This window comes from Tamandua tetradactyla, chromosome 4 (genome assembly GCF_023851605.1).
Source record: "Tamandua tetradactyla isolate mTamTet1 chromosome 4, mTamTet1.pri, whole genome shotgun sequence".
Classification (NCBI taxonomy): Eukaryota; Metazoa; Chordata; class Mammalia; order Pilosa; family Myrmecophagidae; genus Tamandua; species Tamandua tetradactyla.
The window spans coordinates 116009849-116298206 of NC_135330.1; the positions used below are offsets into that span (position 1 = coordinate 116009849).

Here is a 288358-nt window from a genome sequence, read left to right on the forward strand (position 1 = left end):
CAACACTTTGAGTTGACTGACTGCCAATCGAGGCAAGCTGCATTTGATCCAGGCCTTCATGAAGGTGACCCCGTCAAATCGTTGAAAATGGTTATCTACATAATGTAGATTTGTCTAATGGTCACTCAGTTCAGCGTCTGCCTCTCAGGCACCAGCTAGAGATAATCCCATGAAAGCGAAGCTGGCACCGGTACACATATGCTATTTCCTGGAGCCAATTTACATTTCGCGCTTTTGTCTCTCTGGGCCAAAGCAGCATAAACAAATGCCAAACTCGGTTTTCTGATTATTTTCGGGCTGATTGAATCTGGCACATGACATGGTTTTATCTAATTAACCCACATGTGGTACAAAACAAAACAAATTTGAAATGGAAAGCTCTTTCTGCCTTTATTGAAAGACTGATGTGAATATGTAATTATTTTGTCCTTTTCACTCAGCCAAATTCATAGTTGTGTGAAGCAGTCTTTGTCTACCAGATGGCAAAACAAGCTTTACGTATTACCTGTATTTTTTTTTTTTTTCAAATATGGGCAGACACTGGAAATTGAACCCGGGTCTCCGGCATGGCAGGTGAGAACTCTGCCATGGAGCTACTGTGGCCTGCCCCGCTACCTGTCTTTTATAATTAAAATTTATTACATTTTACATTTTCCCAAATCCAGCTCAAAAGGAGAAGAAATGTGTGTTATATATTTTCCGTGTAAACACAAGGGCTATTTGTGGAGAAAAAACAACCAACCAACAAACCTCACATCTGGGTGGCCTATCAGGTTCTGAAGAAGAGTGTCAAGCAAAATAAAAGTCCAGCTGTCCTATTAGGGGTGTAATTCTCTCCTATTTCCCACATCATAAAACGGAGGTCTAGAAGCAGGCCTCACTCTCCTCATCCAGAATTACTTCAGAACATACAGGAGCGCGTGTACAGTGGCATACAGAAAAATGATGTTCTGTGTTGATGACAGCTATAAAAGTAGGAAGTAATACAGACCCACTATTTAATGAGAATCAAAGTAGTCTCTAAAATGATGCTTTAAAAAAAAAAAAAGAGTGGTGCACAGGTAGTTAGTTCAGCGGTAGAATTCTCACCCGCTACGTGGAAGACTTGGGTTTGATTCCCAGCCCATGCATTCAAAAAGAAAATAATAATAGTAATAATAAAATTAAAAGGAACTTAAACATTAATCCTTTGTGGTCCTGAGGCCAGTGGTAACTTGGCCAGCACATCTGCTTGGGTGGTGAGGTATAAGTCTGGAATTATCTTATTCCAGTCTGGAATGTCTGGAATGACATTTACTGGGCTGGGGGTAGAGACTCCCCAGTGCAGCCACTTTGCTGAGACGATGCCCCACGTGATGAGGAAGCTGGTTACAAATAAGGGGACTGAACAAAAAGTAAATATATATTGAGGATAGTGGAAGTCAGGTTATCCATCTTTTGGAGAAGGGAAGTAGAGCTATAAAAGAGGAAAGACTAGAAAAATCCAGGGATACTGTATTGCAACGACTGTAACCTCTTAGTTTTATATCAGTATCTATCTGTATTAGTTTTTAATTTTTGCTGCAATAAATCACCACAAACTTAGCAGATTTAAAACAACACCCATTTATTAGCTCACAGTTCTGGAGGCCAGAGATACAAGGGGGCTTGGCTGGATTCTATGCTTCGCATATGGCAAGGCTAAAACAAACAGACCAGCCAGGCTGGGCTCTTATCTGGCACTCTGGGAATGAATCTGCTTCCAAGTGCATTCCGGTTGTTGGCAGAACTCAGTTTCTTGCAGTTGAAGGATTGGGGTTTCTGCTTTCTTTCTGACTGTCATGTGGGAGGCCACTCTCAGCAGCTAAAGGCCACCTGCATTCCTTCTCATAATGGTCCCCTCCTTCTTCAAGCCAGCAAGGGTGTGTCTAACATTTCTTGTGCTTTATATCTCTCTGACTTTCCCTTCTGTTATGAGCTGGAGAAGATTTCCAACAAAGGACTTTGCTTGATGAGGCCAGGCTTACCTGAATAATCTCTTTATCTCATTTCACCTCTTAGAGCTTTAATTACATCTGTACATCCCTGCACAGCACTGTCCTCATTAGTGTTTGATTAAATAATTAGGAGACAAAAGTCTTGTGGAAGCCATCTTTAGAATTTTGCCTACTACACTATTTATTATTGGTAGATCAATAGATATTTATATGGATAGGTTTAGAATTAGAGACATATGTAAATATATATGTGTGTGTGTATACATACATATGTTTCCTAGATATGTCTTCTAGAAGTATCCAGAAACAATGACACCCAAATCTTGGTTTCTAAATACCGTTGCTCTCACTAAAAGAAAACTTACTCCTTGAGAAATGGATAATTCCATGGTCGATGCAGGGAGAATACAAGATAAGCCTTATTTATATCTTATTGCACCATAAAGCATGAAAGTGCTCAAAGAATGATGAGGATACCTCAAAAGGATACAAGGGCCAGCATGAAGGGGCTCTCACTGGCCAAATGTGGGAAAATTTGAGAATCAAAATAATTAATGGTAGCAATGGATTATAACACATTGAATAAAATAAATACTCATATATCCTTACTGACATAAAAGAATAAGGAAGAAAAAACAGAAAGCGCTTTCCTAAAGTGGAATGCCAGCTAATAATTGTGGAAGGAATGATAGAGTTGGAAATGACTGTTTTGCAATCATCATAATTGATTCAGGAGAGGAACATCAATGGATGTTAAAATGGACGGGAGAAAGTTTGATGTAAAACAGGATATTTACATAGCCTCAAAGTATCTCACCACAAATAGCATGTCAATTGCCTATTAATTATCCAATATCTATATAGTGGAGAAACCTGACACATCCTATCTCGACAAGTACTAACAGTCAGCATTGCCAGTAATGGGACAAAACTAGTATCATGTTTGCCCAATACGATACACTGAGTAAAACACAGCATCTCTCTGTGGTATTCCTGCCAAAATACAGAGCTTTATTTGAGTCACGAGGACACATTAGACAAACCCAAATTAAAGGACATTCTATGAAGTTATTGGCCTGAACTCTTCAAAACATCAAGAACTTTAGAGCAATGCAAAACTGGGGAATTGTCCCAGTTTGAAAGAGATTTAAAGGACACGAAAACGAAATGATGGATTGGATTCTGAATCATAAAGAGAATAAGGGGAAGAAATTTGCTTCTTGTCTTGCCAGGAAGGATTATTGGGATAATTGGCAAAATTTGTATGGATTAGATGCTAAATATGTATCAACATTAATTTCCTGATTTTTATGGATAGACTGTAGTTGTTGCAGAGAGTATTTTAGTTTCCTAGGCTGCTCAAGCAAACACCGTGCAATGGTTTGGCTTAAATAAAGGGAATTTATTTGAGGATAAGAGAACATTCAAATCAAGGCATCCCGAAGGTGATACTTCCTCCCTGAAGACTGTGTTCTGGGGCTGGCTGCCAGCGACCCTTGCTTCTTAGCTTATCACATGGAAGGCACAGGGGCAGCCCCTCCTGTCTCCCTTCTCTTCTTGGTTCCACTGATGTTCGGCTTCTGGCTGCTTCCTCTGGCCTTCTCTCTGTCTGAATTTCATTGTTTTACAAAGGGCTTCAGTAATAGATTAAGACCCATTCTAATTGGAGTAGGTCACAACTCAGTTGAAAACCTCATCAAAAGGTCCTACTCACATCGGGTCCAAACCCACAGGAATGGATTAAATTTAAGATCCTCATTTTCTGGGGTATGTACAGCTTCAAACCACCACAGGTAGTGTCCTTATTTTTAGGAAACGCACATTTGAATTATTTACAGGGGATATGTCTGCAAATTACACTCAAATGCCTCAGTCCCATCCCTAAATTTAAACTATTTGTTTGCTTGTGGTTAACAAAAGTTTCCTATTTTTATTTCTGAACTTGGAAATTCTAAAAGAGCAACCGAAAGAGATTTATGAGAATGTATTGCTATGTACATGCAAGAAATATTTCCTTTTCTATTTACATATTCTTCATCCACATATCTCTGGGAGCTTTTCGTATGATGTTGTTATATCTTTTTACCCTCAATTCCTTCCTAGATAGGAATTGGATAAGATTTTAAATGCCTAATATGATAAAACAGAGAGGTAGTAGAGAGAGCAGTAGAGAGTAACATAAGTTAGGTTTGAAGCCTGCTTTTGAACGCCCACAACACTAGTGAAAATTCCAGACAATGCCTGACACACAGTAGAAGCCCAGTAACTGTGTATGTATGTGCATGTGTGTATGGATATGTGTATTTGCAGATCCAGATTATTGAATATGCCTTTGTTAACTTATTAAATAGTAACTTTAATAAAGCATTTTATTGTTTCCCATGTAGAATGGTCACATTTAGCCTTGAAAGCGAGAAGAAGCAAATGGGTCAGAGAAGTTTTACAGAGTAAGAAACTAAAGTTCAGAAAAGTCAAGGAATTTGCACAAGGTCATGTAGCTTTTATGAAGAAGAGACAGTATGTGGAAATATCTTGTTTAAAATTCCCACAGTATGAATGTCAGTCATCTGTCTGGAACACAGCTTAGCATTCTGGCCAGAATTAAACATCTGGCTTGAAGCACAGATTGTTGATGGCATCCAAGATGTAATTCATCTATTACTATTTATAACGGGATGCATTTGATTGCTCCATTTATTTTCCCAATGGGTTTAAAACTCAGCCTTGGTATTCCATGACCTAGAAGCACATTTTTCTTGGATTAAATACACTCTAAAAGTGAACAGCAGCATGAAGGCTTTTTGCCTCAAATAAAGCATTGCGAACAAACACAAATAAAGGAAATATTAAATAAGCATTTGTTTGGGTCTCAACTTTGCTTTTGTGGTTAGATTCTACATGAAAACGTGAGGTACAACGTCTGCATGATTGCCTTAACTTAATGTGAGCCCTGAAACCTCTATCTAATGCAGACATGGTGCAAACTGTACTATTTTTCTAGCATTTCATTTGTTCTCCCTATCTAATAGTCATTAATTTGCTGAGAACAAAAGGGACTTCGGATTGCTATAGGTTTGCTCTTCAAAATACTTTTATTTTTGACAATACTGTGCCACAAAACCTGTCTTGTAGATTGTATGTCCCTGTACTCCAGCCACAAGGGCAGTGTGACTTTTTTGGGGTCACTCAGCTGCATGGGGTCAAAATGAGAATACACTCCAACAAACTGACATACAGGAAATGTGCTTGGAGGAGTTCTGAAAGCACTATCTAAACAGTAAGATATTTCTTCCATCAATAAGAAATTTTTATATCCTTACAGTTTCCACATTGTTCTGAAAAATCTCAGGTATTACATTCACCACCATAGCCTGTATTTTAGTACACTCTGTGTACATATTTCATTTTCCTTCCCTAACAGACCAGGCATTGAATCATCTGCCATACGACATCCACTCTATCGCCAACTACAAAAAAGCCCAAATTGTTTTTCGGATTGGACACATCCTTATGGTCTTAGCCTAGTGTTCTGAGAAGTGACCAATTTGAAGTAGTTTAAAATATATTCTTAAGACTTCTCCTATACTTGTCTATTTTTCAGCCTTCTAAACTTCCATTATGTCACAGCATAGTAACTTCTCTCTAATGTCTTTCCAAACAAACAAACAAAAAAACCCAAACTAATAGCTGATCCTAAAGGGGCTGGTGACGATGACTTTTTTTTTCATTGATGACTTCTTAACTGCATCTAGAGAGGTGGTACTCAACCTTGGCTGCATGTTGGACTCAAAGGGAAACATTTGAAACTCACAATGCCCAGACTCTACCCCAGACCAAAGAAATCAGAAACCTTGGGGTGGGACCCAAGCCTTAGTGATTTTAAAGCTCCGCAGGGTGAACTACTGAAGTGGAGCTAAAGAGCTGGTTGTTCAGCTGCCAGACAACAGCTTTTCCACATGGTCTAGGATTATGCTCCTGGTTGGACTTGAGATTTGGAGATTCAGATGGATGTGTTTGTTCTTGGACTCTTGGTGTTGACTCCACACCACCAGAACATTGACCTTGCTAATTAATAGACACACTATGATGCTCACACATTCTTACCAACTGACCAGTCTGGAAGTGGAGTGATAAGGGAGAGAATCCTAGTTGTCCCCCAATATCTATTATTCTCTTCTTCTATAGTGATAAAATTGGTTCTAGGATTTTAAGCTAGGGACAGGGCCACCTAAACTTTATTTTTAATCTAAATTGACTCCCTTGGTAATATCATCCAATCTCTTGGCTTTCAATTCACTCTACAGACTGATGACTTCCAAATTTATATCTTCAGTCTGGAAGTCTTCCCTGAAGTTTGTTCTTCAACAATCTACTTTACTTGAATATCTAATAGGTTTTTACAACTTACCATGTGCAAAGTGAAGTCATGACAACACCCTCTCACTCTCACTGTCAGACAAGCTCTTCTCATAGCCTTCACCCTTTCAGTTCATGGCCACTCCATACTTTCAGCTGTTTGGGCCAAAAACCTTGATGTCATCCTTGACTTCTCTCCTCCTGTACAGTTCACATTCAGTCTATAACTGTTCACCCAACTTTCAAAATGTCGTTCATACCCCAAATCTGACCTCTTCTCACTCCTTCCCCTGCTTTTGTGCTCGTCCAAGCCACCGTCACCTCTTATCTGGATTATGACAATAGTCTCTCAGTTGGCCTCCCTACTTCCAACCACACTTTCCTTCAGTCTGTTCCCAACATACCAGCCAGAGTGGCCTTGTTAAAGCCTGTTAGATCATGTCACTCCTCTGTACAAAAATATTCCTCCAAATGTTTCCCATTTCATACAGAATAAAAGGCAGTGGCTTTGCTATGACTTAAAGGTCCCTATGTGGTCTGCTCTCCAAGTTATGTTTCTGTTCTCAGCTCTTCAGATCCATTCCCCCTGTGTAGGGCACATTGGTCTTTGGTTGTTGTTGACTATCAGTCACAGGCTCCCTCCTATCTAAGGGTCTTTAACTTCTATGCCCTTTACTCCAGGCTGATATTCTGGGGGCTTTCCACATGAGACCCTAATGGATGTTTTGGTCTGCCTCAGTTTTTGTTTGGACATCTATTCTGATTGTTCAGGGTCTGTATCGTACTGGCTGTTAAATATTTTGACTCTCGATACATCTTCACCTGAAATGTTTTTCCTGTGCCATCACCTCCTTTAGATCTTTACGGAGATGTCACATTAAGGCTTTCCCTGCTACTCTATCTAAACTTTCACATATCCATTCCCTGCCCATTCTCTTCCCTGTTTGATTTTCTTCCTTGGTACTAATATCAGTTATCTATTGCAATGTAACAAATTATCCCAACATGTGGTGGCTTAAAAAAAATCTCTGCCCTTTTCTGTCTAAACTGGCAGTAGTTCAGCAAATATAATTATCCTAAAAACTGAGGATTTTCTAAGAATCTCATTGGGGTTTATTCCACTAGATAGAAACCACACCTTGAATTTTGCTCTCTCTGGGCTTCTACTGAGACTGCTGAAGGACAACACTTAAGCTTCTCAGAAGTCTTATTCTTTGACTGATTGAGTCCCTGAAGCATGCCTTAGAGCTTTCCTATGTCTTCTCAATGTAATGAACAGCCACTCTCTCATATTCTTCTTTAGACTAAAATTTGATCTTTGCCCAGGAGCTAGCTGTTTCTTAATTTATCACAGTGTGCCATTTGGAGAAGCTGGGCAGTTTAAAAACCAGCAAGATCTTGCTCCCTTTTAATATTCCTTCCTTTAGCTTATCTCTTTCCTCTTGCATTTTACTATAAGCAACAAGAAGAAAGCAGGCAGCAACTTCAACATCTGGTGGGGAATCACATTTGCTAGCTTACACAGTTCATTAGGTTTATTTTCTACTTTCCATGTTACCGCAGGTGACAGTGCTGCTAAACACTCTACTACTATATAACAAACATCCCTTATTCTCTGGTTCCAAATAGCATTTTCTGTAATCTCTGACTAGCAGCCTCCTCAAAGGCTATCAGGCTTCTACCAACAGCCTCTTTAATATTCTAAACTTTTGCTAATGCTCTCCACAAAGTCCTTCTAACTCCTGCCCATTGACCATTTCAAAGCCAAGTCCACATTTTAATTTTTATTAGGCTGTACCACATTTAAATGTATCACACTTTGAATTAGTTATTGACTGCTGCAATAACAAATTACCCCAATATTTAGTGGCTTGAAATAACAATACATGCCCCACCTTACACAGTTTCTGTATATCAGGTATTTGGAAATAACTTGGCCAGGTGGTTTTTGCTTGGGATCTCTCATGAGCTTGCTGTCAAGATTTTGGAGAGGGCTGTGATCATCTGAAGGTTAGTCTAGGTTGGGAAGAACCAATTCTAAGACTGCTCAGTCATGTGCCTATTGGCAGGGGTGCTTCAGAATATTGCCAGGTGGATACTGCCAGAGGGCTGATTGACTATGTATCCAAAGTGAGGACTCCAAGAGAGTGCAAAATGGAAGCTTCAATGTCTTTTATGTCCTAGTCTCAGAAGTTAAACTGTTCATTCTTCCAAGATCCTATGGATTATATAGTTCTGTCCTATTCAGTGTGGGAGGACATGCACAAATACATGAATACTAGAAGCAAGAATAACTGGAGACCACCTTGGAATCTGGCAACCACAATAATTATTAACACACTGCATGTTTTACTTATTTGCCTGATACATCTCCCAGTTGCACTAGAATTAAAGCTTGATTGTGGCAAGGATTTTTGACAATTTTATTCATTGCCCTATCCCTGGTGTCTGGAACAGTGCCTGATGCATGTGAGGTACACAATAAATGTATATTTTTGAATGGCTGAATTAAGACTACATTTCTTAGTCTCTCTTTTAACTGGTTCACCATGTTACTAAGTTTTGGCCAGTGGAATAGGAACAAAGTGATAAGTGCAATCTTTAGGTTGTACCCTTAAAGGGAATGGATTTGCTCTCTGTTTTCCTCTTCCCCTCTTCTCACATCCTGGGCTGTGTATGTGCTGGGCAACAACTCAGAGAAGGCAGAGCAACCAGACAATAGAAGCCTGGACCCCCTGGTACCATGAAAACACCATTCTAGCTTTGGCCTGCTTATACCTAGACTGTTACCTAGAAGCAAGTTCCTAATCAGTTTAAAATACAGTGAATTTAACTCTCTACTGTTGGGGATTCAATCCTGTCCCTCACAAAAGACATGTTCAGGTCCCAACCCCTGATCCTGTGGGTATGAACCCATTTGTAATTAGGACCTTTGAAGATGTTATTAAGGTATGTCCAAACTGAATGAAGGTGGACCTTAAATTGAATATGACTGACATCCTTTTTTAAAAAAAAAATTTTTATTGAGAAATATTCACACACATACAGTCTAACTTTATTATACAATCAATGGCTCACAATATCATCATATAGTTTTGTATTCTTCACCATGGTGATATTTGAAACATTTGTATCCTTCCAATAAAATAAAAAGAACAAATAACTCATAAATCCTATACTTCTTACCCCTTCCTCTCATTGACCCACAGCATTTCAATCTACCCAATTTTTACCCTTTATTTCCCCCTATTATTTATTTATTTATTATCCTTATTTTTTTATCATCTGTCCATACCCTGGATAAAAGAAACATCCAACACAAGGTTTTCACAATTATACAATCATATTGTAAAAGCTATATAGTTATACAGTCTTCTTCAAGAATCAAGGCTATTGGAACACAGTTCAACAGTTTCAAGTACTTCCCTCTAGCCACTCCAATACATCATAAACTAAAAAGGGATATCTATATAATGCATAAGAATAACCTCCAGGATATCCTCTCTACTTTTTGAAATTTCTCAGCCACTGAAACTTTATTTTGTCTAATTTCTCTCTTCCTCCTTTTGGTCAAGAAGGCTTTCTCATGCCCATGATGCCAGGTCTCTCATCACTGGGAGTCAGGCCCCATGTTGCCAGGGATATTTACACCCCTGGGAGTCATGTCCCATGTAGTGGGAAAGGCAGTGAATTCACCTGCCGAGCTGGCTTAGAGAAAGAGGCCACATCTGAGCAACAAAAGAGGTTCTCTAGGGGTGACTCTTAGGCATGATTGTAAGGAGGCTTAGCTTCTCCTTTGCAGGAATAAGCTTCATAGGGGAAAGCCCCAAGATTGAGGGCTCAGCCTATTGAACTGGTTGTCCCCACTGCTTGTGAGAATATCAGGAATTCCCCACATGGGGAAGTTGAATATTTCCTCCTTTCTCTTCAGTCTCGCAAGGGGACTTTGCAAATACTTTTTTATTCTCTGCCCAAATTACTCCGAGATATATCTGACATCACACTTACCTGTACAAACCAATAATATCTCATGCCCTATTCAAGATTCCATATAATTATAGTGTTCAAGTAAACTGACCATACGTGTTAGAAATGTGCTCCCCAAAATATAAATTTTGCACCAAAATAAACATCTCTCGCTTTGATTTTGCACAGAGTTTGGAGTTTGAAAATATGAGTCATAACATTCTTTATCCAGTATTCTGATTTCCCTTAGTCTTATCCAGATCAGCTTCATTTGTATCTCTAGATGAAGTCTGAACCCCTTTTCAGCTTTTTTAACAGTTGCTGAATGGAGTAATGCTGACTTTCATAGTGTCAGTGCTCTGAATTGAGTCTCAGTCACATCAATATCCAAAGTTTCAGGAAATGACCAGGTTATATACAAATAGCTCAGTATCTCAGAATTTAGAAATACTAGTTACAACTCCTAAATATATGTGTCTGCTGTAAGAGTTTACAATCTAGGAAACTTGACAGTAGGCCCTGATAACCCATCTTCTTGACTTCAGTTCTCTGAGTTTGTATATTATAGTCAGTCCATATGAATGAGGTATGAACATATTTGTCGTTTTATTTCTGACATTGACTGATATCCTTTCAAGCAAAGGAAATTGGATGAAGAAAGTGAAGCCACAGGAGAAGCAAAAAGCTGGAAGTCAATGGAACCTGGAAGAGAAAGGAAAAGATAATGTCATGTGCATTGCTGTGTAACAGAACTGTCAGGAAACCTCAAGATCGCTGGCCAGCCAGAAGATACCAACCTAGGAGGAAGCAAGCCTTCTAGTCTCTGAAACCGTGAGTAAATAAATTCCTGTCATTAAATCAACCCAATAAATGGTATTTACGTTAGCATCCAAGAAACTAAAACATTTGCTGTTGCAGCTGAGCCTATAGTTTAACTCTATGTGTGACAGGATTGTGAGGAGAGAGAAGTACAAAAGGGCCCCAAAATGGAAAAAAGACAATGGCAAAGATGTACACAGAGAATGACAAGTATAAGATCTCCTAATACATAATATTGCATTGTAGGAATATACCACAATATGTCATGCACTGTTGACAGGCATTTGAGAAGTTTCTAGTTTTGCACTACAATGAATGCTGATATGAAAATTCTTGTACATGAATTTTGATGAAAACACATACACAATTCTGTTGGATATAACTAGTAGTAAAATGGCTGGATAAAAAAATGTTCAGTCTTTGCAGATTTTTCCATGTAGTTTTCAAAAAGGTTGTTCTAATTTACAAGCCCACATCTTTGCCAGCAATATAGTATTTTCTCTTTCATCTTAGTTATTCTACTGGGTATACAAAGATATCTCATTGTGGTTTCATTCATTATTTTTTTTTATTAATTAAAGAAAAAAAAAGAAATTAACCCAACATTTAGAAATCATTCCATTCTACATATGCAATCAGTAATTCTTAACATCATCACATAGATACATGATCATCATTTCTTAGTACATTTGCATCGATTTAGAAGAAGAACTAGCAAAACAACAGAAAAAGATATAGAATGTTAATATAGAGAAAAAATAAAAATAATAATAATAGTACAAAAAAAAAAGACAAACAAACAGACAGACAAAAAAAAAACCTATAGCTCATTGTGGTTTCAATTGGCATTTTCCCCATGACTAATGAAGTTGAGCCTCTTTTCATGTAATTTATTAGCCATTTAGATATCTTTTTGCATAAAGTGCTTGATCAAGAATTTTCCTAGATCACTTTATTTTATTTTTTGAGAGTTTAGGTAATAATGATCACTACATTTATTGAATATAGTATGTTTGATACATGGTACTTAGAACTTTTGTTCATACCCATTATATACAACAATACTCATGAGTGGGTCTTATAGTTATTATTCTCATTTTACAGTTAAAGAAACTGAGGCTTTGATATGTGTGGTAATTTTATTTTGCCCAAAGTCACCTGTTGTACATGGCAGAGTCAAGGTCTAAACTCAGGTCTATTTGACAGAGTCTGAGTGTGAGACGCAAATCTTTGGTAGAAAACGTAAGCATCATTCACTTTGTTCAGACAGCATGTAGCTTCACCATATTAACTATTCCCATCTGTTCTAGTTTGCTAGCTGCGGAATGCAATATACCAGAAACTGAATGGCTTTTAAATAGGGGAATTTAACAAGTTGCTAGTTTACAGTTCTAAGGCTGAGAAAATTCCCAATTAAAGCAAATGTATAGAAATGTCCAATCTAAGGCAACCAGGGAAAGATACCTTGGTTCAAGAGGGCCGATGTTCAGGGTTTCCCCTTCAAGTGAGAAGGCACATGGCGAACACAGTCAGAGTTTCTCTTTCATCTGGAAGGGCACTTGGTGAACACGGTCAGGGTTCCTCTCTCATCTGGAAGGGCACATGGCGAACACAGCATCATCTGCTAGCTTCTTCTCCTGGCTTCCTGTTTCACAAAGCTTCCCGGGAGGCATTTTCCTTCTTCATCTCTAACGGTCACTGGCTGGTGGACTCTGCTTCTCGTGGCTGCATTGTTCTCTGCTTGCTCTGAATCGCTCATTCTCCAAAATGTTTCCTCTTTTGTAGGACTCCAGAAACTTCTCAAGGCCCACCCAAATGGGTGGAGAGATGTCATCACCTAATCCAGCTTAACAACCACTCTTGATTAAATCACATCTCCAGGGAGATGATCTGATTACAGTTTCAAACATTCAGTATTGAATAGGGATTATTCTGCCATTTTACAAAATGGGATTTTGATTAAAACATGACTTTTCTAGGGTCCATACAGCCTTTCAAACCAGGACACCATCCCCCTCCCTTTGTCAGGGATTATTTCATTGGCACCTCAAGGAGAAGCTACCTAGAGAATATAATAAAGAGCCTCAGGTAGGCAGTTGGGGACCACTGTGAAGAGGTGTTTTGCTTTTTTTTAATGTTTTTATTGGCAAATCTTCACACACATACATTCCATACATGGTGAATAATCAATGGCTCACAATATCATCACATAGTTGTGTATTCATTACCATGATCAGTTTTTAGAACATTTGCATCACTTCAGAAAAATAAATAAAAAGACTCATACATACCATACCCCATACCCCTCCCTCTCATTGACCAATAGTACTTCCATTCACCCAATTTATTTTATCCCTTATGTCTGCTATTATTTATTTATTTTTTATACATATTTTTTACTCATCTGTCTACAACCTGGATAAAAGGAGCATCAGACACAAGGTTTTCACAATCACATAGTAACATTGTAAAAGCTATATAGTTATACAATTGTCTTCAAGAATCAAGGCTACTGGAACACAGCTCTACAGTTTCAGGTACTTCCCTCCAGCTACTCCAATACATGTAAACTAAAAAGGGGCATCTATATAATGCATAAGAATAACCTCCAGGATAACCTCTCGACTGAAATCTCTCAGCCACTGAAACTTAATTTTGTCTCCTTTTTCTCTTCTCCCTTTGGTCAAGAAGACTTTCTCAATCCCTTGATGCCAGGTCCCAGCTCATCACGGGATTTCTATCTCACATTGCCAGGAAGATTTACACCCCTAGGAGTCATGTCCCACGTAGCGGAGTATGCATGAGTTCACCTGCCAAGTTGGCTTAGAGAGAGAGGCCACATCTGAGCAACAAAACAGGTTCTCTGGGGGTGGCTCTTAATCATAATTTTAAGCCTCTCTGAAGAGTTCTGATGCTAACCAATATGTTGCACCTGTGGGGAATACCAACCCAGAATCCTAGTCCAGGAAGCATTCAAAGGTCATGGGGAATCCTAATGTAACTCATTCTCCAAGTCAAGTTAAACAGGGGAATCTTAGACTTCATCCATAGAAATGGAACCCCTGTCACCTTCCAAAAGAGTTAGGGATGAAACACTGTCACAAAGTGCCTCCAGAGTGCTCAGTGTCTTGCAGTTATGCCAACAGAGTCCCAGCGTTACTGCAGACTACACTTCTATGCTAGGCATTTATGTGTTGGTAGGTAAAACAATGAATACTGCTTTATTTCTATTACGAAAGGGATTTCAAGATAAAACATATTAAGGAGCTAATTCTCTAGTATTTTAGCAATTGAAAGTCAAGAGCCGCTGGAACTGAAGTTAAGAACTCTTTGAGGACAAATTTAAGGATTATTAGAAAGCATATATAAAGCTTTTGCATTGACAGCTCAAAAATAATAACTTTCATTTATACTGCATCAACGTGTAATTTACAAACCCTTGCACATAGGTTATCTCATTTGGCCCTCACAAACCCCTAAATGGTAGATAGGACAGGTGATATTATTACAATTAATATTTCCATCTTACAAATGAAGAAATTAAAGCTCTGAAAGTTCCCATGGCTGCCTGAGGTCCCAAAACTCTTAAAAGGCTCAGGTCTTCTGTCTTTGTGTCCTCGACTCTTTTTCCTATACCACATATTCCCAGGTGATGTTTACAAAGGACTCTTACAAAAGAGCTGGCTTAGAGTTAAAACATCAGAGCAACCAGGAATTTCCTAAGAGGGTACACTTTGGAAAAGGCACAGTAGTCAGTTGAAAAAGGTACAAATGTTCTGAAGTTTCTGCTGGATTCATGGGGATAGTTAACACAGGCAAAGAAACCCTTCAGGGGAACTCCCTGCCAGTGCACAGACAGGGTCTTCAGAAGTCCCTCCAAAGTCTAGGGAAATTCCTTCCACCCCTGTAGCCAGCAGAGATGGCAAGACAGCTATGACTAACTGTTAGAGTCCAGAAATGGCAGCTGCCCTCTATTCCTCAGATTTGAATTTACGAACAAGGGAATGCGGACTAGAGAACAGGAAATTTAATTTCAGGCACATTTTCTATATTCCTCACTTGTCCAAGTGAGGAATATTGTCTGCTTTCAGAAAAACAGGGGGAAGAAATACATATCTTTCCATTCTTAAGTAGAATTCTATGTGGTACACTATAAAAACTCACTTTTCTAACACAGTTAAAGAGGGATTTTAACCCTAATTGAGCACTATTGCTATTCACAAAATTTTGACAAGTTATATAAAGCACTGTCATTGTAGAGATCATTTGATCATGTAATCATAGGGATGAATATTATAAGTATTAAGGTACTTATTCATTTGATTCTGATGGGTATAGAAACCTTGACATAACAGTTTTGGGTTTGGAAAATACACAATTGCTCTTTGGGAAAATTGGAATCAATGAAAAGCATTTCAAATTTTGAATTTTGTCAAAAATACATTTTGTCATGATCCTCTTTAAAAAGTGCAAAAGTAGACTTGGGCTGAGATGACCCCAAACCAAGTTCCGACTCTGCCATTAATTTGTTACACAATACTTGACTTCTCAAAGCTTGTTTCCTCATGAGTAAAACAAGAAGGTTAGACAATCTTAAGCATGGAGCTAGAAGAACAAAGTTCTACCTGTATAACACAATAGCTGCAGAGTCTGACACACTGAGAGATTTCCGGTTACCATTCAGTATATACAGTTTGCATGAACGTAAGGTAATTTATAATTGTTGCATTCCACAATTCAATAGTAGAAATGTGCAGAATTTCTAAGGAATGTGAAATTGTCACAATTTAAATATGTTTATTTGTATAAGCATTTAAGATAAGGTGATCCCAAGTATTTGGTGTTTTTCACGAAACCCCTTTGTTAGAAAAGAAGAAAAAGAAAAAGAACTGTAAGACAACTACCATTGTAAATCTATTGGATTACTCTAATGTTCTGGAAGAATAACATTTCAGAATTTTCAGAAAGTATGATTTTCCAATGAAAAACTGTATGACAAGTAAAAGCTTAGAGCATATGTATCTCCAGTTCTACATACATAATCACACTAATGAAGGGGTAACCTAAGGCAACTCATTTAAAATCAGAGATATATTTTCACATATTTTCTTGGAAGATAAAAGACACAGTTGGACATGTTAGCATTAGACCACATTGGTGAAAGTTCATTTTGATTTGATCATATCTCTGAAAGCTCATTTGGCTAACTAAAATTCCTTATCGTACTCCTGAATTGTCATCTCCCTAAAAAATGCCTCATTTTATAACATTTTCCTCTGCATGTCTTTTTGAATCCTTTTCTTTTTGCTCAGCTTTCCTCTTCCCCATCCAAAATGTCTTTTGTTCAGGTTAAACTCATTCACCTATGGGAATGAATTAATGATTATTTCTCAGAGGAGTTGTATTTTTAAAGAAAACCATTTCCTAAACGAATCTCTAATTGGCCACATTTCAGGCAATTTCACAATCTTACTAGAATTCAGGTCTTCCCAATGTCCCTTAAAACATATTTCTAGGTAATTGTCTAGTACAGTGGTTTTTCAAACTTTTAAATCCATGGAACTCTTACTCCAAAGAAAACATTAGGTAGCCATCCAGTGTATAGAAGAGATTGGGGCCAAAATACTCTGCTTGAAGAGGGGATGGGCTCCAGAACTTTCTTACTGGCTGCTGCTTCTCCCCACCAGCCATGGCCCTGGGCTCTCACCAGGGGCACAACAACCCTGGTGAGAGCCCAGCCCATGTTTGCTCACAAATGCACATACACATGGTGAGAGAAAGGGTGCTACACAGGTGGATAATCCACTCTCTCTCAGGCATGACTGTGATATGTGTAAAATAAATACAGTCAACTAAGTGTATTCCTAAAATCGCATCACTGTTACTAGTTCCTTAAGGAGACCTGGTTTTCCCCAAATTTGGGTTTTCCCTTACTTGTTTGCATTTTAACCAACTTCTCCTCCGAAACAAAAGTTTCCGTGTATTTTCCCAAGAGAAAGGATTTTTGAGGAAGTCCTCCAGAAAGACCACACGAGTCTCCTTCACTTCGAGTTCCAGTTTTTCACTTCTCACTCTGCAGGCACCTCAAAACGAATAGCTCCCAAATCAAACCCATTCCCTTTCCCCCAAAACTTGTCCCTCTTCCTGGTTACTGGGCGATGATCCTGCCACCTACTCAGTCACAAAGCTAGAATTTGCGTTTTTTGACTGTGTTCAAATGAAACTTTATTTTCAGAAACAGTGAGTGGTCTGGACTTGGCCCATGGGCTACAGTTTGCAAACTCCTGATGGAGAGTATATATACTTAGGCTGAAGTTAATTAGTGATGGTAGATATGGACTCAAGTTTCAAATAACCTTCTTGATAATTTTTAACTTGGGAGATCATTTTCTTAGATATCACTAGATCAACTTAAAGAAAAGAAACAGAAATCAACCTCAATCTGGCTAAAGAAGGGCCCATAAGGGGATTAAGGAAAGAATTAGCTCTGCCATTCTCTTGTTCACTTACGATTACATTACTAGTATTATCTTTAATACATAGCTTCTTTACAGGAATCTGTTAAGCCACTTATTCTTTTTTGGGATCTTTAGTTAAAAATTGAAGTTAAATCCATTTGCATGGACACATTTCTGATTATTATGGAAAATTATCCATAATAATTTACTCTTTACTCTTTCCTCAAACATCTCAAATTCTAGCTGGAATGTAACTTAATAACGGTGCCAAGTTTCCATCAGTACATTGAATCTCACAAAGCTTAATTTCGTACTGTTTTTAGTTAAAATAAAAAGTAAACAGAATATTTATATCTCCTTTCTTTGTCCTAGTGAATCATCCTGTATACTCCTCGGGGATGCATATACCCACTGGCAAAAGACCACTGGTTTAGAGAGATCTGTTTCCTAATAGCATGTCTTGAGTTAGTATTGAAACAGTGTTAACAATCCTGCAAACTGGGCTTTGTCTCTTGTTCTTCAGCTGCCTGCATATATTGCTAAAGGTGTTATCTGGACCTTGTATTTCCATGCCTGCTCTCTCATTTTAAAAAAAAATATATCTTTATTGACAAATCCTCACCCACATACATTCCATGCATGGTGTATAATCAATCAATGGCACACAATATCATTAAATAGTTGTGTATTCATCACCATGATAATTTTTAGAACATCTGCATCACTCCAGAAGAAGAAACAAAAAGAAAATACTCATACAGCCCCATACCTCTTACCCCTCCCTCTCACTGACCACTAGTATTTCAATCTACCCAATTTATTTTACCCCTTATCCCCCTTATTATTTATTTATTTTATCCATTTTTTTTTACTCATCTGTCTATACCTTGGATAAAAGAAGCATCAGACACACGGTTTTCACTGTCACATAGCCACACTGTAAAAGTTATATCGCTATACAGTCATCTTCAAGAATCAAGGCTACTGGAACACAGCTCAACAGTTTCAGATACTTCCCTCCAGCCACTGCAATACACCATAAACTAAAAAGGAATATCTATATAATGCATAAGAATAATCTCCAGGAAAACCTCTTGACTCTGTTTGAAATCTCTCAGCCACTGAAACTTTGTCTCATTTCTCTCTTCCCCCTTTTAGTCAAGAAGACTTTCTCAATCCCATGATGCTGGGTCCTGGCTCATCCCAGGATTTCTGTCCCACATTGCAAGAGATATTCACACCCCTAGGAGTCACGTCCCACATAGTGGGGAGGGCAGTGAGTTCACTTGCCCAGTTGGCTTAGAGAGAACTCTCTTATTCTTAATGCAGCTCTGCTTTCTCATCCCTATTTCTATGACACTTTCTATGTACTTATCATTTTAATCACATATTTTAGTTTTTTCCTTATGTATCTCTCCTCCCCTCATTTTGAGCAAAATGTCTCGGGTGTATCTTCATTATATACTGTATTTCCAGCACCTAGTTGTGGCACACAGTATGCTCTCACTAAATGTTTTATCGTATTATTGGAAATAGAATTTAAGGACCCAAATTTTGACTAGTTTTGCAGTGGTTCATAATCCAAGCTGCTTATGACAGCTAAACCATTCTTCCTCCTCTTCATAATATGGTCAGCCTTGTTTTTTTTTTTTTTTTAAAGTTTGTCTGCCTTTCAATTGCTTAGACAGGGGCCTATTTGTAACATATACTTAGTTACTGAAGCTCTTGAGTACCCAAGATAAACAACCAAATCCAAGTTACTCCAACATAGGACCTGCAACAATTTACAATCAGTAAATTTCCCAGTCATCCCAGACCAACCCAAAGAAAATTACAACACCCTAAGTGAAAAGTGTTTCCTATACAAAGCCCCTAAGCATTTTATTCACAAAGCTAGAATTTTAAATTTACCGCGAAACAGTAACCCTCGTTCCTGGAGTGGTGAGCTCGGCATATTGTGTAGATTATGGTTTCCTCACATCTGCACTGTGCACATTTGGGCCAGATCATTCTTGGTTGGGGGGATGGGGAGGGCTTTCCTGCACATCGTCAGAAGTTTAGCAGCATCCCTGGCCTCTATCTGAACGACCAGTGTGGATTATCTTGTATATTCCTTAAAACTACCCCACAAGGTAGATTTTTTTTTTTCTTTTTTGCATGGGCAGGCACCAGTAATCAAACCTGGGTCTCTGGCATGGCAGGTGAGAACTCTGCCTGCTGAGTCACCGTGGCCCGCCCAAGGTAGATATTTTAACCTCAGTTTCATATCACCCAGATGAAGGAACTAGCCTAGGAGAAAGCAAGAGACTTGTCCACAGCCATATGGGCTAGTCCATGTCAAAGCTGGGGTTCAAATGCAGGTCTTATTAACTGCTAGGTACTGGCAAAGTCATCTCCCCTTTTCTTTACTCCCCTTGGGATCAGTTCTTCCTTGCATCTAGGTTTTTTTTTCTAGCCATGTCAAACCTTCATTTGGAATGAATGGATTTTGATCCCTGCTTTCTATTTCCCATGCTATTGCCTTAGCTCAGGTCTGTATTTCTTAGCTAGATTATAATAACTAGGCTCTTAATTTATCTCCCTGATTTCAACCTCTTCATCCTTCAATCTCTGTTTCATGTTGCTAGCAGAGCTGGCTTACTCAAACAGATATTATCATAAACTTCCCTACTGAAAAGCCTTCTGTGCTTTCCACATTGCCTATAGCAGTGGTTCCCAAACGGTAGGCTCTGGACCAGCAAGATGGGCAAATCTTTAGGTCTCACCCCAGATCTAATGAATGGGTAATTAGGGTGAGAGCCCAGAAATCTGATGCATGTTGAAGTTTGAGAACCTCTGCCCTACCTGGTAACTGTCTGACTGGCATAGATGCCCTATCTTCCTCAAATACCTTCTCTCTTCCTGTTCCACTTCACACACTTGCCTGCCCTTCAATGTGATGCCTTCCCTAGATATTAATTTTTTCTTTTTTATTTCTGTTCTAAAGATAACAAACAAGGCAGTCCCCCCACTCCTAAACAGCTTGCAGGCCTGTGCCGGGGTGCCCCAGCCACGACACTCTACCTGGAGTTACGTACACACTTCTGCCAATGAGTCGCCTTCCTCCTGGTAACTTCCCATATCTTTTGTGACTCAGTCTCCAATATCTCTTCGGAATTACGTAGAGAGCTAATCCCTTGTCATCCCATGCTTTCACTAGCCTTTCCCATCTCCTGCTAATTCACTTATTCCATGGCGTTAGTACTAATTTACCAGTTTCCTAAAATGCAGGTGTGTAAGGGAAGGGCCTTCACTCTTCTTTAGATACCTAGCATCAGGGAAGGGGAATTCAGTTTGATATGTATCAGAATCATCTGGAAGCTTCTTAGAAATATGGAGTCTGAGACCCACCTACTGAAATAGAATGTCTGAAAATCTGTATTTTAAAAATCCCCACACCAGGGCAGTGGAATGGTGGCTCAGGGACAGAATTTCCACCTGCCATGCCAGAGACCTGGGTTCAATTCCCGGAATATGCCCATGCCAAAACAAACAAACAAACAAACAAACAAACAAACAAACAAAAATCAATCCCCACACCATAGCCGAATTATAACATAATGCCCTGTGCAGAGCAGGTATATATTTCTCGAATGTCAGGCCAATGAATTACTCAAGAAAGCTGCCTGAAGAATCACCTCTACCTACTCTTCAACTTGCTTTTGCTTCTACAGCATTGCGTCTTTTCGCTGTTGATTTCACTTTCCATTTCCTCTCACTTGCACGACAATCAAAGAGCAGTACAGGAAAAAGGCAGTATTTCGTTTAGATGATTCCAATTGTTGACCTAAGCTCTACGGTCTAAACGCTAATACAATGTTGAGCCATCTCTTACGGTCTCAATCACCCAGCAGTAACCTCAACTTAGGGGCACTTGGCAAACAGCCCCCAAAGTCTCCTTCAAAATGCGAGGCGCCCCCCTGGCTACTCGCCAGGGCTGATTCTGGACGTGCCTATCATCCTCTAAGGTGGTTGTGAGACCTTAAAACAGACTCACCTGGAGCCGGCCCAGCCGCCACTCCACCCAACCTTCCCCGGGGGCGCGACCTGGGCTGTTAACCTGCGGAGAAGGTCAGAGGGCGCCTGCGTGGAGAATGAATGGGGAAGTTTCCTCGGAGCGGGCGCAGCCTCTAGCTGGGAGCGAGAAATCGAAACTCAGCTGTTAAAACCGCTGCCCCAGCTCTTTGGAATCGCACCTCGAGACTCGCCGAGCGTCCCCGCCCGCAGCGTTCCAGCGGCAGCCGCGACCCCGGCCCCGCCGCCATGTACACCCGCAGTCGGGTGGTGGGTTCCCGGGCCGGCGCCTCCCCCGCGTCCCGCCCCGCCTGGGACCCCTCGGGGCGGCGCCAGGAGCTGGGCCCTCTGCAAGGCCAGAGCCCGGGTTCGGAGGTGGCCCCCGAGGGCGCGTTTCTGGAGCGCCCGGAGCACGCGGGGCCGAGTCGCGGGCAGCAGTAAGTATTTGACAGCCTGCCCTGGGGGCGGGAGCTCGGCCCCAGGCATTCTCGCAGGCATCCATCCGCCTGGTCTGTGGCGCTTAGAACCACCGGGGACCAATATCAGGGTGTGTGTGTGGGGTTTTTTTTTTTGTTGTTTGTTTGTTTTGTTTTTTTAGGGAAATGAGGGTTTATGTGCCTGAACAAAAGCACCCATGTATTACTTTGTAAATGTGAGGTTCTTGACTAAATATCTCATCTCCAGTCCTCGCACCCTTTGAGCCTTGTGAGTCGCTGCAGGATTGAGAGACGTGGGTGTGTAGTAACCGCAGGAGCTGCTTTCTAGTTTTCTAGGAATCTTCAGAAATCATATTCTAACTACTATGGAAATAAGTTTTCCCCTATTGTTGTTTTAAATGGCATTCTAAATGGCATCCAACATCAACTGCCAGGGTAAGGGGCCAACAAGAAATGCGATATGGGGGTAAAAGATCCATTTGCTGTCTCTAGGAGCGAATTTCCCTTTCAAGGAAACTCCCGGATAAACTGGCTCTTCAGAAGCAGAGGAGTGGGGCTGGGGGGCGTCTGGCCTTTCTTGTCCAGGAGTTGATCGGTGCTATCTAAACAAGCGAATTTGTAACATTTATTCTTGGTCTTTGGTTAAGAGAACTACAGTTGGTGTCCTGGAAACACTTATTATGCAAAGTGCCAGGCGCTTTCTTTCCACCCAATGGAATGAGCTTCTTTAACTCAGCAGTATGGTTTGTGAAGACATTACTGTTTTTGAAGTGCTCCCTCTATGAATGAAACTCTCCATGTGGTTTCGTTTTTAATTTCCACTTTTTTGTCATAAACTTCTAGTCCCATCAAAGACAAGCACTGGTTGTTAAGGAGCAGTATATAAAATAACCTTATGACCAGGAAACATCAGATTTTCTTTCATCCCTTCACTTTTGAAGTAATTCATAAGTACCCGGCTTAGATGGGGTAGATGATCTGAGTGCTTTCAAATAGGGATTGCTTCATTTCTCTCATCTGAATAATAGGTACCTTGCTTGCAGCAACAGAAGCTCATCCATTTTAAGTAACCTTCGACTCCATAAGCTGGAGTATTTAATAGAAGCTGTGGATGTCAGGTCTCATGTCAATGAAAAACACCATCTGCGTGTCTTTTTTTTATATTAAGAAGCACCCACTTAGACATAACTGCTTATTTGCAAATTCATGGCATCTCATAAACATTAGCTGTTGTGGCTGTCTGTTTATTTGATTGTAAAGGATCCTGAAATCTTGGTGAACCAAGTTGTTCAGAAAAGGGGCAGTTTTCTGATTAATTATCCAGGTCTCAATATCCTGAAGACCTCACTGCCTACTATTTGAGATTTCTAAAAAGATTTGCAAATGGACCATTAGAGAGAGAACTTGGGAGAGCTCCGTTATCCTTCACAGAATTCTTCATTTCTTTTTAAAAAAAATGTGAACCAATTCTAATAAGCAGATTGTTATAAGATATATTTGCTTTTAGGTGTTTAGCATCTAAGCTCATGTTTGATCACTGAATTCTTCTTTTTGTCTCTGATGTCTACTGTATATTCTTACTCCTCTCCTTTAATGGAAGTGGGAAACCAAGGAGAATGATTAAATAGCGCATAACATCTCTCAGTAAAATCAACAACCAAAGCAAAAGCAAAATTAAGAAAATATTATTTATTTATTTGTTTGTTTAGTTACTGGAGAAAAATTGGAAGCACTTCCTGATGGAAAATTAAGTTAAAAGAAGGAAGAAAGTCAAGTCCTTTAAGAGTGACTCTTCTTTCTTTTACTCTCATTATGAGCTTATTTATCTGATAAAGGGTTAAAATTTAACCCTGATTTGTTTACATCCTTCCATTTATTCATTGAGGACATCGCAGAGCATGGGGGTTAGAAGCTTGGGCTTTGATGCCAGGCAGACTTGGGTTCAAGGTCTGCTTTTGCCATTACTAGCTCTCTAAACTTCAATGAGATGCTGTTCTGCTTTAAGCCTTGGTTTCCTGATCACTGAAAATATGATTATACCAAGTTCATAAGGCTTTCTTATCTATGTAACTTCATGCCTGGCAGAAAGCAAATATACAGGTGAATTTGGATGCTGTCAGCCTTGAATTCACTTAACAGATGTTTATTGACCAAGTGCTATGCTAAGTCACCCTGAAGTGGGGTTTGTCCCTTGTGAAAACACACTGATTTAAAACACCTACTTACATATAAATAAGCTACTATAGTAAAAATCTATGGCAGTTTGTCAATTTTAAATGACTCCCAAGGACTTCTGATAGACATTCAGGCAAGGCTGAATTCTTGACTGTATTTTGAAGTAAATAATTCCAAGTTATTAGTAATTCATATTGGCTTTCCCAATAATATTTCGTTGGCAATTTTGTCTTGCCTTATATATCATAAGCTATCTATACAGATTTAAATAGAAAACAAGCATACACATAATTCTAATTCAAAGTAATCCTTCAGCCTCTCTTTCAGTATTTTGCTTATTTGTAAACTTCTTACAGTAACACACCACCTCTAGAGAAATGTAAGACTGAAGCAGGGATTTTTCAGAAGAGTTTCGATCTGGCTTTTCCCAATTCTAGGCAACACACTTTTACCTGCAATAATAATGTAGGGTTCCATTTATTCAGATACTAATCTATAATCATACCTGGAGGTGGTCTTTAGCTTGGAGTTGCTTGAAGAAAATAAACAGATATTCAAAAAATGAACCCATAATATGGAATTTTCCTATAAAGTTAACTTCAATATAATTATATACAAAATTCAATTTACCTTAGCCAATTCGTGGCCTGCTTTATATTGTACATTGTACAGATGTAAAGCTGAGCGATCATAATAGCACCAGGTCACATACATTCACTCTTTCAGTCCTCACAACAACCCTATAATGAGAGAGAATTTCTAAGTCTGGGTACTTTAAAATATAGGCACAGGGCGATGCAACGGTGGCTCTGGGGTAGAATTCTTGCCTGCCATGCCAAAGACCCGAGTTCAATTCCTGGAACTTGCTGTGCAAAAAAAAAAAAAAATATATATGTATATATATATATATATATATATATAATTATATATGTAATAATTTTATATATATATATATATATTAGGCACAGATAAGTATTCAACAAAAGAATTGTTCTTATGGAATGTACTGTTTAATCCGTGGGGCAGGCATTGATCAGATAATTACACGAGTAACTCTTTATAAGTACTATAAAAGAATGTCGCATCCTGAGATAGTCTTGGGAGCAGGCAAAGCTTTCCCAAGAGGTGATGTCTGAGCTGAGATCTGCAGGGTAATTAGGAGTTCAGTGGCCTCTGTGGCAGCCAGGGAAGCATGCTGTTTAGAGTTTCTCCAAAGGAACCTGCTAAAGAGAGCTTGGTGACTGACAACCCCAGTGGCCACCTCGTTGGACCCATTACGTACTTGTCTCTAAGAGCATCCTACCCTGTGCTTACCCAAGGACTGTGTGTGGCCCATTCCTGGCCCAAGTAGAACTCCTCTATTGGGTACCTTTTGATTGAAGATTCCGATTGGCCTGTCCCAAGATTTCCTCAGAACTGAGGCTCTTCCAACCCAGTCATCCTTCCCTCTCTCCTCTCACAGGTCTCAGACCCACCTTAGGTCTCAAGGCTCTACATGCCTTCTCCATCTCCCTCCCCTTTTATCCTTTACAGGCGTCCCCCAATGCAACCAACCCATCTTGATTTGACTCTTGGTGGACTCAGATTGCCACAGCCTATCAGACACTCTACAGCTCAACTACAACTGTTTAGGCCCTTTACTTCATGCCCATTGTTGGGGTGCTGTAGATATGTACTGGAAACCCATTTTCTTTTCTTCTTTCTGGCCATATTTCCTCTGTTGGGGCCAGGGGACATTCCCTCATTTCCTTATTACTCCAACTTCAGTGCTTCTCACTAGCTTTTAGGTCCTTGGGAGAGGAAATAATCATAGTAAAGGGGACTTTTCCCTCCCATTAGCCCCAAACTCTCAAGAGAGAAAAAAGGAAGGCAACTTGTGTTTGCCAATCCCCAAGGGTTTTATTTTCCCTTGTAGAGCATTATGTTACATGAGTATTAAACATGTTGAAAATATAAGGAAGGAGATAGGGTAATATAGCCCATAAGTTGTTATATTACTTCAGTTTTTATAAACATCAGTACTAAATAATTGTTGTGTATATTCTGAAAGCCTGGTGATTGCTTATGTCTAAAATAGAATGCAACAATTTCCTAAATCATTCTTGACTCACCTTGTTTGAGTCCGGAGTAGCCACATAAAATAGTCTGAAATTAAGTGCATGTTTTTACAAACTCATCAGAGCCTGTAAGAAGTGCCTTCACTATTTCTTTCTCACTGCAGTGATCCAGATTTCACTTCCTTCTCTCCATGATCATGAGAAAATTAATTTCTTCCTACAGATGCTGTGTGGCAGGAAAGTTCCCCTCCTGGAGAACTGAATAATGTTGAAGTTCCTTTTAGGGCTATGAAATAATAGTGCTTTGGAAGAGAGGCTATGTGATTGATTCTACTAAGGAATCTTCCTGATGGCTCAATATTATGGTTATTCATTAGGAAACCATTTAACTCCATCTCCAGGCAGGGCCCATAAGCATTCAGCAAGTTTATAAAATAACAGATAGCATTTAATTCTTAATGACAGTGCTCTGTCTCAGTGTGCTGGGTAGGTGTCTCAGTGATGACCAGATTCTGATACTGAATCAATCAGTATAGCTCTGCCTGTTGGACTTAATTTTTTTTCATGAGAAATAAGCATAAGGAAAACTAGCTGTGACCTGTGACAAAAGAAAAACTTTTCTTACAATTTAGGATCTCACAGCTTAATTGAGCAATTCACGAATTGGACAGCATCCTGTTCAGAAAGAAGAAAGAAGCTCCACCAAGGGTGAAGAGAGGGAATGCTCATATAGGGCAAATATGGAAGCAAGTGAGAAAATTTTCTGACTTGCTGATGTTATGTTTTTGTTTTACTTAGAGAGGACTTACAAAGCGGGAAACAGGTTGTTGCTTAGAAAGGAGGAAGTTAGCTGGTGATAACTAATCTGCTGTATTCAAACTTGGTTTTCTAGGCGAGCTGCAGATTTAAAGGAAATAGTGACTAGCTTAGGTTTTGGGGCTTGCTATTGTGGGGTAGGGCATTGGTGCCTCGAAGTTGCACCTACTAGATTTTATTTGTCACCTGAAATAATTAACCTGGATACCTCTGGGATACAGAAACCAAAATGACAATCAGCAGCTCCTGTGTCTCGAATCCTTAATGCCCTGTGCTCAGCATGTTACATACATCACTACTTTTCTCTTCACACAAACACTTGGCTATTTTACAGATGAGGAAACTGAGTCTTGAGAGAGTAAATGATTTCCCAAGGTCATGCGGCTTTTTTGTGTCACGGTAGGAGGCTTCAACCTTGAGACTATCTGCCAAAGTCTGGATTCTAAACATGATATGGAGTGAAAGAGGAAGTGAAAGTGCAGCTAGCTAATTTCCTTTTAATTTCCATATTTCATGTAGAAATTGTATAGGCTAAAGAGAATGGTAATGTAGAAACAGTATGACGACATTTATTTACAGCTTTAAAATGATCTGACTGGAGAAATACTTGGTGTGAACAAAGTTTCTGTGGGGATGCACTTTGTTCTATTGCTTTTTTAAAATGGAAGAGGGCTTTTTGGCCCTTGTGAAAGAAATCTCACTGTCACTGTTCCTGAGCAATTTACATAATGTATTGCCTTCCAGCAATCTTCAGACTTCTTACCTTGGACTATACCGAGCAATGCATTTGACATCATTACCTAGTATTTCAGTACATATAATCAAAATAAAATTTTGTGAAACAATGCTCAGTCTTATTATGTGTGATACACTCTGGCATTTTCTATTCTTGCTCATTAAAAGTAAATGAGTAAGATTTTACAACCCATTAACAGGTTAGCACCTACAGTTTGAAAAGCATGTATGTTCTCTGTATGGCAGAAGTGTTTGCTGGAGAGGATGGGAAAGAAAAGACATCGGTTCATTAGATCAAATTTATCTTCATGTTTTATGCAGGAGGGTGGATATAATGGTCATGTTCACAATGAATTTCCAGCTTTTCTAAACTAGATTCAGCTCCATGGCATGGAATGCTTTGGCAGTCTTCCAGTCTTGGGGAACAATCATTTTTGTTCAAATACAATATCATCCAAAATAAGTGGGTATTTTTCAAAAAGTCTGACAGCTGAAACAGTGAAACAATAAATCAACAGGAAGATGAAAGCTTGGAAACACTTAATACCTGTAATAATCAGTAGATGCATAACAGAAATGAGAAAAAAAGTAACTTAGTTCAATTACACAGTAAGGTAACTTACTTCAAAGCCAGTTAGTTGAGTGCTGTAAGGTTATGTATATTCTTAAGGTTAATTGCATCTATTCAGAATTTATTTGAATTTGAAACAAAAGCTTAACTTAAAAAAAATTGTCAGAGAGAGAAGATTGCAGTTTGAAGGGTCTGCTTTTTATCAGAGAATCGACCAATGGTGGTTCCTTTGTTCTGTAAAGTTTGTAATTTTCTTTTCCAAATATGGAGTCTTAAGAGGCAATCCATTAAAATCCTATGGTAAAACTGAAGACTTTTACTAGCATTAAAACTCAAGGGCTAGTATTGCACAGTCTTGGTTTTACTCTGGTACTAGTAAGAGTGGAACTCCTGGGCTATCTAATCTTGAAAGAAAATTTGAGCTTCTGATCTAAGAAATTAAAAAAAAAATTCCCCATATAAAGATCTTTGGGATATTTTTCACTGTTTATAAAAGTAGCCATACCTGCTTGTTATAAAAACTCAAAACTTAAAAAAATAATATAGAAAGTGAAAATCCCCTGCAAGTCTCACTCTTAGAAATAGCCACTTCAAACAATTTGATATAAAGAAATCTTTATTTTTAAAGTATAGTTTATACTCTTTGACTCTTTATGATAAGTAGAAAATCTGAGGGCCATTATGTCTTTTGATTGCAACTGCCAATATACTAGGTAACAGGCAGGAGAAGATATATTCTGTTTCTAATCTTTATTTTTGAATGTAATTGTTTATCAAATAGATTCTGTTCTTCACGGTTTATTATTTAGTTGTACAAGAAAACAATCCTTTTTTCACAATGGAATCTTGGATAACATTTCCTGTGTAATACTCTTTCCAAAACTGCTTTAATGAAATTCAACTAAATGTTGGGGATTGAATTATGTCTCCCACAAAAGGCATGTTCAGAGTCTCCCCTGGTCTGGTGGATGTGAACCCGCTTGCAAATAGGATCTTTGAATATGTTATTAGTTAAGGTGTGCCCAAACTGAGTGAAGGTGGACCTTAATCAAATATGGCTGAAATCCTTGTAAGCAAAGGAAATTGGACACAGAGAGAGATGCCACAGGGAACAGTCAGAAATTGGAAGTCCATGAACTGGGAAGAGAAAGGAGAAGATGCTGCCTTATGCATTTCCATGTATAATGGCTTGAAGCTCAATATATCCCAGAAAGATATTCCATGGTCAGGTTCATGTGTCAACTTGGCCAGGTGGTAGAGCCCATTTGTCTGGTCAGGCAAGAGCTGGCCTGTCAGTTGCTATGAGGACATTTCATGGACTTAAATCATGATCATGTCAGCTGCATCCACAGCTGATTGCATTTGTAAACAGCTAAGGAGAGTGTCTTCTGCAATGAGTGATGCTTAATTGAATTGCTGGAAGGCTTTTAAGGAGGATTCAGAAGAGACAGTCTCTCTTCTGCATCAGTCAGTGAGCCTCTCTCCTGTGGGGTTCATCCATTCCCTTCATCACAGTCGTCAGCTTCACAGCCTGCCCTACAGATTTTGGACCCTTACATTCCCGTGGTTGCCCAGCCAGCCTCTCCTGAGAGTTTGTTGCAGACATTCATCAGAGTTACCAGCTTGCAGCCTGTCAGGGACCTTGGACTCTATGTTCCCATGGTTATGTGAGACAATTTTATGAATTATATATCTACAGATATTTCCTGCTGATTCTGTTTCCCTAGAGAACACTACCTAATACAGATATGTTCTTAAATTTAATCCATTCCTGTGGATGTGGACCCATTTTATGTTGAGCCTTTTGATGAGGTTGCTTCATTAAAGGTGTGACCTACCTCATTCAGGATGGGTCTTCATCCTCTTACTGGAGTCCTTTATAAATGAAATCAAAACAGAGACATGGAAACATGGGAACAAGAAGCTGAAATGAAGGAAACCTGAGAGAGACCAGCAGCTGCCGCCATGTGCCTTGCCATGTGATAGAGGAGCTAAGATAACTGGCAGCTGGTCTTCAGGAAGAAAGCATTGCCTTGATGATGCCTTGATTTGGACATTTTCATGGCCTCTAACTGTAAGCTAACACATTCCTATTGTTTAAAGCCAACGCATTTCATGGTATCTCCTTGGGCAGCCTAGGAAACTGAAATACCATGTGACTGAAAAGCCAAAGAACTCCAAGGATTGTTGGTTAGCCATATGGTACTGGCTGGAAGGAAGAAAGTCTTCTAGCCTCTGAAACCATGGGCCAATAAATTCCTATTGTTAAACCAGTCCATTGTATGTATTTGTTTTAATAGGTAGGGAACTAAAATACTTACCAGGAGGAAATAGTCAGAAAAATCCAGATGTAAGGCATTCTATAGCAACAACTTACCTGGACCACTGATAAATGTTAGCTATGAAAGAAAGAAAAAAAACAATGAGTCCTTAATAAATTATAGAAGTCTAAAGAGACATGTCAAACAAAAGAATGTATAATCCTTGAGTGAATCCTGGATGAGGTCGAAGTGAGGAACAATTGTTTCTCTCCCTGAAACAGTTGGGAAATCAGAATATTGATGGAATATTAGACAATATTGTATCAATATTAAATTACTTGGGTGTGAAAATGTTATTATGTTTCAGCTGAAAAATATCTTTTTGTTGTTAGACAATATTTGCTAAAGTGTTCAGGGTGATGAGTTGCAACCTCTGCAGTTTACTTTCATGTAATTCCAAAAAAATAAAAATAAACAAAGAGAGGAGGGAGAGAAGCAAAGGTGACAAATTATTAACAATTGGTGAATATAAATGGTATTTGGTGTTCATCTTACTAATGGTTTTTCTAGTACATATGAAATTTTTCAAAATGAGAAATTAGGGAAAAGAATTTTAGGAGATATGTTAAAGGTCATTGTGCCTCCCTACCTCTTTTTTTTCCCCCTTTTCTCTTACCTAGAGAAGTTACAGCGTTTGGGGTGGAACTGTGTATTTAAAAAAATTGTGCAGTGTACTGTAAGTATATTGCACTTCAATAAATAATTTAAGGAAAAAAGCCTGGGCTTAGAACAGTAATACTATTCACAGGGGAAGATTATTTACTTACCTTTAATTGGATATTCTTTATCAATATCACTTTTCTCAGGCATCAGTTCTTATTACTCCTGGGAGACGGAACAAAGAAAATAGTCAGGAACTCGTGGTATAGAAGTCAGAGCCAGGGATTTAAAAAGACAACTAGAAAAAGTAAATTTTATATATATACATATATATATATATATGTATATATATAAATATTTGTGGAAATACATGTATTTGTGGAAGAAGATGCAGCAAACGGATTCAGTCACAGCATGAAAATGGAGATATTCTAGTGATTCAGAACTTAGATTCCATTGCATATAATAAAATAGGTGTCTACTATATTTTGCCATTTTATGCTTTCTTGACAATTTGGTATGTTTACAAAGAACTTTTGAAGACCTGAATACCTCAAAAGTTTTGAGCCCATACTGGCTAAAAACAGTAAGCTTCATTGAAACAGTAAGCTACATTGAAAATCGTATAACAAAATAGCCACTTCAAAAACAAAAAACAGACAAACAAAAACTTTATCCAGTGTCTTTGGTCAAACAAATATTGATCTTTTTAAAATTTATACACATGCAAGGGTAGGATTTTCTTGAATTATGAAATCCTCAAACCAACTATTGTCAACCTACTTAGACTTCGCGTGTCATACGGTTCGGCAGATTATCTGTTTGTAACTCAATCGTCTACCACTTTTGAAATATTGTCTTTGATGACAGTTCTTTTCCTGTTAGACCAGTGTTGTTCCTCATTAGAAATTTAAATTACAGCTGGTGCAGTTATTTCCCAGGGGATATATTTATGTACTACTTTTAGCCAGTGAAGATATTTTTTATAACTTCAACAAAGCACTTATGATTTCATAGAATATTTATTAATGAGAAGTTATAAAAATTGTGGGAGGAAGGCATATAAGAGAAGCAATTGTGCAGCTCAGGAGAGACCTCACAAGAAAAAGATTCCTTAAATATCTTTTATAGGTTCTTATTTTTCTCATGGTGCAGAAAAAACTTTTCTATTTGTCTTGTGCTATTCTTTCATATGTTCCCCCTTAGTATATCTCATCGATGTGGTATTAGGAAGTGAAAATAATCTTGAAAATTAAGATATTTCTATTAAATTTCAATGAGATAATTAAGGAAACATATATTTTCAAAGATATACATTCATTTCAGTAGCTCAAATGTTGCTTAATTGGCAAATGCCCAGAATGCTAAATATTTGTAGATTGGGCGTGTTTAGTCCAGCAGCTTTGAGAGTCAAATTGTTGTAAAGGATGACATGGGGTTTGAAACAGAGTGGCTGTGGGTAGATCTTAATATGGACGGATAAGCTGACAACATGGATAAGTTATACTTGCTCTTTATGTCAAAAAAAAAAAGCTAAAAGAGATAGGATAGATATTTGTATCTACAAAGGCATTACTCCCTGCCATGTGATATTAAAAAGTAAAAAATAGATCCTCAGACATAAGCCCCTTTTCCTGTAGCAAATAAGGGGAATAGGAACTCAGTTATTTGGAAATATTTTCTTCTGGATATTACAGAATTTTTAGATTTGGCCTTTTTAGCTGATAAAATATTGCTAAGGAATTCTCTAATGTAAAATGTTTATTTCTGGGACCACTGCCCTTTCGCCTAGAGGTTTATGTTAAAATGTTTTCAGTTAAAAACTAGATAATTCTTACCATCTTTTGATGTCCCTGTCGTGTATCTGGGTACCTGTAGGTTAGAAGCATGGGCTGTATGTTGACCACAGTCCAAGTTCTAAGACTAAAGATACTGTTATCATGCTCTCAGACTTAAGACATAATCAGATTAGAAATTCTAGAATAATTTTTTTTTTTACAAACTGATTGATTTCACTTTCCAAACGTTTTCTGAACTTTCCATAAGAAAGATCCATGGACCTTGGAAAATTCCAGGTGAAACTGCTTTTGGCGAAATCCTAGCCAAAAAACATTTCTGCCATTCCAGATCCTATCCTTCAAGCCTCAACTTGTTATTTTCCCCTGAAAATTTCAACTCCTCTGGGGCTTCTGTGAATCTCTTTGCCCTTGGATCTTTGACTAATGTCATACCACTTTGATACTTTGATTGGATCTCCTTGTGGTATACTTTGGTGGTTTCGAGGTTTATTCCTAACTAAAGTATAAGTTCCATTAATGTGTGTGCGCATGTTTTTTTTCTCATGTTTTGGTATCTCCCCTCACTCCCTCCAGTCTCTGGCACAAGTCCATAATAGGCGCTCAGTTAAGAAGGTTCCATGGCTTAAAAGTCTACCAAAAGGCCAAAGTTAAAGGACTGACATATTTTATGCTTTCTACGTTGAGTTAAAAAGTTAGCTGCAGACAGCGAACTCAAAAGTTCTGTGTTTGAGTCCCAGTACTGTTGCTTCAGTTGTCTTGGTGGTCTTCAGCATATAATTTAACTTCTGTGTCGCTATCAGTGATTTATTAATCCATCAATTCCCTTTGAGCTCAAATATTCTAAGTTAGTTTGATCTACACCAGTGTTTTATTTTTAGTATTTTTAAGAATATTTTTATTGAGATATCTTCACACACATATAGTCCATGCAAAGTATACAATCAGTAGCTCACAAGATCATCACATGGTTGTGTATTCATCACTGTGATCATTTTTAGAACATTTGCATCATTCCAGAAAAAGAAATAAAAAGAAAAAAAACCTCACACATCCCATACCCCTTACTCCTCCCTCTCACTGACCAGTAGTATTTCAATCTACCCATTTTTTTTTTTTTACCTTTTATCCACCCCCCATTATTTATTTATTTTTTTATCCTTATTTTTTAGCTCATCTGTCCATACCCTGGATAAAAGGAACATCAGACACAAGGTTTTCACAGTCACACAACATCAGTGTTTTTCACTGTTGTCTCTTTTTCCAAGCATCAGCATCTCTTGACAACTTATTAGAAATGCAAGTTCTTGGGCTTCACTGAGCACCTACTGAATTGTACACTATCTTTTAATGAGCCCTCCAGCTATTTCTGATGCTAAAGTCTCATGACTACTGATCTGCAGCAGAGCCAAATGAAAATCTATAACACAATGCTAGCAGACATTGAAGGTTGTACAGCATCTTCACGATTGGCATTCAAATTCAGTATCTAGTGATTCATCTTTTTGACTCTGCAGAATGGCTCATCATTGTATCTTATCCAAGCTTACAGGTAGTACCCACGGAATTGCAGCTTCCATGCTCCTGTTAAGTGCTGGCAATTGAGGGGTGAAAAATCTTTCTTAGGATGAACAAAGAATATATAATGGACAAGGGAGTAATTTCTAGTGGCAGCCTCTTAATTTGGTATTCATAACGTTGTTTGCACACTAGGCTCACATGCAACGTCTGCTGATATACATTAGGTAATTGGGCAACCAGCAGCCCCATTTGCATGCGAAGGTGGTTGCACACCTCGCATTTACAAGTCTAAAATTAAAGCTCAATTTGAAGCTGGCTGAAGGTTTGCTGTAAAGAAAATAATGAGATAAGGAAGAAATGGCTTCTGTTAATCAGCACTTTTGGCCTCTGCTGTTCAATCTTGCTAATTTGCCCTTTGATTAAAAGCAGATACTCTTAAAAGTCTTAGAGAGAGACTTCTAAGAGTATCTACTTTTACAAACTGATTGTGTTTATCTTCATCCATTTCCCCAAAAACTACATCCCTGTCTATGCTGCGGTTCTGGTGCCATACTATATATGTGCTCTACTGAAGTGTTCATACTCTTGTAGGACAACATATATCATCTCAAAGAAGAGCCACCCACAGCACTGTGAGTCTGTGGCACCATTTCATTTCTATTTGGCCCTCAGTTATCAAGCAACTACTTTGTGCAAGCACTGTGCCAGGTGCTTGGCATACAGAGATCAATCAAGCCCAGCTCCTCAAAAGCTTGCAATATTTTAATAGCTTCCCAACATCTCAGTGTGACTATTTTTGCTTAAATGAAGCTGCCTTTAGATGGTTCCAAATGGCCCTTTGCTTCTGTCAGCTCCTGTTTTGCTCAACCTGTGTCCCCCAGAGAACAAGGGACCCAGTGGACACTTGCATGGGAAAGTCAAAGCCTCAGGCATGAGATTGTGGCCAGTTGGCTACTCTGATTGGTCATCAGGAGGAGATGGATGACCAATCAGAGTAGCAGTGCAGAAGGATGCATGAAGACTTCGTGTTCTCCCTATGTGGTTTGCATGGGAGAGAATACCAGTCTAAAGACATCTTAAGTGGTCTTGCCCATGAAAGCCATCCGGGCAGAAAATAGAGCCCTGCAGAGAGTTTACCAAGAATCAATAGAGGAAGCACTGCTCATCACGCTTCATCAGCTGCTTTGCATTTTTACTCTTGGCAGCGTGCATTTATTTTATTTGACAACTAGATTGTAAGCTCCTGGAGAGCAGGCCTGGATCTTCATCTTCTTTTCTGTGGTACCTGTTTGATGGTGAAGATGATAAGGAAGGTATTAGAAGGAAGACTTTCCAGTGACTTATACAAATGGTGATTTTTCATCATAATAAACAATTCTTCCTCTTCCTTCCAGCACAGGCGCGTATACTTTGATAGCACCAAATGAAAACCGAAGACATCAGATACAAAGGAGTATGTATATGCATTCATTTCACATTCAGAATGTTTCTCATTTTCTTGTAGACTACAGTAAATGTGTTTTGGTTGGAAGTATTTTTATTTTCTGATTTGTATAGATACACTAGATATTTGCAATGGTTTCCATTTCTTTCTTTCTTTTTTTTTTACCTTTGGCAGTTTTTAATTATCCTTTTAAAAATTATTTTATTGTTACCACTCCCAAATTATTTCTCTATGTTACCAACAGAACACAGAGTGTGACTATAAATCTCAGATTTCTGTCCAGCCTACACAGTTTCGCACCGGTTGCCAAAAGACCCATCTCATCCCTTTTAAAGTTGGTTGGCTGTTGATATATTTTTGCAATAGACAAGTTATTTAACAACTAGATCATGAAATCATTTGCTCCTTCCTTGATCAGCACCAAACGTCCTTAATGGGATAATGCTTTAACCTCTGTGCACCCATACTTTTGTAACTTCAGATGTTTTTATTCGTGTACTTCTGTTTCCTTCTCTGGATTACAGGAAGGCCCTTGGCAGCAGGGATCACATCTTACTTGTTTTGTGCTTCTTGCACTTAGTGGGCATATAACATGTTTCATTGGAAACTGCGTGGTGCATATAAACACTGCCATTTAAGGTTATTTTAGATCACAAATTTTAAGATATTTTAGATCACAAAGAAATTACGGAGGTTTGTTTGGGAATATGCACATCAGAACTTTCTAGGCATATATGTCTACCTGTGCATGAGAAATTCTGATTGAGATACCGATAGTCTTAACTTTGCATACATTTTCCACATGCAACCTTTAAAATTAATTTAAAGGTTAATGCCAGCAGGGAAGAAAAAACTGAATTCCTTTGTGTTAATAGGAATTCAGGTATTTTTTCAAATTTGAGCACTCTGTTCAGACTCTTGGCAGGAGAGTGCCTGGAGGAAGGTTCTGGAGTCCCAAAGAGGGCACTGAATCATGGTCTTCCTTTCCTGGATGGTTTGCCTGCTCTGGCCACCTCAGACCCACGAGCAATTCATTGCCCTGTAATAGGTCATTTCTTTTCTGTGCTTTGGAGGGACCAGTTTCCTTTTCACATTCTCGTAATTGATGATCTGCTGTTTCTCACGTGACTTAGTTGCTGAGAAAGAGCTGGAGAACCTGGAGAAGTGGAAGGAGCAGAATAGAGCTAAACCAGTTAACCTGGTGCCAAGGCGACTAGGTAAGGCAAAGCAGATCAGTTGCCTGCTTGGGGAGGGGAGGGCCACCAAGGACCTTGTTAACACCTGCTCATTTGTCTTTGAATGCACATTACGGGGGGTTTGGTTGCTGGGCTGCTTGGGGTGAAATGCACTTAAAGCTGAAACACTCAAACTGAAATAACTATGGTTGTTTCTGATTTTCTGCAAGTGGCAAACGTATCATACCACACTTATCTGGGAATAAAGTGAAGGCTTAATTGCCAGGTGATGTAAGCCCCTTAGATGATCAATTCTGAAGAAAGCCTGCCTGGCGTGGTACACATAGACAAGGCTATTAATTGTGGTTAAATGCTAATGTGAGAAAAAATGAATGGAGAGTCAATTCCAAAATTAAGCTGGAGACCCAGTGGTGGGTAGAAAGGAAAGTGCCACTGGTGTTTTCATTTCTAAAGATAGAGACCTTTGGGTTTCTGGTAAGCGTGCTGCCGGGGTGACTGAATGTCTGAACTGCCTTTTGGTATTTGAGTCATTCAGAGGGGATGCCATCTAACAGGAATTGTTTGAGTCTTGTCTTCCTTACAGATTTAGTTCATGTAAATGTGTCTAGAGTTGGGGGCCAACTGTGGTCATGCCAGCTTTAGAGAAGTATTTCTCCTAATGTAGAGGCAAAAATAAGTGATTTGGAAATGATTTAGTGAGTGGCAGTAATAGAATTATTGTGGTTATTCCACTCTCATTCCTTGGATGGGGTTGACCTGAAGTGAGCGTTCATCTTTGCACTGACAAAGCTGGATTTGAGGGGTATGAAGAGGGAACAGCTTTATTCCTTCCTAACTGGGCACCTCACACCAGCTTTGAGCAAACATTTTTTCCCATCCTCTTTGGATGAAATGGGAACAGATCATTTGATCATTTGGGTCATTCTCAAATAATAGAAAAAATGAATGGAGAGTCAAGCTAGTTCTAGGCATAAAACCATCTAATTTCAGAAATGAACGCTGAGTCCTAGATACTGGTTAAGGTGCTGTTACTAATGAAAGACAAGTGCTTCTTTCCTGTCCAGCCCAGGCCTATGTCAGATAGAAAGCTAGCAAGGGGAAAGAAGCCTGTCTGGATTTTTCCCCTATTGATTCCTCTGCCACAAGATTCTGACCTCTCCAGGGTACAAGAGGAAGGGGAGGATAGGAGAGGTTAGGGTCTGTGATGTGCTGGCTCTTCATTCTTCAAGCCTTGGCCAGTTTTCCTTCTTACTCTTTCCTGGGGTTCTTTGAGTTCTGCAATGCCTCTTCCCCTATCTCTCACCTGTATTTCTCTGCCAGAGATGACACGTTTTTTCCATTGGCTGCTTATGACTTCATCCTTGTCTCTTGGTAGACTGTCTTTCTTGGGCTCATTATCCCCTTAGATGGCCCTTGTAGGAACCCTTTATGATAATTTAGTCCGGCATTCTACAGGAATGTACAGGGAACACCCATGCATCCTTTGTTCCCACAAACACTGGGAGTACAGCCATCTGCAATGTTGCCATCTCCTCTTGATGTCCCAACTGAATAGCCAACTGGTCACAGTCTCTGGCTTTAGGCTCCACTTTTCCACGCATAGGTCCATTGGGTCCCTTGTTCTCCTGGAGACATAGGGTGTATTAGTTTCTTAAATGCTGCCAGAATGTGATATACAGAAAAGGAAAAGCTTTTAAGAGGGGAATTTAATAAATTGCAAATTTACAGTTTCTAAACCTATAAAAATGTCCAAACTAAGGCATCAAGTGAAAGATATCTTAATTCAAGGAAGGTAGATGGATCTAAAACACCTTTTTTCAGCTGGGAAATCACGTGGCTGGCATCTGCTGGTCCCTTACTCTTGGACTTTGTTGCTTTCAGCCTCTGTTCCTGTGGGGCTTCCTCACTTTGCTTCTCTGGGGCTGGCTTCCATCTCCTGGTTTCTTTTGGCTCTCTTCAGGTTCTGGCTTGCTTAACATCTCATGGGAAGGCACATGGCAATGTCTGCTGGGCACTAAGCAGCTCCAGACAACTTGTCTCTGCTCTCTCTGTCAACTCTGTCATTTCTGAGGTTTCTCAAAAATATTTCCTCTTTTAAAAACTCTAGAAAACTAATCAAGACCCACCTGGAGTGGGTGAATAACATCTCCATCTAATCAAAAGGTCACACTCACAATTGGATGTGTCACCTCTCTGTGGAGATAATATAATCAAAAGTGTCCAAGCTACATTACTGAATCACGATGAAAAGAAATGGCTGCTCCCACAAAATTGGATCAGGATTAAAACATGGCTTTTCTGGGGTACGTAATACTTTCGAACTAGAGCACAGGGTAAGCTCTTCAAGTAACTTTTAGTAAACCTAAAAGTTTTCTAAACCTGCTTTCCTCAAGCTGAAGATTCTCCTTCTCCAGACACATCCACGGAGTGGATGAAATTCACATCCAGCATACTCTTTCCAACTAAATCTTCCCTCAGGTTTCAACCTCTTTTATAGGCTGAAGATGATCCTCAAGCTGGTTTTTTGCTTACCTCCTCTGCAGATCCTATTTAGGGAGCCAGGCACCTCACTGGGATTTGGAGCACTTGGTACCTACTATGTTGAAGCCTTAGCCAGAAGTGAGGCAGGAGTCTCATTTCAACTTCCTGTTAGTTGGAGTATCTAGGACTGGTCGAGTGTGTGTGTGTGTGTTTGTGTGTGTGTGGCAGGGGGGTGGGGGGTGGGGTGGTGGTGGCTGGGAACTAGGGGATAGGAAAGAAAATTCTAGACTGCATTAAATTATGAGATGAATTTTGGGCAAAATCTACAAAGGCTTAGACATCTGGCTTTCTTCGTCTCTTCTAATTTTCAGTTACTCCCATTCTCCTCCACCCTTTAAAACTATTTAAAAATGGCTCTAGGAGATAATGAAAGTAGCTGTGAGATTAGTTAAAAGCTTCAAGAATCCTCACTATTTCTCACCCATTCCTCCAGTCCTCTGCATCACAGATTATAGGGCCTAAGCCAAATAGGCCTTATATATGTTTTAGAAATCAGAAAGTCCTATAAGGTATCTTTACCAGTTTGATTATAAAAATTACAGCAAATGCAATGTTTTAATGCATCTTCTTTCAGAGAACTGACACTTTTAGTGGCCAGAGCACCAAAGAATTATTTCAAAGGAATGTTAAAAGTTGCACGCCATGCTTGCAAACCACTGAGAAAACCCCCTAAACAGCAATTGTCAAGCTGTGAGGATCTCTGGTCCCAAATTATTTTGAGCTCAAGAGAAAGCAGACAAATAATCAAGCATTCATATTTTTCTCTTAAATACCTAAAGAAAGAACAATGAATAGAATGGATTTATGGTGAGCTATTAACTAGAAATTCCCATTGCACTTTTAAAACTAAGTTATAAAGACTCCATGCTTGTCCAGTAGCAATATCTCCAAGGACCTCCTGAGTTTTGCCAATGGCATTTAGAACAATGGGGTTAGAAGATGAAAAGCTATTGAAGCATCATCAATCTTCTTCTTTATTAGGTTAAGGGATGGCCATACTCGAGCGGGAGGAATGTTCTAAAATTGAGAAGGCAGGTGCACTATTTTCTTCTTCAATGTCTAGACATACTTTATTCTAACTTCCTGATCATCACAGCCAAGAGCTTTAGCTGCCCTCCACAGATCCAGCCCTCAGATATGTTTTATAATTGTCTTCTTAACATTTAAGACCATCACCCAGCACCATTTCAAACTTCCCTATAAATCTCCCACTCCCAGTCAATGTTATCCTCATGTCTCAGTGAGGAGAAATGGGTGCTACCCACTCAAAGCCCTATGGTGAACAGGACCCAGTGCTTTCTCAAAGAACTGGCTATGAGTCTTCAGTTGCTTCTGCACCAGAGCATGGATGTACTACTTTTATTGCTTAATCTGTCCCTTGAAGTCTGATATCCATCTAAGTAAAGACTCTAATACCTACATGAGTAAAAAACCTTAGTAGGATTGTCTGCTTCTTTTAAGAACATGGCTTCCTCCTTCTGTCCAACTCCATTTCTCTTTTAAGCAGTTACCATTCTGTATTGTCATATTTAAAAAAAAAAAACTGGCTATGATTTTACTTCCATCCTTATTAAAATAAACTGTTTATGCTTTTATTTCCAAGGGTATAAACATGCTAAACTCATGTTGTAGACTCATAATGTATTAATTTGCCTTTGACGACTGATTTATCAGCTTAATGTTCATGTCTCACCTTCATGACTTTTTCCTTAGGTGGAAGCCAATCTGAGGCTGAAGTGAGGCAGAAACAACAATTCCAACTGATGCAATCTAAATACCAGCAAAAGGTCAGAATCCATATCTTCTAGTTTAATTTGGCAAGGAATTTGAGTACCAGGACTTTCAAGTAAGCATGAACCAACACAGTTACTTTACCAAAAGCATAAAAGCTTTAAACCCATTGCAAAAGGAAACCCTGGGAAGCAGAGCAGTTAGGAAGTGAGAAGTGAGGAGATGAGTACTTAGACCTCTCCAGGCCATACATCAGACAACAGGATCCTGGATTCAGATGATGCATTATTTTTCTAGTTTAAATGAACTCTACTATGTTTTATATGTTTTGGTTCCGAGAACACAGATTTGTTTACTGCATTCCAGTCGTGGAAATAGTACAGAATGATTTAAGACACCCAGTGATTTTGACAGTCAGCATTTTGAGTTTTATAATCAGGAAAAATTATCTAATCCTTTTCTCCTCAATTCAGAGAGAGAGAGAGAGAACAAGAAAGAGGGATGAACCAAGGAAGAAACACTAAAAGTAAAATTTCGTGAGCTATAGTTATAGCCCAGCCGTTCTCTATGATCTCGGTGGCTTGAAGTAACAACCTATAATCATGTCAAAGTTAAGCACAAACAATACTGTAATTTGCCTTTCATCATAATTTTGTGTTCCTAAGGTTCAGGCTGAAAAAATGTAACTTTTTGTCCTCTGTAATCTCAATGCATTTTAGCTAAAAAGAGAGGAGTCTATTAGAATCAAGAAGGAAGCTGAGGAAGCTGAAATCCAAAAAATGAAGGCAATTCAGAGAGAGAAGGTAAGATGGTGGTGAGAATGATTAGCTGACATTTATGAACACCTGACACATGCCAATTTCTCTCCCAGACACTGTCCATGTGGTAACTCATTTAAACCTCATGATAACCCTACGAAGTACGTATTACTATTCCCCAAATTTTTAAATGGGGAAATGGACACAGAAAGGATAGATAACTTGCCCAAGGGTATCCAGCTAATAAGTAGAAGAACTAGGATCTTTTGAACCCAAGCAGGCTGGTCCTGGGAGAGATCAAAGTGGTAACAGTGTATTTGATCAGAATATCAAATATACTCCAAGCGATTAGTTACAGTGGCATTCAATGAGATGCTGCCCTACTTCAATCCAAACATTGAATTTTCTAGGATGAGTACAATAGAGATGACCCTGCCTTCTCTATTGCTGAAGGAAATGGCTTGCATCTGTATTTCACATTGGTGATGGCTCTGTTCTAAGCTCAAAGTGATGTTTTCGGTTTTGGTACTCTTGGGGGAAAAATCTTTTAAAAACGCCCTATTGACAGGGAAGGAGGAAGAATGCCATATTGTTCCACCCCACTGTCTACTCCCGTTCCCCACAGAGCCCTAAGCTGCAGGAAGTTTTAAGTGTGGGAGGTTTGGGGACAGGGGCTTAACTCGTGACGTATGACATCCTACATGATTACTATGCGTAACACTGGCTGCAGGTAGGAGTCACAGAAACACAGTTTCTCTTCCTATGGTTTTCTTCCCTCCCTCCATCTATCTCTCCCTCCCTCCCTCCTTTCCTTCCTTCCCTCCTTCCCTTCCTCTTTCTCTCCCTCTGTCTCTTTTAAAAGCATTTAAATCTGGTTACCAAGCAACAGATGTTTTACCAGTTCAAGTTAATGAAGCCAAAAGCTTTTGGGACACACAGGAGTACGTGAGCCTCCCTTCCCCTAGCTGAAGAGCAGACTGTTAAGTGTTTCTTGGAAGGTGTCCCGCTGTGCTGTGTGACCTGGCACAGCCTCCAGCCCTTTCTGAATTGTACCAGTAAATCTGTTTGTAAGTACCACCTCCTCTTCTCCGAAGGCCATGAGAGACCCTGTGGCTGTAGAGATATAGACCCTGGGAGTGGGGAGGTGACGGGACCTGAATATGAGGATTATGAGTGATGATCTGTAATGAAATGTGAAGGTTAAACTGAACAATAGAGTAACCTTGCTTACCTAGTTTGATTCGGCAAGCTGTTTTCAGTCTCAGCTATTACACCTTCGCTGTAAGATTTTGATTGCAGTAACTTTTATGTCAAAGGTAAGATTTTTCTGTCTCCTCCTACCTCTTTATTTCCCACTCTCCTTCTCTTTATCTAAATCTTCTTTTCCCCCATTTTCTTCTCCCAAAACAGGTTCACACGTTGGTCTTGTGGTTGTAGAGGAGGCACTCCTGTTATAGAGCAAGCCCCTCTACATTTCAGGCAGAACAAAGAAAACCATTAAATCATCACCAGGAACTGAATTAAGAGACTTGCAGACCCTGAAGAATTACTGAGTTGCAACCTTTTAACCTTAAAAGCCATTTATTACTTGTCATTTAATACCCATGATTGGCCAGCTTGTAGGTTACCTGTAGCTCATTTCTTCCTAGGTTAAATAATGTGTACTACTCAGAAACATTAGCGGCTGAAGCTATTTTCTTTGTCATTACTAAAAGAAGATTTTGTCCCTTTCTACAGTATACTGTAACAGTAGACATATACCATGGCATATAAAAATCTTAATTGGTTTGGCTTTTCTTATGAGATGAATATAATAGCTATTGGTGTAAATTTTCCCAAAATTGAGAGATGAGGGTGAGTGAGTTGCTGGGTGGACTCCTGAGATGAATATAATAGCTATTGGTGTAAATTTTCCCAAAATTGAGAGATGAGGGTGAGTGAGTTGCTGGGTGGACTCCTACTGTTCAAAACAAGGTCCTGGGACCAGTGGCATAACCTGGAAGTTGGTTAGAAATGCAGAATCACGGGCACACCCTAGCCCTTCTTATTCAGAATTTGCATTTTGACCAGCTCCCCAGGTGATGCAAACTACTTTTTAAAAGAAGAAACTATTCACCCTGGTCCTTCCACACATTTCTCTGGCCTCCATAGCTGATTGGTCTGCACAGCCCCCATGATTTACCCCTTCCCGTCTATAAATCCATGGCTCTTCTTACTAAATATAAGCCCATTTAGTAGCTGGTGTCAGATGAAAGAAATATGGACATTAGCCATCTAGAAATGATACACTTCATATTGCTGGTATGAAAATGGCCAAGGGAAGTGATAACGGCTGTTCTTGTAGAACACTTCTTCTTTTTTTTTTTTTAATTTTTTAAATTGTGAAATATATATATCAATAAATTTCCAAGTACATTTTAACAAATGGTTATAGAACAGATTTCAAAGTTTGGTCTGGATTACAGTTCCACAATTTCAAGAACTTTGGTTGGGATTTGGGAAACCATGGCAATTAGTAATGTCTAGCTATAGCTTGTATAAAAATAGCCTCCAGAATAGCTTCTCTACTCTATTTGAACTCTCTTAGCCACTAAGACCTTATTTTGTTGCATTTCTTTTCCCCTTTTTAGTCAAGGAAGGCATTGTCAATCCCATGATGCCAGGGCCAGCCTCATCCCTGGGAGTCATGTCCCATGATGCCAGGGAGACTTTCACCCCTGGATATCATGTCTCATACAGAGGGTAGGGTAATGATTTTCCTTGCAGAGTTGGGTTTAGAGAGAGAGAGGCCACATCTGAGCAACAAAAGAGGTTTTCTGTAAGTAACTCTTAGTCATTATTATAGGTAGGCTTAGACTCATTGCTATAGAAATACATTTCATAAGGGCAAGCCTCATGATCAAGTGTTTGGCCTTTTGACCGGGAGTCTCTAACGTTTGAGACTGTATCTGAGATCTCCCTGGTGGTAAAATTTAGTAGTTTCATACATTTCTTCATCCCTCAAGGAACTTTGCCCTTTTTTATTATCTGCTCAACACTCTGTGGGATGTGTCTGGGCCTTACATTAAATTACATAGAATTATAAGCCCTCATTCCCATTCTAGGCTCCATGTGTTTGGGTTGTTTTCCAGACAGGTTGAGTTTGATTATATGCTATAGAAAATGTAGATTTTTGAACAAGATAAACCTCTCTTCCTTTCATCTCATACAGTAGGTGAAGTTCTAAAATACAGACAACGTCCTTCTTACCCCTGTATTCTCATTTACCTGAGTCCTGACCCAATTGGTTTTGTTCTTATCTCTAATTGAAGCCTGATCTCTTTTTCAGTTTCTTTAACAGTTGTTTCATGTGGCAGTGCTGACTTTTGGACCAGCAGAATTACTCTGAGACTTAGATGTCACATGGGTAACCAAAGTTCCAGGGAAATACCAGGTTATATATATATATAGCACAGCATCTCAGAATCTAGGAATAGCACTTACAACTCTGGACTACACGTGACTGCTATAAAATCTTATAATCGAGGCCCGAATTTTCATATGAGTATTTTCTAAAAGTAACCATACAATATTCTTTTGTTTCTGGCTTATTTTGCACAACATAGTTTCTGCAAGGTTCATTCACTTTTGTTGCCTGCCTCATGACTTCATTCCTTTCTGTAGCTGCACAATATTCCATCATATTTTTGTACCACAGTCTACCTTTCTGCTTCTCTGTTAATGTATCCTTCGGCCACCTCCATCCATTAGGCATCGTAGATAATTTCCAGAATAAACAATCCATGTCTTACAATATCCTCACTTAGTTTTACAATCATCAGCACTCTTAATTTTAGACAATTTTCTTTGCTCCAAAGAGGAAAAATAGCAGATAAACACACCCTCATCAAATAGCAAATCTAAACCTCCCCTTAACTCTTGTCCCTTCCCCCGCACCCCAATTATTTACCCCTGGTATTGCTGTGGTACTGTTGATATCTTCCTGTTAAATACATGCCATAATATGCAATAGTAGTTTCACTCCCATACCCCTCACTGTTGACTGTTTGTACAAGGTTCATACCTTTTAAGTAGTTCATGCAAGAACTTATTTATATTTGTGGTGTTAATTGATGGGATACATGGTTCTATATAGCCCCTTTCAATCATATTCCTCTTCAATATGGCATATTACTTATAACCCCACTATTGAACTATCATCACTTTTCTCCGTTCTCTTACTTTTAAGTTCAACCTCTTTAACTAACCATTCACCCATCTCTAGTTTCCATGTCTCTCTAGGTCTCCTGTTTTCTACATTATAAACCTCTGAATTTACCTTTACCAGGGTCATAATAGCAAAATCATACAGTATCTGTCCTTTTGTATCTGGCTTATTTACTTAGCATTATGTCCTCAAGGTTCATCCATCTTGTCATGCCCTTCAGGACCTCATTTCATCTTATTGCTGCATAATGTTCCATCATGTGTTTATACCACATTTTGTTTATCCTTTTGTTTGGGGATGGGCACTTGGATTGTTTCCATCTTTTGGCAGTTGTGAGCTGCTATGAACATCAGTGTGCAAATGTCTTTTGTGTCACTGCCTTCAGTTCTTCTGAGTATATACCGTGTAGTGGTATTGCCGGGTCATAAATTTCAAAGACTGAGAGTCATTTATCCTTGGGGTTTAAAAAGCGGCAATCCCGCCCTTTCCAAAGGCCTACTCAGCAGCCTTGCTCTCTCTGCAAATGCTGAGTGTGGTGCAATGCTGGGCTCTACTGGGAGACCACCTTTTTGGTTCCACCCTCTCCAAGCTTCAGGGCAGTACTCAGTATCTCTGCCATCTCCGGGGCACACTGTCAACTCCTCCAGAACAATGGGTAGCAACCAGGCTCCCCCTAATCCTGGGCTTATACATTCTACCCCCTTTGAGGCCTGAGGTGGCACAGCTCTTCCTGAACAATGAAGCAGAAGGTCCACCCTCTGGTTCCAGGGCAAACTCACCATCTCTGTTAATGGGTCAGTCCACTCTCCTGGTCCTAGGTTTCCTGGCTCTAGACTTTAGCTTCCATGGTTCTGCCTCTGAAGATATTTTTCCTTCACTTTCTCCCATTTTCTGTTCCTTCAGTCCAGACTGGCAGTGGTTCCATTTATACAAACCCACAACACTCTTGTTGGTTTTCTATGAAATACCTGGGATCATGCCCATCGGACAAAAGGACTTTCATACATCCTTTCTGGATAACTCCATCTCCAATCCTCACTTGTCTTGTAATGACTGACTACTTCCATGGTGGGATAAATCCTCATGTGGGGCCCTATTCACTGGGTCTCACTTTCTGGAACCCCAGAATTTTCCAGAACATCAATTTCTGTTTTCTTTGTACCCAAGAGTTCAGTTCTCAACTTATCTCTTTCCTGTTGCATTTCACTATAAGCTGCAAGGAGAAACCAGGCTGCACTTTCCATATTTAATTTGGAAATTTCCTCAGCTAAGTATTCTATGTTGCCTTTAAATTCTTATTTCTATCCAACCGCAGTACACAATTTTGCAAGATTCTGTACCACTTTAAAACAAGGGTCACCTTCCTTCCAGTTTGCAATAACACATGCATTATATCTGTCTAAGCCCATATAAGAAGACTCCTTAGAGTACACATTTCTACCAACACTCTCCTTAAAGCATTTTAGGCATTCTCTATCAAGCTCCTCACAACTCTTCCAAAATCTCCCCCTTATCCATTTAAAAAGCTGTTTCAACATGTTTGGTATTTGCAAACTGCAGCACTCCATTTCTCTGGTACCAAAATCTGTGTTAGTTTGCAAGCAGCTATTGTGATATACCAGAACTGGAACAGCTTTTAAAAAAGAGGAATTTAATAAGTTATAAGTTTATAGTTCTAAGCCTATAAAATTGTCCAAACTAAGGCATCCTTTATCTTAGAAAGTTACTTAATTCAAGAAAGGCTGATGTTCTAGTTCGCTAGCTGCTGGAGTACAATATACCAGAAACAAAATGGCTTTTAAAAAAGGGGAATTTAATAAGTTGCTAGTTTATAGTTCTAAGGCCAAGAAAATGTCCCAGTTAAAATAAGTCTATAGAAATGTCCAATCTAAGGCATTCAGAGAAAGATACCTTGGTTCAAGAAGGCCGATGAAGTTCAGGGTTTCTCTTTCAGGTGAGAAGGGCACATGGTGAACACAGTCAGGGCTTCTCTCTCATCTGGAAGGGCATATGGTGAACATGGCATCTTCTGTTAGCTTCTTCTCCTGGCTTCTTATTTCATGAAGCTCCTTGGGAGGCATTTTCCTTCTTCATCTCCAAAGGTTGTTGGTTGGTGAACTATGCTTCTTGTGGCTAGGTCATTCTCTGCTCTCTCAGAAATCTCTCCTTCTTTCTCCAAAATTTTTTCTCTTTTATAGAACTCCAGAAACTTATTAAGACCCACCCAAATGGGTTGAGACATGTCACCTAATCCAGCTTAACAACCATTCTTGACTAATTCACATCATCAGGCAGATCTGATTACAGTTTCAAACATATAGTATTGAATAGGGATTATTCTACCTTTATGAAATGGGATTTTGATTAAAACATGCTTTCCTAGGATCCATACATCCTTTCAAACCAGCACAGCCGATGGGTCAGGAGTACCTCTGTCAGCTGGGTAGTCACGTGGATGGCATATGCTGGTCCCTTGCTCCTGAGCTCTGTTGCTTTCAGCCTCTGTTTCTTGTGGGGGCTCCTCGCTGTACTTCTCCAAGGCTGGCTTTCATCTCTTGACTTCCCTTGGTTCTTTCCAGGTTCTGGCTTGCTTAAAATCCCATGGCAAAGTCTGCTGGGTGCCAAACATCTCCAAACATTTGTGTCTCTGTTGTCCATGTGTTGGGATCTGTGTAAGCCCTGCTTTGAAGTTTCTGTTAACTCTGTCATTTCTGTCAGCTTTGAGGCTTCTGTTATTTATGACTTTCTCCAAAATGTCTCCTTTATTAAAGGATTCCAGTAAACTAGTCAAGGCCCACCTGGAAGGGGGTGAGTCATGTCTCCATCTAATCAAAAGGTCACACTTACAACTGGGTGCATCACATCTCCATGGAGATAATCTAATCGAAAGATTCCAACCTACAGTATTGATCAGGATTTAAAGGAATGGCTGCTCCCACAAGATTGGATCAGGATTAAAACATGGCTTCTCTGGGGTACATAATATTTTCAAACTGGCACACCCAGCTCTCTTGTTTCCCTTTAGTTTTTCCTCCCCAAGAGAGGTCATTTGCGTGTGTAACGTTGAGTCCAGTGGATCCTGCTGGGAAAGCAAACTGCATTCCCAGCCTGCATTTGTGGGTGTTCTCTGAATTCTTGATAAATAAGAGGGTGTAAATGGACACCTGCTCTTTAGCATCTGGTCAGGTCAGTGAGGCCTGGAAAGGGCATTGAGGTGCTTGAATTCTCCACCTGGAGTAGGTTGATGGTATGTTTATTTTCAGTGGTATACTGGAGTCTCTTATGTGGAAAGCAGTACATGCTACAAGCCAACCTTCCCTCCTCCCTGACAACTGTTGCTAAATGTTTACCAGCATACCACTACTTAGCTTTAAATGAAAGAGCTGCTCCTTCCCCTCACCCACTACCCATATTCTGAAGCCAAGCCTCAGAGGGCTGAGGAAGCTTTTGTGAAGTATTTTACTTGTTGGGTATCTGATCCTTTTTTATTTAAAAAGAAATATATAGGCCAAATGGTAGGTAGAATTATGCATTCCACCCCCCAAAGAAGTTCATCTCCTAATCCCCAGAACCAGTGATTTGTTATTTTACATGGCAGAGGAAAATTAAGTTTTCAGGTGGAATCAAGGTTGTTAAGTCAATTGACCTTAAAATAGGGAGATTATGCTGCATTATCCAGTTTGATCAAATATCATTCCAAGGATCCTTAAAACTGGAAGAGGGAAACAGGAGAGAGAGAGAACTAGGAGCTAGAAGTATGAGAAGGACTGCCTCTGCTGGTCCCCTGGGCAGTGGAGAGCCCACATCACAGAGTTTAGTAGTTCTGAACCCACCACCTCCTTCCCCTCCTAGAAAATTCTTGCTTGTATATTAAGACTGGATTCTAGAATTTCTACTCCTTTTTAGATCCATGGTTTCTATCCCTCTATTTGGTCATCAACTCCTTGAGGAATCTGAAGAAAGCTTTGGCCCCACTCATTATAAAAATGGACATATCTCCAATATATGGCTTGTCTTAGTTTGCTAGAGCTGCTATGACAAATCCCACACAACAGGTTGGCTTAAGCAACAAGAATTTATTGGCTCACGGTTTCTTGGAATCTGTAACATTCTGGTGATGGTTTGCCAAATCCTTGGGGCTCCTTAATTTGCACCTCTGTCTCTGTCACATGGTGATTTCCTTGGTCTCCTGTGGCTTTCTCTGACTTCTGTCTTCTATATCTTCTGACTTCTTTGGTTTCTGGTTTCTACTGACTGACTGTTTCTGTATTTCCTCTTTTTATAAAGGCCTCAGCAATGTGGATTACGATTCACCCTGATTCAGTTTGACCACACCTTATTATAATAACATCTTTACAAATGGGTTCACACTTATAGTTATGTAGATTCAGGTGAAGAGTGCATGTTCTGTTAGGCATGTTATTCAGTTACCATACAGCTCATTCATGAACCCAAGGTTAAAAACCACATTCTGAATGTGACTCAGCTTTTGACTCCAGTGCCCAGCATAGGGACTGCCACTTAGTAGGCCTCTAACATAGTATCCAGCATATACTAGGCATTTGAAATACGTTGAATCAATGAGATTCAGGGATATTTTAAACAATTTGCTTGCAGTCATTCAGCTGGCAGAGTTGGAGCGAATTCGTGTATTTTCTTCCTCTGGATTTCATGTTCTTGAGATTTAACATTCTGCCTTTGGATGTATGGATAATTACGTTTGAGCAACTCCTTAACTCACTGTTAAATGAAAAGGAAATAGAGTCTGATTAAACCTAAGCATTTGGATTCTATATTAAAACAGTATGTTGCTAAGTATTGATAAAAACTTCTCAGATCCTCTAGTATTTTGTAAAATACTTCTCCTTGGGCTTCTGCTGAAGTGTAAATAGACTTTTGTTGGATAGAACTTAGCTACTGTGTGACTGTATGGTGAGCTGCACACTGTGATAATCTATTAGTGAAGAGATTAAAACCAGTTAATGTCTCAATTTCTGACTTGGCTAAAGGAACCCAGCCTCTGTCCCCAGATATTTTGGGTTTTCTCACTACTGTGGGAAGTGTTACTAATTACCAGTGTAATTAACACCTAGTCCTTGCTTGTTGTCTTTTACCCTTTTGATGTTTTGTTTTTTTTTTTAATTTTTTGCGGGGTGGGGTGGGGGTGGGGGTGGTTGTAGGTTGTTGATTCCCACTGACCACTTTGAGTCTGATGAGTCAGGATTTTTCCTAGATTGCTATCGTGTTTATTCTGTTTCAAAAATCTCTCTTAGTTTGTTTCCTAGACATTATATCTTATTGATAATCCAATTACTTTGCATTGGAACTGATCCCTTTTGATTCTGGTCATTCCCTTTGTCTCATTTTTTTCTTGAAACTGAAATCATCATCCATTTGCCTTTCAATATGGGAACCAGTAAACAGTTCTGTGAGAATGAAGATTTTCATGGAAATGAACACTATGAATAGTTTTGTCCCCCTCTTTGAAAGATAGAGCCAGACGTACATCAGAGCTTAGAAGGGATGATTTCCATAATCCATTTTCACACGTCTTCATGCTGGACAAATCCAATGCTTTTTATTAAAGCAAACCCAGTTGCTTGCCATCTCCCTTGGACTCACTTGAAACAGTTTTTCTCCTGTGTTATGGAACTTGTTTCAACTCCTTTTAAACTTCTTTAGAAATTTTCCTTCTCATAGGCAAGTTTTTTTTTTTTATTAATTAAAGAAAAAAAAAGAAATTAACACAACATTTAGAAATCATTCCATTCTACATATGCAATCAGTAGTTCTTAACATCATCACATAGATGCATGATCATCATTTCTTAGTACATTTGCATCGATTTAGGAAAAGAACTAGCAAAACAATAGAAAAAGATATAGAATGTTAATATAGAGAAAAAAATAAAAATAATCATAATAGTAAAAAAAAAAAGACAAAGTTTTATAAAAAAATAAATAAAGTGTGTTATGGTGGAGAGAAGCAAATGCTTCTAGTTTATTTAAACCGAATTAAAATATGCCAAAGCCATGATGGCAATGATGTCAAATATGAAGTAGTCCTTTGTCTCTAGGTCCTCCTAATGACTAATTAAAAAATAAATGAACTCTTTTTCTATTCAAGTAGATGCATTTTTTTTTTTTATAAATGACATTTATGGTTCAGTCTCTCAACAGCTTCAAGTATCTGTTTGTAAGTCAGAAGGGAGTTGATTTGGCTTGTTGAAATTCTTTTCCTGAATTCTTTGGTGGAACTTGGGTGTGTTTCTAAATTTTGTATGAACTGTTGAACCATTTATTATCATTTTAATTTAACTTACGTGGCATGAAAATTTTGTTTCCATTTGAGCATTTGGAAAGCGCAATTTAAAATGTAAGTGTTGGGTGGGCCACAGTGGCTCAGCAGGTAAGAATGCTTGCCTGCCACGCCAGAGGACCCGGGTTCAATTCCTGGTGCCTGCTCATGTCAAAAAAAGAGTAAGTGTTGCTACTGTTTGAACTAAGAATAAAAATGTGAAATACTGATGTGGTGATTATACAATGAAATAACTGGTGCTCCTGGCATCCAGCTTAGAGTTCATGAGCTTAGAGCTTGGAACCCCCTTGCAGGTCACCTGTGGATTTTGGATCTTGGGTAACTTTAACATCACAATTCTGTTTAAAGCTTCTCTAATAGATTACATTTTATATTTGTAATTTCAGAGCAATAAACTAGAGGAGAAAAAGAGACTTCAAGAAAATCTCAGAAGAGAAGCATTTAGAGAGCATCAGCAATTGTAAGTTTATGCTTTCAGAAATTCATACATTTATAGGTGCACCATTCATTCTGCTTTTAAATTCTAATGTGATGGTAAATTTTTAAAAACACCATCTGGTATTGGATTATTGGCTGTTGTTCTAGTTTGTAAGTTGCCAGAATGTGTAAACCAGAACTGGAATGGCTTTCAAAAAGGGGAATTTAATAAATTACAAGTTTACAGTTCTAAGCCTATAAAATTGTCCAAATTAAGGCATCCAAGGAAAGAGACCTTAATTCAAGGAAAGCCGATGGGTCAGGAACACCTCTGTCACTGGGAAGTCATGTGCCTGGCATCTGCTGGTTCCTTGCTCCTGGGCTCTGTTGCTTTCAGCCTCTGTTCCTGTGGGGGTTCCTCACTTTGCTTCTCTGGGGCTGGCTTTCATCTTTTGGCTTCCCTTGGCTCTCTCCAGGCTCTGGCTTGCTTAACATCTCATGGCAATGTCTGCTGGGCTCCAAGCATCTCTAAACATCCATGTCTCTATTCTCCGAGTGTTGACATCTGTGTCAGTTTTGTTCTGAAGTTTCTGTCTTCTCTTCTTTTAAAAGATTCTAGTAAACTAATCAAGACCCACCTGGAATGAGTGGAGTCACCTCTCCATCTAATCAAAAGTTCACACCCACAATTGGGCACGTCACATCTCTGTGGAGAAAATCTAATCAAAAGTTTCCACCTGCAATATTACGTCAGGATTAAAAGAAATGGCTGCCTCCATAAGACTGAAAATCAGGATTAAAACATTGCTTTTCTGGGGCACATAATATTTTCAAACCAGCAGTCATTATATTAATTACATAATTGTAGTATACTTATGTCATTATATAAGCAAGGTTCCAAGGTTAGAGCTGTCAGTAGTCACCAAATTATTCTTTCGTAGTCCATCAGTTAGAAATTGTGTTGTTATATTGGAGGAATCTTCCATTATAATTGACATGAAGGGTTTGAGTCTTTGGTGATCCAGGGTACTTCTTATTAGTTATGCTGATTTTCATAATACTGGTATAAGGGGGAGGGTGTTTTAAAATGAAGTATCCAAGAAGGAGTTAATTTAACAATGCATTTATCAAATGGACTAAGGACCATTGTACATTTATACTTTTCTAGACAAGAATTGAGAAATCATTTGCACTTATTGGTAAAATTCGTGACTGGTGGTGATACACCAAGATGATTTCTCCAGTGTAACTTGTGAATAAGAGCTGCTAATATGTATACAGGGCAGCTACCATATGCTTTATAATAAAGATAATCAACTCTGTTATGTAGACTTTACAGATAAGCTCACTTCCTAACTTTAACAGCTATGTTTTCTGCACATTGATTGACAGAATAGATAAAAAACAAAGAACCAGATTGCTGGTTTTGGTAGAATTAAAACCAGGCACATCTGGGTTTAAAGTTCTAGCTCCATTCCCTACCTGTGACTTCGGGCAAAGTACTAAACTTCTTTATGCCTCAGTTTTCTCTTTCATAATACCTATCCCATAGATCATTTGTAAGGATAAAACAAAATAACTTATGTAGATGGCATAAACATTCCTGAACATAATATGGACTTGAAATGATACTTCTTACAAGTAGCCTTGTCAGCTGGGATCAGATGACTTTCATTTTGCAGAAACTGTGCACAGCTTCTCTGGTCCCACCAGAGCTGGTAATTGGACTCCCCATTTCATTTCTCTGGTGGCCTCCTCTTCTTTCTTCCCATTGTCATCACTCATTTACAGATTTTAAGGTCACTCTGAAGTTGGAGTAAACATATATGCCATGCTAGAGTGTGTTTCTCCTCTGAGCACAGAGTCTGCTGGTTTTCTCATACCACAGACTTCTCTCATAAGTGGCTCCTACTTGCATTTAAGACTCAGAGGCAGGAATGAAAAAGAAGTCTTGCAACCCATTCCTTTCCCCTCTAATGCTTTAGGAACCTGGACTTTGCTACCCAGCTGGGGAAATGGGTGGGCATGGGCTGGGACTAGAGCGAAAGTTCTAATGAATGCAGGTATTTCCCTTAAGTTATCTTCATTGTAGTCACAGAATCTGTAGCCTGTCTTTTCCCACTCTTCTTTGGAAGGAAGCATGGGTATGATGGGATTGAGGGAAACAAAGTCAGGAGAAGTTGTCTTGAAGTGAAATATGACAGGAGGAAGACCATGGATGGAAGTTGTTAATGTATTACTGCCTCCCTGTTCAGGAATAGAGAATGGGTGGGAGTTTATTACTTGCTCCTAGTCGGAGTTGAGGGAAATAAGAAACAGAAATGAGGAAGAGATCAGCCACATATATCACAAAAGATCAACTATATAGGAAAGGAGGTTGCAATAAAGGAAAAGAGAGACGAAAAAGAATATGGTGTATAAAAACCAAAGGACAAAATGGCTGAAGTAAGAACTGCCTTTACAGTAATAATACGGAATGTTCATGAATTAAATATCTCAATCAAAAGACACAGATTGGCAGGATGGATAAAAAAGCATGATTCAACTATATGTTGTTTACAAGAGACTCAAACCTTAGATCCAGAGACACAAATAGATAGAAAGTATAAGGTTGGAAAAACATATTCCATGCAAGTGGTGACTAAAAAAGAGCTGGGGTAGCTATGCTAATATTGGATTAAATCGAATTTAAGTCAAAAGCTGTTATAAGAGACAAAGAAGAACACTATATATTAATAAAAGGGGCAATCCACCAAGAAGAAATAGCAATCATAAGTATTTATGCAAAACTAACCAAGGTGTCCCAAAATACGTAAAGCAAACACTGGAAAAACTGAAGGGAGAAATAGACACCACTACAATAATGGTTGGAGACTTCAGTATACCACTCTCATCAATAGCTGGAACATCTAGATAGAGAATCAATAAGGAACTAGAGAATTTGAAAATATGACAAATGAATTAGATCTAACAGACATATAAAGAACATAGCACCCCACAACAGCAGGATATACATTGTTCTCAAGTGCACATCGGTCATTCTCCAGAATAGATCACATATTGGGTCACGAAACAAGCCTCAATAAATTTAAAAAGATTGAAGTTATACAAAGCACTTTCTCTGACCATAATGGAATGATGCTGGAAATCAATTACAGGGTGGTAAATCCACAAATATGTAGAAGTTAAATAACATAATCTTAAACAATCATAGATCAAAGAAGAAATTATGAGAGAAATCAGTAATTATCTTGAGATGAATGAAAATGGAAACAAACATCAAACTTACAGGAAACAGTGAAGGCAGTGATGCAAAGGAAACTTATAGCCCTAAAAGCCTACGTTAAAAAAGAAGAAAGACCTAAAATCAAAGACCTAACTGGACACCTGGAGAAACTAAAGAAAGAACAGCAAACTAACTGGAAAGCAAGAGAAGGAAAAAAATAATGAAAAGATTAGGAAAGAAATTAATGAAATTGTGAGTTTAAAAAAAACAATATAATTAACAAAACTAAAAGTTGGATCTTCAAAAAGATCAATAAAATTGACAAACCCTTAGCTAAACTGACAGAGAAAAAAAGAAGAGATGATACAAATAAATAAAATCAGAAATGAGAAGGAAGAATGACTACTGCCTCACAATGATAAAAAAAATCATAAGAGAATACTATGAATAACCATATACCAACAAATTTGACAACTTAGATGAAATGGACAGATTCCTAGAAACACACAAACAACCTACACTGACTCTTGACAAAGCAGAATATATTTCAACAGGCAATTACAAGTAAAGACATCGGTTCAGTTTTGCCAAAAACCTCCCAATAAAGAAAAACCCAGGATTAAATGGCCTCACGGGTGAATTCTACCAATCATTCTAAGAAGAATTAATACCAATCCTGCTAAACTTCTTCCAAAAAATTAAAGAGGCAGAAACATTACCTAACTCATTCTATGAGGCTAACATTACCCTGATAGCAAAGCCAGATAAAGATACTATAAGAAAAGAAAATTACAGACCAATTTCTCTTATGAACATAGATGCAAAAATCCTGAACAAAATACTAGCAATTTGAATCCAACAGCACACTAAAAGTATTAGACACCATAAGCAAGTGGAATTTATCCCAGGTACGCAAAGTGGTTAAACATAAGATGATCAATTAATTTAATGCACCCCATTGACAAAATGAAGTGAAAAAATACATGACCATCTCTGTTAACACAGATGTAATAAAACCCAGCATCCTTTCTTAATAAAAACATTTAGAAAAATAAGAATAGAAGGAAAGGTCCTCAACATGACAAGGGGTATATATGAAAAACACACAGCTATCATCATACTCAATAGTGAAAGACTGAAAGCTTTCACTCTAAGATCTGGAACACGACAAGGATGCCCACTGTCACCACTGAAATTCAACATTGTATTGAAAGTTCTAGTCAGAGCAGTTAGGTGAAAAAAAAGAAGTAAAAAACATACAAATTGGAAAGGATAAAGTAAAACTTGCTCTATTTTCAGATGACATGATTCTATTTATAGATTGTCCCCAGACAATCTACAATAAAGCTACTTGAGCTAACAAATGAATTCATCCAAGTCTTGGGGTAAAAGATCATTACACAAAAATCAGTAATGCTTTTAAACATTAATAATGAGCAATCTGAGGAGGAAATTAAGAAAAAAATTCCATTTACATAGCAACTAAAAGAGTCAAATATCCAGGAGTAAATTTAACCAAGGATATTATGGACTTGTATGCAGAAAAACTAAAAAACATTGCCAAAAGAAATCAAAGGAGGATTAAATAAGTTGAAAGACATTTTGTGTTCATGGATTGGCAGACTAAGTAACATTAAGATGTCAATTCTGCCTAAAATGATTTACAGATTTAACACAATCCCAATTAGAATTCTAACAGCTTACTTTGCAGAAATGGAAAAGCCAATTTTCAAATTTGTTTGGAAGATTAAGGAGCCCTGAAAAGCTAAAAACATTGGAAGAGAAGAATAAAATTGAAGGACTCACACTTCCTGGCTTTAAAGCATATTACAAAGCTATAGTGGTCAAAACATGATTGTACTGACATGAGGATAGATATAATTGACCAATGAAATTGAATTGAGAGTTCGGAAGTAGACCCTACATCTCCAGCCAATTATTTTTTACAAGGCTTCCAGGTCTAGTCAATTGAGAAAGTATAGTCTCTTCAGCAAATGGTGCTGGGAGAACTGGATCTATTTGCAAAAGAATGAGTACTTCACACCATATACAAATATTAACTCAGAATGCATCAAAGACCTAAATATAAGAACTAGGTCCATAAAACTACTCTAATAAAATGTGGGGGAAGCATCTTCACAGTCTTATATTAGGTAATAAAAGAAAAAATAGATAAATGGGACCTTCTCAAAATTAAAAACTTTTGAGACTGTTAGGAAAGTGAAGAGACAACCTACTCAAAATGGGAAAAAATGTTTAAAAACTTCATACCCTTTAGGGATTTATATTCATAGTGTATAAAGAAATCCTACAACACAACAATAAAAAGACAAACAACCTAATTAAAAAATGGGCAAAAGACTTGAATAAACATTTCTCCAAAGTGGATGTACAGATTGCTACAAAGCATATGAAAAGATGCTCAACATCACTAGGTATTAAGGAAATGCAAATCAAAACCACAATGAGATATTTCATACCTACTAGAATGGCCATTATCAGAAAACTACAAATGTCAGAAAAGCTGTAGAGAAGTAGGAACACTCACTGCTTGTGGGAACGTAAAATAGTGCAACCACTGTGCAAGACAGTTTGGCAGTTCTTCAGGAAGCTAAGTAGAGAATACCATGTGACCTGGCAATTCTACTACTAGGTATAAACCCACAATTGAAAGCAGGGATTCAAATAGGTATTTTCAAACTGGTGTTCATAGTGACATTTTCACAAATGTTAAAAGATGGAAGCAGCCCAAGTGTCCATCAACAGATGAATGATTAAACAAAGTGTGTTACAATATTACAATGGAATATTATTCAGCTGTAGAAAGGAATGAAGTCCTGATGTATGCAACAACCTGGATGAACCTTGAGAAACTATGCTGAGTGAAGTAAGCCAGACATAAAAGGATAAATGTTGTATTATCTCACTGATATGAATTATTTATAATAAGCATTCATGGCTTGCATTTAGAAATGGAGAGTTGATGTTTAATTTGTTACAGAATTTCTATTTAGATAGATTGTAAAAGTTTGGAAATGGATGGTGGTGACAGTAGCATATTATTGTGTGTGTAATAGCACTAAATTTTATAGGTGAATGCGATTAAAAGGTCATTGATTTATTTGTTAATGCTGCCAGAAATACAATATACCAGAAATGGATTGGCTTTTATAAAGGGAAGTTACTAGTTTACAGTCCTAAGGCCATAAAAAGTCAAAATGAAGGCATTCAGAGAAAGATACCTTGTCTCAAGAAAAGCTGATCTGGGAAGGCATATGGATGGTATCTGCTGTCCTTTGCTTCTGGTTTCAACTAGCTTCCCCTGGGGCATTTTCTTTCTGCATCTGCAAAGGTCTCTGTCTGTGCTGGCTCTGAGCTTTTTTCAAAATATTTCCCTCTTAAAGGACTCCAGTACATGAGTTAAGACCCACCTTGAATGGGTGGAAACACATCTCCATGGAAATCACCTAATGAGAAGGTCCCACCACAGTTGGGTGGTCATATACCCATGGAAACAGCCTAATAAAAAAGATCCTACCCAACAATACGTCTGTCCCCACATGATTGGATTAGGATAAAGAATGTGGCTTTTCTGGGATGCAGAACAGTTTCAAAACAGCACCATCATAAATGTTACCAGAATAAAAATTAAAAGGGAAAGCATAGCACTATATAACACAATGAAGCCTATTCTAGAAAATGCACTATGGTTTATAGCACAAGTAAAGAATATTCTTTCATTAATCATAACTAATGCATAACACTAATACAAGGTGTTAAATATAGGGTGGTATATGGGAAAATACACCTAATATAAATTATGGACATAATTAATAGTATGATTCTAATATTTTTTCATTGATTTAACAAAGGTAACTCCTGTTTAAAGAAAAAATAGTATAATCACAACAACAACAATACTATCATCAATTGTAACAAATGTTCCACACTAATGCAAAGTGTTGGTGGTTGGATTTGTGTATGGGAATCCTGTATTTATGCATAATTTGTCTGTAAACCCACGATTTCTTGAATAATTTTTTTTAATTTGAACCAGAAACCATAACTATCATTGAACATCTTTGGAAAGAATGCACCAGAGGAATGGTTTTCATGAACACATGATTCTTAGTTTTTGTAAAAATGGCACATGCTGTGAAATAGAACATGGTTTTATATCTATATATATTTTTAAAGTAAAGTGAAAGATGAAGGATTTTGGGGGCTGGGCACGACCTTGGAGGTCGTTTCTCCCAACATCGTCTCTTTAACAGTCTTACAGTTTCTTGAATTTATGTTTCACTAAACATTGGAGATCAATAACCCTTTTGCTGTAAGGAAAAAAAGAACTTTACCCTCAGCCACCTCATTCAGTGGAGCTGAATTCAATTACATGCACATTTCACTTACTCTTTCTTCTGCTTATCGGTGAAAGTCCCAGTTTACCAGGAAAAAGAGAAGTTGGTTAAAAATGAGAAGTATCTCAAATTGATTTTTAAAGCCTATTGAGAAGCACAAGAAGAGGTATATATGTGAGTTCTTAAGTATTTTCATTTGAATGACTTTTGAAATTAAAAGAGCAATAGCTCACGAAATAAATGGCTATTAGATAGCTAGACATATGAAAGTAACTACTTGGAAAAGGTGGATTCTTTGAATATCAAGTCTTTATCAGACCATCTTAGAATCAGTTTACAGTAGAAAAATTGCCTAGGAGAATTTTAACAGTGTAAAGATTTCACTAGACCAATGAGGCTGCTCCTTAAAAAATGAAAAGAAAATTGTCCTGATGCTGTCAATCTAACACCAAGTAGAAACACAAGTAGGAAATTCAAACTAGTCAATATCTCATATCCTTGCTAGCATTTCCCAGGCAATGACATATAGTTCGAATAGCCGGCCAGAGACGGTGTTTTTTTCTTTCTTTCTTTCTTTCTTGCTGTATATAAAATGGTGTCACAGACTTGAGCAGGAGCTGGAGAAAAAGATCAGGACAGCAACATGAACCAGTTCTGTTGAATCTTAATGTGTTCTTTCTTCACACCTTGTTCCTGACTTCCTTCATTTGTTTCTGATGATTTTTAGTGTTGTCAATTATTTAGCTAACAGGCAGAAAACTAGGCTTTTATTGACATCTGAAGGGACTCTCTTGAGTGTAATAATGAAGGCAGTTTATTGAATGCCTGTGAGGTTGCTTTCTAATTGTACGCATTAATCTACCCATGCAAGCTGGCTGAAAATGCACAAGCAGATTGTATATGCAGATGGAGCACACTGGATGGTTTTTATGAAAAGACCTCTGGAATGTACTTCTGTGGCACTGTCTTTTCCTTAAAAATTGAATGACTGTGACTATTTCAATTGGAGGCTGAGAGCAGATCCGATTAATGGTGCATTAAGTCCGCCAATCTGGTTGGGGATGGACTCAAATTTCACAATTTAAAAATAGTTTTAGGATCCTGAAGCATGGAGGTAGAGGGTAGAAATGAGCATATAACCTCAGCATAGTTTTCGTCATTATTTTTATTCTCTGCAATGATTAACCGGTTATAAAAATTCAAATGTGACACTTTTCAGTATGGGTTTTTATCTTAGTCAACATTACAAATATGTATGAACTTTTGAAGTAAGAGTTAATAGCCTTTGATTTTTTAAAATATATATATACCAAGGAGGAAGTTGCAGGCTAGGTTATTTAAAACATGAGCTAAAATAGAACTCCACATTAAAAAATTTAAATGGTAACTTATTTGGGGAGATATAGTCATCTTTCTAATTGTGCATTTGTTTGGACAAAATGTTTGAATTTCCAGTCTGTTTAATTATTGGCAGGGGTTGGGGAGTATGTGAATTAGAGATGGCAACCAAGATGAATTTTGTATGTAGTATTATGAAAACAATGTTGTTGTTTTTTTTTCTAAGGATTTGCTGAAGATCTAACTACTGGCTATTTTTTTTTTTTGCTTTATTAATTAGCGGAAAAAAAGAAATTAACCCAACATTTAGAAATCATACCATTCTACATATGCAATCAGTAATTCTTAACATCATCACATAGATGCATGATCATCGTTTCTTAGTACATTTGCATTGGTTTAGAAGAACTAGCAACACAACAGAAAAAGATATAGAATGTTAATATAGAGAAAAAAAATGAAAGTAATAATAATAGTAAAAAAAAGAAACAAAAAACAAAAAACCTATAGCTCAGATGCAGCTTCATTCAGTGTTTTAACATGATTACTTTACAATTAGGTATTATTGTGCTGTCCATTTTTGAGTTTTTGTATCTAGTCTTGTTACACAGTCTGTATCCCTTCAGCTCCAATTACCCATTATCTTACCCTGTTTCTAACTCCTGCTGGACTCTGTTACCAATGACATATTCCAAATTTATTCTCGAATGTCGGTTAACATCAGTGGGACCATACAGTATTTGTCTTTTAGTTTTTGGCTAGACTCACTCAGCATAATGTTCTCTAGGTCCATCCATGTTATTACATGCTTCATAAGTTTATCCTGCCTTAAAGCTGCATAATATTCCATCGTATGTATATACCACAGTTTGTTTAGCCACTCGTCTGTTGATGGACATTTTGGCTGTTTCCATCTCTTTGCAATTGTAAATAACACTGCTATAAACATTGGTGTGCAAATGTCCGTTTGTGTCTTTGCCCTTAAGTCCTTTGAGTAGATTCCCAGCAATGGTATTGCTGGGTCGTATGGCAATTCTATATTCAGCTTTTTGAGGAACCGCCAAACTGCCTTCCACAGTGGTTGCACCCTTTGACATTCCCACCAACAGTGGATAAGTGTGCCTCTTTCTCCGCATCCTCTCCAGCACTTGTCATTTTCTGTTTTGTTGATAATGGCCATTCTGGTGGGTGTGAGATGATATCTCATTGTGGTTTTGATTTGCATTTCTCTAATGGCCAGGGACATTGAGCATCTCTTCATGTGCCTTTTGGCCATTTGTATTTCCTCTTCTGAGAGGTGTCTGTTCAAGTCTTTTTCCCATTTTGTAATTGGGTTGGCTGTCTTTTTGTTGTTGAGTTGAACAATCTCTTTATAAATTCTGGATACTAGGCCTTTATCTGATATGTCATTTCCAAATATTGTCTCCCATTGTGTAGGCTGTCTTTCTACTTTCTTGATGAAGTTCTTTGATGCACAAAAGTGTTTAATTTTGAGGAGTTCCCATTTATTTATTTCCTTCTTCAGTGCTCTTGCTTTAGGTTTAAGGTCCATAAAACCGCCTCCAATTTTAAGTTTCATAAGATATCTCCCTACATTTTCCTCTAACTGTTTTATGGTCTTAGACCTAATGTTTAGATCTTTGATCCATTTTGAGTTAACTTTTGTATAGGGTGTGAGATAGGGGGCTTCTTTCATTCTTTTGCATATGGATATCCAGTTCTCTAGGCACCATTTATTGAAGAGACTGTTCTGTCCCAGGTGAGTTGGCTTGACTGCCTTATCAAAGATCAAATGTCCATAGATGAGAGGGTCTATATCTGAGCACTCTATTCAATTCCATTGGTCGATATATCTATCTTTATGCCAATACCATGCTGTTTTGACCACTGTGGCTTCATAATATGCCTTAAAGTCATGCAGCGTGAGACCTCCAGCTTCGTTTTTTTTCCTCAAGATGTTTTTAGCAATTCGGGGCACCCTGCCCTTCCAGATAAATTTCCTTATTGGTTTTTCTATTTCTGAAAAATAAGTTGTTGGGATTTTGATTGGTATTGCATTGAATCTGTAAATCAATTTAGGTAGGATTGACATCTTAACTATATTTAGTCTTCCAATCCATGAACACAGTATGCCCTTCCATCTATTTAGGTCTTCTGTGATTTCTTTTAACAGTTTTTTGTAGTTTTCTTTATATAGGTTTTTTGTCTCTTTAGTTAAATTTATTCCTAGGTATTTTATTCTTTTAGTTGCAATTGTAAATGGGATTCGTTTCTTGATTTCCCCCTCAGCTTGTTCATTACTAGTGTATAGAAATGCTACAGATTTTTGAATGTTGATCTTGTAACCTGCTACTTTGCTGTACTCATTTATTAGCTCTAGTAGTTTTGTTGTGGATTTTTCCGGGTTTTCGACATATAGTATCATATCGTCTGCAAACAGTGATAGTTTTATTTCTTCCTTTCCAATTTTGATGCCTTGTATTTCTTTTTCTTGTCTAATTGCTCTGGCTAGAACCTCCAACACAGTGCTGATTAATAGTGGTGATAGTGGACATCCTTGTCTTGTTCCTGATCTTAGGGGGAAAGTTTTCAATTTTTCCCCATTGAGGATGATATTAGCTGTGGGTTTTTCATATATTCCCTCTATCATTTTAAGGAAGTTCCCTTGTATTCCTATCTTTTGAAGTGTTTTCAACAGGAAAGGATGTTGAATCTTGTCAAATGCCTTCTCTGCATCAATTGAGATGATCATGTGATTTTTCTGCTTTGATTTGTTGATATGGTGTATTACATTAATTGATTTTCTTATGTTGAACCATCCTTGCATACCTGGGATGAATCCTACTTGGTCGTTATGTATAATTCTTTTAATGTGTTGTTGGATACGATTTGCTAGAATTTTGTTGAGGATTTTTGCATCTGTATTCATTAGAGAGATTGGTCTGTAGTTTTCTTTTTTTGTAATATCTTTGCCTGGTTTTGGTATGAGGGTGATGTTGGCTTCATAGAATGAATTAGGTAGTTTTCCCTCCACTTCGATTTTTTTGAAGAGTTTGAGGAGAGTTGGTACTAATTCTTTCTGGAATGTTTGATAGAATTCACATGTGAAGCCGTCTGGTCCTGGACTTTTCTTTTTAGGAAGCTTTTGAATGACTGATTCAATTTCTTTACCTGTGATTGGTTTGTTGAGGTCATCTATGTCTTCTTGAGTCAAAGTTGGTTGTTCATGTCTTTCCAGGAACCCGTCCATTTCATCTAAATTGTTGTATTTATTAGCGTAAAGGTGTTCATATTATCCTGTTATTACCTCCTTTATTTCTGTGAGGTCAGTAGTTATGTCTCCTCTTCCATTTCTGATCTTATTTATTTGCATCCTCTCTCTTCTTCTTTTTGTCAATCTTGATAAGGGCCCATCAATCTTATTGATTTTCTCATAGAACCAACTTCTGGTCTTATTGATTTTCTCTATTGTTTTCATGTTTTCAATTTCATTTATTTGTGCTCTAATCTTTGTTATTTCTTTCCTTTTGCTTGCTTTGGGATTAGTTTGCTGTTCTTTCTCCAGTTCTTCCAAGTGGACAGTTAATTCCTGCATTTTTGCCTTTTCTTCTTTTCTGATACAGGCATTTAGGGTAATAAATTTCCCTCTTAGCACTGCCTTTGCTGCATCCCATAAGTTTTGATATGTTGTGTTTTCATTTTCATTCCCCTTGAGGTATTTGCTAATTTCTCTTGCAATTTCTTCTTTGACCCACTCGTTGTTTAAGAGTGTGTTGTTGAGCCTCCACATATTTGTGAATTTTCTGGCACTCGGCCTATTATTGATTTCCAACTTCATTCCTTTATGATCCGAGAAAGTGTTGTGTATGATTTCAATCTTTTCAAATTTGTTAAGACTTGCTTTGTGACCCAGCATATGGTCTATCTTTGAGAATGATCCATGAGCACTTGAAAAAAAGGTGTATCCTGCTATTGTGGGATGTAATGTCCTATAAATGTCTGTTAAGTCTAGCTCATTTATAGTAATATTCAGATTCTCTATTTCTTTATTGATCCTCTGTCTAGATGTTCTGTCCATTGATGAGAGTGGTGAATTGAAGTCTCCAACTATTATGGTATATGAGTCTATTTCCCTTTTCAGTGTTTGCAGTGTATTCCTCATGTATTTTGGGGCATTCTGGTTTGGTGCGTAAATATTTATGATTGTTATGTCTTCTTGTTTAATTATTCCTTTTATTAGTATATAGTGTCCTTCTTTGTCTCTTTTAACTGTTTTACATTTGAAGTCTAATTTGTTGGATATTAGTATAGCCACTCCTGCTCTTTTCTGGTTGTTATTTGCATGAAATATCTTTTCCCAACCTTTCACTTTCAACCTATGTTTATCTTTGGGTCTAAGATGTGTTTCCTGTAGACAGCATATAGAAGGATCCTGTTTTTTAATCCATTCTGCCAGTCTATGTCTTTTGATTGGGGAATTCAGTCCATTAACATTTAGGGTTATTACTGTATGGATAATATTTTCCTCTACCACTTTGCCTTTTGTATTATATATATCATATCTGACTTTCCTTCTTTCTACACTCTTCTCCATACCTCTCTCTTCTGTCTTTTCGTTTCTGACTCTAGTGCTCCCTTTAGTATTTCTTGCAGAGCTGGTCTCTTGGTCACAAATTCTCTCAGTGACTTTTTGTCTGAGAATGTTTTAATTTCTCCCTCATTTTTGAAGGGCAATTTTGCTGGATATAGGAGTCTTGGTTGGCTGTTTTTCTCTTTTAGTAATTTAAATATATCATCCCACTGTCTTTTAGCCTCCATGGTTTCTGCTGAGAAATCTACACATAGTCTTATTGGGTTTCCCTTGTATGTGATGGATTGTTTTTCTCTTGCTGCTTTCAAGATCCTCTCTTTCTCTTTGACCTCTGACATTCTAACTAGTAAGTGTCTTGGAGAACGCCTATTTGGGTCTAATCTCTTTGGGGTGCGGTGCACTTCTTGGATCTGTAATTTTAGGTCTTTCATAAGAGTTGGGAAATTTTCAGTGATAATTTCTTCCATTAGTTTTTCTCCTCCTTTTCCCTTCTCTTCTCCTTCTGGGACACCCACAACACGTATATTTGCGCGGTTCATATTGTCCTTCAGTTCCCTGATACCCTGTTCAAATTTTTCCATTCTTTTCCTGATAGTTTCTGTTTCTTTTTGGAATTCAGATGTTCCATCCTCCAAATCACTAATTCTATCTTCTGTCTCTTTAAATCTATCATTGTAGGTATCCATTGTTTTTTCCATCTTTTCTACTTTATCCTTCACTTCCATAAGTTCTGTGATTTGTTTTTTCAGTTTTTCTATTTCTTCTTTTTGTTCAGCCCATGTCTTCTTCATGTCCTCCCTCAATTTATCGATTTCGTTTTTGAAGAGGTTTTCCATTTCTGTTCATATATTCAGCATTAGTTGTCTCAGCTCCTGTATCTCATTTGAACTATTGGTTTGTTCCTTTGACTGAGCCATATTTTCAATCTTCTGAGTGTGGTCCGTTATCTTCTGCTGGGGTCTGGGCATTTAGTCAGATTTCCCTGGGTGTTGGACCCAACAGGTTGGAAGATTTGTCTGTGAAATATCTGGGTTCTGTTTTTCTTATCCTGCCCAGTAGGTGGCGCTCGTGGCACACGTTTGTCTCACGTGTTTGGAAGGGATCCCGCCGGTCACCGTTCTCCGCCGCCTGGGGATTTCCGATCCAATTCTCTCAGTTGGTCCGGGGGGCCGTGCGGGGTGTGAGCATCAGCCGCCGCGGCTTGAGGGGACCCTGTGGCTCCTTTATTAATGCCCCTATTGGTGTTTGGTTGGACCCAGTCCCTGCCACTGTCGGAAATTCCCTCCTCTCCTTGGAGGGGTGCTGGTCGCCGGCCGCAGCGGCCTGGGGAACTTGCCACCGGACCAGGAAGCCGCCTGCGGGGGAGGGGCGCCGGTTGCTGGCCACTGCGGCCTGGGTAGTCCTCTGATCCGAGACTCGTAGCCGGTCCAGGAAACCGCCCGCAAAACAGGGGCGCCAGCTGCAGCGGCTTTGGAAACTTGCCTCTCCGAGACTCTCAGCCGGCCTGGGAAGGAGGGAGGGAGGAGCTCCGGCCGCCACAGCTGCCGCTGCTCGGGAAATCGCGTGCCGCTTGGGGATCTCAGCGCAGCAGAGCCTCGCAGTCAGTCTAGCCAGTCCAGACTGGGGTACGCTGTCTGTCCATTCCCTGCCGTGGCCCCGGGAGCTGTTCTGCACTGTTTCTGTTCACCTAGTAGTTGCTCTGGAGGAGGAACTAAGACGCGCGTACCTTACTAAGCCGCCATCTTGGCCCCCCTACTGGCTATATTTTAAACTTTTAAACCCTAATCCATATCTAATAACCATTTGATATAATAGATCATACATTTTTATAGTTTTGTTTTTAAAATACAAAGTGCTTGGCTCTTTTGCACCAAATCAGCAGAGTAATAACAAGCCTGTAAGTTATTGAGCACCTTGACATGTCAGGCATAGTGTTAGGTGTATTTTCTCATTAACCTTCTCAGGGACAGGTGCTTGGATACTTAAAATCTCCACAGTCACAGAGGCCATAAATCATGCAGCCAAATGGAGGTCTTGAGATTTCAGGGGATAGGGAAGATGGGCAAGTCAGGGGCATGGAGTATTCAAAGGTCAGGAATATCTGGGTAATGTCGGTGGCAAGCACTGTAGAGAGATAGGGTCCCTGTGGAGATGATTCTTAGAGAAGGAGGTAGCTTAGCTCAGAGAGAAAGGGGCAAAGTAAACTTCTGTTTCTTCCTACCAAGGTCTAAGTTTTGCCTAGAGAAGGCAAAAGAAAAGCTAAGGTGATGTATCTGCTCTCTCTTCATTCATTGCCCTGTGTGAATACCATCCTCTTTCCAGGCCCAGCACTGGTGTTCATACCGCAGCGCAACTTACTGTAGAGTGGCTGGACTTTCATGACCTCTCCTAACTGTATTCTACTCTTAGGTACAGTTCCAAACATTGTTTCTAGGGGGAGAAAGGAGCCCAGGTCTTAAAATCATGGCAGGAAACGCTACTGGAAACAGGACCTTCCTGCCCCTCAACTGCAAGCACCACGTCCAGCTCAGCTGTCAGCTGTAACGTTGAGAAATTGTCTTCATTCCCTCCATCTGAACCATGTATCCATTTACTTCCATTGAGTAATGGCGTGATTAGCTCCTAGCAGGCACATCTTCATCTATTTTCGTATCATAATGTTGAGAATCCAGGTGGGTCTGCTGTATATACATTCTTGGGCCATGAGTTTGCCTTCCTATGTGCTCTCAAAACTTCTAATGCCCTCTGTGGGAAAGATACTTAAGATATCCGAAAGATCCTTAAGGGCTCAGCTGATCCCTTCTCCATATGGTAGGCTTAAATCCAACCTCACATTTTATAATTCTGATGAGTCGAAAGTCACCCTATTTATACCTTTCTATCTTATGCTAATGAGCTGAACTTATAGATACAAAAATCCCACAGCTATTTTCTTCAGAATAAGAGGGATCAGCCTAGGAGAGATTTGGTCTGAGGAATCCCCACCTACTGAAGATTAAATCATTTTGATGGTGAAGACCATGTCTAAATTTCCCCACTATGAATTCTCCCTGCAGATGTTCTCGTGTATACTAACTCATTTTCATTCCACTGCCACCTTGCTATGAGGCATTTATCACGTGGTGCTTAAATATAGTCTGTCTTTCGGGCTTCCCTGGATTATTGCAATGGGTCATTATTATCTTGGCCCCCATTTTTCTCTTCTCCTTTTGATTATCTTTGATGCTTTTGTTAGATTTTTCTAAAGTACAGCCCTGGTCATGGCATGCCTATACCCCCGTCCCCCCTCCCCACCTCAGACGGGAAAGTTTCAATTATTTCTAATTGCTTATAAAATAAGCACATCTCAGGAAACCGTAGGGCACCTAGGAAGATGTTAGGCAGGGCCATTATAGGAGGGTTAGGTGATTTGAGCAAGGCTTGAACGAAGCAGGGCTTGGCTCTGGATTGGATGTTACCAGAAAGCAGGAGTAATTCATTATATGATGGAGTCTCTCAATCAGACTTCTCTAGAAGGAGGGAAACTCCAGAGCCAAGCTCTTTCTTGCTAAGATGCAGGAGTCACTCTGATTAGCCAGAATTGGAGGGGGTTGGTCATTTTGTGGTTTGGACAACCTCAGGTATTTGTGTGTGTGCTCTACCATGTTATGGAGTGATCTCGTCTTTGTCTTGATCCATTTATGGCCATGAGGGACCTTGCTGATATTGTGTGAAATTGTTTATATTCAACAGCAGAACCCCAAGTGCCAGGCTAGCTTCTGGCTCTCAGGGACTGCTTTTATCTTGCTCAATATATCACTGATAATTGTTAACCAATGTCTTATATGCAAAAGAGTCTGACTTAAATATTTCATCATGTAAGCCTAGAACTCTCAGTGGTCCCCTAGGGGTGTGCGTGTGGGTCTACTAGTTAAGGACTTGGAATCTGGAGTGAAGCTGATAGGATTCCAACTTTTACCCCTCTCCTCACTACTTGAAGACTATTATTGGGCATATTTCCTATGTATAGCTTGGGTGGGATTAGCAATAATGGCTAACTCACAAGAAGATGAATTAATAGAATACATGTAAGAAATCTGGGAGAGTTTTGGGGGAGAGAAGCTGAACAAAGTGTGAAGTAACTCCACAAAAGGAAAGCACAGGAAGAAGAAAGAAAGAGAGCAGATCCTTCTGCTCTTTGCCCTTGAGGATAGAGCCCAAGTTTTTTTTTTTAATTAGAGAAGTTCAGGTTTACAGAAAAATCATGGAGAGTTCCCATATGTATACAACCCCCTTCCACTTGTAGTTTCCCTATTACTAACAGTTTGCATTAGTGTGGTACTTATGTTATAACTGATGAAACAATTATGATTATACTATTAAATGTAGTCTATAGCTTACATTAGGGTTCACTGCTATGGCTTTAACATTTTTATTCTGGTAATATACATACAACCTAAAATTTCTCCTTTTAAATACTTTCAGTGGTAGTAATTTCATTCACTATGTTGTGTTATCATCACCGCCATCCATTTCCATCAACCTAAACAGAAATTCTGTATCAATTCAGCATTAGCTGCCCATTCCCTGCCCACACTCTGGCTCCTGGCAACCTGTATTCTAGTTTCTGACTATGAATTTGTTTACTCTAATTATTTCATATCAGTGAGATCATAGAGTATTTGTCCTTTTGGGTCTAGTTTATTCCATTCAACATGATGCCTTCTAGGCCCATCCATGTTGTCACATGCATCAGAACTTCCTGCCTTTTTTATGGCTGAATAATATATATATATATAATGTGTGTATATAATAATATACATATTGTATATACACACACACATATATATATACACGCACACACACACACATACACTACCTTTTGTTTACCTGTTCATCTGTGGTTGGACACTTGGATTGTTCCATCTTTTGGCAATTGTGAATAATGCCACTATGAACATTGATATGGAAGTATCTTTGAGTTACTACTTTCAATTCTTTTGGGTATCTACCTGGAGAGGGGGGTTGCCAGACCATATTGTAATTCTATACATGGCTTTTTGAGAAACTTCAAACTCTTTTTCACAGAGGCTGTGCCATTTTACAGTCCTACCAACAATGAACAAGTGTGCCTGTTTGACTGGGATTACATTGAATCTGTAAATCATTTCAGGTAGAATTTGCTTCTAAGCAATATTCAGCCATCCACTCCGTGAACAGAATGTCCTTGCATTTGTTTAGGTTGTCTTTGATTTCTTTCAGCAATGATTTGTACTTTTCTGTTTACAAGTCTTTTACATTCTTGGTTAAAATTATTTCTAGATATTTGACTCTTTCCATTGCTATTTTAAATTGAAATTTTTCTTTCTTTCTCCTTCAGATAGTTCATTACCAGTGTATAGAAATGCCAGTGGTTTTTGCATATTTATCTTATATCCTGCAACTTCGCTGAATCTATTGATTAGCTTTAGTAGATTTGTTGTGAATTTTCTAGGATTTTCTATATATAGGATCAAACCATCTGCCAATAGGGAAAGTTTTACTTATTCCTTTCCAATTTGGATGACTTATATTTCTTTTGCTTGCCTAACTGCTCTGGCTAGAACTTCCAGTACAACATTGAATGACAGTGGTGACAGGAAGCCTCTTTGTCTTACACCTGATATTAATGAGAAAGCTTTCCCTCTTTTACCGTTGAGTAGGACCTTAACAATGGGTTTTTCATATATACCCTTAATCATGCTGAGGAAATTTCCTTTTATTCTGTCTTCTAAATGCTTTTATCGAGGTGGAGTGCTGGATTTTGTTGAATGCCTTTTCTGTGTTAAATGAGATGATCATGTGTATTTTTCCCCCTTTGTTCTACTAATATGGTATAATACATTAATTGATATTCTTATTTCAACCACCCTTGCATAGCTGGGATAAATCCCATTTGGTCATGGTGGATAATTATTTGCATTTTTAAGAAACTTTTTTACTGTGAAATATAATATATATGCAAAAAAGTGATAAATTTCAAAGTACAGTTTAAGAAGTAGTTACAGGGCAAATGTCAAAGTATGATATAAGTTATAGTTCCACAATTCAGGTATTTCCTTCTAGCTGTTCTAATTTACTAGAGATTAACAAGAAATATCAATATGGTGATTCAGTAGTCATAATTATCTCCTGTCTTCCTGTTACAACTCCTCCCTCTCATTTAATCCTTCTCCCAATCTTCAGGGATATTTGGGTAATGAACGTTCTAATTTCTTCATGTTATAAAGAAGTCTCAACATTATGGGGTAGGGTGATGCAACTAGGTGATGTTCTTGGAGAAACTGGTGCCTCTGGGTTTCAGGGCTTATTTGGCCTAAGAACAATATGAAAGTTTTAGGTTTCTGAAATATCAACTTTGCAAATGAAAGAAACTTTTATAGAGCCTCCCACTGAGCCCTGGATATTCTTTTGGGTTTTCAGGAATACTGTTGGTTGGGGCTTGGTATACTGTGGTAATCAGCAATATCTAGCTGAAGTTTGCATGAGAGTAACCTCTAGAATAGCCTCTGGACTCTGCTGGAAACTCAGCCACGTACTTGTGTTTATGTTTACCAAAGTGGTTACTTTTTCCAGAGTACTTTATTTCTTTATACTGCTTTGAACCACTGTCTAGTTCCCTTTCCTTTCAATCCATTGAGTTCCCTTCAGCATTCCTGATAGGGCCAGTCTGCCTCAGCTTTTGTTTATCTAGGAATATCCTCATCTCTCCCTCATTTTTGAAAGAAAAATGTAACCAAATATAAAATTCTTGGTTGATGATTATTTTCTTTGAGCATTTTAAATTTGTCAACCTATGACCTTCTTGTGTCCATGGTGTCTGATGAGAATTCGATACTTAATCTAATTGTGACTTCCTTGTCTATAATATGTTGCTTTTGTCTTGCGGCATTCAGAACTCTCTCCTTATCCTTTGATTTTGACCATTTGACACTATGAGTAGGACCTTAACAATGGGTTTTTCATATATACCCTTAATCATGCTGAGGAAATTTCCTTTTATTCTCTTCTAAATGTTTTTATCGAGGTGGAGTGCTGGATTTTGTTGAATGGATGGGGTGTATTTTTCTTCTTGTAAATCCTATTGGGTGTTCTCTGGGCTTTTGAGATGTGCATATTCATGTTTTTTGCAAGTTTGAGAACTTTTCTGTCATGTCTTTGAATATTCTTTCTCCCCATTTCTTTCTTCTCCTTTTGGGACTCCCATAGCACAGATATTGGTGTGCTTGATGATGTCCCAGAGGTCTCTTTGGCTGTTATTGCTTTTTATAGTTCTTTTTCCTATCTGTTTCTCAGTCTGACTCATTTCAATTGTCTTATTTTCAAGTTCACTGATAGTTTGTTCTGCTAGCTCCAATCTGCTATTGAAACCCTCCTAGGAATTTTTACTGGAGTCTTCAACTCCAGTAGTTCTGTGTGATTCCTTTCTAAATTTCTATCTCTTAATTGAGCTTTTCATCTTTTTTATTCATCATTTTCCTGACATCCTTTCTTCATTCTTTGTGTTCACCTTAATTTCCATGGGCATATTGACTATTTACCTGATATCCATTAGTTCTTTCTCTGTATTTTCCTTCATCTCCTTGAGCATATTGAAGATATTTTTTAATGTCTTCTGTTATATCCACAATCTGGTCTTCTTTGTTGATGTTTTCTGGATTTTATCTTCTCTTTTTGTTTGGGTCACCATTTCCTATTTCTTTGTCTTGTAATATTTTGTTGCACAGCGTACTTTATACCATCTTAAAATATTAACTCTTGGATTTATTCCCTAAGGTGTTTGTTTCTTAATTTTATTGAACATCAGAAGCCAACAATACCAGGCAAACCTAAGCAAAAAACACCTTTCACCCCTCTGGAAACTGGCTTTGTGTTGGGCTGTTGCTCTCAGTTGGAGTTTAACACTTTTATCAGGAAGGTTAGCCCATAATGAATGTCAACTTCAGGGTGCTCTCTCTCTTTTCTGGGCCCATGTTTAGTGACTTTGAGTATTCCTTTGTTTACTGGGGTTTGAAGGTCTCCTAGGAAGCAGTGCTTTATTTTTTCTCCTGGGTGTTCCGCCACACATCTTAAAGCAGATAAGCCTTTTACCTGGGCAGTCTGTATCAGTTGTTTCTTAAACTTCATTCATTGTCTCAAGTTGCTTTTGCCTTGGGGCAAATTTTGTGACTGCATGCCGTAGAGCAGTTTCCCAAATCAGTCTTTCTTTGCCAACTGGAGCAAGGTCAGGGATCCTGGAAGGGAGCACTAATGGTACCAAACTGCCCTGGGGTGGTTTTGTTTGTGGGGGTCAGGAAGGGCACTAGGAGCATCTTCCACTGCTCCTCAAAGTTATGTTTTCTTGATTCGGTCCCTGCCCAGCACATACTTTCCTTCAACTGTCCTCTGCAGCTCTGAGGGGGCATACCATCTTTAATTCTCCTTCACAGCCTTTGTTCAGAGTTTGTTGGAACAATGGCTAACCCTAAAACCAGCTCCCAATAATCCAAGGTTGCTAGTCCAAAGCAGTGATCAGCAACTGGTATGCGCCTCTCCCCTTCTCATCTTGGGGAAGTGGATTTTTATGCCCCTTTCTGGCACCAGCGAGTTACACTGCAGGCTGGACCGCGCTGCTGCCTGCAACCGTAACAGCCACACCCAGAGAGCATTTACTGGTATTCACCATGACTTGTCAACCTTTCACCTGCTGTTCTCTGTCTGGTGTACAGTGTTCTACCGAATGCTCCAGTTTTGAAATAGTTTATTTAGACAGTTCCTGCCTGTTTACTAGTTGTTTTAGTGGAGGGACTGATTCTTGCAGCTTCCCAGTCTATCATCTTCCCACAATTCTTATGGGATTTCCTTTGTATTAGATTTTAGCCCTGAAATCTTCAATTTTTGACCCAAAAAATCTGAGGATATTTCCTTGCATAAGGTGTAGCCATTTTCACATTTACCAAAATAAAAATTACTTTCTTAAAATCATTAATACCTATTCCATATTCAAATTGTTGTATTTGTCACCCAAATAGTCTTTGTTTGATACCAAATAAGGTCCACAAACTGCATTTAGTTACTATGCCTTTTTTTTTTTTTTTTTGCATGGGCAGGCACTGGAAATTAAACCCGGGTCTCTGGCAGTTACTGTGCCTTTGAAGTATCTTTTAGTGTAGGATAGCATCCTCACCCTCTTTTTTCATCAACTTGTTGAAAAAATCTGGTCAGGTGTCCACTGGAATTTCTTACTTTCTGGATTTGTCCAGTTGCTTCTTTGTGGTAGTGGTTGGCATGTTCCTCTATTTCCTATAATTTCTCTTTGGATTGTGTAGTGTTCCAAATTCAATAGAAACTCTACACGCTTTTGGAAAAGCTGTTGACTGGGCTAAATCTGGAAAATTCATGCAGCAGGACATAAAAGAAGCAAAACTTTCGGTTTTCTCAGTTGTAGATGCTCCTGTTGCTCTTTCACTCAAGAAAGGCCAGTGAAGTTCAGAGTTTCTCTCTCAACTGGAAAGGCATGTGGCGAACATGGTGGCATCTGCTAGCTTTCTCTCCAGGTCTCATGAGGCTCTCCCAGAGTGTTTTTCCTTCATCTCCAAAGGTCTCTGACTGTGTGCAGTCTCATGGTTCTCTAAAAAGCTGGTGTATAATTATTTTAATGTGCTATTGGACTTGATTTGCTAGTATTGTATTGAGGATTTTTGCATCTATATTCATGAGGGATATTGTGCTGGTTTAAAAGGGTGTATGTCCCCTAGAAAAGCCATGTTTTAATCAAAATCCCATTTCATAAAGTTAGAATAAACTGTATGTTTGAAACTATAATCAAATCATCTTCCTGGATGATGTGATTTAGTCAAGAGTGGTTGTTAAGCTGGATTAGGTGATGACATGTCTCCATCCACTTGGGTGAGTCTTGATTGGTTTACTAGAGTCCTATAAAAGAGGAAACATTTTGGAGAATGGGAGATTCAGAGAGAGCAAAGAATGTTGCAGCACCATGAAGCAGAGAGTCCACGAGCCAGTGACCTTTGGAAATGAAGAAGAAAGATGCCTCCCGGGGAGCTTCATGAAACCGGAAGCCAGGAGAGAAAGCTAGCAGATGATGCCATGTTTGCCATATGCCCTTCCAGCTGAGAGGGAAACCCTGACTGTGTTCACCATGTGCTTTCTCATTTGAGAGAGAAACTCTGAACTTCATCAGCCTTCTTGAACCAAGGTATCTTTCCCTGGATGCCTTAGATTGGATATTGCTATAGACTTGTTTTAATTGGGACATTTTCTTGGCCTTAGAACTGTAAAACTAGCAACTCATTAAATTCCCCCTTTTTAAAAGCCATTCCGTTTCTGGTATATTGCATTCTAGCAACTAGCAAACTAGAACAGATATTGTCCTATAATTTTGTTTATCTCATGGTGTCTTTATTTGGCTTGGTATTAAGATGATGCCGTTTTTATAGAATGAATTAGAGAGTCTTCTCTTCTCTTCAATTTTTTGCAAGAGTTTGAGTAGGATTGGTGTTAATTCTTTGGATGTTTGGTAAAATTCCCCTGTGAAGACGTCTGGTCCTGGGTTTGTTTTGGGGAGGTTTTTGATTACTGATGCATTCTCTTGACTTGTTATTGGTCTGTTCAGATCTTCTCTTTCTTCTTGAGTAAAATACATAGATTGTGTGTTTTATTTGATTTTTGTATTGTGCCTGTGCCAGTTTGAAATTGTCGTATATCCCAAAAAAGCCATGTTCTTTAATCCTCATTCAGTATTGCTAGGTAGGATCTTTTTTATTGTTTCCATGGAGATGTGACCCCCCCAATTGTGGGTGGAAACTTTTGATTAGATGGTTTCCATGGAGATGTGTCTCCACCCATTCAAGGTGGGGTTGCTTACTGGAGCCCTTTAAGAGAGAACCATTTTGGAAAAAGCTTCAGCACCAACAGAGCCCACACAGCCAAAGATCTTTGGAGATACTGAAGGAAAATGCCCCCAGGGAAGCCTTATGAAATGAGGAGAGAAAGCTAGCAGACATTGCGTGTCCCTTCCCAGTCGAGAGAGGTGTCCAGAACCCAAAGATCTCAGCATATGCCAGACATGTGACTTCCCAGCTGACAGAGCTGTTCTGGACAGCATCAGCCTCTCTTCAGTGAAGGTAACCTCTTGTTGGTGCCTTAATTTGGACATTTTCATGGCCTTATGATTGTAAACTTGCAACTTAGTAAATTTCCTTTTTAAAAGCTGTCCCATTTCTGGTATGTTACATAATGACAGTTTACAAGCTTAAACAGTGCCATTTTGTGTCCCTTCTCATTTTTTCTGTATATATTTTTCATGGATGTTCCTCTTGTTATCATAGTCCTTAAATTTAACATGCTAAATTAAAAAAAAAATCACATTTGCTTTGCTGTCAAATTAACTACAAAAGCATATGCAAGCACTGTTCCTATAACCCTCCTTCCTCCTACTTTTTTCTTGTACTTGTTACAAATTTTTTCTTTGTACATTGTATGTCTCAAACCATAGACTCATCATTCCTTTTAAGCATTTGTATTTTAGAAAGTGTAAGAAGCATGAAGCAGAATTATAAAAGCATATGTTATAATAGTACTGGATTTTATAGTTAATTGTATGGTACCTTTAATGGAGGTCTTTATTTCTTTATGCCACTTTGATCCATTGTCTAGTGTCCTTTCCTTTCAGTCTGAAGAACTCCTTTTTTCCATTGCATGTAGGGCAGATCTAATGATGATGCACTCCCTCATCTTTTGTTTATCTGAGAATATTTTATTCCCTCCCTCATTTTTGAAAGAAGGCCTCACTGGTTATAAAATTCTTGTTTGGCAAATATTTTCTTTCAGTACTTAAAATATCTCATCTCAATACCTTCTTCCCTCCATAGTTTCTGATGAGAAGTCAACATTTAATCTTGCTTCGGCTCCCTTGTACATAACACGTTGCTTTTCTTTCACAGCTTTCAGAGCTCTCTGTTTGTTCTTGGTATTTACCAGTTTGACTGCAATGTGTCTGGGTATTGTTCTCTTTGGTTTTATCTCATTTGGGGTTCATTAGGTTCTTGAATATGCATGTTTATGTCTTTCATTAAATTTTGGAAGTGTTCTGCATTTATTTCTTTGACTATTCCTTCTGCCCCCTTCTCACTTACTTCTCTTTCTGGGACTCCTATAATACATATATTGGTACTCCTAAAAGTATCCCTTAGGTCTCTTAGGCTCTGATATTTTTTTTCCCCTTTTTTCTTTGTGCTTCTTAGCCTGAATAATTTCAATTGTCTTATTCAGGTTTACTGATTCTTACCTCACCAGCTCTAATCTGCTGTTGAATCCCTATACAGAATTTTTGGTTTGTTGTTTTGGTCTTCAGCTGCAGTTTTTCTGTTTGGTTCCTTTTAAAATTTTCTATCTCCTTATTGATATTCTCATATTGTTCATTCATCATTCTCCTGATATCCTTTAGCTATTTTTCTGTGCTTCCTTTATCTCCTTGAGCATATTAAAGATCACTATTTTAAATCTTTGGCATGTCAAAGTTTGGTCTTCATTGTTGATGGCTTCTGTATTTTTATCTGTTCCTATGGCTAGTCATTATTTCCTGTTTCTTTGTCTTGTAATATTTCACCCTGCACATTTTAATGCATTATGCCCAGGATTTAGTTCCTGAGCTGTCCATTCCTTAGGTTTGTATGCAGCTAGTACAGAGATTTCCTTGAGTCCCAGGAGCTGACAAAAACAAGCCAATTTGTTTTAGTCTTTACAAAGTGGCTTTGAGTTGGCTAATGCTTCAGAGTTTAGCCCTCCTATCAAGAAGATCATCCAAGGAGAAATGCAGGATCCTCTCTGTCTTCTCTGAAGCTGTGCCTTGTCCTAAACTTGTGCTTCTGCCCTTAGGACTTTCCCCATTTAAGGGAATCCTAATGCCCCCTTTACTCCATAAGCAATAGACATTAACCTCCTCCTTGGGTGCTCTTTTGTATGTCTTAAATCCAGTAATCCTCTGCTCTAGGCTGCCTCAATTTGATTGTTTCTTACACTCTGCTTTAGCTGCCTGCAAGCTGTTCCTGTCTGCAGGGCAATTTCTGGGAGGGTGAGTTAGAGGCGGTCCTGGTTCATTTTTTCCTGCAGCCACCCTATAGATTGGCACCAACATATAGGCACCCTTATATGGGCATAGGGATTATTCTGCTCCTTCTGGAACAGGTCCAGGGACCTGCAGTAGGAGTACAGTTTGGCTCCATACCACATACTTGGAGAGCAGCTGGCAGAGGGGCCAGCAAGTATGCCACGAGCTCCTCCTGCTGGTTTCAAGTTGCATTTTCTTGATTCTGCCCTTACCCAGTTACTGCAACCATTTAACTGTCTTCCAGAGTTTTGAGGGAAATGTCTCTGCCAGTTTTTGCTAGTTGTTCAAAGATTCTGTGAAGAAATAGAACCCTGGAGCATCTTATGTAGCCATTCTGGTGACTAAATTTCTTCAATAGCTGTTATTTTTCCCACGTTTGATTTACCTGCAGACCAAGAGATGGAAGATGATTAACTTTTTCTCAGTTTTGGGTTTTCCCGGGTGTTTTGGTTTGCTAATGCTGCTGGAATGCAATATATCAGAAATGCATGGGCTTACAAAAGGGATTTATTAAGTTACAAATTTACAGCTCTAAGGCCATGAAAATGTCCAAATTAAGGCATCAACCTTCACTCAAGAAAGGCCGATCACATCCAGGGTTTCTCTATCACGTGATGATGTCTGCTGGCCCTTTGCTCCTGGATTTTGATACTTTCAGCGCCTGGTTCTAGTGACCTCCTCTCTGAGCTTCTGTCTGTTTTTAAGCATCTCCATACATCTGTCACTTAGTTCATCTCCCTGCTCTCTGTGTCAGCTCTGAGCTCTTGCTCTTTCAGGGAGATCTTTTAAGGGCTCCAGTAAACTAGTTAACACCCACCTTGAATGGTCAGGGTCCCATCTCCATGGAAACAATCTAATCAAATCGTCCCACTCACAATAGGTCTGCACCCACAAGGTTGGATTAAAAGAGCAAAGCTTTTCTGGGGTACATAACAGTTTCAAATTGGCACACCAGGCAAACATGATGGAGGGAGAAAGAGGAGGAGGAGATTCAAGAGCATTTGTAAAGGAATTATTTTAATATTGCACTGTGGAATCTAACATGTACAAGAAGTAAAGAAAGAAGGAAGCTGATGATGAGAGAAAGGGGGAAATAATGATTTGGAAGTTGCAACGAGGCTGGAAAAATATTTGTAATGAGGATGTTTGAGCAAAGAACGTGGACCGAGAGAAAGTTGTGGTTCAAGAGTGATATATTATTTTTCGTATTTTGGAGAGGGAACAGTTGTCAGTGACAGCCTGTTGACTGTCTGACCCTGGGGGTGTGGCTGAGGTCTAGGGGAGAAGAGGTAGACATCGATTGTGAGAAGACTGGTTAATAGCATTGGAGGAAGGCTGAATCTTACATGAGTGAAACATGGTTGACCAGATGGCTGAGAGTGGCAATGACAGGCAGAGGGAGAGGATAGGATGTTCTGATCTCATGAGCACTACAGAGCAGATAGTTTTGCAGGTGAGGTTGTGGTGAGTAGTGGTCTGGAGCTGGAGCAAAAAGAATGCCTGTTCTGCCCCCTGGGAACTGAGGAATATGTAGGGTGAGGAATAAAATAGTTTCCTATAGGGGCTTTAGGGGGAGCCGTGTCCTCAGGCGCCAGTCAGGTCTTGGGTCACTGAAAGAGTTGAAGGGTACTTTCTTTTAATGTGTATTTTCCATTTTTATTTTGAAATGATTTTCAACATTGAGAAAAGTAGTAAAGACAGACTTTTCCAATAACCCCTTCACCTAGCTTCCCCTCAGAATAATGTAGAACAGAACCACAGGACAATTATAAAAATGAGGAAATTGATGTCAGTGCTATAAGATGGGCTAGATATATATGCTGTTCGGATTTCACCCATTTTCTATTCCAAAATCCAATCCAGATTCACATCTCGTGATGTTTGTCTCCTTAGCCTCCTCCCATCTTGATAGTGCCTCAATTTTTTTCTTGTCTTTCATGACCTTTACATTTTCAATAGGTATTATTTAGTTACTTTGAAGAATGTCCTTCAGTTTGAGCGTTTCTAAATTTTTCTCGTGATTAGATTAAGGTTATAAATTTTAAATGCTTATCTATGGAAATGATGCTGTGTTCTCAGAGCACCCTATCCGAAGGGTTCATGATGGGTTGATATCTTTATTACAGCTGCCGTTAAAGCTTGATCCTTTGGGTAAGGGTGCTGACATTGTAAAGCTACTGTGTTTCACTTTGTAACTGATAAATATCTTAGGGGAAATACTTTGAGACTGTGCTGTTATCTGATTATCCTCAGACCTTTGCCAGCTGATTTTGGCGTGTCTGGGTGGATCCTGCCTGTAGCAATTCATATCTTGGTGTTTGCACTTAGTGATTTTATTTTTGAGGAAGACATTCTGAAATGAGGTTAAAGAAATGGAGTTGTTGCTGGTCGCAGATCAAGCGTGTGATGCCTCTGTGGAGAGGTTTCGGAGGGCAGGTGGAGGTCCGGGGGTCAGGAGAGTCGTGGGTATCCACAACTGTGTGGAATGGTAGATTGAGGGATGCTGGTGAGGCTGGTGCACTGGAAGGTGACGGAGATAAATAGGACTGTGCGAGGCAGGATGGCATTAGTACCCAGAGGAGATAGACTGCAGTTACAAATTGTCATTGTCATACAATTAAATTTTGGTGAGAATATAATTTGGTATAGAGAAGGTTAGCATTATCAAGCATTGTTTAAATACCCATATTTGTGTACAGGGGCATAACCTAGAAAATAATTCTACTTCTAGATTTATATGTCCTAGAAAAATTCTCATGGAAAACAGGATGTTCATTGGAAATAATCTAAACATACATCAGTAGGCATCGTTAAATATGTGTTATCCATATTATAGAATGCTATTCAACTGCTCCAAGGAATAAGATAGATATGTGCTAAGATGGGAAAATCTTGAGGGTATTGTTAAGTTAAAAAAGCAATTTGCAGGACAAAATATTATAGTATCCCACTTGTGGGGAAAAATACTTTATTAGGATAGGGAAGCTTATAATACAATTTTTAAAAAGTAGACTCCAAAATTTTGTGACTTATGGAACAAAATGTTTATCTTTCTCATGGAATGGTCTTGGATTGATGTATCAGCAGGTAACTCACCTTCACAGGCATCAAAAGACTTAGGCAAATGGTATCCATCTTTAACATGTGGCTTTAGGTTCTACCATTAGACAGAAAGAAAGAACTTTAAGAATCATGTAGGAAGTTATTGGATGCCACTTCAGGTATAGCCCATACTTTTATTCACATTTGGTGGGCCAAAATGCAGATTCACGGCCAAGTCTAATGGCAAGGCAAGCTGGGAAATGAAGTCTAGCTAAGTGTGGGAGGTAGAAAACAAATTTTAGAAAACAGCTGGCAGTCTCTGCCTTACTCTAATTATCCCTCAATCCAAAATAGACCACTGTTCATTTGTCTGTCATTCTAAATGGATATTTGTAAATTAATAAAAAGCAGTCAGGGGATTTCATACCTGACAATTGTTGGTGTTCTCTAAGGAAAAGAGTAAGGGCGAGAGGTGTAAGAAGCAGGAAGTTTTCATCTTGTATACTTTTCTATTTCTATTTTTTAATTCCTATTTCCTGACTCTTAATTGTATTAATGTATTACTTTTTAAAAAAAATTTTATTATTTTTATTTTTAAATTTTTTTAATACAAAAAAGCCCCACCAATTAAACGCAAACATTCCTATTTTGATCATTCCATTCTACATACATAATCAGTAATTCAAAATATCATCACATAGTTGCATATTCATCATCATGATCATTTCTTGGAACATTTGCATCAATTCAGAAAAAGAAATAAAAAAGACAACAGAAAAATAAATAAAATGAAAACAGAAAAAAATATATATATACATACTATACCCCTCCTTTTCATTGATCACTAGCATTTAAAACTAAGTTTATTTTAACATTTGTTCCCCCTATTATTTATTTTTATTCCATATGTTCTAATTGTATTACTTTTTAAAACATTTTTATTATTAAATATAACATACAGACAAAAAAGCAATACATTTTTCAAAGTACATTTTAACAATTAGTTATCAAACAAATTTTAAAGTTTGGTATGGGTTATAGTTACACAATATCAGGTTTTTCCTTCTAGCAGCTCTAAGACACCGGAGACTAAAAAGAAATATCAATATAATGATTCAGTAGTCCTACTCATCTGATAAATCCTAACTTCTCTATTGTAACTCCTCCTTCTCCTTTGATCCTTCCTCCAATCTTTAGGAATATTTGGGTCATGCCCATTTTAACTTTTTTTCACATTGAAAAGGGCTGTCAACAATATGGAATAGGGGAATGGAATTGGTTGATGTTTTTGGAGAGACTGGCACCTCTGAGTTTCAGGACTTACCTGGCCTGGGAACCATCTGGAGGTTTTAGTTTTCTGAAAAATAAACTTAGTGCATGGAACTTTGGTAGATCTCAGATAGAGAGCTGTCGATTTTCTTTAGGGTTAACTGGAATGATGTTGATTAGGGTTTGGTAAACTGCAGCAATTAGCAATATCTCCCTGAGGCTTGAATAAGAATAGCCGCCAGACCTCTTTTGTTGTTCAAATGTGGCCTCAGTCTCTCTAAGCCCAACTCTGCAAGTGAAATCATTGCCCTCCTCCCTACATGGGACATGATATCCAGAGGTGAAAGTTTCCATGGCGGCGTGGGAGATGACTCCCAGGGATGAGTCTGGCTTTGGCACTGTGGGACCAACATTCCATCCTGACCAAAAGGGGGAAAGAAATGTAACTAATAAAGTATCAGTGGCCAAGAGAGTTCAAATAGAGTTGAGATGCTACTCTGGAGGTCACTCTTATGCAAGCTTTGGTTAGACATTGCTACCTATCATAACTTGCCAACCCCCAACCTAACCATTCCAGCCAATCCTAAAGAACACTTAGGGCAATATATAAGATTCTACAAAGGTTCCAAGCACTAGGGTAACTTTTCAGAAACCTACAACCTCCAGATGGGTCTCTGGACCAGATAAATCCTGAAACCTAGACGGCCCAGCCTCTCCAGAGTATCAGCTAGTTCCATCTCCCTACTGTGTATTATTGACAGCCCCTTCCAACATGAAAAAGTTAGAGTGACCATGGCCCAAATACCCCTTAAAAGTGGGATAGAACCATCAAAGGTGATGGTGGAGTTATACAGAGAAAGTAAGGTTCAACAAATGAATATGATTGCTGAATCTTATTGACCTAAAATTGAGGAATTGTAACCCATACCACACTCTGAAATCTGTTCTACAACTGATTGTTGTGCTGTGCTTTGAAATTTATTGCTTTTTTGTATATATGTTATTTTTCACAAAAAAGAAAAAAAGAATTGATTGTGATGATAAAAAAATATTTGTTCCATCTAGCATCCTATGTTCTGGAGCAGCTAGAAGGAAAAATCTGAGATGATGGTATGGTAGCCCATGACATACTCTGGAATCTGTCCTGTAATACTTGTTGAAGAGTGCTCTGAAAATTATTACTTTTTATTTCTTTGCTTTGAATATATATTATACAATAAAAAAAGTGAAAAAAAAAAAAAAGGAAAAACCTCTTGACTCTATGTGAACTTTCTTAGCCACCGACACCTTATTTGATTTCATTTCTTTTCCCTCTTTGGTCAGGATGGCATTGTTGATCCCACAGTGCCAGGACCAGGCTCATTCCTGGGAGTCATAATGCACATTGCCAGGGAAACTCACAACCTTGGATGTCATGCCACATGTAGACAGGAGGGTAATGAATTCCCTTGCAGGGTTGGGCTTAGGAGAGAGAGAAACCACATCTAAGCAATGAAAGAGGTTCTCTGGAAGTAACTCTTAGGCATAATTATAGGTAGGCTTAGCTTCTTTGCTATAGAAATGTTTCATAAGAGTAAGCCTCAGGATCAAGGGCTTGGCCTGTTGACTTGGAAATCCCTAGTATTTGAGAGTATCAGGGGTTTCCCAGCTGGGAAAGTTTAATAGTCCCATATTTTTTCTCCAGTCCCTCAAGGGATTTTGCCAATACTTTTTTTTAAAAAATATTTTCATTGAGAAATATCAAAAATGTACAGGCCAACCATATTATACAATTAATGGCTCACAATATCATCACATAGTTGTTCATTCTTCACCATGATCATTTTTAGAATATTTACATCATTCCAGAAAAGGAAATAAAAAGAAAAAAAAAAAAAAGAACTCGCCTTACCCCTTCCTATCATTGACCCACAGTATTTCAAACTGCCCAATTTTAGCCTTTATCTCCCCCTATTTTTTTTTACTCATTTGTCCATACCCTGGATAAAAGCAAAATTAGACACAAAGTTTTCACAATCACACAGTCACATTGTAAAACCTCTGTAGTTAAAAAAGTCTTCTCCAAGAATCAATTGCCAATAATTTCTAATTCTCTACCCAACATACTCTGGGATGTATCCGGGTATTACATTAAACTATTCAGAATTACAAGCCCTTGTTCCCATTCTGGGTTCCATTTATTTGGGCTGTTTAAGTGAACTATCCAGATGGGTTGAATTAGATTGTGTGCTACAGAAAACTTAGATTTGGGACAATATAAACCTCTCTTCCTTTGGTCTCATACAGTAGGTGAAGTTCTAAAATACAGGCATCCTTTACCCTGTGTCCTGATTTACCTTAGTTCCACCCTGATTGGCTTTGTTCTCATCTCTAATTGAAGCCTGGTCCCTTTTTCATTTCTTTTTTAAATAGTTGTGGTATGTACAATGCTGACTTCCAGAGCTGCAGAACTCCAGATCTTAGTTTTAGGTGTCACACAGATACTCAAAATTCCAGGTAAATACCAGGTTACAAAATATAACACAGCAGCTCAGAATCTAGAAATAACACTGAAAACTCAGGAATAAATGTGACTACTATAAGAACTTACAATCTAGGCCTGAATTTTCTTATCATTATTTCTAAAAGCAACCATGCAGTTTGTTTCTGGTTTATTTCATGCAACATAATGTCCTCAAGATTCATTCACCTCATTGCATGCCTCACAGCTTTATTCCTTTTTGTACCTGCACAATATTCCATCATATGTATGTATTAATATATTACTTTTGTAATTAAGAATTAAAACATTAGCGACTGGTTAAAAAGAGAAAGGTTTTTTTTAAAGTACATGGGATAGTTTGATTCCTATTGTGAAGTAATATTTAGCTCTTCTAATGTTACTTCTTCATATCCTTGCTTTGTTTCATACCTCTCAGTCTTGTGGTCTTTGAAATGGAATTTGTATTTCTATCCCAGTTCATTTTCTTACTCTCTTATTCACATAGGCAACCCATCAGTGCTTATAGCTAAATGAATGTCTTTTGTTCACACCCATTTATATGGAAATGGTTTAAGCAAAATAATGCCTGTTTAGATTTTCCTATAATTATAATTGCTAAGCATGGAGCAGAGACTCAGGAAATATTTGTTGTCTGGATGAATGAATGAATGAATGAGTGGGTGTAAGAATAATTATACTTTCTCACCTTCTAAATTCATGATGGTAAAGTTCAGGTTTGTGAAACTATTGCAAAATCCAGGTGAGATGTCTTGTTAGATACACAAAGAGTTCCTAAGACATAGAGAGGCTTTGTTTCCAAATGTGCTCTATAACATGAATTATTTATTAGTCAGAATTATGTGGACATAAGATAATTATATTAAATATGCATTTGTAGTATTGTAGTAGTTCTCAAAACACCAGGGTTGCTTTTGCTTTTAGTTTTTGCATATTTTTATTTTTTAATTTTGAAATGATTTTACTTACAGGCCAGTTGCAAAAAATAATACAAGCCCCATACAATGAACTCTGTAGGACCCATCCCATCCCCCAGATGCCCAGATCAGCAGTTTTAATATTTTACTACTGTTGCCATATCCATCTATTAATCTATCCATCCATCCGTCCATCCATCCAACCACCCACCTCCCCATCCATCTATTTCCTCAATATTTGAGAGCTGGTTATATATATCATACTCCTTAAACACATAATACTTCCATGTGTCCATTTCCTAGGAACAAGGATATTCCCTTATGTATCACCCTAAGTTCAGTTATCAAGTTCAAGAAGTTTAACATTGATATAATTTATGGTCTATATTCCCATTTTTTCTCATGCCCCAGTAATGTCCTTTTGAACCTTTTCTCCTCCATTCGTAGAACCTATCCAGTATCATGTATTGCATTTAATTGTCATTATCTCTTTAATTTATCTTTTTTGAATTGTTGAAACATATATACAATGTAAATCTTCTATACCAACCCCTCCCAACATAATATTCTGTTGGATAAATCACATTTCTAAGTTGCAACACCTTTACCACCAATCAATCTCATTTTGTTTGATACCAACTACAAGAGGATACATAAATTATGTTCCTACACCCCTCTACCTTTATGTAGTTCTTGTCATAGTTTGCACAATTTTAAATTGTGAGCCCCAAACTCTTGATTCATGATTACATTTTATACATTTGCTTTTTAGATCCTGTAGGAAGTAAAAAGTAGAGATACAAATAAAGATGCAATAGCACTGATCTTTCTATTTATCCTTGTCATTATCTTTATTAGAGATCTTTATTTTTCCTGTGGCTTCAGGCAGTTGTCTAGTGTCCTTTCCTTTCAACTTGCAGTACTCCCTTTGGCATTGTTTGTAGGGCTGGTCTAGTGGCGATGTACTCCCTTGGTTTCTGTTTATCTGGGAATGTCTTAATCCCTCCCTCATTTTTGAGACAGTTTTGCTGGATACACAATTCTTGATTGGCAATTTTTTGCCTTCAGCATCTTAAATGCATCCTGCCACTACCTTTTTGCCTTCATGGTTTCTGATGAGAAATTGGTGGTTATTCTTATTGAGGCTCCCTTGTATTGACACGTTGCTTCTCTCTTGTGACTTTCAGAATTGTCTCCTTACCTTTGGTATTTGTTGGTTTGATTTCGACATGATGTGGTGTGGGTATTCTGGGGTTTCTCCTACTTGAACATCATGGATGTATATATTCATTATTCATGTCTTTCATTAACTTTGAGAAGTTTTCAGCCATTATTTTTTTGACTATTCTCTCTCTTTGTCCTTCTAGGACTCCCACAATGCATAAGGTGGTATGCTTGATAGTGACCCACAGGTTTTTGTGCTCTTTTCATTTTTCTTCATTCTTCTTTCTGCTTCTCAGACTGATGATTTCAATGATCTTATCTTCAGGTTCACTGATTCTTTTGCCAGCATCAGTCTGCTTTTGAAGCCCTCTAGGAAATTTTTCATTTCTGTTACTGTGTTCTTCAGCTCTCTTTGGTTCTTTTCATAATTTCTATCTCTCTATTGAGAGTCTCTTTGTGCTCATTTATTGTTTGCCTGGTTTCTTTTAGTTCTTTGTCCATGTGTTCCTTTAGGTCTTTGAGCATATTTAGAACCATTTTTTTCACAAATATTTATCTGGAATATCCCAGGTCTAGTCTTCTTCATTGATGGTTTCCAATGTTTTAATCTTCTCTTTTGCCTCGGCCACTGCTCCCTGTTTCTTGATATGTTTTATAATCATTTGCTGGAACTTGGACATTTTGATATGTTAATGTTTTATTGCTGGAATTTAAACTCAGAGGCAAAGCTTGTATCCAGCTAGTGTGATGCAGAGCTTTCCTTGAGGCCAGCAGCTAGGCAAAAAAAAAAAGGAAGAAAAAAAAAAGAAAGACCTTTCACCTTTTCAGGTCTTTGCATATTGACCTGTGCATGTGCTCTCCTTTAGAATTTATACATACAGTGAGTTTAGAGAATAACTGAAGGCCAAAGATTAGGAGCCTCCCTGTGTTTCTGCATGTGCATCTTGTCTTGGGCATGCATGTCTGGCCCTAGGAATTCCCTCACTTACATGGGTTACTTCTTCCCTAGGAAACACTTTCTTCATGGTCCTAGGCACTGTACTGTGTGTCCTGCAGTCAGCAATCCCACGCCCCAGGCCACCACTTACCTGTTCTCCCACAGCACTCTGTAGGAGAGTTCTATGAGCTGGCTTCACCATGCAGGGCAAGTTCTGGAACAGTGAGTCCTCCAGTCTGCCACTAGATATTAGGTCAGATATTCAGGTGACCAGTCTGTACACCAGAGTTGTTCTGCTCCCTTCAGAACTGGGAGCAAGGATCCACTCTAGGCACATAGGCCATCTCCTTGCCCAACTGGTGAGGGGCGGGGAAGGGGCCAGCCCAGGTTCCATGAGATCCTATCACTTTTAAGTAACCTTTTTCTTGATTCTGCATGTCCCCTGTTAACTGCCATCCTTTAACTGTCCTTTGGAGCTTTTTAAAAAAATTATTTATTGATAAATATTATATATTCACATATCACGTAATCATCCAAAGTGTACAATGGTTCAAAATATCATCATTTAGCTGTGCATTTATTATCACAACAGATGTTTTTTCTTCTTTGTGATAAAGAACATGTACACAAAAAAGCAGCCAACTTCAAAGCTCATTGCAACCATCAGTGATAGAACAGACCCCAGAGCCTGGCATGGGCCACAACGCCATAACCCGAAGCATTCACTTCTAGCATCTCCAAGACACTGGAGACCAAAAGAAACATCAATACAATGATCCAGCAAACACGCCCACCTGCCAAATCCCACCCTTTCTGCACAACCCCACCATCACCCTTGATCCCTCCCCCACTTCCCAGGGGCACCTGGCCATGCCCCCTTCAACCCCCTCATGTTGGAAGTGGCTGTGGCAAAATGGGATAGGGGAATGGAGCCAGTCCATGTTCTGGAGAGGCTGGCCCCTCTGCAGGGGAATGTTATTTTAATTATAAAATGTAACCCCACAAGAGTCTTTAGTGGATTTTTTCCAGTATGCATTTATTTATTCCACTGATATGTTTTGAGAGCCCATGATGTGCCAGACACTGGGCTAAGTGCTGTGTGTATGGTGCTGAAATGAGTGGTCTCTGGAGGTGGCAGAGATGAAATGAACAAATATTCTGAACTGTGACAGATGGAATGGGTGAGAATAATGGCGGGCAGATGAAAACCACTTTAGTTTGGGTGGTCAGTGAAAGCTCCTCCAAGGAAATAACATTTATCCTGAGTCTTGAAGGATACACAGAGTGGGTGGAGAATGAAGGAAGGAGAAGAAAAAGAAGCGAGTGGAAGCATTTCCAATAGTGGGGAGCAGTATTTACAAAGACCCTGAGGTGGAAAAATGTTTGGCATGTTAGAGAAAGTGAAAGATCAGTGTGGCTGGAATATAAAGAGTGCGGGGCAAAGTGGTCAAAGATGAGATGGAGTGGGTCTATGCTGAAATGGTCTTTTATTTACAGATAGAGAATCCCTTCCCAGAGAATGTGGGAAGTAAAGGCTATCATGTTGGGAGTCAGCGGTCCCAAATGAAATTTTAATTTTTTTTCTCTGAATTATAGAATTGGTCCATGAAGAACTGATTCAATTTCTAAAGACTTATTTATCAGCCAAATTGGATAAAATGTTTCTGGATAAGTCAAGAACATGTCAGGTGACTTGCTAGCAATTTTTCCCATTCTAGAGAGCGGTTTGGATGAGAAGTTCCAAACTGGTGACCCATGAGCTGATTCTCATCCCAGACGAGGCTTCTTTGGCTTGGACAGTATTTTTACAAAATCTAAATAAGTTGCAGTGGCAAAAACTGTTATGTGTTCATGAAGTATGCTTCTTTTCCAATAGGTGCACAGGAGCATTACATTTCCCAGCTTCCCCAGAACTTAGGAGGCACCATGTAACTGAATTCAGCCAATGGAACATAGGCAAAAGTACTGCTCACTTTTTGTTGACCGAGCTATTAAGACTCTTCCTCCCGATTCTCCAAGCTCTCTCTATCTCATCTGCAGCTAAATGCAGAAAAGTAAAACTGTGCTGTGTTCACCACCGAGATTTTGAGTTTGTTACAACAGTGTCTTTGTTTGCGTGCCTCCAGGATCAGGTTCCAAGATACCCAACTAGTTTTTCTTGGAGATGATCCTGGTAAATATAGTAGGAAGAGATTAGCGAGGAGGAAGGGATGGAAACCAACAAAGGGTACGTTATCTAGCCAGTTTCTATTGTGGATGACTAAAGTTCAGTCATTCAGGGGAGCTCTGGGAGATAGTATAGAACACATCACAGAGCTATCCCAGCTGGGAAACAAGGAGATTGGGGAAGCTAAGTATTACCCTCTATTTGTCATTGATTTCGAGATGCTTCCATTAACATTAATGCTTTGGCATTCCTGGCCTGCCCTGCACACAGGCCATGCGTGTGCAAAATTCTTCAGGCAGAAAGTCACAGTTTGTGCCAGTTTGAAACTATTATGCACCGTGGAAAAGCCATGTCCTTCAATCCTCATTCAGTATTGCTGATTGTTTTCCATGGAGATATGACCCACCTAATTATGGGTGGTAACTTTCGATTAGATGGCCTCCATGGAGTTGTGTCTCCAACCACCCAGAGTGGGGTTGCCCACTGGAGCCCTCCAAGAGGGAACCATTTTGGAAAAAGTTCTATAGCCACCAGAACCAACAGAGCCAACAGAATGGACAGAGCCCCGGGGAAGCTGTTGAAGAAGCCTGGAGAGAAAGCTAGCAGACGTTACCTTATGCCTTTCCAGCTGAGAGAGAAATCCCCAAATCATCAGCCCTCCCAAACAAAGGCATCTTTCCCTGAATGCCCCAACCTCTATAGCCTCTATAGCCAACACCTCTATAGCCTTGCCCCAATTCTGACACCCTCACAGCCCTAGAACTGCAAACCCACAACTTAACAAATTCCCCCACTTTAAAAGCCATTCTGTTTCTGGCACATCACATTCCAGCACCCTACAGAACAAAACACAAGTGTTCACAAGTAGTTCACATGCAGAGAGGTGAGTGCTGAGCAGATCTGGAAGGGGCATCAAACAGCATCTGCCAAAAAAACATTTAGCCTGTGCTAACTAAAAATGAGAACAACAGAGGAATCTAAATTTCTGACTTCTCTTTAAAATAAGATGGTCAACACTAACACTGGGTCTCTATTTTTGCATGGCAGCAACAGGCTGGAACTGACTATTGACTGCCTTTTTGGAGGAGGATAGGGTTCTCTGTAATTTTTCAAATCCCCACCATACCCTATTGTCTCTTACCCCTGAACCATTCCTCTTGTTTACATTTCTTTCATGGTCCTTGTGGAGGCATTTGAATTTGTAACTTCTGGTCTTCTTCAAAGATGGAGCTGTTTTCCCCTTTCTTCTTTCCTTCTCAAGACAACTGTGTTTTCTTTTCTCCCTACCCTACTTCAGAAACTTCAAAATATATCTTCTTGATGTGTACATCTTCTTGATGAGACCATCGCTTACCAATCTCCTTCACCACACTCCCATGTGTGGCTATTTAATTTAAAATTTCAGTTAATAGGGCAGGCCACGGTGGCTCAGTGGCAGAGTTCTCGCCTGCCATGCCAGAGACCTGGGTTCGAGTTCCGGTGCCTGCTCATACAAAAAAAAAAAAAAATCAGTTAATTAAGGTTTAAGTTCATTCAAATTAGTTAAAATAAAAAATTCAGTTCTTCCATCATGCCAGCCACATTTCAAGTACTCCATAGCCACATATGGGTCGTGGCTATCACATCAGATGATGCAGATTTAGAATATTTCCATCATTGCAGAAAGTTCTAGTGACCTATAGAATGGGTCATAATTCTTAGTTCTCGTTTTTCTTATAGGCACTCTTGTGTTTTCCATGAGTAGTTGCCTTTTGGGTGAAAATCCTCTTCAAAGACAAGAACTAGTATGTTCTGTGCCTCTTATTCTCTTTCACAACGTCAAGTGCCTAAGCAATTATGTGTAGACATATTGCTGATGCTTCCCAAATTCCCTAGTAAGGTTCTGTACCAGGGTCCTCTGTGGTCCCAATTCAGGGAAACATCATGTGCTCTCCTGCCCCCTTCAAGCATGTCTGGAAGCCTGGGGAAGTTGCTTGGTTTGGGACTGGGTAAAGCTGGGACTGACAGAACCAGCACCCATCTTGGGGAATTTTCTTGGGCATTAGGGGTTCTTCCATGCAGATCTCAAGGAAACACTGCCATCCTGACGAGTCCTCTGCAGAGAGCAGTGCTGTGACTGGGGCTCAGGAGGCACAGTTGAGTCCCCAGGACAGCTGAGTTTGTGTCTGCTCCATGGTTGGGAAGTAGCGGCTGAACATGTGTCTGAGCACACCCTTGGGGAAACCAGGAACCTCTTATGAACTTTGAGGAAGATGTTACTGCCAGTTCTTGCTTGTTGTTCAAAGCTTCTGTTGGGGCACAGAGCCCTGAAGTAGTCATCATCTTGATCAGAGACCCAGAGGAGTTTTTAAGAAACACAGATTCCTGGATTTCCCTCCAGGCATGTTGAATTAGAAAGCCTAAAGCTTGAGTCCATCAACTGATAACAAGCACCACCGGTGATTTTCATGTAGTTGTCCCTCACACTTCTTCCTGCTGTCATCTGGAAATCCTTTTCTATGGATCTCAGAGTGGCTGGTGCCAAGCCTTTTGCTAGCAGAGACCACCATAGCGTATGCTTTTACTCTTTTTGTTTGAGAAACATTTCAAACACATAGAAAATATATATCAATCACCAAGGTTACACTGTTAAGGTTTTTCTTTCATTTGGTTCATTTAAAAAAAAATTAAATATGACAGAGACAGCTAAAGTGTTATCTTTCCACACTCACCCCTTCACCCTCCTTCTTTTCCAGGCACTAGCCACTGTCCTGGGATATAACATTTGTCAGTGCCCTTTGGTCATAGACCACCAGGAACATGCTTTTAGTTACACAAGTTGGGTATATTACTCTTTGCAGTGAAGGAAAGTGCACACCACAGGGAACATTTGGAGATTTCAGTAAGAGGGCTTTGGAAAGAACCTGCCAATGGATTAGGCTTTGGTTGGGTAATGTTTGGAAGGGTCTAAGGAAGTGAGGGCTTGCTCAGAAAGCAGGACAGTTCTATGCTTAGATATCTCAGTAAATCTCAGGAGTTGTTTATTTAGCAAGAGAGGAAAATGTTTGGTAACTTGTGGGATGCACAGTGACTTTGTGTTACGTTCATGTTCTGTTCGACAGCCTATGCCCAACAGGAGAGCTCCATGGCTTAGCTCTAAGTATCAGATTAGTTTGTGAAAACAAGTCTAGATGTGCACATCAGATTAGTTTCTGGACTTGAGGGGCTGCTTTTCTTCCTTCTCACCATTCATGTTTTTCTAATTTTAATTAGAACATACACACATATACATATATGCATAAAGTATATACTGCCTTTTTAAAAGATATTTATATCATTGTATCATTTTTTAGCCACTTATTTTTCTCTCTGGACATTGTTTTTTGAGATTTGGCCATGCTACACAAGATATAGATCTACTGCAAGTGTTCTAAGAAATGATCGATGATGAATATACAACTATGTGATAAAAAAAATATTGTTCTTCTCTTTCTTTGCTTTGTCTATATGATATATTTTACAATAAAAATTTTTTAAAAAAGGTGTAGATCTACTATATTCTCTTCTTCTCTCCCTCTCTCTCTTTTCCTTTCTTCCTTTCAGTCTTCCTCTCTTGATCTTCCTTCTTTATCTCTGGGATGCTTACAAATGGGGCTTGATTGAATATTTTTGTTCAGGTCTCCTTGGGCAGTCACTAGGCAAGACTTTAGATGCCATAGCTATATTCACCTTTACCTGATATTGTCAAAGTACCCTCTAAAGTGGTAAGGCAAAATTTCCCTCCCATTAGCAATTTATAAGAGAAGACATTTTGGTCAAAGATCCTCCCTAGCATTTGACAAGATTAGGATACTTTTTTTTTTTTTTTTTTTGGTCAGTCTGACAGGTGTGAAATAGTATCTTGTTTAAATTGCTAGTGAAAGTAAACATCTCTTCACATGTTACTGCTCAAGAGAGGCCGTTAAGTATAGTGGCTAAGAGCATGGACTGGGAGCCAGGCTGCCCAGGCCTGAGTCCTGGTTTTGACATTGACTAGCTGTGTGACCTTGAACAAAGGTACTTCTGTAAACTGGGGGTGATAGCAGCACCTACAGCACAAGGCTGCTGCGAAGATCATGCTAACATATGTAAGGTGCTTATAGTATGGCCTGACAATAATAGCGAGTCACTATATAAGTCCTAGCTAATATTATGGTTGTTCTTTTTATTATTGTTATTAATGGGGTCTCTTCCTCTGTGGAATGCTTGTTTCTACCTTTTGCCCATTTTTCTATTGCATTGTTTGTCTCTTTCTAATTGATTTGTTAGAGTTCCTTATATATTCTGTACACTAATCCTTTTATTATTTTTTCCTTTGGTGATATATATTATAAATGCTTTGTCTGATTATTGTTTTTTCATCTTATTTATGGTGACTCACCATTGCTTTTCATATGTTAACGCAAATATATGTAGTTATAAATTGGAAATGAAATAGTATACTTTAGTGTTTGCTTTATATTTATAAATGTAAAACACTAGTCTTCTTTTCTAACTATACACCCCCCCCCCAAAAAAAAAGAAAACAAGCAAACAAAACTAAAGACAGTAAACTTAGAGAAATTGGCTTTTGCAACTCTGGGCTATCCAAATGAGTCAAATGACACATGGTTTATCATCTGTGGCTTCTCTTATTTTTTTGTTCTTTCATAAAGATCATATTTTTGATGAGTCTCCATTCATAGATATAAAATATTGTCACATTTCAACATAAGAAGCAGCATCCCCTTCCTTCCCTGACTTTCTCACAAGGCAGTTTCTCCTCCCAACCCTACATACCTCCCAACAACATTCTAGTGTTATTGGGATAGATGAGTAGTAATATTTATGCTCTGGGCTGAGGTAGCTCCCAGGCCTGGTAAGAAGACACTTTAAGAATGAATAGGCTCTTCCCTTTCCCTCCGCCCCCTCCACCAGCTCCCCAAGATTCTAAAGTGGCTAAGAAGTCCAACTGACTCCTTGAGAATTCTTTGCTCTACTCTTCTTCAACTCTTCTTTTCCACTTTTAGAATTGATCACCTAGATTGAGAAGGAGTATCTTGTATATTTCATCTTAGGTTACATTATTTAGGTCAGGATAATTGAATATAGAATAGCTTGGGCATTATATAAGTTGTGTTTTCTTCCCTTGCTCCCCGTGGTTATTCAGGGACCAAAACTGATGGAGGCTCTACTGACTTCAATACATGACTTCCAAGGTTCCTCTAGTCCAACCAGAAGTAGGAAACTATATGGAGGCTCATGCCTGGGAAGTTTGCAAGTTAGTCCTGAAAGTAACGCATCACTTCCTTCCATATTCCTTTGGCTAAGACTCAATCACATGGCCAACCATAGCTGCAAGGGAAACTGGAAAATGTAGTCAAGCCATGTGAGCAGGAAGGAGAGGAGAGTAGCACCTCTGCTACAACTGTATTTTCTTGAGCTAAGGTTATCCTACAGCGACCTTTTAGATTAAACCACATGAGTCCCTGTAAGATCAAACATGTAGGATACTTAAAGAATCGTATGTTGAACATCAGTAAGCTGTATCTTGTAAACCAGTATGAATTATTGGTAACCCATCATCAGTTGTTTTATGGAGAATAAAGGAAGAGGTCCTTTATTCAAGCTAGGGCCACAGTGATAAAGTGGAAGAAGACCATCCTCCTCCAACAGGTAGCAGAGAGGCTGTGATTATAAAATAGAAAAGGTCACTAGTAGTACTGGAGTTGAGGGTTCTTAGTTGGTTTCCCATCAGGAGATTCTTCTTTTTTTTTACCCCTCAAAGAGGTTCTGTATCTTATTTTTATTAAATACGACTATAATTGCTTACAGGGATCTCAATTCCATTCAGCCAATATATGAAAATTATTTACCAGGGGCTGTGCTAATCATAGAAATCTACCAGCTAACATGATAACTTGCCTTGTTTGTATAGTTAATTACGTGGGAGAAATCTGCCTTTCCCACAGGCTCCTACATCTATTTCTGTGGCAGCCCTGTGGCCCTGCCATTATGCTCTAATCTGTGGTATGGGCGAGTAGTGGTAATTGGCACAAAGACCATGGCTTGGGTGGCTCCCCAGCAAGCTCTGTGCTGAGCATTGGAGGTAAGAAGCAGCAGCCAGAACACACTGGGGCTGCCAGTCTTCTCAGTCGGAAGTTCCTTTCTTGCTTACCTCAGTGTTCCTTTTTCAGTGCTTTCTCTGATGGTACTCAGCTCAGGATTTTCAAAAATCTCATCCAGACTTCTGGGAAACTCTCTTCTTTTTTCACTTTTGACTGATGACTTCATAAAGCCCCAAACAGTAGGGGTACCTTCCAGACTCTGCAACTTCATTAGTCTCCTTGTCTATTCTGGGCAAGATAAGCAATCCTAGACAGATGGAAAGGCTGCTTGTCTTCAACTGCTGCTGTCTTATATTTCTCAGGGTTATGTATATCATTTAACTTTTAGCTCTTCCTTTCCAAGCTCGAGTCTCTGACCTAGCTCGTGTGCCATGTTCTACCTGAGTTATTATTTGAAGCAATGTTGACATCTCTGTTTGATCTCTAATTCCTTGTTTTCATTTCATTTTATTTTTTGCTGGATGCTATTTGTTCTTCCCAGACCATCTGTGTTTCTTTTGATGTCCATGTCCCAGGTACTTCATAATTGGATCTTAGTATTAGGCTTAAAATATTAGTGGGAAGCAGAGGGGTAGTAGAAGGAAGGAGGCAGACTGCAATGGGTCTGATATAGTGCACATCAGGCCTTGTGAGGCATTTGGTTGTGAAAGTGGAATAAGGGAGAAAAAGTTCACTCAGTACCTGGGAAAAGGACAGAGGAGTAGAGATTGGTCAGTGGCAGGCAGTGTGGGACAGTCGCTCTAGAAACAGTTTACTGCTTCACCTAGGTTAAAGGAGAAAGTGGGATGGTAGTTGGATTGTTTAAGGAAAGAATTTATTAAAACTAAAGACATCCCTAATTCAATATTTCAGAGCTAAAAAAGAGCTGTCAGAAGTGCAGACAAGCAAGAATAAGGAGTGCTTCTTAACCTCCCTGGAAGGAGGTTCACGACCTCCCTTAAATCAAATGGATGGATGTGTGCGTGCGTGCGTGTGTGTGTGTGTGTGTGTGTGTGTGTGTGTGTGTGTGTGTATTTGGAGAGAGAAGATATACCTTTCTGCTCTTGGAATCCCAAAGGGGTCCATGATCCATAATTGTTTAAAAATTACTGAATTGGAGGGTCTTTGTATCCCAAGAGTAGTCAAAACATGAGGGAGATGAGGTGAGTAGGAGAAAGAGACTTCTGGGAGGTAAGGTCAAATCTAGTATGAAACAAGAGTAGTATGAGGTAGATATTGTGGATTCATGCCCCACGACTCGATAGTGGAGTCTGAGTACCAGGCTTTACATGTTCAAGTGGGAAATTAGGGCCCTGTACTGTGGAACCAGAAAGTGAATTTATCTGTATATTAATAACACAAAGTGGAAAAAAATGAAATCGCCAGTACATATATCACACACTAGTTTTATATATTTCAAACTAGTGTTCTTCCAAGATGCATTCTTGCCCTGGCATTTTGTTTTGATTTTCTCCTCTATCCTGTTCTCATCCTTCCCTTTGTTCTACCTTACAAGAACATTTTCAGTTATCATCCGATGAAAGTCCAGCCTACTATCCAAAGGTACACTCAACAATGATATTTATGTTTTTATGAAGGTACTAACTAAGATCTGTTTGTGTTTCTGGTAGCAAAACTGCAGAATTCTTGAGCAGATTGGACACAGAGTTGCCAAGCAGAAGCACCGGTCAAATTACTTGTGACCCACAGTCCTCGACATGGGTAAGTGGAATTCCATGCAGGGTGGTGCCTGGCACCCATGAAGGTTCTTTAGTGGCTGAATATTGAGAGCACAGAGTGACCTGTGCAGCATAGGATGCTGGAACAAAGAGCAGATGATCTGGTCTGAAATGTTGGCTACAACTGTTGCCTCTACTACAAAGCTGTGCTCGGACACCAGGGCTAACCATCCGTCTCTGGAAAGCCCCTTGATCACATGCAGTCATCTGTCCATCCATCCCTCCATACATCTGTACATCCATCCATCCATTCTTCCCTCCCTCAGATTTTTATGTCTACCTAACGTCTACTGAGTGCACAGTTTCTGCCATGAAGGATGCTGGTCAAGCGATGGAGTTATAGTTATAAGGCAAAGTGGTGAGTGTGGAACATGTTACAAGTAGAAAACATCACCACCTTATCAAGAAGAAGCATCTGTGCCAGGCCTTGTGTGTATGCATGTGTATGCATGTGTAAATGCATCCTGGTGAGGTGATAGCTGAGCTAAAGCTTAAAAGGTGGGTCAGTAGGGCCATTCCAGGGTCAGAAGGAATCAAGACACAGAAGCAAGCATTAAGGTAGAAAGGCAAGAAAAAAACATGGCTTGTTTTGGGGAATGTAGCTGGAGCATAGAGCAAAGAGCAGTGAGCTAGAAGGCTGGAGAAACAGGCCAGGGCCAAGAAGCTACCACAGGCAGTTTGAGTGGGACAGTTCTCCACTGTGCGGGCAGGATGCTTAACTTCCCTGGCCCCCAGATGGTAATGTTTGTAGTTCTGCCCACACATTGAGATATCTAGACATGCCCAACACATTTCCAGCATTTCTTAGCAAGCAATTTAACTCCAAGAAATGTATAGACCATATAAAGGAGAAATTTATAGCCATAGAAAAACCACTGAAAAAACGTGCATACCACCGTAAGGAGCCAAGGCATCATTCTGTGAATACTGGAGACTTGTGGAGACTTATTCATGCTGTGGATAGTGGAAGAATGGTGGGTGAGAGGGTTGGGGTAAGAGGTTTGAGCACAGCTCAGAAGGTAAAATTGATTGAGCTTGGTCATTGGCTGGTTGGGGGACAAGAAGGTCCACATGTTTAAGGTTGACTCTGGGAGTGGGTTGTGGTTGAAAGAAAACATGGATTTAATATTTCAAAAGTCAGCTGGTCCAAGGCTTGGGCAAGTAGCAGATAAGTTAGCTGCAGGAGAAGCCCAATCTTCATTCCCTGCCCTCCCCCCATCCCCACTTTGCTTTAGTGACCGTTTTTTAAAAAGTCCAGAAGACAGATGGAGCTATAGGTATGGAAATTTTTGATCAGCTTGTGTCCCATTTGCAAGGGCACAGTGAAGTTGCATCTTAGAGACTACAGGCAGTAAAGCTACCAGTAAACCTTATTTAACACAAACCATATTCATATGCTCTGTTCATTTGATTTCAGAAAAAGTCTAGCATATCCAGTAGTTTTAGGGATTTCCTTTTAACTTAAAAAATTCTGATATTTCATTTATAAATTTCAGACTGATAAAATAGTGTTTTAAAGATCCATAAGAAATTATTTGTTACCCTGTGTACTCCTATATAAAACACATGGCTTCTCCTGCATATATTTTTAAAAATTAAAGAAACACATTTAAAAATTTTAGGAAAGTGTGGGCCACAGTGTCTTGCAGGCAGAGTTCTCACCTCATATGTGGGAGACCCGGGTTCAATTCCCGGTGCCTGCCCATGCGGGGGAGGGAAACACGAAAAGGTCAGGAAGATACTAGGACACTTCCTGTGAAAGGTTTTTTTTTTTAACTTCTTTTCCTGCATCTAATGTGGTCTTCCATTGCCTAAGTCTGTCGACGTGGGCACCACAAGCCATATTGACAGAGAGCCAGCACCTCTCTGTACGTGTTAGGGGGATCTGGGGGAAAGAGTTGAGAAGTTGTGGGGCGTGGAGGGAAATCGCCAGGAGATGACAGCGTCCTTGACGTCTTTCTGGATTTCCTGGTGCTCCTGATGAGTAGAGAAGGGAGAACAGGACTTGGCGAGCTTTGCCAGCTGGGTTTTGGGGAATGCTGCCAGGATGGTCTTGCTTTCTGCTTGAGGTTTTCCTGAATCCTTCCGTATTGAAACACCTGGCAGTGCTGTGTGTGCCTGCTCTATTTATTTTGGCTCATTTCTTCAATTTAACAAGATCGTCCTGAATTTTAATATTGTCGTCTAAATCATTAGCCATGTCTCCCACAGCTATATTTTCTGCAAATCGATGAATACACGTGTCACGCGAGCCTTGAGGCTATTAAGGGAAAATATGGAAAACAATAGGGCCCAGGATGGCCCCTTATGAACTGCCAGCAATAGCATTGTTCCCATTTTGATAACAAACTATTAATTATTTGTCAGCATTTAGTACATCTAAGTGACTATTCATATTCTGCTCCTTTCATTCTGTCTCAGCCATATTGCATAGAATTCCTCCGAATGCTAGGCAGAACCATTTCTAATGCTTTAGTGAGATCAAATATATATGCTGCATTTTTGTGACGTGTGTTGCTTCACTGCTAAAGGAAGACACTTGCAGTTCACCTTAGCTGTGAGGAATGGAAAGAGTATGAACATTGTGTGTGATGCTCATCTACCTGGAGTGTCATGTGCTACAAGGTTTTGGGTATTTGATTTCATTTTTTTAGTTTTACTACCTGATGCGACTTTCCCGAGAAAATTGTTCTCCTTACACTTTTCTTATTTAAATGTGGATCTGCCATGGGCAGAAGGGAATTTAATAGATACTATATAATTATGTCAGCCCGAAAGACTTCACGAAAATTCCTTTAGGTGTATACAAGAGGCCTTTAGACAAAAGGTATCTGTAGTGTTCACTGACTCATGAATTAATAGAATACTATACAGGTAGAGGTGTGTGTGTGTGTGTGTGTGTGTGTGTGTGTGTGTAGACAAAGTTCCAGCATTGTCGTACCATTCTCAGCCATCATAACTGAATATTTCCAGTGGATGCTATATGGTTTCCATCCTCTGGTTTAACACTCCCTGCCCCCAGCCAAGCTATTTTTTACTGAGAATAATATTTTTTAATACTCTGATCCCTTTGTTCTGCTGCCTCAAATTATTCCTTGGCTTCCCGTCACTTCAACACTAAAGTAAAAATATTTTAGCTTAAGCACAAATCCCTTTGTGCTCTCTGCCCCTGTCTGTCTCTCTAGCTTTACCTCTCCTAGGTCTCCTGAGGCAGACTGGCCTGAGTCTAGGCTTCTGGTTCTCAAAGGGTGGCCCTGGACCAGCAGCATGGGTGGGCCCTGGCAGCTTATAGAATGGCAGGAGACTCTCAGACCCCGTCCCAGACTCAGAACCTGCATCTGAACAAGACCCGGGGATGATTTGTGAGCATATCCTTTCTCTAGCCATACCTTCCACTCACACCACTCTCAACACAGTGCAGTTTGCTCTGGAATTTACATCCATATATTTCATGCTCATTCTTGAAAAAGTCAAATAATACTTGAAAGCATATGTCCCTTGCTCTCTTTCAATCCCAATGCCACCCAGTATTTCACATTCATTGTAATCGTTTCCTACTGCTGCTGTAACAAATTACCCAGAACTTAGGCTTAAAACAATGCAAATTTAGTGCCTTGCAGTTCTCAAAGTCAGAAGTCAGAAGTGAATCTCAAGGGGCTAAAATTAAGGTGTTGATGGGGCTGGTACCTTCTGGAGGCTCCGGGCAGACTGTTCCTTACTTCTGGATGCTGCCAGCATTTCTTGGGCTCATCACCAATTGTCTGCTTCCATCCTCCACCTAGCCTCCCTCTTCTAAGGATCCTCATGATTACATTGGATGAACCCCAAAAATCTAGTATAATTTCCTCATCTCAAGATCCTTGATCACGTTTTTTGCTGTAAAAAGTCTCTTTTGCTATATAAGGTATCATTTACTGGTTTTGGGGATTTAGAAGTTTGATATTTTTGGAAAGGGTCGTTATTCAGCCCACCACAGTCCTCTAGCTGTTTCTTTTGTCATTTGGCTGCATTTATCTAACTGCTATGTGTGTTTTGCTATCTCTTGACTAATCAGTTTTAGACCTTTGTTATTAGTTTACAGTACGGTAAAAGAATTTTTAATATGCTCTTTTTTTTTAATGTACCTATGGGTAAGCTAAGTTTTTTTCACTACATAAATAAGCTTCACAAGAGCAAGTTTGTTAGTAAGCTGCCAGAATGTGATATACCAGAACTGGAATGGCTTTTGAAAAGGGTAATAAGTTACAAGTTTACAGTTCTAAGGAGGCGAAAGTGTCCAAATTAAGGCACCAAGAAGAGGTTACCTTCACTCAAGAAAGGCCGATGGGTCAGGAACCCCTCTGTCAGCTGGGTAGTCACTAAGCTGACATCTGCTGGTCCCTTGCTCCTGGGCTCTGTTGCTTTCAGCCTCTGTTCCTGTGGGGGTTCCTCACTTTGCTTCTCCAGGGCTGGCTTTCATCTCTTGGCTTCCCTTGGCTCTCTCCAGGTTCTGGCTTGCTTAACATCTCATGGTGATGTCTGCTGGGGTCCAAGCATTTCCAGACATCTGTGTCTCTGTTCTCCAAGCATCTACATCTGCTCTTTCTGTCGGCTCTGAGGCATCTGTCGTTTCCATCAGCTTTGTCAGCTCTGAGGTTTCTGTCATTTCTGACTCTCTCCAAAATGTTTCCTCTTTTAAAGGATTCCAATAAACTAATCAGGACCTACCTAGAATAGGTGGAGTCACATCTCCATGTAATCAAATGGTCACACCCAGAATTGGGTGTGTCACAAGATATTCTTAATAAATATACTTCCACTTAATATAATTATTCCATATTTAGATTTTCTCTTATTATGAGTATGTAAAAATTTTTTTTTTACTAACAAGCCAATTAGCAGACTCTTATTATATTTCCTTTCTTTTACAACTTAAAAAAAAAATTCACTTAGCTTACATTTGCTTAATTCCTTTGACCATATGACTGCCTTCTCCCAGCTTTGGGACTCTTCTATAAAATGCTCTGGATACAAATTTCCAGTTTTCCATTTCATGCCTGTCAACTTACCAATTCCATTTTTTCCCTCCTAATAGAAAAGTCCCTCCTGGCTCTCCTGCACCTCCTAAACTAGACTGGTCATTCCTTAGGTCTGCTGCAGAGCTGTTGCTCTGGGATTTGAACACAGTGATTCGCAACCTTCTCTGAGATTGGAATCACCTGGGGAGCTTTAAAAATTACTGATGCCTGGTTCACACCCCTAGAAATCCTGATGTATTGTGGCCTGGGTATCAGGGTTTAAAAGAAAAAAGTCTCCCTAGGTAATTCTCATGTGGGGCCAAGGATGAGAATCACTGCTTTAGAGTCATCTTGGGAATTGCTTTTATAGCTTTCCTCTGTTGGGGGTCCCTGTTTTCTGGACCTTATTTCTTCTTTTTCCTTACTTTTATTTCTTTGTTTTTGTGGAACAGATTATTTGGCAGCTTCCTGAGAGAAGATACATGGGAAGCAAACATCTGTGGACCCTTATATGCCTGAAACTATCTTTATTCGGGCCTTAGATTTAGCTTGCAATTTTACTAAGAGGTTGTATTGGAAATACAACTTGGAAATAGTTTTTCTTTGGAATTTTGGAGACATTGTTATTTTAGCTTTGAGTAATGGCTCCTGAGAAATCCTTCTGAACCTCAGGCCTTATATGTTGGCTCTCCCTGCTTTCCCAGAAACATTTTAATGTCTTCTTTTATTTTTTGGTGTTCTGAAATTTCATAATGATGTGTCTCAGTGAGAGTCTTTTTTATTCATTTTCAATCTGAAAACTCGTCTCTAGTTTTGGGAGATTTTCTTGTGTTATTTCTTTGATTTATTTCTTTTTGTGGAATTCCTGTTAGAATCTGGACCTCCTGGACTTGTTTTCTCATTAAGAATAAAAAAGCCTTTTTCTCCTCCAATTTATCATTGACACTTTATTTTTTTTCTACTTTCTGATTTTTTTTTTAAACTTAATATTCTAAATCCTGGCTTCATTCTTTGTGTGAGGGAAGGATGATATTTTTAATTTCTTCTTTTATTTTAATTCCTCAATTTTTAAAAATGGCAACCTGTTTTTGTTTCATGGATTAAAATATCGCCTTATATCTCTCAGAGGAGACAGTGCAGGGAGCAAAAGAAAACTTGCAAGACTTGGAGACTTACCGCTCAGTATGCAGGATTTTACACCGCCCTTTCATCCGTGGTCTGCACTTGACTATGCAGCCCTCCGTACTAGGTGCCCTGAGGAAGCTCTAGTTTATCCAGAAAAGATGCTTTTGATCACCTACGAGGTTTGGAAGAACCAGCACTTGGATAAATGGCAGGTTGTAGAGGCATGGAGGTAAGGGGCTTCTATTAAGACCTTCTAAGAAGCCCTTTATTTTCACCTTGCTGTCATCCGTCTGTCTTCCTCACTTCCCACTATCTCCATTTCTTGTCCCTTTTATTGCTTTGTGGAGTAAACTAGCTTTCTGCTCCTAGAGTCCTCTGTCCCCACCCCAGCAACTCCAGGTTTGACCTTTTCCTCTCTAAGCCACTTACCATGGCCTCATCTACTTCACCTCCCAATGTGTTGGTCTGGGGATATGGACAGGTCTTGGTTTCTGAAGATAGCATCTGTGTTTCTATCTTTTTTGTCTCTGTTTAGGGTAATTTTTGAGAGAAGGAGAGTGCTGAAACATACTCTACCACCTTGACATTGTAACTTAATGCTTCCTTAGCTTTCCTTTGTTCACACAACGCTCTTCTTCCTGGTAGTCCGAATCCTCTGCTGTTAAAGGACCACTTCATGTCACTCACTTTGACAAGGTGCCCTGGAGCCTCCCAGCTGAATTAAATGTCCTTTTGTGACCTCCTTTATCACAGTGACTATTATGCTGTACTGGACTCGTTTATCTTCTTGTCCGACTCCACATCAGGTTGTCAGTACTGGGACCCTGCCTTAGCTCGGTATTTGTCTGTAGGAGGGTTCAGTATTGCTGATTGAACAAACACATTGTAAACATAGCTTTAGGGGGAGGATGAATGCGGTTGTGTGTTTTAGTTGAATGACCAAAATTAGTATTAATATTGAATTAATGTTTAATGGTAGAAAACTAATACCATGACTTAGAAACTTCTGGACTTTAGCACTAATAGAAAGAGTGATTTAAAAGTATGCTTTTTTCCCCTTTTATTTTTCAACAGAAACTTCCATCCCAGCCTAAGGATGACAGCTGGGTAAGCCAACATTAGGATTGCAAGTAACTTTGCTGTCTTCATAGTTGCTGGGTGATTTTTAAACTACCGCTTCCCAATTCATGTGATCCTTTTTACCGCACCTTATGTGCCTAATATCTATATTTTTTGGAGTAAAAAACTAGGATTCTTCTTCTGACAAAAGAACCCCAAAGTAGTAAGTTTAAAAAGAAGATATTCAAATAGAATTTAGGTTCCACACTCAAGTCATCATCTGCTTTAACTAAATATTTTATGCCACCTTTTGATCTCTTGAATAGAAGCTGTCTCCTTTCTTTCTTTTAGGGATTTATGTGGAATATTTGCGATAGAGACTAACATTCTGGCCTTCATATAAAGAGAAGGGGCCATAGGAGAATCCCTTCTTATTTGCTTTCTCACAGTCCCCTTATGCTTATAATATAGATACGAGAAAGTTATAGAATGTGTGTTGGCCTGTCCACTGTATCAGAGTTTGGATATAGGGGAACTTTCTGCACGCAGCTGGCTCCACTATTCTAGTCTGTCCTGCTCCAGCTGATACAATTCCAGAAGCTTCTTTCTGCTTTTCTGGAAAGTGACTCTTACTATTTGAAATGGTATATGGGTCATTATAAGTGACAGAAAGGGGAGTGAATTAAGAAGTGCTGGAGAAAAATGATAGTAAGACAAAAGGGGGGGGGGGGGGACTGGCTTCCATGATCTCTAGGTAGTATTTGTCCCAAAACTAGGCGTGAAATACCATCTTGCCTGCCATTACACCAGTCCTGGTAGTTTTATGAGATTAAGGGAATGTGCTGTTAGCCTGCTAGGCTAGCCTCTCTGCTTCAGTATAGGGAGAGTGTATGATCTATGAAAAGACAGAATATTTAAAATTTCATAAATTCCGGTGGTCCCTGTGCCAGTGCATGGAACCCTGACGAGGGTGTCAGAGGGACTGAAGCATGGGCGGGCTCTACCGGGTGCCCCCTTGAAGTCCTAATTCAGCCAGAAATGATGCCTCTTGTGCCCCTGAAAAAAGCCCCACCCCCGAAAGAGAAATCTGCTTCAAGTATGGATTAGGGATGCAAAGACTTAGGAAGAAACTGGGCTTTATGGTTCCCCCATTTTTGACACACCCCTAGAAATCCTGATGTATCGTGGCCTGGATTGACAGGCTCTTTAAGAAGGCCCCCTCAGTGAGCTGCACACATATGGGTGCTTCTCGCGTCAGCGTAACTACTGCTTATCTCTGATATTTACTGGTCTGCTAGTGGGAGCATTCTTGAAATGTATACTTAACTTCCTATATTCAAATCCTTCTCACAGAAAGGAATAGACTATGATGATCATCTCTGAGGGGATATTTTTAAAGCTTAATTTAAACATTTAAATTATCCTGTAAAATGTGCTGGGTGATTACGCTTAGACAAGCCTTTTTTAATATATCCCAAGGGACACCTGCAGACATGCGAAAACCGATCAATAAGCTAGTGGATACGGAGAGCTTGCAGAATGCTCAGGACAGAGGTTGCACATTAGCACCCGTCTCATAGTCGTTTGCGATGTCCAGTGGTGATGCCTTTTCCCATAATGCGTCTTCCCTATCCCATTACAGGCCAGGAGCCGGTCTTATAGGGAGTCTCTGAGAGAAGAAGAAAGGCAAAAATTGCAGAAACTGAAGGACGAGCAACGCCAGAAGGTATTCACAGGGCCCTATTTCTCATTGCTTCCTGTTTGCTTGTGGTATTAGATCATTGTGAATGGTTTGTGAGCAGAAGTATTTAGATATGTGGAAATTCTGGAAAAAATAACACAAGCATTGGAAATATGCAAGTTGACTTCTAGGTGTGTTTTAAGGGACTAATGTTGACTCCTTCTGGTCAAAATTGTTCACACTCACGGAACTTCCATGTGTCTCGGGTAGGTGCCAGCAGTTCATGGAGAAGATGGTAGAGCACGTGTGAGCTTCTGATCTGCAAAACAAAGCATAGCCGCCACTGTTGCCATTTTTACAACCTAATATGAGTGAATTCCAAACAGGGTCAAAGAATATATTGCATACAAACAAAGTAGTTGTGCAAAAAACTTATGAGACTAGCTTAAACATTCACCTGGAAAAGTTATATGCATATAATGGAAAGATATATATACATGCATACAAATATGTGAGGCATCCCAAATGTTTTGAGCAGTAGCAATCAGTGAGACAAATGTAGGACGGATTGCTTTGTAAACATTTCTAATAAAGAAAACAAATGTTAGCATCAAAGAATGAAACAATAACATAAAAACTCAATATCAAGAATAAAATAAAAATTAAATGAAAACAACAACAACAACAACAACAAAATGAATGTAGAGCCACTTAAGAAAAGTGCTTAAAGGGTAATCCTCATCAGTATATTGAATTTCTGGTACAGTGACTTTCTCCTCATTCTCAGCCTTGGATAAATAGGCTCAGATAGGACCCAAGGTTCCTGGCCGTAGAATGAGGATGATGAAGACAGCCAGTGGTTAACTCCAAGGCATCACTTCATTCCAGTTCCTTTCAACAAGCAAAGCAAATTATTCAGTTAGCTGGAGACCAGTACCTTCCCTGCCCTTATTATTTTCCAGCTTTTCCTCTTGTCATGTTGGTGCTTGATATATCTTGGTAATACGTCTTCCAGATCTATTTCTCAATTACTTAATTACTGGAATCCTAACTCCCATTTGTATTTCCTTGATTTGGTTTCTTTATTTTTTTTTTAATGTCTTTGTCCCAACAAAGTTTATTGTAGCAATTGTGTATTTAGAAAAATCACTTTATGAAATGGACTATGTATACTAATCGTTGTTGCTATAATTTGAGACTTCAGGTGCCCCATAGTGGCCAACCCCTTCCTTGCTCCTAGGTTCAATTATCAGAATTCAAAATGAAAATGACCGTGTCGCTAGGCTTTTTTGTACATTGTCATTACTCATTAAACCATTTAAAGAAATAGTGTGGCATTTTACATTGCGTTTCTGACTTTGTGTCAAAAATGGGAGAACCATAAAACTTTTTTATCCTTTGGTGCTTTCCAGAAATAAATATCTTTTTACATTTACAAAGGCCTTATATTGAAACCCATAATTAAATAAATCAAATTATAGTAAGATCCTGGTAATTGGCAAACAGAAGAATAATGCGATATATAGTTAGACATTGTACTTTCAGTAGTAACTGTTACATGACATGAAAGGGTTAATTTTTCCAGGAGCTTTTAACTTAATATCAAGCCCTGAGGAACTTAGATACTGAGGAGAAGGTTGTGAAGCCAGTTGTTGTTATATAATTTATTTTAAAACAGCTTCTATCGAATTTTAAATAATGTTTTATGAAGTTTGGTGTATATATTTGAAACGTTAAAATCATTAAAAGCAAGCTGTTGCACAAAGAGAATGCGCAACAGATTAGAAAATCAAATCTGGGATTTAATTTTCAGGTTGAGCAGTCGCTTTTAAACAGTAAAAATTAAACTTTTTTTTATGTCTTAATAAATCTTGTTTTTCTTCGGAGGTTAGACAAATATTGATTCAAACATATTTTCTGGTTATTGATTGAACATATTTTATTTACCATATAACCTTCTACATAAACTATTTCTTTTTACTCACTGTAGCCTTACAGTAAAACTAATAGCTTTAGTGTATATATTATTCCATCCTTAGGGGCTTCAGTAACAGGAGGAACTATACAGAGATTTACCTCTGTTCTCCCTTAGTTTTGCCTTCCGCACTTTTTGTTCAGTCTGATTGCTTTTGGAAAATGTCTATCAACGGCATTCCCTTTTCATAGGGTCTGCCACTCCGTATCACTTCAATAATTTACCTTAAGTAAATGGGAAGGATCGTGTTTATTGTAAGAAGATGCAGGAAACAACACATTTATAGCATGACATCTGTTCCTGTGTTCATTAGTTCCATTCCGACTAATAGTTCTCCAATACCTACTACATTCTAGGCATTACCCAAGTTAATGGAGTAATTTGCCAGTAGATAAGCTACGTTAAGTTTAGGTGAGAGCAGCTTTATTTTGCTCTCCCTGAGTCTTGACTTTCACGTTCTTCCTTTTTCCTCTGGTCTTCTGAAACGCTCACCTCTCAATATTTGACATGCGATTCAGTCCCTTCTTACTGTTTCTAGAAATTAATTTCTTATTGTTGTTTCCCTTATGTTTTCAATATATTCTTCTCTATGGACTACTTTGTTTAGCGTCGACAAATATGTTTATTCTTTCCTTTCTAAATGAAACAAACCCTTCCTTAATTCTGCATTCCTCAAAGATACCACTTTTTCTGCTTCCAACAAATTTTTAAAAGATGAGAGAGACAAGAGTAATCTCACTGCAACCACTTTCTTATTACTCACCTTGTCCTTAATTCCTTAGGATTTGATTTATATTTACAAGTGCTTTTACTGAAAGGGCACTTTAAAGGTAATATTCCCTTCTGAACATTTATTGTAGTGCTCTTTTTTTCTTTTTTTTTTTCATTCTCTATCTCCCTGTAATTCTGTAGCACTGACAAACTTTGAAGATTTATTTTTCTGTTTTTTTTATTTTTTTTTAAATGTATCATTTTGTATGTTCTCTCTCAGAGTAAGCTCTCTTGGTACATTCATTCATTCCTCTGCTTTTTTGGCCATCCATCCATCCATCTATCCATTCTATTAAGAAATATGTATTGATTTCCTATTATGTGCTACAAATTGTGCCATATACTGGGGATGCAATTAAGTGCAGGACAAAGTCCCATTTTCTTGAGTAGGTAGACAAAAGGAAATAAAGAAATGAGACACATACTTTTTATTTTGGAGTGAGGAACTATTTTTGTGGTTATCATTGCTACCAAGGAAATAAACTGTATGTTGTGATGATAACTACCAGGTGGTATATTAAATACTGTTGATTGCCTGCCAAACACATCCATTCCTTTCTTCTACAGCCTGAGTTTTTTTTCTTGGTAATTAATCCCAAAAGGTCTAACTGCTAATGGGATGTCCATTCTCCTTGACAGTGATAGGTGCAGCCATGGGTGTGTGATGTAGTTTCAGTCAAGGAAACCAAGGGGAAGCCTGCCTTTGGGCAGATTTTTTTTTTTTTTTTTTTTGCACAGGCAGGCACCAGGAATCGAACCCGGGTCTCCAGCATGGCAGGTGAGAACTTTGCCTGCTAAACAACCATGGTCCTGGGCAGATTTTTATGAGTATGAAATATACTACTCTTGCCATTTAATGATTTTCAACTTGACTTCTTTTTTGTCTGATTCTAATATTTGCTCTACCAGCTTTTTTTTTTTTTTTTTTTTTTTTTTTTTTTATGGCATGGGCTGGCTATCTACCAGCTTTTTAATTAACATTCATGGAGCATTTTCTCCCCCCTCTCGATTTTAATTTCTGTCATTTGGTTTAACGTAGATTTTCAGTGACAGAAATAGCTGATTTGTTTTTAGCCATATTCATGATCTCTTTTAAAAGGTAGACTCAGTACATTCTCTTTTATTGTAATTACTAGAATATTTGCATGTATTCTTGTCACATAATTTACTTTTTATGAGTATGTTTTCTTTCCTTGCTTTCCCTTCTTTATTTTTCTGACTCTATGAGTGAATATTCTCTATTCCATTTATTTACTGTTCCTTTTCTAGTTTCCTAGTAGTTACCCTAAAGTTTAACACTTACATAAACGCGAATTTTCTTTCAGCATGTAAAACTGTGCTGTACATTTGGGGCTCTTTAAATTTAAATTAATTAAGATAAAAGAAATAAAATTCATTTCTGCAATCATCCTAGCCACATTTCAAGTGTTTACTATCCACAAATGGCTAGTAGCTACTGTATGATGCAGAACATTTCTATCACTGAAGAAATTTCTGTTGGATAGCACTGATCTAGAGTAAATAGATCCATTCCAAATTATTAAAGCATGACAACTACTTTAGCATTCTTTCTTGTTTATGTGTATGTTTAGGTATATATGATTTTTATATTATGCATATGAAGCTGTTTAGGCTTATTGTAATAATACTTTTCCCTGCTCTAATGTTTCCTTTTTTTTTTTCCCCTGCCTCTTTCTTGGACTGATCATTACCGTATTTTGCTGGAGTAATTCTTTTAGAGAATGTCTGCAGGGTAACAGATACTCTTAATCTCTTTATCTCAAATGTTTTTAATTTGCCTTCACCGGTGAATGCTAGTCTTCCAAGATTCTGCCTTTAACAATCTTATTTTTTTTTTAAATGGTGAGGATTTTGATCCATTGTCCTTTTTTCCCCCATGTTTAAACAGTTTTAGTCACACATCATACAATCAATCCATTGTCTTTTGACATCCAGTGTTACCTGTGAGAATGTGAGTGTCAACATAAATTTCATACATTTTATAGGTGTTTCTCTTTTCTTCTTGCTGGAGGTTTTTCTACTTCCCTCCTTCTTCCCTTCCCCTGCCCCCTCTGTTCCTCCCTCACTCCCCTCCCTCCTTCCCTCCCTCCTTCCCTCCCTCCTTCCCTCCCTCCTTCCCTCCCTTCTTTTCTTTTTTCTCCCTGTGTTGTATGAAATTTCACAATGTCTCTGTTTTAGTTTTAACCCTGGTATGGTCTTTGGTTGCCTCTTTCATCTCACTACATGTCTCCCTTCAGTTCAGGCAAATTTCTATTTCCCTTTTGTGTTTCTTCCCCCACATCACCTTTGCTCATCATTTCTGGGATATCTATCAAATGAAACTGTAAGTCTGTTCTCCGTGTCTTTTGTTTTCTTAAGCTTCCTATTTCTGTGGACTTTTTTCATTGCATTTTGGGAGAAACCTTTAGCTACATCATCCTGCTTGCTACCTTATGTCATAACTCTTCCATTCTGCCAGTCGGCACATACAGTGAATTTGTTTCTTTACCAGGGTTGCTGAGTGACCTTTTGACAGCAATGTTCTCCTTCATGAACACAGCGTTCCTTGGGATCCTTCCATTAATGGTGATCATACAGACATTAAGTCCTTTAATTCACTATAGTGACTGTATTTTTTTTTCTTTCCATTTTAAGTTTCTTTCTCAAATGTCTGGTGATTCTTGGTTATCTTCTCATGTTTAATTGGATGTGCTGCCCAGTGGACTAGACCAGGAGCTTGTCTTTTGGGTGTGGCAGCTTTTTGTTCCTCCTATGGGGTCAGCAGGTCCCCAGGGCATCACGCTGTTTCTCTGTGCCCAGCCATCCTGACCCGACCCCCTCTTCACCCAGTGGGCCCTGGTGACGGTGTGGAAGGGGGAAAGCCCACGCCACCCCTCCAATGCAACCTCCAGCTGACCATCCTACTGATGGTTTCAGTTTCTTCTCCTGGAGTGCCGTCGGCACTGCCTGCATATGTCTCCACATATATTTTATCCTATCACCTTTATGTCTAACGAGAGTTTCTCAACATTTCTGAAAGACTGGTGGCCCATACTGGTTTTGCATGGTGTTTTAGTTAGTAAGCTGCTGGATGGCAATATTCCAGAACTGAAATGGCTTTCCAAAAGGGGAATTTAATAAGTTAAAACTTTCACTTCTAAGGAAGTGAAAGTGTCCAAATTAAGGCACCAGCAAGAGGTTACCTTCACTCAAGAAAGACCGATGGGTCAGGAACACCTCTGTCAGCTGGGTAGTCACGTGGCTGGCATCTGCTGGTCCCTTGCTCCTGGGCTCCATTGCTTTTAGCCTCTGTCCCTGTGGGAGTTCCTCACTTTGCTTCTCTGGGGCTGGCTTTCATCTCTTGGCTTCCCTGGGCTCTCTCCAGGTTCTGGCTTGCTTAACATCTCATGGTGATGTCTGCTGGGCTCCAAGCATCTCCAAACATCTGTGTCTCAGTTCTCTGAAGCAACTGTTCTCCAAGTGTCCACATCTGCTCTCTCTGTTGGCGCTGAGGCTTCTGTCATTTCTGGTTCTCTCTCAAATGTTTCCTCTTTTAAAGGATTGCAGAAAACTAATAAAGACCCACCTGGAATGGGTGGAATCACATCTCCATCTAATCAAAAGGTCACACCCATATTGAGCATGCCCCGTCTTCATGGAGGTAATCTAATAATATGTTTCTGCCCTGCAGTATTGAATTAGGATTAAAAGAAATGACTGCCTCCACAAAGTTGGGTCAGGTTTAAACATGGCTTTTCTGGGGTACATAATATTTTCTAACTGGCACACATGATAATTGATTTTATGTATTCATCTGAAAAATAAAAACAAAACCAAAATATCAGAACATACTTAAAAAACTATTAGGTGCCAGAGAAAATTAGTAGTATTATAGAATATGTAATAAATGATGGGACTGCACTTCATGGAAAATACATGCAAAGCTTTGCATAGGGAAGGAAAAATCATATCGTATAAATATGTTCAATAGTAAAAAACAGAAACTAATTAAGCATTCAATTCAGGAATTTAGAGTAAGAACAAGAATGATAATGAAGGAATAGGAGGGAGGTAATTAAGATAAGAACAGAAATTACTAATAAAACTTCAAGAAACAGCTGTTATAAAAATCCAACAGCTTGTTCTTTGATAAGGTCAACAAAATGAACAACCCCCTGGCAAGTCTAATCAAGAAGAGATTAGTAAAAACATAACTGCACAACATTAGAAATGAGGGAATAGAACCAGAGATTTGGAAAAGATTACAGCTATATCACTATCAATAGTACTGTGCTGATAAATTGAAAATCTGGATTAAGTGAAAGATTTTCTAAGAAAATACAAAAACTGTGAAAATCACTCAGAATACATAAAGGCAAAAGAAAATGCAAATGATTTCTAAAGTTTTATGAGACTCACCTACCCCATGCCCCATAGACCAAATTTAGATGCTCTTACAGTTAAGCTCCTTCAGATTTTAAGAAGCAGATTTTTTTTTTGTTTTCGAGTTCTTTCAGTGTGTCTTAGTTTCCCAGCTGCTAAAACAAGTACCATACAATAGGTTGGCTTACAGAAAGAGAATTTATTGGTTCACGATTTTAAGGTTAGGAGGAGTCCAAAATTGAGATGTCAGCAATTGATACTTTCTCTGTGAAGACCCAAGCACCCATCCCTGGGTCCCTGACTTTTCAGTCACATGGTAGTGCACGTGACCATATCTTTTCCTTTCTCCAGGTTCCAGTGACTGCTGTCTTCTTCCTATGCTTTTTCTTTCTATGTCTGAATTTCATTCTATGTATGAAGGGTCCTATCTGTAATTACAATACACAGGAGTGGATTAAGATTAGGAAACATGTTACCAACCGATCCTACCCCCTGGCATACGTAATTCAATCTGCCACATGGAGCAAGGAAAAAAGATGAAATGCATTAGAATTAATTTTATTTAACTGTCATCATCCCCATCTGCTAAAATGGAATAAAGCAAACATGTACATGCACACACACAAAAAACTGTGTGCAGATAGACTGATCTTACAAAGATAGATATTAAAATCTGAAAGATAATTCTAGTTAATGGAGTTTTTCTCTTAAATAATGATTTATTAAGACAAAGAGGAGTTTATTCTAGGAATGCAAAGATGGCTCAACTTTTTATATCATATCACTTCAATAGGCTAGTTTATGAGAGAAAAAAAACTATCTATAGTTTTAGTTTTTAGGAAAAAAAAGGCATTTGATAAATTTTAACCTCCACTATCAAGTAAGAAACAAATCTTTGGGAACCAAAAATAAAAGACTTATTAACATACATATTTCAAATCAGTACCTAATAATCTACTTGGTAGTGAGGCAAAATTATGAACAACAGAAAGATACAGTTATTTCTATTGCTAATGTGCATTGTTCTGGAAACTTTAGAGTAGTGCTTCTCAAAGATATTTGATGGGAAGCTAATTTTGGTTAAAAAGAAATTATCTTACTATTCTATGAAATAGTATTTGAAAATTGTTTTAGACTATCCAATAGGACAAAAATAAAAGAGAAGCCCTTCTAATTATTAGAAATAAAAGTACAGTTATCATTTATGGATGAGAATAATTTGCCTGTATAACCCAAGAGAATCAACTGAAAAAAAATGATTAGAGCAAATGGAGCTCACTAAGAGAGAGTTGATTATAAAGCATATAAAGAAGAATCAACAACTTTCTCAAATAGCCATAAAAAATCAATTAGAAAATATAATGGCAAAAAATCTCATCGAAAAAACAGCTATGCAAAAAATTGTACAGGGATAAGACTTTTCTGATATATAAAGACCGATTTGAATAAAGAAGAGATAAGTGATGCCCCTGAGAGGTAAAACTCAATGTTGTAATAACTACCCTTCCATCCAAATTAATTTGTGAGCTTAATGCAATTCCAATAAAAAAATTTCAATGGAATTTGTTTGAGGTAATCAAAAAACTATTTCTAAATTTCAGCTAGGGGGATAATCATTAGATTAAGCAAGAAACTTTTGAAAAATAAGAATATCTGTATGTTTGCTGGAGCCCAGAGACTTAACTTACACTATTAGCTGCAATCTCCCCTGTGCTGCAGAGAAGATGAACTGGTGTGCCATTTGGCAACATCAAATTCTAAAGAGTTTCTGAAAAGTAAAAGTTTCCTAAAAGTGAAGCTAAAAATGTGTTCTAAGGAAATAATCAGAGATATACACACAAGAGAGATATATAGGGTTGGTTCATTTTTAAATGAAATTAATGGAAAATCTGAAACAGTTTCTCCTGTTGGAGGATTTGAAGGCTTTGAAGTTTGGAAATCTTGCAGCAATTATAATCATTTTTAATTACTTGGGAATATGTTCACATATATGAAAATGGGAAAAAAAGCAGGCTACAAATTAGAATATGCCTGGATTTTTAATCCTCCCTTCTCTTCTTCTGCAATGCAATTTTGCACGTTACCCAGCTCTCTAAAGCTTCGTCTGTCATGTGCAGATAGTGATATTTATAATTTACCTCCTGGCATTATTTCCAGGATTAAATGAAAAAATCATGTAGAGTGGTTATCATACTACTTGGCACATGCGAAGCATGAAAATATGCCCAAGGTGACGATGATAAAATTATAATCCATGCATCTAAATCAAAAAATGGAAGGAAGTCCATGCATCAAAATCAAGAAATGGAAAGTTATCTCTGGGTAGAGAGTTTTAGGGAGCGTTTTTTACAGTTTCTTTATAGTGTCTGTACTTTATACATTTTCCACAGTGAACAAGTAACTATGAGAAAAAAAATTTTTTTTTTAAGTTGAAAGTTGCTAGGAAATATTTCTGTGTAGGAGTATAGGTGTGTGATTTAATGATTATTATAGCTGGAAATCCATTCATTTAATTGAAAATGAGAGAACTAAAAATAACTAGTATGAGGAGAGTATAAACATAATACTATTTCTCTTTTCCTCTCTCCTACTTTATCTGTTAGTATTTGCTTCTTCAAGTTTGGTTGGCTCCTCTTACATTTGGGGTAGTTTCCACCTTTTTGCCTCATTCTGATAAGCAAAGTCATCTTTATTCTTCTGTGAAAAGTCACAGAATGAGAATGTCTGTAAACTTTTACTGCTCCCTTCCCTTTATTAAACAGCATTCAAAAGAATGTATCCATGTATCTTGCTTCCGTATCTTTTTCCTCTTGTTGTGCTGATAGAACATCCTCTCTTGGGAGAGGTTTGTGGTGTCTGGGCCATGGCACTTAACCGTTTACGAAGAACAGTAAAGCTGAACCGTGTTGGAACATGCCCCACTGGGATTAGACATGCTTGTCAGATGGCTCTGTCCTAGTCTCCACTTAGGCACTCATGTGTTGATGTGTAGCATGCCTGTCACTCTGGACTCCCCGAGCTGCCCAGACATCCAGCCAGGCATACACCCATCTGCTGTGTACATGTCCCCTTGGTAAGAAAGGGCACCACCGGTAAATAGGAACACTGAGAAGTGATTATTCCAACCGCTAGTGGGATTTGGTGACTCCTTTCACGTCCTAATTTTACCTTCGGCTTCTAAATACAGATCATTGGTTCCCACCTGCAGCTCCCTGGCAGAATAGCCCTTGAAGGAGCAGTTTCGCTGGGTGGACACAGGCAGAGGCATTGTTTCAACATCATCCCCATTGTTCACCACGGACTACGGGGCCAGTGTTCACAGGAGGCTCTGCCCTCGTATCTCCATGGTGACGTTTTATTTATAATACCACTTTGAGTCCCTCTTTTTAGGGAGCTCTGTCCCAAATGTTGAGAGTTGGGTAGAGCAGTGATAAGACATATGCTTGGGGTGATTTCATGGCCGCACTTAAAGTGCCCACAATATCCAGGAACATTTGCAGCTAGTTTCCCTTGTTTGCATTCCTGCCTCTCTACTCTCACGTGATGCTGCTTGAACTTGCATTCAGCAACACATTGCTTTCTGCTTGTTTCCAGGTCTTCTTTCCCACCCCCTACCCCCAATTAAACCATGATTTCCTACAGGTTGGGGCTGCGTCTTATTTGTGTCTCATCCCCTGCAGGAATCCAGGTGTCTGCTTAATAAATATGTGTCAAGTGGAATCGTGCTTGATGGTGTCTCAGATGCTGCACGCCATCTCTCTCCCACTCAGGATGTTTGAGTTTCTTAATGTCCAAAGCTCAGTCCCTGGAACAAGAACAACTTATTTTGTGTCTGCCCAGCTAGATAATGCACTTCTGTGTGAGGACGCAGTAAATGAGCCAAAGATATACTGATAAGCATGCCGATGCATCCGTGGTGGCTATCAGTTCAGCAGAACAAATTAATTAGTTGAAATTATCCTTGCAGATACCAAGAGAAGCCAGCCTGTCCCTAATAAATAGGCTTTGCTAGTTGTAGACTTGTAATCCTGACTGCAGCAAAGGCAGAGCCTCCCCTTCTGCCATCTGGAGCCCTGTCCCAGGTACTGAAACTCGTCAGCGCCTGTCCCCTTCTCCTGACTGACTTCTTATCCCTTTTCCCCTGATTCTGCCTCTGTAATGGGTGATGTAGGTTGTTTTAGTCCCTTCCTCTTTTCTTCCACCCTAACAGTATTTAGCTTCATAAGGTGGTGTTTTGCTGTATCACATCTTTAAGTAATAAGAACTAAGGGGATTTTTAAATAAAGAAGAGCATAAAGAAACAGAAATGGGCTTCAACACTGGTAGACCTCTGTTGATGTTGTGGAGAAGTACAGATGTTGTGCTGGTTTGAAAGGAAGTATGCCCCCTAGAAAAGCCATGTTTTAATCAAAATCCCATCTCATAAAGGTAGAATAATCCCTATTCAATACTGTATATTTGAAACTGTAATCAGATCATCTCCCTAGATGATGTGATTTGGTCAAGAGTGGTTGTTAAAATGGATTAGGTGACAACATGTCTCCGCCCATTTGGGTGGGTCTTGATTGGTTTATTGGAGTCCTATAAAAGAGAAACATTTTGGAGAAAGAAAGAGATTCAGAAAGAGCAGCATCACAAAGCAGAGAGTCCACAAGCCAGCAACCTTTGGAGATGAAGAAGGAAAACACTTCCTGGGGAGCTTCATGAAACCAAAGCCAGGAGAGAAAGCTAGCAGATGACGCCATGTTCACCATGTGCCGTTCCAGCTGAGAGAAAAACTCTGACTGTGTTCACCATGTGCCCTTCCACTTGAGAAAGAAACCCTGAACTTCATTGGCCTTGAACCAAGGTATCTTTCCCTGGATGGATGCCTTAGATTGGACATTTCTATAGACTTCTTTTCATTGGAACGTTTTCTCAGCCTTAGAGCTGTAAACTAGCGTCTTATTAAATTCCCCCTTTAAAAAGCCATTCCGTTTCTGGTATATTGCATTCTGGCAGCTAGCAAACTAGAACAGATGTACATAGTTCAAAAGTTCAAAAAGAAAAACAAATACATGTGATTTCTATCCCACCCACCCTCCAAGTTCTTCTCCCTAGTGATAATTAGTTAACATTTTCATGTGTATTTTTTTCACAAAAACATTTTAAATGAGATAAACATATTAAAGGTGGTACAAGTTGAAATGTAAGTAAGTAGATCCTTTCTGTAGACAGAGAAGGGTCCCAAGATGCCTGCTCTGAACCTATCTTTTATCCCCTATAGCTTTTGAGACTTCTCCATAGTGTCCTGTATGGAGCTACCTTGTTCTCTGTACCTGTTGCATGGTATTTCATTGTCTCCATGCTCCAACTTATTGTACCACTTCCTTCTTGAGAGCATTGATTTCATGAAGCTCCCTGGGAGGCGTTTTCCTTCTTCATCTCCAAAGGTTGCTGACGGGTGGACTCTCTGCTTCATGGTGCTGCAGCATTCTCTGCTCTCTCTGAATCTCCTTTCTCCAAAACGTTTCCTCTTTTATAGGACTCCAGTAAGCCGATCAAGACCCACCCAAATGGGTGGAGACATGTCACCTAATCCTGCTTAACAACCACTCTTGACTAAATCACGTCTCCAGGGAGATGATTTGATTACAGTTTCAAACATACAGTATTGAATAGGGATTATTCTGCCTTTATGAAATGGGATTTTGATTAAAACATAGCTTTTCTAGGGGGCATACATCCTTTCAAACAGCACTTTCCACCTCTGGCCCCTAAAAAAGACATGTTTTCCCATATACAAAATACATTAATTTCATAACAATATCAGAAATGCTTAAACCATTTCAGTAGCAATACAAATGAAATACAAAGTTAGAAACAGTACAAACTCCTATCAAAGTTAGTTATAGGCATGGTCTGTTCTAAGGTAAAGTTCTCTGGCTCTGGACCTTTGAAAACTTATAACAAGTTATTTGCTGCCAACATACAAAGGGGGACCAGTCATGAGATACGTGTACTTCATTTCCATAGGGAGGAAAGGACACAGAGGTCACCGGACCCATATAGTTTCAAAAACCCACAGGGCAAAGTCCATTACATTTCAAAGTCTGAGAATCATTTATCCTCGGGGCTTCTGAAAGCGGCAGTCCCACCCTTTCCAAGGGCCTACACAGAGGCCTGCCTCTCTTCAAATGCAGCCTTGGGGGACATTGGAGAGACCACCTTTTTCTAGGCTCCACCCTCTCCAAGCACTGGGGCTGCACCCGGGCTCTCTGCCATCTCCGGGGCACATGCTCAACCCCTCCATGTGGTGGCAGCCAGGCTCTCCCCAAACCCCAAGAAATGTCCTTCACCCTCTCCAAGGCCTGAGGCAGCATGACCCTTCCACTGCAACCAGGTGGAAGGCCTGCCTTTGGGACAAACTCGCCCTCTTCACGGGCTTGGGTGGGTCCGCTTTCCTCGCCCGAGGCTTCATGACTTCAGCCTCCATGGTTTTGCCTCTGAAGTTATTTTTCCTCCAATGTGTCCCTTCTCCGAACCCCCCAGTCCAGACTGACAGCGGCTCTGTTTATACAGGTACCACAGCACTCTCGTTGGCTTTCTATGCAGTAGCCTTGGATCATGCCCATCAGACTTAAGGAGTTTCCACAAATCCTTCCTGGATAACCCAATGTCCGATCCTGGCTTTCTCTGGAATGGCTGACTGATTCCATATCTGGTCAAATCCTCACATGGAGCACTATTCTCTGGGGTCTCCCTTCCTGGAAGTCCAGAATTTTCCAGGACATCAATTTCTGGTTTCTTTGTACCAAAGTGTTCAGTTTTCAGCTTCTCTCTCTCCTGTCACATTTCACTATAAGCTGTAAGGAGAAGCCAGGCTGCACTTTCGACATTTAATTTGGAGATCTCTTCTACTAATATCCAAGTTCATGGCTTTTAAACTCTGCCTTCCAGCCAAAGCCACTAGTCAGTTTTGCCAGATTATCTGCCGTTTTAAAACAGGGCTCGTCTTCCTTCTAGTCTGAGATAACACATGCCTTGTTTCTGTCTAGAGCTTCGTCACAGGTAGCTTTGGAGTCCACATGTCTACCAGTAGTCTCTTCAAAGCATTTTAGGCCTCCTCTATCAAGCTCCTCAAATCTCCTCCAAAATTCCATCACTATTTCAATAAAACAACTCTGATATGTCCTTAAACATTGAATACAGCCTAAACGTTTTACTAATTTAGAAGCTCAACTAAAGTACTTGAGGTACCTGTCTTCCTGTCTGACTTTTCCAGTTTTTGCTAATGTGCTTGAAGAAAAGGTTTTTTTCTTGTTGTTTTGATTCATTTTGCTTTGGTTGTAAGAAAAGATGATCACCATTTTGTATTTGCAAATACTCTGTCTTTTATCTGTGAACTGTCTGCTCTACATCTTTTGACTGTTCTTTTTTTGACTGTTTAAACCCAAGCCTGGCTCATAATAGGCACTCAGATATTTGTTTAATGAGTAACTGAAAGAATAATTGAATTAGTTCATGTGTGTTTTAAATATTTTTAACAATTAAAAAAATTTTGTTTATGGTATTTTTCCCCCACAATGAAGCTTTGAATTTTTATGCAGCCAAATGTATCAATCTTTTCCCTTTATGATTTTTGGAACTTTCCTACTCCAAGTCTATATATAAATTTACCTATATTTCCTTTGAATTCTTTTATAGTTTAATCTTTTGGATTTAAATCTTAGACCTCTATAACTTTTATTTTGACATAAAAAGTAAAGGATCTAGCTGTAACTTTTCTCATGGTAGAGAGCAAGCCAATCAGCATTCATTGAATGCTGTCTCCCTGTTAATATAATATGACAATTTGATGCTACATTTCCGTATGCATCAGGTCTCTTTCTGAGTTCAATCAAATTGTTTTAATTCCTGTATTCCATGATTTATTTTAATATCTGATGGAACTTGTTCTGCATCATTACTTTCCTTTTTAAAGATTTTTCATGGCATATTTATTTTTTCCAGATACATTTCAGGATGATTTTTTCCAAGCCTGAAAAAATTATATGTTACAATATGATAGGCGTTTATATATAATATAAAAAGTGTTTTATGGTTTTTTGGCTATGTGTCACATTTTAGAACCAATGTTGGTTCAGAGTTCTTTTTTTTTTTTGAACTCGTGATGTGTTGGATACAAGAAGTTTCTCCTTGGGGTAAAAATGGCTCATATTTAGGGGGTTTAGCATCCTTTGATGAGAAAGGGATTTAGATTTGAACTTAGGTTAGATATGTTCTACCAGAACCCATTTGTGAACAGGTCTTATACTGGGGAGATGACTGTTCAGTATTTCAGTGATGACATATTGAGAAGTTATCCTTAATCTTAGCCCCCTATTTTGGATGCATCCTGCAGAAATGATTAATTACAAGAAAACTATGTCTTGATTTCACTACTGCTGAGCTGTTTAGCTCTTGACTTAAACTATATCTCTGACCCTCTGTCTGCTCACCTATAAAACAAGGATAATAGTGTCCATTCATTCATCAAATAATTCTTCATTTCCCTGCCTACCCTTCAAGGTTGTTGGGAGGAGTAAGTAACAAAACTTCAACCACTTTTATTTGTATCTTTTAGGATCAGTGTCTATTTGTATCTGTTGATTATATACTGTGCTTTTAAACTATTTCATTTGCTATCTCCAATATCTCCCTCCCCAAATCCCGCTAAAAAGACAAACAGGAATTATGTTATCATTATTACTATTATTTTTTGGGTAAAAACTGCTAGGAAAAAAAAAAAGAGAAAAAAACAAACAGCTGAGGAAACTGCAGCAAAGAGATAATATCAACAACATTTTGGAAGCTGGCAAGGCGATGAAGTGGCAACTGACTTGGCGGGGCCAGAAAAGCCAGAATTCGGTTGTAAGAAGGAGTAGGAAGCAAGTTGATTCAAGCTGAGCAATTGGAGGTACCTTGTACTTCTGGAGTCTAGGGTTGGAGACAAGAGGATGAACTGCAAGTTGAAACCAGGAGCTGTTAGATCCCTCCTCCTCCACCGCACTGAAAGTTTAAACATGAATAAATAAAAGAAAACTGTAAGGAAGGGGGATGGGGATGGGGAAGGGGAAAAGTGTGTAGAGGGAGGGAAAGTTGGAGTTCGGGATGGAGATAGTAATGGAGACATAAGTTTCCCAGTATAGAAAGTCAAGAGAAAAACTCTACAACTGAAAAAATAACATTTATAAATAGCAGAAGATACATACTGTTAAGGGGGCGATAATGGCAAGACAAAACATCATGCAGGAGTTGAAAGTGGTTGTGTAGGGGAAAGGAGATGCCAAGGAAGAAAAGGAGCTTGTTTTTATTTGTTTGTTAGTTTTTTAGTATTAGTTGTAGTAGGACCAATAAGGAGCACTATTATTTGCTGGACTTTAAAAACTATGCACATGTATTACAGTGATAAAAATTAAAATGAAATAAAAGACTTTATGCCATTGTGGAAAAGTGAGCCTCTGCCTCTAGCAGAGGGCTGGGGCATGGCATCTGGTGGGAGCTTAATACGTGTTATATGGTTCAGTGAATATTACGCAATTATTTAGAAAGCGCTCTAGTTTTTCCCTTGTTGTTGGTACCAGATAGTAATAATGATTAAAACTATGCCTTAGGGACTGGTGAGTGATAAAGGCACAATATCACAGAATAAGAAACCAGTCTTTTTATTTCATGGTCTGCAGCGGGTTGACTAGAGATAGAAATAAAATGTCAATCTGAATTTTGGGCTTATTTTATACTTTTCATCAAGTGATTTTTGGAATTAAAAATACATTACCTCCTGTGTGTTTATTAAGACGTGACAGTATTTTCTCTACCAGAAAATCTCTCTGGCACAGACTCTGACTTATAACTTGGGTATGATCATTTACTCTCCTCTACCTTTTCTCTGCCTTTGAAATGAGGTTAAAGCTCACAGACTACTTCACAGTAGGCAATTGGGCCTTAGAGAAATCCTGGAACCTATCTCTGTGGTGTAATACTGTAAACACAATAAACTGAATGTGGAAGATTCAGAAGACAATCAGAATGTCGAGAGTTAGAGACTTAGTTCTAGTAGCATGCTCTCCTACTTGAAGCAAAGAATCCCTTCCTGGGAGCCCAAGGTTCTAATGCTAGAAGTAACTGGTCAGTAATAGGTGATGGCTTCTTCTCCAGGCTGGAGAATATTTTTATATAAGAATTGCTATAGAATTGAACCCAGTATTTATTTATAAATTGCTGTGGATTTGTTAGGGTAGCAATGCTATAGAATTACCAAGAAATGAATGGTGTTATGTGATATTCTTTAAGAAACGAATTTGATGTATTTTTCTTTGTAGGACCCAGGTGAATTTGACTCACACTTTGTTTTCCTCTGTGTGTTTTATACTTACTAGTCTAATATCTTGATCATGCACATTGGCTTTTTAAATCTCATAATTTTGCATGCTCAGAGCTATTCCGTTTAACTAAAATCACAATTATTTTTGCTACCCACTTATACAAGAAAATAATTTCACATGGAAATGGTACTTAAGCAAAAGTTTCAAAAATGAGATCTTGCACCAGCTAAGGTTAGATATGTCATTGATTTGGTGTCTTCTGTACAACTATGTTAATAGAAAACCGTATTTTAAAAATGCTTTTGTTCCTAGAGTGAATTACTGGAACGTAAGAGACAGCAACAAGAGGAAGAAAGAGCCAGAACTCACCAAACTGAACACAGGAGGTATAACTGGCTAATGCAATAAACATCCCAGTTACATCAAGCTCCTGTAAAGTTTTCAGGGTTTTAGGAAAACTCTACAGTTGTATTGAATATGACTTTGGGTGGTGTATGTGTGTGAGAGAGAGAGAGAGATTCCAATTGCTCTATCGGTACACACCCACACACATGCACACACATATGTAAATACGTGAATAATATTCAATTTCTCTGGATAGGTGGCATTATAAACCCACATTGGGAAAACTGAATCAGGTCTCAGGGAATGAATTTATTTAGGTTATGTTTAATTTGCCTCCTGTGGGACAAAGCTTCATAATCCTTTCAGCAGTGCTTTATCATCGGCAGCCAACTTGAGAATAATTGAATTAGTGTATACGGTGAGCTACCCATGCCTCAATATAAAAGCATAGACAAGAACTTCCAATAAAATTATTTTATATTGATTAATACATTGGGGGAGGGGCTTAAAATGGAACCTTAAGGAATTTGTAATAATGTCAGTGATTTCTATCTTACTGCTAATATTGAACGTGAGTACTTCATCATTCCCAATAAAATATCTTTATTATGTTGCTATTGGGGCCTTGCCAGCAACCCCCATTGCCTATCATTGTCATGTTAGGCTACTGGGAGGGGGTCAGTTGACCTATTTGAGGTCACTGGGAAATGTTCAAGTGTCTTAGGGAGAGAATTTACTATAAGGGCTTTCATGATTGAAGGAACAACTTCTTCTTTTGAGTGAGTGGTTTCTCTCAGATGTTTACCCTTCTCACCACAACTGAAGTGTATTTTTAAAGTGTGATGGTTTCATTTTATAAATGGGGGCTTTAAAAAGGGTTCATTGGTAGTTCCCAGTTCTGACGTTCCCATGCACTGGATAGGGGGGCTCAGATTCTTTTGACTTCACTGTGGCACCTCTGTATCTGGTCAAAAGAGTTTTAAAATGCCAAATGGAAATTTATATGCATTTCCCTGATTATCAGGAGACATCAACATTCAGATACAGATACTTTGCAGGATTTATTTTACTTTTTTTGAGAAAAATAACATGGACAACATTTTAGAATATGTGCTATATGCCCTGCCTAGAGAAAATATTTTCATGCTTTGTCTTGATGTATTTACAATCTACTTCAAGTCTGCTTTAAGACCACAAACAAGCATTTACTGTTGTTGGAGGTAACTTTCTTTTTCAGTTTATTTTATTTTTTATTGTGAAGTATAATAATTCCTGTCAAAAAGTTAAATCCTATGTAATTTGAATCCTAAAAAAAAAAATTCAGATGCAGAGGTTAGGCTATTTTGTTGGATAAGGGTGAGCTATTACTGCTATCTATTTGTTATAAAGTAGGCCATAAATTAGGTTAGCCATTTTTATTAATTATTCTCCTTTTCTCTTTAAAAGGCTTTCTATTTAAAAACCCATTAATTGCTTTCATGTAACACTGGTGGCTAGCAGTAGCCAGTTATTTTTCTGGATTTCTGAGGATTAATTCGATTGTGAAGGCTTTTAGAATCTTAGAGAAAGTAAAGTTTCCTAATAACAGGCCTCACTGCTAAGAAATTAATTGTCAATGGGGTACCCAATAAAAATACAAGTTATTTGATTAAAGGTGGAGAAGATGACATTTTGTTATAGGAACCTTGACCCTCATTCATTAATTTTATTTCCATACTGCTGAATACTTAAATATGTGTGGAGCTGTTTAGTTTTTATACCTCATTTTCACTTTCGATCTGATCCAGTTAGATGTAGATCCAAATTTAATGCATGAGAAAATCTCTCTGGGTAATAAACTCAACAACAAAATTTGAAATCACTGATCAAGACCTTAAACACATTTTACGCTTTCAATCACTTTTTTAAGTGCTTATGTCAGTATTGTCCTTTAGAGGTGGCAATAAGCTTTCCCACATTATCTATAAAAATACTCCTTTGGTAGCATCTTAATGAGTAAAATAGCTGTAGCCATTTTTAGAGCAACAACAAAAGCTGTATAGGATGTGTTTAGGGGACATACGTTAGGTTTTATCTAGGGTCATACTTTTAATCGAGTCAGAAAGGCAATATGCTTTCACCTGTTTAGAAGCAGGTGAAAGCATAGCAGACACCTCAATGTGAGTTTTATAATAGAAAAATTGTGGGATTCAGCAGCTTTTCAGTGACTCTGACACTGAGCTTGGGAATACCTGAACCTGACCCTTTATAACGTTTTGAGTAAGAGAAGACAAATAGATATTCCAGAGAGAAGGAAGAGAGCACAAGGTTCAAGTACTTGATATAAACTGGGCCACTGGCCTAGAAGTCAAACTGGGTTACCCTAGGGTTGGCAACCTGGGTGGCACTGAGCAAGCGCAGACCAGGTGAGCAATCCCCAGCCTCTGACTTTACCACCCAGTAGTCATTTTCTCAAAGTTCTCAAATGCCCCACAGCCATTGACTTGTAGCCACATCCACCATGAACACATTCTGCTCATTTCATGCTGAAAAGGAGGCGAATGGGACTGTACCAGCCCTTCCTTTCCTGCCATAAATGTGTCCTGGGTGGCAGGAGGCACCAGGCACTATGTTTTGGCCTGCTTATGGTGGGCTTATAGTCTTACTCATGCCCCTCCTCGGTGAGCCCTTGATATCATAGCCCACTGTTACAGTCCTATTTCTCTAGCTTTCAAGTCTCTACTCTACTCAGTAGTCCTTGGGTAACTTGGAGCATTACGTTGCCTTTATTTACTTTTTTAATTTTAAAACTGTAATACATAATACACAGAAAAGTACATAAACAATTATGTAGACTAATGATTGATTGTAAAGTGAGCACCCATCTAGCCAGGTCAAAAGTAGGATAAAGCCATTCCCCTATTGGCAACCCTTGTCAAGCCTTATGATAATCACTGTCTTACCTTTCTTTATAGTGTCGCCTCCCATGTTTTGTTTTTTACTTTTTAAATGGTAAAATATAACATATATACAAAGAAAAGAAAGTAAAAACAATAATTTTCAAAGTACATCTTAATAAGTAGTTATAAAACAGATTTCAGAGTTTGCTATGGGTCATCATTCGGCTATTTCAGATTTTTCCTCTCCCAATCATTGGAGGCTAGAAAAAAATCAATATAATGATTCAGCAGTCATGCTCATTTGTTAAATCCTATTTTCTCTGTTTTAACTCCTCCTTCTCCTTTGATCCTTCTCCCAATCTATAGGGATCTTTGGGCAATGCCCATACCTCCCATGTCTTGATGTTTATTTCCAAAATGGGCTGACAGAGAATGAAGGCAAGGTGTATACACGCTTTCTTTTGAAAGCTTTTTCTTAGCTCTTCTGATAGTTCCCTTTTCTTCCTCCTACAAAGTTGAAGAATAAGATTGGCAACGGGATCTGGGGCATATAGGAGGAATATCTGTCTTCCAGCAGTGGTGCCATAGTTTCTTTTCACATTTTGGTTCTTGAGAGGTATCCATCTTTCCTCTGTCCCTTGGGCTCAGGATTTAGTTGCTGAGTGAGCAGGGTGCTTGCTGACCCAGTAGGAAATGGATGAGTGCAAGTCTGAAGTTAGAATTTGGGCCCCATTTGGCCTCAGCCGAGACCGTAACCAGCTCCAGGAAGGAGCAGTTAGCAGTATGTCATTATGGTTAATGCGAGAAGAGGCTTCTATGGGTTTTGCCTCACCTGGAGGGAAGAAGCAGTCCCCACAACCAGTTCACGGCACGTTAAATTCTCAAAATTTTTCGCTATGCAGCAAGCTTTGTACTTACACACATTTTTCATTGTTTTAAAGGGTAAATAATGCTTTTCTGGACCGGCTCCAAGGCAGAAGTCACCCAGGTGGCTTCCAGCAGACCTCAGGCTATTGGAATATGGAATATAATAGCGGTAACAGCTGGGTGAGTTTTTCCTTTTCTCTTCAAAAAAAATCATCTTTCAAGGCTGAAGAATGAAAACGATGAGAATTAAAAAAATATGTTGCGGCCTTCTCCCCAGATAATATTTTTTGTTAGTATGCTGTTCAGCTGTGTCATGGGCAGTCAGCCAGGTTGATTACTGTAAATTCTACAGTAGCTTCCTGGAGAAGGAGAAAGTCCTGATTTCAGCCCCAGCCCATCACAATAAAAAATGACACCTGCCTTTTGTTCCCAGGATGATTTAGCCTTGACTGTAAGGCTTTTTATCATCCCTTGCCTGGACCTACAACAAAAACAAATGGACATTTTTTTTGGGGGGGGGGGTGAGATTTTGAATGAAATATGGATATTATATATTACAAAATAATAAGATCTGCGAGTGATATATTCTTTCAGGGGACTAGCACATCAAAGAAATAGGTATTTAATTTTTCACTCCAAAATGATTTTTAAAAACCCCTACAGCAAAAGGTACTTTTTCAAAATGAAATGTCCTTACAGACTTCTGTGAAGAAAGTCTTGCAACTGTGCTGTAATGTGTGTTTAATGTACTTAGTGTGCATGATATACTGAACCAGCCCCAAAGCTTAGGAAAATACCTGATAGTGAGGTTTTCAGTGTGGATAGAATCAAAACCAACTACAGTGGGTTTTGTAATTTAATTGAATCACAAATGCAAATGTACTTACTCAAGCAAATAATATGGGATGGATAGAAATCTGTAAAGTGGTAAAATATAGTGAAATAATCCAGGGCTTGCTGATGATTTTTGAGAAGACCATCTATTAGAAATCTTATATGAATGTTATCTTAAAGGCATCAAGTAGTTCAAATTGATAGATGAATTTCACAAATGTAAATGTACTTAAGAACTGAATGTACGCAGATTTGCAGAAAATGCATACTGGTTGTGAATGTTTACAATATGTGCTCATTTGTATGGCTGTGGCATTCAGAATAGGGACAATATGGATGGAGAGAGAAAAGAATCAAAACACAATATCTTTGTTTTGTATATTACAGTTATTGACTTATTCATATGAGTGAGTGAGTAGGGTTCATGTGGAAAATGGAGCTTTGTGAGCTTAAGACAGTGTTCAATTTCATGTAATTTATAAGTTGTGGAACTGGTTGGAATTCAGATTTGGGTCAGTACTTGGAAACCCACTGTGCATTCTCTCTTCCACTTGCCACAACCCCTACAATTTAGAAGGTACCTAGAAAAATACCTAGAATTGAGGTAAAGATGATAAGAGAGAAGAAATGAATACCACCATGGGCTTCTACTAAGGAAACGTGACTTTGGGTATCTAGCTCTTCATTGACTATTTGTGTGCCTTCTGTGGTGAACTATAAATCTCTGCTTAGATAAAACAAAGGATCACATTTTCCTCATGATGCAATAGCTAGGGTGATTGAGTTCCCTCAGCAGGACATGCATAGCCTAAGTCCTTCATTGAGGGCTCTCTGTGCTACTTGAAAGAAGTAACAGAAAGATGCAAGTTTCCTCAGGTTCCTACCACCACATCTACCCACCTGCAGACATTTGTCCTCTATGCCGGCTTTTCCTTGTGGGCTAGATTTCATCTCCATGGCCAACTAGGGGACTTTGCTTTAATGATATCCCCCATGCTCCTGAATCATCAGATGCTCCCTCTATACTAGAAAATTCCCATTAGTATAAAATATAAATAAATGTAAGTTCTATTAATACCATCTTTCCCTCTAGCTACTGCTCTATTTCTTTCAACCCCATAGAGTAAGACCTCAAGAGGTAGCTATGCTTGCTGTCTCTAATTGCTTTTCTCCTGCTTTCTCTTAAACTCATCTGAATAAAGTCTCAGAGCCTATCCATCCAGCCCACCTGCTCTTGTCATGGTCACTAGCCATGTTTGCATTGCTCAATCCAATGATTATTTCTCATTCTTTATCTTTCAGATCTCTCAGTGTTATACACCATGGTGAATTGCTCCCTCCTCTTTGAAATCTTTTCTTTACTTGGCTTCCAGGACACCATTCTCTTCCGCTTCCTGCCTATTTCAGTGGCCACTCCTTTTCATTCTCCTATTAATGTACTCTCACTGCCTCCTGGTCTCACTCAGTAAATACCATCCCTATGCATATTACACTGAATTATGTTTCCAGCCTGGGTCTCTTCCTTCACACTCCAGACTTGTACTTTCCATTTGGTTTTTGTAAGTCTTATACTACTTACTCTGTCCCTGAATTTTTCCATTACTGCCTACTTCATGTTTATTTGTGTTTTTTATAATGAATCATTTCAAGTCCCTTCTCTTTTCCTTTTGTGTATATTTTTAAGATGCTTTCTTTGCAGTTACCATGGAGCTTAAATAATAAGATCCTAAGTCTATAACAAGCACATTTGATTTGTCATCCATTTAACTTCAACAGTATACATACACACCGTTCCTATACCTCCATTTCCACACCTTTTTGTTGTCCTTGTTACAAATTTTGTCTGTATACATTGTCCCCAAACCATAGATTTATCATTACATTTTATGATTTAGCATTCTAGAACCTATAAGAAATGCAGGTGGAGTTACATATCCAAAATATAATAGAATAATAATTATATCTTTGCATTTAGAATTACCTATATTATTACTTTTACCAGAGGTCTTTATTTCTTTATGCAACTTTAATCTACTGTTACTGACTTTCCCTTCAGTCTGAAAAATTCCCTTACGGATTGCTTGTTGGGCAGGTGAAGTGGTGGCAGAATTCCTCAGCTTTTGTTTATCTGTTAGTGTCTTAATTTCTCCCTTACTTTTAAAATCCATTTGCACCACATATAAAATTCTTGGTTGGCAATTATTTTCTTTCAGCACTCCAAATATTTCCTCCCACTGTCTTCTTCCTCCTTGATTTCTGATGAGAAATTGGCAGTTAGTATTTTGGGGCTCCTTGTATATAATGCATTACTTTTCTCTTGCAGTTTTTAGAACACTCTCCTTGTCATTGGCACTTGACAGTTTAACTATTCTGTGTCTGGAGTATGGCACTCTTTGATTTTATACTTTTTTGCATTGGGCTTTTTGAATGTGTATAATCATATCTTTCATTAAATTTGGGCTTTGTTCTGCTGTTATTTCTTTGAATATTCCTTCTGCCCCCTTGTCTCTTTTTTCCTTTTCTGGAGCTCCCATATGTATATGGGTATGCTTGATGGTATCCCACAGTTCTCTTAGGCTCTGATCACTTTTATCCAGCCTTTTTTTCCTTATGCTTTTCAGCCTGAATGACCTCTATTGTCTTTTCTTTGAGTTCGCTTATTCTATCAGTATTAAAGATTAAGGTTTACCTCTAATCTTTTGTTGAATCCCACTAGGGAATTTTTAAAATTTCAATTATTTTGGTCTATGATTGCGGTATTTATAGTTAGTTCTTTTTTAGACTTGCTGTTTCTTACTGAGCTTCTCATATTGCTTATTCCTCATTTTCCTCATATCTTTTAGTTGTTTTCTCCATGTTTTCCTTTAGCTCTTTGAGCATATTGAAGATCATTTTTTTTTAAGTCTCTGTCTGGTATGTCCAAAGTCTTTGTTTTTTTAATGATAATTTCTGGATTTTTATCTTGTTCCTTTGAATGGGCCATAATTTACTGTTTCTTTGTTTGTTTTATAATCTTTTGTTATATACTGTACATTTTATTTTAATTTGTCACTATGGGATTTTGCACCTGAGCTGTCTTGTCCTTAGGGTTATATCCAGCTAGTGATATGACAGTGGGACAACTGCTTAATGATTTGAAGGAAAATATGTGGATCCTACCCCATATTATATACTCAAATATATTCTAAATTCATTCAAGAGTGAGATTTAAAAATGAACAGAGGGCGGGCCACGGTGGCTCAGCAGGCCATGCCAGAGGACCAGGGTTCGATTCCCGGTGCCTGCCCATGTAAAAAAAAGGTGAAAAATAAATAAATAAATCATGGCACTAACTCTAAAATAAAATGAATAAAAGAAAATACCAAAACCAAAAAAAAAAAAAAAAGAATAGAAAGGCTTCCTGATCTTGGGATTGGAAAGGTCTTTTAATGCATAAAAGCAGTTAAACAAATCAGAGGTAAGGTGGTAGCATGCGCACATTCCAGATCCCCTCCACTCCTCCTTCCAAAATATCCACCTACCCATGGCTACAAGCAGCAGGGCCTGACCCAGCCTGGAAGCTGGTCACTGAAGCTTCGAGTCAGTAAGAACTCTGAAGATATTGTTAGTGCAAGACTTGCTCTCCTCTGGGTTGGATGAGTGCCTTGAGATGAGTGAGTGTCTGAAGGCTGTGGCACAAAGTGGTGAGGTGATGGGTCTTGTCAAGAACTTGACTTTGAAGATATCTGTGGACTCCTGGTATGGTGGTCACATAGGTCTGTATGATGGACCCTGGCCTTTCTAGATCCCAGAAAACCAAGGATGCTCTACCCCTGGGACTGGGAGAACAAGAGGAGTCTGGGGATGGAAAAAGCTGCCTTTTGTTGCCTTACTGCTTCTTCTACTTCTGTGGGACTGCTGCTAGTTAAGGTACTCTAGTAGTTAGACTTTAACTCAATGATTACACAAAAGAAATTAGGTAGGGAAGGGAGCCCACTGTCAGTGAACCACCATTGGCGGAATACTCAGCTCAAACCCCTAAGGAGATAGAGCCATTGCAGGGGACAGGTAACAATGCCAACTGCAATGAACATACAGATTTCCTTGTATTAAAGCACAATTTTTAAACTAAAAAAATCAGGAGGTAACTTGAAGGAGTAGATGGTCAGTAGGATCCAAGATAGTGGCCTGGGTTATCAAATGGGTGAAGTATCTCAAAGCGCAAAGCAAAAAAATGCAAGACAAAAATAGGAGGCCCTCCATAGCTTGGAGACCCTCCTTGAGTAACAAGGATTTCAGGGGGGAAAAGAACATAAGAAAAGAAACAAGTATTAAATATTGAATGAAAATTATCTTAACTGAAGAAGGACCTGAACCTACGAACTGAAAAAGGCATACCAAAATTGACTAGAATAAGCACATATTTAGGCAATAGAAAAAAATTAGCATATAATCCTCTTTACATTAAATTACATGTATGTATAATTTATATATGCACATGTATATCAAATATGCATATCACTATATATCAACAAAAAAGATAAACTTTTAAAGTAGTCTGTAAGAATGCCTATGCTATATTATTAAATGAAAAAAAGCCCTACAGTAACCTATAAGGTATAATCTTGTTTCAGTGGAATAAGACCCTTTACATGTATAAGTGTGCCCCGTTGTGCTTCTATAAACAAGGAGAAAGTGAAAGTTTACCTACCAGGCTGCTAACATAGTTCTGTAAGGTCAGACTAGTCAGGAAAGTGGGATGGCAGAATTTGAGTTGGGGGTTGGGTTTTTGATATATCTTTCCATTACTTCACTTGTTAAGCAAGCATGTATTACTTCGCTGATTTCAAAAGAGAGAGAAGTGCTTTAAATCAAAACCCTTGTTGAAAAACAAAATTGCCAGGGAAGATGTTTGTAACTGATGTGGAAGACCAAAATGATCAAGTAAATTGGTGATAGACTCATATAAAGTCAAGAAAAGAAAAAAATCTCTGCAAATAATTACTCAACACTGCATGCATTGTTTAAAATAGCACCAGAATAGAGATAACAACTGCAGGGTAAGTCAGTAGATGTTGTTGTAGCTACAAGATGTGATAATATATGGGTCCTTAAAAGTTTATCTGCAGACAGTGAAGAGCCATAGGGGACTTTTGAGCCAAAGTAACATCCAAGAGGCATTTTAGGAGGACCATTCCAGCAGTGAGCAGTATATAAAAGAGGAAGAGATTGTCAACATTCAGCTGCGATAATAAGAATAAGTGTGGAGTGCTACACATGCACATGGAAGAGAGAGATTAAATTAAGGGCAATCGACTATTCTCTCTCTGTCTTGAATATTGTCACACTGGAGTTTCAGTTTTGGAGGAGAGTGGCACCATTGAGGGAAATCAGTAAATTAGGAAGGCCCACTCTTTAGAGAAAGAAGATGAGTTTTTGGTGACTTACAAGTGGAATTGCCCATTAAGCATTTTGAGATATGGGACCAGAGCTCCAGGGAAAAGTAAAAACTGGGATGAGGTTTTCTCATCATTTATTTAGAAGCCAATAGATAAGGGTTTGAACTCTCCTAAGGCATAAGAGATTGAATCCCATGGGGTGGTCACTCAAAATTGAGGCTTGGAGGAAATAAGGGAGCCAATGATAAGGCCAAAGGCAGACAAGAGTGGAAGGAGGGCAGAAAACATGACAAAAGTATGATGAAAGCCAAAGAAAGAAAAAATTTCGGTAAGGAAGGCCATAATGTCAAAGTCTAATATATTATACAACATTTAGGTAAGAAGGTTAAGCACACCAGACAACATGAAATATAAAATTTTGTAACTCTTATAGATATTAAAAATAAAATTATTTCAGTATATATCTTGCAGTATTATTTAAGTGCTTATTGTATTCTGTGCATTTTTTAATAATCATGTTTGTACAGGGCCACACAACTTGTACATAGCAGATCTGGGATATGAATTCAGGGCCTTCACTGCCTACCTATGAATGAAAAGAAACGATACAGGATGTGGTGTGGAGAGGCCACTTGGAGGTGAAGTCACCTGGTGGCTATTTCTCCCCAGCTTCTCCCTTGGCTCACTAGCCTTGTTTGGGCTTGGTGGCTTAAATTACTTTCACACCATGACCATTTTCCCAGGGAAGAGTCAGCTTCGACTGCTCGCTGTCCTGGACCTCCAAAGCTTGTCAGTTGCCAGGCCCTAGAGATCCGGGCTTCTTATGTTAATGTGCAGGCTAACTGGCAGCTTGTTAAAACACTGTTTCTGATTCAGTCGGGCTAGGCAGAGCTGGAGAGTTCTGCATTTCTAACAGGCTCCCAGGTAATGCTAATAACTGCGAATCTGCAGACCAGAGTGTTCATTTGCAATAGGTCTCAGCTCTGTCCTCTCTCTTTTATTCCCACTGCTTTATCATACTTCAGACCCTGGTTGTGTTTCACTTGAACTATCACAGGAGAGTTCCAAAGGATCTCCCCACTCTAGATTTTCTTCCCTGCAAGTTCTTCTGCATCCTATGGCCAGAATGACTGCCAGCTCACATGCAAAACCTTCAGTAGCTCTCTAAAATGCATGCTGAAAGAGTCCCCTTAAACTCCCAAACATAGCCTTCTACAAATGAGATTCAGCCTAGAGTTCTGTCATAATACCCCATGCTTGAGTCCAATGGGAGTTTCTAACATACCTTGAACATGTTTCTTGCTTGTCCTTTACTAGAGTTTGCTCATGGTAGTTGTCATCCCCATTCATCTTCACTGTCTGCCTGTTAAATATTATCCATCCTCCGAGAACCCCTTAAAAAGTCATCTTCACCATCAAAATATTTGACACCTCTCCTGCTCTCTCAAGTAGAAATCGCCAAACCTTTAAATCACCGTAGTACTTTTTAATCTTCCTCGTACTAGTTCTTTGAAGACGAGTGACCCACCAGGATAGACCCCAAAATGCAGGTTTTTGTTTCTTGAAATGTCATACAGACTCTTAAGTAGAGGGTGCCTGCTGAGTGTTTCTTGACTAGGCAGAGACTGATCTTTTTTTTAAAAAAGTTTCTAATATTTAAATTACATCATTCTCATATTGCTTAAGAGATATTTGTTCTTTGATACTTTACATTTTTTTTTTATTTAAAAAAAATGCATCTTGATTTTCTAGAGTTCTTGCTTGGTCTTCTGGATGCTCAGTGGGGTGGGACATTTAAATAATCCCTTTAGATCATCTTGTTTCTGACCCCAGTAGCAGAGATCCTTTAAATGCTGTGGGAACCCTTAGCACCTGAGTATTCAAAGGCAGGTAGGCATTTGCCATGATCTTTGGGGCAACATGAGATTTTAGTTTCCCAAAGTTTTACAGAGAATGGTGGTAGCCTGTAAGCCAAGTTTGACTTGGCCCAGCATTGTGGGAGGCTTGATAGAGATTGCTTGACCCTTTTCACAAAGGGGCGGGGGGGGGGGGAGATCCATTACATCTATCCCCCCGCCCTTAAAGTACCCTGGAAAAGTCACCTTGTTGTTGCATAATACAATGTAACTCTACTCGATACATTTCCATTTAAATTGCTCTGCCCCACATTGTGTGTGTCCCTGTCCTTGCTGTAACCAGGGAGGTGGGAGCCTGTATTTTTAAATACTGTTATTTGTGACCCACATTATCCCATCTCAAAGAACACAGCAGCGGAGACTTCATTCAACAAGCTGCTCCATTGTTGACAAGAGACTATTTTGTGAATCAAATGCATTGGGACCGGAAAATTAAATCATTTCCCCCTGGTACTTTAAATCATTATAAATGGTCATTTTTAAATGTGATGTAGTCAGAGTGTTTTTTGAAGGAACTTCATTTCAGACCACAAAGTTTCTGAATTCTGTTTGGCTACTTGCAGTAATTTTTGTTTTCTATTTCTTCCAGGGTATATGAGAAATATTTATTTCCATCTGGCCTATGTCACCTGACCTTGAAAAACCTCACGAGATGCTTTTCCTTAATGCAGTTTTGTTCAGCCTTGTTGTCACCTTGACTTCTACAGCTTACCTACTCCACTGAACAGCTGGGATGACTGGTTTTTCTCTGACATTCTTTATGCATATTTGCAAGAGCTGACTGCTGAACTCATGTTTAATCTCTAGTACCAATCAAATGTTACATTATTTTAAAAATTGATTTGACCTCTTATTGTTAGTAATATTAAAGCAGTGTGAGTGTGCTAGAAAAGGAGGGGATAATTTAATACTTTCAGGCTCGGGAGGGCTATGGTAATACAAGATTGAATCTTTAAGCAGCTAATTTTAATCTAAATTCTCAGATCAGGTTTGGGGAAGCTCTGGTGTCCTTTTAGATTTTAATCCCTGCTTTCTAAATCTAAATCTAAATCTAAACATGAGCAAGAGGGAAATAAATGTTTTATACTTTTTTAAACAAATTTTATATAAATAAATTTTAAACTGTTTCTGTGTAAATGGTTTGTTTTTATTTTTTAATGAAACTCTCTCAGGTTTATCTCCTTTGGAGGATCTCTTATTTTAAAATTTTTCTATTTATTGTCCATACAGATCAAATGTAGTACTGTAATTTGTACTGGATCTTGTTTTGGTCTTGACTCACTTGTTAATACCGTTCCTCTGATTTTATTTCATGAAAGGCTGATGTTCTGATAAAAACCAACTAGATGGAAATCTAGACGTCCTATGTGGTATATAGGTGTTTTTGAAGCTAGGCTTTTGTTCACTCCATGGAACTGATTTCCTGTTAACTCAGGAGGCGTTCCTGTTCAACTTTTGTGACATTGAGACAGTTTATAGACCCTAGAGTGCAAGAGTGTTTATTTTCCCTCCTGTATAATCCAGATCCCCTTCCGTATTATATATGGAAAGCTTGGAGCTAGGTAGAGTGACTCATATTTGCTACTGAACAACTGATAATAGTATTATTATTGTTACTTGTAGTATTATGAGATCTTTTGTGTTACCAATTACTCTACTAAAGTGAACTTCCCATATCTCTCTGTTCAAGGGAAATATTGAGACTTTGGGTTCTTGAGTCACAGCATATGACAGGGGCTCAGAGAAACAGGACCAAGTGTGCGCCATAGAAAGGGCCCCCATGGGAGGTGGGGGGAGGTGGTTTCTGAGAACAGATGGTGTTCATGCAGTTCCTCTGGAGTAAATAATGCAGATTCGCTTGGTTTCTCCTCTGCCAGCTGAAGCTGTGTCTTAGTGCTGTTGACACTAATATAAAATGCTTGGTCTGTTTGAAATCCTTGTCATTGCCTTATATGGGGAAAACTAAATCCCTCAGCCTGTGTCGGAAACCCTGCCAAATTGATTGTGAACCATGGGGCTGTTTGCAGGCATTTTACTGCTGTGGCTTGCAGCCATTTCAATACTACACCTGCCAGGCTGGACACCTCATAGTTGTCATATTCTGGTTTCTTTGTCTGTGTTTGATGTCCTTTACTGCTATTTTCCAGTGTGTAACCAGGGGTTGACATAGGTAAAATGAATGGTTTCTTATTTTGGGCCGCTTGGTATCAGTTTCCCTTCCACTGTCTGCTGTACCTTGTACTCTAAATCAAAAGATTTTGTTCAGGTGTCAGGTTTCATTCAAAATAAATCATAGTGCAGGTTTGAAAAATTGTGCCTTCATGGTTGAAATTATCTAGAATATGTATGGGGTTGTAAACATCTTTCTTGAACAATTCTCTAGATGGGTGGTAGTGACCAGAAAAGAAGCAAAAGGAGCTTTCTAAGGCAGCCTACCGTTTTGGTTTTCACAGATAATCTGCCCTATTGAATCAATTGGAATAAAGTGTGAGTTACAGGTAATTCTAAATCTAAACATGAGATTTTGGGATAGGAAATCCCAAAGTTCCTGTCAGCATTTCTATTTTTTAAAGATGCTTTCCTTAGATGCTTCCTTTTCCTGCAAAAGAAATAAATGAAAAGAAACAAATTGTTGCAAAATACAGTACATGTTTATTATAGAAACATAAACAATATAGATGAGTTTTAAAAATACTAGTGATTTTTCAGGTTTTATTAACAGATAATCATAGTTAATACTTTGGCATATCCTTAAAGATGTTTTTTCTATCTGTGTGTATAAAATATTCTTTGAAATAAAAATCCTTTGCAGATAACTTGTCTAAGAATTTAATGAGGATAAGCACCTAGCATTATAACTGGTGGTTTAAGGGAATGCATAGTTATAGGAATTTTGATGTATGTAGTCAAATTACTTTTCCCTTTAAAAAGGGCACCTATTTTTGTCATCACCAGAAGTATGCAGCAGTGTCTTTTTCCATATGGTATATGCCCTCTGTTTTGGTTTGCTAAAGCTGCCAGAATGCAATATACAAGAAGTGGGTCAGACTTTTCAGTGTGGATTTATCTGGTTATAATTGGAAATGTCCACATTAATTTCTCTGAGGAAAGTCTGCAGGCATCTGGGGTTCCTCTGTGACTTGGTAATATCTACGGGTCCTTCACTTCTGAGTTCTGGTTTTAATGGCTCTCTACCACTCCTGTGGGACCTTTCTTAGAATTTTCTGGATGTTCCTCTCTAAGCTCTCTAGGCTTTTACCATCTTTTATCCTCTGCACAGAGGACTCCAGTAAAGGTTAAAGACCCACCTTGAATGGGCTGGGTCACATCTCAGTTGAGATGTAGCCTAACCAAAAGGTCCAACCCACAACAGATCTACCCCCACAAGAATGAATTAGAGAACATGATCTTTTCTAGGTGTATTAGTCAAGGTTCTCTGGAGAAAAAGAACCAACAGAAGATATCTGTAAATACAAAATTTATACAAGTGTCCCTTATAAGCATAGGAATGCCCGAATCCATAGGGCAGGCTATGAGACTGGCAACTCTGATAAAGGGTCTTGACAGACTCCACAGGAGAGGCTTCCTGGTGAAGAAGCAGTGGAAATACTCCCTTTTCCCTTAGAAGTCTTCAACTCATTGGATCAAATCCAACTGACTGGATTATCTCATTTGCAAGAGACTCACCCTTAGTTGATAGTGGATGTAATAAGTCACAGCTGCAATCAACTTACTGATGGTTGAATGAACAAACCAGCCTTCTGGTTTACCAATCAGCTACAAAATATCCTTGCAGTAATGGTTAGGCCACTGCTTGCCTCACCAGACAACAGGGCACCATCACCTAGCCAAATTAGCACCAGAAGCTAACCATCACAGTTCACCTCTTGTCAACTTGGCAGCTATACAAGATCTGTCAAAAATCTTGAAATATGCTTAATTTCTAAGTAGAACACAATAACAGACATATGTTTTGCCTAACAATACCTAACTGTCCTGCGTACAACCAGAAACACACTAAATCTCTCCAGAATAGGGTACAAGTCCCTAGGGTGAAGAGTCCTTCACTCTTAAGCATGAAATTCTATAACATAAATGCTATAACATGAACGATATGACTTATCTCATGATAAGAATAAAAGATATTTGTTTTATGTATAAATAAAAACATACTCATAACAAAACAAGGAGAAAATATTCACACCATCACAGTCCTCATTTTTGTAACTGGTCACATGGTCATAGTTCATCTTTATCACTACCTTCTTCCACTACCCGTTCCCTGTCCCCTTTACCCTCAGCAAGCACTTCAGCTGGACATAGGTCTTTGCCTGGTGGCATGACCTAAACCTTCATTCCTGAAGTTTTGGGTCATTGGTAGTCCTGCCTTGATTAGGTTGTTACAGTTTTCTGTTGATTTTAATCACAGGGCGTGGTAGTATTAAGAGATGCCCTAGGGGATCTCTTGTATTCCAGGAAAATCCTTCTTTAACTCCATTGTGGAATTGCAGTCTGTGCCAGTTTGTAAGTATTATGTGCCGCAGAAAAGCCATATTTTAATCCTGATTTCATCTTGTGGAAGTAGCATTTCTGTTCACCCTGATTCAATACGGTTAGGTTGGAAACTTTAGAATGTCTCCACAGGTATGTGACACACCCAAGTGTAGGTGTGACCTCTTGATTAGATGGAGGCGTGACTCTACCCATTCCAGATGGGTCTTGATTAGTTTACTAGAGTCTTTAAAAGAGGAAACATTTTGGAGAAATGACATAAAATGACAGAGCCAACAGAAATTTCAGAGCAGAGCTGTCAAAGATGTTGACACTTCATTTCTTAATATAACTTATATGACAGGTTAATTGAACACCATAAGTACATGGAACCTTAAATAGGGCATGAGATTTTGTAGGTTTGCCCATTGTGATGCCAATCCAGAGTGATTTGAACAGTGAATAAAAAAGTATTTGCAAAGTCCCCTTGGGGGAATGGTGAGAAATCAGGAAAATTCAACTTCCCCATTTGGAGAATTTCTGATATTCTTGCAAACAGTGGGGACAACCAAATCAATAGGCTGATCCTTCAATTTTGGGGTTTGTTCATATGAAACTTATCCCTGCAAAGGATAGGCTAAGCCTACTGATAATTATGCCTGAGAGTCACCCCGAAGAACCTCTTTTGTTGCTGAGATGTGGCCTATCTCTCTCTCAGCCAACACAGCAAGCAAACTCACTGCTCTCCCCCTCTCTACATGGGACATGACTCCCAGGGGTGTGGACCTTCCTGGCAACATGGGACAGAAATCCTAGAATCAGCCAGGACTCAGCATTAAGGGATTGAGAAAACCTTCTTGACCAAAAAGGGGAAGAGAGAAATGAGACAAAATAAAGTGTCACTGGCTGAGAGATTTCAAACAGAGTTGAGAGGTTATCCTGATAGTTGTTCTCATGCATTATGTAGGTATCCCCTTTTTAGTTTAAGGTGTATTAGAGAGGCTAGAGGGAAGTGCCTGAAACTGTAGAGCTGTGTTCCAGTGGCCATGTTTCTTGAAGGTGATTGTGTAATGATAAAGCTTTCATGATGTGACTGTGTGATTGTGAAAACCTTGTGTCTGATGCTCCTTTTATCTATGGTATGGACAGATGAGTAAAATATATGGATTAAAAATAAATAAATAATAGAGGGAACAAACGTTAATATAAATTGAGTAGATTGAAATACTAGTGATCAATGAAAGGGAGTGGCAAGGGGTATAGAAAAAAATAGGGGGAACAAAGGTTAAAATATGTTGGGTAGATGGAAATAATAGTTGTCAATGGGGGGGGGTAAGGGGCATGGTATGTATGAGTTTTTTCTTCTTATTTCTTTTTCTGGAGAGGTGTAAATGTTCTAAGAAATGATCATGGCAATGAATATGCAACTATGTGATGATATTGTGAATCTTTGATTATATACCAAGAATAGAATGCTCATATGTTAAGAATGTTCCTGTTATGTTTTGTCAATAAAAATAAAATAAATTTTTAAAAAATGTTGACACTTGGAGAACAAAGGCACAGATGTTTGGAGATGCTTGGAACCCAGAAGACATTGCCATGAGATGTTAAGCAAGCCAGAACTTGGAGAAAGCCAAGGGAAGCCAAGATATGAAAACCAGCTCCAGAGAAACATAATGAGGAACCTCCACAGTAACAGAGGCTGAAAACAATGGAGCCCAGGAGCGAGGGACCAGCAGATGCCAGTTTGTGACTTCCCAGCTGACAGAGGTGTTCTATACCTATCAACCTTCCTTAAATTAAGGTACTTTTTCCTGAATGGCTTAGTTTGGACATCTTTATAGACTTAGAACTATAAACTTGTAACGTATTAAATTCCCTTTTTAAAAAGCCATTCCTGTTCTGGTATATTACATTCTGGCAGCTCTTACAAACTATAACACAGTCCTATTTCAGGATCAGTCACCCCAGTCAGTAAAGCAGTCCCCTTCCTTGCCTGTTGATTCAGTAGCATGAGATGCCCACAGTGGCCAAGTGGCAGTCTTAACTTCCAGTTCAATGGAATCATTGCTGTGTCTCCTGGTAGGAACACTCCTCCTTTTGGAACGAAGGCCTGTAGACCAGCAGAGCTTAAAGTTTCAGGGACAGGAAGTAAAGTTTTTTCTAGTGGATCACTAGGAGTGCTAGTGAGTGGTGCCACTCCCATTTCCACCCCTTGATTCCTGGACCTGTGAATCCTGACTATGGGAGAAACAACAGCATAGGGTGGACATTGATTCAGAGCTTACACAACCTCCTGGAGAACATTGCCCCAGCCCTGCAACGTATTGCCACCTAGTTGGCAATTGGGTCTTCAAAAGGCCACTCCACTGTTCTATCAATTCAGCTGTCTCTCAAACCAATAATCTCAAGACATTTTTAGTTTTACCTGGTGAAATAGTATTAATTAGCTCCAGACAGAGGAGTAAGGGCTGTTTCCCTAGGGGAGGTGGTTACAGGTTTAGCAGGCCCTGAAGGGTTAATTTCTTTAGGTGGAGATGGGATGGCCAACTCCTTCGGATTGACCAAAGGCCAGGAAGCTGTTCCCTCAGGTCAGGCTGGAGATGGTGTGTCTGTTTCCTCAGAGCTGGAGAATGGGTGGCTGTTTCCTCAGGGCAGACAATTATAGGTCTATTTGGCAAAGACTCAGCAGTACCCAAGGTTTCTGTGTCCCCACTGCCTTTATTATCAACCCAAATGTCCCATCCCAAGTTTCAGGATCTCATTCTTTTCCAAAGTCCTTATTTTAATAGCAGACACCCTATAAGGTGGAGAATTTAGTTTACACTGTAAATGTGCTACTCACACAATAAGACTGGGTCTGGTTTTCAGAGTTCTCAAATCTGCAACCACAGGAAATAAGATTTTCTCTTAGGGCAAACATAAAAACTTTTACATCACTCATATGACATTAAAGTTGCAAATTTGAGACCTTCAGGCCATCCCTTTCCCTCATAATTGTATCAGTATATCAAACAACAACCAGCCAACATCGTTATTCCTCTTAGCTCCACAAAACTCCATGAAGGTGTCAAAAACACCCTAATGCAGAGCCTTGCCTCATATACGCATATTTTGTTAGCAGAATCAACTGGTGATATTTATTGGAAACAGAGTCATTAAGTGCCATTTAGTCTAATCAGACTAGAAAAGTAAATGCAAAAAAAAAACATTTTTAAGATTCTGTTTTTCAAGAACCACTCCCAGTACCAAACTGTATTAGGATTCTCTAGAGAAACATCCAACAGGAGAGATCTGTAAATACAAGATTTATAAGAGACCCATACAAGTGTGGGAATGTACAAGTCCCAAATCCATAGGGCAGCCTGCGAGACTGCCAACTCTGATGAAGGGTCTTGACAAACTCCACAAGAGAGGTTTGCTGGATGAAGAGGCAGGAAAAGTTCTCTCTTTTTCCATAAAAGTCTTCAAGTGATTGGATCAAAGCCAGCTGACTGGATTATCTCATTTGCAGGAGATGTGCCCTTAGTTGCTAGTGGATGAATCAGCCACAGCTGCAATCAACTGACTGATGGTTGAATAAACCAGCCTTCTGGTTTATCAGCCAGCCACTAAGTAGCCTTGCAGTCATGGTTATGCCAGTGCTTGCGTGACCAGCCAACAGGGGACCATCACCTGGCCAAGTTGACACCACAACCTAACCATCACACTGGGCTACATAACAGATTCAAACCAGCACTCCTTCCCAATACTGTTGAGTTTTTAAATCTTTGCCTATATACTTAATTTTCCACATTAGTGGAAAAATGTCATTTGTGAAGATTAACTCCTTTTTTTCAGTGACTTACTGGTCATTATCTTCCTTGGTCTGTATATATTCTGTTATATCCTTGAGACATTTTGAAGAGGAGAAGGGATTGTGTGTGTGTGTATATAGTTTACTTATGGAAGATCTCTCTGTGTTGAGAGTATTACAGTATAAAGATTCTTCCAATATTTATCTCTTAAGTTAGTAGCATTTAATTTATGTCAACATTTGAAATGTCATTTGATATGTCAACATTTGAAATATCTGTGTATTTAAACCTATCATTCTTTTCTCTTGTGTGCTCGGCCCAGCATTATATGGATAGTGCGCAAAATGTGCAAAGCAGCCATCCAATGTCAGCCTGAGACGTGAAGGTCATGGCCTGTTTGGGGGTGTAGTTGTGGGCGATACCAGGCTAAGGGTTGGTTCTCATTCTACTAATAAAACAGGCTCAGGCACCCACATTTGTTTTGTATATTTTTACACTCAGGAAATACTTCCTGTCATCCCTAAGCCCTTTGTTTAGGTTGAAGGAAAACAGTGAATTTTTCCTTTAGATAGATTTGAATAAAAACATCATAAAAAACCCACAAGGTTATTTTTTATTTAGAGATTTGGTTGTCTTTTAGAAAACATCTTTAAGGAATTAAAGTGTACTTTCAATAAATATAGACCTGTTTATCCCTGAAACAAAACATTTGGCATTTATGAAAATGAAAACTTCAAGTTAAAATCCAAATTTTTGTGATAATTCTAAGTGGAATTTTCAGAATCAATTTTAGGAAAGATATAATCTTAGAAACAGGACTTATGAGTTTAATTTTAACTTCTGAATGTTAGGCAGATGAGTCATGATTCACTGGTGGGCATATTTCTTTTTTTGTTTGTTGGTTTTCATTCTTTTAAACATTTTTTATTGTATAATATAACATACATACAAAGCGAAGAAAGAAAAAAAGCAATAGTTTTCAAAGCACTCTTCAACAAGTAGTATCAGGACAGATCCCAGAGTTTTTCATAGTACTATACCATCATCTCAGATTTTTCCTTCTAGCTACTCCAGAATATAGGATACTAGAAGGAATAAATACTTTTTTATCATCACAATCAACTTTTTGTCCTTTTTTGTGAAAGATAACATATATACAAAAAAAGCAATAAATTTCAAAGCACAGCACCACAATTAGTTCTAGAACAAATTTCGGAGTTTGGTATGGGTTACAATTCCACAATTTTATGTTTTTACTTCTAGTGGCTCTAAGATACTGGAGACTAAAAGAAATATCAATTTAATGATTCAGCAATCATATTCATTTGTTAATTCCTACCTTCTCTATACAACTCCACCATCACCTTTGATCTTTCTGTCCCTCTCTTAGGGGCATTTAGTCTATGGCCATTTTTCATGTTGGAAGGGGCTGTCAATCATATGGAATAGGCAGTTGGAAGTAGCTGATGCTCTGGAGAGGCTGGGGCCTCTAGGTTTCAGGACTTATCTGGTCCAGATACCTATCTGGAAGTTGTAGGTTTCTGGAAAGTTATTCTGGTGCATGGAAACTTTGCAGAATCTTATATATTGCCGTAGATGTTCTTTAGGATTGGCTGGAATGATTTTGATTGGGGTTTGGCAAGTTATGATAGGCAGCAAAGTCTAACTGAAGCTTGGGTAAGAGCAACCTCCAGAGTAGCCTCTCAACTCTATTTGAACTCTCCTAGACACTGATACTTTATTAGTTGCACTTCTTTTCCCCCTTTTGATCAGGATGGAGTTGTTGATCCCACAGTCCCAGGCTGAGACTCATCCCTGGGAGTCATCTCCCACACCGCCAGGGAGACTTTCACCCCTGGATGTGATGTCCCAAACAGGGCAAAGGGCAATTATTTCATTTGCAGAGTTGGGCTTAGGGAGACTGAGGCCACATTTGAGCAACAACAGAGGTCCTCCAGAAGTAACTCTTAGGCATGCCTATAGGTAGGCTAAGCTTCTCTGCTACCTACATAAACTTCACAAGAGTAAGCCTCAGGATCAGGGGCTTGGCCTACTGATTTGGGTGTCCCTAATGTTTGACACAGTATCAGATGTTTCCCCTGTGGTAAAGTTTAATAGTTCCATATTTTTTCTCCCATCCCTCAAGGGACTTTGCCAACACTTTTCAATTATCTGCTTAATATATTCTAGGATATATCCAGGCATTACATTAAGCTATACAGGATTAAAGGCCCTCATTCTTATTCTGGGTTTCCTGGGTTTCAATTGTTCAATGATCTATCCAGACAGGTTGATTTAGATACATGCTACAGAAAATTTAGATTCTGGATGAATTAAACCTTTCTTCCTTTGGTCTCAAAGAGTAGGTATGGTTCTAAAATATAGAGAATGTCTTCCTCACCCCTGTGCTCTGAATTAGTTTAATCTTGACCTGACCCAGCTTTGTTCTTATCTCTAAAATTATGGATATATAAAACAGCCTCTCAAAATCCAAAAATAATAATTACCCCTTTGGACTAAATGTGTCTGCTATAACAGCTTACAATCTAGGCCCATTTTCTTATAAACATTTTCTAAAGGAGAACAATTATTATTGTTCTTTCATTTCTGGCTTATTTTGCTTCACCAAATGTCCCACAGGTTCATTCACATTGTTGCATGCCTCATGACTTCATTCCTTTTGTAGCAGCACAATATTTAATCATATGTATACACCATTGTTTGTCATATGTATATACCATCGTTTGCTGGTGGGCATATTTCTATGAAAGGGCATGGTGTTTGGAGGTTTGACTGCTGGAGGAGAGAGTGGAATTGTGCTAGAACTGTTAATAGGTAGAACAAAATGGTAAGGGTGTGGATTTTTTAATTTTATTTTTAACTCCATGAACTTTTGCATGTGATAGTCCCTAGCTCTTTGCTGATGTGCATGAAGTTAGATTGGAATGATATATAATAAATTTACATGAGAAAGAACAAAATATGCCTTTTTAAGTTAGGCTTATAAGAATTGCAGACAGTAAGTTAGGCTTTTCTCCCAGGAAGAGACTCTGCTTGGAACTCTTTTCTTTGTGGGTATTTCATTCTTTAACCCGGGCATTCAAAAAGGATCCTAGAAAGAGGATTTTTTCCTGCTCATAGAATTACATGCTAAAAAGTGAGGGTTTTAAAAGGCGTATAAAGGTAAATGGAGGGAAACTTTCATTACATTTATTGCCATGTTGTTGTACCATCTGCTGTAGGCAGAGGATACAGGGAGACCCATGCTGCAGTGCCTGCATTCCCTAGTAAACTGATTTATCACAAAACTTTTGCTTTGCCTCTCAGAGCTGCAGAATGAGTGCACCGAGCCTCCTTTCTCTCATTCCCTGTACGCCATTGGCTACAGCAGAGCTGTAGGAATTGTTCAGTCGTCAGAAAGGGTACATTCCAGTCTCTACAAAATGTCTCAGAAGGATCAACACATGGGTTGTGAACTGGTTGGAGATTACAATTTTCATATTTTAGGAACCATAACTATGCCAAAATGGGGCAGAAATGGTGCTAAAGTCCTGATACAGCTGAAACAGAGGGGAGAGGAATGTTTGAAAGTGGACATGTATAAAGAAGGAAAAATGAGAAATAAAAAAATTTAAATAAAATATTTATATTTCTAGTCTATTTTGTCTATGGCAGTATAGAGATACTGGGGGAAGGGGTTAATGCTTTTAAGGGCAAAATGGGAGGAGAAGGGAGGAGAATGGCAAGAAGGTGCTAAATCAGTTTTAAATGAAAAATGCTTTCTCAACTCCTGTTCAATTAAAAGTTATTGCTCCCTCTTTACTTCACCATTTTCTAGATCACCTGGGCATAGAAATCTGTAAGCCTAAACAATTTTATCTCTGCTTATCCCTGTATAATTGATTGGCAGCTTTGTTCAATTCCACTTCCACAATATCTCTCACAACTGTCCCCTCTTTTTTCAAGTTCACTGTCACACTCCCTCCATCCGGTCCCTCAGCACATTCGAAAGAGACCATGGTCAGAAAGAACTGCCCCCCTCCTCCCCTTGCCTCATTCCCATGGCAGAATGAAAGCAAAGGACATACAGAGAAAAAGTGACAGGGTCATTTCAGGATCTGTGCTAGCCAAAAAGAGAGAAGGCTTGGAATGGTAAGACATGGACTCAACCCTTGGAGAGGGCAGATGTTAATGGGTTCAAGAAAAAATAGTTATAGCTCTATTCCTGAAAAGGGAAGATGAGGCTCCAAAGGCTTGCTAATCTTTCAGAATTGCAATTCTGTTTTTGGAATCACAAATGTCATTCCTGTTGAAGACTCAAGAGGAAGGCAAAGGTGAAAATGGCTGCACAAACTCTGGGAAATTCAGATTTTTAAAGGGATGCATATCAAAAAGTGAAACAAGAGGCCCATTGCCAAAGTTTATGTGAAAAAGAGGCAAGGGCTGCAAACTAAGGTCAGAAGGACCTAAGACCAGAGTGAGCTGAGGCTTATGAAAAAGAAATGTTAAGGAGAACAGAGGGTCTTTAGGTTTTGAGCAAAAACAAGGAAGGAACAGGCTCCCTGTCTGAGGCCAATGGTATGATGTTGATGGATGGCACAGAGAAAGCAGAACTCCTTTCTTCCCATTTGCTCCTGTCTTCCCTGTCAAAGGGAGTGATCTTTGGGCTGAATAGGGTAGAATGAACATGGTTAAGAGGAAATTGAAACCTGAGATGGGTGAAGAGATTATGCAACGGCATGACGCAGCTGCAAATAAGCCTGTTTCTGGCTCTGAATGAATTACAGTGCAGGACTCGGAGAAAATGTGTGGATGAGTTTATCTACCTATGGGGGGGTTGGTGGAGGATTGGAGACAATCAGGCAAATCGGAGATAAGCGAATGCCACTAACTGGAAATTACAGAATCCGAATTTGCAAAGAGCCCTGGATATCTGGTTAATAAACCTTACCTGAAACAGACAAACAGACAAAAGCTTACCTGATGCATAATAAAATATACAAGGTCCTTTTGGGTATGCATGGACTCTTAGGATAGGCCCCACTTATCCATCTAATATTTGCTCCTCTTCCTTAATGCCATAATAAGCCCCTTGTGGAGATTGCTTTACAGTTGACAAAAACACCCATTTCCTTCTCCTCTTTCTTTCTTTTTTCCCTTTTCACAGACATTCGTCCAGTACACTCCATGTTAGTGTTGGATAGGAAGATAAATATGACATAGGTCTTGTCCTTGGGCACTTACAATCAGTTAGAGGGAAACCATAAGAATTCAGGTATTTATTCAACAAATATTGTGTCAGGCACATACCAGGCACTCTTCCAGGTACTGGGAACATGATATTATATAGGTACAAATTCTGCCTCGAGGACATTATGTTGAGTGAAATAAGCCAGATGCAAAAGGACAAATATTATATGATTTCACTAATAAGAACTAATTACAACAAGCAAACTCATAGAGTTAGACGCTAGAATCCATGTTACCAGCGATTAAAATGGAGGTAGAGAAGGGGAGCTGATGCTTAATTTGTGTAGACTTTCTACTTAGGTTTTGCTATGTTAAATTTTTAAATAAAATTATCTGAAATTCTCTCCAAATTTGCATATCACATCTAATAAATTTAAATGCACCTCAATTGACCCTTCTTTGTAGACCATATGTGGAGGACATAGTCTCTAGCATACTTAATGAGGTCAGAGCAAATTCTGCTAAATGGGTGATATTCCCAATTCTAATATACTTTTAAGAATACTGTCTTTTTGCCTCCAATCAGAGCACCTTTCTTCAAAAAGAGTTTTTACAAGGCAAAACTTGTTAACTAAGTTGTCTCCATTTATTATTTTTTTGTCAAATTTATATTTTGCGAAGTTGTAGTCCTTAGTTTCACTCTATTTTAGTGCAGAATATAGGTTTATCCAATTAAAATTAGAAGTTCCAAAAAAATTCTTTCCACAATTTGAGATATTCCAAATTGCAAGTACAGAACTTCAAAACAAAGTCTTGCACATGATTTGAGCTCTCAGCATTTAATCTGCTGAGTTCTTCTCTTGCTATTGAGGGGATAAATTGCAGTGTCTTCCCTTTTGCAAGCCTTCTTACCAATAATTCCAGTTTGCTAAAAATCAAGAAAGCTGAAGGTTTTTGGCCTTTCATTCATCGAAAATGTTGATATAAGATTTCTTAATCATTTGGATAAACTGCAGCCAAATTTAGAGGGTTCATTTATAAAAAGTGTTCAACTCCATTGTAGGACACATGTTGGTTTATAAATTATTTCTTCCAAGGTCCAAATATTTCTAATGTCCTACTTATGGCAGGCCACAATGAGTAAAAACACATACAGTCCTATTTTTTAAATCAGTTCTTCACAAAAGGTATATAGTTCACTTATTCTAACTGTATAGACACATATATATAATATTTATGAATTATTACAGCTATTGCTACTCTTCTGATTAGTAGGAGTCACAATTATTTGAGGACAGGTATTAAATAAATCCAAGTTTGTTTCTGTTCTATAGGTTTCTTTAGAAAGAATATGGTTTTATTACAGAACTTTGTTTTATCATAACTTTCATTTATATTGTTATGCAAAGACAACTTTATCTTCAATTTGAACTTTACACTGAATTTGCTGTTGCTTTCCTTCATTTAACTGAATTTATAATGGTATCTAACAATAGTAAAATCAGATGTTTTACATTCAACAGACTGAAAATCCAAATGCTTTCCTTTGGTTCCATGAACAGGATAAAGAAACTGATTCATTGTTCAAAATGGCTGTTTTCCAATTTGAAGCATCTGTTTATATTTACATAAAAGTAGAATCATTTAATTATTCAAAAAGTTTTTCTGCTAATGAAACCAACGCATTACCTGCTCTCACTTCACTTTTTGTATATGCATAAGAGAACTTAGAATAAAGTAATTTAAAATAAAGTTAATTTAGAGAAGCAGTTATTTGATCTAAATGAAGAGCCATGCTTCACATCCTACTTTCCACAGCTGTGTATGTTAAATCATCGCCGTCAGGCATAGTCTTTGGGAAGAAATGACCACATGTTTAGCAGATTTGTGTCTTCTAGTTTCCACGTGGTCAGTGATATCATATGGTCAACAAACGTTATGTAATTTGCAGTTTTATCATCACTTAGCATTTGATGTTTCATTGAACGTTCCTTTTTTTGAGCCAACTAATGCCAAAATATTTATCGTAAAATTTAAGTGTTGCCAAATAACATAATTGAATAGTTGTAGATCCACACACTATACTAAAACCACTGTGGCAAGAACATTTAGACCACTTTCTCTAATCTATTTGGCAGGATTACTCATCCTTTATTTCCCCAAAATATTTTGCATACACCTACACTAAAAATTCCCATGTTTTCCACTGACTGGTGGTCTGGAGATTTCAGGCATCTCTTAAATTGGGGCAAGGGTCCTGCACAAGTGGCTGGTATACCAGGTGGCCAGTGGAGGCAGCAGTATCAAATATCCTCTCACCATTATCCCGGATTGGAAAGATTTGCCTGCCCCTAGCTGCTGGACTCCTAGCACACTTTCTTCATTCAATGAGTGCCCCACCTCCTGGAATGGGAGGTGTTAGCTATGTTGTGTTGCTGGTTGAATTCTTCAGAAGCAGATGCTGAGAAGTTTGGGATCCAAGACATTTATTTGGGATCAAGTTTGGAAGAGGGAAGAAGCCAGATACTACAAAGAAAGATGTTAAATTGTGATGCACCTTGACAAAGCCTTGGCCAACCCAGCCAGGAATTCTGCAGCCAATGTGACCCATTAGAGGGATCCTACCATGGACTAAGTAGCTGGGTCCTTATGGTCCACCTCACTTAGTGACCAGAAGTGGGATGACCTGGAAGGGGCATGACTTTTGGGGACTCAGCCCTCTGTAGTTGAGGCAGACCCAGAAAAAGCTACCAGCTGAAAGCTGTCTGCTGACGAACATACTCAGTGCACCCACTCCTGGAATCCAGTGAAACCATCCTGGCTTACTGTAATGCAACTATTAATAAAAATAGTTTGTTTGAAATAAGCAGGGCAAATGCTTAAAGAGATATGACAGGAAGGCAACAAGTGTGTAATACAACATTTCATCAATGAGGCCTTCGATTTTGACGGTATGGGTACAAACTCTCAATTCCTCCTTGTAGGCAGCTTGCTAAACCCACACCCCTCGACTTTATTCTAACACACCTGGGCTACAACACACCCAACTGCCAGAAGCCCCAGACAGCAAACATCTCAGGATGGCCCCTCCTACCTACAGCCCTTAGAATTAACCAAAAATGCCCAGTCCACAAAGAGCCAGGACACTTAACTGCACTTTGCTTGCCATATATTAGCGGCTCACAACACTTCTGGCTTGCTACTCCCCTTTCCCCACGTGCAAACCCCTGTATGGCCCTACATGGCAGCCTTCTCTCATTTGGAGCTGTAACAGGGCTCTGACTTTCACCCATTCAAGAGTCTTTGTCTTGTGTCCCACCAGCCAAAGAACTTATAATCATATCTAACATGATATAATTATAAAACAAGGTATAAATTGGAACTGTCCTTGGGCAAGTCAGGAAAGAGCCACCCTATGTAAAAGGGAGTTCAGGACATGATTTCTAAGGGGCTGGGGTGGGGTGAAAAACAACAATAACAACAACTGCATTTAATAGCTTTGAAAATAAGCTGCTGATTGAGAAATCTTTTGAGCTAATTTGCTTGAATTTTCACTTGGGTTTTGTTTTAGTTTGCTACAGATGACAAAATACAATATACCAGAAATGGGTTGGCTCTTATGATGGGGATTTATTAACTTACAACCTTCCAGCTTTTAGGCTATGAAAATGTCCAACTCAAGATATCAACAGGTGATGTTTTCTCCCCAAAGACCAGTTACCAGTGATCCTCAGCTCCTCTGTCAGGTGGCCAGGCGCATGGTGATGTCTGTTGGTCTGTCCTTTCTCTCCCAGGTTTCATTGCTTGCAGGTGCTGGCTGCTTCTCTCTCAGTTTTTCTATGTACTCCCTCTGCATTTTATCCTCTTCTAAAGGACTCCCTTACAAATATTAAGACCCACACTGAATGAGGTGTATCACGTCGCAACTTAACATCCTACTCACCAATGGTCCTACTGAGAATGAGTCCACACCCACAAACGTTCACACTCACAACAATAGATCAGCTGATTTTTTCTTACCATGATCTCTTCTGGGGTGCATACAGCTTCAAACCATCACAGGTTTCATTCAAATGCAAAAAGTTTTCAGTAGAATAATCCATTTGTCTACAGTGTTGTGCGACAGTACTTTTTCTGTTTTGCAGCATTTTCTTTCATTTTCAGCAGCTCCCCCTCCCCGTTTAATTACTGTGTCTGCTCCCCTGGTCCCATCAGCGAGCAGACCCCACTGCCACCTGCAGCTGCCTGGTGCCTGATTATTTGGACCCCACTCTGCACACGCCTTTGCCCTTCTTTAGGCTGTGAGCCGAGGATTTTTCACGACAATTATTAAACATAGAAACGCATCCCCACCAATCCTGGCAATGGGCCCTGGAGAGCCCAAGCCGTTTCCAAATGAGATGCTTCTGCCAAAAGAGCAAGGCGGCAAGAGAGACTCTGCCTACCAGGGGGAGGCTGGTGCATTTCATTTCACTTTAAATGAAAACCAGGGTTGAGACGAGGTTAAAATACCTTTATGCAGCTCTCAATCATTGTCAAGCCCGGTTCACAGTGTCAGAGATTTGCAAGGGAAGAAGACACAGCAGGAGCTCCAGGCTTGAGTCAGGAGGCTGGGGCCTCCACCTCTCAGCCCCACAGGTTCTGGTTCTCCAAGGATCAGGACTGAGTCACTTAATTCATTCCCACTGCCTAGGAAAGTAGCTGGTCACAGCCGCTGCCCAGAAATGTTTGCTTTTAGTTTAGTTTAGTTTTGTTTTTCTGGATATAGTTGCATAAAGGAAAGAAGGAAATGGTTGTGCAGAAAAGCCAAGGGAGCTGTAAAAGTTTTTCATCTCATTCTGCAGCATGCTCCTTCCTCCAGCCCACTGCTGAAAACTTTAGCGCTTTTTCCTGACTGTATTTTGCAACCCAGTTTAGCAATGCAGTGAAAAGCAAGCGACAGGTCTTCGACTGGGAGGGAGGAGAGAGACCAAAATTCAATCAAAGGAGCTTCTTTGCAAGGCTAATGCACAGGTGGGCTAAAGCCTAAGAGGGTGACAGCCCCGAGCAGAGGAAGGGGTACATGTTATATAGGATGGTTGGCGGGAACTGGGGAACGGGGGGGGGGGGGAGGGGTTGGGGGGGTGAGGGGGGGATTTTCATTGTCTAATTTGGGCATGGCAAATAGGTACATTCTCATTGGTTGGTTTAGCAGTGGAGGGCTAAGTAGGGAGTTGGCAGCTTTTCACCCGCAAGGTTTAAAATTTAAACACCGCTGTAGTCACATGGGGGTGCAGCTGCTGGGAGGCAGATGTTGCGTAAGGTGAGCTTATCTCAAGATTACAGCTGCCGGAAGGCCAGAAAGCATGGACTGGGGTGGGTTTGGTGGGTTTCCTGGAAATGATATGTGGGGGAAGCTTCTTAAAATATTTGCCAGGGGTTGGTCACATCATGGGGAAAGGGGTTCTACTTAACATTCCAGCCTTTTCCTTTTCCTTTTCTTGGGAGGCTGAAGGGCAAAAGTCTGTCTTCTGTATCTGCTTCCAGATGGTGGCAGGGTGTGTGTGTGTGTGTGTAGAGCTGTCACAGGGAGGTGGCTGTTACTGTTGTTTTGGCTGGAGGAGTAACATGTTGCCGAAGGCCTGATATGCCATTGTTTGGGAAGCTCTACAAATAAAGCTGGTTGAGAGTTTGAAGAGACAGGGCCCCAAAATTAGGAGTAGTATAATTATGCGAAGGGGTTTTAGGAGTGGAATTGGTGACAGGAGTGTATCGGGGTTTGGGACAAAAGGAGATGGGTATAAAGTGAATAGTAACCAAATGATGGTGGGTCCTAACAATGGGAGTTTCATACTTTAGGGTCACCAAGAGAGGGAGAGAAGGTCTGTTGAAGAGCTTGTATTGACTAAAGACAGAAGGAAGATGCCTGATGTGGTTCGTGGAGCTGAAATGAGTATTTGGGCTTTTACAATAATTTTAGATATCAGGGCAGATGAATTATAGTTTAGGGATTTCAGGTATTCCCCTCTGTCTACTTCATTATCCCAAAAAAGCCGAAAGGAATATGATTCAGTAATCAAAATTATCCCTAAAATCCTAATTTCTCAGCTACAATTTCTTCCTCTCATTTGATGATTATATCTCAATCTTGAGGGCTATCTGGTTCATGACTCTCTAAATGAAAAAGGGCATTGTTATTAAGGGGTGATATGATGAAACTTGTCGTTCTTGGAGCATCCAGTAACTCTAGGTATCAGAGTTGCTCTGGCGTTGGAACAATCTGTCTCTGAAAACAAACTTAATAAATAAAATTTTATAGAGCACAGGATATATTTCAGAGTTTCCAGGAACACTATTGGTTGGAGTGTGGCAGTCTGCTGTATCTAGCTGGAACTTATACAAGAATAATCTCCAGAATGACCTGTAGACTCGATTTGAAATTCTCTTAGCCATTGAAACTCTATTTCCTTTCCCCCTTTTGGTCAGTTAATCCCTAATGCCAGGGCCAGGCTCATCCTTGGAACTTATGTTTCACAATGTCAGGGCCAGTTATGTCCCATTATGCCAGGCCAGTTATGTCCTGCAATGCCAGGACCAGGTTTAAATCCCTGGAAATCATGTTCCACACTGAAGGGAAGTTCAGAGTTTGGCTTAGAGAGAGAACACTTTTGAGTAACAGCAGAGATTTTCTGGAGGTGACTCTTGGGCACTAATCATAAGTGGGTTTAATTTGTTAGTACAGAAACAAGTTTAATAAGGGCAAGTCTCAACATTGAGGTGTTGGTTTATTAAGTTGGCTTAAGAAAATGTCAAGAATTCCACAAGTGGGGAGTTTAATAGTTCTATTTTTCCCAGTCCCTAAAGGACTTTGCAAGCACTTTTTCATTTTCTGCCCAAAATACTGTGAAATGCATCATTGCATAGCATTAATTTGTACAGAATATTAAGATTTTGTCCCTTATTTTAGGTTCTATATTAAATAGAGATGAATTAGGGTGTTTAGATTAACTGTCTAGGCAGATAAAATTGGGTAGTGTGCTACACAAAACTTAAATTTTGAACAAGATAAACATCTTCTTCTCATCTCACACAAAAGTTAAAGCTTTAAAATATAGACTATTATTCTTTACCTTGTGCATTGATTTACCATAGTTTTTTTTTGTTTGTTTACTTGTTTGTTTTTTGGGAAGTGCATGGACCAGGAATCGAACCTCGGTCTCCTTCATGGCAGGCAAGAATTCTAGATTTACTTTAGTTTTAACCAGATAAATTTCATAACATCTTTAATCAGAGTTTGATCTTTTTCAGTTTTTTTTTAAACAATTGCTGTATGGACCCATGCTGCTTTTAGAGCTAGAGAACTAAATCTGAGTTTCAAGTGTTACACAGTTTGGAAGCTGCTGGAATCTGATAGAGCAGAACTGGAATGGCTTTGAAAAAGGGAATTTAATAAGTCACAACTTAACAGTTCTAAGCCTATAAAAATTTCCAAACCAAGGCATCCAGGGAAGGATACTGTCATGATCAGGTTCATGTGTCAAGTTGGCCAGATGGTGGTGCCCGGTTGTCTGTTTGGGCAAGTGCTGGCCTGTCTGTTGCTGTGAGGACATTTCATGGACTTAAATCATATCTACATTGGCTGCATTCACAGCTGATTGCATTTGCAATCAGCAGTTGCATTTGCAATCAGCTAAGGGAGTGTCTTCTGCAATGAGTGATGCTTAATCTAATCACCAGAAGGCTCCAAAGAGGGATTCAGAAGAGACAATCATTCTTCCTGTTTCAGCCAGCCAGCCTCTCCTGAGAGTTTGTTGAGGAACTTCATTGGAGCTGCCAGCTTGTGGCCTGCCCTACAGATGTTGAACTCTACATCCCCACAGATCTTGTGAGACACTTTTATAAATTATATATTTACAGATATCTCCTGCTGATTCTGTTTTTTTCTAGAGAATCCTAGCTAACACAGGTACCTCAACTCAAGAAAGGCTGATGGGTCTGGAACAGCTCTGTCAGCTGGGAAGCCACATGGCTGGCACCTGCTTGTCCCTTGCTCCTAGGGTCCATTGCTTTAAGTCTCTGTTTTTGTTGGGGTTCTTCACTTTGTTTTTGTGGGGCTGACTTTCATCTCTTGGTTTTCCTCAGCTCTCTCCAGGTTCTGGCTTGCTTAATATCTCATGGGAAGGCACACAACAGCATCTTCTGGGCTCCAAGTATCTCCAATATCCATGTCTCTGCTCTTTCTATCGGCTCTGGTGTTTATGTTGGCTCTCTCTGTCAGTTTTGTCATTTCTATCATTCTGACTCTCTCTAAAATGTTTCCTCTTATCAAGGATTCCAGTAAACTAATCAAGACCCACCTAGAATGGGTTGCATCACATCTCCATGTAATCAAAAGGCCACACCCAAAATAGGACTCATCACATCTTCATAGAGACAATCTAATCAAAAGCTTGCACCCTAAAGTACTGAATCAGCATTAAAAGAAACATTCCCACAAGATAGGATCAGTATTAAAACAGGGCTTTTCTAGGGTACATAATACTTTCAAGCTGGCACATTCCACCCTCTGGATCCTAAAAAAGACATGCTTTTTTTTCCATATACAAAATATATTTTTTGCATTGCATTACAATAATTTGTAATGCATTACGATATCACAAAAGTCTTTAACCATTTCAGTAACAAGACCAATGCAGTACAAAGTTAAAAGCAGTATAAAATCTCACTAAGTCTGTTATAGGCATGGTTTGTTCTAAGGCAAAAAAAGTTTCTTCTGGCTCACAGACCTGTAAAACTGAGAACAAGTTCTCTGCTGCCAGCATTCAAAGGAGGGACAGTCATAGGATACATATTCTCATTTTCATAGGGAGAAATTGGAAGGAACACAGAGGTCACTGGACCCAAACAATTCTGTAAACCTGCAGGGCAAACTTCACTAGATTTCAAAGTCTGAGAGTCATTCATCCTTAAGGCTTTAGAAAGCGGAAGTACCACCCTTTTGAAGGGCCTACACATTGGTTTTGCTCTCTCAAAACACTGGGCTTGTTACAATCTTGGGGGACATTGGGGATACAACCTTTTTTTGGGGCTCCACCCTCTCCAAGCTTTGGTGCAGCACCCAGAATCTCTACCATTTCTGGGGCACACTCTCAACCCCTCCAGAACAATGGGGTGGCAGCCAGGCTCCCTCCAATCCCTCCACCCTCTCCAATGCCTGAGGTGGCACAACTCATCCTGAACAATGAACCAGAAGCCCAACATCTGCTTCCAGGGCAAACTCACCCTCTCTATGTGTATTGGCCAGTCCACTCTCTGGGCCCAAGATTTTCTAGTTCCAGAACTCAGCCTCTATGGTTCTGCTTCTGAAGATATTTTTCCTTTACTTTGTCCTTTTTCTGTCCCTTTGTCCAGCCTGGCAGTAATTCTGTTTATACAGATCCCACAACACTCTTTTATTTATTTATTTTTTTAAATACAAAAAAAAAAAAAAAACCCACCAAATAAATGCAAACATTTGATCATTCTGTTCTACATATATAATAGGTAATTCACAATATCATCACATAGTTGCATATTCATCATCATGATAATTTCTTAGAACATTTGCATCAATTCAGAAAAAGAAATAAAAAGACAACAGAAAAATAAGTAAACTGAAAACAGAAAAAAAAATTATGTATACCATACCCCTTACCCCTCCCTTTCATTGATCACTAGCATTTCAAACTCAATTTATTTTAACATTTGTTCCCCCTATTATTTATTTTTATTTCATATGTTCTACTCATCTGTTGACAAGGTAGATTAAAGGAGCATCAAACACAAGGTTTTCACAATCACACTGTCACATTGTGAAAGCTATATCATTATACAATCATCATCAAGAAACATGGCTACTGGAACACAGTTCTACATTTTCAGGCAGTTCCCTCCAGCCTCTCCATTACATCTTGAATAACAAGGTGATATCCACTTAATGCGTAAGAATAACCTCCAGGATAACCTCTCAACTCTGGAATCTCTCAGCCGTTGACACTTTGTCTCATTTCACTCTTCCCCCTTTTGGTCGAGAAAGTTTCCTCAATCCTTTGATGCTGAGTCTCAGCTCATTCTAGGGTTTTTTCTCAATCCCTTGATGCTGAATCTCATCTCATTCTAGGATTTCTGTCCCACGTTGCCAGGAAGGTCCACACCCCTGGGAGTCATGTCCCATGTAGACAGGGGGAAGGTGGTAAGTTTGCTTGTTGTGTTGGCTGGAGAGAGAGGCCACATCTGCGCAACAAAAGAGTCTCTCTTGGGGTGACTCTTAGGCCTCATTTTAAGTAGGCTTGACCTATCCTTTGTGGGGTTAAGTTTCATATGAACAAATCCCAAGACTGGGGGCTCAGCCTTTAGCTTTGGTTGTCCACACTGCTTGTGAGAATATCAAGAATTCAACTTGGGGAAGTTGAATTTCCCCCCATTCTCACCATTCCCCGAAAAGGACTTTGCAAATACATTTTATTCACTGATCAAATCACTCTGGGATTTATCAGGGCATCACTCCGGACAAACCAACAAAATCTCATGTCCTGTTCAAGGTTCCATGTACTTATGGTGTTCAATTAAGCTATCTACATAAGTTATATTAGGAAATGCACTAGTCAAAATATAAAGTTTGTACCAAATAAACATTTTTTGCTTTAGTCTCATACATAAGTAGAAATTTAAAAATATTAATTACCATCTATTTTCAGCACCCTGCAGTAATGACATTCCTTTGTTCTTCCTCATGGAAAAACATTTTTAAAATTTGTACATTTAGTCACTAACAATATACACTCTAGGCATTCCTAGATTATACCATCTCAATCTTTATCATCTATCTTTCTTTCTGATTTCATTTGTGCCCCCAGCCCTCCTCCCTCTATCACTTTCACATTCAACTTGATTCACTGTTTCAACATAATTGTAGTACAGTTAGGTAGTATTGTGCTGTTCATTTCTGAGTTTTTATATTCAGTCCTGTTGCACAATCTGTATTCCTTCAGCTCCAATTACCCAATATGTTACCCTATTTCTATCTCTTGATGGTCTCTGTTACCAACAATATTCTCCAAGTTTATTCACTAATGTCAGATCATATTGGTGAGACCATACAGTATTTGTCCTTTTGTTTCTGGCTAATCTCACTCAGCATGACGTCCTTAATTTCCATCCATGTTGTTACAAACTTCATAACTTTATTCTGTCTTAAAGCTGCATAATATTCCATCGTATGTATATACCACAGTTTGTTTAGCCACTCGTGTGTTGATGGACATTTTGGCTGTTTCCATCTCTTTGCAATTGTAAATAATGCTGCTATAAACATTGGTGTGCAAATCTCCGTTTGTGTTCTTGCCCTCATATCCTTTGAGTAGATACCTAGCAATGGTATTGCTGGGTCATATGGCAATTCTATATTTAGCTTTTTGAGGAACCGACCAACTGCCTTCCACAGCGGTTGTACCATTTGACATTCCCACCAACAGTGAATAAGTGTGCCTCTTTCTCCACATCTTCCCAGCACTTGTCATTTTCTGTTTCATTGATAATGGCCATTCTGGTGGGTGTGAGATGATATCTCATTGTGATTTTGATTTGCATTTCTCTAATGGCCAGGGAAGTTGAGCATCTTTTCATGTGCCTTTTGGCCATTTGTATTTCCTCTTCTGAGAAGTGTCTTTTTCCCATTTTGTAATTGGGTTGGCTGTCTTTTTGTTGTTGAGTTGAACAATCTCTTTATAAATTCTGGATACTAGGCCTTTATCTGATATGTCGTTTCCAAATATTGTCTCCCATTGTGTAGGCTGTCTTTTTACTTTCTTGATGCAGTTCTTTGATGCACAAAAGTGTTTAATTTTGAGGAGTTCCCATTTCTTTCTTTCTTCCTTCAATGCTCTTGCTTTGGGTGTAAGGTCTATAAAACTGCCTCCAAGTATAAGATTTATAAGATATCTCCCTACATTTTCTTCTAACAGTTTTGTGGTCTTAGATCTAATGTTTATGTCTTTGATCCATTTTGAGTTAACTTTTGTATAGGGTGTGAGATATGGGTCCTCTTTCATTCTTTTGCATATGGATATTCAGTTCTCTAGGCACCATTTATTGAAGAGACTTTTCTGTCACAGGTGAGTTGGCTTGACTGTCTTATTGAAGATCAATTGTCCATAGATGAGAGGGTCTATATCTGAACACTCTATTCTATTATATTGGTCGATATATCTATCTTTATGCCAGTACCATGCTGTTTTGACCACCGTAGCATCATAATATGCCTTAAAGTCAGGTAGCATGAGACCTCCAACTTCATTTTTTTTCCTCAGGATACTTTTAGCTATTCGGAGCACCCTGCCCTTCCAGATAAATTTGGTTATTGTTTTTTTTATTTCTGAAAAGTAAGTTGTTGGGATTTTAATTGGTATTGCATTGAATCTGTAAATCAATTTAGGTAGAATTGACATCTTAACTATATTTAGTCTTCCAGTCCATGAATACGGTATGCCCACAACACTCTTGATGGTTTTCTATGCAATACACTGGGATCATACCTATCAGACAAAAGGACTTTCCACAAACCCTTTCTGGATAACTCCATCTGCAATCCTGGCTTTCCTGTAATGACTGACAACTTCCATGCTGGGATAAATCCTCACATGGGCCCCTATTCACTGGAGTCTCACTTTTTGGAAGCCCATAATTGTCCAGAACACCAATTTCTGTTTCCTTTGTACCCAAGAGTTCAGTTCTCAACTTATCTTTACTCTGTCACATTTTACTATAAGCTTCAAGGGGAAACTAGACTTCATTTTCCACATTTAGTTTGGAAATTTCTTCTGCTAAATATCCGAGTTTATCACTCCCAAATTTTGCCTTCCATCTAAACAGAATGCCTTCCTTACAGTTTGGAATGACACCTTCATCATTTCTGTCTAAAACCTCATAGAGGTATCTTTAGAGTCCACATTTCTGCCAACAGTTCCTTCAAGGCATTCTAGGCCTTCTGTATCAAGCTCCTCACAATTCTTCCATAATCTTCCCTTTATTCACTTAAAAAGCCATTCCAACATGTTTGGTAATTGCAAACTGCAGCAGCAACCCACTTCTCTGATAACAAAATCAGTCTTAGTTTGGAAACTGCTGGAATGCAGTATGCCAGAAATAGAAAGGCTTTTAAAAGGGGGAATTTAATGTTACAATTTTACAGTTCTAAACCTTTAAAAATGTCCAAACTAAGGCATCCAGGGAAAGATATCTCAATTCAAGAAAGGCTGATGGATCTTGAACAGCTCTATTCAGCTGGGAAGTCACATGGCTGGCATCTGCTCGTCCCTTGCTCCTGGGCTCCATTGCTTTCAGCCTCTGTTCCTGCTGGGCATTCCTCACTTTGCTTCTCTGAGGTTGGTTTTCATCTCTTGGCTTTCCTTGACTTCCTCCAGGTTCTGGCTTACTTAACATCTCATAGGAAGGCACATGGAAACATCTGCTGGGCTCTAAGCATCTCCAAATATCCGTGTCTCTGCACTCTCTGTCAGCTCTGATGTTTCTCTTGGCTCTCTCTTTGTTGGCTCTGTCATTTATGACTCTCAAAAATGTTTCCTCTTTAAAACGATACTCGTAAACTAATCAAGACCCACCTGGAATAGGTGGGGTCATATCTTCATGTAATCAAAGGTCACACCCACAATTTCCATGTCACATCTCCATGGCATGTAATCTAATAAAAAATTTTTACCCTAAAGTGTTGAATCAGTATTAAAAGAAGCAGTTGCTCCCATAAGATTGGATCAGGATTAAAACATGACTTTTCTAGGGTACATAATACCTTCAAACCTTACAGACAAAGTTCTAAGGAACTACTAGGCTATATAAAGAGCATTTTAGAATTTAAAAACAACAGTTAAAGTTTACAATCTGAGCTTTAATTTGTATAAGCATTTTTAAATGAAGCTACTTTTAGAAATAAAAGCATCAAACAGTTGTTTTATATTAACAAACCATAGCAGAGCTTTTGTTCTGTTTCACTTTTTCACATTTGCCAAACTTATATTAATTAATGGATGAAATATTATATATATATATATATATATATATATATATATTTGTTCTGCCTTTCTTTCAAAGTTTTTCCTTGTTACAGATGGCACTCTGACCTATAGCTGACCACATATATTCTTAGAGAAGTGGTAGAACAAAACAGTGCAACTGATAACATGGCTGTTTCTATGATCTGTAGCTTTTAAAGAATAATTAAAACTCTGACTAACAACACTATACCATGGCTTAACATCAGATTAGTATCAGGATATAACATGGATAGTGTGAACATTGTCAGATTTTTAGGAATTTTATTCAATTACTAAATATATGAATAATATTATTTTACTGATACAAATGTAACCAGCAACAGGATGGGAAAACTCTTTTAATCACTCTAGTACTTCTTAAACACTTCCTATGCAATAGGTTAAGCTATTTTAGCTCCTTACTTATAGACAGTAAAAGAATGAATTACTTGTTATATATTTTTTCCTGAATAGTGAGAAGACTTGCCTTTGGAAATAAAGGATGAGAACACTAAGGGTATTAACAAGGATATTATTCTGATGTAAAATCTCTGTTTTCTAGACAGAGTACTAGGACGATTAAGAAAAAACTTTACATTAAGAACAGACTAGCAATCCACATTATTTTAACAGGGAGAGAAACTAAACTTTAGTTTTGTGTGACTACCCAGCTTGACACAAAAGCCTTCTTTCTGAAATATATGATGAACATATTTATTAAATTTTGGTCAGCACTGACTATGACAAACAGAATTCACTTTCATAAACTCCTTTTTACAACTCTCTACATTCATTCAGAGCTTATAGTCAACAATGACTATAACAAACAAAATCCATTCTATTAAACTTTCCATCGCCTTCCATATCCATTCCACCTATAATTTTTATTTATCCAGACTTCACATAATTTGAAATAAAATTGATACTAAACTCACAAAGCTTTTAAACCTGCATACTTCCTTCCAATAACAGTATTCATGAAGGGTAGAAGAGACAGAGATACTACAAAATAATAGAAGAAGGAAGAAATTAATGCTTGGGTTAGGAACACAGCCATGCATTTATGTACTTTATATTCAGGCAATTCATAAATATACTGAGCACACAACTAACAAACAGGCATTAAACACTTAGATTGTGTGGCCTCAGGCACAGCTGCAGCTTGGTAAGATGGGGCTGCATGGGGTGGAGCTAAGGAGAAAGTCTTTGGTGGGATCAAAGGAGGATTCAGGTGGAGGAGGAGAGGGAGCACTGGTATTGGAACTAGGTTGTTTCAGGATAGGGTAGTGGCAAAGAAGGAATTGATAAGTAGAACATGTTTGGCAGAAAGAGGGGCACCTGCTCAAGCAAAGAAGGCTTGGATATATGGAACTTCACTCCACTTGCTAAGATGCTGACAATAATTGTCAAGATTTAGAAGAATTTGTGGGTCAAGTGTTCCATTTTATGGCCAAACTGATCCATTATCTAATTTACATGGTGGCCAGGTGGTATTGCAATAGAAAATTAATCTCTTAAGTCTTAAATCAGCAGCAAGGACTGACCATTTCTCATGATAGTGGATAAGGTAAGGAGAAACTCTCACTCTTAGATGATTTGGAAACAATCAAGAGGGCATCTCCCCTTGAGAGTTTCCAAACCCCAGTGGGTATATGGAGGAGTGGATGAAGGCATCTGACTGTCACTGCTAGGGTCCTGGACCTGACATAGGCAGCTCTCCCCTAGTGCTAGGATTTTCAGATGTGTTGTCATGGACAACAGAGAAAGAAAGTGAAGGACAGAAAACAGAAGGGAAGTTTTACTTACCCTGAGATGATTTTCCAATGCTGGTGCTTAAGTCAGGCAAGTAGGTTCTGTCCCCTCTTATGGAGGTTTCATCTTCATTCCTAGTCCTGGGTTTCAGCACCAAAATAATAGGTTTTGCAACCAGCAGGGAGGAGAGAGACCAAAACTTTTTCAAAGGAGCTTTACTGTGAGGCTATGTGCAGGCAGGCTGAAGCCTAAGGTGGTGACAGCCCTGAGCTGGGGAAGGGGCACAGCTTATATAGGATCGTTGGTGGGAAGTAGGGAAAGGGAGGTGGTGGATTTTCATTGTGTAGTTTGGATGCAAGAAATTGGCATGTTCTCATTGGTTGGTTTAGAAGTGGAGGGCTAAGTGAGGAGTTGGCAGTTTTTCACTGGTGAGGTTTAAAATTTAAACACTGCTGTAATCATACAGGGTTGCAACTGTTGGAGGGCAGATGTTGGATGAAGGGAGCTTATGGCAAGATTACAGCTGCTGGAGGGCAAGAGGGCATGGGCTGTGGTGGACTTGGTGGGTTTCCTGTAAATCATGGGTGGGGGAAGCTTCTTGGAATATTTACTAGGGGTTGGCCACATCATGGTGGAAGGGGTTCTGCCTAAAAAAAGTGTTCTTAGGTCTCCTAACATTCTTGTGTCTATCCTAGGGAAGATTCTATTTGGACTTTGTTTGGACACATGCCCACCCTTGGACTAAACTTTGTACAGGTCTGCTTAGTCAGAAATAAATATTGCTTTTCCACCGTTCTCTCCTACTTGTTATCCTATTATGTCAACCCCCTTTTTTTAGTCTCCATCCTTCTTAACCCCTCTTTTACATTTTTCATTTCATTGTATTTAATTGTACTGAATTTTGTGTAATTTTCTCAAATATATCCTGCAGTTTACTTGTACTAATTTTTTCTTGAGCTTGTTCTCACCTGCTATTTAACATTTTCATTGCACTTTTAATGTTAATGACTAATGTTTTTGAGATTTTAAATTATTGTGGTAACATGTGAAACATAAATTTCCCATTTTAACCATTTTTTAAGTGTACAATTTAGTGGCATTAATCATATACACAGTGTTGTGTTACCATCACCACATCCATTACCAAAGCCTTTCATTACTCCAAATAGAAACTTTATACCCTTTAAACAATAATTTCCCATTCTTCTCTTTTCCAGTCCCTGGGAACCTCTTTTCCATTTATTCTAGATATTTCTGGATATTTCATATAAGTGGAATCATACAGTATTTCTTAAATTTTTTGAGGAACTGCCAAATTGCTTGTACCATTTTACATTCCCATCAATAATATAGACTCATTTTTAATGTTTAAAAATAATATATATTTACTTTTATTTTCAATTTGCCTCTTCTTTTTTCATGGTGCCCAGTTCTTTCATTTTAGCTTCTAAATGAAAGAAGCTTCTAATTTTATTATTAGCTTCTAATTTTATTATTTCTTTCAGATTTTTCTATCAACTACCCTCCTACTCAGCTAAATCTTCAAATGTTTGTGTTTGTTGATTCTCCTTCAGGTAGTGGCAACTCTTGTGCCATTTGTAATTTTTCATTGTAAGTGCCTAATGAGTGAGGTTGTTTTTCCTATGTAAATCATGCCCCACTTCCCCACCCTGTGTCCCAATTTTGTATTAACTTTTACTTGGGCTGCAGGGATTTATTAGTGCTGGGTCAGGTTTTATAATATTCTCTTAGTTTGAGTTTATAATATTGCTTGGGCATTTTAACTACTGATACCTTTTCTGTGGTGGGGTTTCCATTTCATAGGAGATTTTGCTTCTTTTCTGCTCAGATTTCTGATGCTTGCCAAGTTTCATCTTCCCTTCCCTGGACTCATAGTAGGAGTTTTTCCAGTTCTCTTCATCAAGACATGGTGGTCCTTTGAGAAACTGAGCTCTATGCAAGATTCGGTTTACTAGCTCCTTGCCTCACTTCCCCAAGCCATGTCTCCTTTCCTTTGGGAAAGTTAAAGACCCTGCCCTTATCACCCAGAACCATGTCTGCATTTACACTTCTTTGGGTTTTTCTCTCATCAATTGCCAGGATAATCACTCTGAGTTTCTCAAGATTTCCCTCTCTCCCTTCCCTTCCTTCCCTCTGTCTCCTCTCTCTCTCCCTCCCCTTCCTCACCCTCTTCCCCCACACCCTCTCTTTCTTCCTTCTTTCCTTCAAATTATACATTATTGCTCTATAGTTTTCTCCAGCACTTCTCTGTCTTTTCAATGGGAGTATTTGTGTATGGTGGTGGTAAAAGAATGCCCAGTAGTTCACTTCATTTTGCCCAAAGGCATTAAATGGCCTTTTCACTTCCAAGGTTAAACACTGTCAATGTCTTTCATAGAATAAAACATAAAGTCCTTATTTTGGCTTAAAATATCTTAAGTGATTTGACTCTGTCTCCCTCTCCAACATAAGATCATGCAACTTCCCCATGTATTCACATGTTGTCTTTCTTTCTTGCCTTAGAGTGGTTGTTCCAAGCTATGTCCTCTGCCCAGAATGGCCTGTTCCAAGATCTTTGCATGGCTGTCTTGTTCCACCATCTGTTCCAGATGACAGAATTGCCACCTTCCTAGAAGGGCTTTCCTTGACCATCCTTTCAGAAGTAGGCCCCTCTCCTCCCCTCTCATATCACCCCATTTTATAGGCTTCCCAGGCACTTACCACTATCTTTTTTTTTTTTTAACTTTTTTTTTAGTGTATAGTGTAATATATACACAAAGCAAAGAAATAAAAAAGCAATGGTTTGCAAAGCACTCTTCAAAAACTGGTTACAGGATAGATCCCAGAGTTTGTCATGGACTACCAAATGATTCTCTCAGAATTTTCCTTCTAGCTGCTCCAGAAAATAGGAAGCTAGATGGCTTAAATAATTTTTTATCATCATAATCGATTTTCCCGTTTTGTGAACAATAACAAATATACAAAAAAGCTATAAATTTCAAATCACAGCAACACAATTAGTTATAGAACATATTTCAGACTTTGATATGGGTTACAATTCCACCATTTTAGGTTTTTACTTCTAGCTGCTCTGAAATGCTGGAGACTAAAAGAGATATCAATTTGATGATTCAGCATTGATATTCATTTGTTAAGTCCTACCTTCTACATATAATTCCACCATCACCTTTGATCTTTTCATGCCTCTCTTTGGGGTTGTTTGGGCTATGGCAATTCTAAATTTCTGATATTGGAAGGGTATATCACTAATATGGGGTAAGGAGATGGAATTATCTAATGTTCTGGAGAGGCAGGGCTAGGTTTCCAGACTTATATGGACCAGAGACCCATCTGGAGGTTGTAGGTTTCTGGAAAGTTACTCCAGTGCATGGAACCCTTGTGGCATCTCATATATTACCATAGGTGTTCTTTAGGATTGTCTGGAATGGTCCTGGTGGGGGTTGGTGGGTTATGATAGGTAGCAAGGTTTACCAGAAGCTTGCATAACAGCAACTTCCAGAGTAGCCTCTTGACTCTATTTGAACTCTTTCTGCCACTGATGCTTTATTAATTACATTTATTTTCCCTCTTTTGGTCAGGATGTAATTGTGGATACCATGGTGCCAGGTCTGTATTTATACCTGGGAGTCATCTCCTACACTGCCAGGGAGATTTTCACAACTGGATGTCATGTCCCACATAGGGGGTGGCAATGATTTCACTTGCAGAGTTCGACATAGAGAGACTGAGGCCACATCTGAGCAACAACAGAGGTTCTCCAGAAGTAACTCTTAGGCATGCCTACTGGTGGCCTAAGCTTCTCTGCTACCTACATAAGCTTCACAAGAGTAAGCTTCATGATTGAGGGCATGGTCTGTTGATTTGGGTATGCTTAAGGTTTGACACAATATCAGGGGATTCCATGATGGTAAGGTTTAATAGTTCCGCAGTCTTTCTCCCCTCCCTCAGGGGACTTTGCCAATACTCTTTTTTTTAATTAATTAAAAAAATTAACAAAACATTTAGAAATCATTCCATGCTACATGTACAATCAGTAATTCTTAATATCATCATATAGTTGCATATTCATCATTTCTTAGTACATTTGCATCGATTTAGAAAAAGAAATAAAAAGACAACAGAATAAGAATTAAAATGATAATAGAGAGAAAAAAAACCTATACCTCACATGCAGCTTCATTCAATGTTTTAACATAATTGCATTACAATTAGGTAGTATTGTGCTGTCCATTTCTGAGTTTTTATATACAATCCTGTTGCACAGTCTGTATCCCTTCAGCTCCAATTACCCCTTCTCTCTCTTTTTTTTTTATTAATGGAAAAAATGAAATTAACCCAACATTTAGAAATCATACGATTCTACATATGCAATCAGTAATTCTTAACATCATCACATAGATGCATGATCATCGTTTCTTAGTACATTTGCATCGGTTTAGAAGAACTAGCAACACAACCGAAAAAGATATAGAATGTTAATATAGAGAAAAAAAATAAAAGTAATAATAGTAAAAACAAAACAAAACAAAACAAAACAAAAACCTATAGCTAAGAGGCAGCTTCATTCAGTGTTTTAACATGATTACTTTACAATTAAGTATTATTGTGCTGTCCATTTTTGAGTTTTTGTATCTAGTCCTGTTGCACAGTCTATATCCCTTCAGCGCCAATTGCCCATCATCTTACCCTGTTTCTACCTCCTGCTGGACTCTGTTACCAATGACATATTCCAAATTTATTCTCGAAGGTCTGTTCACATCAGTGGGACCATACAGTATTTGTCCTTTAGTTTTTGGCTAGACTCACTCAGCATAATGTTCTCTAGGTCCATCCATGTTATTACATGCTTCATAAGTTTATCCTGTCTTAAAGCTGCATAATATTCCATCGTATGTATATACCACAGTTTGTTTAGCCACTCTTCTGTTGATGGAGATTTTGGCTGTTTCCATCTCTTTGCAATTGTAAATAACGCTGCTATAAACATTGGTGTGCAAATGTCCATTTGTGTCTTTGCCCTTAAGTCCTTTGAGTAGATTCCCAGCAATGGTATTGCTGGGTCATATGGCAATTGTATATTCAGCTTTTTGAGGAACTGCCAAACTGCCTTCCACAGTGGTTGCACCATTTGACATTCCCACCAACAGTGGATAAGTGTGCCTCTTTCTCCGCATCCTCTCCAGCACTTGTCATTTTCTATTTTGTTGATAATGGCCATTCTGGTGGGTGTGAGATGATATCTCATTGTGGTTTTGATTTGCATTTCTCTAATGGCCAGGGACATAGAGCATCTCTTCATGTGCCTTTTGGCCATTTGTATTTCCTCTTCTGAGAGGTGTCTGTTCAAGTCTTTTTCCCATTTTGTAATTGGGTTGGCTGTCTTTTTGTTGTTGAGTTGAACAATCTCTTTATAAATTCTGGATACTAGACCTTTATCTGATATGTCATTTCCAAATATTGTCTCCCATTGTGTAGGCTGTCTTTCTACTTTCTTGATGAAGTTCTTTGATGCACAAAAGTGTTTAATTTTGAGGAGCTCCCATTTATTTATTTCCTTCTTCAGTGTTCTTGCTTTAGGTTTAAGGTCCATAAAACCGCCTCCAGTTGTAAGATCCATAAGATATCTCCCAACATTTTCCTCTAACTGTTTTATGGTCTTAGACCTAATGTTTAGATCTTTGATCCATTTTGAGTTAACTTTTGTATACGGTGTGAGACATGGGTCTTCTTTCATTCTTTTGCATATGGATATCCAGTTCTCTAGGCACCATTTATTGAAGAGACTGTTCTGTCCCAGGTGAGTTGGCTTGACTGCCTTATCAAAGATCAAATGTCCATAGATGAGAGGGTCTATATCTGAGCACTCTATTCGATTCCATTGGTCGATATATCTATCTTTATGCCAATGCCATGCTGTTTTGACCACTGTGGCTTCATAATATGCCTTAAAGTCCGGCATCGCTAGACCTCCAGCTTCGTTTGTTTTCCTCAATATGTTTTTAGCAATTCGGGGCACCCTGCCCTTCCAGATAAATTTGCTTATTGGTTTTTCTATTTCTGAAAAATAAGTTGTAGGGATTTTGATTGGTATTGCATTGAATCTGTAGATCCATTTAGGTAGGATTGACATCTTAACTATATTTAGTCTTCCAATCCATGAACACGGTATGTCCTTCCATCTATTTAGGTCTTCTGTGATTTCTTTTAGCAGTTTTTTGTAGTTTTCTTTATATAGGTTTTTTGTCTCTTTGGTTAAATTTATTCCTAGGTATTTTATTCTTTTAGTTGCAGTTGTAAATGGGATTCGTTTCTTGATTTCCCCTTGACTTGTTCATTGCTAGTGTATAGAAATGCTACAGATTTTTGAATGTTGATCTTGTAACCTGCTACTTTGCTGTACTCATTTATTAGCTCTAGTAGTTTTGTTGTGGATTTTTCCGGGTTTTCGACGTATAGTATCATATCGTCTGCAAACAGTGATAGTTTTACTTCTTCCTTTCCAATTTTGATGCCTTGTATTTCTTTTTCTTGTCTAATTGCTCTGGCTAGAACCTCCAACACAATGTTGAATAATAGTGGTGATAGTGGACATCCTTGTCTTGTTCCTGATCTTAGGGGGAAAGTTTTCAATTTTTCCCCATTGAGGATGATATTAGCTGTGGGTTTTTCACATATTCCCTCTATCATTTTAAGGAAGTTCCCTTGTATTCCTATCTTTTGAAGTGTTTTCAATAGTAAAGGATATTGAATCTTGTCAAATGCCTTCTCTGCATCAATTGAGATGATCATGTGATTTTTCTGCTTTGATTTGTTGATATGGTGTATTACATTAATTGATTTTCTTATGTTGAACCATCCTTGCATACCTGGGATGAATCCTACTTGGTCATGATGTATAATTCTTTTAATGTGTTGTTGGATACGATTTGCTAGAATTTTATTCAGGATTTTTGCATCTATATTCATTAGAGAGATTGGTCTGTAGTTTTCTTTTTTTGTAATATCTTTGCCTGGTTTTGGTATGAGGGTGATGTTGGCTTCATAGAATGAATTAGGTAGTTTTCCCTCCACTTCAATTTTTTTGAAGAGTTTGAGGAGAGTTGGTATTAATTCTTTCTGGAATGTTTGCTAGAATTCACATGTGCAGCCATCTGGTCCTGGACTTTTCTTTTTAGGAAGCTTTTGAATGACTAATTCAATTTCTTTACTTGTGATTGGTTTGTTGAGGTCATCTATTTCTTCTTGAGTCAAAGTTGGTTGTTCATGTCTTTCCAGGAACCCATCCATTTCATCTAAATTGTTGTATTTATTAGCGTAAAGTTGTTCATAGTATCCTGTTATTACCTCCTTTATTTCTGTGAGGTCAGTAATGTCTCCTCTTCCATTTCTGATCTTATTTATTTGCATCCTCTCTCTTCTTCTTTTTGTCAATCTTGCTAAGGGCCCATCAATCTTATTGATTTTCTCATAGAACCAACTTCTGGTCTTATTGATTTTCTCTATTGTTTTCATGTTTTCAATTTCATTTATTTCTGCTCTGATCTTTGTTATTTCTTTCCTTTTGCTTGCTTTGGGATTAGTTTGCTGTTCTTTCTCCAGTTCTTCCAAGTGGACAGTTAATTCCTGCATTTTTGCCTTTTCTTCTTTTCTGATATAGGCATTTAGGACAATAAATTTCCCTCTTAGCACTGCCTTTGCTGCATCCCATAAGTTTTGATATGTTGTGTTTTCATTTCATTCGCCTCGAGGTATTTACTAATTTCTCTTGCAATTTCTTCTTTGACCCACTCGTTGTTTAAGAGTGTGTTGTTGAGCCTCCACGTATGTGTGAATTTTCTGGCACTCCGCCTATTATTGATTTCCAACTTCATTCCTTTATGATCCGAGAAAGTGTTGTGTATGATTTCAATCTTTTTAAATTTGTTAAGACTTGCTTTGTGACCCAGCATATGGTCTATCTTTGAGAATGATCCATGAGCACTTGAGAAAAACGTGTATCCTGCTGTTGTGGGATGTAATGTCCTATAAATGTCTGTTAAGTCTAGCTCATTTATAGTAATATTCAGATTCTCTATTTCTTTATTGATCCTCTGTCTAGATGTTCTGTCCATTGATGATAGTGGGGAATTGAAGTCTCCAACTATTATGGTATTTGTGTCTATTTCCTTTTTCAGTGTTTGCAGTGTATTCCTCACGTATTTTGGGGCATTCTGGTTCGGTGCATAAATATTTATGATTGTTATGTCTTCTTGTTTAATTGTTCCTTTTATTAGTATATAGTGTCCTTCTTTGTCTCTTTTAACTGTTTTACATTTGAAGTCTAACTTGTTGGATATTAGTATAGCCACTCCTGCTATTTTCTGGTTGTTATTTGCATGAAATATCTTTTCCCAACCTTTCACTTTCAACCTATGTTTATCTTTGGGTCTAAGATGTGTTTCCTGTAGACAGCATATAGAAGGATCCTGTTTTTTAATCCATTCTGCCAGTCTATGTCTTTTGATTGGGGAATTCAGTCCATTAACATTTAGGGTTATTACTGTTTGGATAGTATTTTCCTCTACCACTTTGCCTTTTGTATTATATATATCATATCTGACTTTCCTTCTTTCTACACTCTTCTCCATACCTCTCTCTTCTGTCTTTTCGTATCTGACTCTAGTGCTCCCTTTAGTATTTCTTGCAGAGCTGGTCTCTTGGTCACAAATTCTCTCAGTGACTTTTTGTCTGAGAATGTTTTAATTTCTCCCTCATTTTTGAAGGACAATTTTGCTGGATATAGGAGTCTTGGTTGGCAGTTTTTCTCTTTTAGTAATTTAAATATATCATCCCACTGTCTTTTAGCCTCCATGGTTTCTGCTGAGAAATCTACACATAGTCTTATTGGGTTTCCCTTGTATGTGATGGATTGTTTTTCTCTTGCTGCTTTCAAGATCCTCTCTTTCTCTTTGACCTCTGACATTCTAACTAGTAAGTGTCTTGGAGAACGCCTATTTGGGTCTAATCTCTTTGGGGTGCGCTGCACTTCAGGTCTTTCATAAGAATTGGGAAATTTTCAGTGATAATTTCTTCCATTAGTTTTTCTCCTCCTTTTCCCTTCTCTTCTCCTTCTGGGACACCCACAACACGTATATTTGCGCGGTTCATATTGTCCTTGAGTTCCCTGATACCCTGTTCAAATTTTTCCATTCTTTTCCCGATAGTTTCTGTTTGTTTTTGGAATTCAGATGTTCCATCCTCCAAATCACTAATTCTATCTTCTGTCTCTTTGAATCTATCATTGTAGGTATCCCTTGTTTTTTTCCATCTTTTTTACTTTGTCCTTCACTTCCATCAGTTCTGTGATTTGTTTTTTCAGTTTTTCTATTTCTTCTTTATGTTCAGCCCATGTCTTCTTCATGTCCTCCCTCAATTTATCGATTTCGTTTTTGAAGAGGTTTTCCATTTCTGTTTGTATATTCAGCATTAGTTGTCTCATCTCCTGTATCTCATTTGAACTATTGGTTTGTTCCTTTGACTGGGCCATATTTTCAATTTTTTGAGCATGATCCGTTATCTTCTGCTGGCGTCTGCGCATTTAGACAGATTTCCCGGGTGTTGGATCCAAAAGTTTGTAAGATTTTTCTGTGAATTCTCTGGGTTCTGTTTTTCTCATCCTGCCCAGTAGGTGGCGCTCGTGGCACACGTTTGTCTGTGGGTCCCACCAGTAAAAGGTGCTGTGGGTCCTTTAACTTTGGAAAACTCTCACCGTCCGGGAGGTTCGCTAGCCGAAGCGGCTTGGAAGAGTGCCAGCCGGCCCGGGGTCCGAACGCGGGGAGGGTCACTGGCCGCTGCAGCCCGGGAAAGCGCCCGTCCGAATTTCCTAGTTGGCCCGGGGCGCCAAGCGTGGCGGGAGGGCACCCGCCGCAGCGGCCCGCCCAGGAGAGTGCACGTTCCCGGGGAGTCACAGGTTTGGAAGGGCCCCCCCGTCACCGTTCTCCGCGGCCTGGGAATTTCCGATCCAATTCTCTCAGTTGGTCCGGGGGGCAGCACGTGGTCTGGGTGCCAGCCGCCGCGGTTGAGGAGACCGCCTGTCCAATTCTCCCAGCCGGCCCGGGAAGGGGGAAGGGAGTGACTCCGGCCGCTTGCCGCCCCGCCCGGTGAAGCCCGCGCGCCTCGGCGATCTCACCCGAGTGGGTTCTCTCAGCCATCCAGCCGTTCCAGGATGGGGTGTGCTGTCTTTTTTATCTCTGTCGTGGCTTTGGGAGCTGTTCTGTATCGTTTCTACTCCCCTAGTAGCTGTCCTGGAGGAGAAACTAAGATCCGCGCGTCTTACTAAGCCGCCATCTTCTCTGTAAAGCTTTGCCAATACTTTTTAATTATCTGCTTAATATACTCTAGGATGTTTCCAGGCATTACAATAATTTATACAGGATTCAAGGACCTCTTTCTTATCTGTGCTTCCTGTGTTTCAGTTGTTCAAATGGGTCATATGGATATGTTGAAGTAGATTATGCACTACAGAAAATTTCAGTTCCAGGTCAAATAAACCTTTCTTCCATTGGTTTCAAAGAGTACGTGTAGTTCTAAAATATAGACGCTGTCTTCCTTACCCCTATGCTCTGAATTACTTTAACCCCACCTGTTTAGGTTCATTCTTATCTCTAAATATCAGGTTATATATATAAAACTGCCTCTCAAAATCCAGAAATAGTAATCACCACTCTAGACTTAATGTGTCTGTTCTAAAGGCTTGCAATCTAGGTCTCTGTTTTCTTACGAGCATTTTCTAAAGGTGACCATACCATTGGTGTTTTTTTGTTTCTGACTTATTTTGTCTCACCAAATGTCACAACATTCTTCCTTTTTATAGCAGCACAACCTTTGTTCATAAGCATACACCATTGTTCACCAATCTATTTCTCAGTCAGTTCATCTTTCAGCCACCTGCATTCATCAGGCATTATATAGAGGGCCCAAAGTCCACAGTCCATCAACATTCTCAATTTTAGATAATTTCATTGTTCTGAAGAGACAGAAAACCAATAAATACACCCTCACCAAATAGGAAATCTAAACCTCTTCTTAACTCTTTGTCCCTCCCCCCATTATTTACCTCTGCTGTTGCTGTGGTAGTGCTGATGGTTTCTTTTTGAGCATAGCTCAAAGCATGCAATATCAGTTTTCCCCCTGTACCCTGGACTTAAATACTCTTTATACAATAATCATATCTTTGAAGTAATTCTTATGAGAATTCATATTTCTAGTGTAAGTCAGTGGAACACATAGGTCTTTACAACCCCTTTCAATCTCGTTCATCTTCAATATGATAATATTACTTCTAGACCCACTAGAGAATCTGCTTCACTCCTATCTATTTCCTTACATTGGAGTTCAACCTCATTAGTTAACGAGTCACCCATCTCTAGCTTCTGTGTATCTCTAAGTCCCCTATATTCTGTATTATAAGCCTCTGATTATACCTTTATGCTGGTCATAAAAGTGGAATCATACAGTATCTGTCCTTTTGTGTCTGGCTAATTTCACTCAGCATTGTGTCCTCAAGACTCATCCATCTCATCATGTGCTTCAGGATGTCATTTTGTCTCACTGCTGCATAATATTCCATCGTATGTATGTACCACATTTTGTTGATCCACTCGTTTGTTGATGGGCATTTGGTTTATTTCCATCTTTTTGTGATTATGAATAATGCTGCTATGAACATCAGTGTTCTAATGTCTGTTTGTGATGTTGCTTTCAGTTTTTCTGGCTATATACAAAAAAAAAAAGTGCTATTGCTGCATCAGAGGGCAGCTCAATATTTAGTTTCACAAGGAACCACCAAACAGTCTTCCATAGTGGCTGTACCATTACACATTCCCACCATCAGTGCATAAGTGTCTCAGTTTCTCTACACCCTCTCCAACATTTATAGTTTCTTGTTTGTTTAATAGCAGCATTCTTATAGGTGTGAGGTGGTATCTCACTGTAGTCTTGATCTGCATTTCTCTTATAGCCAGTAAAATGAGCATCTCTTCATGTGCTTTTGAGCCATCTGTATTTGCTCTTCAGAAAAATGCCTATTCATCTCTTTATCCCATTTTGCAATTGGATTGTTCTTTTGTTGTTGAGTTGTATGATTTCTTTGTATATTCAGGAAATCAAACTTTTGTCTGATATGTGATTTCCAAATATTTCTCTGATTGAGTTGGCTGCCTCTTCACCTTTTTGACAGTCTTTTGAGGTGCAGAGACATTTGATTTTGAGGAGTTCCCATTTATCTATTTTTTCTTCTGTTGATTGTGCTTTGGGTGTAAAGTTTAGGACACTACCTCCTATTACTAGGTCTTAAAGATGTTTCCCTATATTTTCTTCTAGGAGCTTTATGGTGCTAGTTCTTATATTTAGGTGTTCGATCCACTTTGAGTTAATTTTTGTGTAGGGTGTAAAATAGGGGTCCTCTTTCATTCTCTTGGCTATTGATACTCAGTTCTTCCATGCCCAATTATTGAAAAGACTATTTTGTCCCAGTTTGGAGGATTTGGGGGTCTTGTCAAAAATCAGTTGACCATAGATTTAGTGGTCTATTTCTGCACTCTCAATTCAATTCCATTGGTCAATACTTCTGCCTTTGCGCCAGTACCATGCTGTTTTGATCACTGTGGCTTTATAATAGGTTTTAAAGTCAGGGACTGTTAATCCTCCCACTTTGTTCTTCTTTTTTAAGATGCTTTTAGCTATTTGGGGTCTCTTCCTCTTCCAGATGAATTCAGTAGTTAGCTTTTCCAAATCTTCAAAGTAGGTTGTTGGAATTTTGATTGGTAATGTATTGAATCTGTAGATCAATTTGGGGATAACTGACATCTTAACTATATTTAGCCTTCCTATGCATGAGCAGGGAATGTTTTTCCACCTATTTAGATCTCTTTCAGCAATGTTATGTGGTTTTCTGTGTGGAAGTTCTTTACATCCCCAGCTAAGTTCATTCCTAAGTATTTGATTCTTAGTTGCTATTTTGAATGGAATTTTTTTCCTTAACTGACACCTCAGCTAGGCCATTGCTTGAGTATGTTACTGATTTTTGCACATTACTTTTATATCCCACCACCTTGCTGAATTTATTAATTCAAGTAACTTTGCTGTAGATTTCTCAGGATCTTCCAAGTATAGTATCATATCATCTGCAAATAATGAGAGTTTTACTTCCTCCTTTCCATTTTGGATGCCTTTTATTTCTTTGTCTTGCCTGATCACTCTAGCTAGAACTACTAGCACAATATTGAATCATAGTGGTGACAGTGCAGATCCTTGTTTTGTACCTGATCTTTGCAGGAAGGTTTTCAGTCTGTCTCCATTGAGTGCAATGCTGGCTATTGTTTTTTCAAATAATCCCTTTATTATATCAAGTTAACTTTGATTCCTATCTTTTGGAGTGCTTTTATCAGAAATGGGTGCTGAATTTTGTCAAATGCTTTTTCAGCATCAATCGAGATGAACATGTGATTTTTTCCCTTTTGACTTGTTAATGTGCTGTATTAAATTAATTGATTTTCTTGTGTTGAACCATCTTTGAATTCCTGGTATAAACCCACTTGGTCATGGTGTATAATTCTTTTAATGTGCTGTTGGATCTGGTTTGCTAATATTTTATTGAGAATTTTTGCATCTATGTTCATTAGGGAGATTAGCCTTTCTTATAGCATCTTTACCTGGTTTTGGTATTAAAATTATTTTAGCTTCATAAAATGAGTTAGGTAGAGTTCCTTTTCCCTCAAATTTTTGGAAAAGTTTGAGCAGGATTAGTGTTAGTTCTTTATGAAATGTTTGATAAAACTCCCCTGTGAAGCCATGTGGCCCTGGGCTTTTCTTTGTAGGAAGATTTTTGATGACTGATTGCATCTCTTTACTTGTGATTGGTTTGCTGAGATCTTCTGTTTCTTCCTGTGTCAGTGTAGCTTGTTTGTGTGTCTCCAGGAATTTGTCCATTTCATCTAAGTTGCCTAGTTTCTTAGCATATAGTTGTTCATAGTATCCTCTTATGATTTCTTTTATTTCTTTAGGGTCTGTGGTAATGCAACCATTCTCATTTCTGATTTTATTTGCATGCTCTCTTTTTTTTTTCTTTATCAGTCTTGTTAGTGGCCCATCAATTTTATTGATTTTCTCAAAGAACCAACTTTTGGTTTTATTAATTCTTTCTATTGTTCTTTTGTTCTCCCATTCATTCATCTCTGCTTTAATCTTTGTTATTTCTCTTCTCCTATTTGTTTTGGAGTTGTTTGCTCTTCTTTCTCAAATTCCTACAGGTTTGCTGTTAAGGCCTCAATTTTTGCTGTTTCTTATTGTGGTAGTTAGATTTAGTTGTCAACTTTGTCAGGTGAAGGCACCTAGTTCTGTTGCTGTGGACATGAGCCAATGGTACATGAACCTCATCTGTTGCTGATTACATCTGCAATCGGCTAGAAGGCATGCCTGCTGCAACAAATGATGTTTGACTTAATTGGCCAGTGCTTAAATGAGAGAGTGCAACGTAGCACAGCCCAAGAAGCTCAGCATACCTCATCTCAGCATTCGCAGCTCAGCCCAGGCCTTTGGAGATGCAGAAAGGAATCACCCCAGGGAAAGTTGTTGGAACCCAGAGGCCCAGAGAGAAGGCCAGCAGAGATCGTCCTGTACCTTCCCTATGAAAGAACCTCAGATGAAAGTTAGCTGCCTTTCCTCTGAAGAACTAATGAAATAAATCCCCTTTTATTAACAGCCAGTCTGTCTGGTGTGTTGCATTCTGGCAGCTAGCAAACTAGAACACTTATTTTTTAATATAGGCATTTAGGGCAATAAGTTTCCCTCTCAGCACAGCCTTTGCCACATCCCATAAATTCTGATAAGTTGTATTCTCATTTTCATTCATCTCCAGATAGCTACTGATTTCTCTAGCAATTTCTTCTTTGACTCACTTGTTGTTTAAGAGTGTGTTATTTAATCCCTGTATATTTGTGAATGTTCTTGTTCTTTGGTGGTTATTGAAATCCAGCTTCATTCCATTGTGATCAGAGAAAGTGCTTTGAATAATTTCAATATTTTTAAGTTTATAAAGATCTGTTTTGTGCCCCAGCATATGATCTATCCTGGAGAATGTTCTGTGAACACTGAAGAAGACTGTATAACCTTGTGCTTTGGGGTGCAATGATCTATATATGTTTCTTAGGTCTAATTCATTTATCAAGTTATTTAACTTCTCTATTTCCTTGTTGATCTTCTGTCTGGTTTTTCAATCTCTAGAAGAGAGTAGTGAATTGAAGTCTCCTACTATTATTATTGAAACATCTATTGCTCCCTTCAGTTTTGCTCACGTACTTTGGAGCTCCTTGATTGGGAGCACAAATATTTATGATTGTGATATCTTCTTGGTAAGTTGATTTTAATTATGTATAGTAGCCTTCTTTGTCTCTTGTGATGTCTTTACATATTAAGATCTTGTGATGTCCCATATAGTATAGCTACTCCAAGGTTACAACTTGCATAAAAAAATCTTTTTCCATCCTTTAACTTTCAATCAATCTGAGTCCTTGTGTCTAATATGAGTCTCTTGTAAATAACATATAGCTGGATTATGTTTCTTAATCCACTCTGCCCATCCATATCTTTAATTGGTAAGTTTAGTCAGTTAACATTCAATCAAAGTTATTACTGAAAAGGTGTTTCTTGATTCCATCATCTTATCTTTTTTATTTTATTTGTCAAATTTGTATATTCTTTTCCTTCTTTCTGTTTGTATTATCTAAATTACCCTTAGTGGTACTCTTCAATTCTGTGCCCTCCTCAAGACCTTCCTCTCCTGTCTTTTTTTTTTTTCAGCCAGCACATCTCCTTTTAGTATTTCTTGTAGAGCTGGTCTCTTGTTGACAAATTCTTTAAGAACCTCTTTGTGAAAACTTTAATCTCTTCCTCAGTTTTGAAGGACAATTTGGCTGGGTACAGAATTCTTGGCTGGAAGTCTTTCTCTTTCAGGATCTCGAATATATTATACCACTGCCTTCTCACCTCCAGGGTGTTAGTTGAGTAGTCTGAACTCAGTCTAATTTGATTCGCCTTGTGTGTAGTAGATTGTTTTTCTCTTGCCACTTTCAGGATCTTCTGCTTCTCTTCAACATTTGACAGACTGATTAGTATGTGCCTTGGGGAAGACCTATTTGCATTTATTCTGCTTGGAGTTTTTTGGGATTCCTCAACTTGTATATTTATGTCCTTTATGAGGGTTGAGAAGTTTCCCCCATTATATACTCAACTACTCTTCCTAGCCCTTTACTTCTCTTTTCTCCTTCTGGGACACCAATGATTCTTATATTTTTGCGCTTTGTTTTGCCTATCATTTCCCTGAGTACCCATTCAATTTCTTCCATCTTTTTTGCCATTTGTTGTTTTGAGCCTTCAAAGTCAATTATCCTATCCTCCATATCACTTTTTCTTTCTTCTGTCTCTTCACATCTGGTGTTATGTGCCTTTAGTATGTTTATTTGGTCAATAGAGTCTTTTATCTCTGTGATTTCTGCTATTTTTCTATTTATTCTTTCAAATTCCTCTTTGTGTTCTTCTACTGTCTTCTTGATCTCCTTTGTCTTTTACTATCCCACTTATTTTATTAAGTAGAGTTGTATGAACATCTCTGATTAGTTGTTCCAACTGTCTGTGTCATATTTTAATTTGTTCATTAGGCAGGGTTTTATCTGTCTGCATTGTGATATGCTTGTTGATCTTCTGCTGTCTTCATTGCATGTAAACATCTTGTTTGAATTACTTTGGGAGTTGATTTCTTTCAGTAGTCTGAGGCCTTGTGTTTGCAGGATGTCTATACAGCAGGGAGCAGGGCATGAGGTGGAGTGCTCAGTATGGTGATTTGTTTCAGGGCAGGTATGGGTGCAAATTGGGGATGTTATGCTGATGTTTGTGAATGTGGGCACCCAGTGGCAAGGGAGGATGTAGCTGTATGGGTGTGCTGGCCTGAGGGCAATAACCATGGTTTGTGCTGGTCTAAGGCACTGGGCCCTTTGCGTACATGGTGTGCATACGTACAGCTGTGGCAGCAGGTGAGCATTCCGCTTTCATGGATTGGTGACAGATGTGACCCGGCTGCACAGGTTTGTACTTTCTCAGAGCTGGGAAGTGAGGCTGAGGGCTGTGCACATGCATGATTCTAGGACTGCTGTAACATGCGGTTCCTAGAGCTGAATGATGTGATTGGGGGCCCATCTGCATTCATGGGTCTTGGAGTGCTGTAAAGGGATATGCTGAGCTCAGGGAGGGTGGGGTGAGGCTGTGTGACACTATGGACAGGGGGCAGGTGTAGCCTAGGTATGGAGGTTAGTGCCCGCAACCTTTATGTGCTGGCAACAGCCTGCAAGGAGCAGGGAGGGGGAGGTAGTACTCAGGTGGGGTGCAGGAGAGGTGGATTTCACTGCACTTGGGGTGGGGTTGTGGGGTAGGTACATGCACTGGGGGCTGCTGGGATGAGGGTACCTGGAGCATGGGAAATGGGGTTGGGTGAGGAAGTTCAGGTGCATGGGGTGTGGGGTGAGTTGCTGGTCACTGCACTGCACCTAAGGAAAGCAGCCTGGCTTACTTCCTAGTCCCTGGCTCCTGTCCATGCCTTCCCGTGGGCTCTGCGACTCCACACCTCCACACCAGGCTCCAGCTTTCTGCCTCTCAGTTCCTCAGCCTCTACAACCAGGGCTGCCACATATGGTGCAGAAGGCTCTCCCAGGTCAGCTGCATTCCCTAATCACTGCCTCAGTCACCCTCCTGTCCTTTCTCTAACTTTTCCATGGAGTAGGGCTAATCTTGAGCTACTCTAATCAGCCGTCTTCCCACTATCTTAATTAATATTATTAATTTACTTGTTTATTGTCTATTTTGGAGACAAGGTTGACCAAGATTGCAATGATGAAGGAAGAAAACAGATCCCTGTGAGAGGAATATATGTGAAGTGGAAATTGAAAGTTTCCGTATTAAAAATGCTTCTCCTTGAGATTCATATTCTTCATCCTCATGGACAAATAAAGTGGGCGGTTGGATATAAAACCCTGGAATGCAAATAGAAATCAGGGATGGAGATATAAATTTAAGAATCAAGGATAATAGATGATATTTAAAGCCACATAACTGGATGTTAGTGACCAAGGGGAGAAGGAAGTAAAGTTAGAAAAAAGAAAGTAATCCATGTATTGAAATGATCACCAATGTGGTATAGTCAAGAGTTGCAAAAAAAATCCTAAGGCATGCAGACACAATGAGGGAGGGGCTGCTTTTCATGAGAAAATTAAAGCATTATCAAAAACATACTTAATTAACCTAACTTGCTCCTACCAGGCATGGGCCCTCCAACAACTGGCCTATTTGGGTTTTCAGAGGGGGAGAAATAAACTTTTTTGACTCTTTTCCCAATATAACCTGACCTCCCCAAACAAATGTACAGAATGGGTTCATAAATATTGAACCCTTTTTCCTTTTCTAAAGAGGTGGATATAGGGGTTTTCATGAAGGTAACACATAGATATTGTCCAATGCAGTTATGATATAAATCTGAGTAGCTTTGTCTTGGCAGTAGCCTCAAAGTTTACTGAGAATGGACTAGAAGAAAAATTTCTCCCCTCCTTATTTTGAAGGAGACTAGGTTATAGAATTGGGCAAACCTTATTTGTACATTAAAGGAACAGGGCGATGTTGCTGAATTTCTTCAGATGATTTAGTCCAAGGTGGAAATTATGCACTGATATTTTGAGAAATGTAATAAGGTTGAAAAATAGTCAATCGTTGTCTGGTAATAGAATGAACAGGCTCTCTGTCTCCTCTGACTTCCTCGAGCTACAGATCACCGTCTTGCTTTTAAATCTTACTTACTTACTGCTCTCATTGTCTTTTAGACTTATTTAGGCCATAAAAGGTTTGCCTAGAGATATGGATTGTTTATGCAGGCTGTGTGGCTGCAACTGTGCAATATATCCATGCCTTTGCTTTATTATTTCACTCAAAACAAAATTAAAGGCCCATAATCTCCCTTGTTCAGGAAGCAATGAGGAATATTTTAGAGTTCACATTTTCATTGATCTTTCGTCAAGAACAGAAATGAAGTTCCAAATGAGATGCATTTTCTATAATGCATGGGGTGCCCTGCTCTGAAATAGCTGTTGTCTTTGTTATTCTGATTTGTTGAGCAGACAATCAGAAATTAAACAGTAAGGCATAAATTCCTGTACATGACATTTCATTTTTGATAACTAGCAACAAAAATTCCCAGGCATTGGGTTTAGTATATTCATCTCCACAAGTGTCCAGAAATGAAATGACATGTCAACTAAAGTAGGAGATACACGTCATTGCTATAACACCCCAAATTTCGTCCAATAAAATATTTATTAAAATTAAATGGAAAACCAAAACCCATGCAGTGGTTGCTCAAGCAACTTTAATGGGCTTCAGGATGGAATGCTCCCCAGACAGTTCTTAGGTGGATATTTTACTATGCATAGAACAGTTGTTCAAAGGGTATTATACTATTCTCTCCTCATCTTTTTGGCTGCATACTGAATCAATTAAATTGCAACTTAAAATTTCTGCTTAAAATCTCTGAGCAAGTAGCTTTATTTTTTCTATTTATAAATGCAGAATATACCTCCTGAAAATGATTTCCCTCCGGCTGACTCCTTCTCTTCTTTCTTATCACCTAGATGTTCATTTAGCAGATATTTTTATAGGTGCCAGGTACTGTATTTTTAGGGTAATGATTGTAAACAAGATTATCACAGTCTCAGCCTTCGTGGGGTTTATAATTATCTTAAGTAGGCATAAACAACGACAAAAACAATAGCAACAACAGCTGCTCACACTCATCAAGTGCTGACTTTGTCAGGTACTGTTCTAGGTGAGTTCATGTATTGAATCACTTAATCTTGCAAGAAGGTGTGGGGAGGTACTCTATGACCTGGGTCTATCATTGTCCCCATTACATGGAAAGGGAAAATGAGCATAAGGAGGCTTTAAGTAACCTGCCCAATGTTACACAACTGGGAAGTGGCAATGACAATACAATATACGGTGGTGGATATTATGACATCAGGACTTCTGGGTGTTGAGAAGAATAAGGATATTTCTGACCTGGTTTGATAAATTTGATACATTTTCCAGACTTTACAGACCCCTCTCCAAATCAGGAACAGTATTAAAAGCTATGCATGAGACCGTTTTTAAAACATGCACGTCTGTCGGATTTCAACATCATCATAGCAGGATAATTATGTGACCTTTAGTCTTTTTGTGTGTGGATTTTTTTTAAAACTCTATTGTGTTAACATATTGTTTTGGTTTGCTAAAGCTGCCAGAAAGCACTATATTAGAAATGGATTGGGATTCATTAAGTTACAAATGTATAGTTCTAAGTTCACAAAAGTGTCCAAGCTAAGGCATCAGCAAGAGGATAACTTCACTCAAGAAAGGCCAGTCAAGTCCAGGGTTTCTCTGTCACGTGGGAAGGCATATGGCAATGTCTGGGGCCCTTTGCTCTGGGTTTTGTTGCTTTCAGCTCCTGGTTCCAGTGGCTTTCACGCCAAGTGTCTGTGATTCTTCACTTAGCTTCTCCTGGGCAGACTCTGGGTTTCATCTCTTAGCTTAGCATCTCTAAACATCTGTGACTTGGTTGCATCTCTCTGCTCTCTGTGTCAGCTCTGAGCTCTCTCTATCTCCCAGAGCTCTTTTAAGGACTCCAGTAAACTGATTAAGACCCACCTTGAATGGGTGGGGGTCACATCCCTATGGAAATAATTTAATCAAAAGGTCCCATCCACAATAAGCCTGTCCCCACAAGACTGGATGAGAAAAACTTGGCTTTCCTACATAACAGTTTCAAACCAGCTCAAATTTCCCATTTTAAGCACTTCAAGTGTACAATTCAGTGGTATTAATTACATTCCCAATATTGCACTGCCATCAGCACCATTCATTACTGAAACATTTTCATCATCCAAAGAGAAACTCTGCACCCATTATGTATTAGCTCCCCACTCCCTTCACCCGCCTTCTACCTGCCAGTCCAATTAGACAAAATCTACTGTCTGTCCCTATGATTTTGAATATTCTATGTATTTCACGTGAAAGAGATCATCCAATATTTGTCTTTTTGTGTTTGACTTATTTCACTCAACCTGATGCCTTCAAGATTCCTGTGTTATTGCATGTAATAGAACATCATTCCTTTTTACAGCTGAATAATCTTCCATTGTGTGTATATACCAAATTTCACTGATCCATTTCTGTTGATAGATATGTGGGTTGCTTCTATCTTTTGGTTACTATGAATAGCAATGCACAAATATCTGCTTGAGTCTCTATTTATGATTCTTTTGTATATATATTCCAAGGAGTTGGACTGCCATTAGCTTTTGCAGATCTTTAAGCCTTGGTTTTCTCATCTGCACATTAGGGAGAAGAGTCCTGTTGCTGACATAGTTATGCATTTGCCTCATTCATATACGTGAGGAACGGTCAGGAATGACTGCAGAGAGAGGAGTCAGCAGCGTCTACTGGTCCTTTCATATGTCTAACACTTGTTTACCACTTTGCAAAGTAGATATGTATCACTTTATCCGATCCTCCCTGGTGAGTTTTGATTTTATTCCAATTTTGCATTTGTAGAAATCGAGGCCAAGATGTCAAGTTACTCGTGCAAGGTCAGACAGTTGGCACGTGGTGGAGCCAACCAGGGCACCAGCCGCAGACCTCTGCGCATTGGGCGGGGACTTTCCTTCTGCCGCCCGCCCCTGCTGCGGCAAATGTTCTGCCTGATATTTCAGCTCAGAAAAAGATATTAGTTCTCTACTGCATGCTTGGTTGACACGTCGTTTTGTTTCCTCGCTATCCATGACTATGCCACACCGGCGAGTGTTTCAGTGTATTTTGGAGGTATTGATGTCCAGTCAGCCCCCATCTGAAAGAGCCACCCTTACCACACACCCACTTCTCTTTGCGTCCCTGATGTTCACCATTCGCTGCAGCTTAAGAGCGTCTGGATAGTCCCTCCCAGCTTACTTCTAGAGTTGCCAAGTTATACTGCAGTCAGCAGGGTTTCAGTCCTGGCATACAGCAGAGTTTCAGAAACATGGGCAGATTTTTATTTATATTTTAAGGAAAAAGAAATCTTTTTTGATACATGTAGAAATGCAAGCATTTTATCATTTTATGTAAATCCATATATTGGGTCATATCATATATATATTTTTAAAGAATGAAGCGCTCTTTTTATTTTTTTGCTTTATTTGCCTTTACCTACTCCTGCCCCATGTCTAGCAGACTCTGCTTCCAGCTTGCCCATGTTTACAACCTGGCTTGTGCCCTCCCCAAAATTCTCAGGATTCATAAATTTAAATGCTAGCATATAGCATATGTATTTTTGTGTGCATAAGATATATGTGATATCATGCGTCTTTGTTTTACAAAAACAGGTCATTGTTTTGTAAAAATGGGTATATAGTATTATTATTGTATGCACTTTACTTAGTCTTGCCTTTTTTTTGTCATTTGATAAATTATGGAAATTTCTCCAGGCCAACTAGCACATATCTAACTTCTTTTAGTTTTACAATTTACATGGGAATATTTAGAACATATACAAATACCACCTGGCTTCAACAGCCATTGGCATTTTGTCAATATATTTCATCATATTCATATTTCATCTCTCCTACCCAGCTTTTTAAGCTTTTTTTTTCATTTATTGCTAGTATCTTTTTAAGCAGAACCAAGACTTTGTGTTATTTATCAGGGAAACATTTCAGTATGTATTACTAAGGAAAAGGATTTTTAAAAAAAATATGGACATCATATGATTTTCACCTACAACAAAATTTATAATAGTCCCCTAAAATCATCTTATACCCAATTCATTTTCAAATTCCCCTGATTTCCTCAGGAAAGGCTCTTTACAGATGGTTTATTTGAAGGAGGATTCATTTACAATGACTACATTTGCTTGATATGTCTTATGTGCCTCTTAAATTTACAACACTTTTTCCTGCTCCTCTTTTCTTAGGCATTTAATGGTTGAAGCAACCATGTTATCTCCCTTGTAGAATTGTCTCCCTTCTAGATTTGGCTTATTGCATCCTCATGATGTCCTTTAACTTGTTTTCTACCCCATGTGTCCTGACATTCTTATTTAAATCGTGAAGCCTAATTAGATTCAGTTTCAATTATTTTTAGCTTGAATTCTTTATAGATGGTGCTATGAATTTCCTATTGTTCACCTTGGGAGGAATATAACATTTGGTTTTCCCACTTTAAATGATTCTGAAATTGCTCAGAAGTTCAGGCATCAGTTTCTCCAATATAAACTTCCCCATCAATGTTTACTTAATGGGTTTAGCATCCCATGATGAACATTGCCTTCATCCACTAAGTCACTACTAGCTGAAAAATGATGATTTTTCTATTTCTATCAATATTTCTGCATGTATTAGCTGGAAATCTTCTATAGAGAAGCTCCCTTTTCAACTATTGGTAACCCTGAAACAGCAGTTTATATAGGAAAGGCAGAACATAGGCTTGATTCTTTCCTTCTGATTGTGAATTTTCTGAATATTGAGTTGTGCTTTAACATGTTCCAAAGTTGATAACATTTTTGGACTCATACATCTTTGTCTATAAGCTGTGTTTTCATTTATTGCAGCTATTATTCTATTTGATGTCCAAATTGTCCCATCCTTGGCCAGTGGAAGCTCCTTAGATTGGCTCCTTTTACTTCTTTTCACAAATCCCCACTAGTCTGATATTTTCTTTGCTTTCTGGTACAATAAGGAGTCAGTCTTTCTGTATATTTTCTGCACTAGACTTAGATTGAGCCATTTCTACCCCAAGGTCTGGTCCCTTTTGGTGGGGAACGACATTTAGAGACCATAATCTAGGTTCTAGGAGTTACTTTTTTAATGGCTCTCTGGAACTCCACGGCATACCATAATATTCTTAACCATGCCCCACTACTGGTGCTTACTTTGCCTCCAGTTTTGCCAGATCCTCCCTTTCAATTGCAAAGTCCTATAGAGGATTCTCAGAAATTTGTTCATGAAGCATGCAATGGCCCTTACAGCGTTAGCAGATACCCTAAGATTGAAAGCCATTACTAAGATAGTTGGAAATCTTAATAGAAATTCTATTCATCCAACAGATCTCAGGAAATAAATGTGGACTAAAAGCAAATAATACTCCTTCAGCTGGATAGAGAATTTCTCCCCCCCTCTTGGAGCTGATTTCAAACAAGGTAAAAAGCTGATCCCTTCCATCCTTTCCTCCCTTAAGGAAGAGTTTTTCTTCCTCCCCTTTGGGGCCTTAGTGGGAACTTATTTTCTGTTTGTGTTTTCTAACTGTATTTCTAGCAAAGAGATGCACACTGGCTCTCTAAGTCATAGAGCAGCTTGGATTTCCCATCAGCTGCATAAAACTGTTCATGGGGCTGCAGCTGTGTGCCATATCGACAGCACATTTTATCTTCACAGAGGGTATTTTGGCTTTCTTGGTTCTATATTTTACTCTTTTTTTTTGCCAGTCAGGCAGTATGCAATTGAGGAAACAGATTTTATTGAGAGCTTTCTGTTCTGTAACTATCAATAACCATTCCTGGCTGGACACAAAGTTCCCCAGATGTGCCCTGGTATAAAACCCTGATTTTGAGTTCATTGTAAACCCACAACACCACACTAATGCTGCCAATTGTCTCTCTTTTTAGTGTTCTTTTTGCTACATTAAAAAAATACAAAAAACAAAAAACAAAGCTCCTGGTGACACTCATAAAGTTTTTGATGATGCTTATAGATTTAAACTATTTTTATTCTAGTAGAGTGTACATTATAGAAAAGTACACATAAATGTACAGCTAGATGGATGGAACAGTTAAGTTCATGTGCCAACTTGGCTAGGCTATGGTGTCCAGTTGTTTGGTCAAACTAGCACTGGCCTAAGGGTACTTTGCGGATTTAAATCTTTAGTCAGTTGAGTGCGTCTATGGCTGATGACATCTACAATCAACTGATGAGATTTGCCTTCAGCAATGAGAGAATTCTCATCCAGTCAGTTGAAGGCTTTAAAGGGAGAACTGATGATTTCATCAGTCAGAAAGAAGAATTTCCATTTCTGCTTTAGCCAGACACCTTCTCCTGGGGAATTCATCAAAATCATCAGCAAGATTCCCAACTTGCAGCCTGCCCTACAGAATTTGGACTTGCTAACCCCCATAGTTGAGTCAATCCTCTAATAAATCTCATAATATCTACAAATCAGTTCTCTCCATTGTTTCCCTGGAGAACCCTAGTAAAATGAATTTCACATGTTCACGTGAACACAGTCACTTAACCAGCACTTGGATAAAAAAGGAAATATATTACAAGCACCTCAGAAGACCCTTCATGCTGCCTTCCATAACTATACCTCTCTCACCTCCAAGGTAATCATTATCCTGATGCCTGAAAGTATAGATGAATTCTACTTTGCTTTGTGCTTAGAAAAATACAGTTCTGCAGTATGTGCTCTTTGGTTTACTTCTCTCAACATTGTGAGATTCAATCTTGTGAATATGTCTAATTATAGATTATTCATTCTATTTTCTGTATAATACTTGACTGTATGACTCCACCATAATTTATTTATTCATTCTCATTTGTGGAGCATTTGGGTAGTTTCCAGTTTAGGGCTATTGCAAATGACGCTGTTATGAACATTCTAGTACATATCATTGAACATGTATATGCATTTTTATTGGGTATACATCTAGAAGGGGAACTTATGGTCATGATATATGCAGTATGTTCTGCTTTTTTAGGTAAGTAGAACCTATATATTTAGGTACCAAATCAAACTCCCACCAGAAGTATGTGAGAGCTCAGTATGATACACAGCCTCACCAATATTTAGTATTTTTCTGTCTTTTTCACTTTTGCATATGTACTTTTTTCTTTTTCGCGTATATACTTTTGAGTTGAAGAAAGATCCAGCGTACTGGCCTCTAGGTTTCATCAGGAGTACAGCAATATATATGGGATGAATTAAACTGGACTTCTGTCAACATCTTAATTTATTTCATTGATGAGAGTGAAGGGTCAAATGTACACAGACAACTTCTCTATCATCTAGGAGAAGAATCCTATGGGTTTGGTAACATTAGAACAGTTAACTGTTTCCTCCTCATTTTTATTGCATAAATCTGATTACAACAAAAACCAAGAAAGACAATAAAAAAGAAATATTCATAATCCCACTAGTGTACCACACTCGTTATTTTTAAGCTTCTTTCCAATTCTTATTGACAAACATATCTAAATTTTATATGGTTGTAATCATAGTCTATACTTAATTTTCATATCTTGCCTTCTTTTTTTGAATTGAATGTTTCATCCGAAGCATTCTCTCATGCTGTTTAAATATTTTCTTATTGCTTTTTCAAGCTTGCTTCCAATGTTTTACTATTCTAGAGAAGTTTGTGGAAAATATCTTCACCAATTTACCCTTTTTGTTGAATTAATCCCTGAAGCATTACTAACATTTTTTGCCCCTTGATTTATCATGAATCTTTCTTACCAAAATGCTTTCCACAATTTATACAAGCAGAATCAAACCTTCTTGGAAACTACATGAGCTTAGTTTTACTAACTGCAAGAAATACTTTGTCAGGAGCCTGAATAAATATAATATATGGCATATTGTAAAAATAAATTCCTAGCATTTGGAAAATCTAAAATTTCTTGGTTAGCTTTATATACAACAGTAAATAAATGAATAACACTAATGTCCATCAACAGAGATGAATGGTTCAACCCACTATGATATATATCCAGACAGTGGAATATTATTTAGCAGTTAAAAGGAAGGTGTCATTGATACATGCAACAACATGGACGATTCTCAAAATAATTATGCCTCATGAAATAAGCTAGACAAAAAAAAGTACATACTATATGATCCTATTGTATAAAACTCTAGAAAATGCAAATTAATCATAGTGGCAGAGAGCAGATCAGTGGAGTGGAATGGAGAGAGGCAAGAGGGAAGGATTACAAAGGAGCACATGAAATTTTGGGAAGTGATTGATATGTTTGTTCTCTGGACTGTTGTGATTGCTTCATGGGTATATGCATATATCGACACATCAAATTACAATCTTCAAATCTATGCTGATTTTTGCATGCCAATTATACCTCAATTAAGTTGTCTGGAAAAAATTAAACTTCTTGCTCAAGATCATAAGAAAACAGAGGGATGTGAATTGCCATCACTAGTTAGCTTGCTCTAATTTTTAAAATAATTTGATGAAAATACTGAGAGCAAAATCAAGGTATCCTACCCTAGAACTAAATGGCTAGTTATTAGGCTCTGTTATGCAACTTCGTATTTTCAAAAATGCATCCGTCTTTGTTCTCTCCTGTCTCTGTGTCTCCTATCCTGAAGACAATGTGTCACCACGATGTCTTTATGTTAACATAGTGTTCCAGTTTGCTAGCTGCCAGAATGCAATATATCAGAAATGGAATGGCTTTTAAAAAGGGGAATTTAATAAGTTGCTACTTTACAGTTCTAAGGCCGAGAAAATGTCCCAATTAAAACAAGTCTATAGAAATGTCCAATCTAAGGCATCCAGGGACAGATACCTTGGTTCAAAGAAGCTGATGAAGTTCAGGGTTTCTTTCTCTCACCTGGAAAGGTGAACATGGTGTCATCTGCTAGCTTTCTCTCCTGGCTTCTTGTTTCATGAAGCTCCCTGGGAGGCATTTTCTTTTTCATCTCCAAAGGTCACTGGCTGGTGGATTCTGCTTCTCTTGGCTACATCGTTGTGCTCTCTCAGAATCTCCTGGCTTTCTCTCTTGTTATTCTCTTTTATAGGATTCCAGTAAAGTAATCAAGACCCACCTGGAATGGGTGGAGACTCATCTCCACCAAATCCAGTTTAACAACCACTCTCGATTGAGTCACATCTCCAGGGATATAATCTACTTAAAGTTTCAAACATACAGTACTGAATAGGGATTAGAAGAAATGGCTGCCTTTACAAAATGGGATTAGGATTAATATATGGCTTTTCTAGGGTACATACATCCTTTCAAACTGGCACACATACTAACATAGTGGCACTCAAAGTATTTCCCCAGGACCCTTGGATGCCCTGAGATCTTTTTTAGGGAATCTAAAGATCAAAACTATTCTCATTTTGCCTTTTTCACTGTGCCATCATTTGCAGTGATGGTGCGAAAGCAAGGGTGGGTAAAACTGCAGACCTCTTAGCATAAATTATGTCAGTGCCACTGACTGCATTTTATCTTTCACCAACATGCACTTGCCATGAAAAAAAAAAAATCAAAACAGTTTCACTTAAGAATGATGCAGCAAATAACAGAATACTCACATGGAAAAGCAATGAAATGTGAACCTGTCATACAGCGTACAAAAAAAAAAATGATGCCACAAAAATGACTAATTTCATTAAATTCCTGAGCCTTGAGAACACAACCTTTTATTACTGTGTAGCAATATGGAAAGTAGACTTCGTATCTTTGCTATATACAAAAATACTAAAAAAAAAAAAAAGCTGCTTTTGTGATTGATTGTGAGCTGCACCGCCATTTTCCCCACAAATGCCATTCTTATGTGACAGAGAAATTCTGGTCTTTGGTAGACACATCCCTCCACACCCAGGCAGTCCTTTTCAGAGGCAATAATCTTAGAGTTTCTATAATCCTTTCGAAGACTGATGTTTCCTATAAAAACTTAAATGCAGATAAGGCACAGGAAGTCATAGGGATTTGCTTAAGGTCATATAGCAAAAAGTAGTAGAGATGGATTTAGAAACCAGTTCTCTTTCCTCCCAGCCCACTACCCTTCCTATTCCACCAAACAAGACAGGCAACTTTCCATGTTCCACACATCCTCTCCTTGAGACAGAGCCAGTGCTGCAAAAGAAAGAAGCGTTAGGTGAATAACTGACAAGTCAGATAATGCATATTACACAGCCACTTAATTTTTATTTTGTAATTTCCACAATCTGAGCAACCAAGTAGAAGACATAAAGACAATAAAACATAATACAATAAATTCATTTGACCAGGAATATGGGCTTTCATTTTTTGTCTTCAGCTCAGCTTTTTTTTTTCCTTCATTTTTTAACGTCAACTGTTCTTTGGGTCCAGCACTCACTTCAGCAAAAGCTACATTTGGCTGCAAATGCAAGCTACATTTGGCTGAAGGCAGCAAGAAATACTGAGGGAAAAAATACATCTTGACATTGCCATGTACAGATGAATGCCTGACATAAATATTAACTGTTATTTCTGCAAACTTGCACACTGTTTTATATATTTCAGCCCCCCCATTTGTGAGTCTGCAATGTATTCCAGCAACATTATGGGTTTCTGCTCTTCATAAATCTTCTCAGCATGAGCTGGGTCAGTGTTTGTAGCTCAGCTGGTTAGTGCCAGAGTGGAAGGCACTTCTGATTTGATTCCACCTCAGGCACTGAAAGATTTTCAAGATTTTCCTTTAATATTAGGCTTTACTTGATAATCCTAGAGCATGCTGGGAAATCTCAGTAAGAAGAAAAATTTAGTAACTAGAGGGGGGCCTGCTCTGATGGCCAAGGGTAAGTATGAAGTCTTATGAGTTTGACTACTGATGCCTCTAGAAAGTTCTGCTTAACACAATGGTTTCCTTCAACGAAAATGTCTATAGGCTTGTGAGGGCAGAGAGCTTTTAGAAAATTCAGCGATCTCTGGGAAGATAGCTGCGTGATTGGGTCATTTCCCTGGAGAGAGGTCATTAGGCAAGAAGGTTTGTTGAACATATGGTTCAGCTTATAATTTAGAGTTTCAAAAGCAGGAGATGGCAAAGGACTGCATAAGATTTGGTCTCACATTTTTACCATCATTTTTCTTTCTGGCTTGTTGAGTGTTGACATCACAGTTGGCATATGCAGAATAGAAGACCTACTGTCTGCCTCCAATCAATGTCTGAGAAAGTGCTCAATTCAGAAATCCACTCTGCTGCAGAGATGGTGACTAAATCCCAAAGACTTGAAGTTTTTCTTTGTGTGAACCAATTTCTTACGTGCTTTCTTGCTGGTTCTATTTGTTTCTTCCTCTCTCTCATTTTTTTTTTTTTTTACAACTTGTCAGTAAAACTTTTTTACTTGGAGATGTTTGACCATAGGCTCGAACCTCAGTTGGCCTGGGTGTTCCAGAAGTAAGCTGGCCAGAGGAAGAGTGTGTGGGGAGGATGCTGTGGCACTGTGCAGTGGGGGTGGGCAGGCCTTGCTGCTGGGTGACCAGCTCTGAGATGGTCTGTTCCTAGAACTAGCTCTTGTGAGCAAGCAGCAGTTGTGTGAGGCATCTGACAGCAACTGCTCCTGGCAGAGAGGGAATTCACCAGAGGCACAGAATGCAGCAGGCATCTGAGAGTTCCTACAGCCTTCTTTTAACCATTTCCAATTATTAGATCTAGTTCACTTAAAGCCCTGACCTGAATCACCAGAAAAGTTCTTTGCCTTGCTCAGAGGCCACCCCCTGGCAGCTTTTTGTGGTTTTAGGGAAATTCCAGAACAGTTTTCTTCTAATGTCCAGATTTGTTTACAGTAATTACAAAGCCACAGCTTTTAAATCTTGCTGCTCAGAGGGTTTTTTTTTTTCTTTTTTTACTCCAGAAGTACTAATTTACATGTTTTTATAAAAGCAATCCACCCTCACCTAAAGCTTCTTTCTGCACAGGCAGGCACCAGGAATCGAACCCGGGTCTTGGAAATGGCAGGTGAGAACTCTGCCTGCTGAGCCACCATGGCCCGCCCGTCCCTTAAAGCTTTTAAATCCAAGTTCAACAAGCCAGATTTTGTTCTTTCCCTCACCTATCCCTGGCCCCAAGGCCTAATCACCTAAAGCAGTTATGGGGAAAGGGCTAGGTGCAGAAAGATAGAGAGGTATGGTTTAGAATTCATTTTTACTCAGCCTGGGGATTAGAAATGTCACCATAGAAATGCTGCAGAATAGGCCATGTTTGTTAAAATTATGTTTTTCAGTAATACCTTTGCAATGGTAACCAAAGTAATCAGATGATATTAAAATATAAATAGCCTTGGGATAGAATAATTATTTCAGTAAATAAAATGAAAGGTCTTTGAGAGATATGGAAAAATTTTCCTGGATTTAGGCTTGGGAAAAATTGAACAATTACAGTATATTTTCCAGAACTTGATAGTCAATGTACTATTTAAATTGTTTTTAATATTAAGATATTATGAAAACAAAGAGATTTTTTTTCATCCTCCAACAAAAAATTTTATGATAATTTTTGAACTGAACAAAGGTGATTTTATTCTGCTTGGTTATGTTCTCTCTAAATTTAAACAATTTACTGATTAATATAAGCTAATATTTTAAGTACAATCTCAAAATTACATTTATATGATATAATTAAATGAGAATGTGCTGATTTCCAAATATATTCTATTTAAGAAATCAGTTAAGTTTAATAAGAAATATAAATGGATTTTTATAATAACTGGATTTCAAAGAAGCTGTTTTTTTAGTTACTTTGCCATTTGTTGCCTCAGTATGTGGAAGAATTTGAATTTGTTGTGGCTTTACATATGTCAATCAGTACATTTTTATTAGTAAGTGCCGTCATGAATGGAAAAGACATAATTAGCTTCAAAGGGCTTATATTCTAGTTAAAATATACTTGTACCAGGGCACAGTGAAAAAAGACAGTGGTAATAAAGAAATTAAAATGCTGGAAGAATTTAAAAAGCAAATAGATAAAGAATGACCTAAGAAGACCTCATAGAAAAAAATGACACTTGCGAGACCTTTAAATAAGAAAGTACATTTGAATAAATAGAGCTCTGAACTAGTTTTTTATTTTTTTTAAAAAAAAGCCGTAATTTAATTTTGTAAACTAACGTATTCCTGGTATTCTTTAGCACTTGGGAATAATGTTGAGAAAATTTTGAGTTTTTATCTGGGTATAAATCTCTTAAATATTGAAAAGCCGATTATATTTCAAATTTGGAGCTCTTTTGCCCTTTGAAGGTACTGCTGGGTTGAACAGAAATTTAAGATTGTAAAGTAATCATCTGTGTGTTATGAGTATCAAGTTCATAAATGCCTGGCTGTATTTCAAACCCAGACAAAATTTCCTCCTTCTGCCATTATTTTGTAAAGTTTCTGACTTTCCTCTCCTTCATTGATAAGGTTATTACAAGGAAGTATGCATGTTCCAAAAGCTTTGGGAATTTGCTATCAAATTTATTTCTAATTATATGTAGTCTGAATAAATAAAGGCTACAGGTCATATAAATAGTATTTTTATTATTTTCTATACTAAAATTATCATATTTTCTAGTTAAAATGAATTTCGTTTGTTTCTGAATACAAACCCTGAATAAATGTGGAAAGTTGTAAAACGTTTTTAAAAGTAAATTCTAAAAAAAAAGTAAATTCTGCCTGTCATAGTCAATGCTGACCAAAAAGTTGATAAGCCTGTTTATAATTAAAAAAAAGTGCTTTTGTGTCAAACTGTGATTCACACAAAATTAACATTTAGTTTTCTCTCTGTTACAATATTTAAATAATGAAAATTGTTAGTCTGCTCTTAATGAAAAATTTTTAAAAGTTTTTCTTGGTCATCCAAGTATGCTGTCTCAAAGACAAATGTTTTACATGGAGATGACATCCTTATTAATGTTCATGTTGACAGTATCATTCATTATCTCAGAAGATAAATCTTCTCACTTTTAAGGAAAAAACTGTTACACAGAATGTATTTTTTCATCTTGTAAAAGTAAGGTGCTAGAATAGTTTGACATATTGCACAGGAAGTGTTTAAGAAGTATTACAGTGGTTAAACGGGATTTTCTGTTCTGTTATTAACTAAATTTGTATGGGCAAAATATTGCTCATGTATTTAAAGATTGTATAAAAATTCCTAAAGTCTTGTCAATGCTCTCACTAATTATGTTATATCCTGATACAAATCTGTATGACATTAAAAAGTGGTATCATGTTGTTAATCATGGTTTTAGTTATTCTTAGAAAAAGGCTACAGATCACAGAAATGGCCAAATTTACTTCTCTGTTGCACTGTTTTGCACTAATGCTTCTCTAAAAGTATAGGCAGTCAGGGATAAGGCAGAGTTTCATCTGCAACAAGGAGACACTTTAAAAGAGAGGCAGGACAAATATATAGATTATATTTTATCTGCTAATTAATATAACTCTTGCAAAGGTAAAATATAACAAAACCTCTGCTATGGTTTGTCAACATAAGAGTACTGTCATGTATTTTTATTTCTGAAAGAAACTTCATTTAAAAATGCTTACAAGAAAATTAAGGCTTCAATTGCAGCTTTAACTATTATTTCTGAGTTCTGAAATGCTTTGCTCTTTGTATAGCCTGGTAGTTCCCTGGAACTTTAAATAGCTGTGTGGCATGTGAGACTCAGAGTTAGTTCTCCAGCTCTGAAATTCAGCATTACTCCATATAGCAATTCTTAAAAAACAAAGCAACCTATAAGTGACCTATAACTCATTATAATACTGAAAATTATGCCCATCATCATATTAAGTCCACCATTTTCTCACATATGTTCTGTGACTAAATATGTAATCAGTCTGCACATACTCAATAATTAGATCAATTAATTGCATCTTCTTGAACCATTGCACTCATTATCCTAAAACCTGCTCATATTTTGACACTATAAAACTATCAGAATTACTGAAGTTCATGGAGACAGATTTTTTGCCAATAGGCCATCTGAACTCCTGCTTCATGCCAAACAATAAACTTTTCTCTCTTTGAAACCCCAGTGTCTCAGGAATTGGTCATTTGAGTGCCTGGGTAAAAGAATTCACTGCCTTTATCCAGTAACAAAATTGCCCTCATTTTAAATATGAGAAAAGCAGAGATTAGAGAGTTTAAGTGTCTTATCCAAGTTCATACAACTGGTTCTGTCCACCACCACAAATCATAGTGAGTTGTCCTCTTATCCTCATTTTGACAAAGAGGGATGAATTTCTTTTTTGTGATGAAAATTCAATATCATGCCTTGTTCAGTTGGGACAATCTGTGACTTTTTAATGGTAACTGCTAGTTCTATGATTATTTTTTTCCTGGTGGGATATTAGTTGAGGCAACCGATACTAGATTCATGAAAGCTTTTGGAAATGTATATGTCTGTGTGTGTGTGTAATAGAATGTGGGATAAATGTAGGGTAGATATTCTCAATCTCAATGATATAACACATTGATCTGTTCATCAAGAAATCAAAATTAGGTCACATTTCTTTGATTATTTAATCAAAGAAGGCTCCATCTCAATTAAGTGATAATGCTTCTTTTCTTTAGCTAATCTTAAATCTTCATGAAATTTATGCAAAGTGATTTTGAGCATAAAAATAAAAGGAATACTTCCCCCTTTGCTTTAGGAATTGGTTGTGGCAGACACAGTAGGTTGGTTTATTCAGTTGTCGTAGCTTTTTTTTTTTAATTTTTAGTTGGGGAGGATACCTGGATCAAATTTTAATTTAAAAGTATTTTTCAAACATTTTAAATCAAGCAAGTCTTAAATATAAGATGCCTATAATTTTTTACTGAATCTATTCTTACATACCTACCTTTTAAAAATAGTTTTAAATTATATAATATAACATATATACAAAGCAAAGAAAAAAAAAGCAATAGTTTTCAAAGCACTCTTCAGCAAGTAGTTGCAGGACAGATCCCAGAGCTGTCTACCATACCAGCTATCATACCAGGTACCGTGGGCTACCATACCATCATCTCAGAGTTTTCCTTCTAGCTTCTAGAAGGAATAAATATTTTTTTATCATCACAATTGACTTTTTTTTTCTTTTTTTGTGAAAAATAGCATATATACAAAAAAAAAAAAAAGCAATAAATTTCAAGGTACAGCACCACAATTAGTTGCAGAACAGATTTCAGAGTTTTTGTATGGGTTACAATTCCACAATTTTATGTTTTTAGCTGCCCTAAGATACTGGAGACTAGAAGAACTATCAGTTTAATGATTCAGCAATCATATTAATTTGTTAAACCTTACCCTTCTCTGTATAACTCCACCATCACTTTGATCTTTCTGTCCTACTTTTTAGGGGTATTTAGCTATGGCTATTCTAGCATTTTCATGTTGGAAGGGGCTGTCAATCATATGGAATAGGAAGATGGAACTAGCTGATGTTCTGGAGAGGCTGGGCCCTCTAGGTTTCAGGACTTATCTGGTCCAGAGACTCATCTGGAGGTTGTAGGTTTCTGGAAAGTTACCCTAGTGCATGGAACCTTTGTAGAATCTTGTACATTGTCCTAGGTGTTCTTTAGAATTGGCTGGAATGGTTTTGTATGAGGGTTGGCAAGTTATGATAGGTAGCAATGTCTAACTGAAGCTTGTGTAAGAGTGACCTCCGGAGTAGCCTCTTGACTCTACTTGAACTCTCTGCCACTGATCCTTTATTAGCTATACTTCTTTTACCCCTTTTGGGTCCAAATGGAATTGTTGATCCGACAGTGCCAAGGCTGGAACTAATAGCCTTTCATATTTTATTATGATCTTTTTTTAGTAGTAACCTTTTAAATGTAACCTTAAAACACTGGGAAATTTTAGTAGTAGCCCTTTACATGTAACCTTAAAACTGTAAGCAAGTTGTGAAGTCAAGCTTGTAATCTCACAGAGGAGTTATATGTAAATGTAAAGTCTGCACCCAGAAAGCTTATGCGTATAAGCTTTCATCTATCACCCCAGACTGGAGTGATATCCTACAGGATGTAAATCCTAAAAAAAGTAGTAAATAACTGAGATAAGGAACTAATGAAGTTTTCCAGACCCCTGTAAGCTGTTACCCAAGATGATTATCTTTCTTTATCTCTACCCTGTATAAAAGCCAATTGAAAAATCACTATGGGAAGGTAGATTTGGGAAGTTTCCCCTGCCTTTCTGCCAGCATAAATAAGTCTCTTTTTCCTCCTCAGCCCATTCAGTGTCTCTGTACATTTAAGCCATATTGAGTGATGAACCCAGATTTTGGGATGGAGGTGGAGCAGCATCTACAATTTTTGTCTGCTCTTCTGTGCTGCATTTCTAAGACATCCTTTCTGTTTAGATTCTGGGTAAGATTTAAGTTCTGCCAGCCAGACGCAAATTGTAGTGACAATACTGCTGAAGACATCACCTCCTCTTACTGATGTAGCAGAACCAGTCCATCTTTAGGGCCAAAAGCTCTTAACAGCTTCCCAACTCCCAGACTGCAGATGATGCAAATAAAGTATTATATTCCCAAAGGGTCTTGATTCCCTAGTTCCCTGATTGCAACAAAAGTAATAATTATGTTGGTGGGCCACTTGGAAAGGATTCTTCTAGAAATCATTCCTGGAGTCTCAGCCATGAACCTGCTTTGACAACCCTTGCAAGGAATTTTTAAGCACCTAATCTTTCTGCCTAACATAGCCAGAATGGTTTCTGTTATTTGCAACTGAATTTCATTGCTATTCTAGCAAAGTCTCGATATCAAAACATGACAGGGAGAGTATGAAAAATAAACTCTACAGGCCAATTATATTGATGAGCATATATGCAAAAGTAGTGACTCAAATATTAGTCATCTGAATTCAGGAATGCATATGAAAGATAATGTATGACCTAGTTGGGCTTATTCCAGAAAATCAAAGTTCACCATTAGAAGAGCATTTAGTTTAATTCACCACATTAACAGATTAGAGAAAAACCTGATTTTTCTCAAAAACCACATAAAAGGATTTGATAAAATGCTATTAGGGAACTAGAAATAGAAACAAACTTACTCAACCTGATGAAGTATGTCTGAAATAGCAAATATCAAATAAGCATCAAAATCAATTTGCAATATGTTCAAACATTTCCTTTAAAAACATCAGCAAGACAAAGATGCTTACTATTAGCACTTAGATTCAAAGCTGCAGTAAAAATTTCAGACTGAGAATTCTGAACACAAAAGGAACAATAAATATAAGCATTAGAAAAGCAGAAATAAAGGTCTTGTTACTTGTGCATGGAATTATCATAGTAAAACCCATAAGCATTGTGCTGGTTTGAAACTGTAAATGTACCCTAGAATAACCATGTTCTTCTGATCCAATCTTATGGAGGTAGGCCTATTGTTTTAGTGGGACATTTGATTAGGTTGTTTCCATGGAGATGTAAGTCAATCCTTTCACTGGAGTCCTCTATGAAGAGAACAAAAAGCAGAAAATATAGAGCACTCAGAGCTGACACAGAGGGCAGAAAGATGAAGCCAAGAGACACACACATTTGGAGATGCTAAGCTAAAAGATGAAACCCAGAGTTTGCCACACAGAAGCAAAGTGAAGACCCACAGATGCTTAGAGAGAAAGCCCCTGGAATCAGAAGCTGAAAGCAATGAACCAGGAACAAGGAGCAGTAGATGCCAGACATATGGTTTCCCAGCTGATGAGGTGTTCCAGATGCCAGTGGCCTTTCTTTAAAGTCAAAATATCTTTCTCTGGATGTTCTTAATTTAGGCAGTTTCATGGTCTTAGAGCTGCAAATTTGTAACCTAATAAATCTCCTTTGTAAAAGCCAACCCACTTCTGGCATATTGCATTCCAGCAGCATTAGCAAACTGAAACAGATTTTAGTATCAGTGAAGTGGGGTGCTGTGGTTTGCAGATAGATTCCCAACATGTTGGAATATTTTTTTACATGTATAAGGGGAAGATTCTGGAAGAATTGGGAGGGGATGAATAAGAAAAGCCTGGATGGCTTTGAAAAGACTGTTGGTAGAAATATCAATGCTAAATGTGCTTCCAATGAGGTCTTAGACAGAAGTAATGCATGTGTTATTGCCAACTGGAAGAGAGGTGACCCTTGTTTTTAAGTGGCAGAGAAATTGGCAAAATTGTGTCCTGGTGTTGAATGGAAGGTAAAATTTTAAAACAGTGAGCATGGATATCTAGCTGAGGAAATTTCCAAACTAAATGTGGAAAATGTAGCCTGGTTTCTCCTTGCAGCTGATAATAAAGTGTGAGAGGAAAGAGATAAGCTGAGAACTGAACTCTTGGGTACAAAGAAACTGATGGTCTGTAAAATTTTGGGCTTCTAGAAAGTGAGGTCCCAGAAATTAGTGTCCTGCATGAGGATTTTATCAAGCATGGTATCAGTTAGCCATCACAGGACAAGTCATGATAGGAGATTGAGTTATCCAGAAAGGAATTGTGGAAAATGTTGTTGTCTGATGGTTGTGATCCCTGTATACCTCACGGAAAACTGACAAGTGTGTTGTAGGATCTGTATAAAAGGAACCACTGCCAGCCTAAACTAAAAGGGACAAAAAATGCTCAGATTGAAGGAAAAATTACTTCAAAGGCAGAGCCATAGAAACTAACATCTGTTGACAGGAAATATCAGGCTAGGAGAGTAGATCCATCCATGCATGTAGAGAGGGTAAGTTTGGCCTGAAAGCAGAAGGTGGGCTTTCCATTTTATTTCTTGGGAAGAGTTTTGTCCCCTCTGACTTCAGAAAGGCTGGAGCATATTTCCTGGGGATTGGGGAGAGCCTATGTGTTAGTTAGGCTTCTCTAGAGAAAGAACCAAAAGGAGAGATCTGCAAATATAGGATTTATAGAGGTGTCTCATGCAACTGTGTGAATGGAACAGTCCAAAATCCATAGAGCAAACTTCGAAGCTGGATGCTCTGATAAAGGTTCTGGATGAATCCCACAGGAGAGGCTCATTGGCTGAAGAAAAGCAGTGAAAGAGCCTCTTCTTCCTTAAAAACCCTCAAATAACTGGATTATCTCATTGTGGGAGACATGCCTTAGTTGATTAATCAGCCACAGATGCAATCAAGTGAGTGATGATTTAGTACACCAGCTTTCTGATTTATCAACCAGTCATGAAATATCCTTGCAGCAATGGTTAGGCCAGTGCTTGCCTGACCAGACAAGTGGGCATAATCATTTGGCCAACTTGACGCTAGAACCTAACCATCACAGTCCACCTCTTGTCAACTTTGCAGCTATACACATCACCTTGAAACGTGCTTAATTTCCTAATATGACACAAGAACAAACATATGTTTCACCTAAGAATACTCTACTGTCCTGTGTATAACCAGAAATGCACTACATCTCCCCAAAATAGGGTACAAGTCCTTACATAATATTCGCTCTTAAACTTGATCTCCTATAACTTAAATATTATAACATGAACAATACAACTTATGTCATATAAGAGAAAAACAAGATATTTGCCAACTGAATGTAAACTGTTTCTGGAGGTCCTTACTGGTAGCAATTGAGAAAAAAGCATTTGCCATATCAATAGCTGCATACCAGGTAACAGGCAATGTGCTGATTTGCACAAGCAATGATACCACATCTGGAACAGCAGCTGCAATTGGAGTCACCATCTGGTTAAGTTTATGATAATCCACTGTCATTCTTCAAGTCCCACCTGTTTTCCACACAGGCCAAATTGAAGAGTTGAATGGAAATGTGGTAATCACCACGCCTGCATCCCTCAAGTCCTTAACCATGGCGTTAATCCCTGCAATCCTTCCAAGAATATGGTATTGCTTCTGATTCACTATTTTGCTAGGTAGGGGCAATTCTAGTGGCTTCCACTTGGTCTTTCCAATCATAATAGCCCTTACTCCACAAGTCAGAGGGCCAATGTGGGGATTCTAACAGTTACTGAGTATGTCAATTGCAATACCGCATTCTGGAACTGGGGAAATAACCACAGAATGGGTCTAGGGACCCACTGGAATCACTGTGAGACAGACCTGAGCTAAAACTCCACCAATCACCTGACTTCCAAAAGCCACTACTTTGACTAGTGTACCAGAGTGATGTTTTGGGTCTTTTGGAATTAGTGTCACTCCTGAACCAGTGTCCATAATCCCCCAAATATCTGATCATTTGCTTTTCCCCACTGCACACTCACCCTAGTAAAAGACTGTAGGTTCCTTTGGGGAAAGCTGGGAGGAAAGTTAACAGTGTAAATTTGGGGCAGTGTAAAAGGGTCTTTCCTGAAGGATACCCAGCCCTCCCCTCATTTGAAGGACTTTGGGTCTGTAAACTGTCTTAAGTCTGGAAACTGATGAAGGGGCCATGGCTCTCTGTTTTTGTAATTCAAATTGGACTTATGTTCACTTGAACTAGAATTCTTCTGCTTATATAGCTTAAACAAGAGTTTAGTAGACTGCTCATCTATTTTACTTCTAGGTACTCCATGATCTACTAGCCAACACCACAAGTGTCTGCGAGTCAGATTATTTTGACTCCTGCTTTGAGTCTGCTGTCCATTATGGTGGCCATGCCCATTTTGTCTATGTGAATTAACAGTTGCCACATGGCTTCTGCCAACTTGGGATGTGATCATCCCTATTGTGTTTAAGGATTCCAGCTAAGTGACAGCAGTTCCCACAGTAATATCTGACCTACAGAGAAGAGTAACTACAGAGTTTTTCAGGAATGATGGAGGTATTCTCATGAAATTATTTCTCAAGGTTCTAGTGAAAGATGTGTCTTCTGGAAACTCCTGGGTATGTAAGCAGGTCTTCCAAGGTAAACCCACTCTAACATTCTCATCTCTCTAAATCTCTGAATCTCCTCATCTACATTATATAGGGCAGTTCTAGCATTTCAACCTCAAGTAATATTGGCCACTTTTGGATCCATGTTTCAGCCAACCATCCAAACAAACTGTTAATGCCCTTTCTAACCCTTCAAGCTACAATACCGAATGAAGAATCTTTGCCTAGTGGGCCCACATTAATAAATTCAGCTTGATCCAATCTTATATTCCTTCCACCATTATCCCACACCCTTTATATTCATTCCCACACATATCCCTTTGTTTTTGTCTATATGGATTGGAAAACTTATGCAGTTCTTTTGGAATATAGCATACCTCCTCATGGGTCACAATTTTTACCTCATCTTTTGGGGCCTGTTGGGACTTTAGTTATAGGTCTTGAAGAAGAGAGGGGTGGTGAAGGTAGGACATGAAAAGAAATAGAAGTGTCTTTCAAGTCAATTACCTTTCATCTGGTGAAACAGCATTAGTTGTTCCAGACAGAGGCATGAGGGCTGTTTCCCCATGGGAGGTGGCTACAGGTTTAGCAGGCAAGACCTAATCTCATTAGGTCAAGGCTAGATGGCAGACTCCTTTGGAGAACAGGAGGCTGGGAAGCTGTTTCCTCAAGTTCTTTCCTCAGGGCAGTCCATAACAGGCGTATCTAGCAAAGGCTCAGTGGATTCCAGGGATCCCATCTCTCCATCACCATCATTATTAAACCATACATCACCATCCCATGTTTCAGGATCCCATTCTCTTCAAATCAAAGCCCTTACTTTAACAGCAGACACACTGCAAGGTTGAGATTTAAGTTTGTGTTGTAAACCTACTACTTTCACAATGAGGTTTTGTGTCTGTTTTTCAGAGCTCTCAGATCTGCAACCACAGGAAATAAGACTTTTTTCAGGGCACACATGGAAATGTTATATCATTCATATGGCATTTAAGGTGCAAATTTGAAGCCTTCAGTTCATCCCTTTTCCTCATCACTGTATACAGCATATCTAACAACAACCAGCCAATATCATTATACTTCTTAATTCCACAAAATTCCATAAAGTTGTCATAAACATTATCACCCAGAGCCTGGCCTCATACAAGCATACAATTAGCAGAATCTAATGGTTATATTTTGAGTATCTCTTTCGCCAACTCACTCCATGGACTGTCAGTGCTACCTTGATTATTGGAAATAGAGTCATTAGTACCTCTGAGTCTATTCAGAGTAGAAAACCAATTGTAAAAACCCATTTTGAGGATTCTGTTTCTCAAGTACCACTCCTGGTACCAAGCTGTGTTGGTCAGGGTTCTCTAGAGAAACAGAGCCAACAGGAGAGATTTGTAAATAGGAAATTTATAAAGGTATCTCATGCAACTGTGGGAATGGAAACGTCCGTAATCTGCATGGCAGCCTGTGAAACCAGGGGCTCCAATGAAAGTTCTGGATGAACTCCACAGGAGAGACTCACTGGCTAAAGAAAAGCAGTGAAAGAGTCTCTCTTCCTTAAAAGCCAACAAATGATTGAATTATCTTTGTGGGAGACACATCTTAGTTGCTTGCAGATGTAATCAGACACTCTCTCAGGCCCCAAGGATGAAATGTCTTTCTATAAATGATTCTCAGAACTTAAAATCTAATGGAAAAGTGCGCGGGTGGTTCTCAGTGGTAGAATACTCATTTTCCATGTGGAAGGCCCAGGTTCAGTTCCTGGACCATGCACCACCCCCACCCCCACCCCCCAAAAAAATCTAATGGATTTACCCTGCTGCATTTTGGAACTGTTTGGGTCAGTGATCCTTGTTTTCCTTTTAATTTCTCCCTATGAAAGAAGTCATATCCTTCTTTGTATATTGGAAGCAGATGACTTGAGGTCCGTAGCCAGAGAAGAGTTTTGCCTCAGGAAAAAACATGACTGTAATTGACTTTGATGAGATTTTGTAGTTTTTGACTTGGTATTGTGTTTGTATTGTTACTTAAATTGTTTAAAGTTTTTGTGACATAATGATGGAATGAATATATTTTGTACCTGGAAAGAACATCTCTTTTGGGTGTCCAGATGGTGGAATGTGCTTGTTGGAAATAGCTATGCACCCCAGAAAAAGCCATGTTCTAGTTCAATCTTTTGGGGGGCACACCTATTGTTTTGGAGTGAGTGACGTTTTGATCAGATTGTTTCCATGGATATGTGACCCACCCAGTTGTGGGTGATTTTTTGATTGGGTTATTTCCATGGAAATGTGCCCCCACCCATTCAAGATAGGTCTTTTATTGGAGTCTTCTAGAAGAGAATAAAAAGCAGAAAACTTAGATCTCAGAGCTGACACAGAGGGCAAAGAGATGAAACTAAAAGATACAGACATTTGGGGATGCTAAGCTAATGGATTAAAGCCAGAGATTGCCCTAGAGAAGCTAAGTGAGGACCCACAGATGCTTAGCCACTAGAATAAGAAGCTGAAAACAATGAACTAGGAGCAAGGAGCAGTAGGCATGAATCATGTGACCCCACAGCTGACAGAGGTATTCCAGATGCCAGAGGCCTTTCTTCAAAGTCAAGGTATCTTTCTCTGGATGCCTTAATTCGGACAATTTCATGGCCTTAGAACTGTACATTTGTAATCTTATAATTCCCTTTTGTAAAAACCAAACTGTTTCTGGTATATTGCATTCTGGCTGCTTTGGCAAACTGAAACAAGCATATCAAATTAGTGAGAGTTTAGTGAGCTTGCCTGCTGAAGCTCAATATAAAAAGTCAACTTCTTTTATAAACACATGCAACAAACCTTTAAAACTTCTATTAATGGCATCCTAAATTATAAAGAATGTAGGAATAAAACAAATAAATAAAAAAGACCTGTAAGGAGAAAATTATAACACTTTTTAAAAGGCCATAAATAAGAGCTAAATAAATGGAGTGATATGCCATGTTTTTGCATAAAAGATTCAGTATTGTACAGACATTAGTTCTCCCCATATTGATTTATATTTTAAAGGAGATGCCAATCAAAATCCCAAATGATTTTTTATTGTATGCTGATGGCAGGGGTCACATTTCATTCTTTTTCCATGTAAGTATCCTGTTTTTTAAGCACCATTTGTTGAATTTTTGTTTGCTTTCTTTTGGGATGTGCATGGGCTGGGAATTGAGCCTGGGTCTCCCACATGACAGGCAAGAATTTTACCACTGAACTACCCTTGCGTGCCCCCCCAAAATGAATTTTTAAATGGGAATTGTTAAGCTTATTTAAAAATTTCTAAGAACAAAAGGCTAAAATAGCCCAGATGCCTCTAAAGAAGCATTAAAAACTATGGCAATGCTGTCAGTGATTATAGCATAGAGGTACATAATTAATCAATGCATAGAGAGCCCAGGAAGAGATACTTGAACATATGGGAATTTGAGGTGGAAGTGTAGATCAGTAGGGAAAGAATGAATAACTGATTATTTATAAGCAGAATTAGGAAATTGGATCCCTACTTCAGAAACACAAAATTCCAAATATCTATTATGAATTTTGATAGGCAAAACTTCACAAATGTTCTAAAATATGGAACAGCCTAATATTTTTAGGTGAAAAAGATTTCTTGAACAAAACACAGAAAGAGTAAACTTTGATTTTGGAATTAGTTGCTTTTTGAGTATTTGATAGAACTTGCATACAAGACCATCTGGTCTTAGGGTTTTCTCTATTGAAAACTTTTAATGAATTCAATCCCTTTACTGGCTCTGAGTTAGGATTATTAAACTTTTTTATTTTTTCTTGAGTAAGTTTTTATAATTTAACATTCTCAAGGAATTTGTAATTTTTTCTAAATTTTAAATTTATTGGCAAAGGACTTTTTTATGTTATTTATTATCTTGTTAATCTCTGCTGAATTTTTATTGATGACCTATTTTTATTCCTAAAATTATGACTTTTCTATTCTTTCTTGATCCAGCTTGCTGAACTTTGTCAAATTTACTAATTTATTTTTTAAAAAACACACTTTTGCCTTGATCTTTTTTGTTAATATCTCATATTATTTTTGTAGCTTTATTGTTTCCTTTTCCACTTTCTGTTAATAGATTTATTTTTATTTTTCTGATTTTTTAGAAATAATTTTTCTGATTATTCCACTAATATTCAGCCTTTTCTCCTTTAACAAATGTGCTTCAGCCTGCAAATACTACTTTAAATAACTTTTTAAGCTGCATTCTTCAAATTTTGCTATTCTTTATTTTTTAAACATTTCTAATATGATCTCCCTTTGATTCATGAATTATTTAGAAGTGTTCTATAGTAAAGGATTAGGCTTACTGAAAGAGGGGTCTGGTCTTTACCTTTGTCTGGGAGGTGATATCTATAGGTCACACAAAATCGTCTAGCAATATGAGTTATGATGGGTGCTTTAAGCCATATGGTATCTGCTCTTCCTCCAGAGGGTTAGAGACTAAAGTTAACTGGTCTGTGTAATTTAGCCCAAGTAAAAACTCTGAACATCAAAGTTTGGATGAGCTTCCCTGGTTGGCAGTACTCTGTGCATATTATCACACACGGTTGCTAGGAGGAGTTATTATTGTCTGTGGATTTGTGCAGAGAGAACTGGAAGTCCCGTGTTTGGAATCCTCCCAGACTCTGCCCCATGCAGCTCATCCCTTGGAAGATTTTAGCAAGTGTCTTTTAACTGTAATAAACCATAACCATGATAAAACAGTTCTCAGTGAAATCTGTGAGCCCTTCTTGAGAGTTATCAAACTTAAGTCTCATCTTGGGAACTCCCAAATTAAAACTGATGTCAGAAGTGAGGACAGTCTTGCAGACTATTTCCTGCAACCTTGCAAGTGTATTTTTAACTTTCTGAACATATGGATATTGTATTAGTCAGGGTTCTCTAGGGAACAGAACCAACAGGAGATACCTGTAAATATGAAATTTTATAAAAGTTCCTCACACAACTGTGGGATGAACTAGTCCAAATTCTGTAGGGTAGACTATGAAATGACAGCTCCGATGAAGGTCAATGAATCCCCCAGGATAGGCTGGCTGGCTGAAGCAGAGTGAGCAGTTCTTTCATCTTACTTCTCCTTTAAAGCCTTCAGCTGATTAGATTAAACCACACTAATTGTGAGAGACAGTTCCCTTGGCTGACTGCAGATGCAATCAGCGATGGATGCAAGCAATATGCTGATGATTTATTAAACCAGATTTCTTATATATTAACCAGCCATGAAATGTCCTTGCAGTAATGGTTAGGTCAGTGTTTGCTTGACCAGACAACTGGGCACCATCACCTGGCCAATTTGACACATGAACTTAACCATAACAGATTTGGACTTTGAAAAAAAATTCTGTCATGGATTTCTAAATTTCATTGAGATCAGAGAATGCAGTATATATGATATGATTTCTCTCGAGCTTATAGAAAATTTCCATATGTCATCAATTTTCATTGAACCCATGTATGATCAAATAGAATGTTTATTCTCCAGATATGTTCTCTATTTATAAATTAACATAAACCTTATTAATTGTGCTCTTCAAACATGGTTTGTATATATATTATCATTATATGGCAGTGTATATTGATAATATAACATTGTAATATTGATAATAAAGCATATAATATCAGTGTATGTACATAGTTATGCTGAGTCTATGTTTATTTGACTTATGAATTACTGAGACAGGTATATTAAAATCTTCCATGCTGGTGGAAAATCAAAATATTGATTTTCTCCTTTTCATTCTATTACTTTTTATATTATATATTTTGAAGCATTCTATTGTGTGCATACATGTTTATAATTGTTATAGCTTTCTGGAGAATTACATTTTTTACCAATATGTAGAAACCTACTTGATTGATACAATGATTTTTTTTCCCTTAAGTCCATTTTCTGCCTGATATTAATTTAACTGTACCAGCTTTCTTTTGGTTAGCATTTTAAGTCTTCTGTGGATTTTTGTTTTAGATGTGGAATTTTAAATTTGTGTTTTAGATATATCTGTTTTTAACAATATAGTTCAGCATTCTCTGTTTTTTAATTGAGTAACTGAGTAAATTCATTGTGATTACTAATATATTTGAATTGATTTTCTGTCATCTTCTTCTATGATTTTTGTTTGACCAGGTCCCTTTTGTGTTGTTCTAGTTTGCTAGCAGCCAGAATGCAATATATCAGAAATAGAATGGATTTTTAAAGGGGAATTTAATAAATTGCTAGTTTACAGTTCTAAGGCTGAGATAATGTCCCAATTAAAGCAAGCCTATAGAAATGTCCAATCAAAGGCATCCAGAGAAAGATACCTTGGTTCAAGGAGGCTGCTGAAGTTCAGGGTTTCTCTCTCAGCTGGAAGTGCACACGGTCAACATGGCAGCACCTGCTGACTTTCTCGTGGCTCTACAAAAGGGACTGTGTCCAAAATGTTTCCTCTTTTTAAAGGATTCCAGTAAGCAACTCCACTTTCAATGGGTGGGGACACACTTCCATGGAAATCATCTAATCAAAAGTTACCACCCACAATTGAGTGGGTCACATCTCCATGGGACTAGTCAAAATGTTCCCACCCAGCAATATTGAATGAGGATTAAAGGATATGGCTTTTCTGGGGTCCACCACAGATTCAAGCCAGCACAGTTGTAAAAAGTTTTAACTTTTTCACTAACACTAATAGGCTATTACCAAGGTATTTATTGAACACCATAGTATACATACACACAAATGTACAATACATAAGTACATTATCTATGCCTTCACTTTACACTTGAGGAAATTGAGGGAGAGTGGTTAATGACCTTACCTTAGGTGAAAGAGCTATTTTGTGGCAGAGACTAGATTTGAACCAAGATCTTCTGAAATTGGACTCCAAGTCCACTATCCTTTCATGTTCCTATTTTGTCTTCAAAATAGAGAAGTTCAGTCATCTTCTGTAGAGTAAGAACTGAAGATGCCAGAAGAGATCAAAGGAAGAAGGTGACTGCTAGGGCTTTTAGACTGCTGAGGTCACAACTTTTATTGCTTTTAAATGTGGATTGAATAGAGCTTTGAAACTAATAATTTTTTCTTTGTTTTTATTTCTAAGATGGGATTTACTTACCAGGGGGTGATGATGTTTGCTACAATAGAAGAGGCATTTAAACACTAAATCATTCTCTATATTGGTCATGGTATTTCAATCATGATGAAATGAAAGCTCATAGGACCATAATTTAGAAGAGAAGTGAACTGTGATATTGTCAGTTTCCTTGATAAGTGAGGAGAAAAGGAAAATATTGTACAACAACCCAACAATGAAAAAGCCTAAGCCCAAGCCCACTTCAGTGAATCACAAAAGTAGATCAAAGTGCAGAATTTCACTCTGTTGAAGTATTCAGTTACATTGTTCAATAATTCATTGGGCAAGAATTTCTTTACAATTTTCTTAATATCACCAAGGCTAGTTTTGGTGAAAGTTTAGGATTTGAGGGAAAGCAATGGTTTGATGAACTACAACTTCGGTCATTAACACTCCAAAACTATAGAGATTGTGTGATTAAGGAGTGCAATTTTGTGTGTGGATGATCGAAGCATCCAGAAGTACACACACACTTTATTCTCGATATATTTTATTTATAGATTCTATGGAGTTTCAAAATAATCATTTCTTCTCTCTTAGATCATATCTATACCCAGTGTCATAACCCCTTTTTCAAATTATAGCCCCTTCATGATTGTGTGGCATTTCTGAAAAGAGCTCTAAGTGGCTTGAACACATTGAAGCTAACTTCAGAATCCTAGTATTGCAGGTCTAAGTGACTAATATCTTTGATACATTAAGTTGCAAAATCCATTTCCAAATGAAATATACTAATTTTAAATGAAAAAAAATCAGCAAAACCCACAATTCTAGGTTTTAAATGAAATTTGTTTGCATATAAAACAAGACTCTTTGATTTGCTGATAATCTAACTGTGTTAGTCAGGTTTCTCTAGAGAAACAGAACCAAGAAGAGAGATAATATAAATATGACATGTATAAAAATGTCTTACCCAAACATGGGAACGGAAGAGTCCAAAATCTTCAGGGGAGACTGTGGAACTGGAGGCTACAATGAATGGTCTGGATGAACTCCATAGGAGAGGCTTGCTGGCTGAAGAAGCAGTGAAGGAATCTCTCTTCATCCTTAAAAGTCTTTAAATGATTGGATTATCTCATTGTGGGTGACACATCTTAGTTGATCTCAAATGTATTCAGCCACAGATGCCATCAACTGACTGATGATTTAATACACTAACCATGAAATATCCTTGCAGCAACCATCAGGATAGTGCTTGTCTGACCTGACAAGTGGGTATATTCACTTGGCCAAGTTGATACCAGAACCTAATCATCACAGTCCACCCCTTGTCAATTTGGCACCTATATGCATCACCTCCAAACATGCTTAATTTCCAAATAGAACACAATAACAGATATGTTTCACCTAACAAAACTCAACTGTCTTGTACCAGAAATGCACTACATCTCTCCAGAATAGGGTGCAAGTCCTTAGGTAACTTTCACTCTTAAACTTCATATCCTATGACTTAAATACTAGAACATGAACAAAACAACTTACATCATATGATAAGAGAGAGACAAAATATTTGCTTATGTACAAATGCAAACATACTCATAACAAAACAGGTAGGAAATATTCGTATAATCACAGTTCTCATTTCTGTAACTGGTCACATGGTCATAGTTCATATTTATCACTACATGCTTCCACTACCCATTTCAGGTTCCTCTTACCTCATCAAGCACTTCAGCTGGTCATGGTTCTTTCCTGGGTGGGGTGACCCAGACCTTCATTCCTGAAGATTCTGGGCAATTGGTAGTCCTCTCTGGATGGGATTGTTAAAGTTTCCCATTGACTTTAATCCCAGGGTATGGTAGCACTAAGAGATGCCCTAAGGAAACTTCTGTATTCCAGGAAAACTCGTCTTTACCACCATTTTGTAGTTGCAGTCCTATTTCCCCTTGATAGTTAGGACAACAGTAATCCCCTTCTGTGCCTGTTGATTCAGTAGCATGAGAAACCCAAAGTGGCCAGGTGGCAGTTTTAATCTCCAGTTAAATGAAATCATTGTTGTGTCTTTTGGAAGGAGCACTCCTCCCTTTGGAACTAAGACTTGTAGACCAGCAGAGCTTAAGGTTTCAGAGACAGGAAGCAAAAATTTTCGTAGTGGATCACTAGGTGTGCTAGTGAGTGGTGCCACTCCCATTTCCACCTCTTGATTTCTGAACCTGGGAATCCTGTCTATGGGAGAAACAGCATCATAGAGTGAAAACTGATTCAGAGCATGCACAGCCTCCTGGAGAACATTGCCCCAGCCCTGCAAGTTTGTCGTCTAGTTGACACCATAACTGGGTCTTCAAAAGGCCATTCTACCAGTCTATCAACCCAGCTGCCTCTGGTTGATGGGAAACATGGTAAGACCAGAGAATTCCATGAGCATGTGCCCATTCCCACACTTAATTTGCTGTGAAGTGGGATCAGAAGAAATGCTGTGTAGAATACCATAACGGTGGATAAGGCATTTGTAAGTCCATGTATGGTAGTTCTTGCAGAAGCAGTGCATGCAGGGAATGAAAACCCATATCTGGAGTGTCTATTCCAGTTAGAATAAATCACTTCCCCTTCCATGATGGAAGTGGTCAAATGTAATCAACCTGCCACCAGGTAGCAGGCTGATAACCTTGGGGAATGGTGCCATATTGGGGACTGAGTGTGGGTTTCTGCTGCTGCCAGATTGGGTACCTGGCAGTAGACATAGCCAGGTTGGCCTTGTTTAGTAGAAGTCCATGTTGCTGAGCCCATGCATAACCTCCATCCCTACCACAATGTCCACTTTGTTCATGAACCCATTGGGCAATGGCAGGAGTGGCTGAGGAAAAAGGATGACTTGAACCTACAGGATGGGTCTTCTTATCCACTTTATTATTAAAACCTTCCTCTGCTAAAGTCACCCTCTGGTGAGCAGTCACATAGGACACAAATGTCTTCAAGTTCTTTACCCACTCAGAAAGGGTTGATCCACAAAACTCTTCCTCAATCCTCTTTGTCACCAATTTTCTAATCATGTTCTTTACAGTTCCCTGACCATCCAGCCAAACCATTAGCAACAGCCCATGAGCCAGTATACAAATGCACCTCTGGCCAGTTTTCCTTCCAAGAAAAATGAACAACCAGGTGTACTGCTCGAAGTTCAACCCACTGGGAGGATTTCCTCTCATCACTGTCCTTTAAGGACATCCCAGAGTGGAGTTGTAATGCTGCAGCTGTCCACTTCTGGGTGGTCCCTGCATATCATGCAGAACCATCTATAAACCAGGTCTGAGTTTTCTCTTCCTAAGTCAACTGAGTGTAAGGGACTCCCCAAGAGGCCAGAGCTCTAGTTTGGGAAAAACAAGGTAATGTGGCAGGAGTGGGGGCCGTGGGCATTTGAGCCACTTCTTTGTGTAACTTACTTGTGCCTTCAGGACCTACTTGAGCCTTATCTCTAATATGCCATTTCCATTTTATGATGGAATGCTGCTATGCACACCCAACTTTATGGACTAGTGGGTCAGACAACACCCTGCTCATGATAGATAACTCAGGTCTTATGGTAACTTGGTGGCCCATGGTTAAGAATTCAGTCTCTACTAAGGCCCAGTAATAGGTTAAAAGCTGTTTCTCAAAAAGAGAGTGATTATCTGCAGTACATGATAAGGCTTTGTTCCAAAACCCTAAGGATCCGCATTGTGGTTCTCCTATAGGGGTCTGCCAAAGGTTCCAGACAGAATCCCTATAGGCCACTGACACTTCCAGCACCATTAGATCTGCTGGATCATATGGCCCAAGCGGCAGAGCAGCTTGCACAGCAGCCTGGACCCGTCTTAGGGCCTCTTTTTGTTCCAGTCTGCATTCAAAACTAGCAGCTTTTCTGGTCACTCGGTAAATGGGCCAGAGTAGCAGACCCAAATGAGGAATATGTTGTCTCCAAAATCCAGAGAGACCAACTAGGCATTTTTTGGTCATAGGAGGGGCCAGATACAACAGCTTATCCTTCACCTTAGAAAGGAAATCTCAACATGTTGCACACCATTGGACATCTAGAAATTTTACTGAAGCGGAAGGCCCCTATATTTTTGTTGGATTTATCTCCCATCCCTTAACACACAAATGCCTAACCTGTAAGTCTAGAGTAGTTGCTACTTCTGGCTCACTAGGTACAATTAGCATGACATCATTAATATAATGGACCAGTGTGATGTCTTGTAGGAAGGAGAAATGATCAAGATCTCTGCTGACAAGATTGTGACATAGGGCTGGAGAGTTGATATACCCTGAGGCAGGGCAGTAGAATTAAACTGCTGGCCTTGTCAGCTGAATGCAAATTGTTTCTGGTTGTCCTTACTAATAGCTATTGAGAAAAATAAACATTTGCCAGATCAATAGCTGCATACCAGGTAACAAGCAATGTGTTGATTTCCTCAAGCAATGATACCACATCCCGAACAGCAGCTACAGTTGGAGTCACCACATGGTGAAGTTTATAATAATCCACTGTTATTCTCCAAATCCCATCTGTTTTCTTCACAGACCAAATAGGAGAGTTAAATGCAGAAATTGCCACCCCTGCATTCATCAGGTTCTTAAAAGTGGTGCTAATGTGAAGTCCTTTCAGGATACCGATTCACTGTTTGCTAGGTAGAGGGAGTTCTAGTGGCTTCCAACTGGCCTTTGCTATCACAATAGCCCTCACTCCAGGAGTCAGAGAACCAATATGGGGGTTCTGCCTGTTGCTGAGTATGTCAATTCCAAATATGGATTCTGGAACTGGGGAAATGACCACAGAATGGGTGCAGTTGCTCACTGGACCCACTGTGAGATGGACCTGAGCTAAAACTCCATTGATCACCTGATACTCATAAGACTTTACTTTGACTGGTGGACCAGAGTGTAGTTTTGGATCTCCTGGAATTAGTGTTACTTCTGAGCCAGTGTCTAATAATCCCTGAAATATCTGATTATTTACTTTTTCCCAGTGCATGACACCCTGGCAAAAGGCTGTAGGTCACCTCGGTAAGGCTGGGAGGGAGGTTAATAGTATAAATTTGGGGCAATGTAAAAGGGTCCTTATCAAGGATACCCAGCCCTCCTCTCATTTGAGGGACTCTGGGTCTGTACACTGTCTCAAGTCTGGAAATTGATGAAGGGGCCATGACTCTCTGTTTTTGTAGTTCAAGTTGGACTTCTGTTCAATTGAACAAGAATTTGTCTGCTTATACAGCCCAAACAATAATTTAGTAGACTGTCCATCTATTTTATTTCGACTTACCCCATGATCTACTAGCCAACACAAGTCTCTGAGTGTCAGATTATTTTGACTCCTGCTTTGAGTCTGCTGTCCATTATGGTGACCATGCCCACCTTGTTAATGGTGATTAACAGTCGCTACATGGCTTCTGCCAGCTCGGGATGTGATTATCCCCACTGTGTTTAAAGATTCCTGCTCAGTGACAGCAGTTCCCACAGTAATATCTGACCTATAGAGAAGGGTGACTAACGAGCTCTTCAGGGATGATGGAGGTGGTCTCATGAACTTATTTCTCAAGGTTCTGGTGAAAGATGTGTCCACTGGACATATCTGGGTGTATGAGCAGATCTTCCATGATAAATCCAATCTAACATTTTCACCTCTCTAAGTCTCTGGATCTGCTCATTTACATTATACCAGGGCAGTTCTGGCATCTTGACCTCAGGTAATGTCAACTACCTTTGGATCCATGTTTCAGTCAACCATCCAAACAAACAGTTAATGCCCTTTCTAACCCCATGAGGTATAACACTGAATGCAGAATCTCTGCTTAGTGGGCTCATATCATTAAATTCAGCCTGATCCAGCTTTATATTCCTTACACCATTATTCCATACACTTAAAATTCATTCCCACACATTTCCCCTGGATTTCTCCTGTATAAATTGGAGAACTCATGCAGTTCTTTTGAAATATAGCATGCCCCCTCACAAGTCACACTTTGTGCTCACCTTTTGGGCCTGTTGGGACTTAAGTCTAGTTGTAAGTCTTGAAGAAAACAAGGGTGGTGGGGGTGGGTTATGGAAAGAAATAGAAGGATCTTTCAAACCAATTACCTCAGGGCATTCCATTGCAGTTTCATCTGGTGAAAAATGATTAGTCATTCCAGAGAGAGGAATAAGAGTTACTTCCCAAGGGAAGGTGGTTACAGGGTTAGCAGGCAGTTAAGGGTTAATCTTGTTAGGTGGAATTTGGTTGTCAGACTCCTCTGAGGAGACTGGAAGCAGGGAAGCGGTTTCCTCAAGGAAGTCCATTACAGGTCTATCTAGCAAATGCTCAGCATATTTCACCAATCCCGTCTTCCCCACTGTCATCATTATCAAGCCACATATGACCATCCTACATTTCAGGATCCATTCTTTTCCAATAAAAACCCTTACTTTAACAGCAGACACACTACAAGATAAGATTTTAGTTTATGTTGTAAATCTGCTACTTGCACAGTGAGGGTTTGTGTCTGGTTTTCAGAGATTGCAAGTCTGCGACCACTAGAAATAAGATTTTCTTTCAGGGCACACATGGAAAGTTTTGTATCATTCATAGGGTGCTGAAGTTTTGAATTTGAAGGCTTCAGCGCTTCCCTTTCCCTCATCACTGTATCCAGCATACCTAACTACAACTATCCAATACTGTTATACCTCTTAATTCCACAAAACTCCATAAAGATGTCAAAAACATTATCATCCAGAGCTTAACCTCTTAAGCATACAATTAGCAGAATCTAATGGTGATATTTTGAGTATTTCTTTTGGCAACCCCAGAGACTGTCAGTGCCATCTTGCTTACTGGAAACAGAGTCAGTAGCGCCTTGCCTCTGAGTCAAGTCAGAGTAGAAAACCAGTTGTAAAAACTCATTTTTAAGACTCTGTTTCTCAAGAAGCACTCTTGGTACCAATCTGTGTTTGCCAGGGCTCTCAAGAGAAACTGAACCAACAGAAATCTGTAAATATGAGATGTATAAAGGTATCTCATGCAACTGTGGGAATGGAAAAGTCCAAAATCCATAGGGCAGACTGTTAAGCTGGTGGCTCCAGTGAAGGGTTTGGATGTACTCCACAGGAGAGAACCGCTGGTTGAAGAAGCAATGAAAGAAGCTCTCTTCTCCCTTAAAAGCCTTCAACTGATTGCATTATCTCATCCTGTAGAGATGCCTTAGCCGATCTCAGATGTAATCAGCCACAAATGCAATGAACTGACTGATGATTTAATACACCAGCCACGAAATATCCTTGCAGCAACCATCAAGCCAGTGCTTGCCTGATCAGACAAGTGGGCATAATCATTTCACCAAGTTGACAGCAGAACCTAACCATTATACTCAGGTACCAAAACAGGATGCTTTTTCCCTTTTCCTTCTGTTGTAGGATTACCTCTATCTTGTGTTGGTATGGGAAGGGACAGTGCTTTGTGAGATGTATTAGTAGTTAAATGATGTTGCAGTAATATTTTAACTGATCTCGTTCTATTCTTCGGTCTGTTCAATTTATACATATATGGCCATTGGAATAATTTTCTTAAGCCAGTTGAATCTTATAACTCTTCTGCTTAAAATCTTTCATGGTAAAAGGAAAAAATGATAACTCTATAACTTGGTGTTAAAAACTATTCCAAGTGCACTCCCAACCTGCCATTCTGGTCTCATCGCTAACCCTCTGTCAGTACCTCCAAACACATAGATGGGCAGACAAACAGGAAGACACATAGAATTTAAACCCCAATGTGCTATTTTTTTACTTTTCTTGAACATGCCCTTCTCACTACCTGAGATACTTTTGAATCTCTCCTTTACCTTTATAATCTCAAGACCCAGGTCAAGTATCACTTCCTCTTTGAAGCCATCCCAAATCTTCCTCCTATAACTGCTCCCTCCCTTGTGCTCCCAGAACACTTTATAAACTTGCCATTTTATGGAGCTTACCAATCTTAGTCTACAAAACTACAGGGGATTGTGACATGGTAAAAGCACACAAAGAGTTGCTGCATAGGAATGAACTATCCTATTCCAGTTTGCTACCAAAGCATTTATCATTTCACATCTTGCTTTTAATTAGCTTCTGGGTGGGAAGACAGTAGAATTTCTGAGAATGGGTCTTAGACTTCCACAAGTATTGGAGAAGGTGAAGAGGCACAGAACTAAGAAATGGCAGCAAGGATCACGGGGGGAGTTCTCAGGACTCCAGGGGGTCTATCTGGGCTTACTGTCCTCAGGGGCATATCTGGATCTACAGGATGCACAGAAAATTGGCATATGTAAATCAGTGATTGCCAGTGCTCTTTTTAAGCCTAAGAAAGATGAGGATGAGAATAAGCACATGACAAAAATAATAACCTTCTGAAAATTTTGATATCTCTATAAAACTCACAATAACCATATGTTCTATTTTTAATATAATGCTTAAAATACAATGTAATAATAATATAATGTAATAATACCTTATGCTAAGGTACTTTACAATAGCTCTATTTTTACTTAAAATTTGGAAAAGTATAACAATCTGTTAACCACAACTTTAGAAAAACAAGCTAGTCAAGACTATAAACTAGTCTGGCAATAGTAGCAACAGTTGTCATTTACTCAGTGACTGTTAGACCCCAAACACAGTAAGGAGTGCTGTGTTAGCTTGAATTATGTATCCCCTCAAAAGATACATTATTCATCTTAGTACACATTCCTGTGTGTGTGAAACCACTTGTAAATAGAACCTTTTGAAGATACTATTTTAGTTAAGGTGTGGCCCAACTGAATCGGGGTGGGTTCTAATCCATAATCCTGGAGGCCTTAGATAAAGAAGGAACTGGAAGCCAAAAGTCACAGAACATCATAGGGAGAAACTGGAAGTCAGAAGAAACTAGAAGAGCAAACACAAAGAGAGAGAGAGAGAGAGAGAGAGAGAGAGAGAGAGACAGAGAGAGACAGAGAGAGACAGAGAAAGAGAGAGAGAGGGAAAGAGAGAGAGAGAGGGAGAGAGAGAGAGAGGGAGAGAGAGGGAGAGAGAGGGAGAGAGAGAGAGCCATGTGATGGGAGGCAGAGATGCACGTCAAGGAACCCCAAGGATTGTAGCATGCTAGCATCAAGACATTACGGACTTTGGAAAGAAAGCATAGCCTTGCTGATACCTGATTTTGGACTTCTAGCCTTCCAAAGCATGAGCCAATAAATCCCTGTTGTTAAGCCAACCCGTTCTGTGGTATTTGTCATAGCATCATGGAAAACTAGGAAGGGTGTCTTTCATATACATTATTTAATCCACACAATAGACTTGTAAACTAGGTAAACCTATCTCCTTTTTACAGAATATACGACTGATACCCCTATGTTCTAGTTTGCTAGCTGCTGGAATGCAATATGCCAGAAACAGAATGGTTTTTAAAAAGGGGAATTTAATAAGTTGCTAGCTTACAGTTCTAAGGCTGAGAAGATGTCCCAACTAAAACAAATCTATAGAAATGCCTGATCAAAGGCATCCATGGAAAGACACCTTGGTTCAAGAAGGCCAACAAATTTCAGGGTTTCTCTCTCATCTGGAAGGGCATGTAGCAAACACAGAACATTCATCTGCTAGCTTCCTCTACTGGTTTCCTATTTCATGAAGCTCCCCAGGAGGCATTTTCCTTCTTCAACTCCAAAGGTCACTGGCTGGTGGACTCTGCTTCTCATAACTGTGTTGTTCTGCTCTCTCAGAATCTCTATTCTCCAAAATGTTTCCTCTTTGATAGGACTTCAGAAACTAATCAAGACCCACCCAAATGGGTGGAGACACGTCATCACCTAACCCAGCTTAACAGCCACTCTTGATTAAATCACATCTCCAGGGAGATGATCTAATCGCAGATTTCAACATACAATGCTGAATAGGGATTAGAAGAAATGGCTGCCTTTACAAAATGGGATTAGAATTAAAACATGCCTTTTCTAGGGGGCATACATCATTTCAAACCAGCACACTCTAAAAGTGGAATGCCTTGCCCAATGTTTATGAGCAGAATCAGGATTTGAATTCCAGTTTTGCTGCCTCCAAAGCACATGCTATTCACACTTACTAGGCTGCCTCAAAATGTCACTGCTGAGGAATAACATCTGTGAAGAAATAGCTTTTCAAAAGTTGAACCCATGAACTGAAACCCATAACTCAACAGCAGACCATTCTACTTGTTTAAAAAGTACAACTAAAAAGTCAATTTGATCCCTGAAGACTGAGAGAGTGATTGGATGAGAGGGAGGAAGTGTAACTGAGAAGTTAGGATTTGGCAAATGATTATGACTACTGTCAATATATAGATATTTCTTTTTAGTTTCTGGTATATTGGAATAGCTAGAGGGAAATACCTGAAATTGTTGGGCTGTGGTCCAGTAGTCTTAATCTTTGATAGTGATTGTACAATGGTATAGCTTTTGTCATGCAACTATATGACTATAAAGGCCTCGTGCCTGACACTTTCTTTACCCTGTGTGTGGGTAGAGGAGTAATAAAATAAAGACACACAGTGACACACAAATACACACACACACACACACACACACACATATATAACAGGAGGGATAGGGGTATGGGACATTTTGCGTGCTCTTTTTATTATATTTTTCTTTATTTGGAGTAATGAAAATGTTCTAAAATTGATTGTGATATTGTATGCACAACTGTATGATGATGCTGTGAGCCATTGATTGTATACTTTGGATGGTTTATATGAAGTGTGAATATAACTCAATAAAATTGCATTAAAAAGAAGAAAGCAAAAGATCATATCAATTCACCATTCGAAAAAGTCAATTTGGCATCTCTAAAAACATACCTACCCCATGCAACGACTACAGAACATGTCAGAGAATGATTACATATCATTACCACTTGAGAATCATCCACTGCTGTCTAACCAACATGGCAGCAGGCTAAGGGAACCTCATGAAAGTCACGGCCTGACTTGCCAGTTTGTCTGTGGCCCGGTCCCAGACCTCGTTCCTCTCTGAATCTCAGGACTTACTGTCTTCTGAGCCTGTGACGGGCAGAGCATTCCATACTGCCTTCCTGTCTTCACTCCAGGACTTTCACAGGGTTCTTTTTCTCTTTCCTGGGTGCAACTGCTCTGATTCCCTGGAAGACCATCTGGCCTCTCAGCTGGCAGTATAGACCCAGATGACCTTGGTAAATGTCCTTAATGGCACTGCTTACCCATATGTGGTTTGAAGGCCACGTCTATCAAAATTATATGGGGGGCTTGTAAAAACACCTGAGTTGACTGAGTCACGTCTTTGGGGAATGACAACCTGGAATTTTCACTTCAACAAGTTTCCCAGGTGATTCTTTTTTCTTTTTTTCCGGTTGATTCTTAGTTACCAAGAGTTTGTGCTGTCCACCAATTTGATGGAATCCCGGGTAGTCCTATTCTTTACGTCATCCTCTCCAACGACACCCCCACCTGCGAGCACTCACCTGCCTGAACTGAATATACCGTTGCTCTGTTCCATTTGTGTTTTTAAGCAAGGGTTGTTTATACTGCGTGGGCCTTTTAGAAAATCATGTATTGAAAGAGACTTTTGCAATCAGTAATAGAATTTTCCTTTTATTTCATATACAACTTATGTTTTCCCAAAGCCTCATCTGTTTGTGGGTACAAATAAAGCTACAACGTGTCCATAACCCAAATTTCGTTGACTCATGTCCATGACTGCATAATAATACAAGATCTTAACTCCATGCAAAATTCTCCCCAAGTATTTTTGGGAGGTTTTTTAAAATGTCTCATAGGTGCTCTCAATCTGTTGTTCCATGCATGCCATTGGTCAGTTCATATTGCTTTTGGAGTCACTTTGGCTGCTGCTGTCTGAGTCTCCAAGGTTCGTGGCCTCCCTGAAGATGCTGATCCTCAGGACGAGGCACTCTCTCTCTCTCTCTCTCTCTCTTTCTCTGTGTTTCCACAGCCACAAAACCTCGGGGAGTTGGGGGTGGTGCTGCCTTCCCAGCTTCCTCGCTGGACCAGAGATATTCTGTGATCGACATATAAAGCACCAAGGATGCTGCTAGCAACCAATTTTGTACTGTAAGTTTTTCCACCAAAGCAACAAAGCCACACAATTACTCCTCTGGGTCTCCAAAGTCCCTTATGAAACCATTTCATTCATTCTCTTCCTTTGGCTTCTGCTTCTTTCTCCAAAATATTCAGATGCCAACATCCTAGAGAAATGTTAGCCTGTATTACCATCCCAATCACCTCCCTGGGTACCCATGGATAAACCTCATGCCCCAAACAAAATGAGCAGAAACATCTACCCCTTCTGGACTCTTTCACCAATTCCTTGCACATGATCAGCCAGGTCTGAAACTCATTTTTTAGCTTATGTTGGGACCCTCCCATTACACACCTGTTTCAGTTACTGATTCCAATTAAGCCAGTTGATGGACTAATCGAGTTCCTGGGGATGGGATTTAAGCAACACAGAATGTAGGCTAAGCTGTCCAAGTGAGAGAGCCCAGCATTACCAATCTTGGAAAATGATGTATTTTCATTTCAAAGGGAACATTTGAAATTTGAGTGGTAGACTATGAAAAGAAAGACAGACACAGAGAACTGTGCCAGATACAGCATTCCAATGGAACACACCCTCCCCTACCTTCCTCCTCCTTTACCCTGCAGTGCCAGCTGTCATCGAAAGCTGTTTTCAAACCAATTGCCATCCCTATATCAGAAAGAAGGATAAAAATCTTAACAAAAGAACAGATGATGGGTGCATTGGTTCCTTTGGCTCCAGAACTGCTTTACAAAGGAAGTTGCATCTTTGCAGAATTATTATTATCAATCAGCCTTTATTGCTTCAGCTTTCTTTATTGCATTCTAACACACAAAGTAATGAAAACATATAATAAAGAGAATAAAACACGTAATGCATCACTGTGCAGATATTGCAATCATAGCAAATCCAATGTAAATGCCCCACAGGGAATACTCGTGTCTTCCAATACATTGCTAACAGTTTGCATGATACTACATCACGTTATTTATCTACTAAACCTGTCATGCTCTGCTAAATATCGTGCCAGCATCCACCCCAAATAGCGCTACTCCTTCCCATTCTCTGAACAGGCGGCATATTTCTTTGCTGTCACTGGTTTTAATGTTTGCAAAGAGTGGCTCCAGCTCCTAAATAATTAATGCATAACGATTACTAAGCTACGGGTAGTTTACTATTCTAGCCCCTCTGGTCTTTGCAATGTTGCTTGCTTTAATATGCACTTCGAATTGGAACCAAGAGGTAGTAAAAGCCATTAAGACGGGATGAAACTCAGTCAATAATGATTTACAGAGTTTGGACGCATCCTGGGTTTTTCATTCTTGACTCTCAAGCCCCATCTGCTGCTCACGCTCTGACTTGGCCTCCCTATGGCAAACACTTCTCTGATGGCAGCGTTTCTGCACTGTTTACCCTCCCCTAAGAGTCGACACTGAAGAGTTCAGATCAAATACAGTATCTGCAGCATTTCCAACTCAGGAAGAATATTGGCAGCGTCAGTTGTGGGATACAGTTAAATAAAAATATACATGCTAAATACTATTCCACATTAAGCAAATAAAGGCCACTCACAGCCTGTTTGCTCAGCAATGTCGTCCCCTCATGTAACATTATGATGTTTCCCTTTTCTTTGGAATGTCCCACAAATATCTCCATGGAACGATTTTTTTTTTAACATTTTAGAAATGAATATAAATGCTTTCAGTCTGGTTCTGTAGATTGCAAAGAGGTATGAGTTTTTTTCGAAGGAGACGTTGTTAATGTTTGAGGTGGTTCAGACAAGGTCGTTGGCTAAGTGGGCTCCTGTGACCTGAAAGTTAGCATAAGTCTAAAAGGTCAAACGAGCTATTTCCTCCTCACCCAGCAGACCAAGCCTTATGTGCTATAATTGGTGCTTTGCCCTTTCCAGCTCTTGAATTGTTGCTAAGCTTGGCGCTGGGTTAAATTGATGGGAGCGGTGGAGTAGATGAAAGTGAGGCTATGGTGTGCACTGCTCCATGACTGCGAGTGGTTTGCGAAATGAGTCAGTTGCCAGAGAATGCAGAGAAAGAAAAATCATCTGCAGGACGACCCAAGAGGCCTCTGCAGGATGGTGTATATTTACATAACAGGCTGAAGATAAAAAAATCTCTGACTACTTTGGAGAACTGGAAGACACCGACTACAAATCAGCGTCACTCTCTATAACCGATTCCTGACAGAGGAACCCCACGAGTCAGGCTCCACCGCGGTTTAAGATGCACGATGGGATTATTCTTGTTCCAAGGGGTTGGATGCTGATTCCCGCAATAGTGGGGACGCCAAGAGTAAGGGAAGCTCAGAAAGACCACCAAACAGTTCAGTTCAGTAATAGGGGCTGTTTTTGTTTGTAAAAACTATTGGAATGCAGTATATCAGAAACGGAATGGCTTTTAAAAAGGGAGTTTGTTAAGTTGCAAGTTTACAGTTTTAAGGTCATGAACATGTCCAACTGCATCAACAAAAGGTTACCTTCACTCAAAAAGACTGATGCTGTCCGGAACAGCTTGTCAGCTGGGAAGTCACGTGGCTGGTGTCTGCTGGGGTATTTGGGTTATGGACACCTCGTTCAGCTGGAAAAGCACACAGTGACATCTGCTAGCTTTTTCTCTTCATTTCTTAGGCTTCCCCAAGGGCGTTTTCCTTCTCCATCTCCAAAGGTCTCTGGCTGTGTGGGCTCTGCTGGCTGCAAAGCTTTTTCTAAAATGGTTCCCTCTTAAAGAGCTCCAGTAAGCAACCCCATCTTGAATAGGTGGAGACACATCTCCATGGAAACCATCTAATCGAATGTCACCACCCACAATTGGGTGGGTCACATCTCCATGAAAATAATCCAAAAGCTCCCACCCAGCAATATTGAATGAAGATTAAAGAACTTGGCTTTTCTGGGGGTACACACCAGATTCAAACTGACCCAGGGGTCTCCCTATCCCATTGCCTCACCCCTCCAGGTATGCCTTCACTCTCCTTTCCAGGTGTTTGTCACTTGCATGAGTACCTAAGCCACTGAACTTGCATGAGTACCTAAGCCACTGAACTTGGGGAGATGGGCCTGTCCATACCTAGTGATGTTTTCATTTCCTATGGCTGCCATATCAAAGTCAATAATATTTGGTAAATTAAATATTAAAATAATAGAAATTTATTCTCTCAGCTCTTACGGCTAAAAGTCTGAAATCAGTGTTGGCTCCTTCTGGAGGCACTGAAGGGAACTCTGTCCCACACCTTTCTCCTGGCTTCTGGGGGCTTCCAGCAATCCTTGGCTTGTAGTCACATTACTCCAACCTTTGCCTCCATTGGTCTAGGCCTTCTCCTTGTGTCTGCACATCTGTCACTGTGTCCAAATTTCCCTTTCCTTGCAAGGACACCAGTGATCAGATTTAGGGCCCACCTTCATCCAGTATGGCCTCATCTTAACTCAAACTATGTCCCTGAAGACCCTATTTCCAAATAAGGCCACGTTCTGAGGTTCTGGGTCAACATGGATTTTGGTGTGTGGGGCGATGGTGGCCCCGAGTCAACCCATAACAGGTGGGATGGACGGAACTGAGAAAAGATGATATGTGCTTCACTCCTGATTACTGGTCAGTGGGTGGACACCAAGACCATGGGGGTCTAAGCACTGGTTTTGGTGCCAAGAAGTTCTTACAAGGGCAACAGGTGGTACATGTTCCAGCAGAGCAGGACAAGATCCCAAGCTCCTACTTTTTCTAAAATTTTACCATCTTGTACCTGTACTTCAGCTTCTTAAACATGAGTAAATGATGTGACTCAATCGTTCTCTCCCTTCTGCTTTAATACTCTTATGGCAATGGGTGAGTCATAACATCTTGCTTGTGTTGAGAGGCCTTGTGGGAGACATGAAGAAATTCACAAAAGGAGGTGGGGGATGGGATTGAATATGGTTAAAACTTTAAAAACATTATCCTGCCATATTTGTTATTAGAGATGCAAATAACTTACTGAAGTGTGTTAAAGGATTAAAGTTTGTTAGTTAAAATTACATTGGCAAGTAATTTATCCTTTCTGTACTTCAATTTTTTTTCATTTGTAAATGGGTTATCACAAAAATGTCCTACTCCTAAAATTGTGAGTATTGAAAGACATATGTGCTTTATATAGTATTGGACATGTTACAAAAAATATGCTCATTATTAAGTGGGGGAAGTTAAGGAGTTAGCCACTATAGAATGCTGAGAAGTTCATCTAGCTTCCAAAATCTCCTAGTCATAGCCAGAGCTTGCATCATGCTCTAAGCATCTCTAGCCACATGCAACAGGGGAACGGGTTGAGGAGTTATAGTCAGAGGGTTTGAATCCTGGGTAAACCATTTGTTATTATTTGCCTGTAGGTCTGTTACTTGCTGTATTAATTTCCTGTCACCAGTGCAACAAATTATTATAAACTCTGGCTTAAAATAATAGAAATGTATTCTTTCACAATTATGGACATCAGAAGTCCAAAATCAGTTCCACTGAGATAACATCAAGATGTGAGCAGGGCCATGCTCCCTCCAGAGACTTTGGGTGACATTCCATTCCTTGCATTTTCAAGTTTCTGGTGACTGTTGGCATTCCTGGACTTGGGACCACATCAATCCAACCTCTGCCTCCATGGTCAAATGGCCTCCTTTGTGTGTGTGTGTGTGCGTGTGGTGTGGATCTCCTTCTGCCTCTTCTTACAGAGACACTTGTGATTGCATTTATGACCCATAAAATAATCCAGAATAATCTCTCCATTTCAAGATCCTTAACTGCATCTGCAAGGACCCATTTTCCTTCTAAGATAACATTTACAGGCTCCAGAATTAGGACCTAGTATCTTGGTGGGAGAGGAGGGCAGTATTATCTTGTCTACCATATTCAATTCTCTGAGCCACCATTACTTCACCTGTAAAATGGAAATAACAATAGTACCTAATTCAAAGGTTACTGTGAGGATTAATTCAGTAACATACTTTAAAATGTCTTATAATTGTTAATGTATTGTACAAATGTAAACTAAGAGAAACTTTCAAAACTCCCTTTAGAATATCATAGCACAGTCCCTGGGCTGTGAGCAGCGTGCACCCTTCATTTTCTGGAAATGCTGTTAGGATGGCCTAAAGTTGAAAATTATAAGAAGCAATCATTTTTTGTTTAGTTCAGACTTTCAAGGTCTCCTCTTTCCCGGTTACTCTTCCTAGGACTGAAATGACAAGGATAACAAAATACTTGACCTTATAGAATTTATATTCTATTTTGGGTGGAAAAAGACAAAAACAATGTTTCAATACCTGTAGTAGTTAGGTTCAGGTGTCAACTTGGCCATGTGATGGTGCCAGGTTCTGTTGCTATGACTGAATCATTAGCATGTGAAATTCAGCTGTGGCTGATTGAATCTGCAGTCGGCTAAGGGGGAGTGCCTTCCACAATGAGTGATGCTTAATTTGATTAGCTGGAGGCTTAAAAGGGAGAGGTCAGAAGAGAACACAGCAGCTCAGCATACCTCATCCAACACTCACAGCTCAGCCTGGAAGTTTGGAGAGGCAGAAAGGATTTGCCCCGGGGAAGGCTGTTGGAACCCAGATGCCAGGAGAGGCCAGCAGACATTGCCCTGTGCTTTCTGGTATAAGAGAAAACCTCAGATGAAAGTTAGCTGTCTTTCCTCTGAAGAACTATACATTTTTAACTTAATAAATCCCCTTTTATTAAAAGTGAATCCATCTGAGAAAACCTTCTCAACCAAAAGGGGGAAGAGTGAAATGAGACAAAACAAGTTGTTAATGGCTAAGAGATTCCAAACAGAGTTGAGAGGTTATCCTGGAGGTTATTCTAATGCATTAAATAGCTATCACCTTGTTAGTCAAGGTGTAGTGGAGAGGCTGGAGGGAACTGCTTGAAAATGTACAACAACTGTGTTCCAGTAGCCATGTTTCTTGAAGATGATTGTATAATGATATAGCTTTCACAGTGTGACTGTGTGATTGTGAAAAACTTGTCTCTGATGCTCCTTTTATCTACCTTATCAACAGATGAGTAAAACATATGGAATAAAGATGAATAATGGGGAAACAAATGTTAAAATAAATATAGATTGAAATGCCGGTGATCGGTGAGGGGGAGGGGTGAGGAGTATAGTATCTATGAATCTTTTTCTGTTGTCTTTTTATTTCTTTTTCTGAATAGATGCAAATGTTCCAAGAAATGATCATGATGATGAATATGCAACTATGTGATGATATTGTGAATTACTGATTATATATGTAGAACAGAATGATTAAAAGTTAAGAATGTTTGCACTTTTTGGTATTTAAAAAAAATTAATTAAAAAAAAAGTCAATCCATCTCTGTTGTGTTGCATTCTGGCAGCTTTGGCAGATTGAAACAATGCCCTGTCATAAACGGCATGATAAAACAATGCTGTGTACTATGATATGAGATGGGGATAGGGAGGGAGGGACAAGCCTGGGGGAAGTAAAGAGCACTTCCATTTTAATGGGTGTTGGCTTTCGGGAAAACTTAATTTGCTATAGGTCCAACTCTCCTCAATTGCTTTGTAGTCACAAGTTAAATAGATCATTTCTATGCTCTTTGGCTCCAGAATGGAATGGAATGAATGATAATATTGTGGAAAAAGATGAAAACATGGATGTTTGCTGCTTGACTCATCTCCAAAGTTTGAAGGTCACAGAGATTTTCTTCAGAATGATGCTTTTCAATTTAGCACAAAGAGTCCAAGAAGACTTCCTGATCCTTTTTCCCACTTCCCAATTTTAACATGTCCAAATCTTTAATAACCCAACCAAATAAATTATGAAATACCCAGTGACAGCTGGTGGATTTAATGGAGCTGGCCCTGGAAACAGATTTGCAATTCTGTCATGTTGGTGGGAAGGAAGATGTTGATCGGTATGTTCCTAATTCATTATCATGCTAGTAAGGGCTGCTGCCTCATGATTTTCTGTCAGAGCCCTTCTTCAAAGGACTCTGCAATGGAGATAGATACAGGAATATGTCACTCACACCTTTGGGGAATAAATGCTATTTACTCTTCTAAATGTATTGTTTGAGCACTCCAAGTCATTATTATGAGAGAGTTAACAATTGTAGCTCCAGTGTTGGAGAAGATGATAAATTATAGGAATCCTTTTTGGAGAGACAAGATGTATTTATCAAAAGATAGCAATTTCCAATAGCATATCCTAAAGCAGAAAATGAGGGCTCAGACAAAGGGTTTGAAAGAAATTTAGAGGAAGATGACTCCATTGAAGGGTGAGCCCAGAACTGAGCTTTAACGTGTTGGCAGCTAGGAAGTAGTTAGGAAGGGTTTTCCAGGGCTCTAGGAACAGAGACAGTAGCAAGGGACAGAGGCAGAAAAACTCCTGCTGTGTCTTTGAGATAAGAACAATAGTCACATGGATAAAGTAGTATGATTCAAGTCACATGATTGTTAAATAGAAGTTTGAAAGGGAGGTTCTGCTGAGATTCAGTCATTCATTCACTAGCTACTGATAGAGAGTATGCTATATGGAGCCTTTACGTTGAGGTGAAGAAGTTTGCATTTTATGACACTGGCAATGGGAACCTAAGTAGGTTTTGGAGCACGGTAGTAAAATAATGAAAATCGTGATTTGGGATTCTCCATTTGGCTTCCTGGTATGGAGTAGATTGGAATGGAGTAATGAATTAGGGAACAATTGCAGGTGAAAGAGTTAAGCAAAGGAGTTGAAAAATGGATGCAAGAGATACTCTCGTCATATTTCTGCAGCACTTTATAAAGCATGTTGTCTGCTTACATGTCTATCCCACTAGACTGTGAGGGCCCCAAAGGCAATGGACATGCCTGATTTGGCAGGTCTCTAGCCCTGGCACCACACTTGGCACATGGTGACCTCTCAATAAATGGTCATTGACTTTCTGATTGTTGCAATCTGATTGGATGTGAGGTAAAAGGAAAGACAAGTGAAAGACTCAAATTTTCAAACCTGGGGAGCAAGAAGGGTTATTCATTATCAGCAGGAAAAGGGGTGGTGATAAGCAGGGGTGCTGCTGAAGAAAGGTGCTGTGCTCTTCTCATGGGCCAGTCTTGGGTGACCGGGAGGCGAGTGGGGGCACTGGACTACTGATTAAATCCTAGGTTAAGACGTTAAGAAGAGGAACAAAGGAACATAGCACCTAGGAGAGTGTTCTTGCTTGCTAATGCTGCCAGAGTGCAATATACTAGAAATGGAATGGCTTTTATAAAGGAGATTTATTAAGTTACAAGTTACATTAAGGCTGTGAAAATGTCCAAATGAAGGCACTTCTCAAGAAAGGCTGATCACGTGAGTTCTTCTGTCACATGGGAAGGCACATGATGATGTCAACTGTCCTTCTCTCCTGGCTTCTGGGTTCAAATGGCTCTCTCAGCTCCTTCTGAATCTCCAGATATCTGTGTCTTGGTTTCATTGCTCTACTTTCTGTGTCAACTCTGAATTCTCTCTCATCAAGGGATCCAGGAAAGGATTAAGACCCTCCTTGAGTGGGCGCGGTCACATCTCCATGGAAACAAGCTAATTAAGAGGTCCCACCCAACAATAGGTCTCTCCCCACAAGACTAGATTAGAAGAGCATGATTTTTCTGAGGTACAAAACAATTTCAAATCAACACTGGGAGTGTTTCAGAAATGGGGTGGGAAAGAGAAGGGCAGTGTAGTTTGGAAAAGCATATTCTTTACTCCCACGATTAGATTTTATACTTGAAAAAAGACATACATAAAAAAAGTACCTTAAAGATTTGCTTATCAATAGGTGAGTGAGTTTTAAAAGATTAATAAAGTCCAGTCAGAGACCTTTCCTTATACCCTTAAAATCAGACTTCAAAGATCTGGATCACTCTCTCATAAGGCAGGCCCTGCAGGAAAGCAGAGGAGGAATATTTTCCGCATTTTTAAGTTTCATGTACAAAAAAGAAATAAATTGGTGCACACTGTAAATCATTCTATCATTTCAAACAATGCAGAATAATATAACGTAGAAAGCTAAAGTCACCCTGTAAAGATTATCAGAAACCCCTACAACTTTGATAATAGCTTCTGACACCAGCTGCAAAGACCCAATAACTCAATCAATTCAATTCTGTCTCTACCCAGTGAGGCCAGACCCCACAGCTTCAAGCACAAGTTGCAAGTCTGGGGGCTCAGGTCACTTGCATGTCTGATCAACTGGTTACAAATTCAGGGCTTCCCACCAGCTCCTTGCATTTGATAAGTTTCTAGAAAGACTCACAAAGTTCACTGAAATAAGAATCCAAAAGAAGAAACACATAGAGAGATGTCTGCGAGGGTCACAAAGACAAGCTTCAGTGTCTTCTATCCTCATAGAGTTGGACACATCACCCTCCTGGCACAGCAAATATGTTATTTTCTCAGTCATTGAAGCTCATTGGGATTGCCAGTGTCCCTATTGTATATGAGGCGTCATTACAGAGGCATGATTGATGGCATCTCAGTCTGCAGCTCCACTACTGCAGGAGGGGCTGATATGACGTGGCTCAAGTCCCAGTGCCCTAGACACCTGCTTGGGCTTTCTGGTGGGGGCAACCCCCACCCTGAGACTGCAGAGTAGTTGGCCCCTCCTGTCATCTTATTAGACCATGAACTAAAGCTAAGGTCTTGGGCCCATCATGAAGAGCAGAAGACACGCCTGTCACAGGAAATCCCAAAGATTCCCTGGTTGCTTCCCCAGGAACTGAGGACAAAGAGCAGCCAAGCTTGTCATTCTATTGCAACCCTCCACTTCCATCTATATTGTTCTCATAATAGTAACCATTGATAGGAGTCTAGTTGGTTCTCTTTCGTATATTTTACTCTACCCACACATATACATAGGACTTTTTTTAATACAAAGTGAGTTCATATTATACATATATGTTTTGGGAATTCTCTTTTCTGTCAAATTCTATGATGCTTCCATATCAGTATATAAAAATCAGCCTCATACTTTTGATGGTTGTATAGTATTCCATTGTAATAATAAGTTAGTATTAATTGTGCATTTGCTGTGTGCCGGATGCTGTAATTAGAATTTAATACTACAATCTCATTAATACTTTTGCTAATCCAATGTAGTGAAGACACTCATTATTCCCCCAATTTTGCAGATGATGAAACAGAGGTACTAAGAGATTGAATAAGTTTCCCAAGGTCATGAAGATGGCAAATGTCAGAGACAATATTTCATTCCAGGTAGTCTAATTCTACGGTCTATATTCTACGCTGCTGTTCTATGGCCCTACTGTAATTTATTTAAATAACCAACATTAATGATGCTTAGGATGTTTTTATTTCTTCAATATTCACTGAGCAAATGTTTTTTGTGTCTACTATCTACCACACACTGGTCTAGATACAAGATATTCAACAGTGAACAAAATAGTCCCAAATCCCTGACTTCATGGAGTCTATTGGAGACAACAAAGAAGATAAACATGTAGCATATATAAGGAAATAGATGATAAAGAAAAAACATTGTAGTCAACAAAAATATGAACTGTTGGGGCAGAGCTGGAATTTTATATAGAATCCCCAGGTAAGGCCTCTTAGAGAAGGTTTTTTTAAAAAAACATTTTTATATTTAAAACTTTTTTTTTAATTTTAAACTTTTATTTTGAAATGCTTACATGTTCACAGGAAATTACAAAAGTAGTAGAGGAATCCCTTGAAGATTTTACCCTGCCTTCCCCCAACAGTAACAAACCTGGAAACTAACCCTGGTACAATGCAAAGGAAAAGTTTTTTAAACAACTCTTCAGAGACTTAAAGTAAAACCATAAGATTGATTGCCTTATTCATTAAATCTGATTTTTTTTTGCCTTTGCTAAAATATAATTTTATTTTGAAAGTCATTTGCAAGTAAGGAGACCTATAAGTCATCATATGTGGATCCCAAATTCATGTTATTTCTACTTGCCAATGATCTCTGTCACTACAAAAGGTTGCTTTCTTTGGTAACTCTATATTTAGCTTCCTTACATAGAAATCTTTCCCCGTGAGACTTTTTCCCCTCTTTTCATAGATAGATCTTTATTTCCAGGAAACAGGGAGTTGGTGTTTGTTTTTATACATGAAGGTATATGTATATGTATTTGATCTGTTGTGTTCAAGAAAGTAATGTTGCTGTTTTTAGTGGGGAGGGGAAAGGGTGGCATTCAACTAGAGAAAGAGGAAACATACTCTAATAAATTTGTTCATTTTGCTGAAATCTGAAACCCACATGTGGAAATGGCATCCAGAAATGCAATTCAGAAGGAAGCTAATGATCTTTGCAGGTTGAATGTCAAGTCATTGGGGCTCTTTTTGAAGCCCCAGCAATGTGAGTGCAGCTCCTTCTCTCGGCCTCAGCCTTGAAGGGAGGCTCTCTGGTGTTAGCATGAGCATCAATTCCATAAATTGTTAGCAAGTAGTTTTCATTTTTTTATTAATTTTTTTCACACATAATGCCCTAATGAATGTCATCATCTTGTCTGTCATTCAGTAAAAGGCTAATCAGTAAGTTTCTGTGACAACTGCCTGTGATCATTGATGTCCCCTGTTGAATTGCATTTGAATCCTCCATAGTATTTGGAGTCTTTCATCACAATGAGGTGAGCTGGTGGCTCCATTATCAGTATGTCTGATGACATGCAATATGAACATGGTGGCATCATGAGAACCCAAAATGAAAATGTACCATTCTTTGGGGGTGGTCACTCAAGCTTTCTTAGTTGAATATACAGAAAACCTGAGACCCCACTTGAAAGACTCCACCCCACTTTCCTTGGGGTGGGTGGGCTCAGATGAGGTCCCTGTTGGCTGTGGCAGCCATGCTCGCTGCTTCTCCACCAGTAGTGGCATTATGGGGGCTGCCCCCAGCAGGCATAGGGTGGCAGGAGCTCCTCAGTCCCAGAATACCCTCCCCCTGCCCCTGAGGCTGGCTGCTGCTCTCTGCCCACCATTACTTTGATCATTCAAGAGCTCCTCACTGTGCTCGTGCTGGTTTGAATCTTTTATGTACCCCAGAAAAAGACCATATTCTTTTAATACATTCTTATGGGGGCAGACCTATTGTGATTTAATTGAGATGTGACCCAGCCAATTCAAGGTGGGTCTTCATCCTTTTACTGGAGTCCTTTATGAGGGTAAGAAAGAGAAACACCCCTGAGATGTCTGAAGATGCTAAGCAAGGAGCCACAGAAACTGAGAGAACCATTGAAACTAAAGTCCAGGAGAAAAGGATCAGTAGCCATTGCCATGTGCCTTTCCATGTGACAGAGAAATCCCAGATACCAGCAGCCTTTCCTCAGAGAGGGTATCTTCCTCTTGATGCCTTAATTTGGATATTTTCATGGCCTTAAAACTGTAAATTTGTAACCTAATAAATCCTCTCTGTAAATGTCAACCCATGTCTGGTATATTGCATTCCACCAGCTTTAGAAAACTGAAACAGTGGTCTTTCATGACAGGGAACTTCCTGATCATGGAACCTCCTTCCAGACCCACAGCACCAAGTAGCATCCCTGCTGTCAGCGCTTCAGCAAATGAATGAATAAATGAATGAATGAAACATCAAAGCTAGATAATTCTGACCAGGGCTGTTTAGTTAAAATTTGCTCCCTGGAAAGAGCTGAACCCCATTTTGTACCCATTACCTGGTGGACCATTAAAAAGGAAATGCATCAGTGCTTTCTATTCTATTTCTGCGTTTATCATCATGTATGGAAGAGTAGATAATAAGGCTGAAATAACAGCCCAACCCAGCACTGAGACAACAGGAAGGAGATGACAACTAACTGAGGAGGGTGTGTGGATGTGCATGCACAAGTGCACACAATCAGGAGATGAAAGGGGGAGGGGATGACACAATAGGAGGCCTGAGGATACAAAGGCAACTGGGGATCAAAGGATGTGTCTTACTGGGAGCAGCGCGATAATGCTGGTGATTATGTCTCTAAGCAGATGGTTGGAATGGGAGGGTAACAGCAGTAGCAAATTGGTGGAAAGAAATCTGCAATTAAATGTGTAGAAGAATGTCATGGCAAAAAAAAAAAAAAAAAAGGCAAGCTAGAAAGTAAAGATATGCATTTTCATCTCATGCACAGGGAGGAACCTGTTCCGATTTGAATCTGTTGTGTATCCCAGAAAAGTTATGTTCTTTAATCCTCATTCAATACTGCTGTGTGGGATCTTTTTTATTGTTTCCATGGAAATGTGAAGCACCCAATTGTGGGTGGTACCTTTTGATTAGGCAGGTTCCATGGAGATGTGTCTCCACCCATTCAGATGGGATTCGTTACTGGAGCCTTTTAAGGGGGAATCATTTTGGAAGAAGCTTCAGAGCCAAGAAGCCCACACAGGCAGAGAGACCTTTGGAGGTGAAGAAAGAAAATGTACCCAAGGAAGCTTCTTGAAACAAGATGCCAGTGAGAAAGCCAGCAGAGGTCGCCATGTACCTTCCCAGCTGACAGAGGTGTTCCAAATGGTATCAGCCTTTCTTGAGTGAAGGTAACCTCTTGTTGGTGCCTTAATTTGGACATTTTCACAGTTTTAGAATTGTAAACTTGCAACTTAGTAAATTCCCTTTATAAAAGCCATTGCGGCGGGCCGCGGTGGCTCAGCGGGCAAAGTGCTTGCCTGCTATGCCGGAGGACCTCGGTTCGATTCCCGGCCCCAGCCCATGTAACAAAAAACGGAAAAACAAAATACAATAAAACAAGAAAATGTTTAAAGATGTTTCCCTTTCTTCCTTTCTATCCTTCCTTCCTTCTCTCTGTCTTTCCTTTAAAAAAAAAAAAAAAAAAAAGCCATTGCATTTCTGGTATATTGCATTCTGGCAGCTTTAACAAACTAAAACAGAACCCATTTAAAACAAATTTTAAAAACTAAATGTTTAACAATTCAGAGACAGCCTCCAGTAGTGAATCTGGCTTCTTTCTGGAGGGTAGTCTGCTCTTTCTCTTGATTCAGTAGGACAAGAGGTTGTCAAGTGACTGGGTACTGTTTTCTCCTTGGCACCAAAACAGTTTCCCAAACATAACAAAGATTGGAGGTCTTTGTAGCTGTCTCTGGAAATATTTTGCATGCTTAGTATCAGTGCTGAATAAAAAGGGAGCTGTGGTGAGGGGAAGAACTGGTTACTGCACTCCCTTTGCCACTGGTTTTGCTTTGAGTCTGGACATCATATCTCCAGGCCATGGCTCATTTCTCTCCACAGAATGCGTGCACCCAATAATATATCATCTCTTTGCCAGTCTCAACCTTCTGATTCCTGTCTACCCGAATTCCTAATCCTAATTCCCCAAGAAAATACCATCTGGACCAGGTCTTATTTCCTCAGAACCATGTTTATGAGAAGGGCTTCTCTGCTGAGTGACTCCAGTGCCTACTGATCCAGATAGCTGGTAGGCAGACTCTTTGGTTGCAGGGGAGCCCTGAGGAGGGTTCATTGGCCCTGTGTCTTCTTTTTTGTTGTTGTTGATATTTTTTTCATGTCTTCTTTTTTTTTTGATCTTTTTATTTTATTTTTTTAAATACCAAAAAAAAACACAAAGAAAATGCAAACATTCCCATTTTGATCATTCCGTTCTACATATATAATCAGCAGTTTGCAATATCATCACATAGCTGCATATTCATCATCATAATCATTTCTTGAAACATTTGCATCTATTCAGAAAAAGAAGTAAAACAAAAACAGAAAAAAAATTATACATACAATACCCCTTACCCCTCCCTTTCATTGATCACTAGCATTTCAAACTAAATTTATTTTAACATTTGTTCCCCCATTATTTATTTTTATTCCATATGTTCTACTCGTCTGTTGATAAGGTAGATAAAAGGAGCATCAGACACAAGGTTTTCACAATCACACAGTCACATTGTGAAAGCTGTATCATTATACAATCATCTTCAAGAAACATGGCTACTGGAACACAGCTCTACATTTTCAGGCAGTTCGCTCCAGCCTCTCCATTACTTCTTGAATAACAAGGTGATATCTACTCAATGCACAAGAATAACCTCCAGGATAACCTCTCGACTCTGTTTGGAGTCTCTCAGCCATTGACACTTTGTCTCATTTCACTCTTCCCCCTTTTGGTTGAGAAGGTTTTCTCAATCTCTTGATGCTTAGTCTCAGCTCATTCTAGGATTTCTTTCTCCATGTTGCCAGGGAGGTCTGCACCCCTGGGAGTCATGTCCCACATAGCATGTCTTCTTTTTTAAAAAATTGTTTATGTTAGAAAAGTTGTGGGTTTACAAAATAATCATGCATAAAATACAGGATTCCCACACCCCACCCCACCACCAGCACCTTGCATTGGTGTGGAATATTTGTTATAATTGATGATGGCACTTTTTTGTAGTTGTATAAATTTTGTAAACAGTGGTTACCTTTGTTACAATTGATGAAAGACTATTAAAATATGACTATTAACTATTGCCCATAGTTTATATTAGGTGTATCTTTTCCCATATGCCACCCTATTACTAACACCTTATATTAATGTCATTCATATGTTATAATTCATGAAAGAATATTCTTAATTTGTACTATTAACTATAGACCATCATCTACAATAGTGTTCACTGCATTGTACAAGTCTTTCATTTTCTCTTTCAATTTTTATTCTAGTAACATATACAACCTAAAGTTTCAGCTTTTAATGACTTTCACTTAGATAATCAGTGTTGTTACTTAATCTCACAATAATGTGCTACCATCATCACCATCTATTTTGAAATTTTACAAGAAACCTAAATAGAAGTTCTATACAAATTAAGTATCAACTCCCCATTCTCTAACCTCAGTCTATTCTGTGCTAATCTTTATTCTAGATTCTAGCTCTAGAGTGTGTGTGTTATAATTAGTTCATAACAGTGAAAGCATATAATATTTGTCCTTCACAAGACATTATGTCTTCAAGGTCCATTCATGTTGAAGCATGCATCGGGGTTTCATTCCTTTTTATGGCTGAATAATATTCCATGGTATGTATATACTATGTTTTGTTTAATCATTCACTGGTTGAAGGACATTTGGGTTGCTCCCATCTTTTGGCTATTATAAATAATGCTGCCATGGGCACCAATGTAAAAATATCTTTTCAAATCCCTATTTTCAATACTTCTGAGTAATATAGTTAGTAGCAAGATTGCCGGGTCATATGGGAATTCTATACTTGGCTTCCTGAGGAACTGCCAAACTGTCTTCCACAGCAGCCTCACCATTTTACATTCCCACTAGCATTGAATGAGTGTTCCTACTTCTCCACATCCTCTCCAACACTTATAGTTTTCTTTTTTTTAAATAGTATCCATCCAAGTGGGTGTGAAATGATAGCTCATTATAGTTTTGATTTGCATTTCACTAATAGTTAGTGATGTTGAGCATCTTTTCATGTGCTTTTTTGTCATTTGCATATCTTCTTTGGAGATTATCTATTTATCTATCTATCTATCGATCGATTGATTGATCGTATATCTGTTTAAGACTTTTCCCCATTGTTTACTTGAGTTGTTTGTCTATTTATTGTTGAGTTGTAGGATTTCTTTATAAATTCTGGATATCAAACCCTTATTGGATATGTGGCATGCAAATATTTTCTCCCATTGAGTAGGCTGTCTTTTCACTTTTGTGATCGTGTTTTACTACACAAAAGTTTTTTTTTCAATTTTGAGAAGGCCCCGATTAGCTATTCTTTCTTTCATTCCTTGTGCTTTGGGTGTAAAGTCTAAGAAACAATTGCCTAAGCAACATCCAGACTAAGCTTCCCTACATTTTCTTCTGGAAGTTTTATAATCCTAGTTCTTATATTTAGGTCTTTAATCCATTTTGAGTTAATTTTTGTATGTGGTGTGAGAGAGGAGTCTTCTTTCAATCTTCTGCATATGGATATCCAGTCTTCCCTGTACCATTTGTTGAAGAAATTGTTCTATCCCAGTTGAGTGGACTTGGCAGTTTTATCAAAAATCAATTGACCATAATTGTGTGGGTCTATTTACGAGCTCTCAATTTGGTTCCATTTGTCAATATATCTGTCTTTATGCCAATACCATGCTGTTGTGACCTCTGTAGCTTTGTAATATGCTTAAAGTCAGGAAGTGTGGATCCTCCGACTTTGTTCTTCTTTTTCAGTGTGTTTTTGGCTATTTGGAGAACCTTACCTTTCTCCAGGTAATAAAGTAATAAAGTAATGCCAAACACGGGCAAGATCTTTCATAAAAATCTACTAGCCCTGTGTCTTAGATATCCTCTTTTCAGGCAACTCCACTAGTATTATTAACAAAACCTTAGTTCTGAGGTCACTACATTATGTCAAAAAGATGCCATCAAACATTTCTATCGGGATATTTTGTGGTATAGCTGGCTGATACCTTTCAAGTAGCTGATGTTTTTTTAAGAAGGAGAAAAAATCAACAAAATAAGAATATCCTCAGTTCATTTAAGAGCCGGCATCCAAGGTAAAAGAAGTTTCTGTTGAACTTGACATCACTCTCATCTTCTGATACTGGCCTACTCTACTTCTCTTCTCAAAGAAGTTGGTCTTCCTTTTGAGCAAAATATTCTCCATAAAGTCAAATGGATTATCTGCTCTGAAAACATTGCTGAAACCCAGTTCCAGTGTGAGTCTGTCTGCCACAAATTCAACGTACTCTTTCATTAAAGTGCAATTCACTCCAATCAGCCTCACAGGCAATATAATACAGGCAAGGCCTCTGTAAGACACTCCTGTTCTCTTGTAACAACGTTAATAATTACTTCTTTTACTCTCTGTTTTGAAGGTTTGTGAAGCAGGTGTTTGAACATGAGGCAGACAACGTGAGTGTAAGCCCTCATCTCTGCTAATAAGTTCACTGGAAAACGTGAGGCCAGGCAGCAGTCCTTGTTTCTTGAGCCAGATGATCGATGCAAAAGAGCCAGAAAAGAAAATTCTTTCTACTGCTGCAAAGGCTACCACACGTTCTCTATAGGCAGCTTGTTTGACTCCAATCCAACACGAGGCCCAGTCTGCCTTCTTTATACAAGGTGTCATTTCAGGTGCACTGAAGGGAGATTCCCTTACTTTGGAATCTTTACTGTAAGTGTCAACAAGGAATGTACACATTTTGGAATGCATGTTTTCCATGGCAATTTGGAAACCATAGAAATAGCGGGCCTCTGTCATCTGAACTTCTTGGCTAAATCGCTCCACCAAATTTTCATTTACATGTCATTACTTGCTGCAAAGAAAGCCAGAACATGTGATATAAAATATCTCTCCTTAGGCTTCAGGACTTTCCAGTGCTGAGTGTCCTTGGAAGGATCCACTCCTCAGCTATCCAAAAGGAAGCCTCAGCTTTCTTAGCCATCTGCCAAATAGAGTATGTGATAGGGAAGATGACAGGGCTGCAGGTATTTTCTCTCAGTAGTGGTTTATCCTTCACGCTGGGGGCAGGTACCTTAGTTTTCTCCTGCTAGGCGGGCTTCTGGAAGATATTCCTGGTGGGGGTGCTGCTGAGAGCTGGGGGTGTGTTTTCCTTGACGGCCAGCCTGAGCCCCTTCAGGGGCGAGAACTGGAGCTGCTACTGGTCCTCCAGGGTGGCGAGCTGGACGCGCTTGGAGAGCAGGGCGGCAGCGGTGAGGGCGGGAGCGTGGAGCGGGCAGTATTGGCCACTTCCATTTTTAACTGCCTGAAAAGACTACCCAGGATGGGGCTTACATTCATTCAGGAAGCTGGTTGTTGGTTAGCTAAAATAATTTCAAAAGCAATAGCCCTTATGTCCTACAAAATGTTGTGTCGATTCACATTCCTCCCAAAAGCTTTAGGAATATTTTCTCCCATAATACTGGATATTATCAACTTAAAAAATTGCTAATTCATGAAGAAAAAGTGTTGTAATACTAGTGCTTTTGTTTGCATTTCCCTAAATAATAAAGATTTTTTCCCCAAATGTTTACCTGCCATTTATATTTCTTCTGAGAGTTGCCTATTTACAGCTTCTTGTCTTTTCTTGGGTTATCTTTTTCTTATTGGCACCAGAAAAGATAGGAATTCTTTAAAATTTGGACATTTTAATCTTTTACTTCATATTTTGGCATTACAACTATCTTTTTTCTTATTTTTAAACTTTGTTTGTGGTGTCTTTTATCAATCTGAGCCTTAAATTTTTTATTGAGTTAAGTCTGTTAATTTAAAAATAAGCCTCTTTATTTTCTTCTACCAGTTTTATATTTTCCCTTTTGGTTTTCACATTTATATTTTTCCACAAATAGTTATATATATGTAAGAAAGGAATTTAGCTTTAATTTTTCCAAATATACAACCGAATGACAATGTCATCTATTGAATAAAACATCATGTGAGTCTGGTTTTGAAATTTCTATTATTTCTTTTTTTTTTTTCCTGAAGGTCTATTTGCTTCTTATGCTATTATGGCACTGATTTTGTTACTATTGTTTTTGCTATATGCTAATTATGAACCATTTTTTTTTCTTGGCAAACATTCAAATAACCATATTGAATCCCGTTTGTAAAATTTTTTTAGAGTTTTAGTTGGAATTGCATTGACTTTATATATATAACTTGAAAATAACATATATCATTGTAATATTGAATCTTCTCATTCAGAACCATTGTATGTTTTTTCATTTTATTTAATAATTTTTATAGTCTTCAGTAAAGTTTTATCTATTTTTCATATAAATTTTATATACTTCTTGTAAAGTTCATTCTCTGATATTTTTGCTGTTGTCTGTTGCTGTTATACATGTGATATTTTCCATTACATTTTTAATTGGTTAATGCTTTTAAATGAGAAAGCTATTGACTTTTGTAAGTTTATTTCATATTTGCACATTTTATTGTGAATTTATTAATAGTTTTAACCAGATGTTGAGCATCTTGGACAGTCTGGTTAGAAAATAGTATTATCTGCAAATATGGCTAATAATCTCTTCATTACACATATAGATATGCATTACATGAATACACATGCATATGGGTTTGTTAATGCTGTTGGAATGTAATATACCAGAAATGGTTTGGTTTTCATAAAGGGAATTTATTAAGTTGCAAGTTTATAGTTCTAAGGCAGTTAAAATGCCCAAAGTAAGGCATCCAAAGAAATAACCTTGACTCAAGAAAGGACAGTGGGTCCAGAACACCTCTGTCAGCTGCGAAGGCAAGTGGCTGGCATCTACTGGAGTCTCTGCCTTTTGGTTTCTAACAGCTTCCCCTGGGGCATTTTCTTTCTGCATCTACAAACCTCTGGGTCTCGGGCTGGCTCTGTCAGCTCTGTTGCTTTGGAAGCTTTTTCCAAAACAGTTCCCTCTTAAAGGACTCTCGTAAGGGCCCCCAACTTGGATAGGTGGAGACACATCTCCATGGAAATCACTTAATCAAAAAGATCCCACCTAGCAATATTGAATCAGGGTGAAAGAGCATGGCTTTTCTGGAGTAAACAGCAATTTCAAACTTGCACCACATGTATGTGTGTACATATGTATGTATATGTATATATGTGTGCATATATTATATATAAATATATGTATATATAGTTATGACAGTTCATTTTCTTATCTTTTTGCACTTATTTGGACCACATAAAATCAATTATCCCGCTATGGAAATCACGTATCTCCAAATATTCATGTATCATTCTTTCTTTTCATACTTGAGAGCAATAAAGACAGGGAATCAAAAATGGAAAAGATTAAAACAAAGATACTTGCATTTGAAGTATGCAAGAAATGTTGCCATTTTTGATTCTGAAAAGCAATAAAAATCAGCATAGAAAACCAGGCAACAAATGCTTCATATGGGTGTGCATAAACTTAGTGTTTATCATACTCAGTACTATCCAATAGAAATGTAACACAAGGCACATATGTAATTTAAAATTTTCTAGTAGCCACATTTAAAAATTTTGAAAAGAAACAGGTGAAGTTAATTTAACAATATACCTTATTTAACCCAATATATCACAAATATTATTATTTCATGTAATTATTATAGAGATGAGTTATTTACATTCTTATTTTTGAACTAGATCTTCAAATTCCAGTATGTATCTTGCATTCACAGCATATCTAAATTTGCACCAACCTCATTCACATGCTCAATAGGCATGGGTGGCTGTTCCTATTTAATTGGATGGTGCAGTTCTAGACTTTTAGGTTTCATACAAGGTAGGCATCCCCTGTAGATGAATAGGTAGAACGTCAGTCACCTACAGTTTGGCATTATAGATATTGATTGGGGCTAAAGTTTCTACTCTTTAAACAAATTCTCAACCTTCTTATAGATACCTGAAAACTCTTGAACATGGCAGTCTTTTAGGGCAATTGAACATGTAGCTTGCTAACTAGATCCCCTCCTGAAAACAGATTTTAAGGGAAGAGGGGTAGAGGAAGACTGAAAACATGAGTGTTTAAAAGGGAATGGAAGGGAAGTCCAGGAATGAGAAATGCAGAAGGAGGAGTGGATCAAAACTCCTAAAGACAAACTTGACAAGCCTCCTGGTTTTGTGTGAGCCAGACCCAAATCATGCAGACATCTACCTGGATGCACTTCATGTAGCAGAACTTCCTTGGCAATTCCACCGGAGAATATGGGACTTAAATAACAATAAAATGCTGAAGAAACCTTGGGGGGAATAATTGGCAGGGTACCAATGCCTATTGAGGGGCTTCTTTTCAAAGCTCTATCTCTCGCCACACTAAATGAGTTGATTTGATAAATAAATACAAAGTATGTTTTCCTAAACATTTTTTTCTTTTTTTTTCTCTCTACCCTATGCCATTCCATATGTTTTCATCAGAGAACCAAAACAGATTCAAAATTCCTGCTAGACACGTTCAGGAGCTCAATAATCTTACTTTAAAATGTACAAAGTTCATAAATAGTCAAATTAATTTTGGAAAGAACAAAGAAGGGGTTCTGATATACAAAACTTTTAAATATGCTATAAAGTCAGTATAACATTTATGCAGAAACAGACAAATAGATCAATAGAATGGACTAGAGAACTCAGAGAGAGACCTATGAATGTATAGGAGCTTAATCTATAATATAGATGGCTCCATTAATCAATGAAGAAAGAACCTTACTCTTTAGTAGATGGTGTTGCAAATGTAAGCTTGCTATTTGGGCAGAAAATAAAACTGGATTGGTACCAAACATCACATGTGAAGATGTACTCCAAATTTATTCAAATGCAAAAGTATTAATTCAAGATAATGTTGCAAAATATATTGTGATATAGAGGTGGTGAAAGATTTCTTAAACAAAACAGAAAAACAAAACAAAACCAAGTAAAAAATGGTGAATTAGCATAAAAATAAGTCTTTGTTCCCATGAAGGAGGCAAACAGACAAGTAACACATAAAAATAAAAATCCAGTGATGTCTAATGGAACAAGAGATTACTATCTGGAAAAATAAGATAAAAAGCAGCAATTTCAATAGAAAAATGGGCAAAAAATTTGAATAGGCTCCTTGCCTAAAAGGTGATTGAGTATATGAAGAAATGCTCAAACTTACAAATAATTAGAGAAATGCAAATTAAAATAGCAGTGAGTTATTGCTTAACATCTGAGAAAATTTAGAATGCTATTTAACACCCAATTGGATGTAAGGATTAGAAACTAATGTGCTGAAAATGTGAGGGTACCTTGGTGCAGTTATTTGGCAAAGCAATATGGCCCTGCTCAGTCAGATAATAAATTTGATAATGCTATAGACATATGAACCCTAGGGTCTAGATACTCTAAAGATATTCTAGAACTTCTGGGTCTAGAATTACACAAGTTCATGAGGCAACTTATATGATGTTCATTGTAGGCTTTTGATGAGAATTTGGAAGAACTCTTTTGCTTCCTGCTATAGCGAGTGATGGAAGCACAGCATGGCTGTGAAGTGATCAGAGGCAATAGATTGCTTGATGGAAAGATCTGAGTAATACAATCCCAGTAGAATACAAAGAAAAAGTCAAGAAAAGTAGGATGAACTCAATAGCACAATATCATCTATGGCAATTTAAAATGTATCCATATTAAAATAGTGCATGCTTTATGAGATCATATAAAAATGAATGCCTGCACATCAAATTAATTGTTGTTTAGTAGGGGAGGAAGAGGAATAGGAACAGGGAGGGAGAAGGAAAGGGAATACAGATTTGAATAATTTAAATTTAAATAATTTAAATCAATAAAATTTGAAAAACTGTAAGAGTACCCCCCAAGCAGTCACACCAACTTTTGCAGATAATTTAGTGTATATAATCTTTAACAAGCTTGGGATATACTACTGCAAGGCTGACTTTCTCTTGTACATGTAGATATCGGATTGTATCTCTTCCTTAGTAACTGCAGTGATCAGAGAATTATTGCTTTGTGCTCTGGTAACTCCTCAGGAGGTGCAGCTGCATAATAAATACCAGATAGATATTTACTGACTTAAGAAAGAGTCAAGTTGATTTTCACACTCTTCTGGATGCTATGCCTTCACTCTGGGTGATGTGGTGATGCCACTTTAACCAAGGTGCACTCTGGACCAGCCATTGGTTTCTGACACCTGGGAGCTACAATGGTTGAGATGATATACTATTGGCCAAATCTTTCTGAAACAGAAGAGTCTTTCCTAAACAGGGTTTACGACTGAAACGGAAATGGAAGAAAGAACTATGAGCAGGAGAGAGTCACTGTGAGGCAGGCAAGATTTTTTTTTCATTTTTGTACTCCTTTAAACAGCCTGGAATGTTCATATTCATCATTCTTCATAGAGTCCTAGGCAGGTGTAATTGCCACATTGAAAGAGATGAACTCATCAGGGTGTATCAAACTATAGCTTTATTTTTCCTTTCATGGGCCTTCCAAACACTTCACAGGCTTAAGTCCCATCAATTTTCCAGTAATTCTGAAATTACAAAAAGTCCTCCATCACTTCCTGCCATAAGAATGGTCTCAGCGCAGCAATTAAAAGGTATACCTTGTTTAATAATAAAAACTCTGCACTTCATTTAAAGTTTAAGCTTCTCCCTTCCCTCAGCCTAGTACTGCTTCAGGCTGGGAAGCTAACCATAAGGAAGGAGGATAATGTTCAACTCCTTTATTTTCCACTTCGTGTTTTATCTTCTCTAACACAGCTGCACCGTCTACCCCACTGTGCTGGTTTAAAATTGTTATGTACCCAGAAAAGCCATACTTTCTTTCCAATCAAGTAGGGACAGACCTACTGTTTAGGGTAGAAACTTTGATTAGATTATTTCCATGGAGATGTGACATGCCCAAACATGACCCTTTGATTAGATGGAGATGTGACTCTGTCCATTCAAGGTGGGTCTTAGTTTACTGGAATCTTTAAGAGAGCTCACAGTAAGGGAAAGAGCTAGGAGCCTACAGAGACACAGACATTTGGAAATGCAGAAGCCTCAGGAGATGCCAGTTGCTGAGAGAGCCTGCTGAAGCTAAACAGGAACCAGAGCCTACAGAGACCCAGACATGTGGAGATGCCCCTGGGGAGGCTGTTTGAAACCAAAAGCCAAAGACCCCAGCAGACACCAGCCACATGCCTTTCCAGCTGACAGAGTGTTTGTGACCCATCTGAGTTTGTGGCCTTCCTTGAGTCAAGGTATCTTTCTCTAGGTACCGTAGCTTGGATATTTTTATGGCCTTAGAACTATAAACTTGCAACTTAATAAATTCCCCTTTTAAAAGCCATTCCATTTCCAGTATATTGCATTTTTAGCAACATTAACAAACCAAAACACCCATTCCATTGCCTCTACCCTCTTCCAGGAATGAAATAAGGAGCAGGGAGAAGAATATAGGAACAGGAAAGTTTTTCCTTCAGGGAAAAGGATGTTATCTGGCACTGCAGATAATTTGCATGCAATTTCAACTCTTACAGGGCACAGAAAAAGAAATTCTTCCGAAGATATTTTTTTTAATGTAATGAACTTAACATTGTTATCAAATCCTGAAAAAGACTGCACAAGGGTATGGCTACAGATTTTCATTTCAATTTTATATAGTGAAGCAATTATCCTAAATTGAAAAATTAAGCAGAATTCAGCATCATTGTAGAAGATAATACACCATGACCACGTGAAATGCATTTGAGAGATGCACGGCTGGCTCACTATGAGGAAATACATCATAGTGTTTCTTATCATATTAATGTTTCAAATAAAAAAATTCTATGATAATTTCTATAGACACTTAAAAACAGTTGATAAAGTTTGACAATATCCTTGATTTTAAATTCAACTGAATGGAATAGATAGATCCTTCTTTAACGTGATAAAAATTCCCATCTCTATACACAAACAGCATCATAATTAGTGGAAAAATTCAGAAACATTTCCATTAAAATCAAAAAAGAAAAAGAAATTCACTGATACCACTATTATTTAACATTGGAATGAGGTGATAAATGGATCACTCTATGCAGATGGTGTGATTTTAAACCTGGAAAACCAATGATCAGTTGTAAAGCTACTCTAAACAGTAAGGTAATATAGGGAGATGACTGACTAAAAATTAATATACAAGAATTAACTTTTATATATTCAAAGAACCACTAGGTAGATGATAAATGTGAAGACACCATTTATAAAAGCAGTTACACTGCATTTCCTAGACTGCACTTATGAAGAAATGTGCATGATCTATAGGAAGAAATCTTTATCACACCCCTGAGAGACATAAAAAGGAAGACTTGAGCAACAAAAAGGTAATCACTAGTCCTGGAGAGGAAGATGCTCGTCATAAATGTGCTGGTTTGAAACTGTTGTATACCCCAGAAAAGTCATATTCTTTAACATTGATCCAATATTGCTGGGTGGGATATTTTTAAGTTGCTTCCATGGGGATATGACCCACCCTATTGTAGGTGGGTCTTTTTAATTGGGTGGTTTTCTTGGAGATGTGCCTCCACCCATTCAAGGTGGGGTCATTTCCTAGAGTCCATTAAGAGGGAAATGTTTTTGGAAAAAGCTTCAGAGCCCACACAGCCAAAGACCTTTGGAGACGCAGAAGGAATACACCCCTGGGGAACCCTTTGAAATGAGGAGCTGGGAGAGAAAGCTAGCAGGTGTTGCTATGTGCCTTTCCAGCTGACAGAGGTGTCCAGGAGCCAAAGACCTCAGCAAATGCCAGCCCTGGGCATTCCCAGCTGAAAGAGGTGTTCTGGACAGCATCACACTTTCTTGAGTGAAGGTAACCATTTCTTGGTGTCTTAATTTGGACATTTTCATGGCCTTAGAAATATAAACTTGCAATGCAATAAATTTCCTTTTTAAAAACCATTCCCTTTCTGGTGTATTGCATTCTGGCAGCTTTAACGAACTAAAACAATAAAGATGTTAATACTCACTAAGTTTAGTGCAATCTCAAAGAAATAACAAAGGGAATCCTCAGAGCAGGCAAGTTGATGGACTCTTAAATATATATATATATTTTTTTTTTTCCTCAGAGCAGGCAAGTTGATGGACTCTTAAATATATATATATATATTTTTTTTTTTCAGGTAAAATTTTATTTCAGAAAGAAACAGAGCTGCCTGGGTAGCGTTTCAAGAAAGAAATGGCCTCCCTGAGGATTCTTATACTATTGATGTCCATATCTAATATCAATTTTCAATTCCATATGTTATCTATTTTATTATTGTTTTACGTAGTTAATGATTGTTTAGATTTACTCATACACTTACCAATTTTTTGCTGAAATTCCTTTGTATTTTAGCACTTCCTTCTGGGATCATGTTCCTAAAATCTTCAGAATTTCCTTTGGTGAATATCTGTTGGTGGTTAATATTCTCTCTCTCTCTCTCTCTCTCTCTCTCTCTCTCTCTCTCTCTCTTCTCTCTCTCTCTCTCTCTCTCTCTCTTTCTCTCTCACCCACAGGAAGGGGTATGTTTGAAAAGAATTTATATTGATTTTTTTAATGTTTGCTTAGCTATCTAAGTACTGTATTAGGCTGACTTCTTTTCTCTTGGTACTTTGATGACGTTAACCTACTAGTTCTATTTTCCATCCTTGCTGTTGAGAATTCAGCTTTCAATCTAACTATTGTTCTTGTCAAGTGATCTGTCTTTTCTTTTAGGCTGCTGTGTTAGTTAGATTCAGTTGTCAACTTGGCCAGGTGAGCATACCTAGTCTTGTTGCTGCGGACATAAGCCAGCGGTACGTGAACCTCATCTTTTGCCAATTACATCTGCAGTCAGCTAGGAGGCGTGTCTGCTGCAGTGAGTGATGTTTGACTTAATTGGCTGGTGCTTAAATGAGAGATTGCAACATAGCACTGCTGAGCAGCTCGGCATTCCTCATCTCAGCACTTGCAGCTCAGCCCAGGCCTTTGGAGATACAGAAAGAAGTCACCCCGGGGAAAGTTGTTGGAACCCAGGGGCCTGGAGAGAAGACCAGCAGAGACCATCCTGTGCCTTCCACGTAAGAAAGAACCTCAGTGGAAAGTTAGCTGCCTTTCCTCTGAAGAACCAACAAAATAAATCCCCTCTTATTAAAAGCCAATCCGTCTCTGGTGTGTTGCATTCCGGCAGCTAGCAAACTAGGACAGCTGCTTTGTAAAATGTTCTCTTTGATAATCTGAAGTTTGACTCTGATGAGTTTAGGTGAAGATTTTGTTTTCTTTATCCTGCATAGGCTTAGGTATATTTCCTGAATCTAAAGATTTATTCTTTATTAATTCTAGAAAGTCCTCATCCACTCTGGTGGGCCATTGTAAACAAACTGGACAAAGCTACTGACCCTCTGCTGAAGTGAGGGGAGGAAGCCTTTCCACTTCCAGGTCTCCTTTAATCACAGTCGTAGGGCTCAGGAAGTAGTTGCCAACCTGGAACATTCTCTGCCAGTTCCACTGGGATGGGTAGGTGTGGTCGTTAGATTCAGTTGTCAACTTGGCCAGGTGAAGGTACCTAGTTCTGTTTCTGCTGACATGAGCCAATGGTACGCGAACCTCATCTGTTGCTGATTACATCTGCAGTTGGCTAGGAGGCGTGTCTGCTGCAATGAGTGACATTTGGCTTAATTGTCTGGTGCTTACATGAGAGAGCGCAATGTAGCACAGCCCAAGCAGCTCGGCATTTCTCATCTCAGCACTCGCAGCTCAGCCCAGGCCTTTGGAGATGCAGAAAGAAGTCACCCCGGGGAAAGTCGTTGGAACCCAGAGGCCTGGAGAGAAGACCAGCAGAGACCATCCTGTGCCTTCCCATGTAAGAAAGAACCTCAGTTGAAAGTTGGCTGCCTTTCCTCTGAAGAACTAACGAAATAAATCCCCTTTTATTAAAAGCCAATCCGTCTCTGGTGTATTGCATTCCGGCAGCTAGCAAACTAAAACTGAAGGATAAAAAATATCTATGGCACATAGGCAGCGACTTCCCCCTAAAGATTAACAGGTTCCATTTTAAGGGACCATGAAATCTCAATCATTGCGGATGGTATGAAAAAAAACATAAGCTCTTGACTCTGTACTTCACTCCTCAGCGTTGGCCAGGCATCTAGAGAAACGGAGTTTCATGTCTACCGTCTGGTTAAACTCTTCCTGTGAGAGTCCTCAGCCTTAGAGCACCTTTGGGGTACAGCTCTTTGGCCCCAGCTGCTCTCCACCTCCAGAGGGAATTGCGTGATGCCCCTTTCTTCGAACCCCTTCTCCTTTGTGAGCCTACTCGTGGACTCTTACGGCCCCAGCTTCTTACCTCTTGATGGAATATGAAGAACACTGGATAGGGTTCTTTTTCTCTCTCTCTCTCTCTCTCTCAAAGCTTAACAGGTTTGTTGGGGTGAGGAAGCAGGGAGGAGGCAGGTGGGAGAGTGAAAGGGAGAGGGCAGGAGGAGCCTGAAAATGGCTCCGGTTCTTTGTTCTGGGAGCTGTGTTTTAAAGGGACAGTGATGTTGGGAGGGGAAGGTGCCTACTAGGTGGCGTGTCGTCCCTTGATTGGGTGGGGGCTGGTTCAGTTATGATTTGATTGGTTGCTGGGGATCTGACACACTGCTCTGTGGCTGACACACAGCTCTGTCTCTCAAATAGCAGGCTCTGCAAAAGAGGCTGAGGGAAAGACGCCGAAAGAAACTGAGACTCTGTAACCTCCAGATGACAGAGTCCATTTGATATGTAAAGTACCTTTTTTGAGGCATGGCATTCCTGGCTTTCTATTTTAATAAAATTGACTGGAGTTGGGGGTACGTTTGGAGGGATACTCTGGCCAAACTCAAAACAAATTTTGGAGGGAGCAAAGATGTCAAGCTCTTTCTTTAGCTACTTCCTGTGGACAAAAGGGCAGGAAGTTGTGGGGGGAGGTTAGATTGCTTCTAGCTGAGCAGGGGCATCATTAATTGGGTTTCTGGGCCCCTTTGGTTGGAATGGGTTGGAAGTGATGTTCTTGTTGTGACAGACATAGGTTTTCAAATTTCTGTTGCAGCAGGAGTATGTTCTGAGTTTTGTTGGTTGGTCATGGCTGCTACTGACCTGTGAATAAACTTAGAGAGGCATTGTAAGAGGCAGGGAGCTAGGAGGAAAATTAATAGGAGGGTAATTAAGGTCTCAATGAGGGGGAGCAGAACAGCTCCTAAAGGGGTATAGAAGAATGAAAGAAAATATGAGAGAAAGTTTTCTAGCCAAGATGAATTTGCATTTGCTATTACACTTGCATAAGAGTAACCTGCAGAATAACCTCATGACTCTATTTGAAATCTCTTAGCCATTGAAACGCTATTTATTTTCCCCCTTCTGGTCGGTTTATCCATAATGTCAGGGCCAGTCTCATCCTTGGAGCTTATGTTTCCTAGTGCCATGGTCAGTTCTGTTCCATGATGCCAGAGCTCATTATGTTTTGCAATGCCAGGGCCCTTTATGTTTTAAGCAAGTGCCAGGCTTATACTCCCGGAAATTACGTCCCATGATGGGGGCGAGCTCAGAGTTTGGCTTAGAGAGAGATCATATTTGAGCAACAGCAGAGATTTTCTGGAGATGGCTCTTAGGCACTAATTTTAAGTAAGTTTAGTTTACTATTACAGAAATAAGTTTCATAAGGGCAAGCCTTAAAATTGTGGCCTTGGCTTATTAAATTGGGGAGTCCCTTTTGCTTAAGGAAAATGTTAAGCTTGCTTCTCTGGGAAATTCCTAATAGTTTTATTTCTCCCAGTCCCTCAAGGGACCTTGCTGACTTTTTTTCATTTTCTGCCCTAAACATTCTGAAATGCAGGGTATAAAACATTAACTTATATATAACATTAAGATTTTGTTTCGTATTGTAGGCTCCATATTGAATAAAGCTGAATTAGGTTTTTAATTCACTCTTTTTTCTTTTATCTCACACAAAAGTTAAAGCTTTAATATACAAGCAATATTATTTCTTACCTTGTATATTGATTTATTTTGGTTTAAACCAATTAGTTTCATCACATTTTTCATTGGAGTTCGATGTGCGTCAGTTTTTTTTAAGTGTTATATGGCCTTATGCTAATTTTTAGAGTTGGCAGACTAAACATGAGTTTTAGGTGTTATACAGACATTTAGACTTCCAAGGAATTACTGGGATATATAAAGAGTAAAGCACCTCAGAATTTACAGATAACAAAGCTTACAATATAAGCTCTAACCTTTATAAGTACTTCTCAATGAAGCTATCTTTAGAAACAAATTACCAGACATCTAATTCATCTTAACAAATCACAACAGAGCAGCTGATAATTTGACTGTTTTTCTGATGTGTAACTTTTTTCTTTTTTTGCATGGGCAACCATGGGACTTGAACCCAGGTCTCTGGCATGGCAGGTGAGAACTCCATCACTGAGCCACCATCGCACTGCCCTGATCTGTAGCTTGTTAAAGAATAACTAAAACTATGATTAATAACACCATACCATTGCTTAATATTATACAGATTAGTGTCAGGATATAACCTTGACAGTGAGAATATTTTTAAATTTTTAGGGATTTATACAATGTCCAAACATGAATATATTGATTATTTAAATTTCATTAGTAACAAGATAGATAATTCCTTTTAACCATTGCAATATTTCCCAAACATTTTTTTATGCAATAGGATAAGCTATTTCAGCACCTGACTTCTACAAGGTGAAAGAACAGATCATTTGTAACAGTTTTCCTTAACAGTGAGAAGACTTGTTTTCTGAAATATTTTAGACACAGAAGTTGGATGATTAAGAAAAATTGTATTTCAATATATTTTACATTAAGGGCATACTAACAATAGAAACTTAACTTCAGTTTGTATGGATACCCAGCTTGACACAAAAGCTTTTCTTTATTTGAAATATACAGCAAACAGACCTATTAGATTTTGGTTAGCACTGATTATGACAGACAGAATTCACTTTCATAAACTCCTTCCTTATAAGTCTCTACAATCATTCAGAACTCATAATAAAAAATGACTATAACAAACAAAATTCACCTCCTCCAACTTTCTATTGCTTCCTTTATCCATTCAGGGCTTGTAGTCCACAATAACTATAACAAACAAAATCCATTTCTTTAAACTCTCTATTACTTTTTGTATCCATTCCACCTATAGTTTTTATTTATTCAGACTGCACATAATTAGAAATATTTTAAATATATTATTTAAAACATTTAAAACAACAGCATTTTTGAAGGGAAGAAGAGACAGAGATCTACAAAATAATGGAAGAAGGGAAGAAATTTATGCTTGGGTTCAGAACACAGCCAGGCATCTATACACTCCATATTTAGAACACACAGATGATTACTTTATAATATATTTAAAATATTTTAGTCTAACTCAACATTACCTTCAGAAGTCAGGAAAGCCCCAAGCTTAAAGTACAATCAGTCTTTTGATATTTAAGAGACTTATATCCACAAAAAAACTCAAAAAAAAATTTTTAATAACATTCCCAACTGCTAAACAATGTCAGGAATGTGCCAATTCACAAAATTGAGCTACATTTAAAGAAAAAAAAAAAACTAGTCCAGTGCTCCATTTGTTTAAATGTCATTTTCTTATTTAAAGTTCTTACGCATGTCATTTCTATGAGGACTTCTTAGGTCACCCTTATCTCTCTGCCTTTTCAATTCTTCCAACATTTCCGCTCCTCTATCATGACTGTTTTACATTATGCCTGGTACAAGGATATTTTAACTAGAATGTAAACTCTTTAAAGCCAAGAATTAGGTTTTCTTTATTTATGATAGTATTTACTAGTAGAAATATTCTGATTGATATTAATAAATCCACCACAAATTTAGATTCTTTCACATGCTGAGGTAACAAATGGCCAACTAACTAAAAGCTAGAGTCTTTGAAATTCAGGTAATCAAAGTAATAACAAAAAATCCATTTATATTTTTATTAAACTTAATTGATTTCTTAAATAAAATATTTGAAGCATTATTATCTTTATTTTTATTATATGTAAGCGCCAATATTATCAGGTACATTGCTTAGTTTATGCAACCTGTTAGATTACTTTAAGAAGAATTTGGGGAATGTACTTACAATATTAGCTTATTCGTTAGTAAGCTTATTTAAATTTAAGAAGAACATCCCTAAGCAGGATGAAATTGTATTTGTTCAATTCAAAAATTCATCATTCAATTCTTTCTATTGTTTTTATAATATTCTAAAATTATGAAGAACTTTAAAAGTACATTGACTATACTGAATTCATTTAGTTTGTCCCAAGTTTAAATCTAGGCTTACTCAGCTGCACAAACAGAAAGATATCAGTTTTTTTGGGTTTGAAAGTCTTAGGTAAGGGCTATGCAATTTTGAGTGTTTTTATGCTGTTCTTTTAACTATTTTTAATTATCAGATTTATTTTATTAAAAGTTGTGACCAGGACCATCGGAAAAGGTTGTTGCTTTTACAGCCCAAAGGTTCCCTTTTTTAAAAGAACTTCCGTAATTAGTAACCAGTTGTGAACATTTGACTAATACAAGTACAGGAATACACCAATTAATAACTATACTGAGCATACTAGCTAATAAACAGGCATTAACTGCTTAAAACAGACATTAACTCCTACTATAACCAGGTAACACATTGGCTAACATTTAAACAGACTTATTTAACTTCATTAAATATTAATCAATTGTTGGATTACTTATCTTTTAGGAGTATAATTAACAGACAAATTTATGCCACAGCTTTAAATCCTGTAGAGAACACATATGGAATACATTAATTAACAATTAAACAGACATAAAGCACTTATCACACTAACTTAATATGTAACCATTACTTTGTTAGGCTTTGATGGGGGATGTTAGTGGGATCGAATAAGGAGAAGTGACTGAAGGTAGAGAAAGGGGCAGAACGTTTAGAAAGTTTGTTATGAAAGACTCCTCAGCATGAAAGAGATTTGCTGAGGGGCAGAAAGCCTAGAAGGTTTTTCATGCAGGAGATGATGCAGTAGAGGACAGAGGGGCACAGAGGAAGGCTGAGATTTTAATAGATTTGTTAAGTTTGGGAGTAGGGAGCAGGGAGTGTCAGACCATGTGCTACTCGAGAGTGCCATCTTGTGGCCAACGTTTTTGCTGTTCTAAAGGATACGGAGGCCAAATTGTACTGCAGAAATTTTAATTAAAAGGGAGGGGTATTGCTACATACTAGGGATTTTGCTTGTAGGAGGCTAGTGGAGGTCTGCTTGTGGATACTTACGTTTAACTGCTCCCTTCGAGGTTGATGGTTACCAGCTCCATTGAAGCCTTAACGTCTCCCTGGAGACTTGAGTCTGGGGATGCCCTGACTCTTGTCCGGGCCCTGCGCATAGGAGGTTTATGGAGGTTTGCTCGTGGAGACTTACGTTTAATGGCTCCCTCCAAGGCTAATGGTTACTAGCTCCTTTGGCGGCTTATCGGCAGCCATAGCTTTAAATGAGACTAACTTACCTGGATCCATGATCCTTCGCCTCCCCGGCTTGTCACTGGGGACCAGGGAAGTGCAGGCAGTCTTTTGTTCAGGGCGTCCCCTGAATTACTTTGACTGCTGCATGCAAAAACTCTCTTGGAGCTGGAGAGTTTTGACTAAGTGCTCAGATTTTTCAGGCCAATAAAAAATGCTCAGGGAGGTGACTGGGGACGCCACACTAAAGTGGGCCCAATTACTGCGGGGCGACTGTCCATGGGACACAAAAGTCTCAAGGGTAGGCTCTGGGCAGAAAGACGTCACTTACCTAGGGCTGAATTAGTTGGAGATGTTTGAGTGCCGTGGCTGTGAGCCGATGTTCCATTGAGATGGCCTTGAGCCGGTGAGCTCAAACCCTCCATCGCATGGAAGCCTTAACAACTGTGCGGTGCCCAGGACGGAGTGGAATGAAAGGCTGTCCCATCGCTGGTGGCCCAAACCTCAGTCTGGTCTCTGAACGAGGGTAACTGGGAGGCGGTCCCGCAGCCCCAAGGGGCTGGAAAGCTAAGCCTGCGTCTGACCTCTGTCTGGGTTTCACCACCGGATGTTAGGCTCCGAGTCCTTAAGGATCCCGTAGGAGACAGCGAGTCAAAGCTTACCAGCTTTATTGGGGTGAGGAAGCAGGGAGAGGGTAGATGGGAGAGCGAAAGGGAGAGGGCGGTGGGAAACTGAAGATGGCTCCCGCTTGGGAAGCCAGCAAAAGGAAAGAGAAAATGACCCCTGGACAGGGTTATTTCCAAGACTATGATACCAACGGTAAAGATGATAACAGCAGTAATAATAACAACAGCTGGAGCTACTTATCGAGCACTTATTAAATGGCACTGTCTCATGTAGCTCCCTCAAAAAATTCCATACAGAGGGATTTCTCACTTTAGGAATGAGAAAATAAAGCTTAGAAAGATGAGTAACTTACCTATAGATTGTATTTTAGTAAGTAGCAATGCTAGGATTTTAACCTTGTCAGAGATGGCCTTTAAATTTTTCTGATAAATTTTTCAGGAATTAGAGTTATGCATATATGTTCTGACAAATAATTTTTATCATAGATTTATTTTTGTAATACTCCTTACAACTGTATGAAAAATAAATCACACTTGCAATTATATTTATCTAACCTTTTAAAGACTCAAAATATAAGAATAATTTGAAAATTTGGGGTCCATTATTTCAAAACTTTTGGTTTCTTCTCTGCTACTAGCTAGCTGTGGAAAGTTGAACAAATTACATGACATGTCAATAGGTCTCAATTTCTTCAAATGTATAATGAAAGGGTTGGCTTAGGTCATCCCTAAGACTCCTTGAGATCAAAGACTTTTTGCGTTTTTAAAAACATGTGAATCAAATGATTTTTTTAAAAATGCAATTCAAGAAAATTATTTTGCAAGCTGCATACTCAAGCAGAACTGTCACCTTAATCATTTTTAAATCATTGCCATATTTTTTTATATATGAGATTTGCTTTAAACCAGTACAGACTTTATTACAAAGATAAAGAGAGATTTTGGATGTTGGGGAAAACACATGTGGCAGACACTATATGCTGCTTTCCTTTTATCTGTTTCTTCTATCTCACTATTAGAAACCTGGTTTAGTTTTGCATGGCCACATGCCCAGTTACATCAAAAGAGTGAGTATGTGGCATGGTGCTGGCCAATGAAATATAAAGTGATGGTTTTGGGGACGTATTTACTTTCTTGATTTGGATACCACCCCTTCCTCCTTGTACCTCTTCCTTCTTCCCACCTGGAATGCTGATGCAAGGGCACCCAATTAAATGAAAGCCACATTCCAAGGATAGCAGACGTCTGACCCCTGATGCACTGTACACAGTCTGTACAATCTACTTCCAGAATTTTTGTTACATGAGATGAATAGACTTCCATATTTTACTGTACCGATCCTAGGGTTTCACTGCCAAATGCATTCATAACCAATAAAGCACATATTGATTTTACTCCACAACAGTACAGTGAGATATAAAGCACATTCCTTTCTGGTTCACAATTAAATTTAATGTACTCTGAGTGTCCACCTACCTGACCAATGGAACATCCATCTTCAGTCATTTTCACGGCTTCCTCTCTGGCCTTTCAAGAATTCTTAACTTATGGACTGCTTCAAGAAACAAAAACAGGGAAAATGCTGCATCTTTTGGTCCACAGTGGCTGCAACCACTGCTGTTTGCTCAAATATGTGGTCAAGGCCTGGTTCTCAGGCTTTAGCTGGGCATTCGGCTCCAGGCAGGCTCAGGGACACCCACCACAGCCTCCACTCCACTGACCACAAACTTGACCATGGAATTCTTGCCCCTTGGTCTCAAAGCCAAGATGCACAGTGCAGTGTTTCAAGTTAGTTAAGCTGGATTTTAAATTTGGGTCCACTGGACATCAGGTGGGACATGATGGGAAACTGAGGCTATAGTGCATAAGGAAAACAGTGGGCTGCTCACGGGTCCCAAAGAGAGAGAGAGAGGCATCACTAGGGGCTGATGGGATGTGCAGTGGGTTTGGGGGGGCTCCGCCAGCAGGTGGGAAGCACACGGGCAGAGCCAGAGGGATCTGTGAACTGGTGTCTTTCTTGAATTCCTAGGGTGGAAGTTCATAGCTTTCCTACCAGAGTCGAGGACTGGATCGTTCAAAGCAACTGTGTGCAAAAAGGGAAAGTGACTAGGGGTCTGAGGACAGTGGCCATGGTGAGCCCATCTTTGGGGACGAGCCGTGGGATTTGGGTGAGACGTGTGGGAGGTGTGGACGGTGGCCGTAGGTGTAGGTTTGGGCTCTGGAAGTCTAGACCTTAGGGCTGGAAATTTGTTCCCTGCAACTCTTTCCCCTCTGGAAGAACCCCAGTTTAATCCTCAAGATAATAACAATGATGTCTATGTTTTCGCAGTTATACAGATGAGAAAACTGAGGCACAGAAGCGAAGGCCGAAGTCAGCCAGCTATTAAGTTGTGGAGGCGGGATTAGGGTAGTGAGAACCCAGTGCCAGCCCCTGCTCTAACCACTGCATCCAGTCTACTGGCTGCTCTAAACACAAAGGTCATCTTCTGCCCCCCTTGGGTTATGTATATATATAAAGACAACCCAACTCTACAAATACAATGTTTATTTCTTTTCTCCTGAGGTTAAATGAGAGAAGGGGCGTTAACGCCCAGTCAGTCCTTTTCTTGATAACTCACTCTGTTGGCTATCAGATGGAGACAAATATTTTGTTTTTAAAAAAATGCACCAACTTAGGCTCCCTGTGTCTTAGTCTTCTTATATTAAAATAAGGATAATTCATGCCAACTATGACTTTTCCACTATGTTTTGCCACTTCAGGATGCAGTGATAGGAAAAATAGGGCATTGTCTAAGAAGGTTTGAGGAAACTTCAAGGAAAAAAATGTGATACTATAACAAGAGAATTGATACAACAGCAGTCACCGTACCTGTGAAAATGAATTTTAATTTTGGTATTCTTAGATGCTCCCTATTTCAGTTCTCAGTAAAATATATTTCAAACTGGGAGAAACTAGAGACCCTGCCAGCTGTTATTAATGCCCTCTCGCTTTTTTAATTGAGGCACACTCTTGGAAAACGTTATGGGTATCTGGGGAAATGTTATGCATTCAGCCCAAGAATAAATCTTTTTTGAGGGAGACAGACCTTGGGGTATTTTTTCACTTTCCAGTCCTTTGACAATCTTTCTGGTTTATCAGCTCCTTTCTCTGTGCTAAGTAATGATGGTGATGCATACATTTGCCTTTTCCGGTAAATCATCCTTTTATAATTTGGCTTCCTTTCAATCTCAGATTCCCATCAGAAGGGTTTTACCTCGAGGCATATTGCAACCAATTTCCCCCATAATTAATGCCATATCTGCCTCAGAGTCCATTTCAACTCCCAAATGAAAATTGATGAGGCAGCCAACCACAAATAAGGATCACATACCGCTGATTAAACTATCAGTCTAGTTTCCAGGCTCTCATATTACAGAGCTGAATCATAACCAGAGGGCGAGTTTTCTGGTCTTTTGCAATGTATATCATTCATAGTAACTGTCCATAAATTGCCATTAGCAGACGAGGAGAAGGATTTTATATGACCCTTATCAAACTCTACCAGAAAGACTAATGATTAAAGAGGTTTGTGTAACAGGGACTGAGATCCGGCAGAACATGAAAAAAAATGTGTCTAGACTTTATAAAGTGAGCCATAAACTGCTACAAAAATTTCTAAGATTAAAAAAAAAAAAACTATCCACTTAAATGTTTTTTTTCTTATAACCAGGTGGAGTGGGGATGGCTAAGTCAGGTAGCTGCATATCCAGGAGAAAGAAATCATTCATTCATTCATTCATCTATCAATCTGTATTCACCTATTTTCCAGGCACTGTGTAAAGAATGGGAATACACAAAGAAAAAGACACTGCCTCTGTCCTGGTGAACTGATGCATTAAGGTGGGTTGAGGGGTGGAGCGGGGATAGACGGGGGTTTTAGTTTGTTGATGCTGCCAGAAATCCAATATACGAAAATGGGTTAGTTTTATAAAGGGAATTTATTAAGTTACAAGTTTATAGTCCTAAGGCCATAAAAATGTCCTAACTAAGGCATCCAGAGAAAGATACCTTGACTCAAGGAAGCGTGAATGACTTTCAGGTTTCTCCTTCAGCTGGGAAGGCATATGGCAGGCCCTACTAGCTCTTCATCCTGGCTGGCTTGTCCTTTCAAACGGCTTCCACAGGGGCATTTTCTTTCTGCATCTCCAAATGTCTCTGCCTGTGTCAGCTCTGAAGATTTTTCCAAAACGGTTCCCTCTTAAAGGGCTCCAGTAAGCAACCCCACCTTGAATGGGTGGAGACGCATATCCATGGAAACCATCTAATCAAAAAGTCCTGTCTATAACTGGGTGTGTCACATCACCATGGTAACAACTTAATCAAAAAGATCCCACCCAGCCATGCTGAATGAGGATTAAGAACATGGCTTTTCTGAGGTATACAACCGTTTCAAACAGGTACAATGAGTAAACAGATCACTCAATACAGGTATTAAAATATACAACGACAGGGTACCAGCAGGAATTTGGTGTAACTTGTGTGTGTGTGTGTGTGTGTGTATGCATGTATGTGAAGGCTTCCTGACAGAGGTGGCTGGAGATGAGTTCTGACAGATAAAATTAGCTATCCGGGTAACGAATGGGGGCAGGGCAGGGCATTCCGGTGATCGAAGTAATTTGAGCAAAATGTGGAATGGAGAGAGTATGGCTTGTTTGGGAACTTTTAAAAGGTAATCATGGCTGGAACAAAGGTTTGGGAAGGGTTTTGTGGAGAGAGAGAAACTAGAGAAAGGCTGACAGATGTCCTTCCCCAGAATATCTGGCCACCAGGAGAAGTAGGGCAGAGATGTGTGTGATTATGAGAAAAAAAAGAAAAAAATATATATTGTGTGTGTAACTATATATATATATATAAATTACATATATATTAATGTATTATGCATTGCCATCAGTAATGTGTGCTTATTGTCTGGGTACCCTTTTGACATTTTTAAGAAAGTTCTTTAAAAATTGAATTCAAGACAACGGTAGTTATGAACCCTCCTGCCACCAAGGGACCATCTTTGAAACTGACAAACATAATACTTTATGCCCCAATTGGGATTACCTGACTTTGGTTTATCTCACTAATACCCAGAGCTTCCCAAGAGTAGGGGCAGAACTAAGATGCAAAATTCCAGAGCTTTTCTCCTATTATAGAACAATCTGCACTCAGTGGGAACTTAAATCCCATTGACTTTACTGAAGGAAAAAAGGTTGACTTTGTCACCAAAGACTCAGCCACCCTGTCCGACTTTCCAGCTGCCTAGGACCACAGAGCAGCATGGGGTATAAAATACTGTGGTCACACTTCCAGGGAAAGAAAAATCCACAGACTCTTGAGAGTTTTGCTTGCTGTGGCTATTCAAGAAAAGACCTTGGCTTATGAAAAAAGAAATGAAAAAAAAAATAGTAATACATTGATCAAATAGCTTAGTATCATTGGTTATGCTTGCATTCTTTAATAGGCTGATTTCCTTTTCACAATTTATTTTTTGATAAAATGTACAGTCTCAAAATTATAGGCCAATTTAACAACTAGTATAATTCTTGAAACGTGATAAAGATGATGGTAGCAGCTATTTGTATGCAAACATGCCCAAGACAAATCCCAAGAGAGGAACACAAAATCAAATGGAGAGGCAGAGCCAGCCTTGCCAAACACCCTTTGAAATGAAAATTTCTGGAGGTGTTTTGTGTGGAATGCTGCATGGTATGCGGTTTTCAGCTCTTTGACCTCAAGGACATCAAACTGCTGGAAGAGATTCAAAGAAAGATAATAAAACTTGAACGGAGCTGACTTATGAAAGCAGGCTCAGTGCCAGAGGGAACAGTTCAGTTGACTCAGCCTTGAATGAAGAAGCTTCCTTGCCAGGCTGCTGAAACGCTTCCCTCCCAGTTCAGGAGACAAGGACTGAGACCACTATTCACTGGCCACCTGGCCCTCCAGCAGCCATTCCACCTCTGAAACAGCTCAGGGGCCCTGGAAGTTCAGAGCCCAGAGCCAGGCTGTGTGGCTTCTTCAAAGACACTTTAACAGCAGGTGTCCAAGGTCTCTTCTTATGCCTTCCTTCCAGTTTGGCCCCTTACCTGCAATGATCTTTGTCAAGAAGAGGGAATGCTCAGTATCTTCAGAGGAGATCAATGAATGCCATGGCTACATCAGGGCAGTGATCCCCACAGCAGCTGCTTAGCCAGAGAACCAGTGAGGCAAATACATGGAAGGCCCGAGGCTTGGGATGGGAGACTGCCTTGCCAGACATGCTTTGTCTCCTGACTTACTCCCAGATAGCTGGCCTGGGTGGGGAAAGTCAGGTCTTTCACTATGCCAGATCAGTCACTGGGTAGGAGAGGGTGACCAGAAGTCCCGTGGTTTTGTTCCTCCTTCCAGCCATTGAGCTTTCCAAAACACTTTAGGCCAGGGTTGGCCAAAACTCCCCAGTACATGTCAGAGTGAAAGAAACTGCCTTGAAGGACAGCTCCAACTTCACTGTCTCCCCATCACATCTGTGGTGCTTCTCCTCTTCTAACAAATGATAATGAAGGTCTCTGTTCAGTAGAACCGCCCTCCAAATGACCTTCATCTACACCCCCACCTGACTTCTCCTGACACCCTAACCCCTACTCTAGAGCCCTCATGGCTTCCCCAAATCTCCCTAGTCCTCCTTCCCTCCGAGACTAATAGGAAAGGAAGGAAAGGATTAGTATAGATAGTTTTCAAAAGAAGCCCCCCGAGAATCTGGGCCTCATACCCATTCCATGAGATCCAGCTCTTAATATCTGCTTCTTTCATTGGGTTATATTTTTGTTTAGAGAAGACAATTTTTCCTTAGTTCTGTCCTTGATAGAAAGTCTCAGTACAGGTACGGTCTTAGTAAAGACCCTCACACCGGGTATGCGGTTTCCTGACACAGAACAGGCCAAGTGGAGAGGAGAGGAGGTTCGCTGAGTTCCTGACACACGCCAGACCCTGAGCAAAGTACTTTGAAGGAAAACTATGAAGTGCGCTTTAGTAACTTTTTGTCAGGCTGGTGAACTTCATTGGCATATCCAAGGCCTCGGAGACAGTAAGTGGTGATGCCAAGATCGTTCCTGGGCCTGTATGGCTCTCAACCCATGCTATCTGGTACAGTGGTACAGAGTATTGTGGAATGTTCTAGTTTGCTAGCTGCTGGAATGCAATATACCAGAAACAGAATGGCTTTTAAAAAGGGGAGTTTAATAAGTTGCTAGTTTACAGTTCTAAGGCCGAGAAAATGTCCAATTAAAACAAATCTATAGAAATGTTCAATCAAAGGCATCCGGGGAAGGATACCTTGGTTCAAGAAGACTGATGAAGTTCAGAGTTTCTTTCTCAAGTGGAAGGGCTCATGGCAAACAGAGTTTCTCTCTCATCTGGGAAGGCACATGGTAAACACAGTCAGGGTTTCTCTCTCATCTGGAAAGGCACATGGTGAACAGGCATCATCTGCTAGCTAATTCTCCTGGCTTCCTGTTTCATGAAGCTCCCCAGGAGGCATTTTCCTTCTTCATCTCCAAAGCACTGGCTGATGGACTCTTTTCTTCGTGGTTCTGCAGCATTCTCTGCTCTCTCTGAATCTCCCATTCTCCAAAATATTTCCTCTTTTACAGGACTCCAGAAACTTATCAAGACCCACCCAAATGGGTGGAGACATGTTGTCACCTAATCCAGTTTAACAACCATTCTTGACTAAATCACATCATCCAGGGAGAATGATCTGATTACAGTTTCAAACATACAGTATTGAATAAGGATTATTCTGCCTTTATGAAATGGGATTTACGTCAAAACATGCCTTTTCTAGAGGACATATATCCTTTCAAACCAGCACATGGAAATAAGCCAAAGAAGACTTATCTGTGTTCAATTTCCCAAAAGTGTTAAACCTTCTTTCCTTAATTGCAGCTTTATTTACTTTTTTTCTAAGGAGGATAAATAAACAGGAACAAAAGAGCAAAGACAAACTTCTGAACTCCTCACCATGCCTGTTTTTCTTAAATATCTCAGTCACTAGGAAAAAAAATCTATTTAAGAATCTTTTTCTGATCAATTTCTGTGTGGGACGGATTATTTGAAGAGATTATTTCAAAATTGCTGGGTTTTTAAATTTATTAGTTTTTCCATGCTTTGTTTATTAGTGCATATGTATGTTTTCTACATTGTATAAATTCAAGTAAACTGTTGATAATGACAAACAATTCTTCACTCAGTGGAGCCCTTTAATGCATCCAAAGATAGAGTTCAGGGGGTAATCGGCCGGCAGTCTGAATAACTCCATGCCTTCTTCCGATTTAAAGAGAAACCCAAAACACTTAAAGTGAATTTGTTCAAGCATGGGTAAGATTCATTAAATCAACGTTGCCTTCAGGAATCATAGATGCTTCAGCTATACATGCTACTTTTCCACGTCTCTTCACCTTGTCCCACCTGAAAAGCTTAAGTTTAGAGTTTTCCAGAGCACACAAGAGCTGGGGGCCAAGGAGAAAGGATGCTGGCTAAGGCAAGACTTGAAGTTGGAAGTTTTTCTTGCCCTCTGCACATGATCCCCATGTGGAGAAATGCTAGAGCAGAGGCAGCTGGTGAGTTACCCCCAGGAAGTACACTGCCATTGTTAGAGATATAAGCAACGATTCCCAACCAGCCAGAACAATGACAACTCAGGAGTAACAAAGAGCTGAGAAGAGATGAAAATAAAGACCAAATCATAAAGTAGAAGAGTCAGTTAGCAAAGTAGAAGAAAAGAGTACAGTCATAGGCTGGCAAAGGTCATAATTACTCAGTTCTCTCAGCACCAACGCTGAGAAGTACTGGGGTGGAGGAATTAGTGGAGAGACTGCAGAGGGCACGTTTAAGGTGAACGTGATGCGGGCAAGGGAGATTGAATGAGGCCAAGCTCTTAGGATCAATCAAAAAGAGCAGAGCCAGTGACAAGAGGGACAAAAAAGACAACTCCCAAGTTAGACAACACAGCGAAATTAGGAAAAAAGAGTATGATATCTGAGTATTTAGTTTAGGAGCAAGCCATCTTACAAATCCCAATGGCTCCTGAGGTTGGTATCACTGCATCATAGTAAAGTACCATAACTGATGTTTAAAAGGTTGAGGCTGAGCCATCCAGAACATTTTGAATTATGACTGTATTAAACTGATGACTGCAGAGAAGTGTGTCAGGAATTTTAGAAGGATTTTAAGGAAATACAGTGGAACTATAGATTTTAACTATGAAAACATAAACATTGAACTTTCTGCAAGTTCTAAACCATCCCAGATAACTGAAGGACAGCCAAAAGATCACTTGTCATGTTTCTTAAGGCACAGATCTGTGATCATAGGGTCCATGGAGAAGGGTAGAGATGGTGTGAAATTAACCTTGCAAAGCTTGGGGAACTGAAGGCATTTAATCAAGTGTGCAGTTGATAGAGCTGTGTTTAAGAACTATAATTATGGCAGGAAACTATAGGAAATTGCATTGAGAGAAGAACTGATGATTATACAGTAGGGTCAGAGGAGAGAGGCATTTGCCTCAAGTATAAAATTTAAAGGGTGCTCCCCCCACAAAAAAAAAACAGTGATCAAGATAAATAATACCATAATACAATATTTTAAAAACCAAAATTAGTGTGAAAAAAATCCTTGATGGCCAAACTACCAAAATTTTAAATAAAGACAGAATTATCAGTGATAATAGGAATATCCGGGAGAGGATGGTTAAATTGGAGAAATGTATAGGAAGAAGGACTTGATGACTGCTTCAAAGTCAGGAAGTGGATGATAGGGCAGTCAAGGACAAAATCCTAATTTCTGAAGCAGAGGGCCCTGTCAGTCCCTTACTGGGGCATTCAGAGGGGAGGTTGGATTGGAGAAGGAGGAGGATGAGTTCTGCTATATGTCACATATGGATTGTGTATGGGACATCAAAGGGGAGAAATTCATCAATGACTGGAATTATGGGTCTCATGCTCAGCCAAAAAGTCTGAGCTGGCTCGCAAGAGTGGGACTTTCTCACATATCACTGCTACTAGAGGCGGTGTTTGGAAGTGAGCCTTCCCAGAGAGCAAGTGTACAAACAGAAGAGACCAGAGTCTTGAATTTAAGAAAGGTAAACAAGATTAACATTTATTGAGGCTTACCATGTGCTCTCCACTCTGCAGAGTGATGTACAAGCATTATCTAATCAAATCCTCAAAACAACTCTAAAAGGGCCGTTGCTATTATTATCCCCATTTTAGAGATGAAGAAATGGACATTTATAGCATTACATAAATCAGGATTGAACTCAACAAGTCAATGGTGGAACCAAGATTTAAATTCAAAGTCTGAAGAAAGGAGAAAGGCAGCCTTGTCTGGAGAGCATGGACCAAGGATTGGATTCTGGCTCCATGGTTGACAAGCTATGAGGGCTTGGCCAGGGCTCTCTTCTCCTGGAGACTCTGTTTGCTGATCTGTAAAAGGCAGATGACTATGGCTAGCTCACAGGATTGGTGAGGATTCGATGAGAAAGATCAACATGCTTGCTGCACAGTAGAATATGCATTGCTAAAGTGGTAACTGTAGCAACTGTTAGGAACCATTGATTGCAATGATAGGTATTATTGCAAGGAAATGCAAACACATAAATGACAATAGTGAAGAGAAGTCTGGGAAGGTCCACGTGATGGAGAGGTAAGAGCAGAACCAGAAGAGATAAGCTTGTAGGGAGGAAAAGGGTTTGTTTGATTTTCAGCTGTTTGTGTCCTTTGCAAAAGCACAGTAGGTCTAGTGGAGTGGTTGGGCATGAAAAAAATGGTGAGGAACGAGATAAAATGAATGTGGACAAGTCTTCAAGAAAGCTTGGCTATGAGGTGAGGGAATGTAAGGGGTATTGCTTAAAGCAAACTCAAAATACAGAAGCTGGAAGAACACCCTCATGTCCCCATTGCCACCCACCCCTCACCCCCAAGCCATGATGGGAGAAACTGTATCACTTTTACTCACTGATAGGGGAAAGGCATGGAAAGCGAAACAAAACACCAAGCTAAAAATAATGATGAGTTGCCACTTAGGCTCACACAATGGTTCGACACATTTAAAAATGTTTTTATACCCATTGAGACAAGCAGCCTTCACAACAATCCCAAGAACATTAAGCAGGTCAGATCACCAATTTGCAGATGTGGAAATGAAGATTCAGGAGACAAGGAGAAGATTGGAGAAAGGAGAAGATTCAGAAGAGGAGAAGATTGGAAAAGTTTCAAGCATTATGGATGTGGAACAATTAAGAAACTTCCCCCTTTACCCCAGCTTTTGTGCAGAATCAAAGTGATGAGCTGATTCTCTAAAGAGGCCATGAGGGGTGTTGTGTTCCCAGGAGAGGATCACTGGTGGGAGGGACATGCCACATGAAGACAAGAATGTCTGAGGAAGGAAGAAGGGAGCAAGAAGGAGGAGAGAATGCCTAAGGAGGATTCTGAAGTTCAACTTTGAGCTAAGAATATACTAGGTATTTGGAAGTTTCTTAAGAGATTGTGAGAAGATTGGAATTGTGTTCAGTGTTGTGACTTTCCTGGAGACCAGGGTGTGTGGGACTTGATGATACTTGGATTACATACTGTTGGTAGATGGTGGCACCAGAAAAGAGCCCATGCCTTCTGATGCAGAGGCAACACTTGAGCCACCAAATCGCATGCTTTTGTTCTTATGAAGACCCAGTTTCCAGAGGTATGTTAAAAATACATATGTGTGGTCTCTTTTTCTTTGGAGCGGGGGAGGTGCATGGACTGGGAATTGAACCTGGGTCTCCCACATAGCAGGCAAGCATTCTGCCACTGAACCACCCATGCACCATATATATTGTTTTAATTGTTTGGATTCCAATCTCATGCCACTGAGGATCATGAAGAAAGCTTCCAGAGAGATCAAAGGTTGGGGATAATTTGCATAATGCTAGCTAGATGGGAAAAGACTTTTATTTCATTAGATGCATTTAATAATCATTGAGTGCTGGATGTCATGCAGAACTCAGAGGAGACTGTGTGGAGAAACTAAAAGCAAGTTAAATTGTTCATTGAGGTGACCCAAACCCAAAGCTATTCATGAAAGAAGAGAATTACATTCATCAGCATATATTGGACATGCCCTTTGGAAAGTGTGTTAACCATTTTATATAAGAAGTGGCATTTCATTCTGGTTCTTTCATTTACATTCTTGTGATTTCATTTGCATATATTTTACTGTGTTGTGCCCTGGAAATATATTCATTTCTTTCTATCCTCTCCTTTAAATTCCTTACACCATCTATAGTCCTTTGGTACTGCAGCAGACAAACTATTGAGGAAAACATTCTTAGAAGAAAGGAAGATAGCATGGAGCTTCTATAACCAATCTGTCATCAAAACTGCCTTTACTTCTTTTAAATATCTGATGGATGTGCTCACCTATTTCCTATTTCCACTACATTAACATAGACCAGGAATTTCTCACCAAATAACTGGTCTCCTGGCTGCTAGTCAAAACCATCCAATTCAATCTATTTCCTGCTTCCTGAATACTTTCCCAAAAAAACCCACTTAGACAATGATCAGAGGCCTTCCTAATCATCCAGTGACACTTTTATATTTTTAGGTTCATCAAGCTGCAAATTCTCAACTTCTATCACTGTGAAACAGCCCCAAATTAATAGCTGTGAGTGCTTCTGGGCCTTTCCACGTCACAACTAAAGAGGCATACGTCTTTTCCAGCTCTATTTCTCCCCTCTTCCATCCTCAAAGAAGTGTTGGGTCCTTGCCAGTTCGTTTGCACATTGGGATAATGAGGAAAGAAAATCAGAAAAGTAAGAACAAGTATTGCCTCAGAAATTTTGGAAATGTTCTTTCTTTTCGTTTGTGGAAAGGAAGAAAGAACAGGGATAGAAAAAAATGGAGGGCATAAAAAGGCAGGCGCTTTAAGAAATAGTAAGGTTTTAGAGAATGGCTTACAGAGTTTGTAGAGTGGTGGAGAAAGAAACTCCTGGGCAGCTTTGCTAACTCGAAAGCATCAAAACTAAAGAGGAGAGATGGAGAAGTCTCAAATTCTTGGGGATGCGATCCAAGCTGAGTACTGAAGGAAAAACAAGGCATAGAGAGGAGCTAAATGATTAGTTAGGATATTTGTTTGGCTGTTTTAACAATAACCAAAGTAATAAGAGTTCAATAAAGACAAAAGTTTATTTCTCACATGAAGAAGTCTGGGCTGAAGGCAGTCTGGGAGGATAGGGGTGCTCTGTGCCATTAGGTTGAAACAGTCACAGGTACCTTCTAGCTTGTGGCTCCCACAGGTGTTGCCCTCACCTGTATGATTGAATTTGGCACAGTCATTCCACTGCCACAGATTCCAACCCAGTGGAGGGAGGAAAGAGGAAATGAGAACTCAGAGCTTCCTTTAAAGAGCAGAAATGGTGAATTGCAAGCATCACTCTGTTCACATTCTATTTGGCAGAACATCTTCAGATGACCAACCCTAGCTGCAAGGGAAGTGGGAAATATAGTCCCTGGGAGGGCAGGCATGTGCCTAGCCAAAACTGAGGGGCATTTGTACTAAGTAGAAGGAGAGATTTAAAACTGAGAAACAATGAGCAGTCTCTGCTCTTACAGTTAGAAACCATATTTATATAAGCAAAAGATCCCAAATCTCAATATACTTGAGTAGGCTATACAGATACTGAAGGCTGAGTGAAGGCTAATCTGAGTTAAGGTTGCAGGGGTGGGGGTGCTGCTTGTCGAAGGAAGCAAGAGAATTAAAAAAAAGAGTTTAAAGGGTTAATCTGCATATTTTTGCATGATAGACATTGTACTCTGGCAGGACACCACCTGAGGTCCAGGATTCTGGCACGTGTGTCTCTATTTTAGGGGTTGGCAAACTTTTTCTGTAAAGGGACAGATAGCAAATATTTTAGGTTTTATGGGCCGCATGATCTTGGTCAAAACTGCTCAGGTCTGTTGTTGGAGCATGAAAGCCGCCTCAACGATAATTAAGCAAATGGACAAAGCTATATACCAATAAAACTTTATTTATATAAATAGGCTGTAGGTCAGATTTGACCTTTGGCCATAGTCTGCTGACCCCTACTGTCCTCTACTGCTTTAAAACTGCAGTCCTTTGAATCTAGCATCCAAAAAGCATGACCCTTCCATTTATCACTCCCATCCATTTATTCAACTGAGTTCTATATGAGGCCCTGGGGTAAAAAGGAAGTTGAGAAAAAGTACCTGGACACAAAGAGGCCTTTGTCTAAGAAGTATATACATGAGGATGTCATTTCAAAACACTAGGATGTTTTCTGTAATAGACATATAGGTCTGGTTGTATAGCAACCCAAGAGGAGGGTGCCAGAGTCTACCTGGGGGACAGAGGAAGCTTTTCAGAGTCAAGCCTTATGCTAGGATCTGAGGATGGTAGAAGTATCCCAGGCTGAGCAAAGAAGGGAGGGAATTTCAGATGGAAGGTGCAGTGTGTGTATAAACTTGAGAAATAAGAGAATTTGGCACATGTTAGACGTGACAAAGTTTTCCAAATAGGGTAGAACTCAAGGAGAGAGAGGTGTGAGACTCAGGAGCTCAGAATGTAAAAGGCCTTTATGAGTCATTCTAAGGAATTTTGCTTTATCTTTTAGCTAATGGGGAACCATTAAAAAAATTGAACCAGGGAGTGACACGATCGATCTGAGTGTTAGAACAATCCCTTCTGCGCGTGCCTGTACCATTGATGTGATGGGAGCAAGATAAGAGCACAAAACACTGTTAAAGTTTATCATCTGATCAGATGAAGAGGAAGGAGGGCCTGAAATTAATTATCAGTGGTGGGAAGGGAAAGAAAGGGAGGAACTTAAGAGATTTTTAGGAGCTCAATGTGATTTGGCCCACTGGTTTAGGGAAAGCAAATTGTGTAAGGAGACAGAGGAATATAAGATAACATCCAGGATTCTGGCTTGGTAACCAAGAGAGAGGTGGTACTTATCAAGGCAAAGAGTAGAGGAACCAAAAGAACTATGTTTGGGGGATATTTGCTTGCTATGCTTTCAGGGAATCCACGTGGAGTCTATACCATGCAGTTGGATATTATGTCTGGTTATGTTTGTTGTTTGAGAGACAGTCTGGACTTAGGACTTCAGAGCTAATGAATCTACTTAGACCCATTTGTCTGGGTAATTACTTATACTCTTAACATCCCAGCAACCCCAAAGTACAAAACAAAAATGAGTTAATGCAGACGTCATGAGAAATTCAAAATGTGGATGTGAAATATTAAGTGACATCAAAGTCTGCCCCCACTAATGGTAGATTTCAAATTTGTAATGAAATGCCTTACAGCCAATGCAAAGAATGAGGCAGCTTTTTAAATCATGTTGTCTATCATCAATTGTTCAGGGGAAGCCAGTTGGTTTGGGTATCAAGATTTGAAGAATTTCCCATATGAAGCAATGCACAACTTCTCCAACAACACCTCCACAGTAAATAAAATGAGTTTCATTGGAATGTGTGCCTGTTTGAATCTATTATGTACCCTCAGAAAAGCCATGTTTTAATCCTGACCAAATCTTGTGGGGGGGGGGCAGCTGTTTCTTTTAATCCTGATTCAATTTTATAGGTAGAAACTTTTGATTAGATTATCTCCACAGAGATAGGAAACATCCAATTGTGGGACTTTTGGTTAGATGGAGATGTGACTCTATCCATTCCAAGTGAGTTTTTACTAGTTTACTGGAATCTTTTAAAAGAGAAAACATTTTGATGAGAATCAGAAATGACAGAGCTGAACAGAAACTTCAAAACAGAGCTGACACAATTGCTGAAATGTGGAGAACAGAGACACGGATGTTTGGAGATGCTTGGACCCCAGCAGGCACCACCACGAGATGTTAAGCAAGCCAGAACCTAGAGAGAGCCAAGGGAAGCCAAGAGATGAAGACCAGCCCCAGAGAGGCACAGTGAGGAACCCCCACAGGAACAGAGGCTGAAAGCAATGGAGCCCAGGAGCAAGGGACCAGCACATGCCAGTCCATGACTTCCCAGCTGACAGAGGTGCTCCTGACGCATTGACTTCCTTGAATTAAGGTATCTTTCCCTGGATGCTTTAGTTTGGACATTTTTTGTAGGTTTAGAACTGTAAACTTGTAACTTGTTAAATTCCTTTTATAAAAGCCATTCCAGTTCGTGTTTATTGCATTCCAACAGCTTGCAAACTAAAACAGACTGCTTGGGTTTTTTGACACTTAAAAGGGTCAAGCTAAAGTGAGTTGCACCAGAGCAGTTTTATGTGGGTTCAGTCATTCTCAGTCATCTGTCTTCTACATAAAATCCCAAGGTGAATAACCTTCCCCATTGTTGTGACATCTTTCAGTCATAAGAGGTAGGAGGATAACTATAAATAAATGCAATGCAGGCCGCTGCAATGTGCTAAGGACATTCTCACAATGCACACAGGGGACTGATTCTGCTTAGACATAAAGAATAAAACCTGGCTAGACAAGGTGATGAAACTCACTATTGAAAGAGACTTTCTGAGAAAAAAATAGACTAGGATATGTCCTAATTTATATAATCTACTCCTCTTCTATTTCAGACTCTGATTTTACTGAGCAAACCTTTTTTTTTTTTTCAGAGAAAGGAAGACGTCCTGGATAATAATGGCTCAGCACAAGTTCATTCGCATGTTCCAGAGAATGGTTCATGGCAACAGCATTCTGTTGATCCATTTGTAACATTTTGAACAAGAAATGTTTTTTTCTGACCTAAACCTGGTAATATTGAAAATAACCGTGCTATAATGTGGACCTTCTTCGGAGAAACCACTTAAATCTCTAAATATAAAGGGATAAAGTGAAACAAAACCTGTACAATCAGAGAAGGCAATTTTCTTTCTTTTTAAGATAACAGTCTTAAAGGGGATTTGTTTCCTTGATGATTTTCCCTCTAAGGGCCAGAATGTCACAGAGGTTCTGTCAGGCCTGCATTGCATTTATTTATAATTATCCTTCCACTTCTTATGACCAAAAGATACTGGGATTGAGTTGGCAAAGGGAACAAAGGGTTTGGAGGGTCATGTGCAGAAATGGTGCTGGACATGGGGTTTGTGCATATAACGAAAAGATTTAGGCTGCTTGTTTCTGACTTTCATTTCTAATGTCTTCCCTCATAAAGTTTTTATTTATTAAAAAATTCTGAACTCACTTCAGGGACCATTCTAAAGTCTTTTTTATAACTATAACTCACAAAAAGAAAAGTGGTCAAACCATAAATACATAACCTTGCAAGTTGCTATGAGCCAACACTCACATAAGCACCAGCCAGATCAAGAAATGAGATATCGCAGGAATTACAAGAAACAACTCCCACCCCACCTCCACTCACAGGCACGTATCCTTCCCATCACCAGTTCCTCCATCTTTAGGTAGTCATGACTTTCACTTTCACAACGGTCACAGTATATCCCTAAAATATAGTTTCATTTTGACTTTTTGAACTTCCAATAGATGGAATCATCTAATATATATATTTGCATCTGGTTTCTTTCACTCAACGTTATGGTGTTTTTTTTTCTTTTTAATTCATTCGTGTTGATATGCATTTTAAGTCATTCTTTTTCATTGTTGTTTTTTTTCCATCAGCAGAATAAACCACAATAGTCTATTTTGTTATCAATGGACATTTAGGTTGTTTCCAGTTTGTAGTTTTTTTTCCTTTCATTTCTTCAATCATTCTTGCTATTTTTCTTCTGTAACATGTTTTTTAAAATGAATAAGGGTTTGAAAGAGGAAATAATGTGGTCTCAACCACATTATTTGGGCTCACATTATTGTATGTGAGCTATACGAATATTTTCTAGAAAATTCTTTTCAATGAATTTGTTTGCCCAAATTGGCCTTTGACCAAATGTGATCCATGTGAATGTGCCATGTAAATGATGAAGCACTGTAAAATACTGACTAGTAGCTTCCTCTTACCATAGTTATTACACTTTTAAAACCAAAGTGGTTTGCAAACATGAATGAATGTGGACCACGTCAGGCCATGTGTACTCATACTCACAAAACCCTACAAATAGGAATTATTATCCCTATTCTACAGATGAGGGAACTGAGGTATGGGGGAGTTCCTATTACATAACTGGCACACGACTCAACGAGAATCCAACCCACATAATTGAACTCCCTAATTGTGCTTTTCACCATGGCATTAAAATGATTTAAGGAAAGACAGATGTGGGGGAGGAGAAACGATAGAACTTATACTTATGAGCAGGTAATGACTACAGGATCACATGCTACTTAGTTTTGCTCAAAAATGATTTTTCCTAACATGCCTCCGCAGCCACTATGCCAGGGATGGAGAAAGTTCTGTAGGTGGATTCACCCATGGCTTATCAGAACTCTTATTTTTGTTTCCCCGCTTGACTGAGTTCTGCACAGCTAGAGAGGCTCTGGGTAACATCCCCCAGAAAATGAGCCCAGATAGTAAAAGAGACTCCCTGGCACCTCTGGAGAGTGTCCCCTGGGCTTGGTCAGCAAGTCAGGGTCACCAGCCCCTAAGTAAACAACAACAATAGCCTAAGCAGAGGCATTTCATTACATACAAAATTTTTAGTGCCTGCCATAGGACGACTCAATAAACAGGTAGTGAGTTACCTAGAAGGAACATTATTAAACTGGTTTGTCTGGCTTCATGACATCAAATCCTTTGGCTGTTAGTGAGAATAATTAGAATTTTGTTCCAAGCAAAGCTCCGATTTCCATGCTTCCCTCCTCTTCGGATGTATTTTATTCTGTGGAGTCTGCCTGGGGCATAGTCATAAAAAGCACTGCTGACGGTGCTCCCCGATGGAGCATTCGTTTGTGGTTTTTCAGACACTGTGGCCTTGTCTTCTTGCATCCAAAGGCAAAGGCAGCCAATTAAAATCCTGACTTATTTATATATATCCCCTCTGTCTCTCCTCAGTTGAATATATCTTGTTCAGAGGAGTTCTATTAATATAATTTATCACAATAAACAGCATGGCTCCTGCTTTAATTGATTTATATTTTTTGCCCCCTATATAAAATTTCCCCTTTATCTCAGTTCTGCACCAACTTTTATGGTCTTTTTCACCCCCAGAGTTTTGTTGGCATTGATGATTTCTACAGAAACTGGATATTTTTTTATACCGTCTGCATCCTAATCATCCATTTTCTCGTTTTCTAAGAACTGACTAGAATCGGCCCCTCACATTTACTGAAATTAGCACGAGTTTTAAACCACTAGTCAAAAAAAGGATATATTTTTTAAAAGGCTTCCTGCTGTTCTTTGTGGATGAAACAGTTGACATTTTGTTTAGAGATTTTTATCTGACTTTAATTTCCCACCTTTAGTGTATTCTTAACAGTTATGAATGGAATGGTTTGTTTTAAATTGAAGCATATCTATGGGAGCTTAGTTACATCCATCCTTTAAAACGAATCGTCTCATTTTCTTCATGTCATACAATCCTGAACTTCACCTTTACTCATCCCAATTTCTTTACTAAGAATGACTCTGTTGCTCCAAATTCCTACATCAGTCAATTGGATATATAGAATTGTAGCAGCAATTGTTCATAAGTATATATTTTATAACATGTACTAATAGAGTAATAAAATATGTTGCAATAACAATATGCTCTGCCTGGCAGAATTTCATCACAAGACCCCATTAACACGTTCAGCTGCTAGCAGCTTTTGAAAATGCCTCCCATTGTACTAGAAGGGAAATATCCTGTTTAAGTGAAAGGAGAAAATGAAATTCAAATAGAATTTCTAGGAAGGCAAGATAGAATTTTAAAAATATACAGACACATAACTAGACGCTGACTAATGAGTTTAATATCAAAAGTATTTTGGACAACCCTTGAAATTACTCTGGATTCATTGTCCCACGCGCTCCACTTTCAAAAACCAGCCTTTCACCCCTTACGCTCCAGCTGTGCACCTGGAGGAAACTGCTTTTCTAAGGTCAATAATCGGCAACTGCAATGGTTTATCTTCATCTTCATCTCGCTCATGAGGACATGAGAACTTCTCTTTTAAATTTCTCTGCTCTTGACCTCTGCGAGGGGACTGTCTTCCTACCTGTCTCAATGAACCTTTTCAGCTATGCTTTGGACTCTTCTGTCTTCATGCATTGTCCTTTCCCTGCTCTCCTTGCCTGTTTTTCTCCCCTCCTCTCAATTCTTCCCCACCCCAAGGCTGACTGCTGTCCAAGTAGCAGCACACCTTGTCAGTCTGTGGAGAGCAGACGACACAGACTCAACTTGTCCTAAACCAGACGATGTTTCATTGACCCCAAATCAGCTCTTCTTCTAAAGGCCATTTTTTCTCTGTATTTTTAAACTCTTCTTCTCCTTTTGATCTCCCCCTGGTTCTTCTATCATATGCACCCACCCATCTCAACTCAGTGGTTTTTCTGCCACCAGATTTTTTGCTTTTGTTCCCTGTATTTCATTCCTGTGTTCCACTCCCCTTTCTGCTCCTGATATGTTGGGATAGGCCCCTGGATCGTGTCTCCATTTCCTTCCTCTCCTCTGATTCATCCTGCTCACCCCTGGAAATTGGTTCTCCTAACATGTTCTCAGGCCAAGGGCCTGCTAAAGATAACCACCAATTACAGTTTATTAAAGCTTCTCCATGACCATGGCCAAACTGTAATTTTTTCCTAGACTTAGTTTCCATTATTTGTGTATGTGCCCTCTGTCACTCAGGCAAACCCAACTGCTTGTAAACATTGTAATGAATGAATGAATGAACACTTTTCTTACTAACTCAGGTATTACAATTGTGCAAACATGTAAATAATTAAATGGTTTTAGAATAACCACTTAATATAGCTCATTTCACCATGAGATAATTATAATATTGAAACATGTGAAAGTTTTTTTTTATTATTTTGTACTGGTTTTCAATCACGTAGGTGCTCTTAATAATCATGATAAATTCAATTCCAAAGCCTTTTTTTTGTTTTTGTTTTTGCATATTCACTTCCCCTGTATTGAAAAGAAACAGGTAGTTGGAACCTCAGCACCTGACTGTCTTCCCCAAATTAAAGACCATTTAACATATATAGATTATACATTTATATTTTTTATCTTAATGAATCCTTACCTGGTTCAGGCACTGCCTGGCTAGCATTACCATCATCTTGATCATCCCCCACCTACCTCTGAGCCTTTTCAGCTCTCTGGCCCTTCGTTTAGGAAAGGGAGCCGCATTTGACACCTACCACCTGTCCTTCCCAGTCCTCTCTTCCTCCTACATCTTTAAAGTGCTCTGATCAGACCTCCGACTTTTGGGACTTTACCTTTTGATAATTTCTTCCTTACATAATCACACAATGCAACATATAATAAATTAGCTTACTGAATTTAAATAAGTAATGTACTAACTAAGGGGCGTTTTTTTTCCTTTTAAGAAGTTGGGCTTCTGGAACTTTATTTACTCTCTATGATATCTTGTCTAGTCATCTTAATTGTCCTTCTCGACTCATATCATCATTTTTAAAGTAGAATATTCCCTTCTCTAGGACCTTTGCTTATAAACAGAGCCTCGGGTGGCTGCCCTTAAGTGTGCCATGCTCCAAGAGTCAGCAGGATGCTTTGAAACTCACTCTATATACAGTCTGGGTGTTTGGCTCAATTATAATTGGGCAATTGCTTCTGACCTTGCACCTAGGCTGTAGCTTCCAATAGCTACAGGGATTTCCTCTTCTTCTGTCCTGACAAATCCATTGTGTTGCTGGCGCAGACCAATAACTCTGATATGGAGAAAAATGAGTCACAATTCTCCCAAGGCAGACAAGGCATTGATTTCCAACCTCAGGATTGATTGCATTTCAAGCTACTGACTCTAATTTAGGAAGGAAAAGCAGAGGCAATGAGGCAGATATAAGGGTTTTCTTCTACTAGGCCTGCTGCAATTAGCAACTCATTTTAATGGGAAAAGTGCAGGAGCTCTTGGGCCTGCTTTTATGGCCTTCATCACACAATAGGAAAGGTATGGAAAACCAAGACAGATTCATCATGGTGGGATTGTGATGCATAGTTAGTAATGATAAACAAGTCCAGGGGGAAAAAATCATTTTAGTAGATTCAGCTAATGAGTTAGAACTGGTTTTGGTTAGACCTGGCTTTCACATGAGAATAATAAGCATTTTATCCAAATGTCATGATTGAGGGTCAGTGGGAAGACACTTTTCCTACTCAAAAACGTCCCCCCATCATGCAGCAACTGCTCTTAAATTTTTGGTAAGAAAAATTCAGTTTTTAGGGTTAAAACATTATGTGGAACTAAGGTGAATCAGCACACAAGGTAAACGATGATATTGTCTGTATTTTAAAACTTCAACTTCTGTGTGAGACCAAAGGAAGAGGTGTTCATTTTATCTAAAATTTAAATCTTCTGTAGCACACTATCTGACTTAACCAGTCTTGCCAGTTTCTTTAAACAATCTAAATACATGGAGCCTACAATAGGAAATAGATCTGTACAGCTTAATGTAATACCATAATAAAATCCAGAGTATTTTGGGCAGATGATAAAAAAAAAAGTATTTGCAAAGTCCCTTAGGGACTGGAGGAAAAATATGGGACTATTAAACTTCCCCATCTGGGAAATTCCTGATATTCTCTCAAGCACTGGGAACTCTCAATTTAATAAGCCAAAACCCTCAATCTTGAGGCTGGCACTTAGGAAACTTATTTCTGTAATGGTGAGCTAAGCCTAAATAAACACACCTGAGAGTCATCCTCAGAGAACCTCTTTTCTTGAGCAGATGTGACCTTTCTCTCTAAGCCAAACTCAGCAAATAAACTCATTACCCTGCCCTCTATGTGGGATATGGCTTTCAGGGATGACACGGGCCCCAGTATCATGGGATTGAGAATGCCTGCTTGAACAAAAAGGGGAAAAGAAATGCATCAAAATAAGGCTTCAGGGAGGGCCATGGTGGCTCTTCAGGCAGAGTTCTCGCCTGCCATGCCGGAGACCCAGGTTCAATTCCCAGTGCTAAGAAATTTCAAATAGAGTTGAGAGGTCATTCTGGAGGTTACTCTTAGGTAAAGCTTTAACCAGATATTACGAATTGCCATAGTATGCCAAGCCCTAACTAACAGTATTCCTGATAATCCTAAAGAAAACACGGGGCTCTATCTTGGACTCTGTATAAGTTTTACTTATCAAATTAGATTTTTTAGAAATTCAAAATGTCCAGAATGTTCCTATGCCAGATAAGCTCTGAAACTTAGAGGTACCAGTCTCTCCAGGAACATCAACCAGTTGCATTCCCCTACCCCAAACTGTTGACACACCTTTTCAACATGAAGAAGTTAGAATGGTCGTTGCCGAAATATCCCTGAATATAGAGAGAATGATCAAATGAGAGGGAGAGGGATGCCAGGGTAATTCAGTGGTAGAATTCCTGCCTGCCATGCAGGAGACCCGGGTTCAATTCCCAGTCCATGCACTTCCCAAACAAACAAAGAAAAAGAAACCAACAAAAGCAAACAAACAAAAAATTCAATAAATGGAGCTGCAATAACGGGATACTCACATGGAAAAAGAATGAAATGTGACCCTGCCATATAGCATGTAAAAAAAAAAAAATGAAAGGGAAGAGTTTTAACAGAGAAGTTAGGATTTAACAAATGATTATGACTACTGAATCATTATGCAGATTTTTTTTTAAGTTTCTATTTTCAGCCAGAAAGAAATACCTGAAATGGTGGAACTGTAACCCATACTATATTTGAACCCATACTAAATTTGAAATTTGCTCTATAACTACTTGTTGAACTGTACTTCAAAATTTATAACTTTTCTGTATATATATTTCACAATAAAAAATGAAAAAAAAACCCAACATTGTAACTACTGAAGTTTCTCCTTAAATGCTTTTGAAAGGAGAAGTATCACTTGAAATACTACCCCCAAGATTCTAACTCACTGGGAATAGGATGGGACCCAGGAATTTGCATTTTCTTCCAGCACCCTTGGTGAGTCTGACGCATGTGGTGTAGGGTTGCATTTTGAATAAATACTTGGAAATAATATGATTGCACATGAATTCAGTTTTTATTATTAAGCATTTTAAGTTTATCTGGCAGCATTTTCTTATAATAGCACAGTGGGAAATTGGGACACAAAACAGCTAAGCTTCAAGAGAGGGTCATGGCAGAAAAAGTATGCAAGATGGGAGAGTGGACCCAGGGGGCAGGGTCAAGGAAGGGAATTGTGGTAGACATAGGGGTGGTGTCTCAGCAGGGAGTCCTGATTGGATGACAAGAAGTCAGCATACAGCCATGGCATGCATGTGGCCAAATGGAATTAACAAGGAGCTTAGATGACACTAAATGGGATTCACTCATAGAGTTATGGAAGAATGAATGTTTCCTTAAATTTTTCACCCAAGGCACCTCACTCAACTCACCCTAATGCTGGCTTTGGTAGGCCACTTCTGAAATGGCTCCCAGTGATTTCTGGTATTTATACTCTACTGTAATCTCCTGCACTTGAACAAGGGCAAGACTTGTTTCTAATGAATAGATGATAGCGAAACATTATGAGATGTTACTTCTGAGATTAGGTTACAAAAGTCTGTGACGATTTCTTGCTCACTGTTGTTTGTTAACTCTAATGGAGAAAGCTACCATTTATGAGCTGCCCTATGGAGAGGTCTCTGTGGCAGGGAACTGAGGGCAGCCTCCAGTCAATAGGCAGCAAGGAACCAAGGCCCTGAGTCTAATAATGCCTAAGGAACTAAATGCTGCCAATGACCATGTGAATGTGCTTGGAAGTGGATCCTTTCCCAGTTGAATCTTCAGATGAGACCCAGGCTCAGCCTTGTGAAGACCCTGAACCAGAAGACAGTGAAACCATGCCAATTCTTGACCATAGAAACCGTGAGACAGTAAATGTTGCTTTAAATCACTGAATTTCGGAGTAATTTGTTATGTAGCAGTAGCTAACTAATACAGGGCATAAAGATTTTAGTAGTAGTTGTGGGATATCATCTGCTGAACCTGAAGAACAATGTAAACATGGAAAGGTGAGAAGTTACTGAGACACACTGAACCCACATCACAGTTTTGTGTTGAGATGCTCCTTCCTACAGGAATTGCTTCTCCTTCCTCCTCACCTACTCCAGCCCTTAGAGAGTTGCCTTATCAGGGTCTGCTGCTACTCTTTGGAATTTCTTCTTTTAAATCTCCAAGATGATTGTCATTACCACCCCCATATCTATCATGACTCCTTTCCTTAATATTTGCAGGAATTCACATTAAGAAGGTGACTATAACTAATAGTGACAATATCTTCCACACATCCAAGTTCTCTTCTGTTTAGCGGCCATAGCCTCTAGAATAGGGAAAATTTAAAAGCCTGGCAATGCCAAGTGTTGGTGAGGATGTGGAGCAACTAGAATTCCTGGACATTACTAATAGGAATGCAAAATGTTGCAGCCACTTTGGAAAGCAGCATGGCAGTATCTCGTAAAGGAAAACACAAATCTACCATATGACCCAGCAATCATATTTCTAGGGTATCTACCCTAGAGAAACAAAAACATGTTCAAGCAAAGACAGATGTGTAGCCAAATATTTGTAGCAGCTTAATTAATAAAACTCAGAAGCTAGAAACAATCCAGATATTCTTAGCTGGTAAATGGATAAGCCAATTGTGGCATATTAAGACAATGAAATGCTACTTAACAGCATTTAAGTTAACAGTTAAATGCTACTTAACAGTTGCATCTATCTGTAGTTTGAAAGGAACAAACTACAGATAGATGCAACCCGCATGAACCTCAATAGCTCCATGCTAATTGAGACAAGATGACATGTTTTATGACTCCAATTATTTAAAATTTTAGAAAAGGCAAAACTATAATCATATAAAGGAAATTGGGGATTACCAGGGGCCAGAGTTTGGTGGAGGAGATTGACTGCAAAGAGACATAAGAGAACTTTGGGTATAACAGAAATATGCTGTATCTCTGGTGGTTGCATGAATGTATGTATTTGTCAAGACTCATGGAAGTTTAAATACATTTTATTGCATGTGAATTTTACTTCAATAAAGTTGTTTTAGAAAAAGAAAAACTTAAAGTGGTTACATAGCATAACAGAGTTAATTTAAGCTCTGTTTTTTTCATCTTCATAATTACAGTGCAATCACTGTTCATTTCAAATTTACTATGTAAATGCAAGAATATGTAGTTCCCAAGTGGCTGGAGACATGTGAGCTGACTCTGTGTGTGTTGGGAGTACCCTGAAATGCCTTCCACGTCGTATACAATGGTTATCAAAAGACTAGCAGTGAAACTGAGCTATTGGAAATTTCTGTATTATTAAAATTCATCAATTATCTCAGCAATTATTTGGAATTTAGATCAGCAAAAGGTTTCTTCCTGGTAGGGTGGGGAGAAGAAGTTTTATCACTGACATTGTTTAGAACTGCTGGCTCATGGTGATAATAAAAAGC

At 38.9% G+C, this 288358-nt stretch overlaps 1 protein-coding gene and 1 pseudogene across 3 annotated transcripts; one reads left to right on the forward strand and one right to left on the reverse strand.

The window, feature by feature from the left end:
* The first annotated feature begins 21780 nt into the window (after positions 1-21780).
* On the forward strand, positions 21781-139434 carry EPSTI1 (epithelial stromal interaction 1). Of its 3 annotated transcripts, XM_077158337.1 has the most exons (12): positions 21784-22065; positions 36052-36110; positions 37235-37318; positions 41552-41625; positions 42289-42372; positions 53239-53312; positions 99643-99733; positions 106947-106979; positions 108574-108657; positions 126400-126473; positions 130253-130358; positions 138896-139434. In XM_077158337.1, exons 1-12 carry the CDS (start codon positions 21878-21880, stop codon positions 138902-138904), a joined length of 960 nt encoding a protein of 319 aa, XP_077014452.1. In that variant the 5' UTR covers positions 21784-21877; the 3' UTR covers positions 138905-139434. The 3 variants fall into 3 exon arrangements, with proteins under 3 accessions (XP_077014454.1, XP_077014453.1, XP_077014452.1); XM_077158338.1 differs by lacking the exon at positions 106947-106979 and having other exon boundaries at positions 21782-22065; XM_077158339.1 differs by lacking the exons at positions 106947-106979; positions 108574-108657 and having other exon boundaries at positions 21781-22065.
* A 105382-nt stretch (positions 139435-244816) lies between these two features.
* LOC143680477 (ribonucleoside-diphosphate reductase subunit M2 pseudogene) lies at positions 244817-263333 on the reverse strand (annotated as a pseudogene).
* Between the last annotated feature and the right edge of the window lie 25025 nt (positions 263334-288358).

Excerpts from the sequence above, each read along its gene's own strand:
- EPSTI1 (XM_077158337.1), top strand. The coding sequence starts at position 21,878 with ATGTACACCCGCAGTCGGGTGGTGGGTTCCCGGGCCGGCGCCTCCCCC. Across the intron at positions 22,066-36,051 it reads GGGCCGAGTCGCGGGCAGCA|CACAGGCGCGTATACTTTGA; the intron begins GTAAGTATTTGA and ends TCTTCCTTCCAG. Across the intron at positions 36,111-37,234 it reads AAGACATCAGATACAAAGGA|TTGCTGAGAAAGAGCTGGAG; the intron begins GTATGTATATGC and ends CACGTGACTTAG.